Raw genomic sequence first — 270,226 nt, 5'->3', positions numbered from 1 at the left:
TTCCTTGCCAGTTGATTGAGTTGGAAAGACCTACATGATGAGCCATATCCATATACAGTATTCTCTCTCTCTTTCTCTCCCTCTCTTTCTCTCTCCCTAACACACACACATGCTCACTCTGAATGGGAGACATGGTTCTAACTAATATTCAAGGTGAGGTCTAGCCAATGGAAAGTAATACTTCCAGTCTACTCTGCGCTAGTCAGACCTCACCTCGAATACTTTAAGGAAGATTCAGATAAATTGGAACAAGTTCAGCAAAGGGCAACAAAGATGTTCAAGGGCTGAGAAACTTGGTACTATGAGGAAAGTTAAAGGAACTGGTTATATTTAGCCTTGAGAAGAGAAGACTGAGGGGAGACATGATAATGCTTTTTAGGTATTTAAAGGGTGGTTATATAGAAAAGGACTACAACTTGTTCTCTCTCATTCAAGACTGTAGGACATGAAATAACAGGCTTAAGTTACAGGAAGGCAGATTTCATTTGAACACCAGGAAAAACTTCCTAATAGAGCAGTCAGACAATAGAACCAACTACCTAGGAAGTGGTGGGCTCTCCGTTGTTGGGGGTATTCAAGCAGGAACTGGACAGCCATCTGTCAGGGATGCTTTAAACTAGATTCCTGCACTGAACAAAGGGTTGGATTTGATGTCCTAAAAGGCCCCTTCCAATTCTATGATTCTATGAATACTTTGGAGCATTCAGTTCAGATTTTATACAGAATGTGTCTTGGAATGTGAGGATGCCAGGTTCACTGCATCTCAAAACTGACATTGTTTAAAATGGTAATTTAGACTCAGCCACACATCTTTTCCTCTTTGTTTTGCTTCCCTTTCTGTAAGCTGCAACAAGCTTGGGCTATGTAAAATGACAGTCAATAGCAGGACATTTGCCTCAGTAAGACTAATTTTTGTAAACCACCCAGAAATCTTCAGCTATTAGGCGGTATCAGTCCTGTACACACTCACTTGGCAGCAAGTTCCATGGAACATAGTGAGGCATACTTAGATGTAGATAGGATTGGGCTGCAATGCGTGAATCCTGTGCATATTTACCTGAAAGAATACCCCACTGAACAAAGTGGGGCTTCTGAGTAAACATGTAATAGCTTAGGCTACATATTGGAGTAAATTGCAGGTGGAATCCCTCCCCCCACCCCATTATCTCAGTAGTTGCTATTCTTGGTGTGGTTTTCTTACACTGTGAGAGGCATTTACTTTATACCCTGCACATATCTTCAAACACAGAGGGGGCGTCCCCTCTAGTGTTTCATTAGAGATTCCTATGGATCATTGCTTGGAAAGCTTCCATGCCAATTCGAGTAAATTCATCCTATGCATGGAGCATTTTGCTAGGCACAAAGTTTTAATTACAAATGCAATCTGAAATTTAAAGGTTTCAAATCCTGTTGGCTGCTTTGCCTTAGGCCTTTGAGGACTCTGGCTTGGCAGACCGTAACGCATAATTACCGTGAGCCTTGAAAACAAACCCTCCATCTTAGCAGGAAAAGGAAATCTTGAGAGAGTTAATAGAAAGCATCTCCTTTAAGGCCACTTCTTCTTTTCTGAAGACTGCCTATCTCAGTGTGGCTCTCTACTACAAGAAGCATTCTACTTACAGTCTCTGGGGATTTCTTTGTTATTACCGTAGAGATCTCTCCTAGCATATATCTGATAGGAAATCCCTAGGGGCCTTTAGTTATTGAGCTACACATTTTTGGTAATGTTCCGACTTGCATTGTGGAAGACCTCTTGTCTTGCTTCTGCCATGCTCTGCTATTCTACTCACCGAGCACCACCTTAAGTTGTAGCCCTCCAGAAGTTTTAGCTTACAACTCCCATCAGCCCTAGCCAGCATAGCCAATGGTGAAGCATGATGGGAGCCGTAGGCCAAAGAAACTGGAGGGCTGCAAGTTGCCTACCCCTGACCTAAAAGAAAGGCCCTCATTTGGCAAAGTGGCATAAGGCTTTGGTTAGGGTATTGGTACAGTACTGCTGTGACTTAAGGTATTTGCTAGATCCAGGATGTTTGATGAAACAGGATTGTATCCCCCACTCCCTGTGAAAATAATCAAAGGTGACATCATTATCATCATAATGAACCACCCAGAGAGCTTCGGCTATTGGGAGGTATATTATTATTATTATTATTATTATTATTATTATTATTATTATTATTTATTTATTTATTTATATAGCACCATCAGTGTACATGGTGCTGTACAGAGTAAAACAGTAAATAGCAAGATCCTGCCGCATAGGCTTACAATCTAAAAATGTAATAAATAAATAAAATAATAATAAAAAAGTTATTTGTTACCCGCCCCTCCCTCCAGACTGAGGCGGGGTACAACACAAATGCCAATGCCATAAAATACATATAATTGATTAAAACATTTAAAACTAATACATTATTAAAAGTAGCACATTATTAAAAGGCATCTTAAAAGATTTTTAGGACAGAGAAGAAGTGAAAAGAGACTTGAGGGGAGTGAAATGAATGAGATTTCTCCTGTGATGTTCAGGAAGCCTTGAAGCTCACTTTGGTTGGGGGTCATCCTCACGTCAGGTTTTCCTGAACAAGAGCCAATTCCTGAGAAAGGGAGTGCACATTCTCGTATTTTAGGGATGCCACATTTGTGTCAGCTCCTCGTCTAGAAGTAGGGTTGCCATTTGAAAATATAATGGGAAGAAACTGATGGTCACACAGTTTTGTTATCATTTGGGAGTACGTGCTTCTCTAACTGCAAGTACACTTAGGTTTGCAGAGAAATGTAATGTGAGGAGGAGTCTTGTAAGCTATTGCTAGGCAACCACTCGCTCAACCTTATGTCCTCTGCTCATCCCTAATGGACATTTTTCAGAAATCTTACTGTAGAGGTAGAATATTGCCTTTACGTGACAAAAGATATTCCTAACAAAATTCAATCTTTTGTAAAACCCGCAAGGATCCCTGTCCTACTGATTATATGCAATCTTTTTGGACAAGAAGCGAACTGTGCCAGCAGTCGTTTGCCCCCTCTCCTGTAGCTGAAGACCAGCTAAAATGGAAGAGACTTCAGAATTTCTGAAATAAGTTCAACTTCTCTTGAGAAAGGTGGGAAAGGCAGAATTATAAGGACACCTCACCAATCAAAAAGTAAAATTAGATACTAGCTGTTGATTTCAATCTTTTCCTGACTTCTGTGTAGTTAGAGCAACCTCATAGGAAATTACAACACATTTGTTTATTTAAAACATTTATATGCTGCCTTTTGATCTAAAATGGCCCACACAACATAGCTTATATAAAATGGTAAAACAATGACCCTTGTAATTAACTCCTATAGTCTGGTGGGGTTAATTTTATATCTGGACATTTGGCTGCAATGTTTTAAAAGGGAATTTCTCACATAAACCTTCCCTCTGTGTAAGACTGCATGGTTGCTTAGTTACCCTTTGTGATATTTCACATGGTGTTCTTAAGTTCTGTATATTTTGGGCCTTGGGCAAGTAAATCCAAGCATCTTTCCTTTTTTTTTTTTTTTTTTAAGCTGAAGAAAGAGTTTCTTGGCAGAAAGGCTTAAATAAACTCCCCAAGCAGCTGGACAAACTAGGTAGGGTATGTCAGAAGGATTAGCACGCCTAGCGGCAGCCTGGGACTTTCCTCTTTTCCTTTTTGGAACCTTTATAAAGAGGGAGAATTGCTAGTCCTGGAGATAAGGCTATCAGTGGCTACTAGTCCTGATAGTTATGTGCTAGTTCCAGAATCAGAGGCAGTAAGCCTGTATACACCAGTTTCTGGGGAATACAGTTGGGAGGGTGCTGTTGCACCATGTCCTGCTTGTGGGTCCCTGGATGACAGCTGGTTGGGCACTGTGCTGGACTAGATGACCCCATGGTCTGATCCAGCGTGGCTCTTCTTATGTTCTTAGTAGGCAAAATCTGTAACTGTATAAAACTATCAAATAAAATATATTTGATGGAATGCAAATACATTCCTTGTGAACTCACAACAATGTACGGCGCTGTTACTATAAGATGTAATAATTTAGCCACAAATCCCTTTGTTCTATTTCTAACTGTCTGAAACTACAGCACTCTAGAATTTTTTTTGTTCTGTTTTTAAAGCCTTCAAGGATGTAAAACTAACTTCAAAGTGTGCACATTTCTTAGAGCTTTAGTTCAGCCCTCTCTCTCTCTCCTTGCCCCAAAGTTCTGTCAAAAAGCAACAAATCTTTGACTGTGGTACAATAGATCATAATTTAATTACTAATTAACCTTTTGGAGAAAGCTTGCATTAATAAAATGTCACCATGCTCACTCAGTTAATGGAGAAACCAACGAGAGCCCTTAAAAAAAGCCTCTTCACAGATCTTTTAAATAAGTCAAGTTATGCCACCAAAAAGTCACACACACACACCTTTTTTTTTAATGCTGGACAATTACTTTCCCATAAAGCTTAGGTTGTTCTGTGCCTTTTCTATATTAATTCAACTCCACATTCACTAGTTCTGCATTGCTGATGGAACTGTTTGAGTCTGACTGAGAAATTTGAAAGCGTATAATTCAGCCCCCATATTTGGGATACTGGAGAAAAAAAGGGTTTTCCCATGATATCACTGTTATATTGCTTGTGCAGTCTGCCCCCCCCAGCCCCCCCCCAATAGATTTACCACATAACCAGATGAGGCCTCTGCCCCTTTAAGATCTCAGAGAAAAGAAAGACATTGCACCAGTGCAGCTTCTTCGTTGTTGCAAGTGGCATGAAAAATTCCACCTCATAAATGTGGCCCTGAGGGCTAAACTACATGCTACGTTAAAGACATAGCCTGCAGGTGATCCTACCTATAACTGGGACACAAGCAACGTCAGAACTGACAAGTAGTGTGGGAATGCTGCTTTGGGTGTATTTTGCCCCCATCCCTTCTGCATTAGACCCTGGAAATCACCGCCAAGGGCAGGGAATCCCCTTGTTACCTCCAATCAGAGATCTGCAATAACATGGGGGTTCCTCTTCCCAGGCCACGAGGCGGGGCTTAGGGAGGGGAAGGCTCAGGGACCTTGAAGGGGACCCAATCCTCTGCAGGCTGGATTGGGCAATCCCATTGGCCAGATTAGGGCTGGAGGTTGCCATCCCCTGATTTACATCCTTTGTATATTGCCCAATTCATCTCTGGGCAGTTAAAAATGAAAGTTAAATGACATAAAAATAAAAAGAGACCTAAAAATCAAACAGCATCAAACCCAGTACATGGCTAAATAAAATCAAACCAATAACATTAAAACGGCAGAGCTAAATGGTAAAGAGCTTAAACTGATCTTGGAATTATGTCAGATGAACAGCAGTGGGAGAGTTCTTGGAGAGAAAGGCTGCATTCCGTGGGTGTGGAAGAGAGAGTTTGAGGAAGGGCAGAAGACATCTCCACAGGGCAGCACTACTGCCCTTAGGTTAGACTTAGATAAAGCAAGGAAACATCATCTGCACATCAGAGCATACAAACAAATTCATTGTGCTGGGCTGGTTAGTGGCATATGTTCTTTGCCTTTCCCCTCTTCTTTTAGGGCAGAGGTGCTGCATCTGGAGGTCAAATCCGATCCATCTAGGGTCCAATCCAGCCCTCTGGAGTTCTCCAGGTGGCCACACATCTTCCCGGGATCATCAGGTGGCTCCCCCTATTGTCTGGTGGTTCCCCAACTTTTGCATGTCTTTTCCCCAGGCTGAAAGATTGAAATGTCTCCCTAAGATTTAGTTACTTACAGGAAGAGCTTTAAGCTACAACACAGAATCATAGAATAGTAGAGTTGGAAGGGGCCTACAAGGCCATCGAGTCCAACCCCCTGCTCAATGCAGGAATCCACCTTAAAGCATACCTGACAGATGGCTGTCCAGCTGCCTCTTGAAGGCCTCTAGGGTGGGAGAGCCCACGACTTCCCTGGGTAATTGATTCCATTGCGGTACTGCTCTTAGTCAATAAGTTTTTCCTGATGTCCAGCCAGAATCTGACTTCCTGTAACTTGAGCCCATTAGTCCATATCCTGCACTCTGGGATGATCAAAAAGAGATTCTGACCCTCTAGTGTGTGACAACCTTTCAAGTATTTGAAGAGTGCTATCATGTCTTCCCTCAGTCTTCTCTTCCCAAGGCTAAACGTGCCCAGTTCTTTCAGTCTCTCCTCATGGGACTTTGTTTCCAGACCTCTGATTATCCTCGTGGCCCTCCTCTGAACCCTTTCCAGCTTGTCTGCCTCCTTCTTGAAGTGTTGAGCCCAGAATTGGATGCAATACTCAAGATGAGGCCTAACCAGTGCCAAATACAGGGGAATCAGTACCTCGCGTGATTTGGAAGCTATGCTTCTACAAATGCAGCCCAAAATAGCATTTGCTTTTTTTGCAGCCACATCACACTGTGGGTTCATACTCAGCTTGTGATCTACAACAATTCCAAAATCCTTCATCCTTGTAGTATCGCTGAGCCAAGTATCCCCCATCTTGTAACTCTACATTTGGTTTCCTTTTCCAAGGTGTAGAACTTGGCATTTATCCCTATTAAATTTCATCCTGATAGCCCAGCACTCCAGCCTATCAAGATCACTTTGAAGTTTGCTTTTGTCTTCCAGGGTATTTGCTATCCCACCCAATTTTGTGTCATCTGCAAATCTGATCAGCGTTCCCTGCACCTCCTCGTCCGAATCATTAATAAAAATGTTGAAGAGCACTGGGCCCAGGATTGAGCCCTGCGATACCCCACTCATTACCTCCCCGCAGTTTGAGAAGGTACCGTTGATAAGCACTCTTTGAGTCTGATTCTGTAGTGCATGCTGGCTTTGGGGGTGTTTTGGGCCCACCCCTTCTGCATTTGGCCCTGCCACTTTGCCTTTGGCGCCACCCACCACTTGATTGCCCCCCCCCCCGAAAGCTGCTCTGACGCTGAACCCAGCCCTCCAGCTGAAAGGGCTTCAACACCCCTGTTTTCAAGAATCAGTAACGCTGTTCTTTAAATCCCGACTTGGAAAAATGATGTGAAAGCAAGCACATGAGATAATTATATTGCTAAAGCTAGTGACGTCTGGCCCTGAAAATTGCCTGGAACTATATGGAAACAGCTGTTCAGTGGGTGAACAAGTTTAATAAATAATACTGAAGAATACTGTTGACCCTTCTACACTGAGCTAGTCTTGTGAACATGCTGACATGTTTGGAATAACTCTGGCTCGCGCGCTGGGTTGTCTTTTTCCCTCTTTCTGATGTGAGCATGATTTTAAAAGAGCCATATCAAGGAGAATTTGCAGACCATATTGAAAACATTGGAAGTGATCATTGTACATTATGTGCAAGGTATATTTTATTTTTATAAGAGGAGCCCAATCACTGCCTTTGGCATGGGTGGTATTGAAACAGAGGAAATCTAGAGAAATGACACCTGCGTCAAGAATTTCATATCTAACTTCAGACAAAGCATTTCATGAAATCCATGCTTTTTCTGTAAAAAATATTCTGAATTGATATGTCGTATTTTGAGTTTTTGTAGACTTGATCGTTCTCTCTTTCCAGTGTCCTGGTTGCAAGCGCTCTTCCTTATATAGCCAAAACAGCAGCACTCACACCCAAGAGGAAGCCTGAGGGAACCCCAAGGTTTGCAGAAGTACAAAAAATATGATGAAAACACTAATGAAGGGGTGGGGGGCTAAAACACCCCAATCAGCATATTCAGCAGCCATAGAACATTGAGTGTACATTGGAGGGGGGGGGGGAAGAAAAACAGGAGGAGGGAGAATGGAATAGAATGCGCTGAAAGAGAGCATGGCTGGCTGGCTGGCTGAAACCCCGAACAGAAGCACTGAATCCTGCCTCATATTGTTGCGTGTCCCACATGTAAGTTTATTAATGTGCATGTTTGCATGGAGGCGTTTGATTAGGTGATGGGCAAGAGGGATGGGCTGTTGTGGGGAAGTGATTGGAGGCCAGGAGGGAGGGGGCATGTGCCAAATACAGCAGCTCTGCCCTCTGTATCCTGGGGACCTTCGTGGATGCTACCTGCATCTTTCCAAAGACTGTGAATCAGGGCTTGTCTATACACCCCGTCGCCCCCGTCGTGGCTGCACAAGAGCACTGCACGGTTTATCTTGCAGCCACATTGGGCTGCCCCCCCCCCCCGGCTTCCATAACAGCACTTTTTGGTGGTGTCATTTTACTGCCACTTTTTCAGCTGCTTCAAGGTCACCACCTTGTTCCTTCGTTTGTTAGTGGTGGCTTCAGTTCGCGTTAAACAAGTCGGCATGGCCAGGGGCAGATCCAAGTGCAGGGTAAGTGTGGGAACGCAGGGCAGGGGGCGGGCAGGCAGGTCTGATGAGCCAAATGGCCGCCAGTGCTGCAGTTTTTAGCCCACGCGCCCTCCTGCTGTGCAACTTCATTGATTCCGCCTCGCAGCAGCAAAGCTGCAGAGTTTTGAGGGAATCAGCTACCGGAGCATCATCGTATAGATGCCCCCTCCATAGGTTCAAGATGCCTGTCAGGCAGTGCCTAAAACTATTTTACTCAACTTTTTTTTCTTTCCTGACTAGTGAAACACTGGTATCTCCCAACAAGGCAATTCCTAGGCTCAGTTGAAGTATAAATCACAAGTACCTCTCATCTCTACAGAATTAATACAGAAAATAGTCTTTATGAAAAATGGATCCGTGTCTCCTGAAAGAAGGAAAATGAAGTCCTCCAAATTAATTTGAAGACATTCTTTAAGATCTAAGCAATTTCCTCTGAAACATGGGATTAGTGAGACATCCCTTAAATTACAGCATCCAGACCGCAATAGGTTCTTGTTATCTTTCTTTATGCATAAAAAGAGTAGCATTATGCTCTCTGCTATATGTACAAAGGAAACTACTTGCTTCTTTAAATGATGCAACTATCACCAAGTACCAATCACTAGGTAATAATAATGGTTCCAAGAAACATCGCTTCTACAGCAATTCAGTGGCTTAGCGGACTATCTTTTGTCGAACAAAGGACAGTGGAATAAAGTGTAGCTTAGCAAAGAAAAAATAGCTTAAGGGAAGTAATTGCAAGGGGGTTCAAGGGGAAAGGAAAAGAAAGTAGTCAAAAGTAAACTTCCAAAATATTATTCCTAGCTTTCTTTTCCAGTGCTTGCGTTTCTGCCCAGGGGTCTTAGCCAGCTTGCTTCCCTTTTAAAACCAAGTTTCTAGTTCTTAAGACTGCAAAGAAAGGCTTGTGAAAGTTAGGTGGAAAGCGTCTTAGTTGAAGTGTTGAGCAAGATTTTCAAAAAGTTAGGACAAATTTCAATGCCTGTAGAGTTCTTTGCTATTCCGTAATCATAGCAGAAGCAATGTATGTAAATTATGCAATGTAATCAAATTTGCCTAAAGTGTACAAGCTGTGCCATTTTTAAAACAAAACAAAACACACAGGCTATACCCAACTCTACTTATGAAGGTAGAGCAGGTTGAAAATTGCAGCTGTAAATGGAATATCGATGGGATTTGGTCCATTTCAAGACTAACTCCTTTAATTACTGAGCCACTAGGCACTAGAAATGCTTCATAGGAGATATCTACAAACCTCATTTGGATGTAACAATCAGCCATAGTTTAGTACTACACAAATGCCTGCTTGAGCCTCAAGCTTGTGCACTCCCCCGCCCCTATGAGGAAAACAAACAAGTTTAGCTTTAACTATGGTTTATCCAAATAAACCAGGACTATAAATCACAGTTTGAAGTTGGTTTGTTAGACAAGCCATAGTTAAAACTAAGCACAGTTCCTGGTTCAGACATTATGACAAACCATAATTAATTGGAAACAGAAACAAACACTTCCCATCTCCTCACAGCTGTGCTGGAGGAGAGGGGAGGAGAGAGGCCGCGCACAAGCCTCAGGCTCATTCACGTAGCACTAAACCATAATTTGATATGGTGTCCAAATGAAGCTACTTCTAGCTTTGTGTGCTTGTCAATGCCTTGGGCACTGTGGAAATAAGAACATTAGAAGAGTCATGCAAGATCAGACCAAAGGTCCATTTAATCCAGCATCCTGTTCACACAGTGGCCAACGAGCTGCCTGTGGAAAGCCCACAAGTAGCACATGAGTGCAGTACCACCCTCCCACCCATGTTCTCCAGCAATTGGTACACAGAGGTATGCCACCTCTGATACTGGAAGTAGCACATAGCCATCCTGACTGGTAGCAATTGGTAGCCTTATCCAGAGCCGGAGGCTCCAAAGCTGTAAAAGGCGCAGCTGGACCAAACCTAGATTCCAGCAAGTGATACAATATTGAAAAGGTAGTTCTGACCAAGCTCCCACATGTCTCCTCTCTCTTTGTACATATTGCTTTTAAATAGCTATTAATATAGTCAAATTCCTTTCTTTCTTGTCCTTATTCATCTTCAAAAAAATTGTATTGCAGACATGCAATATTCAAAAGTGCTCCTTTATGCAACTGCCTTGACAATTAAATATCTGTGATGTTACCCACACCCTTCTTCTACTAAAATGTGGAAATGCAAACTGGACCTTCATATCACAGCACCTCAAACTAACCTGCATCTTGATGCCCTTTGAAGAGCCCGCCGTTAACGTGGCCCTGCCCTCTCTGCACATATCATATCATGTACCATTTATTTATCCCTTAGGCAGTGGTAGTGGTTGCTACTGTTTTCCATCTCTGCAAACACTAGAAGGACACACAATGGAGTTTCAGCAGTGGCCTAAGGTTAAAACTCTCATCATTCACCTCCCCGTAAATTGGTGTTTTCCTCAGTCTTTTTGAAAAGCTGCTGCCCGCAAAAAAAATCCACTGTAAGTCATCTTTTGTGTGCCTTTTATGTGTTAGTTCATTCCCTTTTCTATTTGAAAATTTGTTGTGGCATGATATGGTGCCTTGTGGAGGGACCTACCCTGCAGTTGCAATACACCAGAATTCTTATGAGGCCTTACAATATGATGCTTGAACATCCACAACAAATTCCATGGGCTAGGGTTGTGTCAAGGATAAAAAAATCCACTTTGGTTGTAAGGCAACTCTGTTTTATTGAGGGTAATACAGCTGTATGGAGAGAGTCCTACAGGCAAAGAACTTCTCTGCTGGCAGTGTGAAAACCAGGCATATTTATACACAGTCGCATCTTAACCAATTAGCAGTTGTCAAAATTCAAAGCAAAACAAAGACAGATCAAAGAAGACTTCGTCATTATACCTTATCAACAGATGGCCCATAACTCTTCTAGCAATGTCAGATTGACCTGGATGGTCAGTCCTCCTTCTCAAGCTAGCGTATTTGTCTTCTAGCATATCAAGAAGTTTTGACAGTTAGAGATTCCAGTTAAGCATTTCCTTCCAATTAAGCAGTTTCAGCACTACAGCACATTCAGGCACATGCATCAGTCTAATCCCATCATGCAGTTCGCTTGCAAGAACCAAACTACATACAGAGGTCTACATGCAGAGCAGGTATATCAAGGCTTGTGGCCTTGCTTTCTCCATTGGGATGAGGAACTGGCAGCCTGTGGGCCACATCAGCCCTCATCCTAATATTATACAGCCTTCCGCACTCCGCAGCATCTGATGGTGTGGGTCCACTCTTGCTCACTGGGCTGCCCCTCTGGGAATTGCTCCCTCTTCCACTTTGCGTGTAACCTGTGTGTATTCACACAAGAGCTAGAGTGGAAATGAAAGAATAGGCCAGGCTGGCCCTACTACATTAGGCTAGGGGTAGGCAATTTCCAGGGGTCAGGGGGCTACATTGCCCTCTGGAACCTACCAGGGGCTACACCTGAACCCTGCTGCAATTGCTGCTATCACCAAATTTGCCACAGTGGTGACAGAAAAACTCTTGAAAAAACCAGTCCTTTTGCAAGGAATTGACTGTGCACCTTTTTTGGCAAGCAGAATTGTAATCTCGGAAAGCTTCCCGGAACACGATTCTGCTTTCAGACCGCATACACACTTCTTGTGTACTGTGTTTCCTTGCAAAACCACTACTTTTTTGCCCCTGCCATTGCCAAGATAGCGCAAATTTGGTTTGCTGATCACAAAAGCTATTACGGGGGGCTGCATGTCGCCCACCCTTTCTAGCAGCTGATTTGGAGTGGCATGACAGGGCAGCACATTGTTGGTAGTTTAGTTTATTATGATGTTATTTTTACTGCTAGGAAAGAAAATAGGCGTTTCTGGGATTTCCTCCCTTGGTTGCCAAAATAGCATGGGGTATTATGTATCTTGACTAGGGTGGGTGCAGGGGGAGGCATTTGCTTCTCTGCCTCAAGCCGCACAGTATTTTGGGCTGGTCCTGCAGATGGGGTGGCGCACAGAATGAGCTATGCAGTCCTGAAAGCTCTTGACTCGCATGACACCCACTTTTGGAGGCAACTCCCAATTGACTTCTCCTGTGGGTTAATAGTCCTTCAGAGGACAAAGTTTCCCCACTCCTGGGGAGGGAGAAAGATCCAAGTGTTAGACAAGGACTCGCCTCTGTAGCAGATAGTGACTTCAACACAACATCCCATTTTTTGTTCAAAGTACCAACCCATAGAGGAGGCTGCTTTCTGTATTTCTCCCTGCATCAGGCCCGGCATGGGGTGGGGTGGGGGGCACCTTCCAGGATCGGCATCCTTGGGCACGTTCCAAGGCCTGTGCCTCAGCAGGAGATCCATCTACTGCCATTCTCTGGAACTTCCTGTCTGCCGCTCTTCCTCTTTGCCATGGCTTCCTCCACTTGTTGGTAATCGTGAGAGAAATGAGGAACAGGAGTAATAGCCTTCTCTTTCCATTTTGTGTTCTCTCTTTCACTCAGAGGTGGCACAGATGGGGCCCGGGGGGCGAAGCAAACAAATGGGCAGTGGCAATAGCGGTGAAGTTGGGGACACTCAGGGAAAGGGATTCACTGACAGCATCTTGCCCAAGGGCTCCCCACAAAAAAACCTGAAAGTGGCCCTGCCCTGCAACCTTCCAGTCAGCCCCTGCTGTAGGCAGATAATTCTGCTGCCTTGGGTGAGGTTGGACCAGTCCTGGACCACTTCTGCTTTTCGGAGGGACTTGTCCAGCCTCTTCCTCTTTCACACCAAAAATAAGTAAGCACCAAGTGTAGGGTGACCATATGAAAAGGAGGACAGGGCTCCTGTATCTTTAACAGTAATGTAGAAAAGGGAATTTCAGCAGGTGTCAATTGAAGAGGGTAAAATTCCCTCTTCATCACAACAGTTAAAGCTACACTAGCTATAGTAGAGTGGCCAGATACAATAGAGGGCAGGGCTTCTGCATAACTGTTTTGATGAAGAGAGAATTTCACCCTCTTCAAATGACACCTGCTGAAATTCCCTTTTCTACATTACTGTTAAAGATACAGCAGCCCTGTCCTCCTTTTCATATGGTCACCCTAACCAAGTGTGCCTCCAATTTTAATTTGGGGTTGGGGAGTGCCTCAGCTGTGAGAAGCCTGGCTTTCAGGGATGCTCTGTTCTTAGTGGTGTTGTCAAGACTGGACTTTGGGGCAGGGGTCCAGGGGTCCACTTGCCAGCATGAGCAGGTGGCCCCCCAAATGCAGCAGGGCTGGTTTTCCACCTTTTGCAACAATACACCTGACCACATTAACCTCAGGCCCCATCTGAGGATCCCAATTCTGTCCCTCCAGGGCTCCCTGCATGGCTACAGCCCCTTCCCCTGGCACTGCCTTCTTTCCCCTGACCACAGGTTGTTTGGTGGTTTCTCAACTTTTGTGCAGTTTCCCCCAATACCATCTCAAGGGTTGAAATGCCTCTCCCAAGGCCCCGTTACTGGCTGTACGCTAAAACAGGCTCTTTGTCCCTGCCCCTTTTGTCTCTGCCCTCCCCCTTGGCCTCTGCCTCCACCCACTACTGCAATGCAGTCTCCGAGAGTTTCTCCAAAATGGCATTTAGCCTTTGGGACTAAAGAGCGGAAGGGAAGTTGTGTGACCGCTACAGATGAAATTGATTAGCAAGGAATCCCTTTCTCTGGTGTTTACAACATTCAATCCATCAATCTTTATTTATAGTCAACAGACCATTATTATAGCATATAGGTACACAGACGTTAATAAAAGTACATGATGGTAAAAAGAAAGGATACAAAATCTGTAAAAATGCTAATCAGTAGTTTTAAAATAATGATCAGACATCCATGAGTGGTCTAATGAGAACAGCCAGATTCAGAAATTTGGCCACTTGCTCGGTAAAGGCTTATTGGTGCCCTGAAGTAAAATAATCATAAGAGACTTGGGAGAGTGACTGGGGAAACACTGTATAATAGGACGCATTAGGTCTTTCCTGGCCTCTTGATAGTAACTGCAGTAGAATAGTACATGCAAGATGGACTCCACCATGACATCATTGCAGGGGCAGCATCTAATATTCTTTGGGATTTTCTTGAATCTGCCTTCTAATAGCTTGGAGGGGAGAACATGGAACCTTGCTAAGGAGAATGCCTTCCTATATTTAGGGATAGTTAGCCATCCCATGTATGGCATTCCGTCTTTGCAGGGATGAGTGTTTACAGCATTATTTTGTCATTTCTGATCTAACAGGTGGTGTAGATTTTTGGGAATTACACACACAGAGGGATGAATAAACAGCACAGGCAATGATGCCTCTATTATCCTTCCATCAACACCCTGAACCAATTGCCTGTCTCCAGCCATCCACTGCAGAGTAATTTGCTAAGAGACACTAATATGAGCACAGGACAAGCAAACCACTGTGAAATGCCTTGTAATGTTGTAAGTGTGTTGGCAGTAATGCAAAACAGGTTGCTGTGATCTCAGATTTCCACCGAGTTCACCCTGCTGCCTGCTATTTAACATACTCATGGCAGGTTCTTCAGTCGAGTAGGGCGGACTCACCCACACAGTCCGTTGGGGCTGCAGACTCAAATATGCACTCATAGATCCTCTGTGAAGCGCTCCTTTATGATCATGTTGACTGAGGGTGCTTCCAGATGGAGCGCTTCTCATCCTCCCAATCAAAAGACATTGAGCAGTTAGTCCTGTCTTTGCCTCATGAACTCAGTCTCTCTCTTTTTTTTTGGGGGGGGGAGAAAAAAGATAGAAGAAGGAATGGGAAAGCATGGAAAGGTTACAAATGGAAGATGATGGCTGAGCCCTGGCCCCCAGTGAAACTCTATGCGCAAGGCAGGGCAATTGCACAATGACAGACTTGTCTGGAAGCACTCGGAATGAAGAGGCCATCCATTGAGGTTCTACGTTATGCTCTACAGTACATAAAGAGCAGGGCGGCCAAAGATAACTTATCTTTGGATTTTGTCAATCCAAAAATGATCCAAATCATTTTTGGATTGACAACAGAGCCTGTTTGATTATTAGCTAGTTACGGTCAAGCTTCCACCCAAAAGTGGCTCCGAGACTAGAGAAAGACAATAATTTTTTAAGACAACTGGACCTGGTATGACAGAGAAAGAGAGGGTGGGGTGGGGACTGTTCAGACAACACGCTAAGCCATGCTTAAGCTGCCAACCCTTTTGCAACAAATGGTTAGTGATCGTATTTAAACTGTGGGTATGTCACCACCATGGTTAGGAATGGTTCATACGACATGCTAAGCCATAATGTTTAGCTCAAATGCTTAACAACCATGGCTTAGCGTGTCAACTGAACAGGATTACAGTGAGTTCCTATGGCATCCACAAACATTGCTTTTGCCCTGCTGATGTCTGTAGCCAAGCCTTCTCCCGCCCCCAACCTGGTGACCTCAGTTGTTTTGGGTTTCAACTCTCGTCAGCCCAGCCAGCAAGGCATGTTGGGAAGAGGGTGTTGAAGTATGAACACCTGCTTAAACCTTTGGTGTAGCTTTAAGGGGTGTTTTAAAATCTGCCTTGACAACTTTATATCTTGCGTTATTTTATTACTAGCCTTTCGTCATGGCTGTTGCACCTTTAATATGGCAGCCCTAATCATATTAGGCTAATATACAATTCCATCAGATGCTGAAGAGTATAATTGCAAACATAAGGATGCCGGAAACTGATGTGGCCATTCCTTATAATTTCATCTCTTATTTGATATATTGTTGATACACGTTAGTGCGTAGTTTATTTGGAGGTGAGACAGCCAAGAAGAGACCACAAAGTAAAGCATAACGTTTTGTCCAAGAATCAGTTTTGATAACCTTGTCATCGAGGGTGGGGTGCGGTGCAGTGCAGTGGACTCAAATTGTATTTTATACTGTTGTTTTATACTTTGAATTGTTTTAATTTTTGTGAACCGCCCAGAGAGCTCCGGCTATTGGGCAGTATAGAAATGTAATAAATAAATATTTGTGAATTGGAATTTGGTCTGTGGACCCAAGTTTCAACAGCCTTGTAGTAGACTGGACTAGGTTGGGTGGGCCTGGAGTCTGGAGTCTGGAGTCAAAATAAGGCAGCTGCATGTGTAAAGATGAAATGGGAAGCTCTGATTAAATGCATTGGCCATAGTTATATTCACAAAGGGACACCCAGCATGGAAGTCTGGTGGGAAGGGACATTTATTGCTGATGATCCCTTTACTTGCATGTGAACCTGTCACTTGCTGCCTTCACCTGAGATCAGGCTTGGCTGTTACACACAATGAGTGCATGAAAACACACTCATTGCCTGCATGACAGATGGGCCTTGACTCACGAAGCAGACCCTCTTACTCCACTTCTGTGCTTATGTCTTTGGGAAATAGACAATAAATTCTGTGATCAGATCCTCTGACCTTCTGCCCACCTCCTTTCCCCGAGAGTAGGCTAGATCTGTGCTTCGTTGTATTGGCTGCGATAGAAGTGTGAAGTTTCCTCTCTCTGTTCCAGACCTCCGTTTTCATGTTTACTGTACCTCCTGCTGTACAGAGCGCACCAGTCGGGTCTAATGAAACTACAGAAGGCTGCCATGTTCCGACAGGGGTCTTCCTTTACCACTTTTCCAGATATGCTAATGAACCCAAGTCCACTCTGTGTACTGCAATGAGGCAGAAAAACAGGTGGAAAGGGCACACCAAGAACATGGTGTGCACACGGCTTGCACGCCCACTCCAGTCATCACTGTTCCCCCATCAGATCTCCAGGAGGCCATCACCAGCTGCCGTAGGGTTCCTGCAGAGAGACACTTCAGTCTCTGCCACTCCAAAGCTGCAGTCTTGTCCTTTTGTTATTTGTTTACACACAATCCTTTGCATTTTACTGGGGAAGAGATCCCCCTGCCACAGCCACCTCCTTGTCATCCCAAAGGCCAGCTAACTGCTGGATTTGATAATTTCAAAAATGGGGACCAGCTGTTATGTGTGTTTATGTGTATTTTTTGGCCCGGCAATCCTAGGGCATTACATGAGGGGTTATCCCGGGGATCGCCCTGGGATCATCCTTGTGCATCCACATGACACACAGGGGATCCCGGGGGCAGGATCCCTCCCTTTTCTCGGCATGACCAGGATGGCTTTAATCCTGACTTTTCTCATGGTCTCGAGATCATTCCAAGACCACAGGACATGTGGGCAGCTGTCCCAGTTTAGTCCCGGCTCCTTGCGAGTAAATGTGAGGAGCCAAGAACTGGGCATGGAGCTCTTCAGGAGCTCCGTGCCCATCGGGGGTGGGAGAGAGGGAGCAGGGTCTTTAAAAAAACAAAAGCTTTTTGATGGAGCGCTTGTGCGCCCATCTTCAATAAAAAAAATATGGCATGCATGAGATCCTCTTCCTCCTGGGACGTCATACGGCCATGTGTGGACTGAGGGGGAGGATCTCGTCATCATAAAATCATGAGATCCTCCCCTCTCCCTCCTGGAAGGCCAGGAGGTCTAGACATGGCCCTAGATGCAATCTGATATCTCTGTATCATCTAATCCAACAAAGCCTGCAATTAGGGATGTCCGATAAATCCTCAATGGCATCAGATGAGTTCAGATTTCTATGGATTTCACCCACAGATTCTGCAGTGGGCCAGCTTTTCCTGAGTCACATGGATTCTGCAGACCTCTGGACCAGATTTTTTTTTCTTTCCAGAATTTGACTCAAATTTAGTTGTAGAAAAATACATAATTTTTTTAAAAAAAAACTGGTGAAAAATGTACATTTTCCCCATAGGCTAACACACAAAAATATTGATTTGGGGGATTTGCAGATTTTGTGGGGTATTTGTGCATTTTCATAAGTACAAATTTGTGCAAATGTGAATGTGGAAAAAATCAGGGAATTAGGAAAAAGCTGATTCTGTCAATGAGCAGATGACAGAATGAAAGTCAGGTGACAATCTGCGAAACATAGATGTAATGGATTTTACAAAATTCATACATCCGTAGCCCCAATCCCAGATACATTTACATGGGAGCATGGCCTATTGAACTCAATGGGACTTGTTTCAGAGTAGAGTATAGCATTGCACTGTAAGTCTGCAATCTTCTTGTACACTCTGCCTCAAGACTGTAACTAAATGCAGAGCTTGGGTTAGATCCAGGATCTACCTTCCATGAGAAGAAGGGATCTTCCAAGGAAGGAAGTCATGAAGGCCCTCTGCCTAATTTTGGGGAATCTGTCCTCCCCCTCTAGCTCATCCCATTCAGCAGGCTAGTCAGTCATGAAGCTCATTGAGTGACTTAGGGCCAGTTGGTACCTCTCAGCCTAACCTACTTTGCAGGGTTGTTGTAGGATAAAAAGGGGGGTTACCATGTATGCTATCGGTGGAGGTTGGTGGCTTAACCTTCAGTGGGGCTGTGAATCCATTCTGAGTTTCAGTCAGAACTCCAAAGGAGCTATCCAGAGTACTGACCCCTATGCCCCAAAATAGGTTCAACATCTTCAATAGCTCCTTTAGCATACTGGCTGGTTCCTGCTGAAACCCAGAATGGATTCACAGCCCCACCAAAATCTGAGCCACCAGCCTCCACGGTATGCCATCCTGAATTCCTCAGAGGGGTGGCTTAGGACGTTATCCCTGGGAATATTTAGTAGAGGAAGAAAAATGTCCAATGCGATGTTACCTTATTACATGCAGCATGTCCTGCCTCCATGCCCCTTGCGGAATGGTAGTGGTGGGGACACTGAATTGGATGATATCACCCCACAGGTTTCTTTACTTTTAATGTTACTGGAGAGCTGGTTGGGGGGTATGGGTGGAGATAAGATAGTCTCCTGCAGCCACACATGTGAAAGAAGACTTGAGTAAAATGAACACTTGAACCATAACACTGTTTTATGGAAGAAAAAAGTCCCTGCTCACTGAATGCACCGTGCAGGAGAGAACGCATTCTCCTTCTTGTGTTCTGTCCACGTTCTGCCTTGTAACTAGAATTGCCCATATCATGTGCCTTTAAATTCCCTCCCATCCCCTGTGTGTTCTAACAACATTATTTTAGTACTCTGGGACTCATGGGAGATTGTGATTTTGTTTGTTTGTTTGTTTTGTTTACATTTCAAGGCAATCAGAAGTTTGATTTATATTTCATTGCCTAGCACAGTAATTGTTTCAAAATGCCTTTTGCATATGTACCGCAGTTGGAGCTATTATTTGCTTAGAGATAATTGAGATTAATAAATAAAGACATTTGTTTGAGGTTGTTTGAGGTTGCTTCCATCTGGGTTTTTCCAACAGCATGACAACAACTTCAGCACTCCACTTCAGAGAATGCTAATAGCATGAAGCCATGGTAGAAACTTGTCACCAAGGCTTCTCATCTCTGGCTGAACTGGGAAAAGAACGGTATTAAACTGATAAAGAAATGGCCTTCTTCTGAATCAGACCATGGGTTCAGCATTGTATACAATGTCTGGTCTCAGGGCTGGCCCTACCCTGAGGCGGAGTGAGGCAGTCACCACAGGCAGTTGATTTGGGGTATCATGTAAGGGCAGCAAATGGTTACTTATTTAAGGTGCAATCCTCTGCATATTTAGATAGAAAGAAGTCCTACAACTCCCAGCATTCCCCAGCCAGCAGAGTATCACGTCTCCTGCCAACGTTCCTAGTGGTACGAGCCACAGTGCCAGAAAGTGTATCTTAATTTATTTATTTCTAACATTTATAACTTGCCCTTCATCTACAAGGGATCCCAGGGCAGTGTACACAACAACGTTTTCAGGCAAAGACTACTGAGATGATGGCACGTTGCAGCTAGGATTTTTTTAATAAATGGAGCCAGGAGGTTGAGCTCCACAGCAGCATGGATGTGTCAACACTGCTGCACTGGCAACAGCCACTGTAGCCAAAAGCTGCACAGTGGTGGCAGAAATGATCAGAGAGAGCCATGACAAGGGTGGCGTGATGGAGGACCTGCGTGAACTCCTCCTAAAGGCCTTTTGGATGCTGTACAACTCCGTATGTTGGCAGGTGGACGATGCTTGTGAAATTGTGGGAAAGACTTGGAATGGAACAGCAGCATAGAGGAATAATTCTTGTTTTCTTGGAACAGAGCACTGTAAGTGATATGTCAGTGTGAGTCACCCCTTGTGCTATTCCTATGGGCATTGGTCGGATAGGGTTGTTAATCATGTGCCTTTGTCCCATGGGATTTAATCTCCTGTGTTCAATAGAAGTGTTCAGGTGAGTCAAAGTTAACAACTATCCCTCTCATTCAAAGGGATTGCATCAGTGCTTCCAGATGCATCTTTTATCTTGCAACCACGCTGCCTCATTCAGAGAATTTTACTGGGGGTCCAGACGACAACATCTTCCACTTGGTATAAATCGCTCGTTTTCTTACTGGTTCTTCCAGCTTTTTTCTTTTCACAAAAAGTCCATCAAGGAGGAAAATAGCTGCACGTTGTCTTTTGATTGATAGTGCTAGGAACTCTCCCTCACCTTCGATGCGTGAGAACATCCAAATGCACAAGGAGCATCTACACACACATAAGGGCTTTACAATTCACTGCAATTTGGGATGCAGTTCCACTTGTGTGCCTTTGTTGCATGCACAGAACTTGAAGTCTTGAAGTGAATTAGAAATGCCTGCTCTGATGGAGACATATACCATCTATACATCACCTTATAAAAACTTTCCTTTAGTCTGGTACTTAATGTGTACTTTAAACCTTTTGTCCACATATTTTTCCATAATTCAATTGGAATCTTATGCCCCACATTGTTTTCCCATCTGACCATACAGTCCTTCATTTGTTCTTTCTCCCCCTCCAGCTTTAATAACAGTTTATATACTTTACCAATAAGATGTTCATCATTAGTACATAATACTTCTTCAAACAACGACTTTGACCCCTCAAGTCCCCCCTCTTTTAAATCACTCTTAAACTTCTCCTGGATCTGTAGATACGAAACCATTGACATATATGTCCTTCTTTTACCAACTCTTCTCTCGTTTTTAATTTGGTCTCTCCTTGGGTTGTCTCCAGGACATAAGGGCTTTACAATTCACTGCAATTTGGGATGCAGTTCCACTTGTGTGCCCTTGTTGCATGAACAGAACTTGAAGTCTTGAAGTGAATTAGAAACTCGTGCTCTCAGGAATATCTTTGTGTGCACTGGAGTATCCACGGATTGTTAGATCAGGGGGTTAAGAAGCATCTACATGTTTGTAAGCTATGTGCAAATGGCCAATCTTCTATTTTAGCAATTACCAAATGCATTATATCACTGAATGAAAATCTCCATGTTCCACGCACAATAAAATATTCAGGCACCATATGCTTCGTGCATAGAGGATGACAGAACGGGCAGACCATGGGATATGGGGGCGGGGGGAGGGTGGGCAGGGAACCAGCATCCCTGGAGTGGAAAAATGTGTTACTGACCTAAAAAGCTTTACAAAGTCTGGTTGTGTTTGACTTGTCCCAGTATATAGTCAAAGTGATGAACTGAAATTCTGCAGTAGTGGGAGGAACATCTACTTCCAGAATAGATCTGTCATCAAAGGCAGATATTTCTGGCCTACCTGTCTTGCCTATCATGGAGCTGCCTATCCAGTGACCAGGCATGGTGCCCCCACTCAAGCTGCTAGGAGGCAGCTGATCAAGCTACATAACAAAAGACTCCACCACTGCAAAGACGTGATGTCTCTGGTGGGAATCCCAGAAGAAGGTGGATTGGTGGGGATCTTTGGAGAGGACAACTGGAAAGAGCTTCTCATTTGTGGTATATGTGAGCTTTATGGAGAGACAGAGCAATACCAGAAGTTAAGGAAGAATTAGCACTTGTACGTTCCACATTGCTGCTGTTATTTAAATTTACACTTCCCACCACAAAAAACAGTCTTGAATCAACTACACAAAGAAATACAGAAATCCATAATTAATTTAACAGGGGAAAGAATCCATATCAATGTAAATCATAATCAGCCCAATAATACAAACAAATCCCATAAAAGCATAATCTAAAAACAAAGCCATACGGAAAGTGTTCATCTGAAATACACAAATTCGCGTCACAAAAGCAGCCCACAACAACTAGGCCCAAACTAACGTCCAAATGCCTGGGAAAATAAGTACCTCTTTGCCTGGCGCCACAGAGATAACAGTGATTTGTACGTTGCTAGCGGCCACTTATCTTCATTTCACCCAGGCAGCTGACAAATTTTAGTGCTTGGAATAACATTACATTACTCTTGAATCGTGTTATCTATACGTGGTAGTAAAAGGTTTGTCTACATGAAATGCCGTTACGGATGTGCTTTTTATAATGTATTGTGTATTTGTGCTTTTAACCTGTTGGTTGTCTTACTATGATTTTAATTTTTGTGAACCGCCCAAAGAGCTTTGGCTATTGGGCAGTATAGAAATGTAATTAATTAAATAAATAAATAAATAAATAAATAAATAAATAAATAAATAAATGTCCCTGCCTTGCAATGGTTCTTGTGAGGACTAGCAGCTTTGTACTTACAGCTGCAATCTTCAACACACAGACTAGGAAGTAAACCTGATTTTTATTTATTTATTTATTTATTTATTACATTTTTATCCCGCCCAATAGCCGAAGCGGGGCTGACATCTGGGGAAATGTGCACTGGGTTGCACTGCAGGAGCTGTCTCTTGCTGATGCTTTTACAGAGGCAACATCCTCTTCCCTGAGATGGAGGGCGTGTCAGGCTCCTTGGCAACGCTCAGTGACTGCCCGTGATAGCTTGTGAGGAGGCATGGCTGCGAACCTCCTGTTGTTTTCTCTGATGGCTTATTTTATTTAACTGTTTTTAACTCTCTATATTTGCAATGCTCTGCAGTGGGGGTGGGCTTGTGTTTTTTAAGACTGAATTGTATATTTCCTTTTTTTGACTGTTCTGAGTGAGCAGGTTAGGAATATTAAATAGCAGACTTGACATGGTTCTCTGTGCTCTGGTAACCTTTCAGCTGGACTGTTGAAGTGCATCATACATAGGTCTGCCCCTGAAGACAGTTCAGAAGTGTAATGATTTGGCTGCCAGAATTTTTATTGGTACAGCTGGTTCTAATCACATCTTGCTATTTTTTAAAAAAAGCTTCACTGGTTGCTTGTTCCCTCCCAAGACCAAGCTCCCTGCAATGGCACCTTTTCCGGCCAATGATGGGTCCCCCTGGCCCATGGCAGAGTGGGCTTTCCTTCTGCTCTGACATTCCAGAGCTTTTGTATCTGCTATTTATTTTTGGTCTGCTTTACTGTGTTGTATTTTAACTTTGTGCTTGTTCTTTTATATAGTTATAAAGCAGCCTGGAATCCATTTTGATGACAGCTGTTATATAAGTATTTAAAAATAATCTTTATTTAATCAACTGATAGGCCACTTGACTATTTCTAAAAAGACATCTATAAGCACTTTACAGCATAAAAGTTTAAAATGCAAAATGTCTCCAGTTAAAACATTTTATATATATATAAAAAAACCTACTCTCAATTAAAGTATTTAAAATTAGAGAACTAACAACCAACAAACTGGGCAGCAAAACATGTCACCGTTGGTGCCTCCCAGATATCAACATTTTATATAAAACTTTGCACATTCTCAAAGTTGTTCTTTCCTAGGGTGGTTGTTTATTATTTATTGATTGATTCATCGAATGTGCATGTCCTCCTAAACTACATGCTGGTTTCTTGGAAGTTAATGCATGGTCAGTGAAAATGGATTTTCCCAGTCCTTACGACAGCTAAAAGACTGATATTATTGTGTGGGAAGGATAAATGTTCACCTCGCATAATGCAATGGACTGAGGACTTAACAATGCTATGAACATTTCAATGGGCTCCACTTGCAAGTTGATAAATACATGGATATTTGGTTTGCTTTTCTTGAAACCTACGCATAATTCTCTCCCTTTTTTCTTTTAGAATGGTGTATTTGATGAAAAAATAGACATTCCTAAGCATGTGATTTTTGATCTTTTTTATTTCATGATTTGTTTTCTGTTCTGTTAAATTCACAATAAGAGGGAAGGGGGAATTATTGATTGATAGGTTCATTGATAGATTCATTGAACGTGGCCAGCGAAGCATGCCGTCACATCTCGCTTCCGAACAGGTTTCCTCCAAAAAAGCAATTCCCATCTTTTTTTTCACATCTCAATAATGAGTTTGATGTCGCATCAATATTCTCCTGATTGTTCAGTCCATCCTTCTTATTAAAAGAGAATTTCAATTTTCCACAGAATTTAGCAATTTTCCCTCTGCAGTGTGAACCCAACATAATCCCAGTTCTTCTCTGTGTGCCGTTTCCTATGTTATATTAAAGTAGAAGATGAAGGGCTGTGTGCATTTGAGAGATATAGGTTTAGCATAGATTTGTTCAGCATCTAAAAGGTGTCCTGCTGTGTATTTCCCCCTCCCTCCTTGCATAAGAGTAAATGCTCCCATCACAATCTGCATAAGAACCACATTAGAACAGACCAATATTAAAATAATTCTCCCTTTGATTTTTAAATGAGGAAATTATTTCTAGAGCCTTCAAAAGGACAATACATCACAACTGCTTCATGTTGAGCATCCAGCTTGTATTCCATGTTAACCAGAAGATGTTATAATTTTAAGTGGTTGTTTTATCATGCAAATTTTAAAACAAAAATAGTTTCAAAAACTAAAGCCATGCTGACATTTTCAGACATTTGACAAATCCTGGAGGCCAAGTGTATATCAGGAGTGGGCATTTTGTGGCCCTTCAGGAGTCTTAGGCCCTTTCTACACCTAAGGATTATCCCAGGAAAATAGAGGGACCATCCCTGCTTGTTCCTGAGATCCCCTGTGTGTCATTTGGATGCACAGGGATGATTCCAGGAAAAAAGGCAGGTGTAGAAACGGCCTTAGCCTACAGCTCACCATCCCTCACCATTGGCTATGCTGTTAGGACTTATGGGAGTTGTAGGCCAACACATCTGAAGTTGCCCACCCCAGTCTACACTGTGGCATCAGCATGTCTGTGCTGGTTCTTGCAGCCTCTTTCCATAACAGAACCAACAATGGAGCCAACTGTCCAGACTGCTATGCTCACACATGAGGCCAAGTCGACACATGGGGCAACCCCTGTGCAATCACCAAGCCATGCTCATGTGGGGTTCCCATTTGTGTGGCCTGATGCCCCCACTTGGGTGCTTTGGTTTTCAAGAGCACCACAGGGGTGTTTTTGGAGTTCACAACATCCATGTATAAAGCCAGGGCTGGACTAGCATTAAGGGTTGGCATGACTGGGCACTTACCGAGGGTCCACACCCCAGCAGGGGCCTGCTGACAAGAGCTCCCTGGATTTGCTCCTCCTCTTCAGCAACACAACCTGCTTGTTCGCTCTCTACTCCCTCGGGCTCAGGCAATGGTGGTGCTGTGATGGCCCAGGCAATGGAGGAGTAATAGATGCTACTACCGATTTTCTCATTGGCTCTCTGCCTAGCAAGCAAGCAGGGCAGATGGTAAAATAATTGTTTATTGAGTCAACAAGAAGGTGGTCAAAGGCATCAAGAAAGGGGGAAACCATTGTGATCATGTGGTGAGTCTGCTTTACTCCTGGATCAATGTCTGATGGTCCTTCCTTATGCAAACGTAGAAGCTACCTTTGCGCTGCTAGAACCAGCACTGTGGTTATATTGGTTCCATCTCAACCGGCACTTAAATCAGTGTTTTAGTGGAGCCTGGGATGCAGGGTCAAAATGCTAGGATGTGGGACCTTCTTCTTTTTTACTAGCCGGGATGAGGACACCATCTGCATCCCCACCAGATGTCCTTCTTCCCTCTGGGCTTAGCTGCAGTCCTCACAGTACCTGGGTGGGTGGGTGAGAAATGGTTTTCCCCAGCAACAATATGTTAAATAGATATAAATCATTAAATGGATTTCCCCAGCAACAGTATGTGGTTGTGATCTATATGTGGTTGTAATGCAAAGCATATTTGGATATGATACGTTGAAGCAGGATATGATACATGGAAAACTGTATCTGGAGTGTGTCCTGGGCCCCAACAGTTGTCAATACCGTTATAAACCGTTTTAAAGCAGTAGTGTAGATCTTGCCCTGGTTTTGAATGGGCAATTACAACCCATGAGCTTTATAAAGGACCTGCTCCTGGTGAAGATGAAAACCGCTAGGCAAGGTTTGTTGTTATGGGCCAACACACAACACAGCTGCTTATATTTTTGGACTGCCCTTGGGGGCATGGCTATGGGGACTGTTATGATGAGCAAATGCATTTTAAAATTTACCACTACACCACTAACTTACATATGTCTCAGTAGTGGCTCTGGGGAGCTTTGTCTTTAAAAAAACACACACCAAACAAGTCATGTTTGCTTCCCACTCAGTTGTGCTTTGTGCGCACACAAGCTGGCATTTTATTCATAGAAATCTCCAAATCAGCTTGTCGTCATGCTCCTGTTCCGTGGCGGTGTAACAGACATAACAAGGGATGGCAGGAAATTGAACACACGCGACATGACTAGGGCCACGGGGAACGGGACGGCGCTCGCAGCCTGATGGAATGTCTTTTTGGTGATTCCCAGATCCTCTGAAAGACAGCATGGAGCCTTGTATCCAATTTCCTGCGATTTTACTTCTCCGTGCATGCATGTCAGCTGAAGCCACTGCCTGTCATTATCAGACAATCCATCATATTAAAACAAGGGTGGGTGAGGGGAAAGGAATGCCTTGTAGCCTTTGAAAATACACCCCATGTCATCTTGGCCTGGGAAACTGTCATTCTGTCTTGCTTGCGCCCAGGCACAACCCCTGCCCACAGTGGACTGGCTCCCCATGCTCAAAAGATGAGATGAAAGGCAAAGGACAGGACCCAGGAGCACCAGGCAGAAGTGGAGGAGCGTCGCCAAACCCAAAGCAAGGAAGTGGGCATGCCCTAATGCCCAGCTGACAGCTGGATGCTCCACGATTGGAGGTGCAGGATGAGAGGAGCTCTGCCTAAGGGCATAAGGACAAATTGCTTCACATCCGGCCTGGTGGAGAACTCCGGAGATTCTGGAAACTTGCTCAACATTTCGTGTCATTTGGGTTGCTCCTAAGAAAGCTGCCATGGCCTCTCCTGAGGAGTCTTCTTCTGAGGAGGAACCTGACTTACCTGAGGTAGTGGACTCTCCTTCCTCTGAGGATATTCCAGAGGCAGTTGCAGGAAGAGAAGGGATGTGCAGCTGAAGAGGATGCAGCCCCCTCAAGAGAGGCCCGTGAAGGCCGCCTTCTTCTCCTCCTCCTCCAGTGCAGATTTGAGCCAGAAGCAAGTCATCTACCCAGCCCTCAAGAAAGTCAGTGATTGAAGTGCAGAGAGCAAGTCCAGCCTGCAAGGAAAGTCCTCAGCTGCACGTCAAGAACTCAGCCCTGAGAAGACGACCCTTATATAGCTGGCTGAGATGGAAGGTTCATTAACGAGCCACAGCAGGAGATGGGTGGGTCCAGGCTAAGGCTTGGTATAAAAGGAAGCTTCAAAGAATCACACAGTACTGGCAACAACCGTTGTGATGCTGCTGGTTCCACGGTCTACGCCAAGTTTCCTGGCTTCCTGACCTTGGTCTTTATCGTGACTTTGACCTCAGACCTGGCTTCATACTTTGCCTCTGTGTCTCTGCTGCTTGGACTTGGTGAACTGTCCCGTGAGCTCGTTAATCTCTGCCTGTTACTCCTGGCAGCTAGGAGCATCGATGCTGGCCGGATTTGTAGACAGGGCTGATAGGACTCTGTAGTTGTCGGGGTTTTTTAATTATTATTTTTTACTTACGTTGTGCTGGAGTGCAAGTGCTCTTCTGGGTCCAATTGTTATTATTCTTTTAACGGTGGGCATGATGTCCCTCTTCACTTCTGGGATGTCGGGCAGCCGTTTGGATGCTGGGCGACGATCCCAGAAGCCGGAAATCCCATGATCATCTACCCTGTGTCCCTGTACACCCTTAGGTGTAGAAAGGGCCAAAGATTAATAATGACTCCCTGCCCTCAAGTTTACAATCTAACAGACATGGCACAAAAGGAAAAAGGGATTGGGAGGGAGATGGAAAACACACACAACCCAGGCACAAGTTCTTAGTTTCAATGTTCTGAGAGGTGTTCTTTCTGGCAGGGATGGGCAAAACAAGCTCCCTGCAACTGTTCCTCCCCTGGCCAAGGTATGGGGGCAGGTTGTCCTCCCACTTGCCATGATGTATATCCTGAGAGGCAGAGGGTGCAGCCTCCCAGTGGGCCTTGGTTCTCTGGCAATGGATGAGGCCAGATTCTGCAGTCCCAGGGAATAGTCTGAATGCTCCGAGCAGATTTGGCTCTTTAAAAACTCACAACATAAATAACTTCTCTACATTAGGGGGAAATCACGCTTCCTTACTGGGGCTGCTCCTTTGCATGATTGTGATGGGCTCCATTACACAGGTAGACTGGGGTGACCATGTGGTTTGTAATTGAAAACTTCCCCTCTTTTCAGTACTCATAGCCTTGAAGGGGACAGCATCATCTAGTGGTTGCTTTATAGTGCAACTTTGATTTGAGTCACTGGGAACACCCACGCTATTTTAAAAAGACTGGAATATCTCGGGGGGGGGGGGTTAGTTAGAGGAAGCAAGATTTCTGAAGGAATGCACGGGAAACGTCCTGGAGGTTGCTGACATCATCTAAAGGACCAGCAAACTTCCGTGAGTGGCCAAGCACAAGCGTGGCATATATCACTGTTGTAGAGATGCTCAGTTTCACATTTAAAAATAATTTTAAAAATAAGACACTTATTTTTTAAATAACTCTAACACACACACACACACACACACACACACACACACACACACACACAATGCACTACTATCTCAGCTCCCATGAGAAATGAGCTGAAACTCAAAGTTCTCATTGAATTTCCAGGACCGATACATATGAGTCCAAACATCATTTTTGTGGGGGTTCAGTGACCGCATCATCTGAGTGGTTCAATCATTCTCTGTGAACCTGGATTGGTAGCAAGCCCACCTTGAGTGTATTTATTGCTCCTAGCTATTAGCAGCTTCAGGGGCAAATAGCTTTAGGGGGAACTTCTAGCAGAGAAATTCTCAGTTGAGCTCTTTTCCCCTGAGCCATGGTCCCAATCTGAATTCCCTCACCTCAGCTGCTGTTGGTTGAAAAGAGTGAGAGAGGAGAAACCCAGCAATAAGATTCATAGATGTGTTCAATATCACATGCAGTTCTCTAGAATCCAGAAAACAACTTCAGGCATGCCCAAGGGCTTGTGAATAGTACCCAGTGGGATTTTGTTTGAGCTCTTTTACTTTGAATAGCAGATTCATTCTCTCTCTCTCTCTCTCTCTCTCTCTCTCTCTCTCTCTCTCTCTCTCTCTCTCTCTCTCTCTCTCTCTCTCTCTCTCACTCTCACTCACACACACACACCCCATATCCCAAGCTGCTTTTCAAATTCACTATTACAAAAAATAGCTTGCCATGCAGTCAGGTGGTTCCTTGAATTCTACCCTAGGTGATTTGATGGTACAGTCCAGCAACCCAGGTTAAGAAGGTTGCTTTCCAACAGTTAGCGAGAACATGAGAAGAGCCCTGCAGGATCAGACCAAAGGCCTATCTAGAAGCAGGCTGGCATGGAACATAAGAAGAATTCAGCTGGATCACACCAAAGGCCTATCTAGTCCAACATCCTGTTTCCACAGCGGCCAATCAGATTCTTCTGGGAAGCCCACAAGCAGGACATGAGGTCAATACCCCTCTCGCGCTGTTGTCCCCCAGTGACTTGTATTTAGAGGCATCCTGCCTTTGAGCTTAGCCATCATGACTAGTAGGCATAGATAGCCTTAAGTTCCACGAATTTGTCTAATACCATTTATGCAGTGTTGTGTAAATTCAGTAACCCCCAAAGGACTGGAGCCCATGGACTTCAGCTTCCTGACCCACTGAGAAAGCCGTATTATTCGTCCCTCTGCCCCCTACCCGCCACTTTTAGGCGAGTATATCAGTAGGTTGCTAAAGTGCACTCTGAAAGACCCCTTCTGGTGGTAACAGGTCTGGGGGCATGATCCTTGCAGGTGGATAGGACCATAGTCTAGTCATAGCCAATATGCTTTGTATGTATAGCTCCTCAGGTTCTTTCCTGCTAGTTCTTCTGGAAGAGTTTCAGATTACAGGGCTGGGAACAGAGACTCGGGGGTGGGGGGAAGCACTATCAGTGAAACTAGACCACATTAGGTTTAGATGGACACAGGGCCATCTGAGGTGAAGAACAGGATGGTGCCCTTTGCCTTTCACACACAATAGCCAACTGGGCTGGCAGATGAGTCTGTCTCCAACACAGATGATGGGACAGCAGCCTCCACTGTACCTGAAGGCAGCAGGCTAACATAAGGGGTGCAAAGCAGGCGGCACAGCACACAAGTCTCTCCTCCAACACCTTGCTGCCACCACCTAGCATCTGCTGCCTGAGGCAACTGCTTCACTCTGTTTAATGGTAGGGCCAGCCCTCTATTGGCAAAGGTTTTGACAGTATAAGGCAGCTCCTTAAATAGTATTATTTATTTATTTATTTATTACATTTATATCCTGCCTTTTTTCCTCCAAGGAACCCGAGGTGGCATACATAATCCTCCTCCTCCTCAGTTCCATGTTATCCTCACAACAACAACAACCCTGTGAGGTAGGTTGGGCTGAGAGTCTGTGACTGTCCCAAAAGTCACCCAGTGGGTTTCCATGGCCTAGTAGGGACTAGAACAAGGATCTCCCAACTTCCAACTCAACACCTTAGCCACTATACCACACTGGCTCTAATAGTAGGCGTAAAACTTGTTCCACCAAAACTATCAAGTTTGCAGGACCACTCTTGTTTTTTGTAAAGCAAATCCTTAAGTGTTGTGCTATGCATCAGAGTATTGGTAGTCAATCCCCCAATAATAATAATTATTATATTAATATTAATAATGTATGTCTTTTAGTTCAGTCAATGGGCTGCCCTCATCATTTATAATGATAGTACTGCTTTGTGAAGAAATCGCCCATCCCACTCCGCTTAGTACCCCACAGGGTGAGATATATAAAACTCTTTGCATGTTTCCATAATGGAGGTTAGCAGAGCGCCTTGACAAAGCGAGAAAAAATTTGCAGCTGCGATTGCATTGACGACATTGAGGTTTTAGGTCTCCACCTTTCATGGTGAAAATTGCACTTATAAAATTAAACAGCAATTTCACACATCTTGATACACTATGAAAATGATTAGCTACGGCAGCAGCTGGAGAGAAGGAAGGAGTCTGTGGTGGTCAGGTTCCCTCCAATAATTATGTGTTCTGTGTGAATTCACTCTCCATTCAATATTGCCAGGCCCTGCTGATGGAAGGTCTGTAGTAGCTAATGGATGGTGACACCGCGGACGGCAAAGTCATCATTAGTGATGGTGGCAATCATTTTGTTCCTGTAAGTGTGGACACTGGAGAGAAATAGTCATTCAGTGGGGAAATCCAATAATTTTGTAACCCAATCCCAGGTAGGAGAACTTGCTAGAGAAATTTCCCCCTCTCCCAAATGTGTTTCAGCTCTTTGTCAGGGCTGCTACTACCTGTTAGTCCAGAGCAGGGGACCCCAATTTGGGGAGGGGGGACGAGAACATTTGGAGTTTTAAAGAAGTGCCCTGTGGTGACAAATTAGCTGCTGTAGCCTAATCACAAACATGTTGGGAGTGTGTCCCCCCTCTCTCTCTCTCTCTCTCTCTGTGTGTGTGTGTGTGTGTGTGTGTGTGTGTGTGTGTGTGTGCGTGCGTGCGCGTGCTACTCTGGATCCTCTCTCTCTCTCTCTGAGCTCCATCAGATGGGGGCAGGGGATCACACTTGCCCTCCATCACTTCTCCACCCCTGCTTTTGTTGCTCAATACTTTCTCTTTCTCAGAGGCAGGATCAACACTACTGCTTTAAAGTGCTTTATAACAGTTTTGACAACTGTTGGGACCCAGGACACACGCCATATACAATTGTCAAAACTTTAAAGCAGAGGAAAGAGGAAGTAAGCAATGTGCACATGGCCCATTCAGTGGGCCATTTCTATCACACTGCTTCTCCTGCACACAGCAGGAGATAGTGGCAAGTTCCATCTCCAAAATTAATTCGGACTTACTGGCGTCTTTTTTTGTCACAGGAAAAAGGCTAGAAGGGGCAGGAGATACACAGGAGGTGAATGACGTCGTGAATAGGACCTGCAAAAATTTGTGAATGCCCAGTAACAAGTGTGCAATAAAACGTTCATCAGGGATGCTTTAGGGTGGATTCCTGCATTGAGCAGGGGACTCAAAGGCCTTGTAGGCCCCTTCCAACTCTGCTATTCTATGATTCTATGGTGATGATGCTCTCTCTCTCTCTCTCTCTCTCTCTCTCTCTCTCTCTCTCCCCCCGGCTCATCTTTTCTTACTATCTTTCTCTGGCTTTCACGCTCTCTCTCCCTCTCCCTCTCCCCCTCCCTCCCTCTCTCTCTTTCTTCCTCTATGGCTCATCTTTTCTCACTCTCTGTCTCCTTCCTTCCTTCCTTCCTTCCTTCCTTCCTTCCTTCCTTCTCTCTCTCTTCTTTACTCCCCTCATTAAGGACCCTGTTGCCCCAAGGTCCTTTTTAGGGGCTAGATCCCCCCCTCCAGCAGGGAGGTTTTTTTCCTCTCTCCCCATTTAAACCAATGGACTGAATGCTCCATCTGCTTTAATAGGAAAGGGGGAACTATGTGGGAAAATATCTGGAGGTGGGGTGACGGTCACCTCTTTGGTGCCAAGGACCCTGTTGCTCCCAGTGCCCTTGGTGGGGAGGGGTAGACTTTGCCACCACCACCCAGCCATTTTTCAGCAGGGAACCTTTTCCCCTCTGTGCAAGTAAATGGAGGAATCACAAGGCCTCAGCACCATGTTGGACACCCTTGCTCCAGAGCAATGGGATGACATCATGGCATCTGAAGAAATGTCAACCATGGCCCAAAAAAGAAGAGTTCAACATGTGGTTATTTCTGTGGGTGTCACTCTTAGAGAGGGGGGGATCAGTGGGTGGGATTACCCAGATAGTGGAAAGAAGAGTGGTCATGTGCCCTATTTTACAGAGGGCAGTCCTCTATTTGAAGACATCCTCTATTTGTCCAGTCCAAGTCCTGTTTAAAGCTAAAGAGCCATCAGAAAGGAGAGTAGTAGAGTTGCCCATCAATAGAGAGCACCTGGACAGCAAACTGAACAGGTACACAGTTCACCTGGTCACACTTGCCCCCACCATGGTGAGATGTATTGTATTTCTATTTAAATTATAACAATTATTTCTAAAGTTGCATCTATACATATGAATTAGCAAATGCACATTTAATGCAAATCTGTCCCTTCTTTGTGTGTGATGCGTTTCCTCATGGGTTTTTGGCAATGCGAAACTGCCCCCACCCCACAAAAGGCATGGACAGTGGTGCAGCTCAGGCTGGACTTTGGGGCCAAAGTCCAGGGCCCGCCCATTCCCCATTTCTGCCAAATGATCCAGAGAGCTGCAGATGATAAGAGTATCAGCGTGGTAGAAGCATCTCCTCTAGTCATAATGGTGCCAATTTAAGTGAGTTTAAAAAAAAAAACTGCATATGCTCAGAGGTGTCATTTCTTTTTAAATCAGGGTTAGCAAACTGTTGTGCAGTTTTCTAACAGATTAGGAATGCAGAAACAGTTTTAAACATAGAATGGCAATTAGAAGAGGGGAAGATAATTGTTAGTTATGTGCTTCACAATTGAATTAATACACATGAACATCTACACACACACACACACATCACCATTAAACCATAAAGTTGAGGACAGTGGAAGCTGGTGGCTCCGATGTCAGTGGGGTGTTGAATCCACTTCAGGTTTCAGCCAGAACCAGTCAGAACTCTAAAGGAGCTTCACACCTTGGATAGCTCCTTTAGAGTTCTGACAAGTTCTGATTGGAGCCATCTGCCTCCATTGCTCAAGGATCTTAAACTGTCTACCTGCAGCACTGGGCCTGGGAGAGTCCAAGAACCAACTGGAAACAGAACAGACCGGCAAGTGCAATAAATTGGAGTATTCCATGTAAATGGAACATGTATATGGTAAATGCTTTATCTTTGGGCCACCTTACAAATAAATAATATGGCCATAACCATCACTTCTTGTGTGGTTTAACTGTGGGGATGATCAGAATAACATAGTTCTACTGGTGCACCGACTGTAATGCTAGCATTAACTCCAATTTGCATCCAAATTTCACCTAAAGCAAAATTCGAGACAAAATTCTTCAGATGAATGATCAATAGGAATCCTCAGGGAAGTTAAAAGAATGATGATAAAATCAGCACAATTAAATTTCCCAGGAGGGGTATCACACATTTCTAAAGTGTCACCAAATTTTGCCTAAAGTAAAATTCAAGGCAAAACTAGAGGGCCTGGTTGAGGCAAAGCAATAGGATTAGTGACAGGAGACTCACATATTTTTGCATAGCTCTTGCTTCTTAGATTAAATATTCCTTTGAAAGTCTTTTGTCTTAGATTTTGTAATAAAAGAAATATCTTTGTGGGAGCCCAGAGCCACGGCTGTTTTGAGAAGAAAATGATTGGTCCTGGAGGGAAACAGTAAGAACATGTTGTATATATTTGTTAATTAACCATAGTTCTTCTCATTGGTCTAGAATTAAAACCTCCGGAAGCAGCTCTTTATGTATGTATTTTTTTAAAAAAATATCTTGAAGAATTCTATTAATTAAAATAAATGACCAGGGTTTGGCCAAGACAATTTTCTGCCCCCCAAGCAGTTGCATCTCATGACCTGGGAGTTCTTTCCAGCATCCATGCAACACTGCTGGGCCACCATTCTTGGATCACACACTCCGCTTCACTGGTGCTAATCCATTGCCACCCAAGCAAAGACTTGGGTTGCTGGCCCGGTCAAGCTGGAGCTTTAAAGGAGCATACATCCACACGTTTTGTTATATTCTATTAGGAATTTTCAAAGACAACTAAAAATAGAAGAACATGCTTGGTAAAAGTGCAAACAGATCAGTGGTTTCATCACATGAATTAGCCATAGCTCAGAGGGAAAGTGCTCGCTTTGCTTGAATAAGGTTTCAAATTCTCCAGGTATCTCTAGTTAAATGGATCGGATAACAAGTAATGGGAAAGACCCCTGGCTAAGATTTCAGGAAACCATCAGAAGCATCAGTACTGGGCTAGATGGATAAAGAGTCTGATCTGGTATATGGAGGCTTCTTCATTCCTGACAAGGCATTTAGGATGGGATGAATAGAAGCACATTACCAATAGACTGAGATAACCATTTGCCAAACAGGAACTCACTGTGGCATGCATGTAATTGCTTGGTAATCTAGCTGGTTGCCAAATGAGTTGTACCACAGATGAGAGGTAATAGAGTCACTGAAAGCGGATTGCGATGTGACACAGAAAAATATGTCCAGGATGGTGAACCCACCAAATGAAGTGTCGTGGATGGATACAGGAGAGGGCACCTTTTCAATGGTGGCACCTAGAGGTGTGCATAGATTCTACTCAGGCCCTAATTCAGTGCTTTGGTAAATAGCCCAATTCTTCTAGGACTGAGCTGAAGGTTGGTGGCTTAGGAAGAATGGCCATTTTAAGCCCCATCCTTGACACAATGAATAGTGAGCCCATGGTAAAACACGCCCAATGATTAGAATGTGGATCTGTCAGTCACTTAGTCCCCCTCACTCCCCCCGACAAAGAAATAAAAGCAAAAGATGCTAGTTTTGGAAGCACACTATCTGTCTTTCTATAGCTGAATTGCAAGTGAAACCTTGTGCAGAATCCAGGTTTGGTTCTGAAGCCTGCATTGCCTTGGGAAGCAACAAAATGGTCCAAAGTGCCAAATTTGGCTCAGGCTTTGAGCTTCTACCAAATCCAATGCACATCTCAAGTGTTGCCATATTTGTGGATTGCCGTCCTCACCAAGGCTCACTTGGCATCTACCTTATGATCTTTTCAGCACCAGGTGGAGACCCTTTTGTTCTCCTAGGCATTTCGAGAACTGATCTAGTGCTTTTAGATCTCTACACTGTTTTATTTTTTTGATGTTGGGTTTACTTTGGGTTGTTGGTTTTTTTCATGCACTACACTGTTCTTCCCCCCTTGCCACTGATTTTATTTTGCGTCATTTTATTATTGTTTTGTTATTATTTATATCTTATGGGTTTTTTTATTGACTTGAAGAACGTTGGTTATTGGGTGGCTTAAAATTGTTTAAAAATACAAACAAACAAACTGGGATCTGACTGTGTGGTCCATCATGTGGCCGGTGGTGGTGAGAAATCAAATTGAACCCACATCTTAAAATGGCACGTTGAATGGTGAATATGCCAGCTAGCCAGTTGATTTGATTGCATATAACCACAGGGTCTTACAATTTTGCCAATAAGAATAGGGTCAGTCACGAAAAGAAAAAGGTTAAACAAGCCACTTGAACCAATTCATCAGGTGCACAATCTACAGCAACAGCTTTTAGGACCTTTGCTCTAATCTTTTGTGAAACTGTTCAGTGTTGTGTAAAGAGGATTTAAACCTTTATTTCAGGACTGAACTGTATGTTACACAAATGTGTGTATTCCTGTTGGCTGCTTCTTGAAATGAAAAGCAGCTTTCAGAAGGAGCATTTTTCGAGAAAGAAACCACTATGGGGAAGGAGTGCGCTTGACCTTCCTGCTCTTTTATTTATTTGTTTTTGCTTCAACACACCCTCCTCCTACTCTGTTTGTTGTCTCCCTTCCAGCTGAGCTGTGGATTTGATTTTGCAAAGGAAACATATTAACTTGCCATTTAGTCCTTGAGGGTTGGAGAAACCAACAGGTTTAGCTACATTCTCTCCCCACTCTCCCTTCGCTGTATTTGTTATGAGGGGAGGTGTGATGTGACCTGCCCTCAGGGCTCTCTGGCTCTGCTTTGGATCCTCACTGACCCACAAGCATCAGCCTCTATATCCTCTAGATAAAAGAGACACCCAGTATACCCAACTGGTTCCCTTACCCACACAGGGGAAGTCCCCAGGAAATATGTTCCCTATTAGTAACGCAGAAAGATGAACAACGGGTGAGATTTTATATGTTAAAACAAACAAATTTAACACGCAAGGCGTTATATCTTATCATTAATCACTCAGTCATTCAAAGTGGCTTACAAAACAGGAAAAGCATGTTTAATGTTGAAACTCTTGGGGAGACAGCTGCTCCCATCCCACCCTACCGAAATAGTACTCTTGCCAGGATTTATTGGATGCTGGAGTGGATTTTAGATTACAGCCTAAACTTTGAAATCAATCACCCCCAGCCTGCACTAGACCTTGGCAGGAGTAATCCATGAACCTTTGCTTTAGTATGGCATGACTTCATTGAACCACAGTGGTGCAGCGATCTTCCTGTGCCTGTGTTATTTATTTATTTATTTATTTATTTATTTATTTATTTATTACATTTGTATCTCTCCCTATATCACTAGGATCTCAGGGTGGCATACAGATAAAATTATACAACATAAAACAATAAATATACATGGCTAAAAACAAAATTAAACCATTAATCAAGTTACGAAACATAGCAGAGCCTCCTCTGAATCAGTCCTGGAATCCAATGGCATACAGAAGTCCCTTATTCTGGTACAGAACTAATTCTTCCTAGCCAGAACACCAAAATCCAACTCAGATTCCTGTTCGGGTGGATTTCGCTAGAACGCCTGCATTATCTTACTTCACCCAATCATTTCATTTTCTTAACTCTTTAGAGTAAACTAAGGATGGGCAACCCATGGGCTGCAGGCCACATGGAGCTCTTTGCTGTTCTTGGTGAGGCTCGCCAGCCCTGGGATGTGGGAAGAGGCTACTGTTCTGGCACGGCTACTTCCAGCACTGGGACAGGATTGGGTAGGGTGACCATATGGAAAGGAGGACAGGGCTCCTGTATCTTTTAACAGTTGTGGTGAAGAGAGAACTTCACCAGGTGCTGCATACATACAAATGACACCTGCTGAAACTTCCTTTTTTTATGCAGCTGTTAAAGATACAGAAGCCCTGTCCTCCTTTTCATATGGCCACCCTAGGATTGGGGAACTGGGGCTGGAGAAGAGGCTTGAGCCTCCTCACACCTCAGCAATCCAACTGCAGCTGAAACCATTATTTCCCCACTGCTAATGGTGGCAGGGAAACCGCATTCCCAATCATGGTTCCTGAGGGTGGGAGAGACTTTAATCTCCTCTCCTCCCCCACAGCGATCCCAGCACTGCAAAGGTGCCTTCAGTGCAATTTTTGGTGCAAATCAAATCAATTGATCGATCAATCAATCAATCAGGTTGCTGTTTCCCTGCCACAGGAAAATAACTCTCTCACAGCTGTTCAGTAATTGAAGCAAGCTAAGGCAAGATAGGTTTCCTTCTGATAGGCTTGCCTGCTTTTTCTCTTTTTCCTGACAAAGTTCTCCTGCCTTTAACACAGGCGTGTTAAACTCCTTTCAGTCCAAGGGCCGAAATCAGTTTCGAAGAAGCTCATGGGGGCTGCATTCCAGTGGTGGCTGGCTGGCTAAGGAAAATGGAGTGGGGCCAAAAACACTAGCATCTTTCAGCTTAAAGCTCTTCCTGCCAGTAATTGAAGCCTTAGGGGAAGCATTTCTTTCTTATAGAATGGGGGGGGGGACTGCAGAAAAGCAGAGACACCACCAATTATTGGTAACTACGTGGAAGCATTGGGGCCAAAGGAAGGGGCTGCAATCATCTGAGGAAGCCTGGAGGACCAGATTGGGGACCCAAGACCTGAGGTTCTGCGTACCTGCTTTACCAGCCTCAAGTCAAACAGGAATTCATCAGGTAAAGTCTGTCATGGAACGCCAGAAAACTGCTATCGAGAACATCTTGTGCGTCTCCCATTGAATAGCACTGAGGCTGGGATATTGCACACATATGGAAATCTGCTAATGACACTAAGTGCTGCCTGTAATTCTGCTGCAGAGAACAAAATGTGAAGACAATAGATTCACACAGGCATCGCAGAGTGTCTAATGCACTGTACGAATCTGTATTAATAATAATAATCTAACCTTGAATTATTTCTGCACTGTATGGCAATATATGGCATTCATTGAAAAGGGCAGAGAAGTGCCACGCTTACACAAAACTGCTGTACTGAGCTGGAGACGGAGCTCGGAAGAAAACAGAGAAGTAAAACCTACTCATTCCTTTAGCACTTTCATTTTAAAGATATTTTTAATGGGGGGAAAATAAGCAAAGTTCCAGCAGCCACTGTATTACTTTAGACACATCCATCAATAACTGGCATGTGGAGATTACACAGAGATGAAGTAAACAGAAAAATAAGGCTCTGTACCACCAACCCACTGAAACAGTTATTACAAATATCTGTCATACAGATGTTTATGTCCCAATATCCAAAGAAAGCTATGGATCCTAGTTGCCATTTCATGGTTTAACGGCTTAGCAGAATCAAGGAGAATTCCAGAAGAAAAGAAGGATACCAGAGAAGGCTGCGGAAAAGATTAGACACAGAGGAGTATGAGACAATGGGACTGGGACTGCAGCTAGGGCTGAAACTGGGGGGGGGATCCAATTCCCCCCCCCCCGAAACCTCCACTACTAAACAACCACCCAGAGAGTGACAGGTGCAGGGAGCAAACTTCATTTTACTCATGTAGGCATGATGGTGCTGTGATTTCAGTGAATTTAAAAATGCAAAACCACACATGCTCAGATTGTGGTTATTTTTAAATTAGGGGTGGCAAAGGGGTTTCTTGTTGGAGGAGCAGTTTTAAAGCATGGAAATGCAGTTGAAAAGCAGGAGGAGAAACGTCAGTTGTGTGTAATACTGATGCCATCTAAATGCCTCCCCTCCATAAAACCATTAAACCCAGGGTCTAAAATCCTCTGAGCAGGACACCTGATTGGGGATGGGATGAGCGAAAAAGCATGTCCTTTGTATGCAGAAGGTCTTAGGTAGAATTTCTGGCACCTCCAGTTAGAAAGGTCTTGGATAGAAGGGCTGGGAAAGACATTTGCCCAAGGCCTTGGAGAGAAGCAACCAATCAGAAAAGACAAAACTGTGCTAAATGGGCCAATGGTTTGATTCAGTATGTGGCAGCTTCATATGTGTACTGGTTCAGGCCATGGACTCTGCAGATGCCCCATGGCGTAGCCTGGGTTGCAGGAATCTGCTATGGATCAAGACTGAGACTTGAGTTTGGCTGCCTTTAGGTTGGTTGTCCCCACTTCTAACTGAGGGCTAGTCTTTTAAGGGGGCCCAGCCTGTTTTAGGAATCTCAAGCTGCAACATCAGAGGAGTGGCTGAGTTATGCTTCATAGCCTGAGTCCTCAGCTTCTTGGGGCATTAGTAATGCAGGGGACCTGACCCCTGGGAGACTTTCCAGAGAACTGGGTCCTAGGGACGTGGAAGCCTTGTGATGCTTTTCCAATGGCTGAGTCCTCTTCCTGAACCATTCATTCTGGAGTTTCTTCTTCTGAAGACAAGGTGTGAGAAAGGATTCTCTGAGGATGAGGGTTCAGGATCGTGGTCCATAGCAATATGTTAAAGTTCAGACAATGGCATAAGACCTTCATGGAGGACTTAAGGAACACATCCTTCCCTACAGACAGCAACAGTCCACCCTTCCCCTAGTGCCCTCCAGTTGTGTTGGACTACAATTCCCATCACCTGGAAGGCACCAAATTGGGAAAGACTGCTCTGTGTGACCAAAGTTGACTTATGGAATCATGTGACCAACTCTGTTTGACCCACCAACTACCAGGAGATGCCACCTACTTCACACACCCTATGGGGAACTGATAACATGCTTGAGCCAGTCTTGTGAATAGTTCTAACTAGGTTCAGATACAGTTGGTTTCCCTATATACATTGGTCTACAGTCCAGACACAAGTCAAACTACTCACATGATATGTAAGGACAAAATCTGCTATAGAGTGACTGAAAATGGAGAAGGTGCAGGGAATATTTAGCTGTATGGCTGCAATCTGACAATCACTTACAAGGGAGTAAGCCCCACAGTAGAACTGATGTCTGAATAAGAGAATGTTTCTTTTATGCTTGTAACCATTGGTTGAAACCATAAAAGCTTTATTTATCTAAGGCCATAGCTAGACCTAAGGTTTATCCCTGGATTGTCCAGGGGTCAAACCTGTTCATCTAGGTGACACACAGGGGATCCAGTGCTCAGGCAGGGGCGAACCCTGGATGATCCCAGGATAAACCTTAGGTCTAGCTGTGGCCTAAGAGAAGTATAGAACTGTTAGAATCTTAGCACAAGCAGCTTCACCCCAATATCCTATTCTGGATGAGTCTGATAATAGGGAAAGAAACCATAGGCTTATTGACAATATTATGAAATTGTTGTTTTTATCTAGTACAAATTTGAAATGAAGTAATAAACCATACAGTGCTGATGGCAGCTCACAGGGTAATAACTAAAAGTTGGAAAACTACAGACCTTCTAATGCTGAAATCTTGGTACATGGAGCGGTGGCAAATAATCATGGCAGAGAAATTGACTACTAAGTGCGCAATCCTATCATCAGCCTCTTCCACCCCACCCACCCCCCATCTAGCTGAGGCACTGGCAAGGGAGACAGGCTGGGGAAGGCTAGGAATAGTGCCTATCCCCCCTTCCCCAGTCCTCTCCATGCCCTGCCCCCTTCCTCTCCTTTCTGAATTCATATTTGGAAGCTCATGGAGACAGCCATCATGGTTCTCTCTGCACCAGCGGTGAGGGGAGAGGGAGGGACAGAGAGCATGGACTCCTGGGTCTAAGGTTGGGGCACTGAAAAACACAGCCAGGATAAACTCGAGCAGCAATGCAGAAATTAATACAGCTTTAAAATACAAATTTAAAGCAGCAAAGTTAAAATTAAGTTGCTAGACTGTTAAAATGCTGAGAAAATAAAAAAAGGATAGCATTCCAGAGACCATCAGATTCTTCAGAGTCTCCCCTCCAAAACCATAGACTCTGTTACAACCCCAGAAGAGAGACTTTGGAATCTGATCCTTCCCCAATCCCCTCACAGCCAGTACAGAATCGGTTGCCCCCCTTGTAGCTTCTATGGACAGTGTTCAATACAGCCTGGTACAGCAGCGGATACACAGAAGCCTCTGAGTTGGGAGGCCTTCCCCTAACAATGGCAAAACTTCATAGGTTTGCACCCTTATCAACTGAAATTGGCTAAAAGCAAAGGCACAATCTCTGATTTTTGTTTTTAAATAAAATATGGCATCACTTCATTGCATATACAAATCAGGGACATACAAAGCAATATTTGTCAAAGCCTTTCCTCAGATTATGGAAAAGAGACTAAATATAAGTAGTTTTTATGAAGAACCATAAAGAAAGCCTTCAAGCAGCCAATGGATTCCACTGATATTTTTGTCTGTAATGCAAAGGGGGGAATGTTAAATGTACTACGCTCTGTCAACCACTAGATTTAAATTTGATGTGTTTGCTTGTTTGTTAGGGGAAAAATATAGAACATTGCGCAATCAGACAGGTGAGAGTAAAGTATGTGGAAAAAATATTAGTTCAGGATTTGTCATCCCAGTTCATTTCTAATATCCTTATTATGTCCATCAATTTAGTTATTTATAGGGATGTACATTGAATTCAGATGAAGCTTGAAGCCAAAGCTGAACTGGGCCCCTTCAGTCCATTTCTAGTACTTCCTGAGGCAAAGTGGGTGTTCCTCCAAAGCCACCAGAACATGGTTTCATTACCAATTCAATGCTTGGAGATGCAAACATTCTATCACCTCTCCAAATAGTGTCTTTTGGTTTCGTTTCTCCAAAATGACAGGGAGAGGGGGTGAGTGAGGGTGTGGTGCTGTGTGACTGATAGGTCTACCTTCTAATCAGAGAGGACATTTTACCAAGGGGTCTTCAATTACTGTGATTTGGATGAAGGTAAGGATGGAACTTTGAGATTTCCATCCTTCAAGAGACCTCAGGCTTCAGTATAAAGAAGGCTTAAAATGTTTTCCCATTTTATAACTCCCTAGCATTGCATCTATCTTTCTGAATTTTTGCAGGTTTCATGCTTTGAAGCACCTCTATGATGTGTGCCATTTTTATACAAATTGCCCCAAAATACCAGGGTAGGGTAGGAAGTGAATCACTCCCTCACAAATAATTGAGGACTCTGCTTAGTGCTTACACATAAACCACTGTACCCATCCTTCTGAAACTGTGCAGGTTCCTTACTTAGAGTGACCTCTATGATATCAGTCATTTTCAGAGCAATGGTCCACAAGGAAGATAGGGAGATAAACATCCCTTTTGGATGCCCTCAAAATATCAAGTCTGCTCTTGCACAAAAAAACTCCCTGTGGCTATTAATCTATAATTTACCAGGCTCAATCCCAACAGAAGATTTCATCCAATTTTGCCAGGAAATAAAATGCTATCAGCAGTACCCTAAAAAATAAATTAAAATAAATTATCTTCACAACAACAACCCTGTGAGGTAGGTTGGGCTAAGAGTCTGTGACTGGCCCAAAGTTACCCAATGAGCTTCCATGGCTGAATGGGGACTAGAACCAGGATCTTCTGAGTCCCCATCCAACATTCTAAACACTAAACCACACTGGCTTGGGTTCAGTTACCAAGTTGAAATGGACATCCTCCAAATCAGTCTGAGTGGAGTTCCAAAGCACCAAATTGGGGTCCAAGTTGAATCTGGAGTTTGGTGTACAATTCTAGTTATTGACATGGCATTTCAGATCCAGAAAAGCCACTCACCCAGTGATGATGGTGATTTGCTTTTCTAGTGCTAAGCTATACTTATCCTGGCAATCTGTTTTGACCGAAGTGAAATACAGTTAGGTTGCTATTCTATACACACGTACTTAGAAGTAACTCCCACTGAACTCAACGGGATTTACATCTCAGTAGATATTCATAGGATTGCATTATTAGAGTCCCAAGGACTAGCCATCTTCTAAACGTAGTGCAATTTTTATAAATAAAATAAAAATGCATCTATTTTTTTTAAAAAAGATCCATAGCACTTTATTTGCATTCCCAGCACAGTTTCCAGTAAAACACCACTCGGTATTTGTGTTAATGGTGGTTATAATAATGTGTCTTGTGTCAGAATGTATCAATTGATGTCAATTTGGATAGTTCTAAGCACCTGGAGGAGGCAATCCAATAAATAATAATATGGGATCTCATATTACTGTGAAAATTGTGCCCTTTCTGGCTGTTGCAGCACTTTATGATGCTGACCGGGAGTTACTGACACATTTTTATTTTACCTTTGCTCTGCACATGATAAACTCATAATTACCATTACCTTCATTTCTCACTCTGTCTGGATAAGGTGTGCATATACATGAGGATTAATAAAGAATGTCCTTACTTGACTATGAAAGTCAAGGATTTTTATGCATTTGCCCTACAACCAATGTACAGGCAAAAAGCCTGCCAGGGAGCTTTCCTACAGTCCCCAGGACAGCTCCACAAGTCACTGCAGGCCTTCCGCTCCACGGCAGAGAGGGAGGTCCTTATTATTATTATTATTATTATTATTATTATTATTATTATTATTAATAATAATTTATTTATTTATATAGCACCATCAATGTACATGGTGCTGTACAGAGTAAAACAGTAAATAGCAAGACCCTGCTGCATAGGCTTACAATCTAATAAAATCATAGTAAAACAATAAGGAGGGGAAGAGAATGCAAACAGGTACAGGGTAGGGTAAGCAGGCACAGGGTAGGGAAAAACTAACAGTAGAAAGTAACAGTAGAAGTCTGCACAACATCAAGTTTTAAAAGCTTTAGGAAAAAGAAAAGTTTTTAGTTGAGCTTGTGGAGGTCTTCCTTGACCAGCAATGGAGAGGTCTATTCTCATGGCTCCCCCCACCCCCAGCAGTGCTTCTCTGGTGGCAAGGGCAAAAAGGGGGCATCCTGGGGGTGTCTCAGGAGTGGATTCAAAGAGCTTATTGTGGGGTGAGGGAATATGTCAACCAACGGGAGGGGAATTTTTGAAAAGAGAAAAGGTGAGGAAAGAAAGGAATAAGGGAGGAAAGTAAATAGGGCAAAAGGTAAACTGCCACACACTCTTCTACCCTTGTTGATGCAAGTTCAGCAGGCCTCAGGAAGTTTTGGCTCCTCCACCACAAATGCTCTTCACCTCTGCAGCATTGCTCCAGCCTTTTCTGTTCCTCCTCTGTCTTTCCAATGGCTGAAGACCTCGTAACGCAGTATTCCCCAAGCCCTCCAGATGTTCTGGACTACAACTCCCAGCATGCCTGGCTGGGGATGCTGGGAGTTGTAGTCTGACACATTTCTAGGGTGCCAAGTTGGTGAAGGCAGTAGTAATGTGCCGGGCAGTGCCAAGGTACAAAATAACTTCATTTCATTTCAGTCATTTATCTTCCTAACTGATTAAAAGCAAAAACATAAAGCATGTACAGCCCTGATCTAGAATCTCACATGTGCATGTGAAGCCCCTGACTGAATGGCCTTTGATTTGGGGTGTGGGTGGTGGGTGCAATCTGTTCAAGGCTGCAATCCATCCAGCCATATGGGCTTAAATCCCATTCATTTGGAAGGAAAAGTGCCTTTTTGAATAGTATTGCAGGCACAATACTGAAATCCCACAAGACATCATTGGACAATGTCCTAGACTCTTGAGGAAGGTGCATTCTTATGCAAGTTCAGACCAAAAAAAAAAAAAAAAAGTCCTACAACTCCCAGCATTCTCCAGCCAGTACTGCTAGCTGGGGAATGCTGTGAGTTGTAGGTCTCTCTTTTCTGTCTTAAAATGCATAGGATTGCACCTTAATGCTTAAATTCGCATTTCATTTTTGTTCCCATGAAAGATCAGAGCTGGGAAATCGGTTCCCAGAGACACGAAGGTAGGTTCCAGAGCAAGTTTTGCGGCCCTCTCAGATGGGAGAAAGGAAAGAGAAATCCATGTAATTCTATTCTACACAGATGGATGCACTGGGTTACGAAGATGAGCTGAAGTAAAATGCCTGTGTACCTCAAATCGCTGTGTCTGTCTTAAATTATTATCAGCTGTAAATGCATCTGTAGTCCTTCTTCCACTGGGAAGCGGCATTCTCTTTAAGCCCCAACCTACTTTCTGCTCTTGCGGAGAGAATTAAACACACCCAATGTTGTTTACGAAGCATTAAAAAGAAGATCCATCCAATGAAAGAGCTTCTTTGTTTTCAAATCTAAACTGGCACTCTATCAAAAGCTAAAATGGCGACACACTTGCCCAGTTCATTTCAATGGGCCATGCCCAGGGGCACCTGTCTCTGCAGCACTAAGGTTCCATGACACCCTCCCTCAATGTGGCGCTCCTTGGAAGCCTTGGAGCGCAACTCCCAGCATGCCCCAGCCAGCTGGGGCATGCTGGGAGTTGTGCTCCAAGGCCTCCAGAGGGCTGCAAGTTGAGGAAGGCTGTTCTATGATATACAGCCATTAGAAGAGGGACAGCCCATGCCAAGGGGCAGACTTTTTCAGGCATCCTTCCTTATACCCAGCCCTGCTCCTGATAAATATAGAGGCCATGCTAGGCAGGGAAACATCTGTGCCTGGCCTCAGTTTCAACATTTCAAAAGCGTCCATTCTCCTCCAGGCTGAGGGGAACCCACATTTTCAAGCCCCGTCATTTGTCACTGAAGTCAAACAGCAATTTGTGAGGCAGCGGGTCATATTTTTAGCCTCCCAACGGTTCCCGCGCTGCCTCCCAAGTAGTTATTTGACTTTGGTCAAGCAAGATAACTGGATGGATTGAGACTCGCTCTCGCTCTCTTGTCCCTCCGCAGCCGCCACGACCACCACCAGCAAGGAGCAACTGAGTCCCCAGCCAAAGCCGCTTTCGCCTCAGCAATTCGTAGGGGCTAAATTTAACCTCGCTCAGATGTCCTTGGCAGAGTGAACAGAACTATCTGGGTTAGTTTTCTTTTTGGGGGGTGTGTGTGTGTGAGAGAGAGAGAGAGAGAGAGAGAGGCGTGCGCGCGTGTTTCTTTCACACGTCTAAAGAGTCAGCTCCCCTTCTGCTCCCCACCTTCCTTTCACTACCGCGCTCCCCCGACCCCCCATCCCCCAAGAGCAAGTGCAACGACAAGGGGGCAGGGGCCATCCCGGCCGGCCGGCCTGTGTCCGGGTTCTCCCATCCGTCATAGAGAGGCAGCCCGCGCGCCCGCCCATTCATGTAGTTCTCCGGCACGGGGCTTGCCTGTGGTTTCCTGCCTTGCGATCTGCTTCAAAGTCCACCCTCTGAACGCCCCCCCCCCCCGCCCTCTCCTCCTCCGCCAACCCCGGCGTGGCGAAGGATAAATATGCATGGCTTGTAATTCGGTTGCAGTTCTTGCTCCCAGCTGATAGGGTGACGTGGAGTTTGGAGAGGCTCGCAGATTGGCTTTTTGATTTGGCTCCTCTGCTGCAGTTGTGCACAAGGCTGGCGGGCTCTGCCTCTCCATCCAGAAACCCAGCCGGCTCCCAGGGCTTTTGCCTGCTCGCGCAGTGATGCTGGAAAGTCGCTCCGCTTAATGAGTGATGGTGTGAGCGAGGCAGAGAGCAGGAGCGGGGGGGGGAAGCCCATCCGAGCCTCTCGCTATCTGGGGGTGCCCTCGTCGTTTCCCTCTTCGGACCCCCGCCCCCCTTCATCCTCCTCATCCATCTTCACTCTTCCCTCACTGTCTCCCTTTCTCCCCACCATCTCCAAATTGCTCCGCACACGACCAAAAGGAGGGGGGGCGACCCAGGCTGGTAGAATTCTCAGCCTTTCCCCCTTTCTTTCTAACCCACAAACCGCCCTGCTTTACCCCACATTTCCAAATGCACTTCCCCACTCCGAGCAGCAAAAGAGAAGCTCGCTTTTCCAGCAAGCCAGGCAAGTTGGATTGACATGCCAAGGAGACCCCCCTCCCCTCTCCACGCCACCAAGCTCACCCCCTCCCTCCCTTCTGTCCTGACAACGATTTGCCACGAGATGCAATGAGATCGCTTTAAAGAACCGGAAGGATCTGTAACTGGGCAGTAAGGAGGAACATTCCCCCCCCCCCACCGGACAAGAATCGGAAAGGTAAGTGATAGCGGCTCAGACCCACTTTGACATATACAAAATCGACACGGTTTGTGGTTTACAGCTAGGAAGTGCTAGTTCCGTTATTGCGTTCGAATTCCCATACAGGGTTTTTTAGGGTTTTTTTTGGGGGGGGTGGAGGATGGAAGGGGGAAGCAATAGAATGGCTTCGCCAATCCATCCGTCACGAAACAACTACTGGAGATAGACGTTGCCAATGCAAACAGGAGGCTTGTTTTCCTGCCTGCCTGGAGCTCGCTTGCGTGCGCGTGTGTGTGCGCGTGTGCATGTGTGCGTGTGTGTGTGTTGCACATGCATATGGAGATAAGCCGGGTGCTGCAGCCTCCCATCCTAGCTCTGCGCTCAGACCATCTCAAGGAGCTGGAGGAAACTGCAGGGAAGGAGGGCATCGGCTGGGCTTGTATGCTCCATCCCAAGGTGCATTGGAACGGTTGACCCTGCTCGCTTTTGCAGCCGCTCCAGAACTCTCCTCCTCCCGCCATCCCACCCCCGAGCGGTTTTATTCTGGGATCAGGAGGTCGGGTGGGGGGCGGCGGGGTTTTAATATCATAACAACACGCTGGCGATCGCTCCGGCAGGAAGCGTGCAGGGAAGCGCCGTGGCACAGCCCCAAAGCCCCAGGATCTGTTCCTGCCGAACTTGCGGACGGCCCTTTGGAACAGATGCAGGCGGAGGAAAGGGAAGGGCAGCAGAGGGGGCTTATCATAGGCGCGGAGAGGAGGGGGAGGGACGGCGGGAGCGCTAGGCGGAAGGAATGCCTTTAATGCGGTGGCTATAAATTTCTTTCTCTCTTTCTCTCCCTCTCCAAAACGCCACTGTTTCCAGGTGTAAAAAGCAGCCCGAGCGCAGCTTGTTTTGGTCTCGAGCCGCGGGAGAGAAAACGCGTAGTTTTGCACAAAAAGTGGCTGAAAACGATTAGGGCGCAGCTGACCCAATAATTAAAAATAATAATTATGGAGGAGGAGGAGATCGCCCCCAACTATCTATGAATATGCTGACGGAGGAGGAGGGCTTGTGTTTGGGCGGAGAAGGGCCCGGCTGTGGTTCAAGCCCAGCGATGTCCGGAAGGGGCCGCCTCGGTTGGGTGCGCTCCGGATCTCCCACGGAGGTCAGGAGCCACCCGGGGCCCGTTGCAGCCCGCCGCCGGGGCTCTGCGCGGCTCTGCCTCTGCCCGGGGGCGATTAATCTTACGCAGCTGTTGTGCTCCATCCACCCTGGCGGAGGGCTTGTTTACCTCGGCTTTCAAATATAGCTCCTGCGCCACCCGCTTTTCCTAAATAGGACAAGGAGGGCAGTTTACTTTGTAGTAAGAGTAAGGGGAGGCGCGGGTGGGAGAAAGCTTGGGATCGGGGCTGCTCCTGCGGAAGGGGCTGACTTCGCTCGGCCCCTTCCTGCGGCTTCTCAGGCCTACCAATGCCCGGTCTCTCAAATCCGAAAGAGCAGGGAGAGGAGGCCCGCCAAAGAGACCCCAAGCCTAGAATGGACCGTCACGTGTTTGCCTTCACCTTTCCTAGCGGGGCTTCCATCCAGTTCAAAACAGGGGACACTTGTAGATCGGATGCTGTTCTTCCGAGGCGCAGCCCTGTCCTATGCAGAAATAGGTGAAAATATATACAGGTGACATTCTTTTTTTTCTTGTTTACATTAAAGACCAATTGGCAAGCTTAATTTAATATAGGAACTGATATTGTTTGTTGGTGATAATTGTTTGGAAACTTTATGCTTCACCTACGCCCGTCCTCTCTCTTCCCAGTATATGACCAAACAGATTCTGATATGACACATTTGACCTATGTGACGGGACCATTTTTATCTAAGTAAACAGAAACATAAGAATAGTGTCCCATATTTTGTCTGGTATACCTGTATTGTTTTTTCTAAAATACAATCCCAATATCCACCAAGGAGAGCCAGATGTAATGGGCATGAGCTCAGGAAGGATGAAAGAATTCTGGCCCACCATCCTTCCACACAAAAATGCACCCCTGATCACCCCAAGCTTGCTTCTTTTCAACATTACAATTTAGGGTTAGAAATCACGTAGGGAGTGGGAAGTCATTTTGTTGCTGCTACTGTTAAACAATTGTGCGTCAGAAATCCTTGCTGATCGATTGCAAATCACCCAGAGATCTCCCAATGGATCCATATCTACCTTCTGCCCACCCCTGCCCTAAGCAGCAGAGGGGAACCTGAACCATGAAGGGAAGGGGTTATTTGATGGGAGGATTTCTGGCGGACACAAGATTGTCCTACTCGCTACCTCTATAATTCTAACGACTTTTTTTCCATGGCCATTTTTAGACATTGTGGTTATGTGGTGAAGTTGCCACGAATTGACTTTGGCACAGTGCTTTCAGGAGATGCTTTGGCACCCCTGTGTTGAGATTGCAAATCCGCAAATCCAGATTTAACCCATATCTTGGCAGGTTTGTCAGGTAATGGTGAGCTATGTTCTCAGCACACACAACTGGATGTGTATATTGGCTCTAAGCGACATGCTGTGGTATTTGATTTGGAAAGGAGATTTTCCAAAGCGGTGGAAACAAAACCAACCCTCCTGTATACAGTATATTCCCTGCTGTGTTGGCTCCGGGTAACTGACAATGCTTTCTTATTTCATCCATCTTCATAATTAGGCTGTAATGGAAGGTCACTTGTTCTCAGTTTAGAGATGGGAAAACAGCCTGAGACAAAGAAAATTGATCAAGGCCACCTAATGTGATTTAAACCCATTTCATCTTACTTCAACCCTCTAGCCACTGAACAACACTGGGTTTCTTTTCCATCACTTGCATTGGCTGTTTGTTATTAATCCACCAAGGAATATTGGATGGATTGAGACTGGAACTTAGGAAGCTGCCTTATGCAGAGTCAGACCATTGGTGCATTTAGCCCAGAATTGTCAACACCGACTGATATTGATTCTCCATGGTTTCAGGCAGGATTCTTTCCTGGCCCTCCCTGGAGATACTGGGAATTGAACCTGGTATCTTCTGCATGCAGAGTGTGTGCTCTACCACTGAGCTATGGCCCCTTAGCTTAGAAGAACTCTATATTCTTACCAAAAAATGGGAGAAGAAGGAATATTCTTAGTCTCTCCCCACAAAAAAGTTTCATTAATGTGTGGCTGAGCTACAGATAAGCATTTCCGTTTTTGCAGAGCTGACAGTTGGAAGTCATCCCCCCCCCTCCGCCCCCTCTATGCGGAATGCTATAATTTCAGTAGAACAACTTCCACATGGTAGCCATCAGCCAAGGGCCCACAATTACAGGGCTTTCTTTTCTGTGGAAATGCTCAGCCTGCAATTGGGCACTGCTAGATGGGCGAGTATGCATTTAGTAGAAATCATATGTTTGTTGTAAAGGACACAATCTGAATTAAAGCAGAAGGGGTATCGAATCAGAGATGGGCCTTGGGAAACAGAATTTCTGGCTGCTCCTTACATATTTGTACTTTGCTGACATGATCTTGGATTTGTCACTCAAGCTTCTTTTGTATTCTTTAAATCAGGGGTGGGCAGCTTGTGACCCTCCAGCTGCTTTGGCCTATAACTCCCATCAACCCTAGCCGGAATAGCCAATGGCGAGGAATGCTGGGAGTTGTAGGCCAAAAGAAATTTGAAGGTTCACAAGTTGCCTGCCCCTACTTCAGATTAGTGGGTCTAATATTTACTTTTTGCACAGTCACAAAGGTGGAATTGAGGCCTACTTGGAATTATCAAATATGCTTTTGCCAGAAATGTAAAATACAATTTTTAGGATATTTAAGGATATGCCTTGTCCTCCAACAGTTGGGAGCAGGGTTGGCTCAAAGTGCCCCAGTACTGTGCTATCAAGAATGACTAGGCACTGGCATTTTAATTTCTCAAAATGCCACAGGACGCCCAATGCTCTGGGGCGTTTTATCATCCCTCCAGGGCATTCTGGGAAATGTGTGTGGTTTACAGAACCAGCCATCTGGCATGAATGCTGGTGGGCCCTGGCAGCTGCCCTAGGATGTCAAGTGTTGAGGCTGGGTGTGTGTAACAGGATTTTAAAGCAGTTGCTACTATCTGCGTAGCGTAGGGGATCGAGTGCTAGACTTCGACCAGAGAGGACAGGGTCAGTTGTTTCTGACACTTGTTCTTTTATTAGTATTGGGTAAATAATGTAATTTCTTTGCAAAGTGTAATCAGGGTCCTTCTGCTGCTTCCCTAAATGTTTCGAGGGCAAATCCATTAGCAGTTGTGTAGGCAATGGAAAAGTATGTATTTAGAAATGCTGCCTGGCCAGTAGAATTTCTCCAGTTTTATGGCTATTAGAAAAGTCCCTGATAGAGTGTTGGGCCATAGCTAGACCTAAGGTTTATCCCTGGATCATCCAGGGGTCAAACCTGTTCATCTAGGTGACACACAGGGGATCCAGTGCTCAGGCAGGGGCGAACCCTGGCTGATCCCAGGATAAACCTTAGGTCTAGCTGTGGCCTGAGTCACACTGCATGTGGAGGAATAGGAGGCTCTGGCATTTCTGCATTGTTGTTGACAGCCGGGTAGCAAATTACTCTCACCTGTCCACCCCAAACAGAAACACCATGTTTGCATTCTAATAATTAGCAGCAGGCTCAGGTCACTGAAATGAATAATGGTTGTATTACAAACATTTGTCTGTTTCTTTGTCAGAAATAATGTGCTTTCCCTAGACCTAGGATGTGCCTAGTAGTCTTTGTACATTCAAAATGACTGTCTTTATATTTTGAAGAGGAATGCAGTGGGAGTGTTTCTGGTGTGGCTAAGGGCATGTCTACACCAGCCATTTATCCTAGGATCATCCTGGGATCATCCCTGTGCATCCAAATGACACACGGGATCCCAGGAGCAGGCAGGGACGATCCTTCCATTTTCCTGGGATAATCCTTGGCCATTTCTATTAGATCTTCTATGATTGCCTGTCTTTTTAATAGCTAATGGTATGTTCAGTTTGCTTGTATGTAATAATATGTATGTAAATAGTCTGTTGACTGCAATAAACTGTTTGTTGTTGTTGTTGCTGGGATAATCCTTAGGTGTAGAAAGGGCCTAAGACTCTGACCTCTGCATCATGAGACTGCCCTGAACTCTCTGGTGGCTTTAGGCCAGGGGTGGGCAACATGTGGCCCTCCAGATGTTTTGGCCTAAAACTCACATTATACCTCCCCATTGTCTCTGCTGGCTAGGGCTGCAGGGAGTTGTAAGCCAAAACATCTGGAGGGCTACAAGTTTTCACCCAGCCTTAGGTAAACCACTGTCTCTCACCCCTCTAGCTGTAGAATGGGAATAAAGAGACAGATCTACCTGACAGGATCAGACCATTGTGAGGATTATGGAGGGTATGTATGTGAAGCTCTTTGACTGCTATGCAGATACGAAGTATTATAATTCCTTATGTACTCTTTGCATGGAAGGGGAAAATAGTTGGCCTGTGATCTTGAATTATAGTAGCATCCAACCATCTTCCTGTTTTTTAAAAAAAATTCTGCATGGATTGCTCATCATTGGTTTTAGGGAGGTGTACAACTAAGGCTGCAATCCTATACACACTTAAACTGGGAGAAAGTCCTATTGAAGTCAGTGGAGCTTACCTCTGAGTAGTCATGTAGAGGATTGTGTTGAAGATATTATGTCCCTTGTATATCTACCAATGCATAAGAAAATCAAATTAGATGGGCCTGCTCTGAGATGTGTGACATACTGCTTGTAGGGAGCTGATCTGCTAGAAACTCAGGGCTGGTTATTTATGAGATTAACTTGATAACTAGCCATATAGATTGGCAGTTTCTGGACCCGTTTGTGCTAATGTTCTTCTGTTTCCAAGGACAGAAAAAGGCATCAAGAGCTTCTGGTTTGAAACCAAGCTGAAGCTGGAGCCTTTATAAAATAATTTATTACTGAAGTTAATTCTGAAGTTGATAAATCATTGCAAGCAATGAGTACAGACCTTCAGCCTGGAGACTGCAATTTTCATGGCTCCTGTCACCAGAAATATATTCTAAGTAGGCATTCTAAAAAATCTGAGACATGTTAACTAGTTTTCTGGGTTTGTTAGGTTGGGGTGTATCAATTTCTTTCAAACAAAGAGAGTGGATCTGGTAGTCTTTAAGGTGACACAAACCCAGTTTTTGCTGGTTTTGCTGCCACAGACAAACATAGCTATCCTACTGGAATTCCTTACACTGACTGTGAAGATCTCAAAATATTATATTAGTCAGTTTGGACAATACCCGACTGCGTTTGGATACTGTTGGTGGTGGCCTCCACTTGTGGCACGCTTTCCCCAGTGTGGTCTGCCTGGTGCCAACATGGTCATCTTTTTTGGCGTCAGGTTGAGGCCTTAGGTTTATCCCGGGGTCGTCCCTGCCTGCTTCCGGGATATACATGAACAGGGATGACCCCGGGACGATCCCAGGATAAAGTTTAGGTCTAGCTAAGGCCTAAGACTCTCCTGGCATTTTCTGACATATGATGGGACTCCTTGTTCTAGTTATTTTAATGGGATTTGGTTGGTGTTTTTAATTGTTTTTAGTTGTTTTAAATTGTTTTAAATCTTTGTATGCTTTTAGCTCTTGCTATAAGATGGCTTGAGGGTTTTTTGTTTTTGTTTTTTTAGAGAAAAGCATCTAATACATTTAATTATTATTATCATTATTTATTGCATTTATATCCTGCCTTTTTCCTCCAAGGAATCCAAGGCAGCGTACATAATCCTCCTCCTCTCCATTTTATCCTCACAACAACAACCCTGTGAGGAAGGTTGGGCTGAGAGTCTGTGACCCAAATCACCCAGTGGGTTTCCATGGCTCAGTGGGACTAGAACCTGGATCTCCCGACTCCCAGTCCAACGCTTTAACCACTACACCACACTGGCTCTCCAGTGTGAATAAATAAATGACATGGGTTTAAACATTTCCTCTGACCTCATCAGCCAGGATTAAAAAGATATGTACCAAAAACTGGGATTTAAGCCCCATAAATGATTGTTGAGTACTCTTTTCCCCTTTCATTATATTGGTTCCTTCCTCCCTTCCTTCCCTAGAGAATTGTTGGACTACAACTGCCAGCATTGCTAAACTTTGACCATGCCTGTTCTGGAAGATGGGAGTTGCAGTCCATCAATATCTATGGTCCCAAGATTGCAAACCATTGGGCAGAGCTTAGGTTCACAGCCTGTTAAAATATTAGCAACTAATGGAAAGTAACAGTAGCAGTATATTCCTTAACTCATTTAATTAAAAAACTACCAATGTACTGTTATGATAAAAGTATTTAAAACTGTAAGGGAATATTCTCACTGGCAAGGTGCCAAGTTTTTCTGCAAGTAGATGTTGGGGGTATCTTCTGTTTGGCTTACTCTGGGACGTCTTAAGGTGGCTGATCCAAAGAGTGCACCCACAGAATACACTTAAACTGCAGTTCTATGCATGCTTACCTGGGAGTAAGTCTCATTGAACTCACTGGGGCTTACATCTGAGTTGTAAGCCCTATGAGGAGAGACTGAAAGAACTGGGCATGTTTAGTCTGGAGAAGAGAAGATTGAGGGGAGACATGATAGCACTCTTCAAATACTTGAAAGATTGTCACAAGGAGGGCCAGGATCTCTTCTCGATCCTCCCAGAGTGCAGGACACTGACTAATGGGCTCAAGTTACAGGAAGACAGATTCTAGCTGGACATCAGGAAAAACTTCCTGACAGAGCAGTACGACAATGGAACCAGTTACTACCTAGGGAGGTTGTGGGCTCTCCCACACTAGAGGCATTCAAGAGGCAGCTGGATAGCCATCTGTCAGGTATGCTTTAAGGTGGATTCCTTCATTGAGCAGGGGGTTGGACTCAATGGCCTTGTGGGGCCCTTCCAACTCTACTAGTCTATGATTCTAAGATTCTATGACATGTATAGTGCCATCATAGTCATAACTACTCAGAAGTAAGTCTTACTGAGTTCAATAGGATGTACACACAGGTAAGTATGTAGAGGATTTCAAACATCCACAATAAATTTGTAGTACATTCTAGGCCAGCTTTCCCAAACACGGTGGCTTCCTGACGTGTTGGACTGCAGTTGCCATAGTTCCACTGCAGTTGCCACAGTGCGATATGGCTGCAAGAAAGGCAAATGCTATTTTGGGCTGCATTAATAGAAGTATAGCTTCCAAATCACGTGAGGTACTGGTTCCTCTCTATTCGGCCCTGGTTAGGCCTCATCTAGAGTATTGCGTCCAGTTCTGGGCTCCACAATTCAAGAAGGATGCAGACAAGCTGGAGCGTGTTCAGAAGAGGGCAACCAGGATGATCAGGGGTCTAGAAATAAAGCCCTATGAAGAGAGACTGAATACGGAAGAGAGACACGGAATAACGGGCTCAAGTTAAAGGAAGCCAGATTCTGGCTGGACATCAGGAAAAACTTCCTGACTGTTAGAGCAGTGCGACAGTGGAATCAGTTACCTAGGGAGGTTGTGGGCTCTCCCACACTAGAGGCATTCAAGAGGCAGCTGGACAAGCATCTGTCAGGGATGCTTTAGGGTGGATTCCTGCATTGAGCAGGGGGTTGGACTTGATGGCCTTGTAGGCCCCTTCCAACTCTGCTATTCTATGATTCTGTGATAGGGGGGCAGGATGGGGATTTAAGCAACTTGCAGGCAGAAGGTTCAAGAATTCCTCAGAATGCTTGAGGTATGTACAAAAATGATATTCCCAGTGGATGTGGATGATGTTCTAAATGGTTTATAGGTTTCCACAACATAATTCAGCGAAATGGATTTAATCCATCTAAAGTCAAAATGAGTGCTGAGTAATATTAGATTAACAAAAGTGCCTTATTTAACTGTTCATACTACTGTAATATAGTACCATAAAATATTAATTTCCTTGGAATTGCAAGGGAAAATGTGGCTAACTGGTATCCTGGTTAAAATTGCAATCCTATGCCCACATGAGAGTAAATCTCATTGAATTTATTAGGATATATTTCTCAGTAGAACTTCCATAAGATTGACCTTATGCAGGCTTGAAATACTGACATTATAACACCTAACATAGATTGTTTTCAGATTTTACAAAAAATAACTGATGAATTCAATATAGAAATGTATATGCCACTCCTTATAACCAGACTCACAGTTTTTTATATATATAAAAAAATCCTTCACGTCAATGCCCAAAGAGTATTTTTTTAAAAAAGCTGGTCTTTAGCTATGTTTAATATGCTTCTGTTCATAAACTGGTTTGACTGCCTGCCAAATTTCATTTGTTTTTCAATCAAAAAATAATGTGATCTAATTCAATATTTAAAGAAAATAAACACACAGAACAGCAGAAACTCTGAAGTCAGGAAATTCATCCACAGATCTCCCAATTGAGACTCCATATTTTTCTTCTTTTTATATTGATTACTTATTTTGCAGAGGATTATAATTGACCCAACTAGAACCAATCCTCTGTTTTCATGCAGTCTAGTGACATATAGGAAATGGGTCAATACCTGATGGGCATGTAGGATCAGATGCTATTACTGGGATTCTTTAAGGCAGCTATGTGAAAAAAGCTACCGGCCTATAAAACCAATTTGCCTGTCCAGACATACATAGGTTAGTCATTTGACACACAGAGGCAGCCTGAAAGAGGAACAGAACTAGAGCATACATGGTCTTTCATGGTCACCTGGAGGAAATTATCACTCACCTTAGATGACTAGGCAAGAGGTCTCCTCCCCGCAATTTTCCTTTAAGGCACTTTTTGTACTGACACTTAAGTGAATCATAGAATCATAGAATAGTAAAGTTGGAAGGGGCCTATAAGGCCATCGAGTCCAACCCCCTGCTCAATGCAGGAATCCACCTTAAACCATCCCTGACAGATGGTTATCCAGCATCCATGAAGACTTGTCCATACACTTCAGTGAAGCTAGTGTATGCACTACTTAAGGGTCCTGTAACCGCCTTTCTTATTAGAAATGTAGTTTCCTTTTTTTCCTTTTTCAAAGGTCCAGATTCAAGCAATGTGCAAGCGCTGATGACATTTCCATTCATTCATACCTAGAACAGCTATTCCACAGTAGTCAGTAACCATGTACAGGGATTTTTTTATTATTATTACCATCAAGCCTGTGATGTTTTTCCAGTATAGCGTGCTGGGTCAGCTCAATGGTGCTAGTAGTAACAAGTGTGCCAGCACTGCAGTCCTCTGCCTGATTTTACACAGTTATTTGCTGATGTGGCATCTCATAGGATGAGGCCGTTGATGCCAGTCCAGATATCTGTACAATATTCTCCAGTGGTTTCCACTTTCTTTTGTTCAGTCTGTTTGGATTGTATAGAATCATAGAATAGTAGAGATGGAAGGGGCCTACAAGGCCTTCGAATCCAACCCCCTGCTCATTGCAGGAATCTGCCTTAAATCATCCCTGACAGATGGCTGTCCAGCTGCCTCTTGAATGCCTCTAGTGTGGGAGAGCCCACAATCTCCCTAGGTAGTAACTGGTTCCATTGTCGCACTGCTCTGTCAGGAAGTTTTTCCTGATGTCCAGCTAGAATCTGTCTTCCTGTAACTTGAGCCCATTAGTCAGTGTCCTGCACTCTGGGAGGATCGAGAAGAGATCCTGGCCCTCTTCTGTGTGACAGCCTTTTAAGTATTTGAAGAGTGCTATCATGTCTCCCCTCAATCTTCTCTTCTCCAGACTAAACATGCCCAGTTCTTTCAGTCTCTCTTCATAGGGCTTTGTTTCCAGACCCCTGATCATCCTCATTGCCCTCTGAACATGCTCTGCGTCCTTCTAGGGGCTGGGGATATCTCATGAGCCCTTGATGTAGTACCCCAAGAAAGACCCAAGGCACTAGTTTAATAAGAAGGAAGAAGAAAAGTGAAGGCAGGGAAAGGATAGGCACCCACCATCCCCGCCCAGTGCATTAATTCAACCCAAATTTTATTTTATTTATTTAAGGATTTTTATGCCGCCATTGAGCCAAAAAAGGCTCTCAACGGCAGCTTACAAAAGTATTTTTTGACAGTCCCTGCCCACAGGCTTACAATCTAAAAGACATGACACAAAAGGAAAGGGGACTGGGAGGGAGGAGGAGGAGGGGGAAAAGGAAAGCAAATTCAGGCACTACGATCTTAGTTGGAAAGTTCAGCAGTTACAGTTGACAGCAGGAGGGAGGGGGCTCTCAGCTGGAGCTGGACCCAGGCACGGTGGAGAGGTGCCTGGCTGCTGCTTCCTCCCTCACTGGTCAGGCCAATGGAGGCGGTGAAGCCATTCCAGGTTTCGGTCAGAATTATAAAGGAGCTTATCCAAGGTGCTTCAGACCTTGGATAGCTCCTTTAGAGTTTTGGCTGGTTCTGACTGAAACCTGGAGCAGATTTCATTGGGCCACCAGTCTCCACTGCTTCAGGCACAATTCATCCAGAGAAAAGCACTTGAAGTCCCACTCATTTCAACAGGGACTTAAAATGTGCTGACGCTTGTCTGAATCATACCCTGACAGCCCAAATCTATGCATGTCTATTCAGAAGTAAGTCTCATTGCGATAATGAGATTTTACTCCTAAGTAAGTGCATTTATGATTGCAGCCTGAGTTACTATTGTTATATAAACAGCCAAGGCTACAATTACCCAACTCAATTAAAAGGGAGTAAGTCCTATTGAACTAAATTGGATTTATTTTTGAATAAAAATGCTTAGGGGCATATTACACATTGGCCTTCTATGTATTTCAAAGGCAGGGTGTGACCACAAAAACGTATCTTCACAATGAAAAAAAACCCACCTTGCTGTTTTTCACCTTAATATTGAATACATTTAAGAGAGGCCATAATAAAGCATGTTTGTGTACATGTATAAGCTCAGGTGCTATTTTCCAATACAATTGTTAAAATGTTTTGCTGGATCATAAAAGTTGTATTCAGCACTTTTTAAAGCTTAGCTCTTTTCGTTTAGTTATTTACTTACAATTATATCACCCCTTTCCTCCAATTAAAGACTCAAAGGTGGCAGACATGGTTTTCTCACCCTTTTTCTCCTCAAAACAACCCCTGCAGGCAGGTTAAGTGGAGAGAGACAGAGTGCCCCAAAGTCACCTAGTGAGCTTCAGGACTGGAATGGGGATTTGCATCTAGATCGCCCCAGCGTTACTCTGAAGCTCCCATTACACCACATTAGCTAACTCGTTCACACAGTATGAGAATCCACTTTTTTTGTTTTTGTTTTAAAAAGGTTCTTTCTCTGGCTTGTTGGGGAAGAGACAAGCTAGAGCTCATGGTTCACACATAATGCTAACCAAACCACAGACAGAAGGGCTGTGGGTTGTTTAGCCTCTCTCGTTTGCAATGGAAAGGATCAGTCTCGTTCCGGCTTTTTTAAAATAGCAATTGTGAGTTGTGATTTGCAAACCAAGGCCACAGCTAGACCTGGATCCCCTGTGTGTCACGTAGATGAACAGGTTTGACCCCTGGACGATCCAGGGATAAACCTTAGGTCTAGCTATGGCCCAAGTCAGTGTTAGGTTATTTGAAGGCAACAGCTTCTTCTGATCTCTTTTCCACTGAAGCCTCCCCAGTTGAAAATAAAGGGAGAGGTACTGAAGTAATCAGCAGTACTGATACCTGACATTTCAAAATGGCAATTTGTCCAGAAAGATTTCATAGAGCTGGAGAAGGTGCATGCATCACTCCTGTCATCACTTGACCACAAAGCTACTTCGGGAGCATGACTTGGCATCCGGCACAGCTCTGAGTCCAATTCTCTCACACCTTGGATCCCTACCTTGATAACGCCAAGGCCCTTGGTCATTCCATTTGGCTGAAGGGCATATCTGGTGAAAGTGCATCAGGTGCCGGTATCTTAATTGTTACCCTGTCCAACTCACTGTATGTTTCCAGCATGGCACAGGAGGATGAATATAGGAATATCCAGATCTGAAGAGAAATTTTCCTGCCCGTGAATTCTTTATGTCCATGAATTCATGAACGTCAAAAAAAGATAAAGCCAGTCAGGTGACACATTGGGCTAGCTAACCAGAAATGTGGTCACAGCTATCTCAAAATGGAACCTCTTCATAATGGAGCTCCAAGTAAAGTCAGATCATGATTAATATCAACCAGGGGGTGTGATTTCCAAAGTAGTCTTGTGGGTGGCTTGCTAGGGTGCTAATAAGAAGTACTGAGGGCAATAAAGCATGACTTACATTGTTTGTGAAATTGGCTTTATTCATCCATTTTGTTCCTGATTCGTTGATACTTGACCATAGGGTTGGAGGAGTCTGTCAGTTTCAGTTTCTCTCAGTTTCTCATTTTTCTGCTAGTAAGTTTGTTCCTTCTCATTTTTGCAATTTATTTATTTTAATACTGTTCTGCCCTGCCTTGATTCCATTATGGAACTAAAGGTAACATTCATGAGGTTTCTAGGTGGTCTCCCATCCAGTCAATGACTATACCTAGACTTGCTTAGCTTCAGCAAGCTTCACGTGCACTCAGGCCATGGCCTGTTTCTACTACAGTACCATGTAGACACATAAAAGATAGAAATACAACCTTGGTGAGGGAAATACCTGAGATGTGGGGAACAACTCTATTGCTGTCTGTGCCCCATAAAAATCAATAATATTTTGAAATACTCTTGAAATATTTTGAAATACTAGCTTGAAATACTCTCCAGTGTGGTAGAGTAGTTAAATTCCTTTTAAAAAAGAATTAAAAATGAAATAAACCCCCCAATAAAAGTTCACAAAATGGCAGGAGATGGAGAGTGGCTTTGCTGGGGTTTATCCCTTTAAAAAGCAAATATGTAAAGTGATTCCACGCTGGAATTGCATCCTGGGAGAGAGTCCATATTCTCCAAATAGTGTTTTTTAAATATTTAAAACTGAGAAGGTTTTCAAAATGGCATGGAGATGGGGAGAAACTGTGCCACACACTCTTATTTATATGACTAAAAAGACATTCACGATATGACTTGTAAGGTCATTTTCCACATGGCAGTCAAAATTGCAATGCATGAGCTACGTGGAGGGCGGGGGGAAGTATCCCAATTTTTCCCCCAGCTAAAAAATACTGTGATTTCAGTGCTGGGAAAATGTGATGATGCTGCATCAGAAGTGTGACTTGAGGGGAGACATGACAAATGAGCATCAAATGTACATTTATTTTGCCATAAGCTGATTGTAAGGAAAGGTTCTGAGATATGGACCTTAGCTAGACCAGCGGTTATCCCGGGCTGATACCCGGGATTGCCCCTGTGCGTCCAGATGGTGCACAGGGGATCCCGGGCTCAGGGAGGGAATCATCCCTCCCTGGCCCTGGGATAAAACCCTACACTTTGGCCCCAGTTTTTCACACAGTCTCGGGCTGAGCCCGAGACCGCAAGCGTGTGGCCCATTTCCGCAGCTTTTCCCGGCTCCGTGTGATTACTCGTGCAGAGCCGGGAGCCACGCACAGGGCGCAGTGCTCCTCAGGAGCACTGTGCCCATCGGGGCTAGGGTGGGGGGAACGGGGAAACCATTTTTTTAAAAAAACAACAACGTACCTTTTTGCTCCAGCGCTTGTGCACAACCGGCCCTGTAAGAAAATAAAAAATGGCGGGTGTAACGCCTCTCCTCTTGAGCTTGTCGCGCCTTGCATGTAAACAAGGGCGAGATCTCGTGTTATTCACAACACAAGGTCCCTCCTCCTCTCCTCCGGATTTTCAGGTAGGTCTAGCAAAGGCCATGGTGGCCAAACAAATGAGACTCATCCATGAAGAGAAATCATCCTTTCTTAACTTTCGCTCCACCCCTTTGAGATGCCTTGTCTTATCTGATTCTTCCCAGATTTGGTTCAACAAGAAGTCATTTTATACTACCCTTCAGCTTGTCACGGTCCAGAGATTATTTGTCACTCCTCACATTCGTGCCGCTCTCAGAACTTGCTCTGGAGTTATTCAATACTTAAAGTAGAAGACCCAGGTTTCACCTTGGGACTGACATCTGATAGCTGCCATCACCCCATCCATTGCTTTACACCAAGGCAAGTAGAGCCCCCAGGCTATCCAAAACAGGAGCTAGCTGACAGGAGTCTGTGCACAGTTCCATGGCTGTTTAGTCCAACTCACCACCAGATGCTTGTTTGAGGCATTTTGGTCATGCTTCATAGGTTTATTAGAGTTTTAAATACAGTTAAGCAATTAAAAAAAAACCTGCGACAATTTCAGACAGATTAAAAGTAAAATCACATTTCAACGATTTACTTCTTTAATTTAGTTTTTCATTTTTAACCCACTGTTTGGTGCTAAATTAATCCCCCAAGGTGCTTTACAAGAATTTAATATAAAATACTCTAAAATATTGTCAGTAACTACCAATCCAGCATCTTTTGGATGATAAATGGGCAATTATAACTTAAAGGTTACATAATCAGTTATTTAAATCATTGGTCTTCAACTGGTGGGGTAGGATCCATTTCTGGGTTAGAGCCTGATAGAAGCTGGGGCCTTAGCTAGACCAGCGGTTATCCCGGGCTGATACTTGCGATCGCCCCTGTGTGTCCAGATGACACACAGGGGATCCCGGGCTCAGGGAGAGATCATCGCTCCTTGGCCCCGGAATAAAGCCCTATACTTTGGGCCCGGTTTTTCCCGCGGTCTCAGGCTGAGCCCGAGACCGCGAGCGTGTGGCCCATTTCCGTGGCTTTTCCTGGCTCCGCATGATTACTCGTGCAGAGCAGGGAGCTGTGCACAGGGCGCAGTGCTCCTCAGGAGTGCTGTGCCCATCGTGGCTAGGGTGGGGGGAGCGGGGATTTTTTTTTAAAAAAAAAACACCCCTTACCTGTTCGCTCCAGCACTTGTGCACAACGGGCCCTTTAAGAAAATTTTAAAAAGTGGCGGGCGCAACGGCTCTCCTCTTGAGTTCGTTGGGTCTTGCATATAAACGAGGGCGAGATCTCGCGTTATTCACAATGCGAGGTCTCCCCTCCTCTCCCCCAGATTTTCAGGTAGGTCTAGCAAAGGCCTGGGTCATCATGGTAGTGCAACCACCATACCAATATATGGAAAAAGAAAGAGAAGACAAGTGAATCCCCAGCTGTAGACTAAAGGTGGATCTCAGTTCTGAAAGGGAATATCCACAGAGACTATCCACAGAGCTTCCTTGGTGTGAAGAATGACAATGGCAGATGAGCTGACACATTCAGCTAAGGTGGACTATTTGGGGAAGATTGTTGGCCCTAACCATTGTGTGTATCTAGAGATGCACTCCAGGTTGCTTCACAGGATGTACAAGCATCCTATGGCAGGTATTCCAATATACTGAGGGTTACCTAAGGGTAAAAAAAAATCATTTGAAAATCAGTGATCTAGATCAATGTTAGAGGGAAGAAGCAAGCTGTTCCCCATCTTGGCAGAGATTGGGCTCATCTACACCAAGCAAGATATTCCACTATGAAAGTGGTATATACTGTAAAAAGCAGAAGCCACACTACTGCTTTAAAGCAATATTGAAGTGCACTGATAACTGTTGGGGCCCATGACACATACCGTATACCACTTCCATAGTGTTATATCCTGCTTGGTGAAGATGTGTCATGAGCCCCAACAGTTGTCAGTGCACTTTACCACTGTAAAGCAGTAGTGTAGATCCTGCAGTGCACTTCAATACCGCTCTAAAGCAGTAGTGTGGCTCCTGCCTTTTATATACCACTTTCATAGTGGAATATTCTGCTTGATATAGTTGAACCCATTGTTACAAAAAGTTTATGCCTATCTGTGTGGTCTGTGAACAATCCCAAAAAATGACTCTGAATCAGACAAGTCTCTTCCACCCACTGCTTGAGGCAAAACTGTTCCCTGTAAGCAAGCAATTTTACATAGGTCTAATACAGGGACAGGGAACCTCTTTCAATCTGAATCTACTTTCAGAGGAGCTCTCAGAGGTGGCATTCCAGTGGTGGGTGAGGAGCAGGGCAAAATTAAAAAATTATCAGCATATTGTAGTTTAAAGCTCTTCCTGACAGAAACTAAGCCTTAGGAGAGACTTGGGCCATAGCTAGACCTAAGGTTTATCCCTGTATCGTCCAGGGGTCAAACCTGTTCACCTAGGTGACACACAGGGGAACCAGTGCTCAGGCAGGGGTGAACCCTGGATGATCCCAGGATAAACCTTAGGTCTAGCTGTGGCCTTAGCCTTTTAGAATGGGGAAGAAACTGCACAAAAAGCCAGGAAACTGCCAAACAATGGTTGCATTCAGACAATGGTGGGTTAATAGTCAACTCCATGGTTGATTATCAAGAGAGTACTCCCCACACAACATGATTATAATCAACTGTTGTGTGGCTTAAGGCCAGTGTTGAACTGAGTACTAGTCAACAGTGTGTTTGATTGGCACATCCCCACCCTCTTTCTCCCCTCAGTCCTCCAGCTGGTATCCCATCAGCCATTGTGAGTTCTGCCAGCTGGACTAGAGCGGCAGCCTCCGCTTTTGCCAGGGGACTCTGTAGTCACTGAAACTAACTAATGTAAACACTGTACTGCTTTCATCACCAGCTGAAGACCTTTTTATTCTCTCAATATTTTAACACTTAATTTTAACTTAAATTTAAATCTTACTGTTTTAACTCTGTATTTTAATCTTATATCAATTTAGCTGTGTGGTTTTATCCTGGTTGTGCTTTTTATACTGTATTTTGAAATTGTGCTTTTAACCTGTTGGTTGTTTTATTGTGGTTTTAATTTCTGTGAACCGCCCAGAGAGCTTTGACTATTGGGCGGTATAAAAATGTAATAAATAAATAAATAAAATGTGTACAATGAAATAGTTAACTGCGCCTGACACACAACACGATAATCAACGGTTGTTCAAATAATCAACTCTGCACAGCCTTGGTTATTTTGGCCTAATAACCAACCATGGTGTGAAAAAGTCCCAACAGATGACACAATAAGCAACTGTTGACTATTTAACCCACTGTTGGTTATTGCGTTGTCCAAACCCAGTCAATTTGTGGTTGTGGGAAAAGAGGGTGGGTCCAGGAGAATAGGTCATGGCTCCTGGGCCTGAGGTTCTAATACATGTGGGTCAGGCTTTTCCAACATTGTACCTTCCAGGTGTTTTGGACTACCACCCCCAACATTCCTGACCATTGGCTCTGCTGTGAACATCTGATGGGAGTTGAAGTCCAAAACATCTGGAAGGCATCAGGTTGAGGGCTGATGTAGTTCCTCCTAAGCAGAGGAAATTGCATATTAGAAGTTTGTTAACTCAATCCGTTTGGCATGCTTAGTATGTACCAGGTGTAGCTTTCTGTGAGATTAAAGAGAAGGCACAGGAAAGGTAAAACATGCACATTCAGGAAAAAAGGATAATGTTGTTAGGAAAGCGTAAAAAATTTGTCCTGTGTTTATAGTTGTTATAAAATACTACTACTACTAATATAATAATAATAATAATAATAATAATAATAATAATAAGAAGAAGAAGAAGAAGAAGAAGAAGCATCTTTGCAGCACCTGACTTTGACCAGCCATTTATAAACTGCACCGTCCATCTTATGGTCTTGGCCATCTCTAGTATAGCTTATTGGTGCCTGCATTCCTCTTTGTGCGACTCCAAGTGCCAGTTCTGCAAAAGCAGAATCAGGCCATTTCCAAAGCTTGGACAAATAAAGAAAAGAATGCATCACTCTGCTGCATCTTTCCTTCCCCTTTTTGCCTGCCAGGGACCAGGTCACCAGGTCAGGCTTGAAACACTGTCAGAGCCAAGGAGCCAGAGGCCAAAGATCTGCTCTGGGCAAGCCAATGTTCTGCTCAGGAAGCAGCCCTTGGTCAGAAGCCAGAGGACAAAGCTAAATGATGAACAAGGAGCTGGAGAGGAGTGAAGCCGCATCAGCTTCAGAGGCTGCATGAGTGAATGGATGGGATCAGAAAACAAGGGATTTAGGATTTCAGGGATACGGTCAGCGCTGGATTAAAGAATATGGGGATGCTGAACTAGTCTCTCGTGTAGGAATGGGGGAGAAATTCATTCAGTTCACATTTTCAGGCAGACTTATCTAATTTTGTACTTCTAACAAATACACAACCCAAAACCTGGCTTTCCTTCAAAATTTGCACTGCGCCGAATTTTGCAATGGAGTTTTCCAATGAGAAAATGTGTGCCAAAATGCATCTGTTGGGGGAAAATGCTCCCCAAAAATGTTTATTTTGGTGAAAAAAAGGTTTAGAAATGTACTGTATTAGGGAAATTGCTTGCAAAACATGTGTACGTTAGGCAAAATTTCGTGAAACTGCTTGACTTAGGAGAAATGCACACAAAAATGTGTGTAACGTTTCATCCAAGCTTTAAAAAGGTTCTCAGCGTTCAAAATGTAGTGAACATAAGATTACAAAAATGAGAAACACCATTACTTCACTGTATTCTCTAGCTTCTGGTCCTGGCTGCCCCCCTGTCTCCACAATGACATTTCAGCAACTGCTAGGGGAACATATGGATTACTCCCTGATCCTCTCCCATCTTTAAAGGAAAGTATCTTGAATGAGCCAGAAGAGGTTGGGAAGACTCTTCTCTTCCCTTTCTCTCTCTCACTCTCTGGATGATTTTTTCAATTGAATTAATTCAAGAGGACTATATCAGAAAAACATTTTGCGCAACTCTGTATTTTCCTTGCCACTAGGCTTTGTCTTGGTACACCCAATAGCCCGTTCTGTCTTCTCTGCACTCCCATATCTGTTATAGAGTAGTCATGTTTGAAGGGCTGTCTGGTCCAGGTCCAATTTAAAAATAAGGGGTCTTAAGAAGGAAATACAAGGAAGTACGTTGTCCATCAGCAGAAATCACCTGGTCAATCTTCCCCAGTACATTGAGAAGTATTGTATTTCTATTTAAATTGTAGCTATTATTTCTAAATTTGCATCAGTGCATAAAAAACATCATATCCAAAAGTTATGCAAATCAGTGCCCTCTTTCTTGGTGATGCATAAGTGGCCATCCTACTCTGTAAACTGTCCCTCTTCCTCTCTTTTCACCGCCTAGTGCACTCTCTGCACGTCATGGCATGCATTCTTTTCTCTCTCTGCACCCTCATCTATTTACCTCCTTTCTTCTGTTTTCCCACCCCACGTATTGGTTCTTGGGGCTCATCTACACCAAGCAGGATATTCCGCTATGAAAGCAGTATGAAAGCGGTATATAAAAGGCAGGAGCCACACCACTGCTTTATAGTGGTATTGAAGTGCACTGATAACTGTTGGGGCCCATGACACATCTACACCAAGCAGGATATAACACCATGAAAGCGGTATGAAAGTGGTTTATGGTGTGTGACAATGGGCCCCAACAGTTGCCAGTGCACTTCAATACTGCTAAAAAGCAGAAGTGTAGCTCCTGTCTTTTATATACCCCTTTCATACCGCTTTCATAGTGGAATATCCTGCTTGGTGTAGATGAGCCCTTGTTCTTCTTACCTGCTCCACGCACTTCTCTAGTCTTTGTCCCACCTTGATTAGTAATTTTCTCTCTCTGCACCCATCACATACTCTCCTCATAGGCCTCCCTGCATCCTTCATTCCTCCCCCCCCCCATCCCACTTGCTCCTTTGCAGCCCATCTTGATTTTCTAAAACCAATAACAACCTGGGCTAGCTCACTCCAGCAAAATGAGAAATATGCCTTCTTTAGTGCTATGGCAAATGGAGGCATTTGAAACTGGTAAAGAAATCTCTTCATCTCTGGTACATTAAGTCCTCCTGTAAGATGGATCCCAAACTATCTCCGTTGTGTCTGACTTTATTGGCCATTTCAAGATTTCCACTTGTTCTCTCTGCTCCCCTTATTCTACCTTAAACAATCCATCTTTCCAAACTTATCCTGACAGGCGGTGCCCTTATGGTGGCATCAAGTGCACATGGTCCTACTGCATGAAAAACTGGTTTTGTGGGTGAATGCAGCATGAGCAGTGACCCTAATAGCATCCCAGCTAAAAATACAATTTGTTCCTTCTGGCTGTGCTAGGGTTTGCTTTTAGATAGGTAGGAAGTTTCATCCCCTAGATGGGCTGTGCTTTTGTACCAGCTAGAGGGCATGGCGAAACCTTCAGATTTCATCATGGGGGGACAGTTCAGAGGTGTACTGGGCAGGATGCGTCTTCCATAAGTGCATATGCTGCAGGTATCCCAGTGACTTCCAAGCAAAATACCTATTTGGTCAATGCACATCTCACTGGTTTTCCCTTCTGATGTCTTTCTGCAGCTCACATCATGCTTTATAGGTCCAAGGCAGATTTCACAAGTAATGTCAATAGCAATCCTATGCGATACTTAAACTTGGGAATAACTTCCATGGAATACAGTAGGGCAACTTCTAAATATTTGTGCATAGGATTGGGTTGCATGAATGGCTTCAGGATGCAATTGTATGGATGTTTACACAGCAAACAGTCTTATAGCTCCCATGCTCGCAGGCTGCGCAATGCTGGGAGTTGATGGGCATTTTCTGTCTAAAGATGCATGGGATTGCACCCTAACGCATTTGAAAGAATAGCGTTGGAATATCGGTGATGTGGCTTATTTTGCAAAACCCAATTGTTTTTAATTAAAATAGTCATTCCTAGAAAAGTGGCTGTTGAATTTCAACTATCTGGAGGAAGCATAGCTCTCTTAGCTTTTGTGAACTGATATGGACTTTCTGGAAAACAACGAGGGTGATATTTCTACATTAAGGGTAGGAAACCCAAGGGCTGAAAGCAATTTCAGAGAAGCTCTGGGGGGGGGGGGGCGCATTCCAGTGGTGGGTGGGGCTGAAAGCAAAAGGGGTGGGGCTAAAACACCAGAAACACCAGCATGTTCTAGCTTAACCCTCTCCCTGCCAGGATCTGAGCCTTAGGAGAGGCATTCCAACCTTTTAGAATGGGGAAAGAACTGCACAGAAGCAGAGAAACCACCAAACTATTGGCATTGGGGGGAAGGGACTGGTTTGGCCCCCGCAAGGACTGGATTTGGCCCAGGGGCCTGAAATTCCCCACCTTTGTTCTAAGTGCACAAGGTGATGACGTTTGTCGTTCCATTAATATGGATCACTGCAATATTATCATGCAGATTTTGGAATCAAGCTATCTGAATGGGTGTACCAGTGCCCAAAGAGTACTTAGGAGTTCCTCTTTTGCTTTATTGTTTTGTCGATGTGACTGGCAGCATATATTTCTTCCCCTCAAAAAGTAAGCCACAGACATTAATAATTTGGTTGTGCTATGTGTACTTCTTTTCTCCTCAGGTCTGATGAGGCGTAAATATAATCCTAAAATAACTTTGGTTGTTAGGAATATCTCACTGCAAGGCTCTTAAGTAGCAAAAGTTTGTCTCTTGGATATCTAGAACATGACCCCAAATCAGGTTGGTATGTAGTTCTGACCTTTTACTGTAAAAATCATTGCAGTAAATGTAGTGGAATCTGCAATGTTGCTAGACTCCAGATTTTGTAGATATGTGTGATTGTCAGCAATGCTTAGAAGATGCCATAGAAAAGAAAGTAAACACCTATCATCAAAATGTCCATATTTTAAACACTGGTGGTCTGGAGTCCCAGATCAGCAGAAAGCCCAGAATGGCCCAGAATGGCTCAGTAGGTGTCAGAGCCAAGACAAAAGATCAGTTGGATTCCAAGCAGAGATTAATGTTGGAGTCTGAATGCTGACTTGACCCCAGGAACTGGATTTACAACTCTCTGGCCAATCAAAAACCAAATAAAGCCAGTCCCAATATGACAGCAGCTAGCCATGAGGTTAAAGCAGCCATCTCCAACTTGGTGTCCTTCAGATGTTTTGGACTACAACTCCCAGCATTCCTGACCATTGGCCATGCAGCCTGGTGCTGATGGGAATTGAAATCCAACATCTCTGGTGGGGAACCCAGTCGGAAAAGGCTGGGCTAAGGCCTAAAACTAAATCCAAAGGATTTGGTTGGGTTTAAATGATGGGTAATAAAACAGAGAGACTGGTTTTGCACAACATGCAAACCCACACTCAGTGGTTGAGTGTGGCCGTGGACCATTTGTTGAACTGTGAGTTAGTGTGTTGTCTGAACCCAGGACGTTTTCTGCAGGCTGGCTTGTGAACCATGCAGTATGGCTTATTTTTCTTGAACATGTCACCTTGAGAACCCATGGTTTGTTCTTGGGTTGTTCAGGGTGGTTAATAAGCAACACTGCATGGTTCACAAGCCACCCTGCAGAAAATGTCCTGGAGTCTGAGTTAGCATGTTGTGTGAACGGCCCCTATATGTGCCCACCGTAACCTTATTAAATATGCAGTGACACCTGGCTAGTATTAATCATCTGCCCATTTTTCGTTAAAAGCCCATTTATTCCTGCACTCACCACTGGTGAGTGCAACAATTGTAAACGGGATTGTATTTAAATGAATGAATTTATGCATAGAGTAACATTCAGTGGGGTTGAGAGAGCAAGAGGGGATTGCCTAGGAGGGGTGGCCACCCTAATTTCACGTGACGGCTGAACTTTCTCCCATGAATGCCTGTGTGGTCTCTGTCTGCTGCTAGTCCCGTATGGTTAATTTAACTTGGGTTAAATAATGGGAGCCAATATTAAGAAAGAAATCTATATGTATCTAATATATAACAGCCATGAGCATACGCTGCTTGGGCTCATAAGAAATTAATCATGCTAGATGAACTGCTCAATCACTGGGGCAGCAGTGGGGGGGGGGGAAGCCCGCCTAAATTGCAAAATTAACGCATTGGTGAAGTTCTCTGACCGTGATGAAGTGGTGTTTAGAGAGAGGATCTGCTACTGTGTGCCATGAAAGCTTACCTGAGATATTAATTCTAATTGGCTGATGCATATTAAGAGGGCCTTGGCATTAGACATCACCACTGCCTTGGAAAGGGAGGTGCACAAGGGCAGGAGCTACCGACAGCTTGTTTTGCCGTCTTCATTAATGAGAAAAAAGAGGGAAAGGGTCTGTTAATTAATCCTGAAGATAACAATGTGGGAGGACTTGCAAGCTTCAGTGAAGCCGCAGAAGCAAATAAGAGGAATGAGGAACATCACCAGTTAGGACAAGGGAACAACGTTAAAAATAGGGGGCTGCCTTCATGGGGCCGAGTTGGCACTGCTCTGCCACCAAACCCCGTGTTTTCGCTGGTGTGGGGTAGTGGCAGCAAGTTATCCAGACGGAGGGAGGCAGCGCGGGCTTTCTGGCAGCCATTAGGCTGCTGGGCCCGTCCCCTCCCCAATTTCATGCATTGAGCCAAGACACAGTCAAACAGAAGGAAGAGCAAAAAAGAAAAGAAAAGAGTTGACTGCAGTCCTAATGTCTCTCCAGCCTGGTTGTTTGGGTAGGTAGGGAAAAATATCAGATGCCCTGCTTGCAAACTTTCAGGGGAGATTTTAAGGCAGAGATGGGGGGGCAGTCCCTCCCATGGCTTCCGGCAACCATTAGCAGGTCACCTTCCACCCGGGGATGCCCCCAGGAGCAGCGCCTGAGCGAGGACAGATGGGGAAGAGCTGTGGTGACCTCGCTCAGGCAGGAAAAATCCCCAACTTTTCTGCTCCTCATCTTTGGCACTTTGCCCCGGGTATCTCTGAATACCCGGCAGCTGCATCATGTAACCAATGTAGTGCAGATTCGGGGCCACCCAGAGGCAAAGGCAACATGGGCTCATCTACACCAAGCAGGATACTGCACTATGAAAGTGGTATGAAAGCAGTATAAAAAAGGCAGGAGCCACAGTACTGCTTTATAGCGGTACTGAAGTGCACTGACAACTGTTGGGGCCCAATGACACATACCATGTACTGCTTTCATACCACTTTCATAGTGCTATATCCTGCTTGGTGTAGATGTGCCCTGGGCCCCAACAGTTGTCAGTGCACTTCAGTGCCACTGTAAAGCAGTAGTGTAGATCCTGCAGTGCACCAATACTGCTATAAAGCAGTAGTGTGGCTCTTGCCTTTTATGTACCGCTTTAATACTGCTTTCATAGTGGAATATCCTGCTTGGTGAAGATGAGCCCATAGACAGCTCCCAGGACAGTGGCCTGACCCAGCTGGCACCCTCTTGGTTTTAGGGTATAAAGAAAGTCACCCAAGCGCTAAGCATGCAGCCATATGGAAGAGAGAAAGGTTTATCGGATGTCTGCTGTTAATTATGACAAAATAGAACGAGGCGAAGATGTTTGTGAACTAAAAACCAGTCAGAAAATCTCAGGGTTTTTCCCTCCTTTTAAAGTTAGCATCTCTTTAAGCTTATAAAAGATGTACCGTTCCTGGTCCCACCCACACATTTCTTTTATGTTTCTGTATAATCTTCAGCCAGAGGAAGGGCTGACCAGTTTCGCAACACTTTCCAGGCAAGGCTTGGCTGTTCCATTGGCTGCAGTCTCAAATGCCGCTTGCAAGGAACTTCCGTGATTGCGATAATGTGTTCCCTGTCCATTAGCCTTTCTTAGACACAGATTCTGTCACAATAACATAGAGAATGTCACTGGCAAGGGTGTTGACTGCCTTCGCAAGGCACTTCTGCAGCGTGGGGAACTGGGGTTGTTTCTTTAACTCTTTGATCATAAATTAAAGGTGCAGAAAAGGGTAACCCAGTTGATCAAGGGGTTGGAGCAATTCCCCTATGATGAAAGATCTCAAGGTTGTGGGGAGGGGGGTTTAGCTTACAAAAAAGGCAAGTAAGGGAGGGGGACATGATAGAGGTATAGAAAACAACGCATGGTGTGGAGAAAGTGGATAGGTGGGTGTTTTTCTCCCTCTTCTGTAAAACTGGAGCCAGGAGTCATCCAATGAAGCTGAATGGTGGGAGATTCAGGACAGACAACATAATGTCTTGGAGTCTAAATGTTGCAGAGCCTCTCTAGCCATCTCATCCTGCACCAATCAAGCTACTGCGCTGCTCCTAGACACTCAGGGTGCTTCCAGATGAGGCTTTTATTGTGCAATCGCCCTGCTTTATTTGTGGGATTTTAGGCAGGACCAGCCCAGGATATGTGGCTCCCAAGGCAAACTACAAGAGGTTGCCCATCCCAACCCATCAGAAGACTGGCAGATGAACCTGTCATCAACACTGATGATGAGATGCCATTCTTCATTGTCCCTGAGCAGGCTAACTTAGGGGGCACAGAGCAGGATACATGGCACACAGGTTTCTCCTCTAACACCTTGCTGCCATCTCCCAGCATCTGCTGCCTCAGGTGACTCCTTCACTCTGCCTAATGTTGGGTCCGGCCCTGATTTTAAGGGTGTTCCAGACATTGTCGCCTTAGGGGTGTACTCGGGGGGCGCTCGCCCTGCACCGCTGCTGTCCATGAGCGCTTGCCGGGTATCGTGAACCTCTTCTGAGGCTTGGCTTGCCCCAGTGAGCACTTGGGAGCTGCCCGTGCATGTGCCAAAATTGCATACTTCTCCCTTCCTGCATCAGCGGTGGCCGCCATTGATGCAACAGGAAGAAGTGAGCATTTTTGGGAGCCTCCATAAATTGGGCATGACTTGCCCTGCACGAATAGTAGTCTTAAAGGGGGAAATATGCAATTTTGGGGTGTGCACGGGTGCCTGCTGAGCGCTTGCTGGAGCCTTTTCAGTACTTAGGGGGCATCTGGGCTCGCAAGAAGAGCACCCAACTGGGTGTGGATGTAGGGGGGTCCGCTGGACTCCCAGACCCATTTGGGCACTTGTGACCACGCTACCTCCGTTTGTAAGCCTCCCATGTTTTCCAACACTTCTTCCTTCTTCTTGTGAACCGTCCAGAGAGCTTCGGCTATTGAGCGGTATAAAAATGTAATAAATAAATAAATAAATAAATATTTTGTGACCACATAAAGTCTGCTAAGGAGGGAAAGGGGGGAATTAGCTGCATGATATCTTTTGATTGATAGCGCCGCTGGAGTTGTAGTCCAACACATCTGAAGGGCACCAGGTTGGGGAAGGCTGAGCTAGAAAGGCTCTGCATTCCTGAATGGCAAAACAGTGGGGGAACACGAGAAAAGCCAGGATGAGGAGCAATGGTTACATTGTTAGCTGCTTGATGGAAATAGACTGTGTAATTTGGCCAAAGGATGACCCATTTCAGTTCACAGCAATTATAATCCTGAAGTATCTGTAGTGTTCTATGCCAAGCAATGAGGAAATGGTGAGAAAGTACCAAGCAGCAAGATATAAGCAGGTGGAGTGAAATTGCAGTGGCCTAATTTCATTTTGAAAGCTGAAGGGAAAGCCTGAACCTCCGAGATAAATTAGATTGTGAGATTAATCTTCTGGGGAAGCAGCGGCATTGTCCTCTCCTGAGCAATTTAAAAGTAAAAAAGGGCAACGCATTAGAAAAATAAGACGCTTAAGGGACAAAACTGTCCTGGCTGCCATGGAGGGGAAAGTGCAGCAGGGAAGTGGGGGATGGAGCAGGCGACTTAATAGTTCTCTTCTGTCTCTAATTTCAGTAATTCTGCAAAATCCCCACTAATAGGGCTAAGCCAGAGCATTGGCTAACTATGCATATCGCTCTGTTCGCCTCACAAAGAATTTTAAAGCATTTTAATTTACAGCTCAGAATGAAAGGCTCTTTCTTCCTTTCTTCTGAAAATGCCCACCCTCCTCTTTCCTGGTGCTTTCCTCACTTCCATCTGCTCCAGGGGCGCACAGCTTCCGGCTCACGGGCCGCATGTTGTGCAGCCCCCATGTGTCTGTCTGGGCCGCAGGGAGGGGGAGGAGGCCAACTGTTTATGCATTTACATGTGTATGTACACGTGCATGTGGGTGCACAAGCTCACATGTGTGCTCCCCCTTCCAGAAGGCCCACCAACACGGAACATGGCCAGTGGGGCCAAAAGGGTTGTGCACGCCAGATCTACTCACCTTATTACCACCTCCGCTCAAAACTATACATATTTACTCTGAAGTAAGTTCAATGAAACTTGCTCTTGAGTAACACATGGGGCTTACTTCTGAGTAAACATGCATCAAGATTACACTGTCAGTCTCCTAAAAACGACGCCAGTTTATTTATTTTAAAAACACACACCCTCAATATAGTTTTGATTCACTAATGTAGGAAGTGCAGAAGCGTGGCTGCCTTTTTCATCAATCTGCTTTCAGATATATTTGCCAAAGCCTGAAAAATGGCCTTTTGACAATTGTGCACATGTGTTTGCTTGGCACAGCATAAGCTTCAGCGTAAATAATTACTTTTCTAAAGAACATGGCTGAGCCAAAGAAGTTCCTGCATCCTTACTCTTTAAATATTTATAAAATGAATGCATTTCCCCTTTTCCAAATGTGTAGCTCCTGTTAGGAGATTTGCCATGGTGATTAATGGGCTTGTGTGTATTTGTGCATCATTTCCTTCAGGGGCCACTTTCTCTTTGAAGAGGGGGTAGAGGCTTTCTTGTCGTCCCCCCAAATAAAACCCTTATTCAAATTTCTATAGCTTCTTGAAATAGCCTCCTTCTTCAAAAGTGACAGAAAATGTTTTCTTACTCCCCGGTTGTCTTCCTGCTCTTATCTTGCACATCAGAAAGGCTTCTCATAGTCCACCATTCTCCCACTTTACTTGAAGATCAAGAACTCTTCCTCCACTGCTACTAAAATAAAGAGATTTCTGGATCATGAATTGTAAATTGTAAATTTTCTCGACCATCCACTTCTCTTTGCTCTGTTACTGTACATTGTGCATGGGGCCAGACAGGTAATGAATTACTCTGCTATAAACTCTTCTTGAGACCACAAAACCAACCATAAGGCTCTCCCATTGGCTGCAAACAGTTAGCATCTGGAAAACTAAACAAAAGAAGATTGTGTCAGGATCTTCAGCAATGCTGGATGGGCTGTCAGGGTGTCCACAGTAGGGGTTGTAAACAATGTTAGTCTAACTTAAGCCCTATTCATTCAGTGGGCCTATTCTGAGTTGGACTAACATTACATACAATGCTAGGTCTTAAGGTTAGTACATAGCACAGGGAGAAGTATTTCTAACATCTTGTCTTAAGATCTGGGGTCAATAAGTTTTGTTGTTTCTTCTTCTTCTTCTTCTTCTTCTTCTTCTTCTTCTTCTTCTTCTTCTTCTTCTTCTTCTTCTTCTTCTCCTCCTCCTCCTCCTCCTCCTCCTCCTCCCCCTCCCCCTCCCCCCCCTTTCTGGTGCAAAAGGACCGCTCAGGGAAGCTTACAACATTTCAAATGACAGTCAACCAAGGAGACAGGACCAGCAGTTTAAACCAAACATTAAGACATTACCACATCCAACAAAAGCTTGCTGGACTAAAATAGTCTTCTGTAACCAACAAAAAACAGTGAGGGGAAGCCAACTGTATTTCATGAGACAAAGCCTTTTGTGAGCCACCGAGAAAGGCCCCCACCCTCTCTCGTCCCACTCAAACATGTTTCCATGCTAGGTGGCACAGAGAAGGGCCTCTTCTTCTGACCTTAGGGGGCAGGCAGGTGGTCTCTAAGGTATCTTAGATCTAAGCAAGTTTGGGCTTTAAAGGTAAACACTGTCACTTTGAAATGTGCCCAGAAATAGATTAGTAACCAGTGCTGCTTTGGCTGTAACAAGTTCCCATGGGCCTGTACCCACCAACGTTTTTGCAGCTGCATTTTGGACCAACTGAAGTTTCCAGACACTTTTCAAAGATCACCCCATTTACAGCGAGTTAATTTATTTAAGCCAGGGCCAGGCAATGTGGTACTTCGGGCAGTAGTGTACCCCTGGACATCTTTTTTTGGTGCCCACCAAGGTACCCTACCCCTCCCAGTTAAAAACAAAACAAAACACCTTTTCTACTGGCAGCTGGGATCTCCATCTGCTGCAGTCTTCATTTCCCATGAATGAGGCTCAGAATCATTCCTAGGAAATGAAGATGGCAGTCAGCTGCAGACCATGTTTTTCTCTGCAGCCCATCCAGCACCAAGAAAAGAAGGGAGAAGGGGAAAGTTTGCTGGAAACTGTGGATTCAATGGAATAGTTTAATGTGTTGTCGCTCAGACCTCACTTCTGCCTTGTATAAAGTTGATTGGGCAGGTTACTTTTCCTTTGTAACTAAACATGACTTCCATGGCAGATATTTGGTGGTGGTCTCTAAGCAGTTTATATGAAAACTTATACAATACAATACAAAAACCAATATAAAAACAATATAAAATAAATGCCTTAAAAAAGTCATAAGAGCAGTAAAACAGATTGTGGTCAATTACAAGCCAAGGAAACCCTGAGTGAACAAATGTGTTTTCAAGAGGCCTTTCAAGAGTTTGCCACTGTTTCTGCCTCTCGATCCACATATTGGAGAGCATTCCAGAGGGTAGGTGTCACTACCAAGAAGGCCTGCCTACCTGTTGCTACCTTACAGCACACCATTAGGCCCTTTCTACACCTAAGGGTTATCCCAGGAAAATGTAGGGATCGCCCCTGCCTGCTCCTGGGATCACCTGTGTAGCATTTGGATGCACAGGAATGATCCTGGGATGATCCCAGGATATAGGACTGGTGTAGACATGCCCTTAGTCATGGGATGCTCAATTAGGCCTCCTTGGAAGATTTCAGGGGTTGATTTGGTGTTTATAGGGGGAGGAGGTCAGCTAGGTATCCTGGCCCCGAGTTGGTTAGGGTTTTGAATATCATTAACCACAACCTTGAATATGGCTCAGTATCAAATGGTGTCCCATGCAATTCTTTTAATGCAGATGTAATGTAAGTGTCTCTAGGTGTTCTACTGAGCATCCTAGCTGCTGCAGTTTACATTAGCTTCCAAATCAGGAAATGGCAGCCCCACATAGAGCACATTTCAGTAATTTAATTGTGAGGTTACCAGTGCATGAATCACCATGGCAAAGCTATGCCTACTTCAGAATAGCCATAGTTGATGCACCAACGAAAGTTGATAATGGGTACTCTGGGCCACTGATGTCACCCAGGTCTCCAGTGTCTAGCATGGATCCAAGAGCACCCCACAGCTATATACTTTCTCCTTCAGAACAGGAAAGTAAACAATCACCTCAGTTCCCATCCACCTAGTCAGCATTCCAGATCACGTGGAAAGCCTTCACAGACCGAGGAGGCTCCCCGCTTTAGACAGTTACCCTCCATGCATACGAGCAATGAGAGTGAAGATGGAGGGGACAGGAGGGGGCAATTGTACTCATGTAATACTTGCAGGTTTCACACAGGCAGCTGATCAGCCACTGTGTGAACACAATGTTGGAATAGATGGACCCTTAGTCTGTTCCAGCATGGCTGTTCTTACGTTTTCATATCAACCTGGCTTTTTGCTGACATAGGGCAGGATCCAATGCTGCCCGTCCTTGAGCATGGGCCCACTGCTGGTTCCGTTCCACAAGCAACCATCTCTGCCTATTCTGTTTCATAATGTGCAATGGTCACCACCCATGAGTGGCAAGGCCCACCTAGTCCAATGTGCAAGCAGAATAATGGAGATTTAGTGTTTCCAGGGTCAAGCCCTGGAATGACCAGAAACACTTGTTTCTGGAATGGGACAGAGTTCCCTTATGTAAGCTCCTGCCCATTCCAGAAAAGAGCATTTTGGCTCATTTCAGGTTGCCCTCAGATGCACTAAATCTCTGTTGTGCTGCTTGCGCATTGGACTAGGCGGGCCTTGCCATTCATGAGTGGGGACCAGTGGATTCTGCCCATAATTCATCATTTGAAGCCCTGCTCTGGGTGCTCCTGCCTTCAAAGCCACCTTGGGATAATGCCTTCTCTGGTTGCATTCTGATTGTGGAATACCCTGTCTAGAAGTAGTCATTCAGTACCCACCCTTCTGCCTTCTAGGGCCATTTCTACACCGAGCTTTTTCCCTGGGATCGTCCCAAGATCATCCCTGTAGATCCAAATGACACACAGGGGATCCCAGGAGCAGGCAGGGATGATCCCTCCATTTTCCTGGGATAACCCTTAGGTGTAGAAAGGGCCTAGGTTGTCAAGATAAACCTGTTTTTGTTTCCTGAACATTTAGTGAATGTCATTACAACAATTTCTCATTTGTTGTGACTGCTGCAGCTTTTAATTGGATTGTTTTATGTGGATTATATTGTAAAATGGTTTTTATTGATTTGGTGAGCCACCTTGAAGGCTTGGTATCAGAAAGGCAGGATATTAAACGTTTTAAAGAAATAAAAAGAAAGCCTTTTCTATCTGTGTCTCTCTGTTTTAGGAATAATAAAATAGTTCCATGAAGCAAACAAAAGCCATCAAGGTTCTCAGTTGGAGTTCATAGCGAGCACTGTAGTGTCACTCCGGAGGGGATCTTTCTCTTCTTCATTAAGGTGTCATGGAATGAGCGAGAGACAATCTCTTCATCTTTGGCTGAACACTTGCTGCCTGCCTGTGGCTCCTAGGATGTGGCGAGAAGCCAGCATCCACCTCTTATCAAGCAGACAAACATAAATAAAATTAAAAACTGATCTTTGTCTGTCTGTGTGCCAAATAAAATCCCCCTTTGATCTGCTCAGCATTTGGGGATGTTTGACATGAAAGCAAATGTGAGGCAAGGCATCTGGCAAAGTAAGGAGGTGGAGGAAATTGCTGTGAGAGAGGGCTTTTTTTTAAAAAAAATGCAGTGAGTACATTCTTAGGAGGTGGATCTGTTGATAATTATAGTCCTATATCCAGCTTCTCTTACTCAGCTGCTTTATAAATACCTGCTCATGCAGTGCACATATTACAGGGGTGGGCAGCAGGCAGCTTGTGGGCTGCCTGTGGCCCTTCCACCCCCAGTGAGCACCCCCATTACCCCCACAAATTAGCTACAAAAAGGACTTTTGGGCATTCCGTTATGTTCAGGACACCATTTTTCCAGTATTTTGTTTTTAAAATTATGTGTTTTTGTGGAGGGGTGTTTCCTGACAGACTGCAAGGAGGGGCGGGGGGGGTGAGAATAGCCCCTAGACCTACCAGCATTTCCTGCTTCTTATATATAAGATCACACTTTTATATTGTGTGTTATTTAGGGTCAAATTACATGTTACTTTGACTTCCCCCCCCCATTTAAGTCCATCTACTGGGGGCTGCCATTGTTTTTGTAGCAGTGGAGGAGCAGGGGGCATTTGTTTTCCCAGTCAAAAACCTCATCACATGCTATGCTGGGCAAAAAATATACAGAACTCCCTGTAGTTGTTGCTCTACTTGGCATTTGAAAGGGAAGAAGTCCAGCAGAGATCCCCAGTACCTAGCTTGTCACAGGCCATGGCTAGACCAGGCCTATATCCTGGAATCATCCCTGTGCATCCAAATGACACACAGGGGATCCTGGGAGCAGGCAGGGATGACCCTTCCATTTGCCTGGGATAATCCTTAGGTCTAGCTAAGGCCTCAGTTGTATGTGTTTGGAAGATGTAGTACACAACAGTTTTCAAACATATCAAAATGCATAGTTTACTAATGATGCGGGACATTTACTAAGCCTATGCAGGATATTTTAAAGCAACTTTTATTTTTATTTTTATTTTAAGAAATAAAGTTGCAACAGTGCAGTGTTTCTCTGTATTTGCAGGAACATTTTTCTGTCAAGCAGCCCTGAAACAGGATCCCCGTCTTCCTTCTCAGCCTTCCCCAACCTGGTGGCCTCTAGATGTTTCAGATTTCAAGACTCATCAACCCCAACCTGCATTGCCAGTGATCAGGAATGCTGGGAACTGTAATCCAGAACAACCAGAGGGCACCAGGTTGGGGAACACTGCTTTAGTGTTCTGCCCCATCTAGTCCTCTGCTTGCTGCAGGCATAATGGAAGCTTTATTTGCTACATTACAGCAACCAGACATTTGGCTGGTGGCAAAGAGAGCAGCAGATCTCCTGAACTTCTTTTGCCTTGGACTTCTTTAGGAATCCATCTGGGTGAGCATCTGGCAGTGCTACTTTTAAATTCACGTCCTGCTTCAGGCTTGAAAATGACACAGTCTCTTTTTTGAGCACTGTCCACAATCTGAGCTGTGTCCACATATATGTAAAGAAATGAGCAGGAAGATATTTGTAAGTGATATAATTGTGGCAGCAAACAAGATATTCTCTTTTCTCCACCTCCTCCCTATCCCAGGTTGCTGCAAGGAAACAGTTCTGGAGATTTAGGCTGCAAATCCGTACCTACCTACCTGGGTGCAAGGCCCATTCAACTCAATGGGACTTACTTCTGACTGGATTGAGATATATAGAATTGTTCTGAAAGGCTGAAATCCTATATACACTTACAACTTCCACTGAAGAGAGTGGCACTTCCAAATAAACATACATTTAACTGTACTATGAATTGCTAGATCTACTTTACTTCTTCGTAATGTAGAGTTGTGGCATTTTTCTTTGGATGCCCTTTATTAAACTTGTTTTCAAGTTATATTTTTAAACTTTCTCAAGAAGACCATTACACTGAAGGGAAATGTTGCTGCATCGCAGTAAGGAATGCTAACAACATAAAGTGCTAAAAGCGGAACCATAGTGTGTGTGAGAGAGTCCTCCAGTTTGTTCTGACCTTGTGTAGCTTTTAAGTGGTGAAGACGCCTCTCTATTATTGGAGGATCCTAGGTTTTACAAAGCCAGTACTCCACTGCAAGGATTTTTTCAGCTTATCCAGAAATGGGTAATCGCTTGTAAAAACATTCACAAGGAGCGTCAAACGTTCCAGTATTCACACAATTTGAGCTGAGCTGGAAAACCCAATTTGAGCTGAGTTTAAAAACATCCTTGTTTATAATACCTCTCAGTAACTTTTCAATTGCATCCCAGTCCAGCCTTCCCCAAGCTGGCACCCTCCAGATGGATTGGACTACAACTCCCATTATCCCCAGTGGGAAGATGGGGATTGTAGTCCAATCCATCTGGCAGGTGCCAGCTTGGGGAAAACAGTAGCCTATGAAGTGGAGTAGGGGGGAGCAGTACCACATGTGTACATAAATACCTCTCTCCCTATAACCCTGCCGAAAGTTGCCATAAATCATACTTACTTTTACAGGGGTCACGTATCATCTGGTTATTATTTTCAGTAAAGTTTATTTAGTGTTAAAGCCCATTGGACACCAGATGCTTTTGCATTCCTTGGGCCAGGCAGCTGTCCACCTGAGCATCTGTGTTCTAAATAGCCGTATAACCTAGTAGCTCCCAGGTGCTTGTTTATTGCTTTCTAGAACAACCTTTATTAATCTGGTCCCTTCCAGGTTCAAGTTCCAACATTCCCAGCACACATGGCCTCACCCTACGACAGCACCAGGTTGGGGAAGGCTGTTCTAGAATATCCAAGCCCTCCTTTTTGTCACTTTCACCTAGATCTTTATTCTCTTTACTTATTCACTTCTCCAGGGTGGAGATTATTGGGGAGAATTTGAACTTCAAATGGTTGTGTCATTTTTAGAACTTCCCTTTTCTTCTCTCTATCTATTTGTCAATTCATTTCCACAAAAGAACAGATAGTTTCATTGAAATCTCAAGCCCAGGTTTTAAAAGGTGGTGAGGGATTTTTTAATTTTTAATTTTTTTTGCAGGTTCAATCTGTATGCACCTAATCATGCAGTGTGCTGTGTAATCAAAGTAATTGCACATGCAAATTATGCATGAGAGCAGCTCTCCTAATGTGGGCTTTAATATCCCCATACTGTTAACAAGAGAACTGAACGGTGTGAAAGCAGCTTTTCTTATTTAATTTACATATTTATTTTCAGCTGTTGGCAATACATTCGCAAGGTGCTTTTTATTGAAAAAAATGGCTCTCTGGTGAGTCTCCCTGCATAGGGGACACAAAACGCAGCTGAACTTTTTATCTTGCTCTCTCATCCTGAACAATGACTAAGAAACAGGAGGGTTACTGCTTCTGCCTTTCACTGAAGAAACAGGAAGCTGGCTGTAGCTCAATGGTTGAACACTTGCATTGCATGCGTAAGGTCTTGGGTTCAATATTGGAAAAACCTCCAGTATCAGAGGCAGTAAGCCTATATACACCAGTTACTGGGGAATATGGGCAGGGAGGTGCTGTTGCACCCGGGTCCTGATTGTGGGTTCCTGGTTGACAGCTGGTTGACCACTGTGTAAACAGATTGCTGGACTAGATGGACCCTTGGTCTGATCCAGCATGATTCTTCTCATGTTCTTAGGCTATGCTGGCTGATGAGACTTGGAGGCCAAAATGTCTGGAGGGCCACCCATGATTTACAGACTCCGGGCTCAATTACCACCAAGACCAAATGAGCTAGGGAAGAGGCGGCTGTGCTTTCCTCCATTGGTTCTGCAAGCTGAGCCTTGGGGTTTACTATTAGAACGCTCAGTGCTTTCTTCTCAACAAGACAGTGAGGTAGGATTTAACAGGGACTGTAGCTCAGTGGTTGAGCACCTGCATTGCATGCAGAAGATCCCAGGCTCGGTCCCCGGTATCTCCAGCTAGGGGGCTGGGAAAGAATCCTGCCTGAAACCCTGGAGAGCTGCTGCCAGTCAGTGTTGACAATACTGTGCCAGATGGACCAAGGGTCTGACTCAGTATAATGAAGCTTCCTGCGTTTCTATGAATTGTTAAAGCTCCGTCACACCAACATTATAGTCTGCTGTCGAGGTGATTTGCATGCAAAGGACTCATATGACGCCGACTATGTCCTGCTGTGATTGTAGTAACACCCCCTTAGCGACGTATTTTGGCTCACGGAAAGTCTGGTTCTCCGATAATGCAAAAGCACACCGCTCAAACTTCAGTGTGGCATCCATGAAAGCAACTACGCCCTCACTCAACTTTTCCTCTTTCATTTCTTTACCTTGGTCTGTGGGAATTAAATGATTCTGGCCAGTTAAAAGCACTGAAAGCTCTGAGGGCTGTTTGACATATGCATGCACACAATTTGACTCTTCAGTACCTAAAGATTTATAGTGAAGTGGCTCCATTTATAGTATTTATCCCTGGGGTGATAGAAAAGTTTGGTCTGTGGAGTTTGAACTGTGCAGGGTCATTCCAGCCTTGATGAGACCGGAATGTTTAACTTTCAATACCTTAGATCTGTATTTAAGACCCAGCTCACACATGTAGATTGCTTTCTTTAAAACACACACATACACACCTGATTATTGCAAATCAAATATGTTTATTAGGCAACCTGTGTAGGTTTTAGCTGCAATTACAGTAACCTGATTAGCTAGCTGAATGTATGAACTAACTTCACTGGAAAGCCTTCCATTTGAGGTGATTTTGATATGTAAGCTCTATCTTTGATTCTGCTATCAGTGATTCACAAGTGCAAAACACCACATGAAGTGTGGCAGCTAATGTATTTGCATTTGTCCCCAAGTCTCACCTCATCCATTTCATCCACTGGGTAGCCCTGAGAAAGTACATATCTCCCAGCTCAACTTACCTTATGGGATTGTTGTTTTGGGGGTAGGGTTAACGGGGGGGATTGATACCTCATCTGCTCTTTCCCCCATGTGGCACTTTCTAGATGTGTTGGACTGCAACTCCCATAATTCCCAGCCAGCACCATTCTGGCTGGGAATTATGGGAGTTGCAGTCCAAAATTTATTTATTTATTATTAAATTTATATGCCTCCCCACAGCCAAAGCTCTCTGGGCGGTTTACAAAAGTTAAAAACAGTGAACATTAAAAAGTATTCAAAATTTAAAACCATCAAAAATATAAAAACAACGGTATAAAACAACAGTATCAATTTAAACAACAACAGTTCTGGGGTCCATTAAAAACAAACAAACTTAGCATATGTTGTTAAATGCTGCTAAATGCCTGGGAGAAGAGAAAAGATAGGTACCAGATAGGGCAAGGCTGCCTTAGGCCATGGCTAGACCAGGCCTATATCCAGGGATCACCCCTGTGCATCCAAATGACACACAGGGGATCCCGGGAGCAGGCAGGGACGACCCCTCCATTTGCCTGGGATAATCCTAAGGCCCTATTCTCTTATCTCCAGAAAGCTAAGTCTAAATTAGAAAAGGAAATACATAACTAGGCTTTCTGAGAGCATGGCAGAAAGAATATGTCATGTCTGAATTAATCTGTGTAATGCCAAGGTGATGTGTTATCTCCTTCTGTCCTCATCTATCCCAAGGATGTCTGATATGGATTTGTGATTTTGATACAACAAAATCAATTCTCTCCCCTTTTCTCCACTTTGTCAGGCCTGGTTTTGTTCATTTGCAGTCACTGCTCATTTCTTTTCTTCCTGTTTTCCTTGTCATTATATATCCTTATCTGAAAGCTTTTTTTTTAATGTATTTTATTGGTTGTTGTTGATATTAGCGAGATTGTGCCCTGCTTTGAGGAAGAAGTGAGTGACACAACATAGTGATAAAACTGCTATTTGAGATGCACCTGTCAACACTGGTAACATTAAGATGCTTCCTGGGACATACTCAGAGCAGCAAATTCTTTAGCTATTTGAGACATCTCCAGTGTATGATTATACATGTATACCATTTAACTCTGACCATGTACATTGCATTCCTGGAAACTCTTCTAACTGTGCTACTGAATGTTTTCAAAGGCAGGAACGCCTGATAGAAATGCCTAACCACTAGAGCCTGCAAATGAGTTATTTAAATTCAGACTCCAGAAAATTATAGTTATGCCATTGCAGTTGAAGTAACAGGAACTGGGCTTTGAATCTGCTTCTCAAAATGTGATGCTAGACTCTTGAAAGAAGCTTGGGGAGCACAAATACCTTTTTATTTTTCCTCATTCCACCCCATTTTGTGCACCTTGATGGTGGAAGTGTGTGTGTGTGTGTGTGTGTGTGTGTGTGTGTGTGTGTGTGTGTGCACAATGTACATTGATGGTGCTATATAAATAATAATAATAATATGTGTGTGTGTGTGAGAGAGAGAGAGAGAGAGAGAGAGTTATTTGATTTTCTTCCTCAGGCACAAAGTGTCTTGGGCCAGCTTTGATTAACAACTTGTGCTCAAGGTACACTCACTTATTTTTTCCTCACCAGAATCCTTTTTTTTGTTCCCTTCTATAACTTCCCTGAATTATAGAGCATGGCAACCATATGGTGGTTGTTCTTTTCCATTTTTCAGCTCTGGGATGAAAATGTGTACTGATAAACACCAAAAGCCAGATAACACACACATACAGCATTTGGGGGGATTCTTTCAAAGTAGTTAAAAAAAAAAACCCCTTGCCTGTTCAGGTTGATTTAATGTGTGTGAGTCAATATTGTGTATATGCTTGCCACAAGTCTATGTGACACAATCATTCATGGATGTTCTTCTGAATCCTGGGCCAGTCAGTTGTTTCACACTGATGCAAAGTATGTCAACAAATAAAATAAAAAGACAAGCACAATTTGAATTAAACCTCCCAAAGCATTGTGGGAATCAGGCTTCTCATCTGCTAATCTTAGGGTTAACTAGACTAATGTAAACCTACTGCATCAAAATTTGAGAATCCTTCCTCTCCTCTGCATAGTATACCAATTTTACAGTTTTGCATCTGACGAAGCGAACAGTGTCCACAAAAGCTTATGCTAAAATAAATAAATTTCTTAGGGCCTTCCTAGACCTGCCGACTTACGCCGGCAGGGAGGCGGGGCTGAGGCGCGCTAACGTTAGCGCGCCTCCCCCACGCTTCCAGACGGCGGAGCTGCAGGGAGGACACAAGCCCTGCGGCGTCCGCCATTTTTTGTTTTTGTTTAAAGGGGCCGCGGGTGGCCCGAAGACTCCGTGAAGGTAAGGGTTTTGTTTTTGTTTTTTTAAACGGGGGGGGGGGGTGAAGGATGGGAGGGTGGGTGGCACGGGGGGAGGGCGGGTGCGTTCGCGCCACCGCCGCCCGAGCAAGCAGCCGAGCAGCGCTTGCCCGGGCAATGCCTGGGATGGCTCGCCTGCTTGCTCGGGCGGCGGCGGCGCGATCGCACCCGCCCTCCCCTCGTGCCACCCACCCTCCCATCCTTCGCCCTCCCCTCTCTTCCCCCCCCCCCCCCGCGGATGGGCACAGCGCTCCTATGAGCGCTGTGCCAGGTCCGCAGCTTTTCGCGGCTCCTCGCGAGTAAGCGAGGAGCCGCGAAAAGCCGCGAAAGTCGCTAGACGTTCCCCAGCTCCGGCCTGAGGCTGGAGCTGGGGGAAAAGCGCGCCATAAGCGCTTATGGCGCGTTGAAGGAGGCCTCAGCGCGACCTGCCTCCGGATTTCCCTGTGCGTCATCTGGACGAACAGCAGGGAAACCAGGTCAGAAGGCGCGATAAGGCCTCGTCTAGTAAGGCCCTTAGTCTTTAAGGTGCCACAACTAGACTCTTTATTGTTTTTGCTGCAACAGGCTAACACAGCTACCCTTCTGGAAATAATTTTACATGGAACTTCTCTCATTTTAGATTAGGACAGAGGCATACATCACCTTTGACTATGAATTTATGTGGGGAAATATAAAGTAAATATAAATAGGGCCCATAATCTGGATTTTTGTTATATTAAGTAAAGATGCTGCTTCTAATGGTATTTTTACCCAAGTTTTAAACTGCAGCATTAGTGAATAGTTCATTGTGTTTCATTTCCCCCCCACAAATGTACTGCTTGCCAAAACCTTTCTAGTGATGCCTACATAAAAAGAGTGAAAAGATGGCAATGACATCTGTGCCAGCTGATGCCACCATTCCCAATAGGCACTTAGAGCCTTAAATCGGGCCCCAGCTCTCAAGGAAAGAGATGCAAGTCTTCCTTAAATGACTGATCTTGGGAACCTAGGGAAGTTCCTTAACAAACTTACCAGCCAAACACCTGGATATGTATAAGAAGTCAATGCTTGAATTTATTTCCTTCAGTCTCATACTTCTCACTTCTCTCTGTTTGTTTCAGATTCTTAACCTGGAAAGAAGACGGTTGCCTCTGTACAGTGGACGTTAAGTCTTGTGTATGGCGTGGTTAAGGTTGCAACCTGTCACCTCAGCCTTCCTCCGGTTTGGGCTCATTACCTTCGTGCTATTCTCACATGGTTTACAGGTGGATGCTGGCACGGGGACAGACTCATCCAGCATAGGTCAGAACGCCACATGCTCAGGTTCTTCTGAGTGCAAGGAGGGTGTCATCTTGCCAATATGGTACCCAGAAAACCCATCGCTGGGAGACAAAATTGCCAGGGTTATTGTTTATTTTGTGGCACTGATCTACATGTTCCTTGGAGTCTCTATCATTGCTGACCGTTTCATGGCGTCCATAGAGGTCATTACCTCACAAGAGAAAGAGATTACAATAAGGAAACCCAATGGAGAAACTACAACCACCACCATCCGAATATGGAATGAAACTGTTTCCAATCTGACCCTCATGGCTCTCGGTTCTTCTGCTCCTGAGATCCTTCTGTCATTGATAGAGGTATGTGGTCATGGATTCGTTGCTGGTGATCTGGGGCCTTCGACCATAGTTGGCAGTGCAGCTTTCAATATGTTTATCATCATAGCCATCTGTGTCTATGTCATTCCTGATGGTGAGACTAGAAAGATAAAACATTTGAGGGTTTTCTTTGTCACAGCTGCATGGAGCATCTTTGCATATATCTGGTTGTACATGATCCTTGCAGTCTTCTCTCCAGGTGTGGTCCAGGTATGGGAAGGCCTGCTCACTCTGTTCTTCTTCCCTGTTTGTGTCATTCTGGCTTGGATAGCAGACAGAAGGCTGTTTCTCTATAAGTATATGCACAAAAAGTACCGTACTGACAAGCACAGGGGCATTATCATTGAGACTGAGGGGGATCACCCCAAGGGGATTGAAATGGATGGTAAGATGATGAACTCCCACTTTTTGGATGGAAACCTAGTGCCTATGGAGGGGAAGGAGGTAGACGAGTCTCGCAAAGAGATGATCCGGATCCTCAAGGATCTGAAGCAAAAGCACCCAGAAAAAGACTTAGACCAGCTGGTGGAGATGGCCAACTACTACGCTTTATCTCATCAGCAAAAGAGCAGAGCGTTCTATCGGATTCAGGCTACTAGGATGATGACTGGAGCAGGAAATATCCTTAAAAAGCATGCAGCTGAGCAAGCCAAGAGGAGCACGAGCTTGCATGAGGTGCAGCTGGAGGAGCCAGAGGAATTCATGTCAAAAATTTATTTTGATCCTTGCTCCTACCAGTGTCTCGAGAACTGTGGTGCTGTCCTCCTCACTGTCGTTCGGAAAGGAGGAGACGTGTCCAAGACCATTTATGTGGACTATAAAACAGAGGATGGCTCTGCTAATGCTGGAGCTGACTATGAGTTTACAGAAGGAACTGTTGTTTTGAAGTCGGGGGAGACCCAGAAGGAGTTCTCCATAGGGATCATCGATGATGACATCTTTGAGGAAGACGAGCATTTCTTTGTGCGCCTCAGCAACCTACGGGTGGTCGAGGCAGATGAACCTCCTGAGCTCAACAACTTGCCATATCCCAAGGCCATACTGGACTCTCCCTGCGTGGCTACTGTGACTATCTTAGATGATGACCATGCGGGTATCTTCACCTTTGAGTGTGATGTGATACATGTAAGTGAGAGCATTGGGGTAATGGAGGTGAAAGTCCTTAGGACATCTGGTGCCCGAGGTACAGTGATAGTCCCCTTTAGAACAGTTGAAGGAACAGCGAAAGGCGGTGGAGAGGATTTTGAAGATGTTTATGGGGAGTTGGAGTTCAAGAACGATGAAACTGTGTAAGTACCTCACTTTAATTGTTTCAGCATCAACTGTTTTTAACTCCAGAATTTTCTTTCATCACAGGAAACCTTGGGCAACATGTAACAGTCTGTCGTCTCTCCCTTTCCTCTAGCCTCCATACTTACCTCTTCCAGGCAAGAACCCTACAGCAGGATCTAGACTCTTCTGCTCTCCTCCTAGAAGTGAATAAATGTGGTTACACATGTTTTTGAAATGGCCTAAACATCACATAGGACTTATAAAAATTATGAGGGGCTGAATTCCAAAGCATGCTAGGGCCTTGATGTAGAAGAATCTTGCTCATGTTAATTGCCAGATGTACATGCCATTAATAGATTGAAAGAGATATGGCTGCAGGAGCAGGTCTTTGGTCAACAAACTCTGGATCTATCTTACTGGTCCATCTAATCCATTTCCATGTCTACCCCCAACAAATGAAATACCCTTATTTACCTGGGAATTTCTTCCATCTCCGGATCCATACAGCAATTTTTCCTGTAAACAAAATCCTCTGTTAGCCAAGTCCACTTGAACAGCACCTTCTTTTGTCAGAGTTTGGTAGCATGCCCACTTTCTGTTGCCCCTTCCTTTGATCTAAACCTTTGATCAACAAGATACTACAGTTCTAGTTGGAAAGTGGAGATGCTCAGAATCAGCGAGATGCTTTCAGTGCAATCATCTCTTTCAGCAAAGCTCAAGTGATATAAACTCATTTGATATAAACTCCTCCTGAATTTGTTATACTTTTCTCTTTATAAGATGCTTGATAAGTCAGCCTGCTGAGAGGTTCTCTGCTTGTCCTGCCTCTTTTGCTTCTACTGTGGCTGTCGCTGCATTAGCAAATGCAAGTTAAAAAGCCTACTGGCCCTACACTTGTTCAGGAAGGGGCAGGCAGCCATAGCTTGGGGGCAGAGCATAGGCTTTGTGTGCAAAAGTTCCTAAGTTCATTCCCCAGCAACCTCATTCATGAGTAGATGTGCAAAAAAATGTACAGGTCAGGGAACTGAATTGGTTCTATTGAAGAGATCACACATAACAGTGAAATCCTTGAAGACCTGGTATCTAGGGATGATTGCACAGAATGTTTTTCCTTAATTGGTAAGGAGCAAAAGATTGGGTTTCGCTCAAATTATATACCATCCTGAGTCTTAAAAAATGTTCATCCTGGAAGGAACAAGGGGCTAAAATGGTCTCTGAACTGAACTTCAGCTCTGTGAGAAGCAGATAGATCCTGCCACCGGGTCTTGCTTGTTGCGTCTGTAATTCCAGTATGGTCAAAGTTTCCTCACCCTTACTTTGGGAGGTGGGCTGGGAGAAATGATTTCTCTGTTTGTGGATAGGTGCCTCAGCATAATCCTAGTCTCCTGTTACTGGTTGAGTGTGAATTTGATGGGTGTCTAATGTCGATGTACTACTCCTCTATCCTGTAAGCGCACTCAGACACCGTAGTCCTGTTGGAAATGCACAACGATGCTTGTTGGTTGGTTGTGCCAGTGGGAGGTGGTGATTAAAGTGGCCTTTGTTTTCTTCTTGTTTTCTTCTTCTTCTGGTAAAGAAGGGGTTAACTTGATTATCCTTCCTTTATTGCCTTTATTGGATTTTGGTTCTGCCCTTTTCTTTCACTCCTATATCTTGACCACTTCCCTTCTAATCTGGCTTCTCCCTTTCTTACTTCTTTCCTCCTCACTCTGCAATGAGGTTTGTTTCTTTTTATCTCCAGAAGCTGAGATGACTGCGTATGGTTTTTTTTTAAAAAAAACTTGGAATAAAGCTTTTTACCATTTTCTTTTTCACCTTAACCATAAGTCTTGGCAGACTGTTTATTGCAACTCCCATCTGCGAACTTATCAAACTATTTTCATATTAACCACAACTCCAGCTATTTCTGACCAGCTGTTTTGAACTGCTGCAAGGATCATTCAGCTGATGTCCACTGGTTTGCTCATATCACCTCTGTAGGTGCTGTATCATCTCCCTGTCATGAAGCACGCAACGGAGGCTTGAATCAGACCTGGCCACAGACGACAAGCCAATCCCATCAGCCGTTTATCAATCTGGGGCTTAGCAAAGGCCTACTAACCTAGGCCAACAACCTTAATGCTGCTGCCCCCTGCCCCACCCCACAGGCTCTCATCTGATTGGCTTGTAGTCACAAGGTCCTGGGCAGCAGTAATGGCGCCCTCCACAGATCTTTAATACTTTGAAGCCTTTTTTCACACAGGCGGGCCTACCTTCTACTGATGTCTTTAGGGATATTCTCTCTTAAAGATAATTCATTTACTAGTTTAAGAGCCAAGTCTGCTACACTGATGCAGTTCCAACACTGCCTTGAGTATGCCCACAAAGGGCCAAAGGCACAACGACATCTCTTCAGCAGGACTTGCGCTGTCACCACGATGCCTTAGAACCTGCGAAATGAAGTCGTATTTTCTTTCATAATTGATTTTTAAATCTATGTTGCTTCTTCGGAGGGCACATATATCAAATCTTTCTTAAATGGCAGCTTTCCAAACATAGGAACTCCTACTGCGGAAGGGTCAGAAGTGAATTGCATGAATCTATTTTTTTTCCCCTCCTTTGTCCCACATTGGTCACAGAACACGGGGGGAAAAAAGCTTTGTCGGTACAAATCAAGTTAGTAGTCTAAGTGCCTCTTCTCTTTCACCTCTGCCACCCATAATGCAGTGTGTGTGTGTGTGTGTGTGTGTGTGTGTGTGTGTGTGTGTTTAGAGAGAGGGAGAGGGAGAGAAAGGTTGGTGTAAAGTGGCACCACAGCAAGACAACAAGGAGGCTTTGGATCTGCTGTGGATGCAGTCTTAAGGTAAACTGTATAAGAAAGATACAAAGACGAACAACAGAGTATTAAAATATATTTTAAGCTAAATGTTTTGGCTTCTGCCCTCATCATTAGCTCCAGTTTTTTGGTAAGAATCACAGATTTGTGGTTATGGAATCCTGTTCTTAGGTCCATTGTATTTTCCTTACATATGGCTTATGGCATCTATTGAACTCACTTTGTGGTAATGTTGAATGACTTGGAATATCAAGTTATGACAATGGTTTTCAGGTTCCACGTCATGGAGCCCCAGGGTTCCTTGGTTTTATATTAGGGTTTCCTTGAGGAGAAGACCAGTAAAGACAAGTAAGCTTCCTAAAAGGCAGCTTACTGGCCACTATCGATCTTCTGCAATGGACAGATTCAGGACAGCAGTAGAGCCCAAATAGTCCTGTAAAAGGGCTGTGCCCCTATAGATGTAAGAAGAGCCTTGATGGGTCAGGCCAAAGGTCCATTAAAACCAGCCAGATACTTATGGGAAGACCACAAGTAGGGCATGAAGTCAGCAGCTTACCACCCACGCCCAGTTGACCTCCATTGTTTCCACTGGCAAGTATTTCTGAATACAGGAGTTTGATTTACCTGTCATGGCTAGATAGCTGTTGATAGATGCATCTTCCATGAATTTTTCTAATCTCCTTTTAAAGCCAGCTAAGGGTCAAACTACACAATGACAACCCAGCGTATGGGTTGAGTATGGGTTGTCATTGAACATGGTTTGTTGTTGGATCATAGGTTGTTATTGATGCATGGGTTGTCACTACATTTGAACTGTGCATTTGAACATTTTAACTTTGGGTTGTTAACCACAAACAACTCAGAAAGGTTTGTTGTTGGGTTGTGAACTCTGACTTGTTTGTCATTAACAACCCATAGTTGAACTATAATGCAGGGTTCACATTCAACGTGAACCCACTACTCAGTGACAACCCATGATTCAGTGAAACCCATACTCAACCTGTACTCTGGGTTGTTGTTACATGCGAAGCAGGTCATTATGTTAATTACGTAGAGGGCAGCTCCCCCTCTTGTTTTGTTTACTATCGAGTAATTGAAGCCTAATCCAGCTCAGGACCACCACATGCAAGGAGGGGATGATGATGATTTCAATTTATGAATCACTCTGTAGTTGAGGTTCTCAGGGTGACCTGCATAATAAAAACAAATACAAGAAAACCAGTGATAAATCACATACTTTAAAATAATAATAATAATAATAATAATAATAATAATAATAATAATAATAATTCCGTCTCTAGCTGCTCTTCTTCAAAACTTCTCCCCAGACATGGCAATAAAAAAATGGGGGGAAACCTCCATTTCCCCCTGGAAATCAAGTATCTGAAAACTATTGAGCTATGTATGAGAAGCCATTTTGTATTCTATACAGAAGTGTTGTGTTTTTCTCATTTCCTTCAACTCTTTTGATTTCAGTGCAGAAGTAGACTGATATACTTGCCCTTTTCAGGTCAATGAGAATTTTGCAATTGGTTTCATATGTCTTTAGCCCTATGCAGGTGTTCTTCTCCTCACACTGTTTCAATCACATGGGGAGTGGGGGAACAAGGATGTGCTAGCTACCTCAGATGCTTAAATGCTGTTCCCAGTTGCCAGCCCTTGACCTTTTCATGCACTGGGGATGAAGGTCTGCTCTCAGGAGCCTGCTGTATTTGCGTAGGGCTCCCTGCATGGTTTAGATCCCTGTTTGTGCAGGGTTCCAAAGCGCATGAGGAGACTACACAAATATAAAAGGTGCAGATGTTCACCTTCCAAGGTGTGGAGAGGGGGGTGATGTTGGTAATGAGGATGTGACTGAGGGGGCCCAGCTAGCTGTTGTATCCATGCTCTTCCCTCATGTGAGGAGGAGAAGGGTGCCTGCATAGAACTTGGTTTGTTACTTTTTCTTGTACTTTGGTGCATATGTGAGTGATATTGCAGTGCCATATAGCTTTAAAACTTTAGCTCTTGAAGTGACCAGGCAACAGTTCCCTAACTTTGAAAATAATGGTCATGGTTCAGCAAAAGCTTTTAAAATGTTTAACTGGGAACAAACTGGGCCATTAGCTTGCTAGCTGAAATGACCGATGCTGATGTTTTGCAGAAAATCTGTGTGCTCTTTCTACGTGCGTTGTGTTTGATTCATGTTCTATATTCAAATAGTCTAATAATTTATATGGAGAAAACAAATTTTCAGTGAAGATTTCGGAGGAGAATATTTATTATTATTTATTTATTTGAGAAATGCTTATTCTCCTGAGAAGGAGCTGCTGAAAGTGGCTTGCAGATGATTAAAACAATGACTAATAATTAAAACATCAAATTAAGAGCTGCAGTCTACACATAACTCCCCCCCCAAACCTCCACAATCAATAAATACAATCATTAAATATAGTAATCCACAGTTTTATTCAGTATATATGTTTTTTTACTGTGGGACATGATGTCACTGTGATTTATTAAGGGAAGATGGTGGCAGATAACGTGGGCCATGCTGTCTATGAATTATGGGAGTGGCAGTCCAACACATCTATTTTCCTCTTTTGATTTTCATTGCATACTTCCATCATGAAACACTTCACCATGCATACTGGTTATGTATTGTCTGGGGTGACTTGAGAGTATCAGTTGTGCTGATTCTATTTTAATAATTTAGTATACTTATATCCCACCATTTTTCCATGGAACTCAGAGTGGTGTACATGGTTCTCCGCCCCCTACATCCCCGCCCCTGAATTTTATCCTCACAACAACCCTGTGAGGTAGGTCATGTGAAGTACGTCCATGTTGGCTGGGAATGATGGGAGTTGCATTTCAACACATTTGGAGAGGCTGGGCTTAGAGGTAGTGGCTGGTCCATGGTCACCCAGTGAGCTTCAGGGCTGATTGAGGATTTGAACCTGGGCCTGCTCAATTCTAGTCTGACCACACTGGACCTCACATAGACTGACTGAGGACGGTGCTTGTGACTTTCGAGAGATTAGAATTAGGCGCCGTTTCAGGAATGCATGGAGTCAGCCTGCTGAAATGAGACACCCTGACAATTGCTTGATCAAGAGACGCCATGGGCTAATCTTTACCCTCTTATAGCCTGTGCTGACAGGTGCTGATTGGGAATACATGCCACCTGTCCATGTGAAGGACAAATGGCTTCCCATCATGGGTGGGGTGGAGGGAGGAGACTGGCATGTGAAAGGAGTTGTGTGACAACTACAAAGGGAGGAAAGTCCCCGAGTCCCCAGTTATCCATGGCTTGAGTGAAATATGTCAACACTATAAGCAATGAGGGTTTTTAGCATTATCAAGCCCTTGATGAAAAGGCAAAAAGACTAAAACCTCAGGTCGTACTTTTAGAGATGGCCCAGAGTATATGAAAATGGCCCTTTCTGGTTTAGGCCAAACAACCACTGTATGATTGGCTCCAGTTCTGCTACCCTTACTCACTGGAGTGAGGAAGCACTTTGTTATGCATCTCAGTGACATGTAACAGTGGTGAGGTCTGTCCGCAGATGTTTAGAAATACAGGCAAAATGCTCCTCACCTATTTCTGCTATGCTGGTTCATACATAGGCTTTGCCTTGATTCCATTATGCACGACTCTTCAGGATTGAACTTCAATGCAGAGAAGAGGGAAGTTGCTTAGTGATGTCATGTTTGGGAAGTGATGTTGACCTTTATTTAGAGGATCTTTGCTACAACCCACAAACCAAAATCCTGTGTGTGTGTGTGTGTGTGTGTGTGCACGTGTGCACGCACATGTGTACATATATGCACATGCTTCACATATCTCATTTAAACACTGTCACATGGATATGAGAAAATATAAATTATTTGAGATGCATAAACTACATAAAAGACTGGATAATTTAAAAAGTTATCAAAAAGTGACCTTAAACTTCACAATAAGGTGTTTAAGAGAAATTATATATAATAAGAATTACAATTGCCCTACTTCTCAGGATTGTTTTAGAAAAGACAACTTACACACACACACACACACACACACACACACACACACAGAGCTTATTTAACTGTGATTTGCTCAGAATTATATTTATTTTAAGTGAGCTTTAGATACGTCTACATTCTTTAAGTCACTTTAAAACTATTAACATCTGGTATGATCCGACTTCCAAACTAGCCAAAACTAGCGTATATCTCAGTCTAATATAGGCCTGTTGTTGCATCAAGGCAAGCAAATGATAAAATCAAGGCTATATATCCCAACACTGTTCAGCTTATGCCCATACGCTAACCCAAGTGCTTCTCCAGGTGCCGCAACAGCTGTTTGTGCTGCACCCACCCGCTGAAAATGATCCGAGATGTTGTGGGAAGGCACTGAGGGTGAAGAACCTCAGATAGAGTAGGTGGGTTAAAATTGCCAAATAGACTGTGGCTGTCCCTCATTTTTCACTTATAAGATACTTTGGAACCAGAATGAACCTATATTTACAACATGGGTCAGGATATCCAACACCTTTTCATTTTTGATATTAAATAAGCCTCTAGAAATATTAATGACATTGATCCAATTTTTCATCCAATATATCTGGGAAGGATGCCTGATAGCTGCCTTACATGTAAATCTCTCCTCTTCGAAAGCTCCAGCAATTTTTTTAAAAAAAGGTTAGTACTCACGTTGATACAGCCAGAAAACTTGCCAGAACATCATATGCAATGATAGTGCAAACATCACCACTCTCATTAAATTACCCACCAACTGAAAATTGCAACCCAGAGTGGGAAATTAGCCAGCACTGCCTATTAGATTGACACAGGACTTCAGGCTGCAAATATAAGCCCAATTTACAAGGGCCTGGATGATCCTAACGTGTCCTTGCATATGCGGGAGAGTGGTATCTCATTAGCCCCTCCTGCTGATAGAACGGCTTCTGTAAGAGGAATGGAGAGGGGGACATTCCCCCTCTCCCTTCAGCCTCCCCCTCAATATCTTCTATAGAGGATTGGGGGACCCTTCAAAGAAGATTGGGGAGGGCACAGGGAGCTGCAGGGGGAGGGGAGAGATGAGGGACGTTCTGTTATGGAAGTCTTCTCACACAGAGTTGGTTTTTGCCCAGTGTCCTCTGTTCACGGAAGGGCTGGTTTATACCTCATGCTAGAGCGTTGGGCAAGAAAACTTAAACTAAGTCGAAAACCCACAAAACATCTTGTGGCACCTTAAAGACTAACAAATTTATCCAGCGTACGCTGAATGCATCTGATGAAGTGGACCACCGTGTCCATGAAAGCTTGTGCCAGAATAAATTTGTTAGTCTCTAAGGTGCAGTATGCTGAAGACATGCAGCTCTACTTTTTTTCATCTTCATCAGGTGAGGCTGTGGATGTGCTGGTTGTGACAATGGACTGGATGAGGGCTAATAAACTGAAACTCAATCCAGACAAGCCTGAGATGCTGCTGGTTGGTGGTTCGTCTGACCGGATGGTGGGTATTCAACCTGTTCTGGATGGGGTTGCACTCCCTGTGAAGGAGCAGGTTTGTAGCTTGGGGGTTATCCTAGAACCATCTCTGTCACTTGAGGCCCAGGTGGCCTCAGTGGCACGGAGTGCCTTCTACCAACTCGGTTTGGTGGCCCAGCTAGGCCCCTATCTGGACAGGGATAAAATAGCTTCAGTTGTCCATGCTCTGGTAACCTCCAAATTAGATTACTGCAATGCCTTCTACATGGGGCAGCCTTTGAAGATGGTTCAGAGGCTGCAGCTTGTGCAAAATGCAGCAGCCAGATTGATAACTGGAACCAGAAGGTTCGAACATATAACACCAATTCTGGCCCGCTTGCATTGGCTGCCTATACGTTTCCGAGCCCAATTCAAGGTGCTAGTTATAACCTATAAAGCCTTACATGGCTTGGAACCACAATACCTGATGGCCTTTCCCAACATGAACCTACGCATACACTGTGCTCAACATCTAAGGCCCTCCTCCGAGTGCCTACTCCAAGGGTAGCTCGGAGGATGGCAACAAAGGAGAGGGCCTTTTCAGTGGTGGCCCTCCAATTATGGAATGATCTCCCCAATGAGGCTCACCTGGTGCCAACTTTTCAGCGCCAGATCAAGACTTTTCTCTTCTCCCGGGCATTTAATAGCATATAACAACATATGCTAAGTTTGTTTGTTTTTTAATGGACCCCAGAACTGTTGTTGTTTAAAATGGATACTGCTGTTTTATACTGTTGTTTTTATATTTTGATGGTTTTAAATTTTGTATACTTTTTTAATGTTCACTGTTTTTAACTTTTGTAAACCGCCCAGAGAGCTTCAGCTATGGGGTGGTATATAAATTTAATAAATAAATAAAATAAATAGTGGTTGTGAGTATGACACTAGCAAATCCTTTTATCATCTGATTATACTGTGTCAGTTACAAAAGAACTACAGAAGAAGTTGAAGAAGATGAACACTTCATGGAAAGAGGCAAGGTGGAGTAGTAATCATTGGCTGAAAGTAGGGTTGGGCCACTTGTGGCCCTCCAGATGTTTTGGCCTACAACTGATGCTAAGGAATCATGGGAGTTGTAAGACAACATTTCTGGATGGCCGCAAATTGTCCTCCCACCCAACCTTATATGATATCACATTCAAGCTCCAATGTCTCCTAGGTTTCATTGTGTTACTAATGCTTGAGCATTACCTATGTTTTGTTCTCAGGTGTGTTGTTACAACGAAAGTCTTCATTACCTGCATTGGATTTATTCAAGATTTAAATGCCTTACTTCTGGGCAGTTCACATGCAAAAGAGCATTTGTGCCCTTGAATGGATTTAGATTATAGTTGTCATCTAGGAGCAGTGATTCTGATCTAGGGGAGTTAGTAAGGGAAATGGCATCTTATTGGTCTTGTTAGATCTTTTTTGTTCTTCTTCACATCACTGAGTAGTTACTGGTGATGTGCCTGCAGGATGTGTTGAGTATTTAGGACAGAATAGTTCTTCTTATTTGTGACAGCAAAATATCCAAAGGGCAATGATGAGTAATTGCTTATAATCTTCCCTCAACTTTTGCATGAAGCCACTGGGTGGAACCAGGTGGAAACACACAATCAAGTGCCATCAGCGTGCTAATGTCATTCACCTTGATCTCCTCCTCCTCCAGTTCAGATCCTGTCATGGTGGTGCTTATTCTGTGTCTGATCATGGTTAGTCAAACAGGAAGCATGCTGACCTCCCATTCATGATACAATATGCTGTTGTGGAAGAGGGCTTGTACATGTTCATGCACATATGCACTGAGGAAAGAGAGGTGGATTCTACAAGAGTCTGTGGGGATGCCTGGATGCACATGGCTACATTTATACCAGGAGTGATCATGTCCTATGTGTGCAAGTAGTGTTTCTTTAATTCCTCTGCCCCATTAAAAATAACACAAATATCAGTTGCATCTTTATTTTTAAAAACCGTATGCTTGATGTGACTGGATGTTACATCTTATGGTTATAAAAGTAAAATTCAATAAAAAAAATATTTTTAAAAAACACCTTATGCTGAATATCCAAATACTGAATGGAAAATTCTGCTTCATTAATCTCTGCTTCGCTTGCCCTATGGGCAGAATTTGAGGATTAGGCTCAACAAGCAAGCGTATGTGTCCTCCTTCATCTGAAGGATCATATTGGTTTGACACCTCATTGTCTTACTTTCTCAAAAAAGAAAGGGGAAAAATGCACTTAGATGGAGATGTGTGCATTGCATACTAAGGATGCAGTATATACTGATGCCTTAGTTTGCAGCCTACAGTTTTCTAAGGGCTTCTTTGAAAACAAACTTTTTTCATTGTGGCAGGAACATTGATGCTTATACCAGAAAGATAAACCCAGGATTGATGAAATATTTATTCAATATCCACAGGACAGTTTCCTGTGCTCTTAAGTCTGGCACAGCCCTGCAGAGTCTAGAGTGAAGAAGGTATAACTGGAAAAGCAGGGGACTTTTCTTGGGAATATCCTGCTGCTATTACTATTTACGAGAGCTTCGGCTATTGGGCGGTATAAAAATGTAATAAATAAATAAATAAATAAATATTCTAGGCAAGCCCTGTGACCTGAAACACTTTCCCTGTGAGTGTTCTGGAGATCGTGAGAGGCAATACTCTCAAGTCTAATGTGTGAACAAGAAATAAAACATGAATCCTTTAGGCCATGATCTATCCTTGTATCCCAATTAAGATGAACAGGGTTGCTCCAGAGTAGCTCGCCTGTAATCTTCAAAGCAAAAGATTTCAAAGCACAATTTGAAAAACAAACAAACTTTATTACATTGGAAAAGCAAAGATAGCTTTGTTGACCATACTTTAAGTGGCAGTACATTTTCTGGGCCAGTTCAAAGGGGAGAATTAGACATGGGGAGAATTAGACATGGGGATGGCACATTCAGCAGCATCCTCTTTGCCCTGTAACATTTAGATGTGCCCTGAGAAGGTGGGTGGGGAGGAAGGGGCTGGACTGCATCCTAGCCCCCAACACTCTCATGGCTACCCCTTACCAGCTTGGTGGAGAAAGCACCAAGTAGCCCAAACCACTCAGTGGTTATGCAAGGTTTTCTGGACTGGGTGATCTATTATGAAATACTGGTGGACAAAGATGGTGATGCATTTTCTCTCCACCAACTCAGCTAACTGAATTTAACACATAGAACAAGGAGCTGCGGTTTCGTTCCTACGTGCCAGGTCATGTTGGATAGCTGTGCTAAGAAGGCCTCCATGCTGTAATCAAGATTTCGGCAGAAATGCATTTAGCACCATGGACAGCAATGACAATGTTGTTTTGCTCCAAAGGTGACTTTGTTGTTACAACTGTAAGGATTGATGTGTCTCATACAATCACTATATTCGTAGAATAAAATTATTTTTTGTTGTACTGTTCTTCAGTGAGCTGATCGATGGGACAACGCCAGAAGGTGAAATGTCTTTGAGACTGGCAGAAATTGTTCTGGCTTATTAAAGTGCAATATGTCTCGCAAGTGGTGCTGTTCTCCTTATGAGCAAGCGCGTGATGAATGGGAGTGTGGCCGCTTTTTTTAGGCGGTAGAAACAGGGGAAATGCAATAGCAATTCAAATGGCAGCAGGAACACTCACCGGGTTGAAGAAGCACACAAAGATGTGTGAGGGATTCTGTGCCTCTTCTTCGTCCAGTTCTTGGAGCACTGCAGATATTCCCACTGTGAGTTACAGGTCATTGCTAGACCAGGCTATATCCCGGGCTGATACCTGGGAATGCCCCTGTGCATCCAGATGATGCACAGGGGATCCCGGGCTCAGGGAGGGATCAACCCTCCCTGGCCCTGGGATATAGCCTACCCCTTTCAGACCGATTTTTCCCACAGTCTCGGGCTGAGCCCGAGACCGCAAGCGTGTAGCCCATTCTGCGGCTTTTCGCGGCTCCATGCAATTACTCGCGTGTACCCAGGAGAAGCTGTGTATGGGGTGCAGCGCTCCCCAGGAGCACTGCGCCCATCGGGGGCAGGGTGAGTGAGCGAGGATTTTTTTTTAAAAAAAACCTACCTTTCGTCATTCGTGCGCTCCTGCGTAGCCAGCCTTTTAAATCTTTTTTTAAAATGGCGGACACGATGGGTCTTTCCTTTAGCTTGTCACACCTGACGTCTAGACTAGGGCGACAGCCCGCGATAGTTGCATCGCGGGCTCTCCCCTCCTCTCGCCCGGATTTTAAGGTAGTTCTAGCAAAGGCCACAGTCTTGTTCATTCCTTGTAAGCTGCTCAGGATCAGAACTTTATGTATTTGAACAGAAGCTTCTTTTGATCATATCCTATTACGTGTATGTGTGTTTTATAATATCTAGTCCTTGTGCTTATCCGGTAAAATGTAAAAGGGGAGTAGGGGAGAAGTATATAGTCTACTAAAGAGCCTGGCTCATATCTATATCTTGGGGGTAAGGAAGGAAATCTAAGAATCTCCTTAAAATCGCAAACTGAAAAAAACTGTTCACAATGACCTACTTCATGAGGTAATGTCACTCTCCCTGGAACGTACTACTCATTTAATTATGGGGTGCCTCTATCTTGTTCTGGGCAAGAGAACAGCTCAGCTTCTTTTAACCACTGCCCAGAATTCTTGTGAGACACCCTATAATTCAATTAGAAGTACCCTCCAGGGAGGATATAATTATATCTTATCTGTGAAACCTAGTGACAACCTCCTCAAATCACATGGTGAGTAACTCTATCCTGCTGCCCAGAACCTTTCACCGGGAAAGAACTAATCTGCTTAGCACAGATTGAACTCGGTGGTATACAGCACTTACCCAAATGCTTCTGAAAGGAACCCCTGCCAGCGGAATAAACCTGTTAAAGGCACGTGCCCCCCCTCCCCCAATTGGGGCCTGCACCATCTGATTCTCCGGCAGCAGTGCCCTCAAGACACCCTCATCTCCTTGAGCCTCCTTTGAATTGCCAAAAGTAGTGTTTGGAATGTTTTTAATAGGGATGTGCATCAACTATAAGATTCAGACCCTGATTTGGGGCGTTGGAAATGAGCCCCATTTGGTTTGGACTGATTCAGAGGCTGTGACTTGGGTCTGAAAATGAAGCTCCCAGTCCAACACGCTAACCACTATACCACACTAGCTCTTACAATTGGAAATTGTAAAGCAACTGGAAAGCAGCCAAGTTTTGATTTTGGTGACTGACCAGATGAAGACACTTATGGAGCTACCACTGAAAAGACTTCACCGTGCCTAACTTTGGTGTGCAGGCAGTATAGACACAGGGGGGTTCTCAGCTGATCTTAAAGACTAGGGCAGAAAAGGTCCTCTCTAAGGTATGCATGGCCGAGCCATTATGGATTTCGAGCTGGTCAAAACCTGAATGTCTAGTCCTTCAGTTAGATCCATCTATAGGGAGACTGAGGCCACAGCTAGACCTAAGGTTTATCCTGGGATCATCCAGGGTTCACCCCTGCCTGAGCACTGGATCCCCTGTGTGTCACCTAGATGAACAGGTTTGACCCCTGGATGATCCAGGGATAAACCTTAGGTCTAGCTATGGCCTGAGTCTACTAATAAATTCAAACGTAAACAAGGATAATAGTTATTTTGGAATAAAACAAATGAGTTTGAAAATTGCTTTAAAGATCATTTACAGCCATCATTGCATAAGACACACCAAAATTTCTAGACATGGTCAAGGTTAATGTAGGTTAAAACTGTCCTGGGTAAGCCAGAAAACAGTGGTAAAAATGAAAACCTTCCTGAGATATCATTTTTGTTATTGACTTTACAGGTATTTGTCCAATAAAAGACATTAACAGTGCAATCCTAGACATCTGTACTGAGAAGTAAGCCCCATTGACTTCAAGTGGGCCTTATTCTGAGACCTTAGCTAGACCTAAGGTTTATCCCGGCATCATCCCAGTTCATGTAAATGACACACAGGATCCCGGGAGCAGGCAGGGACGACCCTGGGACGATCCTGGGATAAACCTTAGGTCTAGCTAAGGCCTCAGATTCATGTGTATAGGGTTGCAGCTTAAGGTATTGTTGGTCTATATAGAACAGAGGTGGGGATTCCTTGAGTGTGTGTGTCCAGGGACCACTTCTGAACCTCCAGACCCGGCTGCAGTCCTACCACTGCTATGCTGCCAAATTTGTTTTGGCCTTCAATAGTGGTTTGCTGCTGAAATTTGGTAGCAAACTACCATCCCCCTCCCCTGCCACAACTTCAGATTTTGACTTCAGCAGCAGGGGGTGCACGGGGGTTGCTGGGGAGGGGAGGGGAGCACCTGGAGCCTGCATGTTCCCCACCCCTGCTATAGAATAACAGGCCTTCAAGGGTGAAGCAGCGGATATTACAGCAAAGCTTATCACAGAGTGGAATAGCAGTGCCAAACATAGCTGAGCATTATCACACGGCCATCTTAATGCAATGTGTTATTGGTTGGAGTCACATAAATATAGCTTGTGCTGTAACTTGGAGCAGGAAGCTTTAAGCATTCCACTGGAGGGCTGGATATGGTAAGAGCAAATGGTAATAAGATCACTGTTACTAGAGTTTGGGATAAGTATAGAGATGTGTTAGCCCCTTCTTTATAGCCAATGTCCTTTAGTAGTACATCACAAGGATTTTAGCATGGCCAGTAGGACAAATGATTTCAGTTCATAATAGAAATATGTCTTTATGCTTAAAAGAAAAGTTTTTCATTCATGCCATTCCTGAGTAAGATACTAGAAAAGATGGTGGCTTCCCAATTCCATGGAGAAAAATTGAGAATTGTCTGGCAAATTCTCTTGATGAGCACATTAACTTATTTTCAAAAGATAAGGGAAAGATGAATCTGCCCAGTTAATCTGTTCATGGGGAAATGGCCATGTTTTGTGATGAAATAGGATGACCCAAGAAAAATATTAGACAATGAAGTGTTAACAGTGTTGTAAATTAGTTTTTGTAGAAGGTAGTTCTGTTTTATGATAGGATTCGTTGTTGTTGGAAATGGGAGAAATTTACTAAGCTTGCAAATTACAAATAGATGATTGAAAGTAATGTGGGAATGTGTTGTGTTGCTGTGTATGGTTCTATCATTAAATACTTATATTTTATATTTGACTTAATTTCCATGTTTTAATTAAAAAAAGAACAGCATTGTAAGAACACACACACACACACACACACACACACACACATTGATCTGTGCCAGACAAAAGCAAAGGAATCAGCGCAAATGCTGGAACTCTTGTAAAATGTGCTCCCCTGCTCTGCTTTCTGCACCAGAGGAGACCCCTTCAAGATATCATCAAGGGCAGCCCCACATAAAATACATTACTGTCATCTGCTAATAAGGTTACGAAAGCAGGAATTCGATATGCTAATCTGCACCATCATCCACACAGTGTATCCAAAGCAGCTCAGAACACAACATTAATACAAAACCAAAAATGCTGACTAATGCATCAATTGCATTAGGATATTGTCACAATAAAAAACTGCCCAAACAATTTGATTCACTAAGGCCTTGCCTAGACCTGCCGATATCCCGGGGATCGCCCCAGGATCATCACTGTGTGTCCACATGACGCACAGGGGTTCCTGGGAGCAGGGAGGGATGATCCCTCCCTTGCCCCAGGATATCGGCGTAGCCTCTAATCCCGCTTTTCCCACGGTCTCAGCATGATCCTGAGACCGCAGGATGTGTGGCTGGGCATTGCGGTTTCGTCCCAGCTCCTTGCAAGTAACCGTGAGGAGCCGGGAAACACGCACGGGGCGCAGAACTCCTCAGGAGCTCTGTGCCCATCGGGTGTGGGGTAGGTGGAACGGGAGGGTTTGGGTTTTTTTACAAAAAAACCTTTTGCACTCAAGCACTCCTTCCCCTTTAAGAAAAAAACCAAAATGGCGGATGTGATGTCCTCCTCCTCCCAGGACGTTGCATGCCACATGTAGACAGAGGGGGAGATCTCACAATCATAAAATTGTGAGATCCTTCTCCCTCCGTCGCGCTAGGTCTAGACATGGCCTAATAACGACATTATGACATTTTAAATTCATTACAATGTAAGCAATATCGATATTACAATACAATATCAAGACCTGTGACTTATCAGTAATGTGTAAGCCAGAGCCAAATGCACTGAGGCATAAGCAAACACAACCTCTGCAAACAGCTGCCCAGAAAGTACCAAGTGCAGGAAATAGCAACTGGATTTCTTACAACCTGAAGTTGTATATTCATATTTTAAATATGAACCCAAATCGTACATTCGAAAAGTGTAATGTTTTTAAAGTACTCATTGGCCCCATTCAGAAGACACCTTAAACTGTGGCTTTAACCACGGCAGTTAAAGCCATAGTTTAAGGTGTCTTCTGAATGGGGCCATTCGGTCTACTACAGCAAGTTCCTAAATGACTACAGCTCTTTACAATGTGTACCCATGTAGGAAACCTCATGGATTCCTCCCTCTTCAAACAAATTTTGAAAAGGCCCAAAGAAAGCCCTAATGATGTAATATCTTCAGAAGGCATTAGTCTGAGTTTTAAGATGTCCACTTTCCTCGCATGTCTAAAATTCTTATCATTCTTGGATCCTTTGCCCTGATCTTAATGAAGCAGTGTTTGCTCCTATATCCTTTGCAACTCCTGCCCTGCTAAAAAAGCATCACTGGAATGAACGTAGCTGCCAACAGTTTGTAATGAATATGGTACCATTACTGGCCTTTAGTCTCAAAATATAACATATGCCTTAAATTATTTTCCTCTGAGGCAGGAATGTCATTTAAAAACAAAAACAAAAAAAACGAGTTATTTTGAGAAAATCTTTACGAAAAGGCAGAATGGTAGTGAGAATCCTATTTTCTTTTGGAAGGGGGAATCTTGACTGAAATGACCTTGAAGGTGTCAAATCTGTATCAGTGTAAAAGCTTAATTGGAATCTCAGTGGAGATGGAGCCACCTGAAAAGAAGGAGAAGCAGCTCTACAGGAAAAATAACTCCTGTGGAGAAGTACCTGTGAAATCACCTCCAGCAGGGCTTTTATCAAAACACCTAGACATTGTTTCTAAACACAGTGATGAAAGAGAAGAAAAGCTAGGAAATCTGGGTTGATAAGCAACAATGACCCAATTTTTGAGTTCTGGAAACAGGACTGGATCACAGGTAGGCATGGTTGGACATTTGCCAAGGGCCCGCAACCCAGCTGGAGCCCACTGACAAGAACCTGCAGAACTTGCAACTTCCCTTCATCATTACAACCTGCTTGTTCAACTGCCTCTTTCTCTGGCCCGAACAACAGAGGTGGTGAGAAAGAGAAAAGCCGTAGATGCCACTGCCTACATGTTCACAGGTTCTCTGCCAGTCAAGCAACCAAGTGGTAGCAATGATGAGAAGATGAGGACCAATAGCAGCTGGCCATGAGAAGGTAGGCCTACTGAGAGAGGGGGCCTATTGAGGGTGTCTTGCCCTCAAAAACCTGGAGCCGGCACTGGTTGGAGGAACCCACAATGCTCACTTTGGACCTGAGAAAGTGTGATGTCCCTGATATGATCTTAGAGAGGACCCCAGCAAAGTCAGAACTAGTGTCAGCGGCAGGCAAATATGTATCAGTTAAATGTTTAGGATGAGGGATGTGCAAAGGCCTTCATGAAACTCATTTTTGCTTCCCCCAGGCCCTTTCTACACCTCAGGATTATCCCAGAAAAATGGAGGGATCGTCCCTGCCTGCTCCCAGGATCCCCTGAGTGTCATTTCCATGCACGGGGATGATCTTGGGATGATCCCTGGAGAGAAAAAAGGCAGGTGTAGAAACGGCCTCAGAATCATGTAGGGGCATTTCCAACTTCACTTTAAAATGTCACTTTAGCTGCAATTCTGCTGCAACCCATACCTGTTACCAAGGGCGTTGCTAGACGTACCGGGTGTTCCGTCGTTGAGGAGCGGTGAAAGCGGCTTTTCCCGTTCAGCCGTGACGCCTCATCATCCACACCTGCCTTCGATTTGTGGCGGAAGTTTGCGCCGGTTGTGCTGCTGCCGCCGCGAGAACGGTTGCGCAGCCACACCGGCCTGATTGCCGCGGCTTTTTTTTTCGCTCGCTGCACGGTTTGCGCACGTCCGAAAGACCGCAAACTTGCGCAGCCGTCAGCGATGCCGCCGCCGGCCCTGGCGGCGGCAGCGGCGGCAGTGCCAGTGCCAGCCGAAGTGCTGCTGGTGCTGTTGAGGGTCAACATTGATGCGCTCACTTCCTGATGGGGGTCGTGGCGGGTGTCATATGACCCGAGGTCAATCGTCTGCATGGCCACTCTGTGCCTACATCTCCCATCATGCCTCTGAGGTGTCGGCGGCGATGACCGCCTCTGTGCCCTGTGCCCCATCCCAAGGAGCCAACCCACATCTGGCCGTAGCCATGGCAGCAGCCCACAAACAGCTCTGCCCTCTGCCAGCCTGGTACCCACACTAACAGGCAGCGTACAGCACCGCCATTATGCGGCCACGGTAGCTGCCCACCGCAAGGAGTCACCAGCCACTTTTCCGGTCCTCCGTTCCTGCGCAAACTGTCACTGGGGAAATAAAAAAAAAAAGCCGCTCCGCCGCGCTGCCCCAGCTGCCGGACTGCGCGCAAATGGCGGAGGCGGCTTGACCGAAGCCGCTGACCACTCCCCCTTAGCACGCCTTTTCCTGCCCAGTCCGGACCGCAGTGACCTCACATCCTCCCACACGTACTCCGAATTACCGCGGGACAGCAGGAAAAGGCGTCCTAAAACTCACTTTTTTAAAGTCGGGAGAAAGAGGCTTCACCGCGGGATAACGGCGGATCCTCGTGAACGTCATCTGGAAGCCTCGACGTGACTGCGGAAGGTAACGCGCGCTAGAGCCTCGTCTAGTAACGCCCCAACTTTGCCTACTGTGTGGAGACTTCCATTGCTGGCAATGGACTCCCAGCAGGACACCAGCACTGGTGAGAGGCAGATGACAGTCTGCAAATGTTCCATGTAAATTCCTAGTAGGGTTGTGCCAAAGGCCCCCTGAGAAATTTGACTAGGGCTCTTGAAATTCATTTTGCTTCCTATGAAATACCCTGCATATTGCATCCTATAAGGAACCTCCACATTCACCTTGACATTTCTCTTTAGGAAAAAATAGTAGTTGCCCAGTACAGGAAATCTCCAGGAATGCCCCCTCCCACAATGCCAGGACCACTCAGAACCAGTCATTTGGGCCTGGCCAGCTCTCTGAAGAGCTGCACCCACCTCTGGATGACCTGAGAGGATCCTCAGGGTGAGCGAGAGGGTGGGTGGGTTGCTCTCCTCAACATTTGCCACATTGGAAGAACAGGGCTCTTCGGAGTACCCGTTGTTGAGTTGCTGGGCTGGGCACCAGCTCCGGAGAGCCCCGCTGGCTCCACCCTCCTGTTACAAATGCTACAGTGGGTGAATGGGTGGCATAGCTCTCCAGAGCACTTGCCAGCCCGGGCATTCACCCGCCCAGTGGCACCTGTCTGGCAGGACCCATAGCAGAGTCCTGCTAGTAGATACAGATTTAAAGTAATATCTGTTCTGGCCTGAAGAGGAAATGTGAGTTCCCTCTGCTTCCAGAGCCACTGTGTGTTCCCAGTCTTGGAGCTAAATAGTGAGTGAGATCGCTGGGTTAAGACTCAGATTCCAAGTTTGAACCAACTCCTCTTTTGTCTCCTCAAAATGAGACTGAGGGCTCCTTCAGATGGTGGTGTGTGGGGTATTGCATTCCCTTACTGTGACTCTGCTTCCTGCATCTCTTCTGTTTCTGCAACGAGCTGTAAATACACAAGGAAGAGAGCAGGAAGAGAGCAGCAACCATGTGGCTTGCACAGCCTCAATGCAGTTGAATGTGCATTTTAGCACCTTGTAGTGGGCATTTTATAGCGCAACTTTGCCTGCACATGGCACAAAAACCCAACCAATATTGATTTATCCTAGAAGAGGGGTTTTCTGAGCTTTTATTTTTAGTGGTAGAACAGGGAAATGGACCAGGAGATGGACAGGAGACCGATGGCAGAGTGTTGGCCCATGAACATCCCTGAGTGGCCAGTAACAAGCCTGCTATAAAACGCTCGTATAAAGACGCTCTGAACCTGGCATTTTAATTTATTGAATTGAATATTAAATGGTCATTTCTGGTTCTCTGACATTTTAAATATCTGTTACTGACTGTGCAATAAAAAACAGGGTTTGGTTTTGTTTTTTCTGATGTAACAAGGAGACAGGTCCATTTTGCACTGAGATTGATGCTAGGACCAAGAATTCAAATCTGACTGTCTCTTCTAACTCTATTGCCTGCAATTTACAAACTCTTATATGTACCCCTGAGTGGCATCTAATTTTACAGAAATGCAAGGATTGTTTTATATTTGTCAGTGATTTGTATCACCTGTACCAGTGGGGTTTTCTTAAAGCCCAGCACTGTCACAGAATCTCTCCAGGGCCAGCTCCCCCGCCCCCGCCCTGCCCCGGCCCGGTTTGGCACAGGGCAGACTTTGCTGCTCTGTTTTCATTGATTGTTTGTGCTACTTGTTTTCGCTCCAGAGAGCAGTTTTCACCTTCCCCTCACAGGCTTCCCACAGGCTTTTGCTCCCTAAGTGCTTGCTATTAATTAGGCCCCTGGTCCATCAAGTGCTAATCAGCAAAGGTTTAAGTAGGAAGGAAAAGGAAGAAAACACAGCAATGAAAAGTGCTGCTGTACAAACCAGAAAAAACTAGCCCCCACCAAACAGGGTATGCTCACATAGACTTAATTTTATGGCTGGGGAGTTAAGATGGGAGTGTAAATGTAAAAAATTAATAAATGTAATAAATAAATAAAAATAAATTGAGGAAGAAGGCGTCCTCCTAGATCAGAAGTCTTCTGGTTCTCTTACCTGCAATATGTATAGAAAGCAATTTTCAATATGTGTAGAAACTTCCAGTCTCTCACAAATAATGGCTATTACTCATTCTCATGTCCCTATCCTGCCTTTCCTTTTTGAAACAACAATAATAATAACAACAACATAAGAAGAGAGCTTCCTCTCCTTCTACATGTGACAGATTCCATGCTGGTAAAATGTCTTGAGCACAGATGCTCACACCAGATAATCTGACTTTTGCCCCAGGGAAGGTAGGTCAATATGATAATGTCTATTAAGATGATAACAGCAGATAAGCATTTTTCCCCCTCCCGGGAAGAACTTTGTCTTATTTTGAAACAAAGTTTAAAAAATAAGGCAACAACAACAGAAAGGACATTCATAATACTAGAATACTAATAGTGTCATCAGATGAGCATCTTATCACATGCTCAATACTGGCCACTCACAGTTTTTCGTGGGTCCTTTTGATGACACCATCCATCTCCCGTCTCGTCTGATCGTTTTCCAATCGCAAAAAAGACCTAGAAAATCTGACTTTTTTTGCCTGTAGCGAAACTTGCTGCAATTCCCTGCTGTGTGCAGGAGAAGCAGAGGGATAAAAACAGCCACTGAATGGGTCACATGATCATTGTTTACTTCCTCTTTGTTTCCCATGTAAAGAAAGAGGAAGTACTGTGGGACAGAAGCAGGGTGTAAGCGACTTTAGGGAGACGCTATTCTCCCCCGCCCCCCCCCCCCCCGGCCATCTGATGACACTCTAACAGAACTAAGGGCATGTCTACAACTCCTAGTGGAGCGTGGGGGGATCTTGCGATATACTGATCGTGAGATCCTCCGTCTGTGTTCACACATGGCGTGCGACGTCCCGGGAGGAAGGAGGACATCACGCCCACCATTTTTTAAAAAAGAAAAGGAGCTGGAGCACACCTGTGCCCCAGCTAAAAAGTAAGTTACCAAAAAACAAAACAAAAAGACCCAGCCCCGCTCCTCTCCCCACCCCCAATGGGCATGGAGCGCTTGAAGAGCTCCATGCCCTGTGCCTGATTCCCGGCTCCTTGCATTTACCCACGAGGAGCAGGGACGAAACCGGGACAGCCACCCACACCTTTTAACTAGGGTAAAAGCCATCCCGGTTATCCCAGGGAAATGGAGGGATCATTCCTCCCTGCCCCCAGGATCCCTTGTGTGTCATGTGGACACACAGGGATGATCCTGGGGTGATCCCTGGGATAAGGCATGGTGTAGACATGCCCTAAGTTTCAGTGAGTTAAATGGCGCTTACTCTCAGTGTGTATGGGATTGCAGCCTAAAGAAATAAAGAAAGTCCCCAGCTGTAATTCTTATATCATGGATATACTTGTGGAACAGTCAGAGTAAAACAACCAAAGGAGAAACTCACTATCTAACAAAGGATTGCACATATAAATTAAATAGCATGTAACCATATCTATCTGCATGTCTACATGTGTGTGCTTATATGTCAAGAAAAGAAGAAGGATCTTTACTTGGTTGGAATTTGATCAGAAAAAAAGATGTTATGGTACCATGGTTTCCATTTATTTCCTATGTGGAAGCCCTTCAAACATCTAATCAAATATAAGCACATCTATCCATCTATTTAAATACCAGCTCCCAAGGTAAAGGAACTCTAGCAACTATTTTTAGCATGACCAAGGGCCAAACTATGCAGAGAGATCTGTGACTGAGCTACCAACTATTAAAAACAACCTCAACAACTAAATGTAGATATTGAGTGGGTGTACGTGTTAATGTCTTGATCCAAATAGCTCTTCTTACGCTGGTGCTGGTTCTGTGGAAGGAAGCAATATCATGCCTGTGTCCTTTAAACTGTGTGCAATCTGGGTGGGGTGGGGGGCATAGTTAGGAGAAGGCAAAAGCTCTCCCCTTCCATAGATGCTGGTGTTAACAGAGGCAGAAGTCACTTCCTTCCGCACACATTATGTCATAATTTTTTAATCCAGTCTTTATTATAAATTTCAGCAAAACAAAACAAACAAGCAAAAAAAGGCAAGTGTAACTACATACTTTAAAGGCCTCCGTTTCAAATACTACAACATTCTAAAAAATGGAAAAGGAGTAAATTACAGATAAGTAAAGGCAGACTAAATATCCAAATATAAGTCCATTCATGAATGGCGCCTATATAGCACTCTTTCAGATGTTGTTAATGTTGTTAGGTCTTCAATCCATTGCATTATGTGATGTGCTTTTATCTTTCCAATATTGTAGCATCAGGATTTTTTAGGAGTTAAGGGGACGCAAAAAATCCATTTACACTGATTGTGTGTTACGTTCTAAGAAACAGGTACATAATTTAAGAGAACATCTACATGAGTAAATATTAAGGACCTTTAAAATACAAAGTTTATCCTTTTATTGACTTCCTCCCAAAAGAAGGCAACTATTGGGCATTTCCAAAACATATGAATAAAAGAAGCATTAACTGTATGATACCTCCAGTAATTAGCCGAGTTAGACAAACATTTATTAAAGAGACGTTATCGCATCCAATAGACCTGAAACGAAAGTTTTGGCTGAATAATATGTAACTGGAAGTCCATAGACATATCAAAACCCAACACCAAAACAGTGGTCTGTTGATTAGACAAAATTGGATATTCCAATTCCCTTTTCCATTCCTGCTGAAAAAGCCATTACTCACTGATAGTAAGTATGAATCGTGGGTCGATATACCTGGTCAGCTTCAATAAGTGTTTCCAATAGCAAGGAGACTCCGAGGCAGTAAACGTTGTGGGGTCAAATCTAGGGTGACCATATGAAAAGGAGGACAGGGCTCCCGTATCTTTAACAGTTGCATAGAAAAGGGAATTTTAGTAGAACCTGGTGAAATACCCTCTTCATCACAACAGTTAAACCTGCAGGAGCTGGGCCCTCTTGACCAGATACAGAAGAGGACAGGGCCCCTGCAGTTTTAACTGTTATGATGAAGAGGGAGTTTCACCAGGTGCTGCATATATACAAATGACACCTGCTGAAATTCCCTTTTTTATGTAACTGTTAAAGGTACCTGAGCCCTGTCCTCCTTTTAATATGGTCACTCTAGTCAAATCTAGATTCTAAGAAATGTTGCAATTGCAAATACTGCCATTCAGCTGTAGCAGGCAAATCAAATTTATCTCGCAAAGCTGAAAATAGCTGACATAATTATGAGCATTTATCTATTTCAAGTGTCAGCAACTTACAGCCCTTGGGTTAATTTCATGCCACCTTCAGCCTGGTTTCAAATAGCCCTCTGCATGCAATCAGTTCAGGGAAAGAGAGAAAGAGGGGTGGCTGAAAGAGAGCGGAGATGATCCACCCACTTCTGGCTTTGGCCCTGCCCACCTCCACCACCAATATGCACATCCCCGTCCCCTCAACAGATTACTGATGAGGAAATGCAGCCCTTGAATGGGAGGGGGGAGCATCCCCTGATTTATTTAGATGAGCAGCAAGCTCCTTGGCACTTGTTTGGAGTCCCGGGTGGCTAACTTACTAAAACAGTCGTAGTCCATTGTTGATGATAAAATATGAATGAGCTTTGAAAATTGGTTTTGTGGCGAGGAACGTGAGATGCTTGGTGTAAAAATGAGAGTTCAGTGCTCTAGCTTGTGTTGACAACTATGACTGAGCCGTCTTGAAAGGTTCAGCTTGTTTCACCCCCTCTGTACAACTACGTATTGTAAAGCAGTATGGCAGTCCATCTCAGGGCCAGTCCCAATTAATCTACACCCTTCCCGAAAGCAGAGATTTCTGAACAGTGTAAAGCAGCTACCTCATACCACCTTTGAGTACCCACAGTGCATTGGGGCGCATTCTCTCTGAGGAAATGATGTAGATCTAAATGTCAGCAATGGCTTCAAGGCTGCTGCAGGGATGTGGTTTCTTAGCAGAGTTCTGCTGTTTAAAGCATCAACCTCATGTTAACCTCTCTGCAGCTCTGGAACTATTTATCCATCTCTCTTCCACCCCCTTCACTCTTCCATGAAAATACAGTGCTCTGTCTGTATTCCTCTCTTGCAGACAAACATGCATCCACAATAAAAGGATAATACATTCCCTCTATTTCTCCTCTAAATAGGATTTTGCATCTGACAGTGCATCATCTCCTATCTTATAAGTTCAATTCCACAAGGCATGCATGACTGTTCTTGAGTGTGTGTGTGTTGTTAAGCCTACTGGATTGATAATACTGAAAAATCGGGTCTTCTAGCTTGTGTACAGCAAAAGATGTGAGGGAAAATGTTTTTATTGCCACATTGACCTGTCAAAATGTTTCAAGATTGTTTTTAAAGGGTCGCCTGAGGGTGTGTTCACACCACCCCTTTTATACTTGCTCTTTCTGCTCATCTCTGCATTTTTGTTCCCATGTCCATTCATGCTATTTTTTCCCTATTCAGGATTATCCAGCAATTAGTAGATCCTTTTGTTGAGACATAACCAAGGATACTGACTCCATGACCCAGTATCCCCCCACCATTGACCATTCATACTAAGTTTGGAACAGACCCTGATCTGAAAAACAGCCTGATTCAGCTGAGACCAGTTCAGAGGCAGCCTGCATCAACTCAGGTCTGAATCCAAATTTCAATTCAGAAATCCAGATCTCCGTGTCTCCCATTGACTACTACTGGAAATGAACAAACAGCTTTACCTTTTTCATTTGTTTGTCAGAATCAAATGACATTTGCAGGAATAATAGTTTAGTTGGAGGGGATTATGCCTGCCAGATTTCAAGCAAGTAGTTGCAGGGGTGGTTTTTTTTCTGCTACGTGCCTTTAATTTATTTTTTTAAGGTAGCTGTTTATGTCTTGGCAGAATTGAATAAAATTTGCAAAGATAGTTGCCCCTTCAGAAGAAACCAGGCCTTTGGTGACAGGGCTGGTACAAAATCCAAATAGAGACTGGGATCAAATCTGGAGAGACTGCCCAACTGAGAGCCCAACAACCCAATAGTGGGGTCATTGAGCAAAACCAAGGTCAATATGGTGGAAAAAGTCCATGAACAAGGTAAAGCTGGTAGCTAGGAGTCAGAGACATGGGTAGGATCACCAGGCAGCTGGGCTGCCCAGGACCTGTGTCGTTCCAACAGTGGTCAGACCAGAACTGAAGGTTGATGTAGCTTGGTCTTCCAGAACCCTGCCCAAACCCAGCCCAGTCTTCAAGGTTTCCTGCTCCTTAGGAGTCCACTCTGGAGGAGACCCCCTACTTCTATAGAGCCCTCTTACTCCTGAGAAATCTGGTTTGTCTGGCTCCAGCTCTTTCTCTCTCTAGGGCTGGGTGGTCGCTCAGCCTTCTCCTCTGACTCCTTGGGCCAGGTAGGTTCATCTAGCGTCATAGCCAAGTCCCTCTAGAGGCATTCAAGAGGCAGCTGGACAACCATCTGTCAGGGATGCTTTAGGGTGGATTCCTGCATTGAGCAGGGGGTTGGACTCGATGGCCCCTTCGAACTCTGCTATTCTATGATTCTATGAAGATTCACAGTTGCTGAAGAACCTTGGGTAGCCTCTCTAGGGAAATGAGGGATGCTTACGGAAGTGATGAGATCAGTTGGGGATGTCTCATGGGTTCTTTGGCTTCGGAAATTTTATCTCAGGAGAAGACCCCTTGGCCTGGGCCTAAGTCACAGACAGCAACTACGGTATACATGGTTGGCCCACATGATGGATTATTCATTCCCTCTGCCTTCATCCCTTGCAAAGTTTTACGCCCTTTCCAAAAGGGGTGCAAAATAACTGAAAGTGGTGTGGCAAGGGAGGGGGATGTTGGTAAAATGCACTCTTTTTTTTGGTCTCAGCACTTTGGTATAGATTGCTGTGTCAATGTTACGTTACACTCAACCATTGGTTTATTATCACCTTGTCCTTTTTGTATCTCTGACATTTGGTGCTAGTAGAATTTTGCACCTTGATGGCACAATCCTTTGCTTGTCTACTCAGAAGTAAGTCACATTCAGTTTACTCCCAGGCAAGTGTGTGTAGGATTGCAGCCTAAATCATATGTAAAAGCTGAAATTCTTATTTTCTTTCAGTGCAAATATTCTTATTTCATATGTTATAAAGATTTTGGCAGCTATGAAGTTTACAGGTTGAATGAATTATGCTGGGAATTTGTTAAATGCCTTATAGAAGTGCAGATACAATAGAGGACTATTTGGATGATTGTCCTTCGTGTTTCCTTTTTTATAGAACATGCTAGTTACACAGATATGGGATGTTATGTTACTGTTTGTGGAATGCTGAAACAGACCCTTAGACAGAAAATCTATAGGACATGTTGGAGTTGATTTTTCTGTCCTTGGCACCTTCTGTTATTTTGTTAGCTGTTTACAAACTGAAAAGAGAGACGCGAGGCTTTGCTCTGAGCTGGGGGCAACCTACTGGGGAACATAAATAAAGCAGAAGCAGGATGCAAGTCAAAAGTGAGTGTTCACAGTTGGAGATGTGACATGGCAGCATAGGTCGGAGGTCCCACTTTGCTACTTCACTGATAACGGTATCTTATCAGGCAGCAGCGACTTTGATTTTGATTACTGTCACTCAGGACTGCAGAAACCAAAAGGCAGAGAGGGGATGTGACTATTGACCGGCAATCAATAGGGAACAAGGCTCTCTCATCACACATGTGGCAGTGCAGTGTATTCACCTGTCAGTAGAAATCTCCAGTTCCGTGTAGTGCTAGCATGGGTAATGTCCTGGCTGCGTGTTGAGTCCTCCAGCTGATGCGAGAGGTGCTGAGGCATAAAACTAGTCCCATCAGCGTCTACCTCTTTACAGAAGAGTCTTCATTTAAGAGAGTCATTCTCACCTTTAAAAATTTCTGCCTTGAAATATGGTTTAGTACCAGGCCAGTGGTAACAAGCAGAAGTGCTGTAGAACGTGGTGTCGTCGTGACCATGTACCCCTTGGTGCAGCAACCACCCAGGCCTTGCTTGATGCTTTGAGGTCTTGTCATCAGGGCTGACTACTATTAGAGGGACTGCTGGAGAAAAATACGAATTAATTAATATCCCACCTTTCTGCCAAAAATAGTGCTCAGGATGGCTAGCTAATTAAAACATATAAACAGATTCATTAAAACACAATTTAGAAAACAACAATACAAGAAATAGGCAGCATCCATCCAATTTTTTTTAAAAAAAACTTTTGTGATGAGACCCCTGCCCATACAGGTGGGTGAGTGGGTGCCCCCTTCCCAGCCATCTGCTGTCTTCTTCCACCTTGGGCTTACCTGGCAGTAGTAGTGGCTAAGCCTGGAAGCTGCCTGACATTTTACATTCCCACAGTGCCCTGGAACCACTTGAAGTCAGCCACTCTGGGGCATTGAGGGAACTTCAAAATGGCAAGCAGCTTCCAGCCACTGGCTCCGGATAAGCCTGAGTGGAGGATTGGGTATTTAGGTGGGCCAAGTGTCAGCACCAGGAGCCTAGCCAGGGTGCTTAGGGAGCTGCTCCAGAATGTTGTGTGTTTCTGTTGGCCTTGGTTGCAATGTACTATGGGGCTAGTCAGCCCTCCCAGTCAAGCAGTCATGGGCATTTGCTGAGGGCAGCAATTCTATGGGCACTTGGACCATGGATTTTCTTTTGTTAGCCTCACTTTGGCCGTAGCTAGACCTAAGGTTTATCCCAGGATGTCCTGGGGTCAAACCTGTTCATCTAAGTGCCACACAGGGTAAGGCGACCATATGAAAAGGAGGACAGGGCTTCTGTATCTTTAACAGTTGAATTGAAAAGGGAATTTCTGCAGGTGACATTTGTATCTAAGGAGAACCTGGTGAAAGTTCCTCTTCATCACACCATTAAAGCTGCAGGTGCCCTGCCCTCTTTTAAATCTGGCCACTCTAGTATAGCTCCTGCAGCTTTAACTTTTGTGATGAAGAGGAAATTTCACCAGGTTCTCCATATATACAAATGACACCTGCTGAAATTCCCTTTTCTATGCAACTGTTGAAGATACAGGAGCCCTGTCCTCCTTTTCATATGGTCACCCTAACACAGGGCATCCAGCGCTCAGGCAGGGACGAACCCGGGATGATCCTGGGATAAACCTTAGGTCTAGCTATGGCCTTTGAAACTCATGTGTCTGCTGAACAGCAGTATTAAGAGCCAAGGAAGACCTGTTCCCATAGATGTAAGATAAAAGATAAAGCAAGAGAAATATCAATATCCAGAAGACTGAGGAGGCAGGATTGGGCCCCTGGAGCTAGAACTCATTAAAATACATAGAGAAGGGCCTCAAGAGCTGCCCTTGGTTTGGAAGCTGCAGGTCATGCAGAATGCAGTAGCTAGGATGCTCAGTGTAGCACCTAGCTATGTTACACCTGTATTGAAGGAAACTGCACTGGAAGTCTTTCTCTCAGTCCCACCACCATCACAGGCATGCCTGGTGGGAACGTGGGATAGGGCCTTCTCGGTGGCTGCTCCAGTGCTCTGGAACTCCCTTCCCAGGGAAGCTAGACTGGCTCCCTCCTTGATGTGCTTTAGGAGGCAGGCAAATATATATATATATATATAGTTCTGGCAGGCCTTTGGCAAATAATCAGGACCTCAGTCTGTGCCAGGGACTTTTAAAACTGTCATTTGAAATGTTTAAATGTTTTAATATTGGAATATATTTAATATATTTTTAATGTTGTATATTTCTATTTATAGGTTTTAATGTACATGTTTTAAATTTTGTAATGCCACCTTGAGGCCCAGCATTGGACCAAAGGCGGGATGATATTAGCAACCAAGCCATGTTCAAGGTTTTGGTGTTGACACATCAAGCCCTAAACAATTCAGGACCTGTATACTTAGTTAACTGTCTTTCGTTATATATACCCAGTCAATCCCTGAGATATTCTGAGGAAGCCTAATTTGTCATTCCATGGTCAACAGAATGTCACCTGGTAATAGTAGAAAAGTAGTCCTTCTTAGTAGTGGCACCTGCCCTTTGGAACACTCTCCTATATGGTGACAAGTTTTAAACACCTCTTGTGTAAGGAACTCCCCCCTTCCACCTATAGAAGCCGACTGGACTGGCAGTTGAATCTTAATTCAACATTGGTGGTGAAACAACATCTTTCACCTGAGGGCAGTAGGCTAGCTTAGAGGGTGCAGGGCAGTTCTGCTCTCCAACAGAGGGGAATGACCACCAAGTATCTGCTGCCTGAGACAGACGGCTGCCTCACTCTGCCTAATGGTAGGGTAATATGGGGATAGATAGACAAAATAGCTTGACGTGGTAAAAGGGAGTTTCCTATGTTCCTAAATATAAAAAAGAATAGTGAAATTAATTGTATGTTTATTTTCCCCCTTAAGATCCAAGCACTGCCTATAACAGAGGAAAATAGTTTTCCAGTAGGAATATTTGGATGTTGTGTTCTTTCAATGACATGTTTAAATGTCAGGTTCTGGTTGCTGCTAAATGTCACAGGTTTTTCCTCCAGTTATGGCCACGTTCGGGCTGAAAAATGCCTTTACTTTCCCTTTTGTCTCAGTGATTCTGGATTTCATCTTTGGTCAATGTGAAATGCGTGCTGCTCTTGTGGAGTGATACCCATCCATCTGCCTACCGTAAAGCATTCCTCTCCCGTCATACCCCTCCCCTCTCCTAAATTTGGGATAATTAGAAAGATTTGTGGAACACAGCAAGATTGCCCTGGAAGAGGATGGCCTATGACTATGTGATAGGCACTATGTGCTGGCAGGGGGAGCATTGGAGGAGGAGGAGGAGGAGGAGGATTTTGCCTTTCAGTCAAATCTTTTTCCAGTGGAGGCTGGTGGCTCTGACCAACCCTGCACCTGGGATAGCTCCTTTTATTCAGAGTTCTGACTGGTTCTGACTGAAACCTGGAGCGGATTCACCTCCCCACTGTCATTGGAATCACCAGCCTCCACTGTCTTGGGCGTGTCAAAGGCCCAGATGCTCATTTCTTTAGGAAGCTGTTTCTAACCCACACCTGTCAAACCTGTGCAAACCGCATACACCCATTCATGTGAGTTAACATGTATTGCAGCCTAGCAAGTACTTGATAAACTGCTCCCCCCCTCATTTTCATAGCCCCAGGCAAGCCTCAGAATATGCATTGTACCCAGGAGGCACACATTTAACAGGCCCACTCTAAATTTTCCAGACTGCTGTAAAAAAAAAAAAAAGAGAGAGAGAGAGAGAGAGAGAGAGAGGTTATGGAGCTGGAGACAAATGTATGAAGTTTAATCCTGTGCCCTGGGGTCCGTAAAAAATAAATATAACACAAAAAGTATCCATAGAATAATGCAGAGAAGATTGTATTTATTAATTGTAATCTTATTTATAGGGCTGCACCAAGTTTTATTTGCATACTTTTTCAGGGCAAAGGGAGGGCTTTTGGAGAAAGAGAGAGTATTGACGTTTTGTTGTTGTGGCTATTTGCTGTGATGTTCAGCTCTTGTTTCATTCTGCCTTGTTCTTCCCCTGGTTTTTCCCTTCCTGATTGATCTAGCCAATCAGGGATCATGTAGGGAAAGGGATGACATCATGATACCTCATAGGCAATAAGAATGGGCTATGTGAAGACATCTTGAGGGCAAACAAAAGCAATATTAGCCCATTGTCTTCATGTTTGTGAAAAGCACACACACAGACACACACACACACACACACACACACACACACACACACACACACACACACACACCATCCGCACTACTTCAGCTTAGCTCTACATACTTATAATATAACTAGTGTAGGGTATTATTTATATCTGTTTGGCATAAGCTTTACTGGTGAAGGGTCATTTTGGATCAAAAAATGCTGGGGTTTGTTTAACCATGATGAAATTTCAGCTTGCACTTTTCTCTGGGATGCCCTGGGGGATTTTAATTCTTGCAGGACTACACTGAAATAAATGATAATGTACCATTTCCCAGTTGTTCACACAGATCCCCACCCCCACTCCAATGTTCAACTTAATGTATGCTGTTGCAATTTAAGCCCTTTATTAGTTGGTAACAAAACCTCCAGCAATCTCCGACAAGCGATTTTGTTTGCTGGGCAAGAAGCATAGAATTGCTGTTGTGGTTCTTTTCCACATCACTAACAATTTTTTTAAAAAATAGCCTGAGATGTTTAATTTTTAAACTGTGGTGCCTGTGTCTGAACAAAGCCTCCGACGGCAGCCCAACACTTTGGCTCCTTCCACTTAATCTGGTTTATTGATTTTGAATAATGGCAATATTTAAAGATCCAAAGTGGTTCTGAAAGAAAAATGAAGTGGTTTGGCACCAACCTAGGATGCTTTCTTCTTAGAATCATAGAATCAGAATCATAGAATAGTAGAGCTGGAAGGGTCCTATAAGGCCATCTAGTCCAACCCCCTGCTCAATGCATGAATTCACCTTAAAGCATATATAGATGTTGAAAAGAATGGGGGCCAAACACAGCCTCGAGGCTAGCCTACAGCAAGGCCACTTCAGGACAGACCCATCATCCCCGAACACCACCTTCAGAATTCTAGGCAGGAGCGGAACCATCGCTATACGCGACCCCACATCCCAACTCAAGACAGCCCTCCCAGAAGGGCAGCTCAAGAGGTCCATGAGAGTCCACAGGGCTGCATCACTGTCCAGGGCTATTGAGAAATAAAGTGGAAAACCACAGGTATGCAGCAGGATCTTCCGTTACAGATTGTAACTGTTCATATTGCCTTTATAAGGCAGTATTCAGCAATCACCGCTCCTGTGCAGCTCCCCTTCATTGAACTTCGGCTGTTGGGCGGTATAAAAATGTAATAAATAAATAAATAAACTTGAGCTTGACTGCTGTGCCTTCCCACACAAACCCAGACTGATAACAGTGCCCTCAAGTGTGTCATCGGTGCACTCCAGACTGGTCTATAAAAATATCTCAGCTACTGCTGGTAATGGTTGTGGCCAACGAAGTGGCTGCAAAGAAGATGCTACATGGGAGAGAGTAGCAAAGGCATGGATCACTTCTCCTTTTATCTTGCCTTTGATTTCACCTGTGTTGAGGGGTCGGTTTGAAATGCAGTGCTTTTAGACCCCGGGAGCTTAGACATCCTGTGCCATGGTGACGTTTTATCAGTGTTGTGCCTACTTAAAGGCTCCTGGAATAGTTTGGACTGCTCCCTGATAGCCACTTACTTCTTGAAATGTTTGTACTTTGGGAATTTGATTTAATATTTATGAATGTTTTATTAGGTTGATTAATTTTATTAGGCATCGAATTTAATCGTTATTGATTGTTGTTTTTTAATTATATTAATGCTAATGATATTAATATTTATTATTATTATTATTTTCATATTGTATGGTTAGTGTTTGATATTATTGTGTTTGTTTTGGTATGTTGTTAGCCACTTTGGGCTCCCTTTTGGAGGAAAAGTGGGGTACAAACATGAAATGGACATCCCTTGTGAAGTAGAGTCCGTCCCCAGGTTTGATCTTTTGGATCCCTGATTATTATACCCATCAGTTAACTCTATTGCTTCTGTTTCATCCAATCGCTATGATTGTTTTCAGTGTGATTCCTGTACATTTGCTCCAAAGTTTTCTCTCCATGCCCTTAATTCTGGGGGTGGGCAGCTTCTACTCCCCTGTAATACATAACAGTAGGGGCAACAGGATATTGTGGAATTGGTACGCTGTTGCAATGCCCTGATTTCAGAAGGGAAGTAGGTTCCTACAGTTCACTTACCCCAGGTTCCTAACAGGGAGCATACAACATCCATCCATGATGTTTGGCTTGTGTACCCCTGCCTTAGGACTTAATCAGATCCTACCTGCCCTGAGCATTTGACTGAAAGGTCAGGTGAAATTTCCCATAATAGCTCAAATAAATGATAAGTGTGGAGCCACTCTGCACATATCAAAAAGGGGGGAGTCACCTTTTGAATGTCACTCTCCCAGGATTGTTTGTTAGTGACGGTCTTTGAAACACGAGCTCAAGCACACTTTTTGCCAGCCCTCACACTTTGCACCACAGTCTCCCAGGGGCTGACAATACATGACCAAAGCCCCGGGGTGTGCGCAGTGGCATGGCGTTGATGATACAATGCAGCAGCCACCGTACAGCCATCCCAGGGCTTCCCCCCGAAGCTCCAAAGCAAAAAAGGCAGGGACTTACCTCAACGTTTTTGTCCGGAGCACAGCGAGGACGGCACATCCGCTGTCTCTCGCCACTTCAGGGCTGTGGCAGAGGCATGGCCAAGCAGATGGCGACCCCTGATTGGTCACTGTCTGCCCACGCAAAGAGAAGGGGCAGGCCCACCCATCCAAAAATGTGCATTTTTGCTACTGCATGAGGATTAGCCAGTGCTCCCTAGCAGCAGCAAAAATGGGGGGTTTCAATTATTGCAGTGGCAACTCTACGCCATAAAGGCAGCCCCCCAGTAAGGTTCAAAATTTGGGGGCAGTATGCAACAGGGCCACTCTGCCTCCACCAGTTCTGTTGCACTTGCGGGTCCCACAGCTTGTGCAACTGGGCTTTTGTGCTTCCAAAAGTAACCCCAGAAAAGTGAGGAAATGCTTGTTTCCAGATTGGGACAAGTCATCAGAACTCCCTTTCCCTGTTCTGGAAATGGGCATTTGCACTTGTTTGGGATTATTTTTAGAAACACAAAAACCCCATTGCACAAGTGGAGGATCCCATGAGCACATGGGCAATACACTTGTTGTTTATTGATTCATTTTTAAATCAATAAATTTAAAATGAAATAAATAACTAAATGCCAAAGAGAGTACTCTATTGTTCCCATGTGTTTGTGGGACACACCACTTGTGCAGTGGGGCCTTTGTGGTTCTATAAATAACAGAAAATGAGTGGAAACACTCATACTATGTTTCAAGGCAACTATATAAGCAGCAGCATTATCATACCATGTCAATCTAGGCCAAAATAAAAATGTTAGTAACAGTTAAACACTATAAACTGTAGATCAGTATCAATTAAAACAGACTGAGACATCCAGAGCAGATGCTCGGCATACTTTCCACAGGAGAGCATTCTAAAGAAAATTGTTAGCCACCACGACCAGTGTTTTGGCCCGTATATATGCCTCCATTTAAAACAAAAACAATAAATCCTCAAATTATCTGGTTAATGACTTGGTTTGCAGTGAGTGCTTTTAGGCATAAGTAGGTGTGGCGTGAAACTAAAAAGCCATGTGGTCAAGGGTTTGAAACTTGACTTACCCACCTGTTTCATGGCCTCTGGTATCCCTTCCTCAGTTTGCTTATGCCTAAAGAATGAGACTGACCAGAGAACTGAACTTCTGTCCAGCCTTTTGTCCTAACACGAGTCAAAGCACATTCATGCCCCCCTCCCCCAAGCGAAAGGAACCAAGAAAGACCTGACAAATTCTCCAAGAAGTTGCAACAGGAAAGCTTCTGAAAAGTCAGTCAGGAAAAGGCAATGGCTGAATGAGGTCATGTCTACAGTGAGGAAACTTCTGCCCAGTAACAGGATTAACATTTCAAATGAGTTTCGGGAGGGGGGGGTTGGAGCAGGGGGAGGGCAGTTAGGCACTAATACTCACAGTCAGCAACAACAACACTTTTAGATAGGGCCTGAGTAAGGGGAAATGTGTAATGCTCCTCCCCCTCCTGTGCTGGCTGTGCAGGCAGACACATATAAGGATATTAACCACGTATCAGCAGGGGCTGATTGATAATGGGGAAGAGTGGCTTTAGAACAACGGAGCTGCTCAGGTGAAGAGGACAAAAAATCATCATAGTCAGTTAAGTTTGGGATATGGGAAGCAAAAAGGTCTCCCAGCAGTGCCAGCCCAAGGTATTTTGCTGCCTGAAACAGAGGTAAAATCTTCTCCAGTGATCCCTCTCCCAGTAGGATTAGTACTTGAATCAGGGGTGCAGAACCGTGAATGGATAGGTGGGCGGAAATTGCCCCCACCATCAGAACATAAGAAGAGCCATGCTGGATCAGACCAAGGGTCCATCTAGTTCAGCACTCTGTTCACACAATGGACAACCTGCTGTTGTCCAGGGACCCACAAGCAGGACCTTCCCAGCTTAAGAATATAAGAAGAGCCATGCTGGATCACACCAAGGGTCCATCTAGTCCAGCACTCTGTTCACACAGTCACCAAACAGCTGTCGACCAGAGACCAACAAAGCAGGACATGGTGCAACAGCACCCTCCAACCTATGTTCCCCAGCAACTGGTGCACACAGGCTTACTGCCTCTGATACTGGAGGTAGCACTTAGCCATCAGAACTAGTAGCCATTGATAGCCTTCTCCTACAGAAATTCATCCAACCCCCTTTTAAACTCATCCAAATTGTGGTAGTGAATTCCATGGTTTAACTATGTGTTATGATGTGTGTGGGGAGGGGGTGGGGGTTGTTGGCCAAACAAATTCTGAAGGGTCACAAATTGCCCACCTAGCTGTAAGTAGAAGAGCTGGCTAGAATTATAGATTGGGGTTTGGATTACATTATCTTTCAGGGATCCCTCCCAACTCAATGAGTCAGACTGTAAAAGATCCAGGATTAGCAAGAGTATAGGAAACCAGTTTTGGCAAAATCTTCCCTGTGTTGACGGATGGTTATCAGCTGCCATGGATCAGAAAGGCCGGAAGACAACTCAGCAAGCGTCCCCCTATATCTGTACATAAATATAAATATTACAAAATGCCAATAAGCCTCCAGTGACCTTGTTCTGAAGGAAGCCACACCCTGGCTAAGTGTTGAATCCCTGAAGTCTCTCCCTGCTCAGAAAAGTGGGGTGCAATTAACAGGACGGATTGTGGGAAACTTGATGAAAATGGAGGAGCTGGTCAAATTGCCTGGACAGGAGGAGGCAAAGGGAAAACACTGCTGGATTTTATGTTGGAATTACTGAAAGAGAGTGGTTGGTAACATTTTGTAAAAAAGAAATAGCTTGAGGTTCAACCAGATGTATGCCTTGCCAGGGACCAACAAGCAGGACATGGTGCAACAGCATCCTCCCACCCATGTACCCGAGCAACTGGTGCAGACAGGCTTACTGCCTCGAATATTGGAGATCGCACACAACCATCAGGGCTAGTAGCCATTGATAGCCTTCGCCTCCAGGAATTTATGCAACCCCCTTTTAAAGCCATCCAAATTGGTGGCCATCACTACAAGTTGTGGTAGTGAGTTCCAGGCTCTCTGTAGGCTGGATGATGTCAGCAGGCCTGGCTACACTTGCTGATGTCATTGCTCCAAACCCTTTTCCTTCTTCCCATGCTGGGAGAAGAGGACTGGCTGAGTCTGTGGCTTTGTGCAGCATGCATCATCCCCATAGTGGTGCTGTGCACATCAGGAAGCCATTAGGTGGTGCTGGGAAGAACGGCCGCTCTCCCCCAGCACTGGCTGAGTCCACCACTACCTGCCCACCTGCAGCCCTGCTGTTATTTCCAGTCTTAGTTTGGAGATAACAGTGGGAATTACTCTTGCAGTGGAAAATCCTCAAGGGGGTGTGGCCAAGCCCTCCCCCCCAGAGGGATCCAAGGAGGCTCCACAGGCCAGATTAGGTGTGAAGGCCAGAGATTCTGCACCCCCCATCTTTAAGTCTTACTCTAGCCCTGAGACACCAAATCCTGCCTTCATTTATTCCACCTTCTGCCCCCACCCCCTACATCCCATGATGGTGCTTGAACCAGATCATTTTACCCTGTTGCATGGCAGGGCTGGCTCTGACTTCCAGTGCAGTCATCTCAGCTTGTCATCCTCCTCCTCCAGATGAGCAATAAGTGCTGTGTGGTGCAGGTGCATTGTGGTATGTGCCCTCCCCTCCACATGCACCTAGTTCAATACGCGAGGTCAGATAGTAGCTGTCTGTTGGAGCCTGCATAAGGGAATACCAAAGACATTGTCTTTGACGAGGATGCACAGGCCAATGCTTCCGATGTTGAAAGACAGAGAATTCCTTTCAACATGGACCAAACTAGTTGTCACATGGAGCAGGGCCGGATTAAGGCCAGCTGATGCCCTAAGTACAGCCCAATAATGGTGCCCCCTTGGCCGGCAAGATATTAAGACTCAATAAGTTCTGAAGGTGAAATAAGACATTAAAAACTCAGTTTTCTTCAAGGCCAACCCCCACGCCGGAACGCACAACTATATTAAATGTAAACTGTTTTTATTATATTTAATTAACACTAAATAGCAGCAAGCAATATAAGCCAATTACTTACTTATAACTAGCGCAACAGAAAATAAAATACAAAATTTTCATCACTGTTCTATGCATTTTTTAATAAAACTGTTATAAGAGGAAAAATGCAAATGCAAAAATTGATTGAAAACCAGTTTTAATCTGGAATTCCTTAAAGTTAGATGGCTACAGCTATGGTACCGATACTCTGTGGTGCTCCCCTTCCCTTGGTGCCCTAAGCACGTGCTTATATTGCTTAAAGGTTCATCCAGGGCTGACATGGAAGGTTCAGGAAAGGATCTCTTGACATTTTTTTCCTTTGCTTAAAAGCAGCTGTTAGGATGGTGGGAGGGTGTGGGTAGAGGGGGGAGGTGAGAGAGAACGATACTTACCTTTTCCTCGCTGTGTGACTAATAGCAGCTTTGCAGGGTATTTAAATTGGGGAAGCTGTGCAAAGGGTCATCCACACTCTCCTAATGCCACCGCACCAGTCTAAATCCCACCCCTTGGAGCTGCTTTTAAGCAAAGAAAAGGACTTTGGGAGATTGGATCACAAATGTCCCGTGTCTCGTCTAGTTTGGCCCCAAGTCTTATAATACGTCTATGTCCCTTTAATACTGCTTCTCCTGGGATGCTCAGAATAATTGGGAACTTTCTGTAGTGAAATTATTATCTTGAAATGAATACCAAATTACTGCTGGGGAAATACAAAGTGGCACTTCCCATGGTAGCATCAACAGTTAAAAAAAAATGCGAGAATGAATGTACTCTAGAGCATGAAGCTGCAGCTCAGGGCACCGCAACAATCTTTTGCCTATTTTGCAAATCAGTTGAGAAGTAGATGAGAAGACATGGGGATTCGAAATGGCAGTTTCAAAAGGATTGAAAATAAAACAGCAATGATCATGTATAAATCTCTCCTAAGTCCACATTTAGAGCCCTATATGTATGGTTCTGGTCTGCCCATCTCGAGAATGAATTGCAGGTGCTAGAGAAGTACAGAAACTAAATGTTATTAAAATTTCCAGTGTGATGGAGCATCTAAGTTATAAATAAAGTCTTAAGTGTAAGATGGCAGGGGGGGGAGATGTTTTGAGATGCAGTCCTATTGGATGCACTCTGGGTACTCATAAGCCTCTTAAACTCAGAGGCTTTCAAGTATCCAGTGCAGGAGGTGCATCATGTCTCTAACTCTGCATTTTAGCTAGATGGGTGATTTCACCCGTTTAATGGAGGCTTGAGGGAGGGAGGCTGGGGATCACTGGGGATACCTCATATTCCCACATCCTGGGGGCTGCCTAGACAGTGCTGGGTTGCCACCACATTTAAAGAAACCCCAAGCTTTCTCTGCTGCAGGGTGGCGGCAGCTAATTCCAATGCAGAGAAAGTGCGGGGTTTCTGGTGGCCAATCAGTGTTCACCATCCGCCCAGGAATGCCTCTGCCACAACACCAGAGCAAGGTTACACAGCGGATATTTATTTATTTATTGTTTAAAACCTTTGTATCTCGCCCTATATCATAAAGATCTCAGGGTGGCGTACAGATAAAAGCATACAGTATAAAACAATAGATATGCACAGTTAAAAACAAACCATGAACCAAGTTAAAACAATATATAATTTAAAAGCAGTAAAAGCAGTTAAAACAGTTACGAATATGTCATATTCACCGGCAAAACTGTTGGGGTACGCCCCTGAGCTTTTATGCTCGTAGATTTGTAGGAAAGCCCCTCAGTGGCTGCAAGGTGGCTGCTGTGTCATATAACTGATTCCTCCATACAAGCTGCCTTGAGTGCCATTTTCTTGGTAGAATGGCAAATAAAATAAATCAAAACTAGAGACAAGCAACAGGAGATGGCTGTTGGTGACACATCCAGTGTGAGTTTGTAGTGGCATCATCTACAAGAGATGAGGAAACTGATTTACTCATTTGGCAGGAGAGCTACCACCTGCTCAGAATCAAGTCAGCCCCTGAATCATGGTGGCTGCAATGCATGAATCGCCCGTAAGTGATGCTAATTAAAATAAAGGCCCATATTTTGTCTGCCACTGTTCCTTCTCGGAGGATGAGAGAATAATTTGTGCTATGTAGACAGCTAATGCATAACCCCCTTCCTGCCTCATCCATATATCTGTCCACCCAGTCCCAGCATAATGATTTGCAACTGCAAGTCATCCCTATATAATGCTTGCTAGACCCACAGAAGGAGCACAGTTATAGGGCATTGCCCTGAAAACTCTTCTAATTGGTGGATTAGGTTCATAGCCCAGGGGTGCTCCTAGATTCATCTCTGTTGTTGGTGGTCTAAGTATCGATGGAGGCTCGGAGTACCTTTTACCAGCTTTGACTGCTTCACCAGCTACATCCTCTCCCGGACAGGGATAGCTAGTAACTTCAAGACTGGATTACTGCAATGCGCTCTATGTGGAGCTGCCCTTAAGGCTGCTCTGAAAGCTGGAGCTAGTGCAGAATGCAGCAGCTCTGCTGTTCTTGGGAGCTGCCTCTTTTCAGCATGCAACTCCTTTGCTGAGGGAACTGCTATTCACTACCAGGCCGGGTTTAAGGCTTTGGTACAACTTGGGGCAGGGATACCCAAGAGAGCACCTTCTTCCTTATCAACCTGCCTTCTCACTGAGGTCATCAGGTGGTGTGCTCCTGATGGTTCTGCATGGACCTATGGCCCAATTGGAGTCTGCCCAGAGAAAAGCCTTCAGTATGGTGGCCCTTTTTCTATGGAACTCTCTGCTTCTGGAGATCAGGCAGTCACCAACATTGTGTTGTTTTCAGCACCTCCTGTAAGCATCTTTATTTCAAGAAACCTTCCTTGACTGACCAGCCATGTTTTTTTTTAATTGGTATTCTCTTTTAAAAAACAACAACAAAAACTTTTTAATATGACGTTTTATTCCTTGTATCTTTTATTGTTCACTGCTCTGGAATCTGTCTAGATGTGGTGTAGTATGTAAATGTTGAAAATGAAAAGTAAATAGAGTGACCATATGGAAAGGAGGCCAGGGCTCCTGTATCTTTAGAAAAGGGAATTTCAGCAGGTGTCATTTGTATGCATGCAGCACCTGGTGAAATTCCCTCTTCATCACAACAGCTAAAGCTGCAGGAGCCCTGCCCTCTTGACCAGATACAAAAGAGGGTGGGGCTCTTACACCTTTAACTGTTGTGATGAAGAGGGAATTTCACCAGGTGCTACATGCATACAATTGACACCTGCTGAAATTCTCTTTTCTATACAACTGTTAAAGATACAGGAGCCCTGGCATCCTTTCCATATGGTCACCCTAAAAGTAAAGAAATTTCAGAGTGCTGCATCTTTATTACTGGCTAAGCAGCAGAGAAGAAGCAGACAGAGTCTGTCTCTAAGAACAGATTCTAAAAGGTATTTTTCAGAAGCCTTCCCCAATGCTGGCTGGCAATTCTGGGAAGTTCATTCCAACATAACTGGAGAGCAGCAGGTTGGGAAAGGCTGGTTTGCAGTGTTGGCCTTTTCAAAAAGATTCCTTTGGCTTATAAACAGAGCATGTTTCATATGGGAGCCATTGAGGGAAAGACAAATGACAGAGTCTCTCTTCTGTATGGAGCCAGCCACACTTTAAAGAGACAAATACATCTCGCTTTCTCTCCCCACCTCTCAAAGCATCTAATTTGCAAACCTAAGATGCCTTTGAAAAGACCACAACTTGCCTTGAAACAAGACATAGTCTTGCTTACAGGCATAAATTGCAAGGTCACTCTTTTCTGACTACTCTTTATCCCCACCACCCAAAAAAATGACAGACTGGCAAAGCTTCCACCATCTATTTCCCCTTGCCAAGAAGTGACAGGAAAGGTGCATTGAAAGGATTGATGGCAAAAGAGCTGGGTTTGAATTATTGCCTGTTGCACACAGAACGGAGGTTTGCTTTGTGGGATGCTGAGTCCTCTTAAATCACCCACCCCTTTCCACCACCAGCACCCACCCAAAAGGCAAACAGAAGAGCGTTCAGCAAAGAAAAGATGCACATCAGCCATTTGTTTAAGAGCTCCTGTCGGGATGAAACAATAAGTAGGAATGAAACATTAAAAGACATCTACTTTATGCAAGTGGAATGAGATAATTAATTCCAAGGCAGGATACATTAGAACAGGGAAGGAAGCAGAACAGACCTTCTGTGAACTTCAATTTTGCTCATTTTTATGAAGAGGAAAAAAACCATTAAAAGGCTTCCTAAAATCAAGCATTATATTGACACAGTATCAGTTAATTTCATTATTAATCTTCAATATTAACAACAACAGTTGACCTGCAAGAACAGCTTACCTGCAGAAACATACAATGAGTTGGCAAGTATGTATCTAGGATTGCTTGTTCATTCATTCATTTATTTGTGATATTTCGGTACTGCTAAACACTGTAAAATCATAAGAACATAAGAGCGAAGCTGGATCAGACTGAGGGTCCATCTAGTCCAGCACTCTGTTCACACAGTGGCCAATCAGCTGTCAACCAGGAACCCACAAGCAGGACAGGTGCAAGAGCACCCTTCCACCCATGTTCCCCAGCAACTGATGTATATTGGCTTAGTGCCTCTGATACTGGAGGTATCCCTTAGTGGGTCACATATAAATAACCTAAACAGCCAGTGTTGTACAAAGTACATTGACCAGCTATATTGAAAACTAGAACAGAAGTAAGCTGCGTAACTATGGGCTTATTCTACACCAAGCAGGATATTCCACTATGAAAGTGGTATGAAAGCAGTATATAAACGGCAGGAGCCACACTATTGCCTTATAGTGGTATTGAAGTGCACTGACAACTGTTGGGGCCCATGACACATTCCATATACCGCTTTCATACTACTTTCATGGTGTTATATCCTGCTTGGTGTAGATGTGTCATGGGCCCCCAACAGTTGTCAGTGCACTTCAGTACCACTGTAAAGCAGTAGTGTAGATCCTGCCTTTTATGTACCGCTTTCACACTGCTTTCATAGTGGAATATCTTGCTTGGTGTAGATGAGCCCCAAGTCCCTAATCATTTCCTTTCTGCATTTAATTGTGTCAGAGACTAAACTATTCACTTTCTGGATAACACTGCATGGGAACTGAGCATGTGTATGCAAGTAGCATGCATGAGTGTTGTTGTTTTTGCTGAGATTCTCACTTGGGTCATCCATTGCCCCTTGATGACAACCTCCTCCCCATGAGAACCCGTCCTGGCTTTATTAAAGCATTGCTCCGCAAGGAGCACCCCCCCACACACACTGCCTATTCCATTGTTCTTTTTTTATTGCTATAATAAATCTCACAAGGTCTCTGAAAGCAGGAGGGAAGAGAAGCAGATTTCCTGGCTAATATATTTCAGGGGTTTCTTTATTGACTGTCAAAGGGGCAGTACATTTGAAGCAAAAGGTGTGACCAGTAGTGGTGAGCAAAACACCATGTGTCGTTGCCTGTGGCAGGCAAAGAGACATTTGAATTATTCACATGTGCTGTGATCGACGGTTTTAGTGATGCCCAAGGCAGTGTGACGCAGGAGTTCATTACTCAGACTCAGTCCTGGCTCAGAAACTTCTCCAGCCAGTCGATCCTTTTAGGCGGCCCATTTGGATATTCTCCCACACACACGCTTGAGGTAGGGGGACTGTGAGGAAGACCATGGCACATAGGTGAACTGAGGAATTAGCTAGCGTAAGATGGCGTGATGGCCGCCAGTTTCAATGACCTTAATTGGGGATTAGAGAAATTCATCATGGAAGATAAGGCTATCAATGATGCTAGTCCTGATGACTATATCTTGCCTCCGGGATCAGAGGCAGGGTGCCTATGTATCCCAGTTGCTGGGGAACACAACTGGAGGGGTGCTATTGCATTCATGTCCTAATTGTGGGTTTCCCCACAGGCAGCTGTGAACAGGTTGTGAACCACATGGACCCCAAGAAGGCTCTTCTTACGTTCTTATGTTCTGAAAGAACCATCAACGGCCTGAGAGGACTCACTGGGACAGCTCCTCCTCCACCTTCCCTGGAGCTACTTAAGTCCTCTGTGTCCTGAGGGAAGGGAGAAGTGAGGAAGGCCAGGCCGGGGACCTTCTGACATTGGTTCCTGAAGAGACCTTCTGTTGGCCAGAGAGAACTCTATTCTGGTATTTGGGGTGGGGGTTGGTAACATTTGTTTGTTTGTTTCAGTTTTTAAGAAATTGTAAACTGCCCAGTCAGAAAGGCAGTATAGAAATAATTAAACAAATATTAAATTGTGAGCAATAGGTCCTCATAGGTATGGGCTTCTGCACGTAGTGTCCATCTCACATGTTTCATTAGTTGCATGGTGGAGAGAAGACGACTGGACCTACTGTTCCACCAAAGAAGAGAAGCAGTCAGCCAGCTTTTTAATTCTAGTGTTGCCCCATTCTTCCATTTGATTTCCAGATGTAGGGTTCCAAATGAACATCTTATGAGTTCCTCTTTCTACAAGTAATCCATGATCCAATATTACATGTCAACACTCCCTACCCCTTACCACACCCTCAACTAAAGGATATAAAGGCCTTCTCAGTGGCTGCTCCCAGGTTTTTGAACTCCCTGCCAAGGGAGACTCCATTGGCTCTCTCTCTGTTGTCCTTCTGTCAGCAGACAAAGGGGTTCATCAGAGGGGAGGGAAGAATCATGTTCATGATGCTGCTGCGTGGCGTATTTATTCACATAAGCCTTTGGCATGTAGCCTGGGGGGTGTCTTCACGGTGGTGGGTTGGTGCTGCGTCCCTTGGAAACTCCGCAGTTCCCCTTCCCCAGGGTGGCATTGGGCAATCCCGATGCCGAAGAGGGAGCACAGGGGTTCTGGGCAGCCATCTGTGGACCAGAGCTTCCCTCTCCCCCTTCCTGGTGGAAGATGACCAACCACAGTTTGCCTTCCACCAGGCACTGCCCGGCCATACCTCTGCTTCAACTCTGGAGCGAGGCGAAGGGCTGTCTTGATGCTGTTTTGCTTGCCCTCGCCTTGCTCTGGAGAAAAAAGTCAGGGTAGGTCCCTGACTTTTTTCCTCTGCAGCTTTGGAGGAAAGCCCCGGGGTGGGTGCGCGATTGCAGCTGAGTCGTATAATTGACGCCGTGCTACCGCGCACCCACCCTGGGGCTTTCCAAGCATTTAGACAGCCCCCCGGTCTATTGGGTTGGTGCTATTATTATTCTTTTATAGTTGTGTGTTTTAAATTGTGTTTTTAGTGTATTGTATTATTGTTTTAACTCTATTTTTATTTTAAATGGAGTGAGGGCATTTTGAGTGTTAAGCAAGGGGTCCATTTAGAATAGGTAGGATTTTATTTCATACCCCATGGCTCTTGGGTAAACTACTCTGTGGGTATGGATGGAAAGTGGGTGGAAGTTTTTGGAGAACTACGAAGATGGATAGCTGGTAATGCAGGCCAGCCAGCCACTGACAGATGGAAAGCCAACTGGGGATGGAAGGCAGGCTGTGCTTGAAGTTCCTGTTTTAGTAATTGTTTCTTGTCTCCTGCACAAAGTCCTTTGATTCCTTTCTTGCTCTGAGCATTTGTATGAATTAGACATTAGGATCAGACGTTTCTGCGAGTAAGAATAGCATCTGCGGTAGCATTAGCCAGCAGTCATAATTACTGTGTCTTTGAATTGTCAGGCTTTAGGGCATGAATTTCTTAACCAGCAGAGGTCAGGAAGAAATCCAGACAAGGAAAGAGTAAAGCTGGCAGATTTTATTTTAGAAGGCAAAATGCCACCATCCTGCACATTGGCATCGGCCGTGCAGGACACTGATCTGCAAAAGTGGTCAGAGGACTTTCAGACAGTGAGTCCAGATGATCACTGTGCCACATCCCAGCCATGTTATTACCCCAGTCAGCTGGACCGCCCATTGTGCTCCACAGTCAAATGCAGAGAGGGCAATAGAACACAGAGCTGGACCGGTGTTCCACTTTCCATGTGCCGTTTAAATTATTTGAGCAACAGCTTGTGCAATTAAACCATCAGGTGTTTTTTTTGTTGTTGTTTGCTTGCATGGCAGATCTGACAAAAATATTTTCAAATTTACTGTCTGTCTTGAAGCAGTGAATATGTTGTTTTCAATTTAGGAGCAGAACGTCATGGATATTCACGGCATCCCTAATCAACCCCCCCACCCCCACCCCCCACCATGCCTGGATGCAGTAGCACCTTGGGGAGCATTTGGATTAAGCTTCTGTAAGAGACAGATTCCTGTACATGATGGAACACTGAAACTGCTGTAGCTCACCACGCTATGTTTGAATGCACTTATGGATCCAGCCTATAGTATTTATCTGGGGTTTAAGTGTTCTGAGCAGCTTGTTCTTGCGGGAGAGGACTGTGACTCATATCAAAGGCAGCTGGCGGTTTAGTGGCAGACCAAGCCAAACAAGAAATCTCACCTATGGTTTGCAGCAGATGATCAAAGGGGCATAAGAATATGGAAACTGATCTGTTGGATCAGAGGATGATCAATCTACCCCAGCATTTTGTCTCCAGCAGTGGTCAGTCAAGTACCTCTTAGAGGGTTATAAGCAGGGCACAAGGGCAGCAGCTATTCCGTGCTCTTTGTTTCTGAATAGTAAGGTTTCATTTATAATCCTTAATACGCACAGCCTCTTTGAGTTTGTCTAACCCAGCCCTCCCCAACCTGGTGCCCTCCAAATGTTTTGGACTGCAGCTGCTGTTATCCCTAACCACTGGCTATGCTGGCTGGGGCTGATGGGAGTTGTAGTCCAAAACATCTAGATGACCCCAAGTTGCGGAGAGGCTGGTCTGAGCCATTTTAAAAGCTACTGTAGGCAATGGCTGGCGATTCATCGTGAAGATTTACACTAGCCTCCCCCAACCTGGTGCCCTCCAAATGTGTTGTACTGCAATTCCCATCATTCCCAGCCAGCATGGCCAATGGGATTTGCTGCCTAATGCATATGGAGGACACTAGTTTAGGGAAGGGTGGTTTATGCAAGAATTACCTCCTTTTGTCTAACCTGAACCTATTGACTGGGTGGTTGAGTGTGGGTTGTTGTTGAACCATAGATTGTTTCTTGAGCTGTGAGTTAGCATGTTGTCTGAACCCAGGACATTTTCTGCAGGGTGGCTTGTTAACCATGCAGCATGGCTTTTTTTTCTCAAACCAATTACCTTGAGAACCAATGATTTGTTGTTGAGTTGTTCAGGGTGGTTAACAAGCTACCCTGTGGAAAATACCCTGAGTTCAGACAATATGCTAACCCACGGTTCAACAAACCACCCATGATTCAACAACAACCCACACTCAACCACTGAAGTTCTAGTATGAGTGTGTGTGAGAGAAAACATCATTTCCTCTCTTCGTATATAATTTAATGTATATCATTCTCCCCTCTCCCCTCCCCATATTAAAGGTCTACATGTCACTCAAAAACAAGACCTACTGAATTCAGTGGGGCTTACTCCCAAGTATGTGAGTGCAGGATTGCAAGCCCCAAACTCTGTACGTGTTCCTCGCATGAATGGTTGTTTCCTGTCAATCCCATAATGGTACATATTTTTCAGTGCTATTACAGCAAGATTGGTCTGTGTCTGATGCTTAACAGAAAAGTGGGACAAATTCCCCCCAAAGGTCTAATCTTACTTCCTAACAGAAACAACATGGAGTAAGAATCTCCAATCATACATTTTAACACATACTGTACATGGACATAGATAGATAGATATTTGATTTTCTTTTAAACATTTTTGTCACCAAGTACAGTGAAGTGTTGATAATTACAATGAAGCTCCTTGTTTGGCTCTGTCACATTCATATCTTCTCTGACATCTGCATTCTGGGTCCTTTATCTCTCTTCTATAGTCTGATCATTTCACTGTCCTTCTCCAACCTTCTGTGCTCAAAGGTCTCTTGACTCTTCACTTTTATTAATACATTTTAAACTGAGCGGAGTGCTGAAGTGACAGTTCTGCCAACTTGAGGCCTTTAGCTAGCTCCAGGACAAGGAGCACACAGGCAGCAACAAACGCCTGCCACTTCCCCCTCACACAACAATGAGCCTTGCTCCCCAGCCAAGGGCAAGAATACACTTTTATGGGCAACTGAATGTATGGTCTGGCCTGCTTTCTTTCGTGCGGAGAGCTCAACCAGCCAATATTGGATTGTTTCAATCAGGAAAGATGGATTCTGTCAAGTGACCAGTACCAGACTTGGAAAAGCCAATAAATTCTAGCCCCTGACAGGCTCCACCCATACTCTGGGAGGCCCCATCTCTGACACCCCACCTCTCAGATTTTGCCTACTTCCATCCCTGGCCACCAGATGATGACCCCCGTCCTCACTCAAGAGACCCTTATCTTTAGGTATGTTTGTATGTATTTAATATTAGGCTGCCTTTCAGGGTAGAATTCTCTCAACTTTTATAATTGAGATAGTTCCGAAAGATATTTTAAAATAAACAGTCGACAACAAGGCCTTCACAGAATTATGAGCACAGGGAATGCATAAAGTTAACTCTGTGGCTGCGGTTTTGGTGCTGGACTGCTGTTTGTTAGCAACCAACTTGGCTATGAGCCATCGGTGGGCCTGTTCAGGCAACATACTAAGCCATGGTTAGGCCACTAACCCTTTTGCAGCAAGTGGTTAGTGTGCGTGTTTAAACTGTAGTTATTTAGCCACCCTGGTTAGGAATGGTTGACACGACAGACTTTGCCTGAGAAGTCATTTCCACTGAAATCAATGGAACTGGATTCCAAATAATTGCTTTTCAGATTGGCTTGTTCGAACTTGGTGGTTTGACACGACACACTTAGTCAAGGTTCACATGACATGCTAAACCATAATGGCCGTGTACAGAAGACACTTTAAACCCTAGCTTTAACCACGATGAATAAGGCTTTTTGCTTTAGTCACTGTGGTTAAAGCTGTGGTTTAAGGTGTCTTCTGAACATTATTTATTTATTTATTTATTTATTTATTTATTTATTTAGCACCATCAGTGTACATGGTGCTGTACAGAGTAAAACAATAAAATAGCAAAACCCTGCCGCATAGGCTTACATTCTAATAGAATCATAATAAAACAATAAGAAGGGGAAGAGGCCAATGGGAACATAGCCAATGGTTAGCTCAAAATGCTTAAGCATAATGGTTTACAGTGTTGTCTGAACAGGGCCAGTTTCTGCTACCGCTCTGTGAAGATGTCAACCAAGATACTTAGACATTGCATCTACTCTTTCATTGATTGAGCCTGTCCACACTTTTCTGTCTGTCCTTCTGTCAGGACTCAATATATTACCAAAGGGAGAACGTTTTGAACTCTGGTGATCTAACAGCCACTAGACAACAAACAATGTAATATGATGAAGTTAACTGGACTTACTTATAAAACGACATGCTTAGGATTTCAGTGTTCAAAGGAGATGGAATGTGTGTGTGAATAGGGAAGTGTCTTGTCCCATTTTCCCTGTTCCTCTAATAAGCCAGGCATAATCCTGCTTCAGGCTGTGACGGTGTGCTTGCAAAAATTAAAATACAATGTAATGTACTTGAAGAATGTGCTTAACTTAATCTCCACATCAGATCTGTGTATGTGTGTGTGTGTGTATGCACGTATCCATACACACAGGTATGGAAAGAGAACCGCTCCTTCCTTCTTAAGATAGGGAATTTAACATAGGAGTCAATTTAAGGGAGCAGATGAGAAACCTTCATTGCTTAGAACAGCCTCCCCAACCTGGGTCCATTTTGACGTTTCCAACCACAATTCCCATCAGCCTCAGCAAGCATGACTTATTGTCAGAGATGATGGGAGTTGTAGTCCAAAACATTTGGAGGGGTCTGAATGGCGAAAAGCTGGCTTAGAATGTACATTAGGGCTGCAATCCTTTACACACTTAATCGGAAGTTAACCCCATGAAGTACAGTGGGATGTAGCTGTGCGTAGATGTGCATAGGATTGCACTGTTAGTTTCTCTTCTTCATTAGTAGTATCCACACACAGTACACAGAGAGATGCCAAAATGAGCGTGTTATATCACATGTGAAAATGGTCTTTGATCTTGATTGAGTACCCTGTTCAGCCGTTTCCCTTTGGGCTTGTTCTCCTCACAACTGCATGTACTTCCCTTAAGTTAAGCCTTATGTCTTAAGCACTATTTGGTGGAAAGATGAGATACAAATTTAACAAACCAACGAATCACTCCAGCACAACTGATAGAATCACCATTTATTGACGAGGATTATTATTATTATTATTATTATTTATTTATTTATATAGCACCATCGATGTACATGGTGCTGTACAGATTATACACAGTACATAGCAAGACCCTGCCGCATAGGCTTACAATCTAATAAAGTTGTAGTAAACAGTAAGGAGGGAAAGAGAATGCAAACAGGCACAGGGAAGTGTAAACAGGCACCGGGTAGGGTGAGGCTAACAGTGAGGATGTTGCCTTTAGGTCTTTGCTTTGCTTACCTGGAGAGAATGAGTTGAAAATCAAGATAGAAGGGCAAAGCGTGAGTCGTGGGGGGAAATCATGAGGGAAATGTTTGGGAAAAGATACCTCCACCCCTAGTTGGAAGCACATGCAGCCATACAGGAGGATTATTTTCGTCTTCAAGGTAGCTTGAAAATAGCCCTTCATAACTATCCGAAACATCTCAGCTGACTTCACGCTCTCCCTTTCTCTCTCCCTCCCCTTCACTTTCCGCAAGCACGTTGCTTTTCACATACAGTGTTTTTCCCCTTGAGATTTCCACTGCTGTGACGCCCTCAGCAGACACTGATGTGACATGCAAAGCTCCGAAATCGGAGCTCCAGGGTGCTTTATCTTTTCCTTCCTGAAATGAGCTGTGACATTCTATGTTCTCCTGCTCCACAGGCCCCCATTCGCAGTGCTTTCATTAACAGCCCCCCCTATGCACTGAGGGACTTGGGGAAGAAGGAACCACAGGGGACCACCATCCTGAGGAGGGAGAGGACATTATAGAAGGTGCTATTGCTCCTGCTTGAGCTCAGAGGTATCCTGGGCCTTTCCACACGGACAGTCAAAGATCGCCCAGACGGAATGTTAGCCTTCGCATTCTACTCTCTGACATCCCTTCTCAGGGACAACAGTGCAAGTGTTTCTGTGCATTTGTTCTTTTCCTGACAGAGGATCTGTGCTTTAAAAGCAACATGACAGGCAGAAATTCAATAGGAGTAATTACCCTGTCACTGCTTCTTCAAACTGGGGAAAGCTATACCTGTTGAGTTGCTGCTCTAAAACAGCAGGGGTGCAGCAGATCTGGCCTTCCTGGGATCCCCAGATGGCCGCACCTCTGCCCCAGTCTTTGCCTCAGCCACCAGTCATTCGGTGCTTTCTTGGCTTTGGGGCAGTGCCCCGCCCCACCCCATTCTAAAATCTTGAAATGCCTCTCCTAAGTAGTAGTGATCGACAGTAAGTTCAAATATGCTGGCATTTTTGCCCCCCCACCACCTTTGCCTTTGGCTCCTCTCACACCTAGAGGTTTTTGACATGAGGCTGTTTATCGCTGGATCTACTTTTGGGGCTTGTCTATACGGCTTGTTTACCCTGACTTAAATGTGCATATTTGCATTTGAGGACACAGGACACAACCGTCCGTTTGCCGTAGCACTGGTTTTTTAAAGTGATAATGCGCATATTCGCATTCGTGATTTACCGCAACTTTTAGATCACGTCCGAGTTTGCACCGCGTTATGGTTATGTGTCTTTGGGGGAGTTGAATTGCATTTTGACATGTGGGCAGAGTTTTGAGGGTAGGACAACGTGATTGGCCAATTTCCCACCTATCGGCTGCCTTGTTTCTTTGCGCCGTTTTTAGTTTGAATTCTTTGTTTCTGTGGAGCTCCACAGAGAAAGCTTATTAAAACAAAGAGGGGGAATGGGCATCCTTCTCTGCTGCCTTGTTCCTTTCTCCCCCCCCCCACTCCCAGTTTCTCAGTTATATGAATCTGCGGAGCTCCACATATAAACTTTATAGTTTTCATCGTCTCTACTCTGTAGCATTGTATATGTGTATATGTGTGTGTGCGCATTTATAACTGCACTATAAAATAAATTCAGGGAATAAATCACTGTTGCTGCTGCAGTGTGACGTTCTTTACCTAGATTCGAATCAATGAAAATTCGGGTTTATATTTAATGAGGAGCAATCCCGTTGTCATATAGATGGGGGCTTGGATTTGTCGCAGAATTGAGATCTGAGCTCTACACAAAGAGCTTTTCCTGCACCTTTAACTGGTGTGTAGAAGAGGGGATTTTAGCAGGTGTCGTTTGCATGACATAACAATTAAAAGTGCAAGGGCCCTGTCCTCTTTTTCACCTGGCCTTCCTCTTGGTTACTGTTCTTCCTCTACCTTTAATTTGCTGTCTGTCTGGCTAGAGGTGACTCTGAGACAGGAAAGAAAGAACATACAGCCTCAAAGGAATTGCTTTTAAAACATAGTTGGACATTGCTGCATTGGGAAGAGAGGTCTCCATGTTTTCACCATATATGTGTTTTCACCATGCTTTTTGTGAACCACCCAGAGAGCTTCGGCTATTGGTCGGTATAGAAATGCAATAAATAAACAAACATATAAACCACACACATACATACTATACACGCACATACTCACACATTTAAATGCAGGTTTCAGTGTTAAGAGTTGTGTAGCTTAGGAGAATACAGTCTCTTATGAATTAAAATTAAAATATTGCTGGCACAGGTGAGGGGAGAGTTTAGGGTGACCACACGGAAATGAGGACAGGGCTCCTGTATCTTTAACAGTTGCATAGAAAAGAGAACTTCAGCAGTTGTCATTTGTATGCAAGCAGCACGTGGTGAAATTCCCTCTTCATCACAACTGTTAAAGCTGCAGGAGCCCTGCCCTCTTTTGTATCTGGTCAAGAGTGCTGGGCTCCTGCAGCTTTCACTGTTGCAATAAATTTCTATTCAACTTTTAAAAATACAGGAGCTCTGTCCTCCTTTTCGTATGGTTACCCTAGGAGAGTTGTGTTGGTCATGTTGCAGAGTAAGTTTTGTCTGACCACACTTCAGACAGACAACGACTGCAGGCTTTAAACAGAACCTTTGCTTAACATTAACAGGCATCTTCTTATTAACAGCAAAAGCAAGCAAAGTAAAAGTTGGCAAAAGTGAAACCAAAACCAGGTCCCCAACTCCTGAACATGCATCAACCATTTCATGGCTTTAAAACCAGTTATTTTCCTCTCCATACAGAGGCTGTTTCTTATTATGACAGATCATCCCTGAGTACACCACCAAACAACAGCAGAGGTAATGGCTACCAGTGGGTAGACACTCACTATGACTTATTCATAATCAAATGTGGAAAACTGGATTCCCTATCCGTATGGCCACTGAGCATCTAAAGGCTGAACCCTGGCTGGCTGGGAGGGTAAGGGCATGATCCTATGCATGTTTAGAGAGAGAGAAAGTCGTACAGCTCCCAGCATGGCAGTTGTAGGAGTTTTTTCTATCTAAACATGCGTAGGATTGTAGTTTAATTGGTAGAGAGAAGACTATGAGAGTTCCATGGATCTTAAATTTCCTTAGATCCTAGACTGATTCCATCAGCAGCCCCAATCCCTACTCTCCACCCCAATGGCTGCTTTTAGGACAAGAAAAAGACTTTAGGAAATTCAGCATGGTTCTCTTGTGCGAAGTGTAGCTTGGCCCTAAATTGGGGGAGAGGGGGAGCATGGTAGAGGTTAATAAAATGATGGATGTTGTGGAGAAAGTAAATAGAAGCTTTTCTCCCTCTCTCATAAGAGAACTTGTGGGCTTCCAAAGTCAGGTGAGACATCCGGGCTCTCTTCTTATGGAATTTGCTCCCACAAATGGACACTGCATGGCTTTAAACTGAGATTAGACACGTTCATGGAGGTCTTTCGTTGTGTATTAGTCATGCTGTTCATCTAGAAGCTCCAGGTTCAGGAGCAATATGCTTTTGAGTAATAGGGGAGGGGCTGTAGCTCAGTGGCAGAGCACCTGCTTTGCATGCAGAAGGTCCCAGGTTCAGTTCCTGGCTTCTCCAGGTAGGGCTGGAAAAATGCCTGCCTGAAACTCTGGGAAGCAGCTGCCAGTCAGTGTCAACACAATACTAGACTAGATGGACCCATGGTCTGACTCAGCATAAGGCAAGCTCCCTGAGTTCCTATATATCAGTTGCAAGATATTGCCGTCACATCATGCTTGTGGGTTTCCCAGGGGCATCTAGTTGGCCACTGTACAAAACAGCATGCTGGACTAGATAGGCCTTTGTTCTGTTCCAGCAGGGCTCTTCTTATATTAGCAACATTTGTATGTCCAAACAGGCCACAAAATAGAAGATGTGTAGCCGTTGCTTCTACATAGACCGTGTTGCCTTCGTGCAGGTGAATCCACCTTATAACCCCGCTGCATTTGTTCATTAAAGCTGCCCACTGATTCGCTTCGCTCCTCCTTTGAAGCAGCTTTGACCTTTGCCATCTTACATTGGCAGCTAAGAGAAGCTTATACCAGTTGAATCACTATTTCTGAGCTATTTGTTGTGTAGCTGTCTTCATAGCTATTAGATAAAACATGTTTCACTTTGAGGCTGCTGCGTCCAGATATTGGTTTGTTTGCAAGACATGTTTTCCAGAGCACAGACCCTGACCTCCTAGGAGCAATGAAGAGGTGGCAGGGGGATATTTCGGGGGTTGTAGCAGATGCAACAATAACAGCAGCTGCTGAAGCAACAAGCCATCCAAAAGTATGAACATTGGTAGAATGGTGACCATATGGAAAAGAGGACAAGGGCTCCTGTATCTTTAACAGTTGAATAGAAAAGGGAGTTTTAGCAGGTGTCATTTTTGTGCATGCAGCACCTGGTGAAAATCCCTCCTCATCACAACAGTGAAAGCTGCAGGAGCCCTGCCCTCTTGACCTGATACAAAAGAGGGCTGGGCTCCTGCAACTTTCACTGTTGTGATGAAGAGGGAATTTCACCAGGTGCTGCATGCACAAAAATGACACCTGCTGAAATTCTCTTTTCTATTCAACTGTTAATGGTCACCCTACCTCACTGTCCTCCATTGACACCTGCTGCGCCTATTTTCTTCTTCTGGGGGAAAAAGTTATGGTCTGCTGCCAAGATTTCCTGTCAAGAAAACAAGCTAAAGCTGCCTGTTCTAAGCCTCTCCTGCAGTTGTGCCTCTGAATTTTTGGGTGGCTCAGTACTGAGTGGACAATTACTTACTTTTATTTATTTATTATTGCATTTATATCCTGCCTTTTGTCCTCCAAGAAACCCAAGGCGGTGATTAAATGACAATTAAGATCTATTAACTTTATAAAAGACCTCCTGGGAGAGATGAAAACTGCTGGAGCTGGGTTGTTGATAAGAATCAATGCAGCAGCCTGAATTTTTGGACTCTTCTTGGAAGTGTGGCCACGGGGGAGTGTCACGTCGAGCTCCTGTCCTTCGAAATTTACCACTTCACCACAGCCCCAGGGGTAAGATTACATTGGCCCAGAGAGGTTCCCCCTGCCCCCCTCTTATCATCATTGGTCTGCATCCATTATTCTGTTGTAGAGAGCAACCTAATGAACTATCAGCTTAAAATGCCAATGGGTGTGTTTACCGAATGACACCAGCAGATTCCCAACCCAAGCCGCAGAGAATGTGCTGAGGGGCTTTGGCTCTTCTTTATCTCCGACAAAGGCCAATCAGACAGAGTTGATGGGCAGAGGGATTGCCCCAGCATCAGAATTCCTACTTAGGAGTCGCAACACAAGAGTTTAGATTTGGTGAGAGTAGCGCTGTAGCTTTAAGAAAGTAAGATGGCCTTTGCCTGAGAAGTCATTTCCACTGAAATCAATGGAACTGGATTCCAAGTAATTGCCTTTCAGATTGGCTTGTTCGAACTTGGTGGTTTATCGTGGAAAGTGCCTATTAATATGCAGACTGTCAATTATGTATGTCATGAGCTCTTAATGAGCGTTAGTTTATCCCTTTCACAGCTCAGCACTGTTTGCAGTTCTGCAGGGCTAGTTCACACCAGCCCATTCCGTAGCCGTGGCCAGTGCCCAACAACAAAACGTTTATTGCTCAATCCACAGATCATTGCAACACATGCAAACTTGAAATTTTACTATACTATTATACAATACTTCATATGGTTAAAACAACAGAGCTATCAAATACATAACATCCATTACTGAAATGTTGGTAAAATGGGTGAACAGCAGACATACAGAATCCTTTAATTACTTCTCAATCACAGACCTCCCACTAGCCGTGGCCAATGCATGAGAGCGTTGAGTGACATGACACCCAAATGGGAACACTCCTCGGATAGTGCCTTATGCCAGGTCAGACAACATGTCCATATAGCCCAGCAATGTCAACTCTGACAGGCAGCTGCTGTCTGGCAACTCAGGCAGTGGAGTTTGGTGGCTCCAGTTTTGGTGGGGCTGTGAAACTATCCTGGGTTTCAGTCAATCCACCCAGAACTCTAACAGAGCTATACAAGGTGATGAACCCTATCACCTAAAATGGGTTCAGCACCTTCAATAGCTGCTGCTTCTCAATTCAGACTGGTTCTAATTGAAACTCAAAATGGATTCATAGCTGCACTGAAATTGGAGCCACCCCACCCCCTGTGCAGAGGCCTTTCCCACTACTTGTTGCCCCATCCTTTCAATTGGAGATTCCAGGATTGAACCTGAATAGGGATGGATGAATTTCTCAAGTTTGGTTTCGCTCAGTTTCTCATTTTTCCAATCTTAGGTTTGTTTCATTCCATTTCCTGCATCAGTTTGTGATACAGACAGATAGATAGATAGATAGATAGATAGTCCACATGGAATTCATATGCATTTTCATTCCCATTTCTCCTACCGTGCACATTTTTTGTATGTGTGTTTCCTAATGTACCCATTTTTGTAAGCAATTTCCCCTAATATAATGCTTTTATAAAGTTATTTTCACAAATATGTGCATTTTTGTACACACTTTCCCCTAATATAGGCACTTTTTAAAAAAAATCCTGGAGAACTGCATCGCAAAATTTGGAAAACTGCAAATATCCAAGTATAACTGTATTTTGGTTTGCATATTGGTTCAGGAAGTGTCAATCATGAGTGTTCCCATTAAAATGTGAACTGAATGAATGTCTCCCTCATCCTTCAACCTGGGACTTTCAGTTTCCAGTGCGTGTGCTCTAACACTGAGCTACGATGAACTAGGGACCCCATACACATGATAGTTCACCCTTTTGTGTATGGGTGGAGGCAGAGAGGAATTCTATCAGTGGGCCTATTCAGCTGCAGAAACAAGTGCCAGGTTCCAGGTCAAATATTATGTTGTACAAGTAGCAGAAGCAGTGATGAGTGGACCAGGGGAGGCTGGTGGCTCCAATATCAGTGAAGTGGTGAATCTGCCCTAGGTTTCCCTCAGAACCAGTCAGAGCTCTCTCTAAAGCTCTGACTGGTTCTCACTGAAGCCCAGAGTGGATTCACCACTTCACTTATACCGGAGCCACCAGCCTTTACTGGAGTGAAACATTATGCATATGAATGAGCCCTTACTGTGGACTAGGAAGTTAGAGCACAGAAAGAGCAGAATTTCGCTCTTTCAAAACTATCTAATCCGGCATAGTTTGGAGCATGTTTTGCTTAGCAAGGTTCTGTGGTAGTTCAGCGCTGAGGTAAATTGGCAGGAGAGCAGAGAGGAACAGCAGGTGCCGATGGAGGTCACGACTGAATTGCTTAGGCAGAACTGAGTCCAGGAAGGTTGCCAATATCCAGTGAAATACATTGTGCGCCCAAAGTGTGATCATTACGAGTAAAATTATTAAATTATCAAATTTCCTTCAGCTATGTTGCATTGAACTTTGGAAAGATGCTGAAATATCCCTTTAAAGTTTACAGAATACTGCTGAATTATTCTGTGGATAAATCTGATTTATAATGTACTTAGCGAGAATTATATATAGAATGCTTTAACAAACCCCTTGGCCTTTTGGGCATGGGGGAGAAATCTCAGCCTGTAGAGTGTCCTCCTCCACTTGATAATGTTATTGTACTGTCAGTTGCTTTGAGTGTTTTGGAAGGGAGGGGTACACATTTATAAATAAATAGGAGAAATTGGGAAAACTATCCCTCCACTAAAGATATGATGTACAATGTATATGTCAGCAACGTTGTCAAGGCATACATCTGGTTGAACCTCAAGCTATTTCTTTTTTACAAAATGATACCAACCACTCTCTTTCAGTAATTCCAACATAAAATCCAGCAGTGTTTTCCCTTTGCCTCCTCCTGTCCAGGCAATTTGACCAGCTCCTCCATTTTCATCAAGTTTCCCACAATCCGTTCTGTTAATTGCACCCCACTTTTCTGAGCAGGGAGAGACTTCAGGGATTCAACACTTAGCCAGGGTGTGGCTTCCTTCAGAACAAGGTCACTGGAGGCTTATTGGCATTTTGTAATATTTATATTTATGTACAGATATAGGGGGACGCTTGCTGAGTTGTCTTCCGGCCTTTCTGATCCATGGCAGCTGATAACCATCAGTCAATACAGGGAAGATTTTGCCAAAACTGGTTTCCTATACTCTTGCTAATCCTGGATCTTTTACAGTCTGACTCATTGAGTTGGGAGGGATCCCTGAAAGATAATGTAATCCAAACCCCAATCTATCATTCTAGCCAGCTCTTCTACTTACAGCTAGGTGGGCAATTTGTGACCCTTCAGAATTTGTTTGGCCAACAACCCCCACCCCCTCCACACACACATCACAACACATAGTTAAACTATGGAATTCACTACCACAATTTGGATGAGTTTAAAAGGGGGTTGGATGAATTTCTGTAGGAGAAGGCTATCAATGGCTACTAGTTCTGATGGCTAAGTGCTACCTCCAGTATCAGAGGCAGTAAGCCTGTGTGCACCAGTTGCTGGGGAACATAGGTTGGAGGGTGCTGTTGCACCATGTCCTGCTTTGTTGGTCTCTGGTCGACAGCTGTTTGGTCACTGTGTGAACAGAGTGCTGGACTAGATGGACCCTTGGTGTGATCCAGCATGGCTCTTCTTATGTTCTGATGCTCACCAGTGGGTATGCTGGCTGATGAGACTTGGAGGCCAAAATGTCTGGAGGGCCACCCATGATTTACAGACTCTGGGCTCAATTACCACCAAGACCAAATGAGCTAGGGGAGAGGAGGCTGTGCCTCCTCCATTGGTTCTGCAAGCTGAGCCTTGGGGTTTACTATTAGAACGCTCAGTGCTTTCTTCTCAACAAGACAGTGAGATGGGATTTAACAGGTAGCTCAGTGGTTGAGCACCTGCTTTGCATGCAGAAGATCCCAGGCTCGGTCCCCGGTATCTCCAGCTAGGGGGCTGGGAAAGAATCCTGCCTGAAACCCTGGAGAGCTGCTGCCAGTCAGTGTTGACAATATTGAGCTAGATGGTCCAGTGGCTTGACTCCGTATAAGGCAGCAACCTATGTACCTATATTCCTATGATTTCACAAAATAGCATTCTATTCTTTTTCTGCCTTCATGCTGCATATCAAATAATATTTCTCAGAGCACTTTTCCCAGTGCCTCTATATTCCAAATGCCATGTCATTATAGCCAGCATGGTTGATAACCTCATTTTATTCTGGTGTGACAGAGAGAGAGACTTTTTCTGGCACATCATTTCTTGTCTGAGTCGGTCAGTCAGTCAGTGATTTCTTGTCTCCTAAATCTTTTTTGTCACTACAAAAATAGCAGAAATCTTCCAAAACTGGTACCAGGCCTAAGCCCCCTACCCTGGTCTGACCTGTTTAAAGATTGTTCTGTCTCCTGAAATAGCAGAAGCCTTGGATTTCTAAGCTGAATGGTGTGTTCATTTCTGCCCCTTTCAATAGAATAACATTGCTACAGTATTCTATGGTTGTGGAATGACCAGGGGGATAGAGTTCCACCGGCACGTCTTTGCTGAAGTATGTGGGGAATGTTTCCTGGTCATGGGGAGAGAGACGGGGGTGAACAAGTCACAGATCCATTTTGTTTTATTAGCACTACCCAATGGCTTGGTAGAAGGAAAGAAAGGAGCTCTTGTGAGTTTTGCATGGGGTTCTCTTTGCCTCCACTGTTGTTCAGAAGAAGCCTCTTTGCAAAGCTACCATTAAAGGGAAACGGTGTTCCTATGGTTTCGTGGGTGTGAGGGCAGAATTTTGCCTGGTCCTGTTCATAGTCAAAGTTATGATTCATAGGGAAAGAGCTGTCCTTGGAAATTAGATACTTTGGGTTGCTCCAGCCAAGGGCTCTAAGAAGTCAAGGGAAAGCACAGGACAGCTGCAGGGATCTTTCCCTCCCCTCCCCCTTTTCTTCATAATATTCCATTTCTGGCTTTGTGTTTGAAATCCTTATAGACGTTTCAAAAAATAACCCTTCTCCCACCGCCCATCCAGTTCTCAACCTCTTCTTCTTTTTTCCAGGAGGTGGCTGATGGTGATCGCTTTTTGCTTAGGCATGGATGAATCATCCATATGCATATGTCACGCTGGGGCAAAAATAGCTGGAGAAAAAGAAAAGGCAAAGATGAAAACGGACTCAGCTAGCCTCAGTCTTTGGCATAGCGCTTGCTCACCATGCCTATATGCAAAACCAAATTGTAACCGAGGTTCTCACTGTTGGGATCAGTCCTTGATCAGTCCTAACTACATTGGGGATGAGGACAACTTTTAATTGAGGAGAAGGGAAGAAAGAAAAGTAAATGTGTTTCCTGACCCCGGTCCAACTCCTTGAGTGTGCATATTCACACATGCAGGCACCAGGCAGGACTGCATGTGCTCAACCCTTAAAAAACCACGGGCTAGACTTCCCTAATCCGCTACCCTCCAAATGGGTTGGACTCCAACTCCCATCAACTTCCTTCAGATATGCTGGCTGGGGATGGTGGGAGTTGTAGTAAAAGGCATCTGAAAGGTAAGTGGTTGGGGAAGGCTGCCATCAACAACTGTTTGGCAGCAGGAGGGTGGTATGAAACCCAACCACCCTCTTAACAGCTGATCAGTCCTATTGCCATCTTTCAAATCGGGCTATATGTGCAGCAGTGAGATCAGATGTGAGTAGCACTTCTTTGCACACTCATGTCCTCATCCAGCTAGGGATAGAGGTGTAAAATCTGGAAATTTTGAAGCCATGGGAAAAAACATTTTTTCTGTTTTTCTCCAGGAAAAATAGAAATTTTTGGGAAAATAGAAATAATGCAATATTAGCACTTTCTACAGATTGAAAGTCACTTTGTTACTTTAGGAACATAAGATGTAATTATGTCCAAGTTGGTTTGGCATAAAATTATTACATTTGGTATATTAAAAGTACAGTGTATTCAAACAATTATTACAAACTGAAATTACTATTTTTTAATTTATTTTTTACCTTTTTGGTAACAAATGGAGCAATGAACTCCTGAACTGTAAGGAACCTCTTTGGTTTTGCCAGTTTATGAGGAGCAGGCAAAAATAATTTAAAAGAACAACAACAGAGGATATCATCAACATTAGTAACAAAGAAAATTATTTATGTCTCTGCTAGTCCTCCACAGTGTCAAGTTCAATTCAATTCAATTCCTTTTATTACAGTCAACAGACCAATAAAACATATTAAACATATAAAACATATAAAAACACATAATAAATAATTAAAATACATGAAATTAAAACAGAGTATGATTACATGAGCCTCCTTAAAGTTCTGTGCTAGAAGCAAAGAAAAATCCTGCCACCATAACTGATCTGGTAAGGATTGCGTGATTAAGAAATTTAGCAACTTGTTCAGAGGTATGCTTATCTTGACCCTGTAAAAGGACTGACATAAGGGTCACGGACGATCGTCCAGGTAATCGTTGCGTGAAAGGATGGATAAGGGCTTTTCTTGCCTCCTGATAGAAGCTGCAGTTGAATAATACATGGGAGATACATTCCACCTCCTCGTTGTTACAGGGGCAGCATCTATCTGATAGTGGGACACAGTGTCAAGTGAACATAAAGCCCCCATTCCCATAAAAAGAATTGAGAAAAAGGGGAGGGGGACCAAGATTCATTTAATATGCATAAAATTTAATCAGACTCATTTCCTGAGCTATAGCTATCACTCCCAGTTTGAGTCTCTGCTTCAGTGGCAGTGCCCCGTAGAGGCAGAAATGCATCTTGCTCTTGCAGTTGAGAGTTGTAATCTCAGTTTGCAACCTAGGACTTGCACCTTGGTGCACAGAAATTGTAATAATCTAACACTGTACATAGTTTTTAGAAATCATTTGGAGAAGTGAATATCAGAACACTTTGTCTTAAACATTTTATTCATCATGCTAAAATAAAATATCCCATAATCCATTCCCCCCCCCAAATATTTCGGGGGGGAAACAAAAAAGGCTTTGGGGAAAAACGGGGGGACATTTTTTCCCCAAATTTTTCTGAGGTTTTTTCAGGCCTTCACATCTCTAGCTAGGGCTACACATGAGGACACATGCTTCCATGCAGGTATGTCTAGATCGGCCAATTGGAAAGGAGGATAGGGCTCCTGTATCTAACAGTTGCATAGAAAAGGAAACTTCAGCAGGTGTCATTTGTATGCATGCATCATCTGGTGAAATTCCCTCTTCATCACAACAGTTAAAGCTGCAGGAGCCTTACCCTCTCAGGGCTCCTGCAGCTTTAACTGTTGTGATGAGAGGGAATTTCACCAGGTGCTGTATTTATTTATTTATTATTTATTACATTTCTATACCGCCCAATAGCCAGAGTTCTCTGGGCGGTTCACAAAAATTAAAAACATTCAAAGTATAAAACAACAGTATAGAACCATAATATAAAATACAATATAAAAGCTCAACCAGATAAAAACAGCAGCAATGCAAAATTACAAATTTAAAACACCAAGTTAAAATTTATTTATAGACTGTTAAACTGCTGGGAGAATAAAAAGGTCTTCACCTGGTGTCTACAAGCATATAATGTAGGTGCCAAACGAACCTCCTTAGGGAGCTCATTCCACAGCCGGGGTGCCACAGCAGAGAAGGCCCTCCTCCATTGCATACAAATGACCCCTGCAGAAATTCCCTCTGAATATGAACCTTCCCTAATGATCCAGAATCATTGGCAGAGATGTATTTCAGAGGCATACTTTGATATCAGACTAAAATGTGACCTTCCTTACAAACAACATAAAGTGGTGCTAACCAGCATACAAACTGCAATACTGAATGATAACCAGGGCCGGATCTACACTACTGCTTTAAAGCGCTTTATAACAGTTATAAAGCGCTTTAACTGCTTTAAAGCGCTTTATAACAGTTTTATAGCGCTTTAAAGCAGTTAAGGCGCTTTATAACTGTTATAAAGCGCTTTAAAGCAGTAGTATTTTTTGTTTAACTGTGAACAACTTGATGTTTCATGGTGTTAACAACCTTCTGTTATATTGTAAATATATTGTGCTACTATTATGACATTATATAAAATGTTTCTTTAAATCATTTACCCCATTTCTGGGCCGGATCTACACTACTGCTTTAAAGCGCCTTATAACTAGGGGTGTGCACGGACCCCCCGATCCGCCCCACGGGCCGCTCCGCGCCGCGCCGCCCATACTCCACTCCTCTTCGCCGCGGAGCTCCGGCTCCGAATCGGAGATCCGCAGTGGAGGGGAGTGGTGCCAGGTAAGGCTGGGAGAGGTGGGGGGGTTTACCGGGCCCTGCCGCCATCGCCGCCCTTGCGGCAACGTCGGCAGAGCCCGGTAAGGGACCAAGGGGGAGTGGGGGCCTTACCTGCCTCCGTCCGCGGTCCGTCGGCTTCTTCACTTGAGCCCGTGGTTCAACCAGGAAGTCTGGGCCGCAAGACTCAAAGAGTACTTATTAATGGAACCTTCTCAAACTGGGGAGAGGCAACGAGTGGGGTGCCGCAGGGCTCAGTCCTGGGCCCAGTGCTCTTCAACATTTTCATTAATGATTTGGACGAGGAGGTGCAGGGAACGCTGATCAAATTTGCAGATGACACCAAATTGGGTGGGATAGCTAATACCCTGGAAGACAGAAACAAACTTCAAAGTGATCTTGATAGGCTGGAGTGCTGGGCTGAAAACAACAGAATGAAATTTAATAGGGATAAATGCCAAGTTCTACATTTAGGGAATAAAAACCAAATGCACAGTTACAAGATGGGGGACACTTGGCTCAGCAATACTACAAATGAGAAAGATCTTGGAATTGTTGTAGATCACAAGCTGAATATGAGCCAACAGTGCGATATGGCTGCAAGAAAGGCAAATGCTATTTTGGGCTGCATTAATAGAAGTATAGCTTCCAAATCACGTGAGGTACTGGTTCCTCTCTATTCGGCCCTGGTTAGGCCTCATCTAGAGTATTGCGTCCAGTTCTGGGCTCCACAATTCAAGAAGGACGCAGACAAGCTGGAGTGTGTTCAGAAGAGGGCAACCAGGATGATCAGAGGTCTAGAAACAAAGCCCTATGAAGAGAGACTGAAAGAACTGGGCATGTTTAGCCTGGAGAAGAGAAGATTGAGGGGAGACATGATAGCACTCTTCAAATACTTAAAAGGTTGTCACACGGAGGAGGGCCAGGATCTCTTCTCGATCCTCCCAGAGTGCAGGACACGGAATAACGGGCTCAAGTTAAAGGAAGCCAGATTCCGGCTGGACATCAGGAAAAACTTCCTGACTGTTAGAGCAGTGCGACGGTGGAATCAGCTACCTAGGGAGGTTGTGGGCTCTCCCACACTAGAGGCATTCAAGAGGCAGCTGGACAACCATCTGTCAGGGATGCTTTAGGGTGGATTCCTGCATTGAGCAGGGGGTTGGACTCGATGGCCTTGTAGGCCCCTTCCAACTCTGCTATTCTATGATTCTAAGGGAGAGGAGGGGGGGGTTACCGGGCCCTGCCGCTGTCGCCGCATGGGCGACAGCGACAGTGGCAGGGCCCGGTAAACCCTACTTACCTTTCCGGCGGAGCTCCGGATCGAGGCGAAGGATCCGCCTTCACCTCGATCCTTTTTGCCACGCTCCACCAGCCCCCCAATCCTGTTCGCCTCCACCTTAAGGGGAGGCGAAGCACCCCGCTCCGCTTCTAATTCGCCGGTCCGATTAGAAGCGGAGCACATCCCTACTTATAACAGTTTTATAGCGCTTTAAAGCAGTAGTGTAGATCCAGCCCAGAAATGGGGTAAATGATTTAAAGAAACATTTTATATAATGTCATAATAGTAGCACAATATATTTACAATATAACAGAAGGTTGTTAACACCATGAAACATCAAGTTGTTCACAGTTAAACAAAAAATGTTTATAATTGCGAGACGCTTGATAGGAAACTCATTTTACTTGATTAAACAAAAGTTGTTTATAGCTGCGACTATAAACAACTTTTGTTTAATCAAGTAAAACAAGTTTCCTATCAAGCGTCTTGAAACTATAAACAAAAAAAAGTTTCTTACTAAGCATTTCACAACTATAAACCAATTTTGTTTAATCAAGTAAAACAAGTTTCCTATCAAGCGTCTCGCAATTATAAACAATTTTTGTTTAACTGTGAACAACTTGATGTTTCATGGTGTTAACAACCTTCTGTTATATTGTAAATATGTTGTGCTACTATTATGACATTATATAAAACGTTTCTTTAAATCATTCACCCCATTTCTGATTATCATTCAGTATTGCAGTTTGTATGCTGGTTAGCACCACTTCATGTTGTTTATTTCAACTGCTGCCTTCTATATTGTATAACTACCGTCTTACAAAAGCGTGTACCAGCACGGCATGCTTCCGCAATGAAGATGCTAAAATGCGCCACGCTACCTAAAACACCACTGAGTTATTTTAATTTTGTTAAAAGTAGAGAACAAACTGAGGCACTGGTTCTCTTTCTTCTTTACACAGAGAATATTTCTGTTGAAATTCTGCCCTTCAAGCTGTGAAAGGGATGACCTTCCTAAATCATGAAGCATTCATATTTTCTGTCCTCTGACAGTGTTACACTTATTAGAGACCATGCCTCCTCGAAGATATTTTTGGAATCTTGAATCCGGCATCAAGCCTCACTTGTAGGGTGTACGGATATCGCCCGCCCCACCTATAACTAAGAATGAACACTGGGAGAGTGGGGTTGGGGTTGCGGAGAGGATATTTTTAACCTGGAGACATGTGGCTTGCTTGAGAAAGCTCTGTTTTTGCCTCAATGAGGGAACGTGTGAGGATTCATTGAAGGGGAAAGGCCCACGTGTGGAGAAGTGTTTGCGATCTTTGCTGATGAGACCCAGGATGTAGAACAAGCTGACTGCACGTGTCCAAACCCTGAGGGGAATCGGCTGTGTAATGAAACTCCAGTGATCCTCACATGTTTAGGGCGAGCTTTGAACTGTGGAAAGGGGGAGGGTAACGTGTTGGAAGAACACAACCAAACTGTCAGTTGAGAGGTAAACGGTAAATGGCCTCTCCCGCACGTGGAGACGAGCAAAAGCTGTGCGCTGCTTCTGGGTTATGCCACAAACAACTTCATTGTTCGTTCTTCATTGCTTCTTTACCATATATGCTTGTGAGCTTTAATGAGGGAGCTGAGAGCCTGTGAGGGAGATTTGAAGGAGAGAAGCGTAGCACACTGAGAGAAATGGTAAGATGGTATGCCCTGATCCTGGTGAGCCCTGATCCTGCGGGGTTTAGCCTTCTTACCCACAATCCCACGGCACTGGTGCTGGTGACTGCAATGATAAACTTTTGTAGGGGGGAGAACAAACTCCCTTAAAAAACACACAAGTGAAATAAAAGAAGGAAATGTTCTTCAAATACATAGGAATTTCTGCATAGGAGGGATCTTTCACTTAATGAGTTACATGAGTGTTCACGTGGTAAAACAAGCATATGCTTACCATTTACCAAAGCCTGTATTCTATTCTATGTCTCTATCTACATACACACACACACACATCTCAATCAATCAATCTGTGTCTCAGGGCGTTCACAAGGTTGTGTTTTGGGAGGCTATGAGTGGTTCTCTCCCCCAACTCTTGCCTCTGCAATCTGCATTCTCTACTCCCCAACTAGAATTCCTCAACTTCCCACACACAACACACACTCAGCACCCCTGTCCCACTCCCTATCCTCCCCACACACACCTTCACCTTCTTGGCAAGCATAGGGCAGACCAGCTCTACCTGCTGTTCTCCTGAACTGGTCATGCCCTTCAGACCCTGAGATGTAGAGAAGGAATGCTTTCTCCCCTCTTCTGCCCCAGTGCCCCATAGCTCAGTGGTAGAGAATGCATGTTTTGCCAGCCAAAGGTTCCAGGCATCTCCAGGTAGGGTTGGGAAAGACCAAAACCCTAGAGAGCCATGAACATCAGACATTATCACAAGGATAGTTCCTACGATCCCAACGTTTTGCCCTCTCTCAGATGAGTCCCAGACTGAAGCCCATTTACGGTAATCCAACAAAACTCAGTAGGGCTGCTGTGAACTGTCCTGGCCCCTGTCTAGCTAGCCTCCACTCCTTCATCTACGTGGCTCTGCTCTGGGTCTCATTCCTTAGCCATACTAGAGACTAATATCAGGCATTAGACACATCTCAGGAAAGAGTCGTCGTTGTTTGCTTCCTCAACGTGACACCATGCTATGGGTGGGTTTCAGTGCTCGCCAACGTGGCCAAAGGACCGTGCTGTTTCTGGATGGAAGCTTTGCCTTAGTTTGCACAGTGGGTCTCAGATGTCAAAGATGAGCGAGGGGTTCATTGCTGTAAGCCATTACTGGACAAACCAGGAAGAGCAGCAGGATACGTCCACTTCTTCTGTTCTACTGAGAACTCCCAAGGAAGTTCACAGACTTCCTAACGTTTTGCTCTGGCTAAGTTTCCTTCATCTCTTTGGGACAGAGAAAAGGACACCTAACAGCTTGCCTGCCTTATTTTTTCCTCCCTCCTCTCTTTCACTCTCCTAATCCTCATGGCAGAGCTTTAGATTCTTCACAAATCTCTCACTCCCTGAGACATCTACACTTTCAAACAGTTCATGTAAAATCTGATTTCCTGCAGGCAGGCATAATACACATTTGTACCTAATCTCATTCTCTCTTCTTGAGGGAGTAGAGAGGATATAAATATGGTCGCAGCTCTTCCAGCGGGATGCTGTTTTCACTGTGAATCTCATTACGCTGTTTTGTCTCCTTTTATATGATATGCCTACCTTTTATATAACGTACCTACATGTGCCTACCTATCTCTCCTCTCAGAATGTAGCCTGTGTTAGTAATTTTATGTTCCATTGTCATCAGGTGAAGTTTACTGTTTAGCTTCTTACGGAACAGAGCAAGATTTCTCTGGGTTTTGTGTCTGTATGCTCTGCCACAAATTGATGTTGTCGGTAGTCACTCTTCAAAGGCTGACTATTTTTGCTGTTTGAAAAATAGAGAGATATCTAGCCTACAATCGCTTTGGAAGTCATGTCTCCTTACCTTAATGTAGGTGTGTGAGTCTAGCTTGGGTCCACAGGGCTGGCCCTATTGTTAGGCAGAGTGAGATGGTTGCCTCAAGCAGCAGATGCTAGGAGGTGGCAGCAAGGTGTTGGAGCAGAGAGCTATGAACCACACAGCCTGCCCTACACCCCATAAGCTAGACTGCTGACTTCAGGTGCACTGATGGACACTGTTTGATTGTCAGGGTTGAAGAAATATTCAGTTGCCAGTCCATTTGGCTTTTGTACGTGGAATGGGAGGGGGCACCATATTATCCAATCCATCTTTCATGTGATGCATCCCAATAATCCAGTGGAACATGTTAGTGAAAAGAATGTAACATACAACCCCAGCCCACCACAAATGCAGTTAATTGCTGTAATTTCTTTCCAATAGCCCCCACCCTCAGCAATATTGTCCAGGTGGCTTCAACTTCATTCATAGAGAGCTCAGATCACATGTTACATTCTCCCAATGAATGCATCTGTTGCTCCACCCAAAAAAACTATTGTGCACAACAATAACCTTCCTCTTAAAGGACACACCATCTCTACGGGTAACATTATTATTATTAATAATAATAATATTTATTTATATAGTGCCATCAATGTTCATGGTGCTGTACAGCTAATTCAAATTATGGGCATGATTGCTCTATGTTCTTTTTGCAGAAATGTGCGGTTTTCTGCTCCCAGCTCTATATAATCAATTGTAGCACTTTTCAGTGAACAAAGTTCTTTAAACCCGTGCCTTCCTCATCCAAACATACCTCTCTGTTTAATGCACCACTAGGGCCATGGCAGAATGTGCAATTAGCCCAATGCAGAAAATGTAGTTTCCTGATTAGTGTGATTACTTAAGAAAAACAGGGTACTAATCAGTATTTTGGATATCACCAAGGGTTAATTGGTGCCTCTTCCCCTTCACACTCGCAAGATATATCCCACAACCTCACCAGCTGAAGAAAGAAAGTAGCATAATAATAATAATAATAATAATAATAATAATAATAATAATAATAATAATAATAATATAGCAAGCTGTCAGACAACCGTGGCAAAATAAGGTCACAGCATGAATAAAAAAATTAAATGAAACTTGTTCAAGAACTAATTCGTATGCACAATTCGTACTGCCAGCAGTATTTCCCCCATCAAATTAAAAAAAAATAGGTGTAACAAAATCGTTGATCCCCAGTAATGATCTTCACCATTCTTTCACTTTCTCATCAAACTCTTCAAGCAAACCTCATTGCCAGTGACCTTTAAAAATTCTCTTTAGCTGCCTAGCATGAACTTAATGTTATGTCACAATTGAATGGAATCTACAGTACATAGCAGGACACGTGTGTAACAAATTAACATAGAAGTAGTTATCATGAGTCACAAGATCAGATTAAGCTCTGTGCTGTTGATGGCTACTGTTTCATGAATAGTCCACAGCTGATGTGTTTTCAGGGGCTGGCTATAATCTTGCTACGGAGCACTAGAGAGGTTTCTTTTCTGTATTCGGGGTCACTGTCCACTAAACATTCCAAGGGATAATGGACAGCAGTAGTTCTTGGTGGATTGTACCATTTGGTAAGTTTGTAGTGTACCCAGTGTAGCTCTATCTGTGTCCTCAGAGAGAGAAAACCTCAACATCTGATAGACCCTCAGACACTATCTAGGGGCCAGAAGATATTTCATTTATTCCATTCCATGTGTGTTTTTGTGGATTGTCACACGTCTTTTGTTTCATTGTCCACTCATTGACAGATCAGATTCCCCCCCCCCCTCTTCAGAAAAGTATACAGTACTTTCACTGGTACACAGTATATTGCTGAACTGAGATTGGAGATGTATAAAATGTTGGGGGGGGGGTTACAAAAAAGAAAAAAAGGTGTACATTAGCATATTTTCCTAGTAACTGGAAATTAGCTGAACTAGCATTCATCGAGCTCTGGATCAGCCCAGAGGCACAGGAGGCCCTATAGAGCTCAAGACACTGCACCCATGGTTTTATAAGCAGACGACACTGAAAGGCTTTGCGCGTAGCCCTACACTGTGCAAGGGAAAACTGCATATGCTGAGGAAGACGTTTAAGGAAATAGCATCCCATAAGTGCTCAGGAGTCGAGCCACCCACTATGCTATTTTACGAAAGTGTCATGCTTCACGGAACAAATTTACCATGGGAAAGACCACTCTGTCACACATTCACCATCACAAACCTTAAGCAGCATTCACACAGCGCATAATTAAACTATGGAATTCAGTATCACAAGGTGTAGTGATGACCATTAATTTGGATGGCTTTAAAAAGAGGTTCGATAAGTTCCTGGAGGAGAAGGCTATCAAAGGCTACTAGTCATGATGGCTATGCAGTATCAGAGGCAGTATCAGAGGCAGTCAGCCTATGTGCACCAGTTGCTGGGAAACATAGGTGGGAGTCTGCTGTTGCACCGTGTCCTGCTTGTGGGTCCCTAGTTGACAACTGGTTGGCCGTTGTGTGAACAGAGTGCTGGACTAGATGGACCCTTGGTCTGATTCAGCATGCTGGATACTGCACCCCCAGAAAAAAATACTTCATGTGGAGCCTGTCACAGAACAGCCTCTGCCCTCTGCCAACTTTGGTTGAATATGCTTGTACAAAGAGCCAGAGAGTGTGTCATCTGAGGAATCCTTTCCTATTGACTTACAAGCTACCACTTCTGCTCTGGGACCAGCAGCCTCCCTTACTCCTCCAATACAAGCAACAGAAGTGGGTTTCAAATGGTGCAGACAAACCCAGCTGCTACTAGTCATAGGGCAGCAACAGCTCCCTCCCAAGCCCAGGATGTGGATCTCACCGTTCGTGAAGCATTCTGAACCTTCTTTCCAAGAACAATGCTATCGGAGATTGACCTCTTTGGAGATGCTGTTCTGGGTGTTTGTGTGTCCAACATGCCATGCCTCGAGGGGCCCTGTGCGGCAACTGTCCCAGGAAGAGGAAGAGCTGCGCCTACACAGTAGTGGATCTTGACGAGCTGGTGATGCACTCTGTCACCCATATGGGCACACCTTTGCACGAGGATGGGCTCACACTGGAAAGTGCAGTTCTCCCAGAGTTGGCTGAAGGGTGGTGGCGGCAGAATGCCTCCATTGGAATGGGACATGATTGGCCTGTTTGCCAAACAAAGCAACCCCACCTTTACTGGATTCCCCCAAGAACTGGCAACAGCTGAAAGGGGAACTGTGGAAGAGAAGAAGCAGCTACAAGCAGAAGAGCAGAGAATTGCTCTGCAAGAGGCCGCCGAACCACTGGAAGTTTAGAGAGCGCCACTCTTAAGGAACAAAAGCAAAGCTGATTGTGTGCAGCTTGCAAGAGATTTGGTTCATGCCATGGAATCGTGCATACTGACTTTTCAGGGAACTGGCCAGGGAGGAGAGGCGTTGAATGAATGGTCATTTCCTGTCTGTGTGGGCCACACACCACTTAGCTCGGAGCTCATGCACTTCTGGACAGTCAGTAGCTAATGCTCTGGGTGACCGCATGCACGCCTCGGATTGTACTTTCAATGCAAACTGCCACGTTGGAAAGGCAGACCAGCGTTCTACACATGTTAGCAGCAGCCTTGACAGCAGCTATTCCAGGGCAGCGGACGCAAGCCCTTTACTACCTGCATGGAGGAGCTTCTTTCTCCTGCTCATGGTCAGTTTCAGGAGCCTGAAGTCAATGTACCACCCCTCAACCCACAGCCTCTTGATCCGCCCAGCATTGGGAATGCAGCACCAGTGTTGCCAGGATATTGGAGTGGGCCAACAAACAGGTCAAGGTGTACAGCAGGACCACATTTGGATGAAAGAAGACATTCCCCAAGGGGCAGCTGATGGCTCTGAGTAATCCCCCTCCGCTCTTGTAATGATAGCCTGAAAATCTATCCTTTCTTACCATTGTACTGCTGTCTTTCCCCCTGTCCTCCTACGTAGCAGCTCTGGAGTGCAGAAAATTGGGTGGAAGAATCCAGCGCAGTCTCAAGGTCACTGCCAGCCAGTAGTATGCAACAAAGTTACCCTTCAGCCCAGCTAGTATTGGAGAAGAGAAAGGGGAAGATTGGTTAGTGGCTGAATGAGCCATGGAGCTAGAAAATGCACATTTGAGGAGGGTGGTTACCTCGCTCCATAGAAAAGTTGGATGTATGAGGCGCAAACATGCATCCCAAGATCTTAATCAGGCACGGTAGTGGTGGGTGGGGAGGTTGTGTCAGTATAGAAATAACAGTGTACTTTCTTTCTGTCCCCCTCTGCCTTCTCCACCCCACCCCAACCCTTTGTCATCCACACTCCTTAGTGGGTGGGTGACAAATGTGCCTCTTTGAGAGACGGTACATGCTATTTCAAAACAAATGTAGAGCCTGTGGGATGCACCAGGATTTGCTTGCTACAGTGAGCAGAGTACTTAGACTAGTGAGCATGGTATTCAGGGCCCAACAGTGCAGACTTGAAGACATGAGCATGACATAGAAGCGAGAGCTTAGGTAGAAACCCAGCGGCTTTTAGCGGGTGACAATGCTGTTGGGTTCTTGGTAGAGGAAATGTATCTAGCTAAAAACTTTTCTTTTTCCTAAAGCTTTTAAAACTTGATGTTGCTCGGACTTTATACTGTTAGTTTTACCCTACCCTGTGCCTGTTTACCCTACCCAGTGCCTGTTTGCATTCCCTTCCCCTCCTTATTGCTTTACTATGATTTTAGTAGAATGTAAGCCTATGCGGCAGGGTCTTGCTATTTACTGTTTTACGCTGTACAGGACCATGTACATTGATGGTGCTATATAAATAAATAATAATAATAATAATAATAATAATAATAATAATAATAATAGCCTCACACACACACACACACCATTTCTTTAGCATCCTTCCCCCACTCTCCTGGTTCCCACATACCTTTCCCTGTCCACAGCTTGCTTGCAGCCCCTTCCACTGAAAGCAGCAAGAGCGCCTGGCCGCCCTGGTGCTGACCGCAGCTTGCATCTCACATTCCCAAGTCCAAGAGGCAATCATGGATTCCAGTGCTGAAGCCGTTGGTGCCGCCACCACCACCCCTTCAAGTCTACAGTGCATCGCTGAGGATCGCAACTCTGCTGAGGAGCTTTTCAAGCGGTGCTGGAGAATCTGTACAGGGGCTGTTGTTGTCTTGGAACAGCACTGCGCCCATGTTGGAGGAGTGGAAAGGGCAGTTCTGGGCTTTGAAAGAGACCCACTCCATGACTACATGCAGAGCCTAAATCAGAGGTGCCGGAGAATGTCCACTGCAGTCCACCAGGCATGGGTGGCCACCACAGCCGCTACTATATGGCTGAGCACCTTGAACGTGGACTTGTGTTCGACACACTGGGGGGAACCTTTCACACAGAGAAGCTGTGTGCGCCTTGGTGTTTGAGCTGGGCGGAAGTTTCTGGAAAATGTTTAACACCATTGCTGATGAAATTGGCAGAGGGCAATCCATAGGGAAAATACAGTGATGCACTGGGCTGTGCCAGTGAAGTAGTGGTTAGTCCTGACCCTCTACAAACTGGCATTCAACCTGAGCGATTGTCTGCTCAGTACCACTTGATTGGAAAATCAAGAGTGTGCAAGTCCCGAATGAGATCTGTATGACAGATGTCATAAAGGTGGGGGATGGGAAAAAATAACATTCAAGGCTTCTGTGAGCTTGGGATTTCCTCAGGCAAGGTGGGGGCTGGATTCATCCCATATAAGAATCCCCACTCCAGAGGGTAGGGTGTCAGAGTTCTATAACAGAAAGTGCTTCTACAGATGGTTTTGAAGGCAGTTGTAGACACCAAGAGAAGGTTCATGGATATGCTGGTGTTTCCAGAAGAAGTCATGACAGAGCTATCTTTTGGAATTCACTTGTAGCAGATAAGCTAGTCATGGGCACATTCTTCACCTTGTTGCCCTCACTCAGAGGGAGAGAGAGCTGGTACAAAGCACCATACTAACCAGAGACTCTGGCCCTGTTCAGAAGACACCTTAAACAACGGCTTTAACCACAGTGGTTAAGCCAGAAAGCCAGGTCGTGTTCAGAAGACACCTTAAACCAGAGCTTTAACCACGGTGAATAAGGCTTTTTGCCTTAGCTACCGTGGTTAAAGCCGTGGTTTAAGGTGTCTTCTGAACGAGGCCTCTGGGAGCCTGTGCAGCTGGTAGGACGGATTTACAGGTCTAAAATATTTGTGAGTAAAAGTGTAGTTCACAAAGATCGTACAGATATTTCCGAGAATTCCCTTGTGAACACTTTTGTGAAAGAATATGAGATACACCACTTAACCTTATTAAATGAGATTTACAAACAAACAAAAACAAGAAAACCTAATTTTCAGTGAGATGTGGGTAGCCTTATGGGTTGTTGGTTTTTTGCACATTGCAAGCTGGTATTTATCAAAAACGGCAGGTGTTCTACTAGGAGACAAGAATACCTAGCTATTTTGCCTATCAAATGTGAACTTGCAAGACAAATTGACTTTGGGGAGATCATGCATTGTAAAAGGGCAGAAAAAGAAAGTTTTAAATTGAATTGGTCAGTTTATAAATTGTTTTCAGCTGTGTTGGTCCACTCTAATATACATCAAAACATTGACAGGATAATACTTTCATGAGGACCAACCCAAAAGCTAAAAAATAGTTGGCAAGGTTTGCAGGACTCTTCTTCAGGCTGGATGCTAGGTTAAACAAAAATAGAAAAAAAGGGAGGTGTTTTGCCGGCATTGTGGAAAAGCTCCAGTGTGGGCCGCAGTGTAATTTCAAAAAATAGATAGTTTCAAAATTAAAATAGAAATATTTATTTTCATGACTCACAAGATTGTATAGATGGGATGGGATAGGGGGGCTGCATTACAAATTTGCTCTGCTCCCCCCTCCCTGCAAAAAAATTATACTTGGATGTTACCTGGAATTTGCAATACAAATTGACTTTGGGGAGATCATTCATGAGTTTACAGTGTAAACGGGCAGAAAAAGAAAGTTTTAAATAGAATTGGTCTGTTTATAAATTGTTTGCAGTTGTCCCCCAATCCACCCATGGACTCTTCCTTGAGTTTCATGATAGAAGAAAAGTGGGATATAAATGTGCTAAAAATAAATAAATGTCCTCTCTCTCTCTCTCTGCCTCTGCAGCTAGGGGGCAAGCTTGTTGGTTAGGGTTCAGCTTTTATGAAGGTGGGTCATCATCCTTGGTCTCTCTGCACCTTCTCCAAACTGGCTTAATTGTAAAGCCACAAATGAAGATGCTCCAAGTGAGTGTGGCAGCATTTCCATGCTTCGGAGGATGTCAGTCCTGCTGATTCACTGTACGCGCTGGGGGCGATATGCTGTGATCCTCGGTGTAGGGGGAAAAGGAGGGAATGAACATCGCAAAGATTGGTTGATAGATAAGGTCACCCAGTGCCTCGAGTAACCAAATGAAACTATCTGGGATGTTTCACTCTTGTCATTGCTCCACATAGTGAAACAACAAACAGCAGCAACAACCCCTCACATGGGGCGCAATTGAAACAGCTTTGTCTTCATTCATGTCGCGTGTGATTTAGTATTCTTAAATTCATCCTAAAGCTTGTTTCAAAATAGTTGTGGATATTTCTGATTTGATTTTCTCTCATATTAACTTGGATTTTTAAGATGGGTTTGATTAATACACTGCATATGTTTAAAACAGAGAGAGAAAATAATCCTGAAACAACCCCACATTTCCACAGCCCCCCAAGTCAAATAGAAACTAATGCGGTCATGGCAGAGGCACGTGGGTTTATATTTGTACTTTTCTTCTCTCTGCCTTGCCACATCTCTCTCTCCCTCTCTCTCTGTATGTGCTGTGTCTGCACTTCCTGCTGGGGCAGAAACTGCCGAAATATCTCCTGACAAAAAACATTCATGTCAAATGTTAATAACGAAGAACAAACAAGAAAATCTTTTTAAAAAAACAATGTTCAGTCCAATTTATCCAACCCATCTGGGATGCCTAAGAGCCCAATCCTGTAATTATGTGTTAGTTGTGCTGTGCAAACCATGCTCTTGTGCATTCAGCAACTGGGGCATCTATCTTGTTCTACTTGCTGCCATAGCACAAGGAAAGCCATGTGCAAGAATGTGTGTATATAAAGGACAAAGGGCCACCAGGATACCACATAGCTAGGACATTCTGGATGCCACTTGCTCCCCATCTTTGCAGGTGTCAAACATGTATACTACTTTTGCACCTGTCCTCTGCATTTGGCACTAAAGTTTCTAGTCAGTGCAGTAACTGGTCAATTTCAGCAACTAGTGCAAAGTCACCAGGCAAGACACTATGGCTGCAAACCTTAGATGCACACTTACAGGGAACAAATCCCATTTAACAAAGTGGGTCTTACTTCCAAGTAAACAGGTATATGATTGTGTTATAGGACCTGGGAATAAGTCCTAATGAAATCAATGGAACTTACATCTGAGGAGACCTGCATAGATTTGTGGTCTGAGTCGGTTGGCATCAACTTATGCTTAAGCTGAAATGTGTTAACAGTAGTATGCTATTCGCTTGATTTCCACTATGTAATGTCCATCTCCCATTGAAACTGCTAGAGATGTAAAATTTCCAGAAATTTTGAGGTGTGTGTGTGTGTGGGGAGGGGGGAATCCCCAATTTTTTTAAGGAAAAAAGGATTTTTGGGGAGAATAATAGAAAAATAAGCAGTACTTATTTTTTAGCACTGTTTACAGATCTAAAGACACTTTGTTGCTTTAAGACAGCCTTTCCCAAGCTGGTGCCCTCCCAGTATTTTGGACTTCAGCTCCCATGAGCCTCGTAGGGGAAGAAAAAAAAGCCAAAAGCAAGGGTAGAACCAAGCAATCTTCAAAAACAAATATTTGCAAAAGTTTATTTACAGTGTTTATTTACAGTTTTTTATCTAATTAAAAAAACTTTAAAAGCCTTATGTATAACCAGACATACAAATTGCAATCAAAAAGGTGTAATGCATGATCATTCAGCGAATTAGAGTATATATACAAAATATACCAACCAGGAGTAAATTATCTATTAGAGTATATTTTGTATATATACTCTAATTCGCTGAATGATCATGCATTACACCTTTTTGATTGCAATTTGTATGTCTGGTTATACATAAGGTTTTTAAAGGTTTTTTTAATTAGATATTAGATATATCTTTTAGGTACAGAAACTTGTAAAATGCCTCTAATTGTAAGTATTATGATACAAAGGACTTCTTTGTTTTTTAGATAATAGCCCTGAGGAAGAGCGCAGTTGCGTTCAAAACGCTTGGGCACCTTGGCACTGTAAATAAACTTTTGCAAATATTTGTTTTTGAAGATTGCTTGGTTCTACCCTTGCTTTTGGCTTTTTTTACTCTCCCATCAGCCTCAGGCAGCATGGCCGATGGTCAGGAGTGCTGGGCACTGTAGTCTATAACATCCGGAGGGCACCAGGTTGGGGAGGGTTGCTTTAGGAACATAAAGTAGCCTTTCTGTTCCTAAAGGTATTTTATGTTTCTTAGTTTGCTCAAAAAATTATCATTACATTTTAAAACTTTTAAAATTAAACTCAGTCAGTAAATGCACAATTATTGTCTGAATAGAGTAGAACTGCATTAAATGATTGCTACAGCATCAGAAACACAGGATTCTGTAGAACAAAACCCAAACTGTCAAGAATGCACAATGAGATTTTGGAAATCTGAATAAGATCCCTGGGTTAGGGGTGCACTTTAATGTTAATAAATGATTAGGTCAAAGTAGAATTAAGTGAAAGAAGAATATGTTTATTAATTTGTTTAAGTATGTATTATTATGTATTATGTATTATGGGGTTATTATATATTGTTTTGTTTGTATTGTTTAGAAGTATGGTTATTATGTAGTTATAGAAAATTTAAAAAATATTTTAAAAATACAAATTAAAAAAACCTCTAATCACATGTCGGGGACCTGAGCATAAATGCCTATCAGTAAAATATACTTAGGTCAATAATTTTTAATACGGAATGAAAGAAATAATTATGCTGGGAATCTTACAGAGAGGATTAAAAAAAAAATTCCCCCATGGCTTCATTATCTCCAGACATTTTACATTTCTAGACTTACTATAAAAGTGTTCTTCTTCCATAGTTTTTAGACATTATTTTGTGGGGAGTAAGGTCTGGGTAACCATATATAAATGGTGTGGTGTAGTGTAGTGGCTAAATTGTTGACTGGGAGTCGGGAGATCCGGGTTCTAGTCCCCACTCAGCCATGGAAACCCACTGGGTGACTTTGGGCCAGTCACAGACTCTCAGCCCAACCTACCTCACAGGGTTGTTGTGAGAATGTACACCACCTTGGAGGAAAAAAGGCGGGAAATAAATGCAATAAATAAATAAATAAATAAATGCATTGTCTTAAATTCTAAAAGAAAATATTTCAATTTTTCCAATTTTTGGGAAAGAAAGAAAAATAGTCTTCGAAGGGGGGAAATGTGGGGAAATGGTGGTTTTTTCTCTCTCGAATTGTTCCAGGTTTTTTTCCAAGCTATCACACGTCTACTTACTGGTAGTTTTCACTCTACCTCACACTATAAGGATCATCAGACAGGGCGGAAATCACGGTTCCCTACCATTGCTTCTCCATCCCCGTTTCTGTTGCACAATACTTCCTCTTTCACACAGAGAAGAAAGAGGAAGTATATAATGACCATGTGGTTCATTCAGTGGGCATTTTTATCACGACACTTTTCCTGCGCACAGCAGGATTTTTAGAAGTTTTGTTTCTAAAAATGAATTGGACTTACCAGGGACTTATATTGTGATGGAAAGAAGGCCAGCAGGAGTGGGAGATGCATGGGAGGTGGATGTCATTGTCGAAACCGCGAGTGAGCAGTAACAACCATGCGATAAAATGCTAGTCTGATGACACTCTATATAAAAGCTTAACAAATGAGAGGGGGAGGAGTTCATTAAGAGGGGGAAGGCTCAAGTCAGCTAATAAGGTAGGCAGGTATCTCTGATTTGAATAACTTGTATGCCGCATCTGCCCTTCATGTGTTGAGTCCTTCTATCCATACCATACCTTCTTGCTGCTTTCAAGGGTTAGCTCTCCTAGAGCATCACGTATTTCCCCCTTAAAACCAAGGTACATTATTAGCAGAATCATGTGGTGAGCCCCTTGCTGAAGTGTACCGCTTCTGACTGCAGGTACGGAATTCATTGGAATCCACTCCCCACAATAAATACATATATTTCCTCCACAAAATGAATAGCATGTCAGTCTAGAAACCTGCAATCATTTCCTCAGACATGCTGTTTTTCTGTGTACAGGGAGATGTTTTCTTTAATGTTTTTTTGGGGGGGGCATAATTCAAACATGTGGCCCCCTCTTGCAGGTGGAAGATTCACAATCTAACATTAGTTACATGGTTCTGCTGATCATGTAGCTCTAATTTGGGGTTTTAACCCTGTCTGTCTGGGTCTTTCTAGCAAGTGTGACTATCATTGGATTTATATTGAAGAATAGTGCAGCAACCGTGAATAACATAATGATGGACTTATTTTTTATTAGCACAGTTATTCATACGAAGTCCCTGAAAATATTCCCAGTGTTGGTCCTGGCTAGAATAAGCAGAAGGTGTTTCCGTGTGAATCCTGACAGCTGCTTCAGCACTGTGACACGAGCAGCTTCGTGGACCATGTGGAAATATTCCAAGGGTCATCCGTGCTCTGCAAACCCCTGTTTAAGACCTACTGCCTGCAAAATGGGATTTTTAATCACATATTCGTCGTGTCCTTTACACCGCTCAATTATTTAGTGGCCTTTTACCACTCAGCATTGTCCATTCTAGCTCATGATCTGTGGAGAGGACTTGCGTTGATTCTATAAATATTTTCTGACTTGGCATCATAGAGTGGGAGAGACATCAACTTTATACAGTGGACAGATTCCCTTGACTGAAGCCATCCCAGGCAAAACACTTGTCTGGCCTCTTCTGAGGCTTTGAGCAGCCTAAGCAAGCAGAGTGAGAAGAAACACAGATGAGTCAGACTTCCCTGTTTATTTGGAATATCTAAAGTTGAGCCTGTATCTCTCCCCACCGTGGAGAAATGCAAGCATTGTCTATGCATCCAGTAGTCACACATACTTATTTTATTTCTTTATTTACATGTATATACCACCCCATAGCCTAAGCTCTTTGGGCGGTTTACAAAAGTTAAAAACAATGAAACATACTTCTCCATGGGTGTATCCGGGGAGATACATGGGCTCAAACATAGATGTACTTCGTCACACAGTGCATTGCTAAACCATGAAATTCACTTCATCAAGGTCTAGTGATGGCCACCAACTTGGATGGCTTTAAAAGTGGATTAGACAAATTAGTCGAGAAACCTCAAAAAAAACCAAGATTATGGCAACCAGCTTGACTGATAACTGGCAAATAGAGGGAGAAAACGTGGAGGCAGTGACAAACTTTGTATTTCTGGGCGCAAAGATTACTGCAGATGCTGACTGCAGCCAGGAAATCAGAAGACGTTTACTTCTTGGGAGGAGAGCAATGACAAATCTCGATAAAATAGTTAAGAGCAGAGACACCACACTGACAACAAAGGTCCGCATAGTTAAAGCAATGGTATTCCCCGTAGTAACCTATGGCTGCGAGAGCTGGACCATAAGGAAGGCTGAGCGAAGGAAGATAGATGCTTTTGAACTGTGGTGTTGGAGGAAAATTCTGAGAGTGCCTTGGACTGCAAGAAGATCAAACCAGTCCATACTCCAGGAAATAAAGCCAGACGGCTCACTTGATGGAATGGTGTTAAAGGCAAAACTGAAGTACTTTGGCCACATAATGAGAAGACAGGATACCCTGGAGAAGAGGCTGATGCTAGGGAAAGTGGAAGGCAAAAGGAAGAGGGGCCGACCAAGGGCAAGATGGATGGATGATATTCTATATCCAGATTCATTGGAAGTATGTCTCTGCATACATCTGAGATGAGAAACTGCTTCTCGCTCCATTTGACTAGCTTGTTTCCCAGACGTGAACAGGTGTATTTCAGATTCACCAGATCAAGATAGAATACAATGGCTTTAAAGGACAAACCCCACTCAGTGATAGATTTATAAATCTTTACCAGGTGTTTTGGGCTTCAAGAATTAAAGTATGTGGATAGTCTCTGAAGCTTCTCTGAAGCCAGGAAATACAATTAGGGTATTAAAGAATACGTTTTCTTGCTCAGTCTAAGAGAATAATGAGCTTTAGCTAAAATGTGGCAGATCACAAACATTCTTAAATAGTCACAAGTTTTAATCACTAAAAGTACAAGATAGTAGCAAGCATCTTGTTAACACAGTAAAACCTAAGTTCCTCTCAACCTAACAGTGAATATCAAAGGTTCATATTTACCTAAATGGAAGGCATGGCAGGTGGAGTCACCCTAAGCACATTTGGCGGGCTCCTTGTTTCCCCCAGGATCTCTCTCTCTCAAACTGATGGAACCCTGGCCTTTTATAACCCTCATGATGCCCATGACTTCATCCTTAGTTTTGGACCTGATCAAGCCACCATTTTTCTCCATGTAACCAGGTCTGCCACTGATATCAGTAGCACCCAGATAGAAGTATACCTGCTAAGTTAGGCTTCGTGCTGCTTCCAGCACTTGTCTGACCCATTCATGGCAGCCTCCCTCCATTTCCAAGAATACATTCCATTACTCAGAGTTATCTCACAACACATACCTACAGAACTAGTCGCACCAAAAGATACGATCAATTCTTATCAATTCTGCACACCACAGTGCAGATTCTGCTACAATACCAGTTGCTGGGGAGGCTGCTGTTGCACCTATGTCCTATCTATGGGCTTCCCAGAGGCAGCTGGTTGGCTACTGGGTGAACAGAAAGCTGGACTAGATGGACCTTTGCTCTGATCCAGCAGGGCTCTTCTTAGGATCTTACATTCTAAATAAGGAGGAGAGACACAATTCACTGGTGTTTTCTCTCCCTATCCAATAGCTACACGCACACACACACACACACCCCTACCCTCCATACAATGCCTCTATTTTCTATAAGGTTAACTTGTTTAGTTATTTCAGCCTCCTTTCCATTTGTCATTTTTAAACATTTGTTCTGGTAGAGGTGGTCACCTTCATACCACAGCCCCATTGTTTTAAGAGCCACCAAAACAGATCTGTGGTCTGATACTTGGTATGGCAGGAGAGACTCGGATTCCATTCAACATTGTATCCATAGACTCACTGTGTGGCCTTGAGCCCTGAACAGCCATGACCTTGAGCAAGTTATTCTCTGCCTCAGTGTCTCTGTGCATAAAATGGGAACAGCATTGGCTTGCCTCATGGGATTGTTTTGAGGTCAGCATTTAATAACTAAATTGTGCATTAGAAATTTCCAAGAGCCTTGTGGCTTGTGCCAAAATAAATGTGTTAAATCTTTAAGGCGCCACAAAACTCTGTTTTTGCTGCAGCAGGCTAGCATGGCTGCCCTTCTATTTATTTATTTATTATTTATTTATTACATTTATATCCTGCCATTTTTCCTCTAAGGAACCCCAGGCAGTGTACATAATCCTCATCTCCATATTATCCTCACAATAACAATAACAACCCTGTGAGGTAGGTTAGGTTGAGAATCTCTGACTGGCCCAAAGTCACCCAGTCAGCTTCCATGGTTGAGTGGGGACTAGAAGCTGGATCTTCTGACTCCCAGTCCAACCCTCTAGCCACTACACCACACTGGCTGTGTTATCGACAATCAAGTTACGATGCCTAAAGCTTCCTCACTTCAAGCAAATCAGTTCAGTCCCATAAAAGATACTGTTGTAATGTATTTGGGATTAGACCAACAGAGAAACAACACTGTGAGATAAATAAAATCCAAATTGTTTGTTGCAGCACTTAGAGGATAGCTGATTGTCATTCCCCTTTATTATTCATGTACTACTGAAGCAAATCAGTGGAGAAGAAACTAGTTCATTGGCTGCTATGTAATCAAGAGAAGAGCTTGTTGTAAAGGAGCACGCACCAGCAAAAGCCAGCCCTTGGACTGGATTTAGCACAGATCCCCAGAACAAACTCTCACAGCTCACAATTTTGAGGTTTAAGACCATTTATTTCAGGAAAGGGATAGGTTACATGGGATTAGCAACTAAAACTATTTAAACATGCATATATAAGAACCTAGAAAAAGCAAGCCTAAAAACTACAGTTCATACATCACCCAGCCATGGATTCAGCCAGCCGCGCTGAACTCCCCCCAGAAAGTATATTTTATAGTTTCTTTTCTTCCACTCCTTCCCCCCTCCCTTTGGCTTTTCATACATAGATCTTTCACACCTCCGCCTGAGGTGTTAATGTCTCTCAAGGCCAAGCGGACATGCCTCAGGCGGTTCCTGGTTGCACCATTCTCCCCCATGCAGCTGGGCCGCTTATCTCCCTTTTCCTATGAACCAAAATAATAAAATTAACACATTAAAAGACAGACCAGCCCCAGTACCATTCATCCATCCCTACACTTGTATCTCCACCTTTATATGAAATGAATCAGTGAGCTACTGGGGTACAAATCAAGGTCCATCCACTGTAAGGCAGGCAGGGTAAACTAAAGTGGATCAGCAGCCAGAAGGAAAATGCAGGAGCTGGTGAGGAAGATAAGAATACGTATTAATGACAGAGCTCACTGGGCTCCTGTAGCCTTGGGTAAGGATGTTTAAGATGTAAGAAGAATCCTGCTGGATCAGACCAAAGGCCCATCAAGTCCAGCATCCCTGCAGTGGCCAACCAGATGCTTATGGGAAGCCCACAAGCAAGATATAAAGGAAACAACCCTCTCCCACAATTGTTCCCTGTCCCTGGAGGCAGCACATAGTGTTCATCACAAGTAGCCACTGACAGCCTTATCCTCCATGAATTTGTCTAATCCCCATTTAAAGTCATCTAAATGGGTGGCCGTCCGCACATCCCATAGTAGCGAATTCCACAGTATTAAGCGAATCTGGCGTATTTGTCAGGCCACTGGTGTGCTCTAATAGTTCATTTAAGAGGAGTATCTGTTTTCATAGAGTGCTCCTTTATTTATGTGTTTGAGAAACTTGTGCGCCGCCCCTCAGCTGAAACACCTGTCTGTTGCTGAAGGGTTTTTTAAAATTGATTGGTGTTGTTTATTTCATTGTTGTTCGTTGTTTAAATTGATTGATTTAAATTAATTTGTTTTTATGCTTGGTTTTAATTAAGATTTTGTTTTTCAGTCCAGATTTTATTGATAGGCTCTTTGAGCACCGTTGTAGTTGTTTTTTTCTTTGGCAAAAAGGGGGGATATAAATAAATGAAATAAATTCCCAGGCAAATTCTTCAAGTCATCCTTGCTAATAGGCGCCCTTTCTTCTCCATAGCTCTTGTTGCAGAAGGTCCCCTGGAGAGCACTGGGAAGGAATGAAGCTTTCTCTAGTTGGTTGAATGAATGAATAAATAAGCTGTGGAACAACAGGGGTGGCTATTTGTGGCTAGATTCCACCTCCCAGTGCTCCATGGAGCACTTCCACCATAGGGCAGTATCCAGCTATGTCACACCGTTAGTGCAAATGATATTGCGCTAGTGGAAATTAGGTTCTCGACTTTGTGCAAGAGAAGAATTCAACTAAAGTTATGTTTGTGCAAGTGCGGTTGCACAAGCGGTTGTGCATTATGCTTGCGCAACCCGTTGGGCAACCCATTGTGCATAACTCCTATGCACCCTGTTGCGCAACTGATTAGGCAAGCGCAATGGGCAACCGCTTGAGCAACAGAAAGATCCAGCAGACAGCTGTTTGAATTTGAGGAATGACCCCATTGGATGCTACCCCTTGCCCATTCAGCCTGCCAGAGCAGAGGGCCCACCAGAAATCCCTTTGCCCAGGGGCCCCTCAAGCCTGGAGCTGCCCCTGCCTGAAGACACTGGGCTCTAGCCCTTATGGAACCTGAGAGGCTGATAGTGATTCCTCCTGAGACATAGCTTCTGCGTCCCCAGCCGTGTCTGCTGGAAAACCATCAGTCTGACACTGTTGGCATTGTCCTCTCTAGCATGTCCTCTCAGGCTCAGATGACAGCATAGCTGTCGCAAGCCAGGGCTGAATGGCATTGCTGAAGGGCCGCTGCTGGGCCCCGCGTGATGGATGGACTGAGGTACATTCAGAGAGTTGCATGCTAGGATCAAGGCAGGAAGAGCAGGGTGCGAGGTAGGTCAGAACTGTGTTGATAAAACTATGTTGGAAACTTTATATCTGCCGGCTCTGTGTTCCCCTTGAGTGAGGAGGCAGCTGTGTCATTTAGGACTATATTTCAGTCTTCACACCCTTTTAAAACAATGCAGCCAAATGTCCAAATACAAAAAAGGAGCTTATTTAGGGGGGAAAGGCAAGTATCACACACACCCAGAATTCCATATAAAATCAAAAAGTCCATTTAACTTATCTAGTTACATGTTACCTATGTAAGTAGAGTCTTGGGTTCCAGAGCATATGTAGAGTTCATTGCAGAAACAATGGTTTGAGAGAGAGCATCTTGGTCTATGGAAGGCTCCTGAGTGTGTAAACTAACCTTATGGGAATCTGAGATCAGTAAAAGCTGGTCTCTAATCACCTTTTTGTCCAATAAATTGATAGCCACCTTGAGTGCCCTTTTTTCTTAGTAGAAATGTGGGTACAAATCAAATTAATAAATAAATGATTTTTTTCTATATGAGTGGACTAGCCAGCAAATAAAATTACTTGGCCACCAATCTGGATGGCTTTAAAAGGGGGTTGCATGAATTCCTGGAGGCTAAGGCTATCAATGGCTACTAGCCCTGATGGTTGCAAGCTATCTCCAGTATTTGAGGCAATAAGCCTGTGTGCACCAATTGCTGGGGAACATGGGTGTTGCACCATGTCCTGCTTGTTCATCCCTGGCCGATGGCTGGTTGGCCACTGTGTGAACAGAATGCTGGACTAGATGGACCCTTGGCACTTCTTATATTTTTATGTTCTACTTAGTGGCTGGACCCATCTCCCTAACAACATTAAACTTACATATCAAAATACTCATTTTTCAGAAGGTAAACTGGTGCAACTAAAAGAAAAAACAACTTGCCTAAGAACCAAAGTACAAAGCAAAGGTGGGAATCAAGCTCCGAAACACAAAACCACTCCTTTGAACTGAAATGAAGATGGAGCTGGATGACAGCAATTTCCTTTGCAGCATGACAGCCTCCCAGTTTTGTTTTGTTTTTAATTTAAAAACATCTTAAGAAATTAAATCAAAATAAGGAGATGCAGAGAGATTGGCAGGCACCCATGGGCACCATGTTTAAGGTTTGGGGGGTGTATTGGAAGAAGAGGAGATGAGATGAGCCTATACAGGTAACCTAGCGTGGTGCTAACTTCCCAGTTGCTCTAGGGAGCGCTGTTGAGCCTATAGGGGATTAGCGCAGAGGTACAAAGTGATCACGGAGCTGCTCCTCTCACAACCTACTGTAGAGGGACCGAGGGCAAGGAGACTGCCTAGGCTTTGTAACCACTCCCGGCATCCCCAGGGAAGAGGCACACAGCAGGGAAGAGATAGCAATAGCGTGCAAGAGACACAGCGTGTGGAAAAATCAAGGTACATGAAGTGTTCTGAAATGCTTAGTGAGAGGAAGCTGTCAGAACTATTTCTTCTTTAAAGAAAAGAGAGCATTTCTTGTCCAGTCGACACCCTCTGGAAAAGCCTTAGAGAGCTGTGTTCAGGCTGAACAGATGCCCCAGTCTAGATAGATGCATATAAAATAACCTGTTTTTCTCAAGAAGAAGAGTTACAGCAAGCCAATGCTCGGATGCTTTGAGTCTATTTAACTTGCAAGCCGTTTTTTTCTTGTGCACCTCTGTGCTGTACCTAAGCTTCCAGCCTACGGCATGTGGTCCTAACCACGCCATGTTCCCAGGACACGATTGCTTAAAGTTCTTACTGAATATTTAGACGTTGTTGCTCCCAAGTGTTGTATTTTCTATGGTTTCTTGGGAAAGAATTGGCTCTCATCAATGTATATTGAGCAAAAACTGATACCTGTTAGGCACAGATAGCAATGACTAAGGGCTTCTCCTCTATTACATGCTGAAGACCCAGGTGCTACTCTTGGGAGTTCACCTACATTATTATTATTATTTTTATTTATATCGCACCATCAATGTCTTACAACGTATAAAAATGCTGGAACTTTAAGTCCCTGCTCACAAATGCATGCTCATCACTCACGGCCCTCTGATAGAGATTTTATATCGCTCCAATACCATTCAGTAGAGGGCAGGATTCAAGTACAAGTCATCAGATACTGAAGTGGAGGCACTGCAAGTCCAGATGCGTCTGGATGAAACTGCACCCATTTCAGTCAGGCTGTTGGCTGGGATATGGGACTGGGACTGCTTTGGTCGTCTTGGAGGCTGACTTATGTTGGGGACTGGATGGAAGAAGCATGGCTCTTTTATTTATTTATTACATTTCTGTCCTGCCCAATAGCTGAAGCTCTCTGGGCAGTTCACAACAATAAAAACCATAAAATGCAACATAAGATTCACTATAAAAGTTTAAACCCAGAGTATAAAATAGAAGTAAAAGACAAACATAAACCTAGCAGCAATACAAAGGTTTAAAATACAGTAACAGATTTAAAACAGAAACTGAAAGACTAAAATGCCTGGGGAAATAATAAGCTTATAACAATGTAAGCCCCAAGCAAACCTCTCTGGGAAGCTCAGTCCACAACTGGGGTGCCGCAGCAGAAAAGATCCTCTTCTTAGTAACCATTCATTTCACTTCCTTTGGCAGGCGCTCCAGGAGAAGGACCTCTAAAAGTGATCGCAGGGTCCAGGCAGATGTATATGGGAAGAGATAATCTTTCAAGTAACCTGGGCCCAAGCTGTTTAGAGCTTTGAATGTTAATACCAGCACTTTGAATTGGGCCTGGACATGGACTGGCAGCCAGTGCTGCTCAGAAGTTACTGGCATGATATGATCACGTTGGCTGGTCCCCGTTAACAATCTCACGTGCGAAAGTGCTTCCTCCTATGTTGCCCCCAAACTATGGGGTGCTCTCCCTCAAGAACTATGATTGGTCCCCATTCTCTTGGCCTTTACCAATTGTGTGAAGATATCTTTTCTATTTACCCTTTGAAATGTGCAGTTCTAATGTTTTTATTGCTTTTGATGTTCTTGTTTTTATCGTGTTAAGGTTTTATTGTTTTAAATTGTACACTCTCTTGATGGCTTTTAGGTAGATAAGGTGGTATATAAATGTTAATAATAAATAATAAATGAGGAAGGATCAAGTGACATAGATTAATGTGTGAATCAACCAAGCACATCTATCTTTGAGATTATGCACATGTAAAGCAAAGATCTTGAAATGATTCAGAAGTCCATGTATCATCTTTCCAATATAGATGTGGCACGTATTACAGTTCCAACATTACACTTCCATGTAACTTGAGTCATGGGTGAGATTCCCAAGAGTCATTTTTAGAAGTACTAAGAATCAGCCCTGAGATAACTTGTTATTCTTCAACTCTTAGAATAGAAAAAGAGAATCATACCTTTGGATCTGGTACAAAAAAAGTATAAAGGATTCTTTTCCATAAAGAATGGCTGACATTTTATGCCACCAGAAGTTGTATATGTGGCCAACAGACTAAGCCAAAATGTTATTGCCATTTCTTTTGTTGTTCAAAATGTCTCTGGATATGGGTGAAGGTGAAGGTGAAGGTGTGTGTGTGTGTGTGTGTGTGTGTATTATATATACACATACCTGGAACTGGGCAGATGTCAAGAAAACTCTTACTTATTTAAGTGTTGCCATAGTCCTGAAATCTGATGTGTATGTACCCATCTTTAGAACAGTGGGGCTGTCAGGGCCGGACTTTGGGGCAGAGGTCTGATGCTTGGGCTTTGGAAATTTCAGACTGTGTGCATGGACACTCAGCTTCCAGTTGCAGTGCAGTTTGAGGCAGTGCCAGAGCACAGGGTGCCAAGTGTACAGCCGCACCTGACTTGAGTGAGGCCACAGCATCTGTGTTTGCAGTAGCAGCTTCATTTACAGCCGCCGCCACCATACAAGGAGGGAAGTGAGGTGAGGTGGCCACAGCGCAGCTGTAGAAGGGGGCATGGCGGTAGCACCACTGTTGTTAGCAACTGTGCATCCAGCCGAGTCAGTGATGTGGGGTGGAGGTTTTTTCAGTGCTTTATTTCCCGTTTCATACGTTCATTAGCAACAATGTACAGATGCTAATTGCAAATACAATATTAGGCAAGCGCAGCAGTTTCAATGCTGTAATTAATGTTTTTCAGATGGTTATTCGTAGCAAGTAGGTGAGAGAATACATATATGGAACTGAAATACATATATGTCACAATGTGAGATAGAACTGGCAGGCAGTGACAGGGAAATGAAGATGCCACAGTGGTGACCGGCTAGCCCAGCCTTCTGCAACCTGTTGCCCTGCAGATGTGTTGGACTACAGCTTCTATCATCCCCAGCCATCATGGAGCTGTAGTTCTACACATCTGGAGGGCACCAGGTTGGGGAAGACTGGGCTAAACTGTATGTGCATTCAGAAAGTCTTTGGATAGGTTGGGTTTGGACATTCTGTTGCTATGCAGAAAGAAGAAACACACATTTCTCTTCACTTAGACCTTTTCTACATGAGGCTGTTAATTGCTGTATCTACTTTCAGTTTGAGTTCCAAGCTCTACACAAAGAGCTTTTCCTCTCCTGCTTTTCCATTACATAACCTCTAGGTGGAGCTGTGCTATAAAGGAATAATGCAGACGCACAAGTAGTTCTTTCTCTTTCAAAAATAATACCCCATTTTCCTCGCTCTTAAAGGTGCTCTTAAAAACAGAAGCTATGTTGTCTAAAGAACCCGTAAACAACCATAAGTAAGGAATCACAAGTGCACAATAAATGCCTCATGTAGAAAAGCACTTTGTGTTACTGTGCAACAACTGCCTGTTGAAAATCTGACTTTTGCATCACCCCAGATTGGGAAATACACAAACCGTTTTCTCATCAAAAACCTGTGCATCTCCCATACAGTGTAATTGCAAAGGCTATATTTCCAACTGTGATATCGTTGCAAAGGAATAGGGAGCTTCTGCTTGCTCTTTCTACACAGCCACCTCACATCGGAATTGAATCCGAAGGGGGCTTGTGCAGAGAGGCTGTTACGTTAGCTACTGTGTAAATCGAGATTTCACAGGCTGCATGAAAATTTGCAAAATTGTTATGACATGCATGAAATTGACGAATGCATAAACAGGTTATGAGAGACTGCAGAGTAGCTGTAGTAAACATCCCATTGGGAGAAGGACAAATGTAAGTTTAGTTGTAATTACAAATATTCCATGGGACTTTTTGCAAGAGGATGGAAATATACACAGACCATATATTAGTTTTTATCCTATAGCCTAATAATTTGTGTGGTCATACTGTGTGCTGTTAAATCTAGTTTAGATTTCATGCTTGAAATCAAAGAATTCTGGTGGTGAAATCATTCCAATCAACATTTATCAATTATAAACGGTTCTGCTGACAGCCCTTGAACAGCTTTTGGCTTGCACCACGTTTCAAACAAATCCTGAATTAATCCAGCATTCTCATACATGAATTGAACAGGAATGAGCACAAAATGGAATCCAATCCCTTTGAATCCTGCAAAGATGATCCCATGTGAGTGTTGAATAATCATCACTCCCCATATTCTAGGACCTCCTGGTCAGCAAACAATGAATACGTATCTTGCATCAGAGCTAAATGATTGATCTGAACCCTTTCAGTCATCTGTCCTCAATCAGGGATAGCCTCATTCAAGTTTGAAACAGTGCCTCAGAGTTAAGGTGCCCCTCTCACACACACTCCATGTGCTAATTAATCCTTCTTATCTGCAGCTCACCACAAGCCCCTCTTACCTCCCCCCTCCCCATTGAAGTAGATAGCAATAATAGGAGTAATTGCATGGGACAGCAGGCTACTGGCTACCAGGCCAAGAAATCGTATCCACTCACAGGACTTGATGAGTATGGGGAAACTAGGCTCCAATGGAATCTGGGTTATCTTCAGACAGGGTAATGGGGTCAAGGTCCTAGGATTACCTATAAAGGCTGTTTGTGGAGCTGACTAAGGAGAAGGAAGAGCTGCATTTAAAGGCTTTGGAAAGGTCAAAGACTGAAGGGAACAAGGTGAAGTAACTTCTGCTCCCTTCCGCTGGGACCTTTCTCTCTGCTTCGCTTTGGGAGTGACTGCTCAGTTTGGAGGGTGCTGAACACCCTCACACAAGTAGTGGTAATAGTAACAACTGGAGGGCACCAGGTGGGAATCTACACTTATGTGATATAATATTAAGCAAGGGTAACAATTACTCCATGGGCCACATGACGCACTGAATTTCACACTTTATCCTTGTTATTTTACCCTTCTATCTCCCGCAATATATCCCATTTCTTACTGCAGTAAAATCATTTCATCATGTAGCATGTGTGTCGTCTCAGCATTACTACTATGTCTGCCTGTATTCAAACATTCCCTATTATCCAATCGCTGCCCTGGGGGCATAAGACATCTCATTTTGCTGCCAAAATCAGCAGTTGTTTAGTCACATACTCTCTACTGTTGTCTTCCTTGGAATTTGTTTTTCTTTGCATTGCTGTCTGCGAATTACTGCTGGAGCGCTGGGATCAGAGAACTTGAAAACAAGTGAGGAGGGAGCATGAGGGGGGGACAGGAAGTGGGCGTCCCTCCGTAAGGAGAGAGTTGCTGCATGTGATGCTTAAAGAAGCACCCCACTAATGTAGTAAGAGAGTGTGTCCTGTTTAACTGATGTTTTAACGGGTATAAGGAAGGAAAGGAACGCTACAAGGGATGAGTGTGTACCGAGACGTCTAAAAACGGGATTGAGAAAAAACGTCATAAGCACTCATATACATCATTAGGAGCACATGTGTAGATTCACCCAAGGTTAGAGAAAGGTGCCCTAGTCCTAGGCACGCTGAAAGCCTATTCATATGTTTGTTAGTCATGGGTGACTTAGGCCTTAGCTAGACCTACCTTCTAACCCACGACGGAGGGGGGAAGATCTTGTGTTGTGATTAACACGAGATCCCTCCTCCGTTTACACATAAGGCGTGACAACCTCAGGAGGAGAGGCGTCGTGCCCGCCATTATTTTTTTTAAAAAGAAGACAGAGCGCACAAACGGTCGTGCGCAAAGGTAAGGGTTTTTTAAATTTTAAATTAATTTCCCCGCTCCCCCCCACCCTACCCCCGATGGGTGCAGTTCCCAGCTCCGTGCGAGTAATTGCGCGGAGCTGGGTCAAGCCGCGGCAATGGGCCATACGTTCCACGGTCTCGGGCTCAGCCCGGGACCACGGAAAAAGCGGGCCCAAAGTGGAGGGCGAGATCCCGGGGCAAAGGAGGGATCATCTCTCCCTGATCCAGGATCCCCTGTGTGTCATGTGGACGCACAGGGCGATCCCAGGGTTCACCCCAGGATTTCGCCCAGTCTAGCTAAGGCCTGTGTGTGTGTGTGTTGTTCCCCAGTGTATTGTGTTTACTCGTTGCCATGTGCAGAGTTCAGCTTTCAGCATGCACTACCAGTTGCTCTAGAAGTGGCAGTGTATGCTGGAAGCTGAACCCTGCGGCACAGAGTGGAAGATGTACATGGCCTGCTCACCACAGTGTTGGAGCTAACACGTGCTCATACGGTTTCCATGCCCCATAAGCTCTTACAGCCATTGATTCCAGGAGGCCTTAGAACCTCCAAGTGAATGCAATAGGCTTGTGACATTCAATTGGAAACTGAGCAGAGGTGGTATCACAGGGATGGGGAACGTCAGGCCTGGAGGCCACATCCATCCTTCCTGGAGTCCCATTCCAGGCCTCCGTATTTCCCCAGATGTCCACGCTCCCTTCCTCCGGCCCCACCCCCCTTTGCCCACAACCATCGACCATTTGGTGGCTTCCCAGCTTTGGTGCAGGCTTTTCCCACATTCTAAAAGGTGGAAATGCCTCTCCTAAGGCTTCGTTACTGGCAGGAAGAGTTTTAAACTCAATGTACTGGTATATTTTGTGGTTTTGGCCTCATTCCCTTTGCCTTCTGACCCCCAGCTGAATGTGGCCCCTGAGAACATCTCTGAAATTGAATCCAACCCTTTGGGTGAAAAGAGGTTTCCCCTTTCCGTGCAGTATCAGTTTTGCCCAACTTCACAAACACCCTGAGCATAAATTGAACTGAGAACATTCAATTGGTACTGAGGAATTGCTTAATTGATTAAAGCCGTCTAATGAATTAAGGGGATGGGTGGTTTTTTTTCATTCAGTCAACTTCTTTTAAGTTCTTACTTGTTTATGTCCCATAACGTATTTACATGCCTATGATTCCACTCTTCTTCTGGGGTGTTGCTCAGGGCTGTTTTGACCTCACAACAACCCTATGAGGTAGGGTCAGGCTGAGAGGTAGTGATTTGCTCTAGGCTACCAAGTGGGCTTCAAAATTGAATGGGATTACTGAGCCCCCTAATCCCATGGCCAGACTTGTCACTTTATCCTTTACCCACACGGTGGCTATTTAATGAGGAATCTTGATCACTGGATGTAAAATGCGCCCTCCCTAAGTTCAATGTTTTATATTGTGCCTCTCAAATCCAGTTTGAAGGGGTCTGAAAATTATTAGTTTGACGACAATTTACAGTGTGCATACCTAATACCTGAATGCTAGGCCAGGTTTTAGCGAAGACCCCAGGACTAGTAGGGAAGTCGTGGACTCTCCCACACTAGTTGCATTCAAGAGGCAGCTGGACAGGGATGCTTTAGGGTGGATTCCTGCATTGAGCAGGGGCTTGGATTCAATGGCCTTGTAGGCCCCTTCCATCTCTACTATTCTGATATGATTCTATGAGTATCCAAGTCTGTTCTGAAACTCCCAGTGGAGGCTTCAGTTTGGTAAGGCAACACCTACAGGCCCTGTTAGCAGTGGCCTGGGGCATTGGCACCTTACTGGTTGTTTTGCTTTTGTTTTTGGCTTAGCAGAAAGTGTCTCACTGTGAAATCACCAATCCAAAGCCTGGCCTCTCTTGGAAAATCCCCAGCTCAGTACTGGCTGGCACATAAAATCTGACCGGATGCCGTTCTTCCTCAGAAGAGATATTTATAATATTGCAACCTCGATGGAAACTCCCTCCAATTTATCATTCATGGTGTGTGCTTATATTTAATTTAAGGCCAACAAGTAAATATTTATCATCACGCTAAAAATAAAGAGACCAATATTCATTCTCTCCCCTCCCAAATCCTATACCATTGGGGCGATTTGGCTGTCCTTAGCTGGAATGCTCCAATCTTTTATAATAAGACAGACTTATATTTTATGTTTTAATTGGGCTGGTTTCCTGTGGTTCCGCTTGGACCAAGGAGCATCCGTGTCAGGCTCCCCACAAACAACCCCCTCCCCCCTCTTCCCCAGCTAAGTGAAGCTTGTTTCCATGGTAGCCTCATTAAATTTGCATCTTGTTCAGCTTGGGCTGCATCACGGCTGCAAGTTGTATTTTTAGCCCATGGCAGTTACATAATGAGAGAGAACTGGGGAGAGTGAGCAGGGAGGTTCCAGTCAGAAGTGGGGACTTGGTGGGGCCAGCTTGGCTAACTCTGTTTGTTTGGGTTCTGGTGGAACTTCTTCAGATGACAGCTATCTTCGTCATGGGTTGTCTGATAAAGAGGCAACATTTTTTTCTCCCTTTTCCACAAGCTCAGCCGGTCAGGCGGTGGATGTCTTTTAATCTAGGAAAGGCGATTGACTGCTGCCAGTCTCCGACGCATGCCAAAAGCTTGAAATAGCGTTCCGCAAGTGTGGAACATGGATATGGGAGGAGTGGCATGACTTGTCTTCTGGAGGAGATGCGACACATGTGCTGCCTGATGGAAGAGGTGCCCATTCCTCCCGACCACTTTAAAACACATTCACAGTGAAAAAGCAGGGGAAGAGAGAATTCCTGTGTAGTTATGCAACTCTGCGCCTCAAGGTTTTCAGAAGCCACAGAGTTGCACCACTCAGGGGATACAAACTTTTTTTCCTCAGAGCTTAACTTCTAAAATGCAAGCTCCCAGGCCTACTAGGCTACCCAGAGGTTATGGCTTGTAGTATGGAAGTCTTTTCCAAAATCCTGAATGTGTGTGTGGGGGGGTGCACAGTGGTAGAGATGGTTGTAGCTACACAATGATGAGAGAAAAGTACTCTGTATGTACCCCCAGGCACTCCCTTCTTTATTTTTAATTCACATTTCGCAGCTGAGCTCCAGCAGCAAAACCAGTTTTCTGGACTAACTCACTATAAGCATTACCTCAAATGAGAAAAATGTTGTTAAGAACATGACATTAAAAGCAGAATGTCCACAATTCAAATCGTAGATTTGGCAACATCTGTTTCTCAGTCTCTCAGCCCTCTCATCTTCAATAGAGAGATAATAATATCTTGGAAGCTGCTAGTGAAAGGGTGTTATTAACATATTTTAATAAATAAAAATGATTGATATGGGCCTATTTTACACTGTTGGTGTAAACCAGCCTTCTCTAACCTGATGCCCTTATAATGTGTTGGACTGCCATGCTGGCTAGGAATGATGGGAGTTGCAGTCCAACATATCCAGTGGAGGCTGGTGACTCTGATGTTAGTAGGGTAGCAAATTTGCTTGGTGTTTCAGTCAGAACCAGTGGCTTTGCACCTTGGAGAGCTCCTTTAGAGTCCTGACTGGTTCTGACTGAAATTGGAAGTAGATGCACTGCTCCACTGATTTCGGAGCCACCAGCCTCCACTGTAAGCACTCCCCACCCCACCCCGAAACTGGGACATGGGCTCTTCCAAAGTGTTCTTGGAGTTCTGAGATAGAGCTCTGAAATAACCTCAGGAAAGCCATTCAGGACAGAGCTGCATTGCAGGGGTTTCTTCACCATGAAAGGTGATGTTGAAAAGGAGCCTAGGGATCAGCATCAGGTCAGGTCTTCTGGTCAGGTCACAAACAGGGGATTGTCAGCCTTTGATGGCAGCAAACTTTCAATAAATAGGACTAGAAGGCTTGCCCAGTCTCCCCAATGGATGTCAGCCTCAAAAAAAAAACAGCTGTGCGTGTTTTTCTTGCACTGTTATAGCAGAGTGACCTAAAAATCAGGAACTTCCTGGTTTGTGTATGAGCTGACCATGTGGCCTTAGGCAAGCCATTGTTTCTCAGGCCTTTTCGGGGATGCTCTAAAGTGTGCTATAAATGCTAGATTGTATTATTATCCCTTAAAGCTTGTGAGGGCCATGTTACACAGTGGCCCCGTTCAGAAGACACCTTAAACCACGGCTTTAACTATGGTGGTTAAGCCAGAAAGCCAGGCCATGTTCAGAAGACCCCTTAAACCATGGCTTCAACCATGGTGAATAAGCCTTTTTGCCTTAAGTCACCATGGTTAAAGCCATGTTTTAAGGTGAGGCGTTTGTCTCGAAAGCGTGTGGTGCACAAGATGGGGAAGACGCTACCTTTTTGCTGGATCAACTCCTTTTCTAGCAGACAGTAAACCACTGCAAGATATTGCCTTATCTGTTTTGTATCTCCTGTTCTCTGGGACCAAAGACAGACGCTGCTGTCTGCATCAAATTGTTCTAGAAAGTGGAACACTGAAATAAGAAGGCACATCCCATGGCGAGAGCCACATGGAACTTAATCCATCAAGCTCTGCGACTGCTGTGTAACCTGCGTTCGTTTCTGTGTCACTTGTGCAGGGCTCCTGCACAATGAAAGGAGTGGAGGCTGTGCTTGATGGATTGCTCCCATAGTGTCTTTATTATGGTCTTTATTTGTTCCCTTCCCTAGGCTAATGTCAGGGGGTTGAAATTGACTGTGCTCTAAGCACATGTAGTTTGTGGAACATCATGTCTTTCCCTCCTTTCATTCCTCCCCTCATGAGATCAAGATCTACAAAAAGGTAATTAAGCAGGGCAAGTCTAAAATATGTTTACTCCAAGCATGATTATGGAGAAGCAACCCTCACAGAGTGAGTCCCCTTGATTTACTCCCATGCATAGGATCAGTAGTGTTTGCTATCATAGAAGAAAATTAAGATCCAAATCCAAATCGCACTCTTGCTCCCATAAATATTGTTAGGAGTTTGGGTCTCTCTAATATTGTGTGTGGGTTTTTCAATATGGTTTAACCTATTAGCAACTAGGGGATTAACAAAAGATGGTCCTTAATGACCTGGAATCTCTCTTCAGCCTTTGTGATGTAACACCCATCAGAGTTTGAGGGAGGGACAGAGAGGCAGCTAGAGGAAACTCAGTCCAAATTTTAAGCTCGATTTAGCCCAAAAGTTGAGATGCCACCTTGGTAGCAGTGCTCAAATTATGGGGGGAAAGTTCAAGGGAGTCTTAATGAAATCCACAAGCCCCATACCCTGATTTACCCAATTTTAGCCAAGTCATGAACACTCATTCCCCCACCAGCAACTATCTAAAAACAGTGGGTAAATCCAATGCTAGTTTGAAATGAATGAGACTCAAACTAACTTCAGACCCATTCACTCCAATAGGTCTACTCTACATAGGACTAATATTGGATACTACCCGCTAGCTAAGAGGGCTGTCTCTGAGATGTCAAAGAAAAATTAGGATTTTTGCATCATTCAGCCCATTTCATATTACAGAGACAAATTTAGGAAATAATCTGTTTCTAAAGGGTGAAGCCATTTATTTTCTAGATATCCTGTTCTTTTCTCATGCTTTTCTGAGGAGGAGCCCTTTACTACTATGGTAAAGATACAAGGTAACCACTCAAGGTATTGAGGAATTAATTTCTCCTTATGTAACCGAGACATTGCAGCTGTGCAGAATTGAAGGATGCAACCACCCAGAATGAGTGGCAGTGTGAAGCTGCCATGAGATACAGTCTTGCCAATGTTCATAAATATTCTAGGAAACTCTTCCCTATTTTTCTGAATAAAATCCTTGCATGTTTCTTTTGCACCCATGTATCTCCTCTCTTGCTGTGAAACTGTCTCTTTTACTTTTGAACACCCTTGAAATGGTTTTACTTGATTTATATGTATTATTTGAGTATTTGAATACTGTGCTATCTCAAGAGTTTAGTCCCAGTCCAGCCCTCTGGAGTTACCCAGATAGCCATGTTCCTTTCCTCTGGCCCCACACCCTTTCGCTACTGCCAATCATTTGGGGGTTTTCAGGATTTTTTTGCATTTTCTCTGCCATTCAGAAAAGTTGAAATGCATCTCCTAAGGCTTAGTTACTGGCAGCAAGAACTCTCGGCTAATATATGGTGGTATTTCAGCCCCACCCAGTTGGTCATCAGCCCCACCCACCACTAGAATGTGCGCCCCCACCCCCCAGAGCGTCTGTGAAGTTGAATTTGGCCCTCAGATGAAAGAAGTTCAACATTCCTGCTTTAGGGAGAATAATGGTAATTTTACATAGACATAGCTACAGGGACCTTCCTCCCTCCAGACACAAAAAACTAATGCAAGCGTACACAATTTGTATTTATTTATTTATTATTTATTTTTATTTATGGCATTTATATCCTGCTATTTTTCCTCCAAGGAACCCAAGATGGTGTATATAAACCCCCTCCTCTCCATTTTATCCTCACAACAACAACCCTGTGAGGTAAGATGGTCTGCGAGTCTGACTGGCCCAAAGTCACTCAGTGGGTTTCCATGGCCGAGTGGGGACTAGAAACAGGATCTCCCAACTCCCACTCCAACCTTTAGCCACTACGTCAGACTGGCTATGTTACTGATAATCAAGTTACCATGCCTAAAGCTCTTTGTACTCCACCATCCAGTTGCAGCCCACCAGCCACATATCATGGCCTACCACATGCTTAACAGACCCCCTGTTTTTGCATCCCTGGGCAGACAACAATATTGAGAGCATTATTCAACTTCTCTTGGTCCAGTGTACATGGCCAGTGCAGGCTGTGTTCATGTGCGTAGCTCACAAATTGTGCAAGTATGATGTAAAGCAGTGTAGCCAGTGTTTCCTAAGCCTTATCCCTATCCTATCCTTCCTTTCTCTGGGCAGTAGTCATCCAGACTCTCACTCCCTCTGTACAGCAAACAGCTCCAGTGAGGATGGGCACTTTCCCATGTCTGCTTATTTAGCATAACAGAAGTTCCTTGCTTTAAGTAGGCTTCTTAGTAGATAACATGCTGCGGTGTTATCAGGATGCTGTGTCAGCCCGAGATAGCATGTGCTCCTAAAGCAGCCTCGTCTCTTCCTTCCTGTATTGTTGTATATGCAGCTGATGACCGGTACAGATGCATGTATGTCATGGTGTAAGGCATGGGGTTGGGGGTCTTGAACCAGGGCTTCTGGAAAACAGTCTTTAGCACCCTATCTAATGGCAGACCCTGTTCTATGGCTCAAGAGTGCCCTCTAGGCCAGGGATGGGGAGCTGGTTTGGGGTGGGAGATGACCCCACCTACCCAGCCCTTCACAGGCAAAATGACACCAGGAGGCTGGGCCATTCTCCTGATATTATTTGTTACTTGGCTGATACACATTGGGGGGATCATCCAACCGGCACACAGACTTCCCCCATTGGGAAAGATTGTTCATTTATTTATTTGCAGTATGTTTATCCCACTCTTCGGCCAAAAAAGGATCCATGAGCAGCTTACGAAGATTAGTAAAAAGACAGTCCCTTCCCTTCATGCTTATGGTCTAAAAGACACAGCTCAGAAGGGGGGGAAAGGAATTGGGAAGGAAGGGGTGGGCGGAAAAAGCAAAACTCTGGCACCAGTTCTTAGTTGTTACTTCTGTTATTTTTGGCAGGAAAGGGTGAAACAAGCTCGCTGCAGCTGTTCCTTTTCTGGCTAATGTATGGGGCTAGGTTGGCCTCCCCCTTGCCACGATGTTCGTCCTGGGAGACAGGAGTGGGTGAAAGGGGGGGCTGCCCCAGTTGCTGAAGGGCATGCATTGTTTGTTCTGGGTAAGTGTGTGACGTTCCACGTGCCAGGCCTTGGCCTAGCCCAGGGCCAGTGTCTCCAAGTGCCAACTGTCTCACTCTCAGGAGCTGACCCGAAGGACAGACCTTTGTAAGGAATGCCTGGTGGGTGAGGATTCTCCTGTCCCTGCCCTCTCCTGTCTGCCTCCCCAAGCCCCACCTCCTGGTCTGGAGGGTACCAGGGGATGGAGGTGGAGGCAGGCAGCAGAATCCCCTTGGAATCCCCCTTGCTTTTACTCCACCCTGCCAGAAGGAACACACAGCTCCAACTGACAGTTCACTGGCTTACCCACCATGGTTAAAGCCATGGTTTAAAGTGTTTTCTGAACAGGCCCAATAATGGACTAGATGGACCAATGATCTGATTTAGTATAAGGCAGCATCCTATCCACATGCCAGCACAAGTCATACTGGTCTGCTAAGTGGATCCTACCACTTGGCTGCAAAGCAACAAGTAGCTGGTGTGTAACCAGTCCATGCAGTGTACATGGAATAATTCAGTTGTACATTAGTGTGCAGCTGATGTCAAACCTACCCACGGGTTTAGGCCACTGCGGATAGGTCTTAAGGGCTGATCAGTGCAAACCAGCAGTGGTGTGGTGGCCAAGCAACCACATGGAAGCTGCTCCACACATCAAATGCTTCATGTGCAGTTCATCAGATGGCTGCAGCCATTTCCACCAGGCCTTCTCAAGTTAAGAAAATAGTTGAGTGGTGCGGAACAGCTCACTAGAAAAACAAGGTGAGCTGTATTGACTTGCTGTATGGAGCAGCCGCTGCACAGTTGCATTTCATGTATGAATGAGACCTTGGTGTCTGGTGGTTCCAGATCAATTATGTCCACAAATGAGAACATCGTTTTTAAAAGATCTGCCAGCAACACATTCAGCTCTGTCGGATCACCCATTGTCAACACCAATAAATGTTCTGCAAGCCAAATTCTGCCCTTTGTTGTGCCTCTGTGGCACGTTTGCTTTCACTTGGGCTCTTGTGTTAGAACCACGGGCCTAGTTTATTCTGCAGAGTGTTTTTATTACTTGTGTTGCTGTGGGAGAAAAGGGGGAGGGGGAACAGCGTGACTCTAAACCAATAACTCTGGGCTCTAATAAAAGCTATCTCTTTGTTTGTAAACGGAGACAAAAATTGATCTGGAATCATTGGGATATAACAAACACACAACCCCATGATGCCATTTCAACAGCTAGACGATCAGAAAAGCACTACACTTTAAACGGCCTGAGATATCAGGGGTATTTGATTTTTCAAAACGTTGACAACATTAACTTGATAGGGAACTACAGAAACATCTATTCAAATGTTGCTAGGAAGGCATAATTTACAGTGTGGTTTTTATAAAGAGAATTCTATGGATTTTTTTTAAAAAAATCTGTACTAAATATAAGCATCAGGGCTAGCACCAGTTTTGACGGGACCTTGTGCAAGATGTCCTGCACCCCCACCCTGAGAAATGAAAATGACAGCTGCTGCTGCAGTCATTCCACCCTGCACATCTCCATGTTCTATCCCCTCCACTCCTCCCCAAAAGCTTATCAGGTTGCAGCACTTAGCCTGGCACAGAGAAGTGAAGCACTGTGGTGGAGTAATGGTAACAGCTGCCATCTTTATTGCACCAGAATGCCTCTGGACTGCAACACTACATCGGGGCCCAGAGGCATTCTGGGATAATAAAGATGGCAGTGCCTGCTGAAGCTGCTTCACCTGGCATCTCTGCTGAGAGTTGAGCTGCAAAAAAGTTGTTCTTTTTTAAAAAGAAAAGAAATGACAGTGTCATGGGGCATGTTTTGCCCCAACATGCCTCGTGCTGATGTTGGGCCTGATAAGTGTAGTCTAGAGACACAGATCCAAATGTCTCACCAAACCTTAGTTGTCTAACTATAGTCTCTGCCTAACCCTTTTAACAGAAATACATTATGGTTTCTTCAGGCACTTTTGTTTTAATAGACTTGCAGCCCAGTCCTATGAACGTTTACTCAGAATTCAGCTTGACTGAGTTTGCAAATACTCAAAATATGTCAATGTTACCCATTTCAAAATGTAAAGTTTGTATTTTGGGTAATTTTGTCACAATATTCAAGATTTGGGTGTTAAGGTTTCTCTTGATTGTTTTGAATCTGTCAAATATGAAATCACATCAACTGTCCAGTGTCAGATATTAAATATCACTACAAGCCAAGTACTAAATATCAGATATCAAATATTGAAATCAAGTCAATAATTCAGATGATCATTGGCAAATATTTGAATATTAAGAGAATATCTGGTGACTATTTCACATCAGCACTCACAGAGAACTTTGAACAGAATTTGTAAAGAAAATTCTTTTGACTCTAGAACTGCTCATGTTGAACCTCAGTGTGTGTATCTGTGTGTGCATGTATATGTGGATGTGGGTGTGTCAGCACTAGGAATAGGGAAGAATAGTTTGGTTCACATTTCAGTGCAAGACTACTCTTGCAAATAAATGAATAAATAAATATGTGTACCAAAATGCATATGGGTTTTCATGTGTATGAAAACGCACATGATTTTTTTTTGTTTGGACTTAAAAAATAATAATTGAAAACTGATGTAGAAACTGAGTAGAACAAACATGTACTTGAAAAAAATACATTTCCTCTGCTGAGTTTAAGATCTGGAGGATTCTCCACCCTAATTTAATGCACTGGTCAGACATAATTTACAGTTTCCAGCAGATATATTACTTTCTGCTTATATCTCAGTCAGAGAGTGCAGAAGGAAAGACATGGACCTTAGCTAGACCTACCTGTTAGCCTGCGACGGAGGAGGGAAGATCTTGTGTTGTGTTTAACGCGAGATCCCTCCTCTGTTTACACACGACACGCGATGACCTCAGAAGAGAGGCGTCACGGCTGCCATTTTTAAAATTATTATTAAAGGGCCGGCAGCGCACGAACACTCGTGGGCAAAAGGTAAGGAATTTTTAAAATTTAAATTATTTTCCCCGCTCCCCCTACCCCCAATGGTTGCAGCACTCCTGAGGAGCACTGCACCCCATGCACGGCTCCCGGCTCCTCATGAGAAATTGTGCAGAGCCAGGTCAACCTGCGGCGCCTGGCCACACGTTCCATGGTCTCGGGCTCAGCCCAGAAAAAATGGGGCTAAAGGGGAGGGCGAGATCCTAGAGCAAGGGAGGGATCATCCCTCCCTCATCCTGGGATCCCCTGTGCATCATGTGGACGCACAGAGACGATCCCGGGGATTGCCCCGGAATTTTGCCCCATCTAGCTATGGCGATGGATTCATTGGATAAACAGCCCTACTGACATCGGAGCCAGCCTCCACAGGATTTTTTGCCTGATGTTCTGGTATTTCAGAAGCCAAACTGTGGCTTGCCTTCTCTCTTTAGGCAAGTGCTGTGTTTATGTGGAATCATCCTAGTTCAGAAGACTTCTCTGTGGCCCAGGATTTGAGTTCTCAAAATTTAGATCATTGGTTTCCAAACTTTTTCAGGTCACCGCCCCCTTGGTTCCACAAACTCATGCCCAGTGCCCCCTACCCTACACTATAAATATCATTATTCAGGATAGTGGTTTTCAACGACCCACTAAGGAAGATAATAACAATAAAATTCCCACTGGGAACCACTGATTTAGATGATATTTTAGGCGATAATGAGGCATATTTTCTGTAACACGCTCCCTGTGCTAAATTGCATCTATATTAGACAAACTTGGGACTCAGTACGCAGAAGCATCCTTTTAGCACAGAAAAATGTAACAATATTTGGGCAAATGACACCAAGAGTGTCACCAGATGAGCCTTTTATAGAACGCTCGCTACTGGCCACTCACAGATTTTTGCTGGTCCTTTTCACGCCGCTGTCCACCTCCTGCATGTCTCTCGCTCCTTCTGCTCATTTTTACATCACACACACACACAAAGAAAGACCCAGAAAATGCAATCCTTGGGGCTTTATCAAATCTTGATGCCATTTCCTGCTGTGTGCAGGAGAAGCAACGCGCTAAAAACACCCACTGAATGGGCCATGTAGCAGTGAAGAAAAAAGCTGTGCATCCCTGTTGTGGGACAGAAGCAGGAGGCAAAGCAACGGTAGGGAAATCTTTCCCCTCGCCCATCTGATGATGCCCCAAAACTGATAAAGAGGCCAGGAAGGCCAACATATGAGAAAAGAGTAAAGGTACCAAATGTGAAGCTTGGCTGAGTGACAAGAGGAAGGCAGATATTACGGGAGGGCAGGACTTGTGAGGGGCTACCAGTAGTCAAAGGCTTCTGCCACTGAGCAGTGTCCAGGAAGGAGGATGGGATGGCGGTCAATTGGTGGCAGTGGTCTCTTCTGACTTTCAGTCCCATTTTACCAGCCACCACTGTTTTGTTACATGCACTGGTTCTGTGACACAAAGGAAGCTAAAATCTCCATGGCTGACAACTATTCTGTGCAACACAGAGCTCCTCACATGTAACCTTCTTCTCTTCTCCCACTTCCTCCAACACTTCCATCTTTGCCACCATCTCCATAGCAACAACACACTGCTGCTAAAGGAGAGCAAAGAAATGTCTATATATAGCTTCCAGATCTCCTTGCCTTCAGCTAAAAGCCTTAAACCAGGGAAGGTAGATTGAAGCTCTGGGCTCCTAATGGCGTGGGACAGAGGTGGGCATTTAGAGGACAGAAGATGGGGTGTGGTCTGGAGGCCCTGAGCAAATTTCCCACTGAGCTATCTTTTCTGCACATGTGTAAAAAAAGGCATTTATCTTACCTTTCTTGCTTAACTACTGTGGTTAAAGCCATGGTTTATGGTGTCTTCTGAACACAGCATGGCTTTCTGGCTTAACTACCATGGTTAAAGCCATGGTTTAAGGGGTCTTCTGAACAGGGACATTGTGTTATGGGGGCTTCCTTTAGATGGCCATGTGCTTTACTTGTGAAGGAAGCAAAACGGACATTCCTGTTCCTGCCAATTCAACCACAAATCCAGGCTTTAAAACAATGTCTACATTCCTGATATGTTAGAACAACAACAACAAAACTCTTTGCCAACCTTGATTCAAAAAACAAACACAATTCCAAGCTTGTGTAGTTTTTCATTTTAAAATCGCTTAAATAATTGCACCATTATGACCGAAATGGATAAAGTGGAGTTTACTTATGCACCTGCTGCTTTCTAGATGGTCTCTGAGGCAGGGGGTGTTGGGCTAAGGGGTCCTGGACTTTGGCCTAGCTTAGGGTGACCATATGGAAAGGAGGACCGGGCTCCTGTATCTTTCACAGTTGTATAGAAAAGGGAATTTCAGCAGGTGTCATTTGCATGCACACAGTACCTGGTGAAATTTCCTCTTCATCACAACAGTTTAAAGCTATAGGAGCCCTGTCCTCTTGACCAGATACAAAAGAAATTCCCTTTTCTATACAACTGTTAAAGATACAGGAGCCCTGTCCTCCTTTTCCTATGGTCACCCTAGGCTAGTTTGTACTGCCGCTCCTGCCCCTTCCTCTGCTGTCTTCCGACCATCAAAGTCTAGAATGTATGCTCCTTGGAGACAGGGACTTGGTTTTGTTTTATATGGAACTCTGCAAACCACCATGTATGTTCATTAGGGAACCACAAACGCTGGCTTGTTTCACTAGTCAACCTCGTCTCGTCTCTGTTTGCTAAGAAATGCCTCACCATCAAATCCTCTGGCATATGCGGACGGCTTTGGGGAGAGGCGGTGTTTTTGTTATTGTTTTCTCATTTGCAGTGTAGTATCGAGAAGGCAAGAAGCAACAGGAGCTTTTGCTGCTGTTTATTCCCTTCCCCACATCGCAGTGCAAGTGAGAAGAAACCCCATCTCTCCCCAAGCCTTCTGGCAAGTGCAGAGGTCTTGGAAGAGAAGTGCAATTTTCTCTCCTCTGCACAGAGCCTTGAACAGGTATATCTAAACCTCATTTGTATACATGCAGCACCTGGTGAAATTCCCTCTTTATCACAACAGTTAAAGCTGCAGGAGCCCTGCCCTCTTTTGTAGAGTGACCAGATACAAAAGAGGGCAGGGCTCCTGCAGCTTTAACTACAGTGATGAAGAGGGAATTTCACCAGCTGATGCATGCATACAAATGACACCTGCTGAAATTCCCTTTTCATAGAATCATAGAATAGCAGAGTTGGAAGGGGCCTACAAGGCCATCGAGTCCACCCCCTGCTCAATGCAGGAATCCACCCTAAAGCATTCCTATATAAAGCATAATATAAAGCATCTATACAGCTGTTAAAGATACAGGAACCTGGTCCTCCTTTCCACATGGTCACCCTAGTTACTTCTCTTGTCACTGCTTCGCTTCCCCCAACTGCAGCAAAGGGATGCTAGAGAAATTTGAGACGAACTAAAATGAGTTTGGATTTCTAAGAATCCAACCTGTGGGGCCACTGCACACCGACCTCCCCAGGCTATGTGGAGTCTGCAGACTTCCAGATATATTATTTTTACTTTTGTGAAATTTGCATAAATTCATTTACAGGAAAATACGCAGCGTTCTGCTGAGACATATGCTGGAAAATATACACCAAGGGGACGGAGAGTCAAATGGAATGGGGGATGATATGCTAAATGTTACGTAAATTATCAAAATTGTTGTGAACTTTCTTTCAGAATTATTTGTGTATTTTCCCACTCAGCAGGTGAGGGAGGGAATCGAATCGGGAACGAACGACACTGCACAATATACGAAACACACAAGGGATGGATTTCACAAAATCTGGTCTTCCCTAAGGGCAGCAAAAAGAAAGTTTTTGGGTGTTGCTGGGAGTACTGTGTGCCAATGAGTGAGGGGTACTCAACCCTTATGAGCAAGTGGGATTTGAGGGGCGGGGAGTGTCTGACATGGATCTGTAGACTCAAACACAAACCTGTTCCCAAAAGGTGAACTGGGTCTTCAGAAGAAGAAATGATGGCATTTCCTAAAGGCAGGGAGCCTACAATTCTGCTCATCACACTCCCTGTGGTGAGTCCTCTGTCACAGATGGTTCCTGGTTATGTTTCAACTGAGCCTGAGTGAAGTGAAGTGGTAACCTATTGGATCTGAATATGGGAAATTGGGGTTGACGCAAGAAGCAAACTGGGTAGCTTTAAAAGTACTCTCAGCCTAGCCTACCTCACAGGCTTCTTGTTCGAGGTAGGGTAGGCTGAGAGTCAGTGATTGGCCCAAAGTCACCCAGTGAGCTTCATGGTTGAGTGGGAACTGGAACTCAGATCTCCTGAGTCCCAGTCCAATGCTGTAACCAGTACACCTCCCTCTCTCTCTCTCTCTCTCTCTCTTTCTCTCTCTCAATAACATAGCCTCATGTGCCTAAAGTCTTTGGGAAAGGGTTGAATACAAATGAGAAATAACGCGTACCTGCAGCACACTTGCGATGTTAACTGTGAATTGGTTCAAGTTTGTTAGCACTGTATTTGGCAAGGGGGTAAAATGAATTGTTACTGTTGCCGTGTTCTAGGGGAGGACATGTTATTTCTTGTTTAACTGGATAGCAGTTCTTTGCAGATCATGCGAATTAGCAAACTTCCCCAACCTGGTGTCCTCCAGAGGTGTTGGGAATGATGGGAATTGCAGTCCAGCACATCAAAAGAACACACTAGATTGTGGAAGGCTGTGTTCCTAGGATAAGCACAGTATTTTGCAGCTGATAGACTCTTTTTGTAAAGGAAACTGAAATAAAGATTGCACTGGATTAAACTTGAAAAAATATTTTTTTTTAACTTGCATCCAAATTTAGAGGTTGAAAAAACGAAAACAACAACAAGAAGAAGAGTTGAAATGGAGACTCTGTGTCCAATCTTCCACTTGTTACTTAATTTGCTAATTGCCATCTGTTAAATTGCACATGTAGCAACATCAAGAGCCTCTGATGCTGTTTGGCCTCCTTTCTTAATTAATCACTGGCACCAGTGCAAAAGGGAATGCAAAACAATGCTCTGATGTGTTTGTTGATCAGCCCCTTCTGGAGATGTACACATGACAAATCAAGATGGCATATTCGGGCGGAGGGGCGGGGGAGATGAGAGCTGTAACTTACTGGCTTCGGTAAAAGTGAGCCGAAATCAAGTATTTACCTTAAGGCTTTAAAAATGTATTTATTCTACTTCTATGGGACCCTGTTGGCTCCCATACAAGTAAAGGATCAGGGTCACATCTGCTTGGCTTTAGCAGCACTGCAGTAGCAGGTGCTCCGAGACCATTCACTGGGTATCTGTGTTTGCTTAAGGCTCATCGACCCTTTGTATACAAGGCTGCTGCTATGCCTTATGGTCAGGAGATGACTTGATATCCCTGTGTGTGTGTTTGCATCGTAAGCTACCACCTACTACCTTTTATTAGGAATTAGACATCACATGGATAAAGGGTCGCTGATGAGTCACAATTGTAGGAACATAGAAACCTGCCAGATGATGTCCATCACCTAGAGCCAGGTGCAAAGAGTGGCTCAGCATGGGGGTGGGTATGGGGGGTGGGGTACGGTGACCATATGAAAAGGAGGACAGGGCTCTTGTATCTTTAACAGTTGCATAGAAAAGGGAATTTCAGTAGGTGTCAATTGTATATATGGGGAACCTGGTGAAATTTCCTCTTCATCACAACAGTTAAAGCTGCAGGTGCCCTGCCCTCTTTTACATGTGGTCACTCTAGTATAGCTCCTGCACCTTTAACTGTTGTGATGAAGAGGGCATTTCACCAGGTTCTCCATATATACAAACGACACCTGCTGAAATTCCCTTTTCTATGCAACTGTTAAAGATACAGGAGCCCTGTCCTCCTTTTCATATGGTCACCCTAGGGTGCGGCAGACATACCCCTTGAATGAAGGAACAGGGTGCCTCTGTGCACGTGCTCAGCTCAGGAAATTCTTTTTACTACCAGAACTAAAAGCACATTACTTTCACGTGAAGGATGTCTACTCCTGGCCTAGTTTTCTTCCAAGCTTTCTTGGTCCTCCCAGCCTAATTTATGGAGTAAAAAGCCTTTTTGTTGTCACTATTGTTAAATGGTTGGAAACTCTAGAAGATCATCATCACCATCATTATCATCATCATCATCATCATCATCATCATCATCATCATCAAAAGGACCATTACACCACTTTCTGGCAGGCAGTTCCAAGCATACAAGACAGTACCCTACTCTGGGTTGTTGCACTCTTAGCCCCTAACCCTAACAGGAAACTAGACACCATCAAAAACACCTTAACCCTTTACTTCTGTGTCTTCCAGCATCTTAAACTGGAGACAAAGGGGCTATGTAAATGTCATCTTTGCCCCACAATGGCGCTGAATCGGCACTGCGTCAGTTATATGATGCAGCTGCCAGTTCGGAACCAGTGCAGGACAAATCAACAAAGCTGCACAGGAAAGAAGTTGGGGACTTACCCCCACTTTTTTCACTGGAGTGAGATCACTGCAGCTCTTCTGCCATCTAGCCTTGCTCCGGTGTCACCGAAAACCGGGCAGGGGGCAGGCCTGGCGAAAGCCCGCACTGCCTCCTGACATCAATATTCGTCTTCACCATCCCACAGCAGTGAAAGCTCGGAGTTTAGTGGCAGTCCAGCGGCAGCCCAGTGCCGTGAAGACACCACCCAAATTTCACAATGAACAGGAAGTTCTCCCACCCCAAGTGGCCAACAAAAACAACAGAAATGACAGCAGTGGTGAATCATAGGTTAAAGTCATTACAAATCTTTCACTATTAATATTTTAACAGAAGCAAAGATCTTTATTTCAGATGTATAGTTTGGTCTTGACTATGTCCTATTAATTACTGTACACTGAGCACGAAAGCATTTCCCAATAGCCCTAATTGAAACACAGGGCAATTTACTAATTAGCTTGAGAGAGTACAAAGGGAATACACAAAAGGAAATGGATTTTTGTGTCAATACTTCCTTCGCTTCCTCCCCGGTCTAGCAGCAGTACTCATGTTTGGAAAAGCGAGGTTTGATGTTGTGGTTCTTCTTCTCTAATGTGTTCACACAAAACACTGTTGGATTAATCATTAGGTTAACTACTCTATATGACCCAAGACAAAACTGGGACCTTAGCTATGGTTCGGAGGTGTCTGCAGTGTACTGATTGGTTTTTATCCCTGAGTTCTTTAGAGGTGGTGCCCATGGACATTTTCTTCGTGTCCATCAGTTACCATTCCAATCCTGATTTTTATTTTGTTTTAAGAATATTATTTTTTAATTAAAAACATTTTTTAAAAACAAACAAAACTTGCCGGAAAGTGAAGTGCTGCCCTCCAGTGTCATCTTTATTTGGTTTTGTTACATTTTTTTTAGCCTCACCAGTTTGCCTTCTGGTCTGGCAGCCATTTTAAGAATGAATGGGTGAGTTCCCCATTTGTAAATACTAGTAAACAAAAATGATCTTCTCCCCAGCGTAACACACAAGTAATACTGATTCCCAAATGAAGGGCCAAGAAATGTGAACAGCCCACTAGGCTTCTGGTCAAAGGTATTAGGAATGAAGTTGCACAAGGGATATCAGTGGTTTGAAAGGATCCCAAATTTCCATTGGCTTGGAACTCATTAAAGAACAGAAGAATCACAAAATATAGAGCTAATCATAGCGGCCTTCTCTATTCCTGAATAGCAATTTAAGGACTCAAGACAGGGGGATTATATTTAGACAAGATCACACACTTTCCAACGTCTGAATGTGGAAAGTAGGCACATCTTCTGCATTTTAAGCAAACAAGAGATCCAGCATTTAGTGTACTCTGGTTGCAGCAAATGTTTTGGGTGTTCGTTTTTGGTGCCCTATTATTATTATTATTATTTATTTATTTATTTATTTATTTATTTATATAGCACCATCAATGTACATGGTGCTGTACAGAGTAAAACAGTAAATAGCAAGACCCTGCCGCATAGGCTTACATTCTAATAAAATCATAATAAAACAATAAGGAGGGGAAGAGAATGCAAACAGGCACAGGGTAGGGTAAACAGGCACTGGGTAGGGTAAAACTCAAATTGTTTACCAAATGACCAACAAGTCTCTTGACCAGCTTCTCCAATGTGGTGCCTTCCAGATGTGTTGAACTACAACTCCCAGTGACCATGCTGGTTGGGAATGATGGGAGTTGGTCCAACAGATCTGCAAGGCACCACCTTGGGGGAGACTGCTCTTGACAAAAACAGCACTTTTAAGAAACAGTTGTAGGAGCGCACCAGGTTGGGATAGGCTTAGCTTGGAATCCAGGGAATTTTGTCACCCCATTCAGCCTCCTGCATGCCTCCGGAGTTAAGCTGGGCCCAGCTGCTGGCCATCTCAACCCTCAAAGGCAAGTCAGAGGTTTGAACAGTCCCATTGCTGGACTTCATCATTTCAGCCCTCCAGAGCAAATGCTGTTGGTCAAATACAGGTTGACAAGAACATAAGACCTTGTCGCTGTAAATCCATGATTGTTCCACAAAGAGGAACAATTTGACAGTTTGGGAGTTTATTTATTTATTAGATTTATATGCCACCCATCTAACAAATGCTCTCAGATGCTTTACGAGAATAATCTGATCTAGGGCATAACAGAGGCACTGAGCTGAAGAAAGAGTTGGAGTAGCACCCAAACGGACCAACTCCCTCTTCCACTGAAGCTTTAGATGTGTATAACTTTTTCTCTCCATTTGTATTTTCTCCCCCTGTTGTCACGATATACTGAACTGAACTCTATAGGGTCATCATGTTCCAGTAACCGATAGGACAGTAAGTTGCATTCTTGTCTCCCATGCAAAGTCTCCTCTTTGCCCTCTTCACTCTTGCAATCCAAACCCCCCCCCCCCCTTGTCCTCTGTCTTCTCGGCCTGGCCTGCCTTATCTTGATGCCAGGTTTATTTGCTTCTGTTTACCATTTTGGTAAAAAATGAACATTTGCCCATGTCAGTGAAACTAGTCTATATTCATTGATTTTTTTTAAAAAAAACCTAATGCTGAGGACTGGAAGGCTACAAAAGTCGATACTCCTCTTCATGACATTTATTTCTGTTTGCACACGTAAGCTGTGATTGTCCCAGTTATTAGGAAGAAGGGGAAGACGAGTGATCAGTGATGGATCACTCCTGAAGCCCCATCTCAGCAAGTCAACAAGTTGGCCTGCAGTGCTTTCGATTGGCACGCTAGAGCTTTGGATAGGCTTTGGGCTGTTCTAGAAGAACTCAGCTGCACAGAGGCATCTTGCCCGGTACGGAACTGTCAAAACCGGGGACAGGAAGAGAACTACAGAAATTGTCCTGGCCGAGAGAGAGCTGGAACTCAACATCTGTGCGTGAGATCCTGGGTATCGTTGGACCTCTCAGTTTTCATTAAGGCAAATGTAAGTGTCAAGCCTGCTAGGCTGAAAAATCCCTCCTGTGCCTGAGTCCAGCTCAGTTAATTTCAAAAGACTCTCATGACGTTCTCATGAGACTCTCTCCATGACTGTGTTCTCTTTCTTTTGGTGTCTGCTTGTCACAGCTTTCATATTAACATGACACCTTCCCAGAGCGTTGTCATTCTGGCTGACTCTCCATACACTGCTAGGTGGGAACTGCCAAGCACTAGTGACAAAGGTGGAGGTAACAAAGGTGTGCTTTTGCTTGGCTATCAAATTAGAATTTCCTACCATCATTTGATTTCATTTTCTATTCAAGCATGAAATGTTGACTTCATGACCAAAGGCCAGACACCCTGAGTCACTCTGATCAAAGCTGTTGACTCCACCATGCCTTCATTATAACGTAGGGTTGCATCCAACTGTGTCATTCTACTAGTCCAGGGGTTCGCAACTTTCTACCCTCAGGACCCACTTGGGAGAGCTGAATTGACGGAGGCCTACCAGTCACAAAATGGTAGCGCAGGGGGAGAGCCAGTCACAGGATGGTGACAGATGGTTTGGCATAATCAGCTGGCAATGGCCAGACCTGTCACTTTATCCATTACCCGCATGGTGGCTATTTAATAAGCAGTCTTGATCACTGGATGTAAATGCTCCCTCCCCAAGTTCAATATTTTATATTGTGCCTCTCAAACCCAGTTTGAAGGGATCTGAAAATTATTAGTTTGAGAACAATTTACAGAGGACAATTTACCTAATACCTGAATGCTAGGCCAGGTTTTAGCGAAGACCCCAGGACTAGTAGGGAGGATGTAGGCTCTCCCACACTAGAGGCATTCAAGAGGTGGCTGGACAACCATCTGTCAGGGATGGATTCCTGCACTGAGCAGGGGGATGGACTCGATGGCCTTATAGGCCCCTTCCAACTCTACTATTCTATGGTATGATTCATCATTTTATATTGATATTTAATCCCTCTTTGAAAATTGCTAAGTTCTTTGCACAGCTATTTCCTTGTGGCAGAGAGTTCCATAATTCACCTTTCCTGAAGTGAAGTGCAGACATTGGCTCTGGAGGGGTCATTACTCAGCCTCCCCATTTCAGGAAGAATTAGCTGATGCAGAAGGCTCTGCCTCTCTGGGCATCCCTGCCTGTCCTGATTTTAATTTTATTTCTTAAGATTATTTAAAATCATTCTTTTAACTGGGAGACTGCCATGCTGCAAAGCGAAGTGCTGCCCTTTATTTGGGTTCAAAGTAGTGGTTTTGAATTAGATTGCTCAGAGCCCTCCTCCCCACCTCTGCCTTGTACTTAAGTTCTTGGGCTAGTTACTATTCTATTAGTCTCATCAGTTTGCCCGCTGAGAAATTAGTGTTGTGACTGGCCATGGCCACCATCGCCACCATTTTATAAGTGAGTAGGCCCCTTCGTGGCAGCCATTTTGTGAGAGTTCCTACGATACTCTCTTTAAATTCTAAATGTGACCACTGAACCAAAAAAAGTTAGGAAACTCTGCTCTGTTTATATTTTTAATTATTTTTCTCCCCCCATCCCCTAGTGCCTCTCAAAGCCTTCTTGTCATATCTTCTCCCCCTGAGGCTGAGGCTCTCTGGGCAGTTCACAAATATGAGATTAAAACAGCAAAGTTTAAATTTCAGTTAAATTAGGTGTTAGAAAATAAAAAGAGAAAATAAAAACTGAGAAAATAAAAAGGTCTTCAGCTGGTGACGGAAAGAAAACAATGTAGGCGCCAAGCGAACCTCTCTGGGGAGCTTGTTCCACAGCCGGGGTGCCACAGCAGAGAAAGCCCTCCTCCTAGTAGCCACCTGCCTCACTTCCTTCGGCAGGGGCTCACGGAGAAGGACCCCAGATGGTAAATCTTCAAACTTTCCATTATATTTTTCTTGATAATTGTAGCTATTTTTTGAAAATTTGAACACATGAAGCTGCCATCTTGGGTCAGATCTGCAGGTCATCATTTCCAGTCATACTAGGCCGTTATTTAACTACTAGCTTGACTTGTGCAGACCATCCGTGCGCAAGTACTTTATTGCTTAGTGTCATACTTTTCCAGCTTTTCCACGGGTGCCCAGAAAAGCCAGGTGCAAGGCCAACAGGAAGTCCATCGGACTCTCCCACTTCCAGGCACTTCTCCCCAACTCCCTCCTAGCCTCTTCTCCCCTGCCCATTGACCCGCGGGACTTACTTGAGGCCTGTGTGCACACTGGCAAGCCACCTGGGCTCCCCCCAGCCACTCCCCCTGCTCCCTCCCAGATCCCCCTGCTCCCAGCTGTGTTTATATATCCTCCTGCTTAGCCACACAAAGTTCTTCTCGTAGCTCAGAACCTCCAGCGTGTCATAACTCAGAACCTCTGTATGATGCTTTGCCATTGCCTTAGCATTTTATAGAGAGAGATAATATGGAAAGTTTAACAAAATGTTTGTTATTATTCAAAACAAGACAGTAGTTTTATCCTAATATTTGATTAAAAACCAGTATTTTAGAAACAAAATATTGCTTGCATTTATACCTTGCTATCTTTGCCTCACCTAACCCCCTCCCTCCAGTCTTGGGGGCTGCCTTGACAGTGTCACATTGGCACTGTGTTCCCCCTAAACCCCACGGTTTCCCACTTGTGGGGTTGCACTGGGTAATACCCATGCCAAGGAGGGAACACAGGGTTTCTGGTGATCATCTGGGTACTGGAGCCACCCCTGCCCTCTTCCTGGCTTCTGGCGACCCATTCCAGTCACCAGGACCACCCCCTGGATTGGCCATAGAGTGAAGTCAGATGCCAGGGCGACCTTGCTCCCAATGAAAAAGTCGGGGTAAGTCCGATTTTTTCATTGGGAACAAGGTCCCAATGAACTTCATGGAAAAGCTGTAAATCTGCAGCTGTGATATATAACTGACACAGAGCTGATTCACAGCCACTGCAGGGCTTTGAATATGTTTAGAGTCTAGATAGCCCCTAAATTTAGATTATAAATTTCTTGGGGCAATATGCTTCTGAATACCAGTTGCTGGGGAACATGAATTGGAAGATAGTTTGGCTCTCATATCCTGCTTCTGGGCTTTCCATAAACGCCTGGTTGGCCACTTCTAGAATAGAACGTTGGACTAGATAGGCCTTGGGTCTGATCCAGCAGGGCTCATCTAACATTCTTATGATCTTAACCTTTCTTTTACTTATCTGTAAAGTATTGTGTTGTGCATTGATGTTATTTTAGAAATGTAATAATAATAATAATAATAATAATAATAATAATAATAATGCACATGCCACCCATATGGTCCAAGTTAAAGTGCCCTCTTGCAGAGGAACTTGGGGCTCAATAATATTTAAGACTGCATATTTTATTTATTTATTTATTTATTTATTACATTTTTATACCGCCCAATAGCCGAAGCTCTCTGGGCGGTTCACAAAAATTAAAACCATCATAAAACAACCAACAGGTTAAAAACACAAATACAAAATACAGTATAAAAAGCACAACCAGGATAAAACCACGCAGCAAAATTGATATAAGGTTAAAATACAGAGTTAAAACAGTATAATTTAAATTTAAGTTAAAATTAAGTGTTAAAATACTGAGAGAATAAAAGGTCTTCAGCTGGCGACGAAAGGATTACAGCGTAGGCGCCAGGCGGACCTCTCTAGGGAGCTCATTCCACAACCGGGGTGCCACAGCGGAGAAAGCCCTCCTCCTAGTAATATTTTTATTACCACGTTCAAACATAATGCACATCTCGCAGAAATTTATTTTGAAAGAGAGTGAGGCTCTCAAGGGACAAATTTCAATCCTGAGATATATTCCAAGATACCATTCTTCTGTTCACTTGTTGGCAGCATGCCACAACAAACATAAAATAAGATTGGGCACCTTTTGGATCACATTGAGACTTGGAATATTCAGGTTAAGATATAGGATGATTACTCTGAGAAAATCTTAGGGCAATTTAGTTGCTTATCTAAGGTGTTGGGTTATGGCACTTTCCTGGTGCCACAAAACTTCCAAACTCTTTTGAAGTGTGACTTCCTTCTGAAGACTGTTGACAAAAGGAATCAGTATTCCTCACAATACTAAAGCTTTCCTCGGGCTTCTGCTGTAGAACGAAGGGAGGGGAGAGAGTCCTTTCTGCATCATCTTTGTAGCAAGGAGGAAATCATCAATGTTCTCACTATGTTATCCAGTTCAAAGACTTTAAAAAAGAGAGAGCTTGAGGAATGAGCATCTGCTATTGAGTGAAGATAGTCTAGAAATTCAGTGGATGTGATCTCCTGATAATGATTCTGCAGAGATTTTACTAACAAAATGCCCACCTCCATTTCTCATACAGAAGTCAACCAGCCTGACAGTTATTCTGTTAAAGCTGAAATAGTGAGCTAGGTGGACCAATGGTCAGACTTGGCATAAGGCAGTTTCCTATGTTCCTTACTGGCACTGCAGAGCTCAATGTGGCCTGGAATTTTTCAGAGATTATTATTATTTTATTATTATTTATTACATTTATATACCGCCCCATAGCTGAAGCTCTCTGGGCGATTTACAAAAGTTAAAAACAGTGAACATTAAAAACAAATATACAAAAATTTAAAACCATCAAAAGCATAAAAATAACAATATCCATATTATTATTTATTACGTAAGAATGTAATAATTATTATGCTACCCTTCTAACTCTCCTCACCACTGATATCCTCACTCATTTGTATTATTTACTGGTTTGGTGGGGGAACCCTTCATCTGAGGGCCACCTTCAACCTTCTCTAACCTGGTGTGCTCTAGATATTTTGGACTTCATCTCCCACTAGCCCTTGGTCAGGAAAGCTGGGAGTTGCCATTCAAAACATATGGAGGAAACCAGGTGGGGGCAGGCTGAGGCTGACACCAACAGCCTGCCATTGCTCCCTCAGAGCCATACATTCATACACAGATAAGCTATGTAGGAGTTCTCATTTCCCGAGAAATTCCATGTGGAATATGATCTCTGAGGAAATTTATGAAATGCCTCATTTTTAATTGTCATATGTGCACCGTGCAAACACACACAGAGACGCAAACATGGTACACTCAGTCAGAGATTGGGCCATTGACTGTTCATTTTGAGAAGTACAGAACATTGTTACCATCTAAGCAATAATTTGGTGAGCAGGCCTTCCTTTAGAGCTTGCATCTATTTGAAAAGAAAACACACAGCTATCAAATTCCATGTGGAATACTGTTTTAAAGCTGAGCTGGCAACTCAAGAATTCTATTGTTGTGGATTGATAGATACAGCCTTATAAACAGAGGCTACCTATGCCAAAGAGCAGCTCTCATTTCCGTGTTTCTCGTGTAGCTTTTTAGTAAAAATAGTTTTAAAAATTTCATCTTGACACCTTTAGATATGTAAACTGCAGCGTTGAATATCCTGCTCGTGGAATATTTTGACAATGTTTGGTCACCTGTGGAAATGTAAAGTATTGAAATGAGTGTTTTTCTGATGCACACATGGTGGAAAATAAAATGTCAGAATTTCTAAGCAAAAGCATTGAGACCTAAGTTTCTAAACTTTTCATTTAGAATAAGGCAGTAGATGATGTATATCGAGTATGTGTGTGTGTGTGTGTGTGTGTGTGTGTGTGTGTGTGTAGTAAAAAAATACCTTTCTATTTGTGTTAAGTTCTTTAATTTTTGGTAAACCGTTAAAGCTGCATCTTAAATGAAGTTGCATCTTAAATGTATGGTTCAATTTGCATGAGTTAGAACTTGTAAATGTGTTCTGATTTTAATCATGGCTGAAGGGTCAATGGAATTTGACTTGTAAATAGATGACTTGAGGTCTGAGTTGGTTTCGCAAGAAGAACACACTTTAGCGAAGTATCTCCTTTTTCTGGCGCAGATGTTGTGCCAGACCAGCTAGCTGCCCAGCAAAAGGTTAAAATCCTCACTGTGTTTTGTCTTTTGTAATGGGTGAGTAAGCTTTGACCATGTAAATCCTCTCTTCGGCTTCTTTCTCCTTCTCTTGCCCCACCTTGCCCACCCCCTTCTCCCCAGTATGACACTTACTATTTTTCCATTCACAGCAAAACTGTTCACATCAAGGTAATTGATGATGAGGAGTATGAGAAAAACAAGACTTTCTTCATTGAGCTGATGGGTCCCCGCATGGTGGATATGAGTTTACAGAAAGGTGTAGTACTGGTTCTCCCAACTAACATTAACATTCTTCTTTCCTCTTTCTCTCTTCTCCTTCCTTTCTTTTCTCACTATCTATAGTCTCTTTTTGTTTTCCAACTGCTCTATCCTTAACACAACTTGTCACATGGTACTGATGCGTGCTAGCGAGACGATGCATTATATATCTGGGAAGGGTGTTTGTGTGTGTATGCGGAGTGTGTGGCTGATGGATGGCAATGCATATTCTTGAAATAACTAGACACCCGGGGGGCGGGGGTTTCAAATCCATTTTGACACCACAAAAGTCACCAATGCATTCCAGTATGATGCAAACCTCTATTATCTCTGAGGTCTTTCAGTTAAGCTCGCACATAGCATGTTAGCCCACCAATCAATGACACCAGGTCTGCCATACCAATAATATTTGCTTTCTTTGCAGAAGAAAATGTTTAGCACATTTCCCCCACCCGCCCCCTCAAAGGAAGAGGTTTTTCTTTTCTTTTTTTAATGAGTTTTCTAGCGTTTTTCTGCTTACCAGACCTTGGCTTCAATGAATAACATTGTAGTCAATGGTGACAGCATGAACAACTGGAAATTCAGTTTACATCCCTCCTACCACAAATGTGGCAACATTCTGGAATGACAACACACCATTCTGTTCCTCCTGACCTTACATATGCCAATGCCATGGTCGTAGTCCTTGAGACCACAAACCCAATCCTTGGCTGGCATATTTATATTAACCCCATGCCGATTCCATACACCCAGAAAAGAATGGGATGTCTCAACTTTCAATAAAACGCAATGAAGTAGAGGTTGATTAGGCTGAGAGGCTGGCCCTATTCAGGCATTCCAAAGCATGTAGTCTCTAAACAGGGGAAGGAGGAGGGGAATGAGCACATTATCTCTACCCCCTCCATCATCATTCTCATCACCCTTAGCATGTGGAGATGAGTGTATCATTTTAAAACCCTGAAACATTATGACAGAGGGGAGCAGAGCTAGTATGCTCATCTTCCCCTCCCTTCCTTTCAGTTAGAGACTCCACACTCGGAATGCCTGAGCAGGGCTACCGTGATTTGACCAGAATCCCCCAATCCACAATCATTGTCACTTTCAAGTTAACTTCCATGGAAAACCAGAAGATAGGAAACCATCAGTATTCATTCTTTAATACCTTTTAGTGGATAAAAGCACTCACAATTAAGAAGATAAAAGCCATTTTTAAATTGCAGCCTTAGGGTAACATATTGAACTGTTATATGAAGGAAAAGAATCAAGGTCCTGAAGTTTGGAAACATCATTTAGAGTGCAATCCTATGCATGTTTACTCAGAAGTTGAGCTCAATAGGACTTACTCCCATGTACGTAAGTAAAGAACGTAGCCTTAAATTCCATTCTCACCAGTGTCTATGGCCCTGTTCAGGACACCTTAAACCACAGCTTTAACCACAGTGAATAAGGCAAAAAGCCGTATTCACCATGGTTAAAGCCGTGGTCTAGTGTGTCTTCTGAATGGGGCCTATATCTGGAAGCAGCCTGAATTTCATGAACACTGAGCAGTCCATTCATCAAAAATGAACAGCAAAGCCACAGTGGGAATGAACAAAAGCAATTGTGTAAGACAGTTAGACATGTGTGTATTCCCCATCCCCACCCCAGGATAGTGGAAACATCAGTTTGCCATCACAAACCAAACCAAGGGATCTATATGGGGTTGTAAGGTGTGTGTGTGCGTGTGTGCATGTGTTGTGTGCATGTCTGTGTTCATGCTACTTTATTCATGCTCCCCACCCAGACACCCAAAGTAATACTAGCAAGTGGATGAGAGAGAGATAGAAAAAATTGGCTCTTTAACTAAAACACTTTAGATCTCTGTCTATCTATCTAGGGCTTCCTTGTGCCCACGGATATTTTTGATTGGCTGTTGTTCCACCAGCTGATTACCTGTTATTACCATGTGACACTCAACTAAATGTGCTGCCGAAGTCACCTTCCACTAACCATCAGCGAGGACCAGGTCCCCCTTCCTCATCCTTTGCCCCCCCATCCCTCCCTTCCTCCTCTAATATTCTCTGACCCACCTAATGATCAGCTACGACCGACATACCATAGAAAGCAGGCGAAAGACCGCCAAAGGCAGTGGCAGGAGTGCGCTGCATGTGAGAAAAGTGGCGCGGCGGTGGCGGTGGTGGTGGCGCTGCTCCGGCTGCTCCTGCTGTTGCATCTGCTCCCAACCAGGCAACCCACTGTACACACCTGTCTTTCTTGTTGTCCCTACAGGAAGACCGTAAGGGTTAAAATAGTAGATGAGGAGGAATACGAAAGGCAGGAGAATTTCTTCATTGCCCTTGGTGAACCGAAATGGATGGAACGAGGAATATCAGGTGTGAGATCCTTTTTTGAAAAACAAACAAAATGAACCTAGATTTCCCCCCCCTCCAAAGTAAACTTTTTGCTCCCCCTTTTTCCGCCTTTTTCTCTTTCATTTTTACACAGACTGAGTTTTATTCTTTTTCCTCCTATATTCTCGCTCTCACCCTGTTTCGGTCCCATCTCTGCATTTTTGAGCCTAGCTTATTTCAGATCCTCCTTTTGTGCCTTTCAGGCCGTATGACTTAACGTGTGTTTGGATCGCCTCCGTTCTTTTCTCTCTGTCTCTTCTTCCTGACCTCTCCTCCCTTTTTGGCATCTTCCTGTTCCCCTTCCTAATGCGAAGACTGGACATCCTTTTCCAGAAGGGCATGATTGCATGGCTGCCTCTTCAGCTTGCTCCCCAGTCCTGTATCTTCCACAGTCTTCCCTGCCTTCTTCTTGCTCCCTTTCTATGGCATTGCAGTGAACTGAGTGCTGATGAATTTCATCTTTAATATCTACCAGCGGAATCACAATTAATAAGTTCTGTCGTAGCAACAAAAATGGGTGTTTGCCTTCTGTTTGCTTCTTTGGTGCAAAAATCTCCCAGCACTGCAAAATTACTTATTAATACAACTTCATAGCCTTAATATTAGGAACGCATACAACATTCCTACTTCTGATTGACAACCAAACAAAAATTAAGCTTGCAGGGTTTTAAGAGCACCCAGCAAATCAGCAGCAAAGAAGTCTAAACTCAATCACTGCTTTTAAGACTCAGCTCAAAACTTTTCTTTTCCCTATAGCCTTCAAATATTGAGTTTGTTCTGACTTTACACTGTTGGTTTTGCCCTACCCTGTGCCTGTTTACACTTCCCTGTGCCTGTTTGCATTCTCCTTCCCTCTTTATTGTTTACTACAACTTATTAGATTGTAAGCCTATGCGGCAGGGTCTTGCTATTTACTGTGTTATCTGTACAGCACCATGTACATTGATGGTGCTATATAAATAAATAATAATAATAATAATAATAGTTTGGAAATCAAAACCTGTTTTAAGGCAGCCTTTGCCAACCTGGTGACCTCCAGATTTGTTGGATGGCAATTCTCATCATTCCCAGTCCATGGTACCAGGTTGGGGAAGGTTTTTTTAAGGCATAGGGTGACCATATGAAAAAGAGGACAGGGCTCGTGCATCTTTCACAGTTGAATGGAAAAGGGAATTTCAGCAGGTGTCATTTGTATGCATGCAGCACCTGGTGAAATTCCCTCTTCATCACAACAGTTCAAGCTGCAGGAGCCCTGCCCTCTTTTGTAGAGTAACAAAAGAGAGCAGGGCTCCTGCAACTTTAGCTGTTGTGATAAAGAGGGAATTTCACCAGGTGCTGCATGCATACAAATGACACCTGCTGAAATTCCCTTTTCCATTCAACTGTGAAAGATGCACGAGCCCTGTCCTCCTTTTCATATGGTCACCGTATTAAGGCTTCACTCCGAAATGCACTGATGGACATGTGGGTCCCAGTGATCTCAAAAGCCAGGCACACTTCAATGTTTCAAGAGTTCCTGCACAACACTTCTTTGATCCAATGGGTCTTGTAAAGGAGTAGACTGTGACTCAATATGTCAATCCATAGACAAAATGGGATGTATCCTCCATCACTGAAATTAAATTCTTAAGAAGGCCACTTACCAACGAAGACAAATCAAGCTTATTTTTTAAAAAAACTGCACACATAAAAATAACATTAAATAATTTAGAAAACAAATATTTTTCCCCTAAAAGAATACACATCATACAAAAGATATAAACAAATCAGGATCTTTTAGTTGTATGGCTGAGGAAACTGATTCATCATGGATGCGTCTAAATTTTATCGCCAATAAATAATGGCTCCCAGCTAGTAGTTGTCATTGTAGTAACAGCACACCACTACTGCTATTTCCCCCCCCCCCCAACCTACCCCATCCTGACGGTTCATGACAAAAATTCCAAAACTATCCAATGCAGTTCACTAGTATTTAAAACTAAAACATTTAAGCCAAAGATCATATAAACATTCTCCAGTACTTACTCATCACTCCCACTCCCCAAATCCCAACGTCCGGCCTTCTCCCTTGCCTCCTACATTAGGCAGTTCCCACCCTCTCCAACGCATCCTACTTGCTTGTTCTCCCTGTCGTAGAAAGTTTTACTACTAGCATCTAGGCCAGGGCTGAAGCACCCAGTTCAGCCAAGGGCCAAATCCCATTTTGGGGAAGCTCTTTGGGGCGACCGCATGCCAACGGGGGTAGGCCGCATTTGCATTCAAAGAGGGAATCCCTCACCTGCTCAGCCTAAAGAGGGAGGGTCCAGGATGCTAACACTTCTTTCTGCGGTACATGGAGATCGGCTCTGAGCCCAATGGCCGCCACCTCAAGCAGTCATGAATCCGATCCGCAAAACCTGCTTTCCTGTAAAGGACGGCTTCCTTTTCTCTCTCCCCACCCCCTGTGAAATACTCCTCCGCCTCACAACAGCTGGGAGACAGAAGAAGAAGAGCCATGCACCCACTCTCAGCTAAGATACACTGCTGAAAGTTTGTTATTTTCAGCAGAAATATTACGAATCTGGTTCAAGAGCAGCACTTGGACCACGTGTAGCTCACCCTCAGGCAGCAGCCCTGCAGCTCATTTGCATGCACCTATTGAGTCACCTTTGTTATGTTCCAGCCTTCAGCAGCCTGGCATCTTCCAGGTCCCTTGGACCACAACCCCATCATCCCCACCCCATGGCCGTGCTGGTTGGTTGATGATGGGAGTTGAAATCTGACTCATCTGGAAGGCCCACGTTTGGGGAAGGCTGCAATATGATACGGTCACAAAACACGTGCTCCCTTCTCTATGTTCTTTTGTGGGGTAGGGCGGGGGGTCGGCAGTGCATTTTGAAAGCACAGGGAGATTTCTGGCTCCAGTGATGCAGGGCACAGCGTGGTTAAACAGGAACTTACTAGAGAGGATGATTGCTATTTTAATTATGTCACTGCACATGCACAGACAAACCCCACCACCACCTGGACCTAACTAGTTGGCACTCGTGCAGCTCAGTCCTCTACATATCTACTCAGAAGTCTCAGGGGCCTCCCCCTGAAGAATGTCCAGAAGCCGGACATGTTACAGCTAGGAACATGTTACAGCTGTCTTTAAAAAATGGCACTGGTTGGAGATTGCTTTCTGGGTTCAATTCAAGAGGTTGGTCTTAACCCTTAAAGTCCTGACCTGCCTATGTAAGAGATCACTTGACTTGCTATGAACCTGCCTGGGGGTTGCCTTCACGGCACCAAGTTGGTGCCGCATCGCTACTCTGGAGTGGCGATGAGCAATCTTGATGGAGGGAGGTAGTGCGGGCTTTCCAGCGACCATTAGGTTCGCTGGGCCTCCCTTCGCCTGGCTTCTGACGACCAATGTCACCTTCCACCCAGGAACACCCTCGGCACAGTGCTGGAGCAGGGATAGATAGCAGAAGAGCCATGCTGACCTCGCTTCAGCAAGAAAAGTCAGATTTTTCCTGCACATCTTTGCCTCTTTGCCCCAGGGTGGCTCCGAATCGGTGGCTGCGTCGTATAACTGACGCAGCGCCAATTCAGAGCCACCGCAGGGCAAAGGCGACATTTAGACAGCCCCCACCCCCAGTTAAGATCTGCAGGAAAGGCCCTTAGAATGACACCATTATCCACAGAGGCCCATTTGTCGGGCACAGATGAAGGGTCTTTGCGGGGGCAGGGGGGTTGCTCCCAAGCTGTGGAATGCGCTTCTTTAAGAACTATGATTGGCCCCCACTCGGCTGGCTGTTAGAGAGGGTGTGAAGACACAACATTTTAATCTAGCCTTCTAAATCATATAGCTGTCTTAGGGCACAATGCCACGCATGTTTAGACAGGGAAAAAAGCCCTATAGCTTCCAGCTGGGGAATGCAAAGCATTGTAGGACTTTTTCTGTTTAAACATGCGTAGGGTTGCACCCTTAATGTTCTTTTTTAAACGTTTGACTGTTTCTCATGTTCTTGTTCTTGAGGCATTGAGGTTTTATTGGTTTATACAGCAGTGCACCCCCTCGATGGCTTTTTAGCAAACGAGGTGGTCTATTAATGTTAATAATAAATAAATGAATAAATAAAGCTAAGCAGATATGGGTCTCCAGGCAGTGCCTCAGTAGGAGACTGCATGGAAATGAGGCCAGGTGTGTTGATAACTCTATTAACTTTTGTGTGGGCTTTAAAAATTTCATTTTACGGATCATGTCAGACAATTTATTTGGTAAAGAAATGAGCCTGACTATGTGCCTATTCATGCCCTTCTCCCCTGGATTAACTGTTCATCCTATTTAGATAAATTCATCCCATAAGATGTTCAATCTTTGTTACCCTCTAGGCTTCTAGTGTATTAGCTAAATTGAATTAAATTATATTGCGTTAGCTTCTCAGCCATTTTATTTTTGAATTCCCTTCAGAATTATTGACCATGACATTCACCCCTCATAATCCTGAATGTTATCAACTTCCCAGTGTTTCCCTTTTTGTAATCTCGTTCTATGACAATATACCCTATGTATGACCTGAAACGATTAGGCCTGGGTGAGTATCCCCTTCCTTTTCCATTTCTAGCTTGTTAAGTAGTCCAGGGATCAACACCAACCAGCAAATACACCAGTGAAGACTGGTGCCCCCAATGTCAGTGGGGCAGTGAATCCGCACGGGGTTTCAGTCAGAACCAGTCAGAACTCCGCACCTTGGATTGTTCTGACTGAAAACCCGGAATGGATTCACCATCCCACTTACATCAGAGCCACCAGCCTCCCATGAAATATATCTTTCTTTACTGTGGTTTTTACTACCTTTGGAACAACAGTTGTCTAAAAACAAAGGTGTATGAAACGTCTTGTTATTATGAAGGCTAGATATAGCTTGCCATCGTCTCCCTTCTGCTGCTAAGGCTTCCTGATCTCAATCTGCGTTCTCACGGCTGTATATCTGTCCCATATCTGCAATGACAGGGACCAAACTGTTGTTGGGGACGTCTAGCAGGGCCCAGGAGCCTTTCGGCATATTGTGCTGCCTTTCCGGGTCGCCTTACTGTCAGTACCTCTTGCGTGTTTCTCCAGTCTTTTTCATCATAAAAAGATGGCTTCTTTTTTCTTTTCTTTTTTAGCTTGGTTGCTATTTCCTTGATGGTTTTAGTGCCACATTGTCTAGCTTTTCTCTTACTTTAGAGAAATCCAGACTGTGTGTATTCTTTTGACATGCCAGCCTCGACACTCCAGTGCCAGGGTGTTCACACAATTTGAATTTCTTGAGAGGGGACGGAGGAGTGAGTTTGTGCTGTGTCTCCGGACTCAGTGGAAGCACCCGCAACTGGCCTGAGAGGGTTTAAGGGGTGGAAGAAGACGCGTGTATGCATCACCATGAAAGAGGGTGCCTAGTTGCATAAAATTTGCATATGCTGATTTAATAATAAGTACTAGAATTTAAATTTCACAGAAAGCAAGCCAATTAATTCTCCAGCCAAATCACCCCTGCCCCATCTTAAATGAATTTGCACTCCCCCTGAATCGCGTGTTATTGAGGGGTTGTATCTTTATGGGAATAGACCCATTGAAATGATTGGGACTTCAATTAGACTAACACTGGATACAACCCATTGGATATGACCCCAATGGATTTTACTAACAGATGGCCTCGCTTCTGCTTCAAAATAACTTCCTATTCATTCCTTCATTTTTCCATTCCTCAGCTGCCCAATAGTCAAAGCCCTCTGGGCGGTTCACAATTACCCATGTTCAGTTCAATAATATCGTACCCCCTTTAAATCAAATGAAATTCAGCATAAATAAGGTGCGCACGATGTGTCCCTTTGGGCAATGGAGGGGGCAAGATGATTTTTACTATGTGACAAGGTGGCTGATTGATCTGTCCTTATTAATTTATTAAAAACATAATTAATCCAGCCAAAGGCAAAGCGGCAGCTGGGCTGCTGCTGCTGAGTATAATTGAAACTTCAAGTGCCTCCAGGAAGGGAAATGACATCATTTCCATTTCCCTTCCATGGATGTTGTGCGGAAAAAGGAAATGGAGAGCCATTTCTTTTCCTGTACAATTGTCCCTGGAAAGGAAACAGAATTGATCTTGTTTCTCCACTCAGGGTCACCTGAGGCTGCAATTAGCATGGTGCAACCAGCAGCTCAGCTACTAGCTTGTCTTTGGATGGTTTTTAAGATAGATACAGATAGATAGATAGATAGATAGATAGATAGATAGATAGGCCATTTCATCTCAACCTTTATGTCTGGAACTGAACATACAAATACTGGATCCCCTCTCAGACAGTTCTTGAAATACCAGGTGGTGTCCGGGAAAGCTGCCAAGTGGCTTGACAAAGATAAGCTCACACAGTTGGTATCTTAGTAACAAGGAATTTATTGCAGTTACAGACTTCGGAAGCAAGGTCCAGAGATGCAGTCCAAAGGTCACAGGAGTAGGCACGGGTAAATGTTGTCAGAGGCAGTCCAAGGTTACCACAGGATTCCGGAAGTCGTCAGGCGTGGTCACGGGGTCCGGGAGTCAAGGCTGGGTTCAGGAACTCGGGATCTGGAGCGAGGTGCGTGCTCAAGAGCTCTGGGAGCCAGCTTCCACCGAAGAGCTCAGATAATCTCTGACAATTTGGCAGGGCTCCTGGCTGCTCCTTTTATCCTCAGTCAGAGTGCTGAGTCAGCGTTCCGCAGCTGATCTCTGATTGCTTGGCGTTTCTCTTGAAGGCGGCTAGACCGCCGTCGGGTGGACTTGTCCGCCCTTAACTGGCTGAAACTGGGCTGGTCCCTCTCCTCCCCAGATCCCTGCGGCTCTTCCAGAGTCTTTGCTGGCATCAAGCCCTCAGAGCTGGCAGAGGTTCCTGCTGGCCTTGGCTCCTCTCCCTGAGGCTCTGCCACAGCCTCTGCCAGTCCATTCTCTTCTCCTGAGCCAGGCCCCTCTGCACTGGGTCCAGCCTCTGCCACCTCCCCCTCATCTCCCGACTCCGGTTCCATGCAGGGCATGACACTACTCCCCCCTCCATTATCCCCTTCCCCCGAACCCTGAGGGCCCGGTTTCCGGGGATAACGGCGGTGGAAGTCGCGAACCAAGACGGGAGCGTGGACTTCCGAAGCTGGTTCCCATGATCGCTCCTCAGGACCATAGCCCACCCAGTCGATCAGATATTGGAGTCGACCACGGTACCTTCGGGAGTCCAACACCTGTGCCACCTCAAATTCCTCTTCCCCATTTACTAGTACTGGAGGAGGAGGAGGCCCGGCCCCCGAATCCGGCCGCACCCCAGTCGCCGGGACTAGCAAGGATCGGTGGAAGACTGGGTGTATCCGTAATGTCCGAGGCAGCTGTAATCTGAAGGCCACTGGGTTGACCTCTGCGGTTATTAGGTACGGCCCTATAAACCGAGCGTCCAGCTTCCGACACGGCCGTTGCAGAGGCAGATTTCGGGTCGACAGCCAGACTCGGTCCCCGACCTTTAAGGGAGGTCCCTCCTGTCGCTTCCGATCCGCCCCGGCCTTATATGCTTCTTTGGCCACCTCCAACTGCTCTTGAAGCAATGCCCGAGCTGCCTGCAATTCCCGCAACCACTGGTCTGCTGCAGGAACCGCCGAAGAAGGAACGGCTGCCGGAAACCATCGAGGATGAAACCCCCCTGTCGTGAAAAAAGGGGTCTGCTGGGTGGAGGCATGGACCGAGTTGTTATATGCAAACTCCGCCAAGGGGAGCAACTCCGCCCAGTCATCCTGCTGATAGTTTGTATAACAGCGTAAGTACTGCTCCAGCGTGCCGTTAGTTCGCTCCGTCTGACCGTCCGTCTGGGGATGGTATGCTGACGACATGTGGGCCTTGATATCCAACAGCTGGAGGAGACTCTTCCAGAACCTGGCCGTAAACTGCACTCCGCGGTCTGAGACTATTCCCTCTGGGAGGCCATGGTACCTGAACACCTGATTGACAAAGAGCCTCGCCGTTTCTTTTGCCGTGGGCATCCCTATGCAAGGTACAAAATGGGCCATCTTCGAAAATAAATCTACTACCACGAAGATGGTGGTATGGCCTGCAGACAGAGGAAGGTCCGTTATAAAATCCATTGAGATCACCCGCCAGGGGCCTGAAGGAGTCGCCAAGGGGTGCAATAGCCCTGCCGGCCTCCCCCGCAAATCCTTAGCTCTGTGACAGACTGGGCAGCTTTGCACATAGCGGCCAACATCCGCTCGGACCCGAGGCCACCAAAATTCCCGAGTCAGTAGATGCAGTGTTTTGCAGAACCCAAAGTGCCCGGCAGGCTTTGAATCGTGGCACAGGCGAAGCACCGAATCCCGACAAGGCCCTCCTGGTACATAAAGACGGCCACGGTGATACAGAAGGCCATCCTTCATGGCGAACGGAGTTGGCGGGTCATCCCTGGCGTGTGCTGCCACCAAAGAGTCCCGCCCCTGGAGGTCCCGAATCTGCTCGATCAAGGGGGATCCTACTGGGGCAGCCGCAAAATGTTCCGGACGCAGAATTGTTGACCTCTGTTCTTCCCCAGGCTGTGTCGCATATTCAGGCTTCCGAGATAACGCATCCGCTTGTCGATTCTGGGAGCGTGGGATGTACTTCAGCTTGAAGTTGAACCGGGCGAAGAACAAGGACCATCGCTTCTGACGCTGCGTCAGTTTCCGTGCAGTCTGCAAATACTCCAGATTACGATGGTCCGTTCTCACCTCCACCGGGTGTACCGCTCCCTCCAGCAAATGCCGCCATGCCTCAAAGGCCGCCTTAATGGCCAGCAGCTCCTTCTCCCAGATGGTGTAGTTCCGTTCTGGGGGCGTGAGCTGTCTGGAGTAAAAGGCACAAGGCGACAACCGAGATGCGTCCTTGTTTGGCTGCAGCAGCACTGCTCCGATAGCAACATCCGAGGCGTCTGTCTCCACTATGAAAGGGGTCCGAGGATCGGGATGCTGTAAAATTGGAGACGAGGTAAACCTAATTTTCAGTTTCTCAAAGGCCTGCTGGGTGCTCATAGTCCACTGAAACGGGGCCTTACCCCGGAGCAACTGTGTGAGAGGCTCAGCGAGGGTCGCAAAGTCGGGAATGAATCTCCGATAAAAATTTGCGAATCCTAAGAACCGCTGAACCTCCTTCCTGTTCCTCGGAGGCTGCCACGATAACACCGCCTCCACCTTTGCTTGGTCCATCTCCACCCCTCTTGCCGAGATCCGGTACCCCAAAAATTCCACCTCCGTCAAATCGAACTCACATTTTTCTAATTTTGCATAGAGATGGTGTTCCTGGAGTCTTCGAAGCACCGCCTTCACATGGACGTCGTGGATGGTCTGGTTCGGGGAGTAGATCAAAAAATCATCCAGGTAAATTATGACGAACCGATCCAAGTAGTCCCGGAACACATCGTTCACGAAGTGCTGAAACACGGCTGGGGCGTTGCACAGGCCGAACGGCATGACCGTGTACTCGTACTGGCCGTATCTGGTCATAAAGGCAGTCTTCCACTCATCCCCGGGTCGGATGCGCACCAAGTTATAGGCTCCCCTTAAATCCAGCTTCGTAAAAACCCGAGCATGGCGCAGACGTTCCAGCAACTCCGGGATCAAGGGTAGCGGGTACCGGTTGCGGATGGTAATTCTGTTCAAAGCTCTGTAATCATTGCAGAGCCTGAGTTCACTAGTGTTCTTCTTCGTCACAAAGAGGACCGGGGCCCCTGCAGGCGACGTGGATGGACGAATGAAGCCCTTCCTCAGGTTGGACTCTAAAAAGTCCCTTAGGGCGGCCAGTTCCGGTTCCGACAAAGAATACAGGCGCCCCGCCGGTATAGGGGCTCCTGGGACTAAGTCTATGGCACAGTCATACGTCCGGTGTGGAGGCAGTCGCTCAGCTTCCTTTTTGTTGAAGACTCCCGCCAATTCCTGGTATTTTGCGGGTAGGCCGCCAGCAGGTTCTTGGGGGGGGTTTTCTGGGGCGGCAGGGATCCGTTCGGGCCAGCAGTATTCCTGACAGTAGGGTGAAGCAAACAGCACTTCCCTCCGAGCCCAAGATATACAGGGGTCGTGCTGGGTCAGCCAGGGCATCCCCAGGACCAGCGGGAAGTGTGGGACAGCGGCCACGAAAAACTGGACCTGTTCTACATGGCCCTGAATCTCCATAGTCAGCACCTCCGTCTGTTGGTTCACAGGGCCTGACTTTAGGAGCCGTCCGTCAATGGTCTCCACCGGCCGGGGTTCTTCCAAGTGCTGCAACGGGACCTGGTGCTGGGTGGCAAACCCCAGGTCCATAAAGCTGTTGGACGCCCCAGAGTCAATCATGGCCCCTACTGACATCACCAGGCCCTCCCGTCCCCTAAGGGTAGCAGTGACCAACAGCGGATCCCTTCGGGGTTCTAACTGGGGTAGGGTAGTGGCTAAAGCAGGTTCTCCCAGTCTTTTAACCCCAACTAAGCCTGGGAGGGTCCGTTTCCCGGCAAGGGGGCCCCTCGCTGCTTGAGAGGACACACCCGGGCAAAATGGCCCCCCTGTCCACAGTAAAGGCAAAGGCCCCCTGCCCTCCTCCGCTCTTTTTCTGCTGCTGACAGACGTGGACGTGCTCCTCCCAGCTGCATCGGCTCCTCTGGTGGGCTAATCACCGGAACCTTGGGCGAGGCTACGGATGTCTCTGGAGCAACTGCAGGTCCCCTCAAAGCCCACCCTTCTGACCTGGGTGGGTTCTGTAAGCGGGCTAGCCTGCGGGCATTCAGCCTGCCATCAATCCGTGCCGCCTGTTCCATGAGCAGAGCCAAAGACTCAGGTGGAGCAACTCGGGCCAATTCATCAAGGATAGCGTCTGAGAGTCCATATCTATACTGGGCTTGGAGGGCGCTATCGTTCCAGGTAAGGTCCTGGGCGATGAGGCGGAACTCAGTGGTGTACTCCCTCACTGAGCCCTTTCCCTGGTGCAGGTGATGGAGGAGCCTTTCTGCTGTTTCCACCTTAACTGGATCTCCCCAGGTATCCAACATCTCTTTAAAAAAATTGTCCAGCTGGTTCAGGAACGGGTGGTCTTGGAGCAGATATGGAGTAGCCCATCGCTGCGCTGGTCCAGACAGGAGGCTGATGACAAACGCCACTTTCTGAGTGTCTGTAGGGAACTCCTCTGGCCTGAGCTGGAAGTGCAGCCTGCACTGGGCAAAAAACCCTTCCAGCTCCTGCGGTTTGCCAGCGAATTTTTCAGGCAGAGCTGCCAAGCACTTGATTCTTCGAGGGGGGGGCTGGGGTTGAGCAGCTTGCGTTTGTAACACAGCCACGGCCGTTTGCAATTGAGCCACCAGCGTCTCCAGCTGCTGATTCCTCTGCACTAACTCTTCCATTGCTTTTTCTTTTCTTTGTCAGCCAGGTCAGAGATTATTCTGTCCGGGAAAGCTGCCAAGTGGCTTGACAAAGATAAGCTCACACAGTTGGTATCTTAGTAACAAGGAATTTATTGCAGTTACAGACTTCGGAAGCAAGGTCCAGAGATGCAGTCCAAAGGTCACAGGAGTAGGCACGGGTAAATGTTGTCAGAGGCAGTCCAAGGTTACCACAGGATTCCGGAAGTCGTCAGGCGTGGTCACGGGGTCCGGGAGTCAAGGCTGGGTTCAGGAACTCGGGATCTGGAGCGAGGTGCGTGCTCAAGAGCTCTGGGAGCCAGCTTCCACCGAAGAGCTCAGATAATCTCTGACAATTTGGCAGGGCTCCTGGCTGCTCCTTTTATCCTCAGTCAGAGTGCTGAGTCAGCGTTCCGCAGCTGATCTCTGATTGCTTGGCGTTTCTCTTGAAGGCGGCTAGACCGCCGTCGGGTGGACTTGTCCGCCCTTAACTGGCTGAAACTGGGCTGGTCCCTCTCCTCCCCAGATCCCTGCGGCTCTTCCAGAGTCTTTGCTGGCATCAAGCCCTCAGAGCTGGCAGAGGTTCCTGCTGGCCTTGGCTCCTCTCCCTGAGGCTCTGCCACAGCCTCTGCCAGTCCATTCTCTTCTCCTGAGCCAGGCCCCTCTGCACTGGGTCCAGCCTCTGCCACCTCCCCCTCATCTCCCGACTCCGGTTCCATGCAGGGCATGACAGGTGGTCCACTAGGAAAGAGGACACCTGACCACTCTCATTTAGGGGCGATGTTGCACATAGTTGGGAACAAGGGCTACAATGCAGCATGTAATTAAGCATGGGAGAGGTCCTTTGTTTCAGAAGGTTCTAGCATCATTCTGTAATGTCCAAGAAAAAGGGTCAGTTCTCGAATGGATTCTAGCTTCAGATATTTCATCTAGGCTGCTGCAAACACAGTGCAAAATCACAGGGATCAGCACAGACAGTGCGACGCTGCATGAGGAGAGGCGGCCCCATCCCGGGCCAAGCCTGCCACTCTGCACGTCTGCATTCCAGCTGAACTCCTCTCTGGCTGAGAGGCTTGTCACCAGCCGTTTGTAATGCCTCTGCCAAGACCCAAGCTAATCAAAACATGCAGGCATCTAAGTACGCCCGGTCTTACAGTGCTACAATTGATGCCTTAGTTACCAGATGTCCCCTTTTAGCATGCCAGAGTTCTGAGCTCTCATCCCCCCCTCCCACTAATGATGCTTGGTGTTTTCCAGACAACCCCTCTACATCCAGCAGCATTGCATACAGATGTGGAAGTCATTACAACTTAAGCTGGCCTTCCCTGCTACCTTCCAGATGTGTGGCTGGGGGACACTCAGAACCCTAAAGGAGCTATCCAAGGTGCTCCACACCCTGGATGGCTCCTTTAGAGTTCTGACTGGTTCTGGCTAAAAGGAAAGGAAGGGAACCTCTCGTGCAAGCACTGAGTCATTACTGACTCTGGGAGGGACGCCAGCTTTCGCTGACGTTTTCTTGGCAGGCCTTATAGCGGGGTGGTTTGCCGTTGCCTTCCCCGGCCGTTATTACCTTTCCCCCAGCTAACTGGGTACTCATTTTACCGACCTTGGGAGGATGGAAAGCTGAGTTGACCCGAGCCGGCTGCCTGAAACCAGCTTCCTCTGGGATCGAACTCAGGCTGTGGGGAGAGTTTCAGCTGCAGAAACTGCTGCTTTACCGCTCTGCGCCACACGAGGCTCATATGGTTCTGGCTAAAACCCGGAGCTTATTCACCCTCCCACTGATGGGCTGATGCCATTCATAAAGAGGATAACGTTCTGTATTAAACCCATCCAAACCATCCCCTAATGCAGTTGCACAAAGGCAGCTTTACATCAGAGGTGGGCATTTTCTACCTGTTCCAGCTCTGTCACTTATACTGAAATTCCTTACCCATCTGCCGCTTCAGGCATTCAAGCGAGGAGGGCAGTGAGGCCATGCTCATGAGCCATGCTCCAACCTTCCCTCCGGATATAATGGACTGCAATGCCCAACATTTCTGGCCATGGACCATGCTAGCTGGAGCTGATGGGTTGAGGAAGGCTGCGCTGCCTCCAAGATCTCTGCCCCTTCCAATTCCAACCTTTGCACATTATTATTACTATTATTATTACTATTATTATTTATTACATTTATATACCACCCCATAGCCGAAGCTCTCTGGGCTGTTTACAAAAGTTAAAAACAGTGAACATTAAAAAGAAATATACAAAATCTCATTCAAAAGCACATTGAGCACACAGGTCTGAAGGAACATCCTGTGTTTGGCTGAATAAGTTTAGGATCCTCCTCGTGATTTGGAACCCTGAATGGTGGTCCCTTCAAACCACTATTCTAAATGTATGAAGGCTGAAAGTGGAGAGGATGCTGAGAGTGGGGCAGGTGTAGGCAGCCCCACTCCTCTGCACGTGCTTGTTTGAAGTATTTTTATGATGCCCTTTTCAGCTTACACATAATGACTTAAATAAGACAGCCCCTGCCCCTGGGCTTACAATCTCAACACACAACACACAAGGAAAAAGGGAGGAGGGGGGAAGAGGGAATATGAGGAGACCTGATGTTCAATTAGTGCTAGAGTTAGGTAACAATAAGGCAGTGGGGCAGCTGGTGCCTCTAAAAGGTGGAGGGGTTACAAATGCTGCCCACCCGGCCAAGCCTCCCCCACCATACCTTCCCTTGGATCCACCCTCCCAGTGCTCCTGCTCCCTCTCAGTTCCACCTGTGGAAATCTCTGTCACCCGTAAGAGCTGGACAGAACCTCCAGGCTCAGAGGCACTATGCCTTTGAAAACCAGATGCTTCAGATGAAACAGCAGGCCTAATGGTCATTTTTCTCTTTTGGTTCACAATCCCGTGCCAGAGATGCTCTCCTCTTCGGTCTTCTTTCGTGCAGGTGTCCTGATGCCAATATCTCTGTTCTCCTGGCTTTGGACCCAAGTGGGAGAACCATGGGGGGGGGGAATGGACAGTGGGCAGCTGCTATCCACTGAGCAACTCACCCACCCCACTGAGTGATAGTCAGTCTGCCTCTCCCCCTCACTCCTCTTCAACCGTGATGCTCAGTGCTAATGTCAGTGGGGACAAGCTGGAGAGATGCCTTATCTGCTCTGGCACCAGCTTTAGCTCAGAGCTTCAAGGAAATCTAAAAGGAGAACTTTAAAAAACCACATATATGCACACTGATCTGTAAGGGATTTCCAGGAGGGTGCTTTTTCCAAAACGGTGAGCGTCAGTGCGCCGTGCACACTGAATAAGGAGCTGAAACTGTTGACAGATGAAGCTTGTGAGCTGTAGAAATTCAACACCCCCCCCCTACCCCAAGCTTGCCTGGTCTATCATGCATTTGTCTCACCTCGCATCTTGAAAGATGTGACTGTGAGATATAGATGCTTGCAGTAGCCGTAACGAGTGCTGAGAAAAATGTGCCAATGTTGTAATGGGTTCCAAGATTGGACAAATTAGGTCTATTACAGGTCGGAATGGAGTTGCACTGGATAGGCTCTTTTTATCGGGAAGAAGCTCTGCCCAGCAGAACCATTTTCCTGCTTCTCTGAGCAATGTCCACTCAGAAATGTAAAGCTAAAATAATCCCCAAGCTCTGCATTGCTGAAGTTTCACTCATAACGTTCTTCAAATATTCATGCATCCCATTAGAAGTGAAAGAGAGAGAAACAGCCCTTTACTAGGCTGAAGTGAAAATGGAAGAAAAAGATCCCAGATCATCAAGATATGAATGTTTTAAGAGACTTAAAGATGCTGTTTTTGGAGCAGTGTTGGCAGCTAGGGGGCAGTAGCAGCATTTCTGTTTGGAAACAAACTTCAGCTCAGCCGAGGGCTAAACAAGAGGTCATGTGACAGACATCATGTGCATTTCTTTTTACAAGTGTGCGTCATTCACATCTGTAGTGGGCAGCACACGTGGGAAAGGAACGCCGAACTGACCCCTTCTCCTGCACCTTACTTCCCCTCTGTCCATTGCTCCAGTCCAACTTACTTCCAGTATCAAAGTTGGAAAAGGAGAAAAGTTCCTGAAATAACAGACTGTGGACACAGGATGGGGGGGGTGGCGGCTTGGTGCCCCTCTCTCCCGTGTACGCCTTATGCTGTTAAATAAGAAGCTCCCAACCTCATTTTATATGTGACTGAGGTGAACACATTAATGACAAACCTAGTTTGGCCTGGAATTTCCAAGCGCCACCTTGAGCTTAGAACTATTTGTGTAAGCAGTTACATGTTACTGCAACTAAGGGCTTGTCTACACCCGCCATTTATCCTTGGGTGGTCACAAGGTCATCCCTGCACATCCAAATGATGCACAGCTGATCCCGGGGTGAACTGGGCACGAACACTCAGTTTTCTCCCAGGGTAGCTGGGACTGCTTTTGTCCCATTTTTTCTCGCCATCTTGGGACCATCCCAAGCTCCGCAGGTGGTGTGGCTCTCCCTCCCAGTGTCCTTCCTCTTCCCCACAAGTAACAGGACTCAAGAAATGGGCCCAGAACTGTGCGGGGGAGTCCATGGGCATCAGGGGTGAGGGGGAGAGCATTTTCACCATCTTTGGGATGGCGCTCAGCATCTTCCAGCGCCAAGTTTGTTGGCTGTTGTTTTTTAACAAAATCGTTCCTTCGTGCAGGACCGTGCCTGCACAATTGCACAACTGCACAAATGTCTCTACTACTTCTTCTTCTTCTTCTTCTTCTTCTTCTGTTTTTTTTTAAAAAGCACCCTGGACCATCCCTCTTTACTTCCAGGACAACTCACTGGCGTGAGGCCCCAGATGGACGATCCCAGAAGTGGAAAGCTCTGTGATCGTCACTCCCCGAAGGGCTGCAGGTGTAGATGAGCCCTAAAATAGCCTTTTGAGGGAGACAACATGATCAAGAACCAAATAGTTCAGTTTTCCCATAGTCTTCTCTCATTCTCTGAACCTGTAGGTCTGGATTCTACTGGTGCATCAAAATCAGTGGGTATGATCCAGCCAAAGTTAAACACATTTAAGTCCCATTCATTTCAGGGAAAAGATTTAAGCACATTATTTATAGGATGCTTTCCTATGAAAATCATATGGGATAATTAGTAAACTATGTCATATAGATTCAATGTTAACAACAACAAAGAGATTCTGATCAAATATTTTTAAACACCATAAATTAGACTGTTTCCTTGCAGTGCTTGTCTCCAGAGTCATCTCACCAGCTGCTATTTTGACTGCAGGGTCAGCTTCTTACATCGCAACTGGGTTTTGCATTAAGGTTGTACAGCCTTCAAGACTGGCCTTGTGGAGCACGTTCCACACAAACATAAACAGCATATAATAAATAGCCAATGAGGATTTCACTAACATAAGAGGGTGTTCTGCAAGCTACAATGTCATTCGTGGGTGTGTATGTGAGGGACACATCTGGTCCTTGTGATAAGATTGTAAGATACAGGCTAGACCTGTAAAAATGACTTCCCTGTGAAACTGCAAGAGCAAAGCTCAGTGACATCTGTGGCACTTTTTCATGCTTATTTTTACCAGGCATTTTTTTCTTCCAAAGGCCATACTTCTCCAGGTTCTTCTCAGCTACACATGCTTATCTGAAAATCGAGATAATATTTCATCCTTTCGTGCTAAGGCAACCTTTCATATAAGCAGCTAATAAAAATGAGCACCGATTTTGTTGTGCGTGCGGGTGTCAGCTTCCCAACCTAAGGTTCATACTCTCAGTCGTAAATCAGACATTCAGCAACTTTAATTAATTTCAAAGCATGCGAGTTTTAAATCAGAACAAACGTAAAAGTCAGATAGTCACTTGTAGAAACAATGGTGTCCAGCTTAAGAAATTAATTCTTATTACAGACTAAAATTCCTATGAGTCACATTAAATCTAACATGAAATAGGAAGAAAGAGATATAATGGGATTAAACGAGGAAGCTTAAGCACTTAAAAGATTGTTAATAGTCTAAACCTAAATGAACAAACCTGTGGTTAAAATATTCCTATCAATATTATACTACCAATTAGGAAAAAGAAATTAAAATAAAAGGGTTGCATCAGAAGAGATCTCCAGCTTAATTAAGATGGCAGTCCTGCATCCACTTACAGGGGATAAGCCCCATTGAACTCAGAGGAACTTACTTCTGAGGAGACATGTATAGGATTGCACTGTAATGAACTGAGAAAGATTCTTATTCAATTTACCAAAATTATTCATTCAGTATTACAGCTCTTGTGCAGGTTCAAGACCAACTGATTAACAGCTGTTCTGATCAGTCTTGATAGACTGATTGGTTTTACAGACCAAAACCACAAACTTACGATTCAGAGTTTAGAATCCAAGACAAAATAGGCCAAATTTATTTTGGACCATTTCACAGCTACATTGGTAACCAACTACAGCTGACCCACTGAAAGTTAAAATGGCCTAGACATTAGCTTGGTGGCGTATCAATAATTCTTCCATTTATGACCATGTCGTAGACTTCACTTGTAGCTTGGAACTGATACAGATGGAATATCACGGCTTCAGTTGCTAAAAGAGTTTTCAAAGCCAGCATGCAAACTAGGTGAGATGACATTTCATTTCCCCTTGCATGGTGGCAGTAATTCTGCTAAGGACTAAAGTTACTTAAAAGTTCATTTCTGTGCATGTATCGTCACCTCTCTCTGACCTCCATCTTACTTTTTGAGCAAAGCCAAAGTTACAATTGCTAAGCACAGTGATTCGAAGGACTCTAACATGACTCAAAGATCTTGTGCGAGGTGAGGTTAGGCTAATCCCACATTCTCAGGATGTGCTGCAAATTGACACACTTCCTGTCTCCAGTGATCCCACCCCTTCAAGTCCAGTCTTCCTTGCCTTTGCTTATGAGGGGAAACCAAACCCTTTGGTACACACCTGTTCTCTCCAGCTTCACTCTCATCTCGTTGCTACCAGGCATGCTCATAAACCTGCATCTAGCATGCGGCTACAAAAAAATTCACAGCTACATCAAGCCAAGTTCATTTGCTACAAAATGCCTTTGAAACGGTCACACGTAAGATATTGACTTTGTTCCTTTTCTCCCCCTCTTTTTTTATATATATTTCTTTTTATATAGCACTCCTCCTGACTCAAGGTAAGTCTTTTTTTCTCCTCCATTGGCTTGTTTTATCGCTCTGTTCTTCTTTTGACTGTGGCCTAGATTTCCAGTTTTGTCATTTATTGGGAACTACTTGATCTTTCATGTGTTGTACTACAGTTACTGACATCAGTAGCCGTCCACTGAGAGCATAGGAATTGAAGATGTCTACAAAATGTAAGGAAAGTTATCTGTCTCGAGACATATAACTGAGCCAGTTCTTTAAGGTGCTGAGTCTTCTTTCTCTACACCAGGCTTCCCTAACCTGTTTTTGTGCTTTTAAATTTTTGTATATTTGTTTTTAATGTTCATTGTTTTTAACTTTTGTAAACCACCCAGAGAGCTTTGGCTATGGGGTGGTATATAAATGTAATAAATAAATGAATAAAATAAATAACCTGGTGCCCTCCTGATGTTTGGGACCACAATGCCCAACATCCCTAACCATTGGCCATGCTGGTGGGAGTTGAACTCCAAAATATCTGGAGGGGGCCTGGTTGGGGGAGGCTGTGCTACACCGTCAAGTTAAGTGTCTCACAACATCCTTCCGGAGCCTCCTATAATCTTTCTTTTACCCTTGTCTAATGTGATTGTAGACCATATAGCTCATCAGTAATAACGTGCTGGACTTTCCCAGTGCTGGAGGAGCTCTTAGAACTTTGCAATGGAAGTTGCCCAAAAGTCATCCGACCACAAGGCAGGACCATTAAGCAGGTCAATTTGCTCAATCTAGAATTGTGGGGTGGGTCCGTGGCACTTTGCCCGCAGAAGGTCCCAGGTGCAATCCTTTGATTCCCTGGCTAAAAGCATCAGGGAGCAGGCAATGTGAAAAATGCTTCTGTGCCAGAGACCCTGCCCAGAAATCAGACTAGAAAGGAGTGGGATCGATGGACAAAACATCTAATCTAGTATAAGGCAGCTTCCTTGAGTGCAATGTACAAAGCGCACTGTCTCCAGTAGGCGCCGGCAGGGAATTCTGGAACTCTGTCTTGTGCCAAGTTGAAAGGAGGCAAATGTTTCTAGCAACTTGCTTGGATGACTTTGTCTCTTGGCCACATTTCAGCTTGGCAGGTAGGCATCAAAATCCCCCTTAGGGATTTTCATGTATTAAGCAGTCAGTGGAAAATCATCCTCACCAAAGGTACTCTGGGCATCATCAGCCACCACGTTAAATGGTCATTTTCAGCATGGAGGCAGCAAACTGTTCACAAAATTCAAATTGGGTGACCTAACTTGAAAATTCACGCCATTTCCACAATTTTGCTGATAATTTCCAAACAATTATGGGGACGCGAGGATTTAGGTGGGATTGTCTGGACGGCAGAGCTTTCCTATTCTCTTGCTTGCTCCTCGCCAGGTAAAAAACAGGCCCTGGCCGCAGAAGAGCGGACATCCTCAGCGTATTGTTGATACAGGCCATTATACAGAAAGGCTGCCCTTTTATTCACTCATCTGCTGCTAACACTGTCCTTCTGCAAAAGAGGGCCTTCCCGTTCAGGGAACCCTGCTGAGACAAAGTTGAAGAGCCAGCTGCTCCCCTGGCCCTATCACCAGGTCAGAAATGGGGACCCCAAGTGCCTCCCCCCGCCCCCATTCAGGTTGACTGTTGCCTTGCCTTACTAGACTGCCTTGAGACCGAGCTGTGTGTTTCTGCCTCAGGGTTCCACAGCGGTTTCAGCAGAAGGGGGAATGCATGGATTCTGCCCATTAGCCAAGCTTAGGACTCCGGTGGGTGTTTACGGTGACCTGTCATCACGAAGTGAAGAAGCTTTGCATTTCCATCCTCAGCTTAATGGACAGCGTTACTGCGAGGCAGGCAAGCTGTAAACAAGCCTTTTGCAAAGCAGCGAGGGCTGCTGTGGCTTCCCATCTTCCCTCCCCCCACCCCACCCGCTGCTGCCCTTGCTTATGAGCTTCAGCGCTCTCTGCCCCTCAGCGCTCCACATTCTTGCCACCCCAATCACATGCCTTCGGGGGGGGCACGGCCTCTCCCCTTCCCTCCCTCTTGTGCTTTTGGGTTGGGGGCCTACTTGATGCCGGTTGAGCTTGTGCCACCAAACAATCGCTCCGAAACGCTAAGAATGGGAATGGAGGCGGAGGCGGATGGTGTTTCTCCAGCCACCGCCTTTCCCTTTCCCGAAACTGGAGTTGTCCTTCAGGCTGCTCCACTCAGAAACGATACCAGTGTGTGGAGATTGACGCATGCTTCTCCGCCGTGACAGAAGCAGCTCCAGGGACCAACGGGAAGTGCCCGGCAAACCTCCCTCAACTTGTCTCAGAAGGCTTGGTTGTAGAAAGGCGTTTGAAATAAAGCCGTGCTCAGCACGCCCAGGTTAGTCAGGTGTTGAGATGGTGGGCGAATGCCAAGATGTGACGCTAATAACGTTCTGTGTAAATAACGAACTAACACAGTCTTGTGTTACAGTCTTTGGAGACCCTACCAGCAATTTTCTCCAGGGCTGAGAACAATGTCTTGCTTTTTCTCCCTCCCTTCCCACATCAGTGCGTTGAAGGCAGGGCTAAGCCAAGGCCTTTTGCTGCCTGAAGCAGACCAGACGACGCTCCCTTCCCATTCCACGGACTGTAACCAACTGGACTGGCAGCCAGTGGAGGCTGGTGGCTCCGATGTCAGTAGGGCAGTGAATCCTCTCCGGGTTTTGGTCAGAACTGGTCAGAACTCTAAAGGAACGAGTCCTAAGTGCTTTGCGCCTTTTAGAGTTCTGACTGGTTCTGACTGAAACCTGGAGCAGATTCACCGCTCCACTGATGTCGGAGCCAGCAGCCTCCACTGCTAGCAGATGAGCTTACTTCAACACTGGCGATGGCACCGTTTCCTCCACCCCGCCTGAGGGCAGCAGACTAGTTTAAGGCAGGGGAGTGGAGTGGGGGGGGGCAGAACTACTAAGCCTCCTCCCAGCAGAGAGAAAACGATCCAGGCCACCCCTAAACCCTGCTATCTGCGATCTGAGATCTGGGGCGGCCTGAGGCTTGGGACTCGTCCATGCGGGGAACAGCAGCTGCTCTCGTCTCTGTGGGTGGATCATGCCACCCATTGTCCCAGCCCTGCTGCTATCTCAGCTGCGAAACAGCAGCGGGAGTGAGGATCAGTGGGAGTTGCTTGCCTAAGGAAGACTGGCTGCTCTCCCCGACACTCCTGCTACCTCAGATCAGAGAACATAGTAGGAGTTCTGCTGCTGGCGTGTGTCAGCGGGGGGTGCCCTCTGAGGGAATTCCTCCAGGGGGTGAGGTTTGGAGCCTAAGCATCGCCCCCTGGAGGAACTGTGCAGGCCAGATTGGGCTGGCGGTTCTGCAGCCCTGTGTGACACACTTAGCCCTGTTCTCTGACTCCTCAGCCCCCTTGCCTCCCCATCCCACAAGTGGTTGCCTCACTGCCAAATGGTGCGTAATACGACAGAGGCATTGTGTACTGCTAATATCTCTGACAGGCTTTTGTGGTGTTTCAAGAAACCTTCTCTCATCAGGAACAGTAGGGGGCAGTGGCTGCCACCAGTGGAAAGGTTCTCTACAATGAGCCCCCCAACTGAGGTAGGCGGGCCAAGTCCATCCTTACCAGAAGGTTTCAGGAGGCACTGATGGAGGGAGAGGGACTTCAGTCAGCCATGTGCAACTACATGGCTCATGGCAGTGCATGTGTAGGATGCTGACATAAGCAGGAGCTTCCAACCAGACAGCAGCCACACATTTGTTCAGTGCTGGCTATAATGCTTCCCAACACCAGCACCATTGCCTCCCTATGGTTACTGGTATGGATGCAGCTTCTCCCACCACCACTACCCTTAGTTGTCTCAAAACATCAGCCAGCAATTCCTGCCAGTGAATTGCCAGACCAACTACCACGGGGCCAAATCAATGAGTGTCTACATCATAAGCAACAATGCCTCAATCACACCACCCTCACATCCCTTCAAAGCTTGCTTCCAGCCTAGGTTCATGTAGGGATGTCGGGGAATCCGTTTGCGGGGTAGAACTCGAGTTTTCTTTAACTTCCCCCCTCCCGGCCTCCGTCTCACTAATTAAAATTGATTAAAACAATACAATAATTATTTCATTGTTGTTAGAATTCTATCAGCTCCTCCAATTCAGAAAGTCGGTCACAGCTATTTCCATCGTAATTTTGTTGCTCTAATTCAGTAGTGTGCTAATTTAATCAGATCTTCTGGAACCAAATAATATGTATTTAAATAATACAATTTCTAGACTTCCTCATGCTCAAACTTGATTGCTTTTGGCAGGTAGCATCTGATAATTCACTTGCTTGGATCTATAGGAAGTTGCTCTTAAGTTAATAAAGAAAGAGGCTGAATCTTCCACCATGTTGGGAAAGAAAAGGGTGTTCGGAACCCAGCACCCGGTTCCCTATCCCAGCTTCCTCACCCCCATATCTGCCCCAGTTAACATCTTGAGATAGAATCTTTAGATGAACTAGATAGCATCTTGAGATAGCATTTTTTGGTGAGCTAGATGATCTTTAGATGAGCTACATAGCATTGCCCTAGATAGCATCTTTAGATGAGCTGCCCAGTGAGCTACATTTATATAACCAAACTTCCAATCCAACATTGCCCTTGTATGGAGTTGGGCTCCATGCAAGGGCAATGTTGACATCACTTGGACACGTGGCCAGTGTGCTTCAAACCCAGTAAATCGTGTCACAGATGATTTCTAGAGCAACATAAAAAATGCATATGCCACCGCACACGTAGAGTGCCACTCAGGACAGATCATGACTAATAAGTAAAGAACGGAGGTGACATTTTCACTTAGTCCATGTCATGTTAGATTTAGAAAATGCAAACATTTCAGGAGTGTTGGAAAAAATTATATTGAAAATTACATTGAAGTTTGTCATCTCATCTCTTTGCCTCTAGCTTCTGTCTTTTCCCCATACCAAACTTCTACATTATGTAGCACTTATTAGCTCTGAGCAGACCAAGTAAACCTTTTTCTCTCTTTCCCTCCCTCCCTCCGTCTCTGTAAAGGTAGCTGTATTATTGTCCCCACATCCATGGCTTTGGTATATACATGCAATACTTTCTGTTCACGAGTGCAGCTTTCCCCAACGTGATGGCCCTCCAGATGTGTTAGACTTCAACCTCCATCATTCCTAGCCATTTGCCTAATAGATCTGAGGGGTACCAGGTTGGGGAAGGCTGGCCTAGTGACTCTGCTCTTCAAAAACTCAGCTGCTCTTAGAACCTAATTGTTGAGTTGTATTGGTACAATGTCCAAAAGGAGTGTTACATATTTGCAGTGCTGCCAACCTAAAATGATAAATAAATTTAAAAAAAAATCAGAACTATACCACTTAGGACATACAAAGGTAGGAAGAAACAGTGAAAATACATGTTTCAGTTCTATCTTTTAGCACTGACTTATACCATCAGTGAATTTCTAATTGTTTTTATTGAGTGCCAGCTAGTTAACTTCCACTACTATAATTCTCAAAGCTGAAGATTCTGGAGATGACACAGTCGCTACTAGGAAATCTTGCTATATGCTTACTACTGTTGTGTCAATCCAAGCAGACCAAACCTAGTCACTGAAATTCCAAAAAGTGTTGAGAGGCTCAGGATAAGATCTAGCCTCTTCCTCTTTGAGAATCATGGTAGTGAGGCTCAGCTATGTGACTATCAAATAAGCAACCGGGGCCACTAAGTTTAATGTCTTGATATTGTCATGGTTCGCCAGGAACAACATTCAAGCCACATGTTTTGAGTTGGTGCCTGAAGCTACCATAAATTTCTGGCATAGGGACTAATGCTCTGATATGCCAGACTCCTGTTGGAATGACAAGTCACCCCATCCTGTTTCAGTGAAGTTCACACAATCTGTGCCAGGTCCAGGTTTTTGAGGGCTCTTGTGCAATGGGCCCCCTCCCTCCGCGAGTCTCTTGCCATCAGCTGTTATTGTTCCTCATCCGTTACATCATCACTGCTTGTTTGGCAGATAAAGGTCCCATGTGTTGGGTTATTGTGCCAGAACTTTTCTCTTTCTGGAACTCTGTTTGTGCTCAGAAACAAACACACATCACGCAGGTCTTACACAGCAGAGCTGGTTTATTTCCTTCAGGCTTCTGTGCATTCCAATTCAGATCAGTACACTGAGGCATACACAGAGAGCAGTGATCAGTAAGCAGTGATCAGTAAGCAGTGATCAGTTCCATTTTACACAAGTGAGAAACTATATACAGATCTACACAATTCTTATCTACATTACATACAGCTGTGATGAGGCTAACTTAGAATCTTGGCAAGGTTCCCAGAACAGCCTCTATCTCAAGGTAATTGCCCACAGATAGACTTTCTCTGTTTAACCCTGAGATACACACACACAATTTTAATGACTAAGCAAGTATTTCTTTTCATATACTTAACAGTCCTCCTCTTGCGCATGTTGTTTAAATTGTGTTACAATCTGAGACCCAGCTTTAAAAGCATCTCTTTGTGTTTTACCATTGAACGTTCCACCTGTCCTTCCTCATTTTGTTTTACTTTGAATACCCATTTACTGTTAATGGCTTTACGACCTTCAGGTAAAGGTACTAGCTCCCACGTTTCATTTTTTTCCATTGCTCTGATTTCCTCTGACATTGCTTCATGCCAGCCCTGAGCTTCTGTAGGTTCCATCTCCTGAATTTCCTCAAATGAAGTAGGTTCATAGGCTATCAGTAAAGCTCTATGAGAAACCTGTTTGCTTTGGTATTCATCTGAATAACGAATTGGAGCTTTGCGTTCCCTTTCTGATCGTCTTGGCATAGTTACAGGCATAGTTTCCTCCTTCACAGTTTCTTCCCCCTCCGTCTCTTGCTGAGATTGTTCAGGAATTTCTTCTGTTTCTACAGCTTTCTGTTCTACAGGCAAACTTACATACTGTTTTGTTTCCTGCATTTGTTCATGAAAAACTACATCTCTGCTCACAATTACACTTTTGTGATATGGAGACCACAAACGATAGCCTTTTGTTTGTGTATCATATCCCAACAGTTTACATTCCAAACCTCTTTGAGCTAGTTTTCCTGGTCTGTTTTCTTTCTGAATATGAGCAAAACATTTACTTCCAAAAACCCTTATATGTGACACTCTAGGTTTTCTTTTGTAAAACATTTCATATGGGGTTTTTTCATGTACAGAGTGGTAAAGCCTGTTTAACAAATAATTTGAGGTGGACAAAGCTTCTGCCCAGAACAGGTTAGACAATCCTGACTCTTTCAATAGAGCTCTTAACATGTTCTGCAAGGTTCTGTTTTTCCTTTCTGCAACTCCATTTTGAAATGGTGAATATGGAGCAGTAAGGTCATGTTGTATACCCTCATCACTGAGGAATTTTTTAAATTGGTTGCTAAGAAATTCACCTCCCCGGTCCGTTCTTAGATTAGCTATAGGTTCTTTAAATCTATTTTTACTCCACTTAACAAAGGCTTTGAACTTTCCAAAAGTTTCACTCTTCTGTTTTAACACATACACAAATCCAAATCTACTGTAATCATCAACAATAGACAAGAAAAATCTGTTTCCTCCTTGACTTGTCTCAAAAGGACCTGCAAGATCTGCATGAATTAATTCAAAAATTCTTTTTGTTGTTCTCTCACTATGTTTTGGAATGTTTGACTTATGACACTTGGTTTCACTGCATACATTACATTCTACATAGTTAGAACATGGTTTGATTTTCACCCCTTCACACAATTCTGGAATCTTAGAAATTGTTTTATAGTTAGCATGACCAAACCTTTTATGAGTTAAATGGATACACTCTTGGTGTGGTTTGCAATTGGCTATTGTTTTTGTTGTGACTTTGCTGGCTACAACTTCATTTTCTGTACAAGTATTAATTATATACAAAGATTCTTTCATTATTCCCTGCACACACACCTTGTTTCCCTGTTTTATAGTACAATTTTCTTCAGTAAAACAAACCTCATACCCCATTTCTGTTAACTGAAACACACTTAGAAGGTTTGTTTCTAATTCTGGTACATATAAAACACTTTGTAGTTCAACTCCCAGACAATCAAAATATACATTACCCACACCACAAATCTGGATTTTTGTTCCATTTGCAAGGGTAACACACTTTTGCTCTGAAGTAGAAGTTTCCAAGGTTACAAATGAAAGTTTGTCTTTTGCCATACTTATTGAAGCCCCAGAGTCCAAAAACCAAGGATTCATTGTCTCTTTGACTCTTGCTAGAAGACACTTCTTTGTTGATTCAGCTTCATTCATGTTGTTTTCTTCTCTCCACTTTGCTGTTGACTGCTTTTTCTTCTTGTTGTTGCAATCCCGCCTTAAGTGTCCTGTGGAACCACAGTTAAAGCATTTCCTTGCCTTTAATGCAGCCACCACGTCAGAAGATTTATGGCTTTGTTGAAATTCAGCCACAGGATGTTTAAAGCTCTGTTGTTTTGAAGCTTGTCTTCTTTCATAGGTTTCCAGTAGTTTTCCAGCTACATACTCGAGGGTTAAATTTTTCTCCTCTTGACTTTCCATCATGGTGACAACCGCGTCGTACGATGAATCAAGACTTGACAAAATCACATAGACTTGGTGTATAGTTGTAAACTCCATCCCTCGTGCCCTGAGTTGATTGAAGATTTCTCTCATGCTTTTCAAATGGTTTGACATAGACTCCCCTGGTTTCAGCTTCATTCCATACAGCTTCCAGGTTAGAATTATTTTACTGCCCGCTGTTTCTCTTTGATATACAGCTTGTAGCGCATTCCAGCACTCTTTTGATGTATTCAAAAACTGAATGAAGGAAATTTGAGAGTCTTCCACAGCTAATGCAATAACTGCCATTGCTTTTGCATCGTCCTTAAACCATTTAGCATTCTGTGGATTTGCTCTATCTGGTGGATCCTCTGTGACTACATACCACAGTTCAGCCTGAATCAGATACATTTGCATTTTGTAAGACCATAATGCATAGTTAGAGTCATTCAGCTTTTCCAACAATTGATGCAAACCAGACATATTAGCTCCTGCCATTCCCTCTGCTTTAGGAATTTGTATCTCACCGTCCTCCTGCTCAGAGTCCTCCTCAGAGTCAGCCGACTGAGATTCTTCCTCACTTTGCAGCACTGGCTTTAGCTTGATGTCTTCCTTCATCAACAGTTTTCTGTTTTAGCAGACTCCTGGTTCTGATACTGCACCGTTCCCACCAAGTTCTGGTTCTTCTGCCTGGGTTAGGCTGGCGTAGGCTGGTCTAGGCTAGACTGGGCCCATAACCTTTGTTGGGTTATTGTGCCAGAACTTTTCTCTTTCTGGAACTCTGTTTGTGCTCAGAAACAAACACACATCACGCAGGTCTTACACAGCAGAGCTGGTTTATTTCCTTCAGGCTTCTGTGCATTCCAATTCAGATCAGTTCAGATCAGCACACTGAGGCATACACAGAGAGCAGTGATCAGTAAGCAGTGATCAGTAAGCAGTGATCAGTTCCATTTTACACAAGTGAGAAACTATATACAGATCTACACAATTCTTATCTACATTACATACAGCTGTGATGAGGCTAACTTAGAATCTTGGCAAGGTTCCCAGAACAGCCTCTATCTCAAGGTAATTGCCCACAGATAGACTTTCTCTGTTTAACCCTGAGATACACACACACAATTTTAATGACTAAGCAAGTATTTCTTTTCATATACTTAACACCATGTGCAAGCGGGCTGTGACATCTAGGGCTCCTCCTCCTCACTGCCGCCATTGTCTGGGCCAGAGCAAGAGGCAGGTGAACAGGCAGGTTGCATTGGTGAATTGGAACAGCAGATCCAGGAAGCTTTTGTCAATCGGCTCTGGTTGGCGTGTGCGCTTACTTTAAAATGTTGGAATCATTCATTGTTTGAGCCGGGGCTATCCCATCTCGACTTTTCCCTGCCTTCCCATCTTCCCCACCTTGGAAGCTGTGGCCCAACACAACTGCACAGCACCAAGTTGGGGAAGGCTGCTCTAAATGATATGGCTGGGGATGATCATTTGGCCTTAGGAATGGCAAGTGTAATATTCTCAACGTCGCTTCTTTTTTTCCCCATTGGGGTACTTGGGGAGGCATGACTTTCACCTCCTTTTCCCATTCAAATCATTTCAAGATCCTCGTTGAACAGTGAACTATTTTCATTCCATTTGGAGCTGATGTGAAACGTTGGTGAGTCACATCTCCATTACAAGAAGGGGAGCTTTCCCCACCTTTCTGGAAACGCATCGTCCATTTCTCCTGGTAAAAGAGGGGATCTTCTCTTCTGTCCACCCTATGAACACTTGCTTAAATCTGGAGTGAGAGGTGTTAGAATGGACGCCTTCCCTCCCTGGCCCTTTGCCGTATCTGGAAAGCAGAGACGGGAACCAAGAAGGAACTGGCAGGTTCATTTCCTTGCCTGGCATCTCCAGACCTTATCAGGACTAATTGGAGTTGACAGCTGGGAGTCGAGGGTGCAATCCATGCTGAAAGCCGAATGCTGAGGCCGAGGCAAACAAATCAGGGCTGGTTAATAATTAAGCGGCAGTTTGGCAGCATTCACCTTGACAGACTTGACCTGTCAAATTAAAAACTCTCTGCCTTTTTTCTCTTTTTTTGCTCCCGGATGCTACCTGCTGTTGGGACTCCTGCCACTTGACGCCCTGGGCGATGGTGCCTTTGCAGTAGCTGAGTGCAGGACTCCCTCCCTTCAGACATGTGTCTTTGTGTCTTCCTACTTAACTTGAAACAGTGCCTGCAAATCCATTTGGTTTTGGGATGCTGTTAACTGTACATAGCGGCTTTCCCTTTATTGTACCTCGGCCTCCTTCCCCGCACTCCCGTCTGTGTGCATTGAATACTTTGTGAAGTTCCTTGAGTGCCAGACTCGAGACATAGTGCTACATTTGTTCACTGTCTTTATCAACATTTAGGATGTTTTTAGGATGTTTTAATAATGTATACTATGTTTTTAATTCAGTTTTATGTATTTTATACTTATTGTTGTTCTCCGCCTCAATCCAAACGGAGAGGCGGGTAAGAAATTTTATTATTATTATTATTAATAATAATAATAATCTGTAAGTTGTAGGCAACAGGAGAAGAGAGAGTGTTGAGGATGCAGGAGTGGGCGTGGGCAGGTGTAGTCACTTCGGAAGCCTCCTCTCCAAACAGCTCCCAAAGGGGCCCTTGAATAAGGCAGCGTCTCCCTCTTTATGGATAGTGCAGATGGGGTGTAACGGCATGGGCAGCTGAAGAGGCAAGAAGGAGATTCCCAAAGAGCTCAGCAGAACCCTTGAACTCCCTTTCCCCCCCACACCCCCGGTAGACCTCAGCTGCGCACACAAACTGCCGAAAGCACTGCTGCAACGGGCCCAGTAGGGGGCGCCATACGCACTGCATGAGCACTAGCACAGGAGGGTTGAACCTCAGGCCTGTGGGCCAAATCTGGCCTGCTTGAGGTCATGATCTGCCCCACCTGGGTTCCCAGGTGGCCATGCCTCCTCATGAACCCACTCCCTTCCCCCATCATTTGTGGTTCCCCGGCATTTGCACATTTCCCCCCATTCTAAAAAGCTTAAATGCCCCTCCCAAGTCTTAGTCACTGGCAGTAAGAGCTTTAAGTGAATATATCCTGGTTTTTTGGACCTGCCCTTTCTCCCCCCGCCTCGCTGCTTTGTTTTCAGTCCCACCCACCTCTGGAATACACCCCCCCCCCTTGAGAGTTTCTTTGAAATTGATTTTGGCCCTTGGGCTAAAAGAGGTTCACTAGTGCAAGTGATCCGTGTGAGCAACAGCTGATGAAGTCCCAATGAGTTGTGCAACTGCTGTGCACTGGCTTGTGCAATGGCTCCTGCAACGGCTGGTGTAGCAGCTTACGCAAGCAGAATTGAAGTATTTGATTTGACACTTGTGCCAGGATGAAAATGGGGGGTTCCACAAGTCGTAGAAACTTTTGCAATAGCAGAATAACTTCAATGGATGCTTCCCATAGTGATAGCCACCAGTCAGCCCACTCCTTGCACACGGGCTGCACATGCTTCGGCTATTGGGCGGTATAGAAATGCAATGAATAAATAAATAAATAAATAAATGCTTGGAAACAGCTGGGGAGTTGTACAGCCAGCATGCTCATTATGCCTCCCATTCTGGATGATGGCTGCATATATGGCAGCCTGGTCAGCACTACACATGCCTAGCTAAGGGGCAGGAGTGAAGAAGAAGTGGGGAAGATACAGACAAAAGGAAAGCAAGGAATCAGAAGGTTCAAACATATAAGACCGATTCTGGCCCGCTTGCATTGGCTGCCTATACGTTTCCGAGCCCAATTCACTGTGCTGGTTTTAACCTATAAAGCCTTACACTGCTTGGGACCACAATACCTGATGGAACGCCTCTCCCGATATGAACCTACCCGTACACTATGCTCAACATCTAAGGTCCTCCTCCGAGGGAAGCTTGGAGGATGGCAACAAGGAAGAGGGCCTTTTCAGTGGTGGCCCCCCAATTATGGAATGATTCCGCTGACCTGCTTGCCTGGCACCAACATTGTTATCTTTTCAGCACCAGGTCAAGACTTTTCTCTTCTCCCGGGCATTTAACAACATATGCTGAGTTTTTAACTGACCCCAGTAAAGGTTTTAAATGGATACTGTTGTTTTTATGGTTTTGATGGTTTTAAATTTTTGTATATTTGTTTTAAATGTTCACTGTTTTTAACCTTTGTAAACTGCCCAGAGATATTTGGCTATGGGGTGGTATATAAATGTAAATAAATAAAGGCAAGGATCACAGACCAGGTTGTATTCCCCCCCCCCCACTGCCCCATGTCCAATCAGACCTTTGGAGGGCATTCCCCGCCCCCCCTGCAGTATACAGAAATTCATCCAGTTTACCAAGAGGTTTACCAACCTACATAATTTACTATAAGCCCACAGCCTCTGCCATGGAGCAATTTAATGTAGCCTCTACTTAGTAGCTATGATGTGAGAACTGGAGTTAAAGTGCCTGAAGGATTTGTTAAACCAAATAAATTATTCCTATGCAGGTGTTCCCGAATATGATAATATCTAGTTACCAGCACCATTACAAGGAATGGGTGAGAAGTTTTCTCATTTCTCATCTAAATTCATAAATTTATTCTTAGACAAGATGAAAAGAACTTGAGATTTATTTATTTATTTGAAAATGAATGTGGTAGAAACTTAAACAGACAGATTTGTCTGTCCAGGCTGAGGGCTGAGGGTCTTTAGCTATTAAAAGTCTGGTTTTGAATCTTGATGTATTCAATCCTGCTGGTGGTGCTGAGCTGGGGTGTCCACTTCTTTTCTGACTGGGGCCTCATCTTTAGCAGATACATGTCAAGCAGGAACAACTGGCCCTTGCCGGGTATAGCTGTACCTACTAGATTTGGCTGGTGCAGAAACCTTGAGGTTTCTAAGATGCTGATAACTGAAAATCGTCTTTTGGATAGTGATGACCCGACTGCTAAGGAATATACAACATCTGGTCTTGCCCACTGACTCCTTCTAACACATAGAAAAGCATGAGAGGATTAGAATCCTGCCATTCATAGATACAGCTAGTTTCTATTCTTTTGTGGAAATATTCCTCATTCATGCAGCATGGCTGGGGAGGGGGAATTCCCCAATCTGGAACACTCGCTGAAAGCATACAAAAGAGGCAGCAACACTTCACCATATGATTGACTTCAAAAGGTGGATGGATTTGTCTCTGCTGAAGTGGCAGATGAATGTGGCATCTCCCAAAACAGGGATCCTTGCATGTTTTGTAAATTGTGCTGGCTTTTGCAAAGTTAGTAATCTTTGTAGTCAGGCAGCGCTTTGGAGTTGAAGCAAACTTTTCAAGATGTATAGAGCCTGTGCAGGGCTTTTAGCCTCTGAATAATTTCTGGAGGAGAATATAAGGCCTGCGGGAGTCCATGCAGGATTTATAAGCCCCATCATGTGAAGCATATCATGCTCCCAAAATGACCTGAAGTCTTTGTAAATCCAAGAGAAATTCTTATAAAGCTACCTACATGGTCTAGCCTTCTTTGTTAGGTTTCCTTTATGTGCCAGTTCACCAGATTCAGCTGAGAAGGGTAAAAGGAGAATATTCTAAGGACGAGGGCACACACACTAATGACAATAGCTACTAACTCTACTGCTCTTGCCAAGTACCATTGTAGGTCATTCCATATGTGACACGGGCTGGCTGGTTGCACCTGGATTGCCCTCTGGAGGGAAGTCCACCTACCTCCATTACTGCTCACCCTTCAGCAGGCAGCCAAGACCTTTAAAAACAAAATTCCACCAACTTTGCTTTTTTAAAAAAGAAACATCTTGCCTCCTAATTGACAACTGGAATTTTTGACTGCTGTTGGTGTTATCATAGAATAATAGAATAGTAGAGTTGGAAGGGGCATATAAGGCCATTGAGTCCAACCCCCTGCTCAATGCAGGAATCTGCATTAAAGCATACCTGACAGATGGCCATCCAGCTGCCTCTTGAATGCCTCTAGTGTGGGAGAGCCCACGACCTCCCTACATAATTGGTTCCATTGTCACCTGCTCTAATAGTCAGGAAGTTTTTCCTGATGTCCAGCCAGAATCTGCTTCCTGCAATTTGAGCCTATTAGTCTGTGTCCTGCATTCTGGGATGATCAAGAAGAGATCCTGTCCCTCCTCTGTGTGACAACCTTTCAAGTATTTGAAGAGTGCTGTCATGTCTCCTCTTAATCTTCTCTTCTCCAGGCTAACATGCCCAGTTTTTCAGTCTCTCCTCATAGGGCTTTGTTTCCAGACCCCTGATCATCCTGGTTGCCCTCCTCTGAACATGCTCCAGCTTATCTGCATCCTTCTTGAAGAATGGTGCCCAGAACTGGACACAATACTCAAGATGAGGCCTAACCAGTGCCGAATAGAGGGGAACCAGTACCTTGCATGATTTGAAAGCTATACTACTATTAATGCAGCCCAAAATAGTATTTGCTTTTTTTGCAGCCACATCACAATATTGGCTCATATTCAGCTTGTGATCTACAACAATTCCAGGACCCTTCTTGCTTGTAGTATTGCTGAGCCAAGTATCCCCCATCTTGTAACTGTGCATTCGGTTTCTATTTCCTAGTTGTAGAACTTGGCATTTATCCCTATTATGATCCTTTCTGCTGAAGATTATTTGTTTATTCTTTAAAAGGATAATTTTAATGGCAAACTTTTATCATTCACATTTTTATGGGACCATTGTTTAGCTGTCTTGAATATTTCTAATAGAAAGGCATGGTCTAAATTCTAACAATAGTGACGATTACAACTCTTATGACCAGAAGCTGCTTCAGCATGGTGATGGTTGCACATAGCATGTTTACTTGAAAGCAAGCCTCACTGTGTTCAATGGCGCTTGCTCCCTAGTGAGTGTGTATAGTATTGCACATGCAGGGGAATTTACAAAAGTCTGACATGCTCCCTGTATCGTATCTGAAGCAACTCAGTGCTAATGAAGCAGAAGGAGTTGCCTGCAGAGTTGATTGGTCAGCTCTCTGAATGAACTGGATCTGGAAAGGAGAGTGGACCTATTGAATTCTAGGTGGACCACTTCATCTACCTGTGGCCAATACAAAGCAACAGCTGTAACTAGAGAGCTCTAGGAAATTTAAAGATGTTGGTGACTGAAGGCTTCATTCTTCAGCAGCCACCCTTGGGATGAATAGCTTTTAAAGTAGCCCCTGGCCATGGGGCTGCCCCAAGCTGAAGTCACTCAGGTTGTTTCAGCAGTGGGAACTCTGACCCCATCTTTCCGGGGGCTCTTCATGGGCTGATAGTGTGAGGTCCCTGGTCTGAGTCTCTTCTTGCCTTGCCTAGTAAGCTGGAAGGAGGGTTATTCCAGCTGGATCCATTCAGGCTACCAATGGTTCAGTCAGGAGTCCTTTTATAGGATGAATCCACCATAACTTCTCTTTTCTAGCATGGCGACTGGGCAATCTACTGCTGGCTCAACCCATATTTGCAATTCTGACACACACCAAAGCATTCATGATACTGGTCACCTTGACACAATAACTCCTTGATAATATTAACTTCTCTGGCTTTGCCACAAAATGCCCACATAAGAATTGATTGTGTGAACCAGACCTTAATTTCTGCCTTGCCGTTGCTTCAGCTAGTAGTTGTCATCAGCACCACGGACAAGGACAGTTCTCTGTAAACATCTTTTCTAACACTGAAATTCCATGAAACAGCAAAGCAAATTCTGAAAGTTTACTGTGCACAATGTAAGTTGTGCAAGATTGTGCAAACCTCACCAGATAGATTGGCATATTTCAATCAGATGTTTCATTTATTGATTTTGCTTACATTGATCCCTTGCTGCCCTTTGCTTCCTTCTGAATTCCCCATGTGTTTTCCCCCTGACTTGTCAAAAATGTAGACTGCAAACTCTGTGAGGGAAGGACTCATAACTGGTGTTCTGCAAATGTCTATGTACGTTGATGTTCTATAGAATACAGTCACAAACACTTTTGGCATTAACAGAAGTGGTAACATATTTCTCAAGAAAATGCCAGACAAGCTGGATCATGTTTTCTTGCTTTAGTGAATAGTGCTGGGGAAGGAAGAATTCATAGGATACTGTCAAGCAGTAGCTAGACATGGGCCTTGGGTGCCATTTTTGGCAGAAAGGCAGGATGTAAATGAAATCAACGAACTTGGCATTCATGAGGCGGGCCAGGGGTTCTGTGCACTTGCACCCCTTGAAGTGACAAGTTTACCTTCCAAATATCCCTCCTTCACTTTTCATTGCATTCCATAAGTGGACAGGAGGCAGTAGAGAAGGCCATGTAAATGAGTGAGGTTTTAGTCAGTACCCAGTGGGATGTAGAACTTCTGAGAGACCTGAGCTGACCTCAGCCCCTTGCTAGAACAACAGCTCTTTTCATGGGGAACTGTCCCAGCCTAGCAGCTCCTGCATAGCACTGTCCAAGCTGCTATTCATCTCTGCCTTGCTGTGCTCCTATTTATCTGGCTTAGGTTCTGACTGAACTGACCCTTCCTTCGCCAGTCATAGCTTCCTGCTACCAGAACTTCCTTGAGTTGCTTCCCCTGGGGCCCAACCCAAGCCAAGACAACAGGTCACATTCAGTAATGTAAAGCGGGTGGTCAGAGAGTATGATCAACATCAGAAAGGTGGCAAGATTCACTGCAGCCTGAAGAACGCTTTACACACCAAGTGACATCAAGTTTATTGAGGGGCCTAGAGATCTACCCATCTCTTGCATCCTTCCAGCATGGGGCATGGTGTCATTTCCAATACCTTGGATGTGAGGGTGGAAAGGATCCTATGTGCACCAGAAGGGGTACAAAGCACACAGAGGTCTCTAGGCCATTTCACTCTTTGGCATCACAGGGAAGCCTAGAAGTAGGCATGTTGAAGGAATCCACAATGGAATCAAATGAGTTCGGATTTCTATGAATCGTATCCTGGAGCTTCCACATCAGGCTGGCTTTTCCAGAGTCACATGGATTCTAAGGACGTGGGGACCTTTTTGTTTTTGTTTTACTTGCTAGAATGTTATACAAATTTAGTCCTAGAAAAATATCTAAAATAAAAAAAACAGTTGAAAATGCACATTTCCCCCATAGGTTAAAGAATAAAAATGCACATTTGAGAGAGATTTGTGCATTTGAAGGGGATCTGCGCATATTTGGGAAATTGGAAAAAAATCTGATTCCATCAATGAGTGGATGTTGGAACAAAAGGCACCTGACAATCTGTGAAATGCAGGCAGATTTTACATAATCCATACATCCCTACCTAGAAGCTTCTAGAAAGATCCCAGCAATTTCCAGTCTTTTCAGGGCATTTTGAATGTCTTTTCACCCACACAGAGAAATTGTGTCTGGGGGAAAATAGACTCCAGAAATTCTGTGAAGCTAACCTTTGCCCAGTTGCTGAGTTTGCTAGCAATTTCGTTGAAAACCCTTATTATGCTAACCACAGCAAGATCCATCCTTGAGCCACTTCTAAGCTCCAGCACATGGTGTTGATGCCTCTAAAGTGAAGGCTCAGGAAAGTCTTATCTTGAGGATGGGGATGGATAACAAATCGAGATGTGTGGATGCATTAGGGCAGCCTTTCCCAGCATAATGCCCTCCAGATGATTTGGAGTGTAATTCCATCATACCCAACCAGCATGGCCGATGGCAGGGATGATGGGAATTGTAGTCCAAAATATCTAGAGGCCCCACATTGGGGAATGCTGGTCTAATGCATTTTCATTTGTTATCCCTCCCTATCCTAAAGATAAAGAGTTTTCCCAGCGTTCACGTTGATTAAACTTTCACCTCACTATGAGAAGATTAAAATCTCTTCATTCCTGAATAGCTTATTTCTTCTTGTAGACTTAAAAGAAATGAGAAGAAAACTGCAACATGAGATAAAGAAAAGCATAGGATAAAATCCGTTCGTGTGCACTCATGAACACATATCATAATTAGGCGATCTGGTATATATGCACATAAGTGTTTTCATGAGTGTTCAATTCTGAGTTGAACTGACTGCCAAGTGGTATAACCTAATCAGTGGGGGAAATCTCTTCTTCATTGCAAACACAGAAAGCACACATGGACATTGAAGTTTTCAGGAAAGGACTTTTCTGTTGGAAAGAGAAAGAAATAATAGATGCATTCATGTCTCCCCAGCCACGATGGCAACACTTAATGCTGTAGACAGCCATAACCATTTCCTTTCCTCAGTAAATTCACTTTGTATTGAGTTCTTGTATTTGCTTACTGAAATCGTGACTTACTTTTCATAAAACAAAACATATTAGGTGGTATTTCACCGGATCACTGCTTTTGGCAAACTCATAGGATTAGCGCCATCCCAAAAGAATAAATTCTTTTGCTTACTTTACTCATTTGACATTTTGGGAAATAAGTTTCTAGTTCACAAGATGATGTTCTCCTGTGTATGGAGCTACGCATGATGTGTGATGTGGGGCTGCTGATATAAGCAGCATCTGCCTGTCAGCTTCTCTTCTTCTCCCTTGTAGCATGTAAGATCATTTGCCCCAGGTGTTGACATCATCTAGTTGGGCATTTTCTGGTCATTGGAAACCAACACCCACAACATGATGATTTCATAACCTAGGAACACCATGAAATGGACCTCATTTAGTTAATCAATGTATTAGTAACTTTTCAGCAAGAAGCAAAGCAATTAACAAACAAAATCCATATTAAAATTGTTAAATCCACAATCCAGCACAAAGTTACAGATGCTTGAGACTTTTACTTCAGTGGGTTAAATGTTTCCAACTCCATGCTGGATTGTGGCCTTAGAAAATAAGTAATACAAATATACTGTTCAAAAGGTGGAGGATTAAAACTACTAGTTCTATCTGTTCCCTTCCCAAACACCATAAAATAACAATCTAGTATCTTTAGTGGTTTTGTAACACTCCCTCTTACTTCCTTATCCCCACTTTGTATTGCTTTATATAACGGTGTATCTCCTTGTTTTATATTGGTCTGTTGACTGTAAATAAAGAAATGAATGAAACTAGTTCTATCATTTTCAGCAAGCAATGTTTTTTTAAAATAATAATAATAGTTAATAATAATAATAATAATGCAGAGTGATCTTACTCTTACAACAACATGGTTTCCTTTTGATCTCACCACACTAAAAATGGGGGAGAGGGGAGAAAAAGCCACAGGAAGAAAAAAAAAATGTTTGGCTGAAGCTACCTCCATGTTTCAGCTGAATCCACACCAATGTTTCAACTCCATGGGTTGAATCCAGACTTACGCTGGATCAACTGTGCTGATGGAAGTGGCTTCCCTACCCTTCCTTCCCACAGCAGCCCTTCCAGCGCCTTGAAAGTACTACACGGAGAGTTGAGAGACCCTCTGAATGGGGTGGGTTATGGTGATGGGGATCCCCAAAAATCAGGTGGAGGGACCTTCTCCTACATCCAACCCCATGTTTGGCTGAATCTTCCTCCATATTTTGACCAATATCTGACTGCCTCAGGTAAATAGTATCAAATCCTCACCCTCAACCCCCAATGTATTTCACAAACAGCACCTTCAATTTAAAGTAAGCCACCTTCCCATTCCCTTCATGGGATTTGTTACATGGTGCTTGTAAGGGAGGCCAGCAGTAAACGAACCCCTGCCTGCCCTTCCCAGCTCTTTTGTCCTCTGCCCTATGTTGGAAATGCGGAGGACATTCTCTGCATGTTGACACTTTTTCCACAGAAGTGGCAGAAAGGAAGCTGACAATGGAAGAAGAGGAAGCCAAACGTATTGCAGAAATGGGGAAGCCAATACTGGGCGAGCATCCCAAGCTGGAGGTCATCATTGAAGAGTCCTATGAATTCAAGGTCAGTGCTGGGTACCAAGACTCTTTGGGAGGGAGGGAACTACAGGAGGAAGAAAGGATGGGCAAGTGAGGCCAAAATGGAAGGAGAGAGAAAAGAACAGTGTGCAAAAAGGAATGCCGGTGCAGGACAGAGAGAGGAAAGAAGACAATGAGAACAGGGATGAGGCGATGGAGGAGAGGAAGGGGAGGTGAGAAGTCTGAAGAAAGATGTGAGAGGAGACCCGGTGGATGGGCACATTATTGCCACAATATTAGAGAACTGGGCAGCCCCACAACCCTCTCCTAATCTATGACTACTGAAAATGGAGCTAGCCAGTCCTGAATCCAAAATACATTGTATGACCCTGTTCAAACAACATGCTAAGCCACAGTGGTTAAACCTTTTGAGCTAAACATTATGGCTTGGCATGTGATGTGAACTGTTCCTAACCATGGTGGCTACATAACCACGGCTTACTCATGTTCACTAACAACTTGCTGCAAAAAGGTTAGCGGCCTAACCATGGCTTAGTGTGTTGTCTGAACAGGCCCGTTGAGAATCAGATGTACCCAAACATGATATGGTCATGTCCAACTAAAAAGAGTTGTCACCATCCATTCATTTGAATGGATGCAAATTTAGCCTAAGCAGAAGGCAAATATGTCACCAGAAAGAAGTATGCAGTATTGTGTTTTTCAATATGAATTCACACAAAAGAAAAGCTGGTAACACATATTGTGCTTTAGGGCCCAGATAGCTGCATCTGTGCAGTCAGTAAACACAGCCATAGACAACAACTGTAAAGGGGGCAGGGAGTAGTGTGTTAAAGTCCCAAGCAGATCCCCTCCCACAAAAAGTTGCTGCCCCAGCCACTACTAATCCCACCCCTCTCTTGCATTTTGGGTCTGGAAACTGGGGAGTGGGTCAGATTCCTTCCTAGGGTGTGCAATTGCTGATCACTACCATCAAGGGACGCTTACCTTGCTAAACCTACCCCTTCGTCTGTTCTTCGGCCTTCCTTTCTTTGGGTCCCAACATGGCAGTTCCCTGTTCTGCAGTATTACTAATATAGAATGGGCACTATTCCCACTGAAAGCCACAAACAAGTATCTGTGGTTCATCTGTGGAACAACAAACACACTTGAACCAGGGCTCAAGCCCATGCCTAGCTCAGACAAGCTGATTTCCTCTTGGAATGCCAAGGCCGGGCTCATGCATTTACGAAGTGGTTTTAGCAAGGAGCCCATCTCTACAGGGGCCAGTTCTGCCAAGGCACAGGCAAAGCTCTAGCCAGGGGCCTGAGTCTACTGGCCTCCCACAGTTATGAATGGGAACTGATGGATCCAATGGGAAGAGGGGGGAAATGCCATGCAGTGCTTCTGGTTATTCTGTCCGGTTTTCCTTAGTGGGTTTTGTCTAGTAAGGGCTACAAATGGGAAGTTGTCATTGTCTGGACCCCCTGTAAAATTCTGTGAATGAAGCAGGTCAATCGCACAATTAGACAAATTCATGGAGGAAAAGGTTGTCAATGGCTATTAGTTCTGATGGCTACATGCTACCTCCAAAGTCAGAAGCAGTCTGCCTATGTACACAGTTGCTGGGAAACATGAGCAGGAGTGTGTTCTTGCACTCATGTCCTCCTTGTGGGTTTCCTGTGAGCAGCTGGTTGGCCCCTGTGTGAACAGGGTGCTGAACTAGATGGACCCTTGGTCTGATCCAGTAGGGCTCTTCTTACGTGCTTAATGAAAGCCTCATCTGGAAGTACCCAGGGGGTTGGACTCGATGGCCTTGTAGGCCCCTTCCAACTCTGCTATTCTATGATTCTATGATTCTATGATACCCTCTGTGGAGAGAGAGAGAAATTGCTGGGAAACAGGAATGCTGTTGAGCAAGAAGGGGAGAGAGCTGTATGAATGAAAAAACACCCAAAACACCCTACTGTTGTTAATTGACACAGTAGCCTTTTAGCAAGGCAACTGCCCAAAACTGATGTGACTTTGTGCAAAGAAGTACAAGTTTGTTCTCACGAAACAAGCCTTAGTGATGTGCTTATTGATGGTTTGATTCTATGCCTTTCAGGCTGCAGTTCTATACCCACCTACCTGGGAGTAAGCCTAATGGAAATCAGTGGGACTTATTTCTGGGTAGGCATGTGTTAGGGCTGCACTGTCATTTAAGCTGATGGCTTAAGCCATCAATGGCCCTGTTCAGACAACACACTAAACCATGCTGCTTAACCACAAAATGGTTAATGGAATGCATTCCGTTAACCATTTTGTGGTTAAGCAGCATGGTTTAGCGTGTTGTCTGAACGGGGCCAATAAGGTCTGTGTTGTGAAGTTCTCCTACTGGGGGGCCTTTTCTAACCTTGCTTTTTGTGTGTTCCTGACATTGACAGAATACAGTGGACAAGCTCATCAGGAAGACAAACCTGGCCTTGGTTGTAGGGACACATTCGTGGCGAGACCAGTTCATGGAAGCCATTACCGTCAGTGCAGGTGAGACAGGGCAAGTGCCTGTGACTCAACCAAGGCAGCCATCACTCACAGAGAGAGAAGGGGTGGGGGAGAGGGAGAGAGAGAGAGATTCATTACTACTGTGGCTAGCACAAACTATCACTATGCTCGCCCCTTACTCAGAGGGCTTCAGCTTTGCAGATTGGCAAGGATTTTTTTTCCTGTTTGCTTTGTTTTCTGCGTATTTTGCAGTTCTTCATCCGCACGTTGTATATTGAATGGGTGTTTATTAGGGCTGTTAAACAATTAAAGAATTTTAGTTAATAACCTGCATTATATGCAACAAATGTATTATATTTTAATAAACATGCACATTACCAAAAACTTCATATAGGTGACTTTTTAAGATATTAAAGGAATTGTGAGGTTACTGACAATTTGACCAAGAAAAGCTACCAGTCATTATTAGAAGAAAGGGTTATTTTAAATAATGTCTTTTTTTTCCATTTCTTATTCCACTAATCTGACAGGATCAAAATAGCCTTAAATGAATTGTTCCCTTAATTCTCAGTGCCAATCATTAGCATTAGCACTCAGTGATTTAAATTGGTTCTTACTGATTAATTCACAGATTAATCAACTAGAACAGACTAGTTGATTAATCTATTAGAATAAATAAGAACACTTAGGCTGAAAACCTACGCATATTTAGCTGGGAGTAAGTCCAGCTGAATTTAATGGGGATTCCTTCCGATTGGCTGTGGAATTCTTACTGATTTCACATGGGCTCATTTCTGTGTGTACTGTGGAAACCTTCCCTTTAGTTCTCAACCATTAGCCTTGCTTTTCAATCACTTACCTTTGTGGTTAGGAGTCTGAGTGAGTGGTTTACCCAGGATTAGACACCTCTGGATTTTTAAAGTGCCCATGCATTTTGCACAGGACAGATAATATAAGAGAGATAAGAATAAAATGATCAACAGCTGCTTCCCTTTTCAAGCTGTGTACACTATTCCAAGATGCTTCACAGTGCCCCTTAGCTTCCGGAGTTCCTCGCATTCTTCCCGGAGAATTTCCAACAAGCCTGCAGGCATGAGCAGCTGTGACTTGTTTCTGCTGGAGTGATTTGTGAGCTTGCCAGAGACCAGCCAGTGAGACCTGAGAGGTGGCGAGAGGGCCCAGGGGAGTGCAGGATTGGCCCGACGAGCCCTGGGCGGAGATTTTTGCCTGTGCAGAGATTTCTCAACGATTAGCTTCAGACTTTTTAAATACTGCCAGCCATATCCACTCTAGTAGGGGGCTGCAGTGGTACCACCTTGCTCTGGGCAGTTTGCGCTTCAACACCTGATCCTTCTCCTGCACTCTTGTTTTCTTTCCCTTCCCTTCCTAGTTGAACACTGTGCTAGGGAATTCTCCTTGGCTGCAACCCAAAGCACGCATCCTTGGGGGGAAAGTTACCATTCAGGTCCGTGGGATTTGCTTCCAAATAGACCTGTGCTAGGATCAGGCTGCCAATTCATCTCTCCAGCGCTGATTCTTTTTGCTTCTCCAATTTATTTTCTCTCCCTTTGTGTTACCCTAGTACGCTTTGTGCTGAGGTCCAGATTCTTGATCAGATTCTTCTTATCGTTTGCCACTCTCTGCAAGTCTTGGATTTTGCCCACACTGAGACCTGTTTCCTAATACAGGGCTGACAGCTGGCAGTGTGTAGTACATTCCGTGCAGGTGTCATCTGCTAATACTAGTGTAAAGCCTATGTCGCCATGGGCACTAGGAGTCTGAGGGGAAAAGCATGCTGTTCCTTGCCTCCCACTCTGTCCATCTTCCAGAAGCTGTATGGAGGTTTCTTTCTTCAATACAACTGAGGACTTCTGGCTCTCTCTTCCTCATACCCCTCACCACTCAACAACATTTGCTCCTTCCCTTCAGACCTCAAGCCTTTCCTCTTCCCACATATTTTAATACCCGGCTTTCCCTTGGGCCGCTTCTTTGTCTTTGCCGCCACTGCCTTAGAGCGTCCACTGCCGCTTCAAGAGCACGCTCAACTCGCAAAACCCAAGGTCTTCCCTCCATCCCCGCCTTATTTATTTATTTATTTATTAAATTTATATACCGCCCCATAGCCGAAGCTCTCTGGGCAGTTTACAAAAGTTAAAAACAGTGAACATTAAAAAGTATACAAAATTTAGAACCATCAAAAATATAAAAACAACAGTATAAAACAACTGTATCCATTTAAACAACGCCTTTGTGTTTCTCTCCCAGCACACCTGCACGGCACAGAGCTATGTGGGAGCTGTAGTTCTCCGACTGCCTCAGGCTCCTAGCCAGAGCATGGAAACATACTGTTTGGTTAAGACTCAAGCTTTGAACTGTTTCAAACTTTCAATTTTTTCTGCATATCTACACTGCTCAAGCTTCAGTTTTAAACAAAAATGAGCAAAATCAGTCTGGTACATCTCGAGTAATAAGCCTTACCTTACCGTATTCTCATATAAGGTTATTGCTTTATTGTGAAACTTTATTCTTGGAAAGAACAGAGAGTGTGGTAGGGCTCTATGACCTTTTTCGGACATTTGAGAAAGTGTCATGGGTGTGGTCACAAAATGGCTGCTGTAGTGAATGCATCCAGTCACAAAAAACCACTTCACAGAAAGGCAAACTGGTGATGCTGAAGGATCTGAATACATGTCAGAGGTGGGGGTTGGTTCCCCAAATAGAACACCACTCCTTTGAAACACAGCTTGCTCACTCTCTCCTTCAGCATCACCTCCCCCAAGGCTCCCTATCTGTCCCTCACACCCCACACTCCCAGCACCATAACATTCACTCAACCAAGGCACTCGTTCTCTCTTTGTCCCTACTCATGGAAAACGCTAACTCTTTCCCCCTACTCTTTCAGGATATCTCCCCTTCTAACTCACTCCTTTCTGTCAGGACCCCTCTCCCACCAAACAAACAAACAATATCTCTCTCTCTCTCTCTCATGGATGCGGGGGGGGGGGACAGCCTTCCAAGATCTGCAGCAGGAGGGCGGCCTTTCCTCCTCACCCACCATAGTATTTTGCGAGCATCATGTAATACCAGCGGGGGTATTTCACTATCCCATGGGTTCAACCTCTGGCTTCTCCTAGGCGGGGAGAAGCCTGGCTCCCCGTGTCTTGTATATGAGCATCTGTCCCCAGTTACCAAGATGCAACTATCATGCATTGTGAGGAAAGAATTTCTTTTAATCTCCTTCCTTTTCTAATGTTTGCTTGCTCCCTTCTTCTGAGAAAAGGTGAATAAGAATGCTTGACCAGCCTTCAATATTTTCATGATGCTGCCTCTGTTGCTATGGTAATAAGTGTGGTCACACCAGAACAAAGTTAAGGACATTAAGAGATGCTTCCCTTGTTGCTGACCCACTTTCAAATAGACTTTCCAGGGTGTGGAGAAGGCCCAGTGCTGTCTTTAACCCCTTTGCCCTGTGAACCCTCCAGAAGCCCCAAGAACTGAGCAGAGGAGACTAAGGTGTGAAGCTCACGGAGGTATTCATTGCTTCAGCGCTAATGAGGACCACTGAGTGGAAAGTGACTTTTTCTGTGTTCAGCTTTGAGGAGGGTGTATTTTCTGGTGGTCCCTAAGTGTGCTGCCCTCTCACTGTGTCTTTCTAAAGGCCATCTGTATCTGGGTATTCTGGTTGTCAGGAATCATCACCTAGTAAGTCATGGTAAGATCAGGTCATCATGCACCTTTTGGGAGGGGCAAGATAGATTCAAAGTGCTGCATACAAAGGAGAGAGGCTAACATAAGGTGACCACATGGAAAGGAGGACAGGGCTCCTGTATTGTTAACAGTTGTATTGAAAAAGGAATATCAGCAGGTGTCATTTGTATGCATGCAGCACCTGGTGAAATTTCTTCATCAAAACAGTTAAAGCTGCAGGAACCCTGCCCTCTTTTGTGTCTAGTCAAAAGGGCAGAGCTCCTGCAGCTTTAACAGTTGTGGGAATTTCACCAGGGGTTGCGTGCATACAAATGACACCTGCAGGAATTCCCTTTTCAATACAAGTGTTAAAGATACAGGAGCCCTGTCCTCCTTTTCACATGGTCACCCTATCTGGGAGGAACTTCAGGGCTCCTGCCCACCAGAAGAGTGGGAAACTGTAGGTGGTCCAGGGAATAAAGCAGTTGCAAGAAATCCCAGCAATGTCTAGGCCAGGAAGCCGAGCCTCGGGGAGAAGATGCAGGAGGAAGCAGAGGGCTTGGTGGAAGGCAAGGCTGGGAAGAAGGACCAGATGCTTTGGGGTCAAAGTCCAAGATAGCACCAGACCAAACTTCCCCAACTCACCCAACATGGTGCCCTCCAAAGGTGTTGAACTACAACTCCCATCCTCCCCAGGCCACACTAGGCAATCTCAAGTAGTGGCTGGGATACTTCCTGGGGCGGCTTCTGTACTATCCAGCAACCAGAGGCTCAGCAAGGAACAGCAGTTCTAACAGATCCTGATGGGTTTATTCCTTAGCCTGGCTATGGCACCTCCTCTACTGGAGCCAGATAGGAGACAGGTACGAAATGCTCGCACAGCTCCAGAACTTACACGTTCTGGGGCTCCAGAAAATGGCCTCTGTCCATTGAGGTGCCTCTTTTCATTCCGGGGCTTTTGAAGCAAAGAGTCATCAATGTTGGTAGCCCAGCAGCTCAGCGGAGGGTAGGGAGACAACGTAAACCCAAAGACTGGAAAATGATAGTTGAGGTTGCTTGAAGGCCTCTTCATCAAATGTGCGTTTTCAAAAGCAAACAGGATCACTGGGAGGTGGATCCTTGGTTTCCCTTTGCCCCCTGGGTGGCCGACGAGAGGTCTTTGATTCCCAGGCCCTTCCCAGTGGTCAGCAGCTGTCACTGAGAGCCAGGCTCTGGCAGCATGTTCCTTCTCTGAAGGCTGCAGCCAGCGCCCCCACCCCTTCCCTCCCACCCTGCGCACGCTATGCCAGGAGAGCGAGGTGGATGCTGCTTAGCCCCGCATGCCAGGCTGGGGCCTTCCTTTCCCTCCCTTTCAGATCCCAGAACTAAGCCCTGGGCACAAGAGCTTCCTGGGGCACTGTGGATCACTGAGGGCAGGACTTGGGATGTCTGCCCTCCGCCAAGCGCCGTCTGGGTTGGGATTGCCGCAGAGTCCACTGATTTGGGCTACCCTGCTCTCTGTTTCCTGCAGCAGGGGACGAAGAGGAGGACGAGTCCGGCGAGGAACGCCTGCCCTCCTGCTTCGACTACGTCATGCACTTCCTCACCGTCTTCTGGAAGGTGCTCTTCGCCTGCGTCCCGCCCACGGAGTACTGCAACGGCTGGGCTTGCTTTGTGGTCTCCATCCTGATCATCGGCATGCTCACCGCCGTCATCGGGGACCTGGCGTCTCACTTCGGCTGCACGATTGGCCTCAAGGATTCCGTGACCGCTGTTATCTTTGTGGCCTTTGGTACTTCAGTTCCAGGTGAGGAGGCACGCGGGGGAAATGGCCGGCCGGCTCCACACAATGCCCCCACCTTCACAATCCAACTATTCAAGCAGTAACTGCAAATGTTGAATTATTATCACGGCTTGGCATTGAGCTTCCTATAATGGGAGTGGGCAGAAGGTAGATCTCCACATATTTCTGGACTTCAGCTCCCAGAATTCCTGAAAATTGGCCCTTCTGCAAGTTGAAGTCCAAAATATCAGGGGACCTATCTTTTGCCCACCTCAGTCCTGTCAGTACCTCTTTAAGGATTAACCCAAGAGACGAAGCAGTCTCAGGGCCTCATCATCATTTAGTTAGCTAGTTAGTTAAAGTATTTCTAGGCTGCCTTTGAGGGCAGAAGCCATCACAAGGCAGCTTACAACAATAAAATATTGTTGAGGCTCGCCTGGCACCAACGCTGCTATCTTTCATGGCGCCAGGTTAAGACTTTCCTCTTTGGCCAGGCATGTGGAGGCACATCCTAATTACCCACATGTTTAGTTTTTAATGCTTTATGTGTGTATGTTCTGTGTTTTAGAGTTTTAAATTTTGTATACTTGTTTTTACCTCAATTTTAGAATTTCTGTAAACCGCCCAGAGAGCCCTGGCTATGGGAGCGGTATATAAGTGTAATAAATAAATAAATAAATAAATAAATCCAATACAATTAAATAAAAACAACAGTAAAACCACACACACATCATCAGGGAAAGGCCAAAGTAAACAAGTGGGTTTTCAGAGCCTTCCTAAAAGCCTGTGATGTTGGGGCCTGACAGGCTTTCGATGGCAAACGATTGCCAGAGGTTTGGGGCCAGTATGTACTTGCCCATCTAAGTGCTCTCAATAGCAGGCAAGCGAAAAGGGCCTCTGCTGCAGCTGGCTTTGATGGGAGCACACCCCTGATTGCCTTTCTAGATGCAAGGAGGGATCCTGCAAGGAATTAATCCAAAAGCCTTGGAATTGAGCCTGCAATTTGTGCAAAATTAAGCATATAATGGCTGCAAGTTGCAGTTGCTATTTGCATAAATAGCAATTTATAAAAAAAAGGTGGGGGGGACTGAGAACTACTGGTTACCTTAGTAAATATATATATATTCCCAAGTTCATGTTCATCAGGTAATAATAGCGCAGTGGTGGGAGACTATGATACTAGCCTTGCATGACCTTAAAAACAGATACAGAACCATACACAGATGATTCCTCTTCGTGGCAATTCACATTATTTGTCACAGGATTACAAACATCTCACAGAACAACATGGTTGTTTGAAACTACCCCCTGTTTGAAACTACTTTGAAAGTTATAAGTTTCTGAACATGTGAACACGGTAGCCAGTCTTGAGAAACAAGCAAGGTGGTCAGCTGACAAGAATTCCTTCCACTGTTTGTATAAATTAGCCCTTAGGTTAAGGTCTTATTCTCACTCAGGTATCAACCTGTGGGTGGAGGCATCCATGGCTATGCAGGGACAGCCCTGCCATTAGAGAAAGTAAAGCAGCTCCCTCAAGCAGAAGGTGCTGGGGCGCGCGGAGTAACAGCAGGTTGTCGGAGGGTAGAGCTGTGTGTGCCGTGTTACCTGCCCTCTGTCCCCTAAGCCAGCCTGCTGCCCCCTGGTGTAGTGGAAGATACTGGCCTACCGCTAGTGTTGAGGTAGGATTCAGGTGCCACCTGGTAAGCTTCAATAGGTGGAGTGGGAGTGGCCGCCATCTTGCTTCCACACCAAAGATGCCTGCCCCTGTCATCTGAGCTTTCATCCGCCGTGCTCTAGCCCAGACTCAGGTTCACCACCTTAATGAGAATGAAGCTTGAATTTCCGGCCCTTTCCCTTCCAGCCCACAAAAGTATCTCGAGCTTACATTGGCCAGTTGTATATCTTTACCTAAAGCAGGCATGGGGAACGTGTGTGCTTCAAGATGCTAGTGGACTGCATCTCCCCTCAGCCCTCACCAGCATAGCCAATGGTAAGGGATGTTGGGAGTTGCAGCCCATTAATATCTGGAGAGCCATCATTCCCCATCCATGTCCTAAGATAAACATTACTATCTCCCTAGCTTTGGAAGCTGAGTTGCTCATACCCTGGTTCCTTCTCTCTATTTCAGATACTTTTGCTAGCAAAGCCGCCGCTGTCCAAGATGTGTATGCAGATGCTTCCATCGGCAATGTCACTGGCAGCAATGCTGTCAACGTCTTCTTGGGCATTGGACTGGCATGGTCAGTGGCCGCCATCTATTGGGCTTCCCAGGGAGCGGAGTTCCATGTGTCGGCCGGCACCCTTGCCTTCTCCGTGACACTGTTCACCATCTTTGCTTTCGTCTGCATCAGTGTCCTGCTGTACCGAAGACGGCCTCACCTGGGAGGGGAACTCGGAGGCCCCAAAGGGTGCAGACTGGCCACAACTTTGCTCTTTGTGAGCTTGTGGCTACTGTACATTTTGTTTGCCACCCTGGAGGCCTATTGCTACATCAAAGGATTTTAAGCCTGATCAAGCCAGAAGGGAGGGCTTCCCCCTTCCTTTGTTACCTCATTGGACACCAATCCTCAAAGTGTCGTCAAACCAGGAGTGACAGCTATCCATCAAGATTCCATAACTGCCCAGACTGAAGGACACCTGGGCTTTAAGAAGGGCAAAACTATCATCATAAAAGTAAAGACAACAATTAAAACAAAGCCAACCACATCAATCCCAACACGGATCCCCATCCCGTCAAATCAGAAATGTCAGCAGCTTTTGAAGTAGCCATTTGTTAAATGTTGCTGCTGATGTCATCATTGTTCCTTCCTCCGCCTTACAAAATGGAAATCTTATAAATAATTTGGGTGATTGCTTTTGTTTTTGTTTTAATTTAGGGGTGGTGACGCTTACTTGATCTGTTTTCCTTTTTTTAGCACTCAGAAAGGGGCTGAAAATGATAAACACATCCAAACCTCATGCCAGCATCAGCACTGCAGTTGAAAATCTCTCATTGTTTTTTTTTTTACATTGGGTAAACAATGTCTATGAAAAGACTCACTCTTTTCACTTTATTTTAGAGTTACAGTGCTAGATTGTTGTATTTGAAATGCAACCACACAACACACACACACACACACACACACACGTTCAGGAGAAATACCATTGAAGGCTGGAGCATGTAGTGATCTGTTCACCTGCCTGGGCTACCAAAAAAGAAAGACCTCTAAGAATATTGTATGTAACTTGTATATTTTGAATATGGCTATTCTCTTTGTGTAATTAACTTAAAAGCTTTTGGCACTGCAGAGAACAAAAACACACACACACACACAAATGACACACAGGGGATCCCGGGAGCAGGCAGGGACGATCCCTCCATTTTCCTGGGATAATCCTTAGGTGTAGAAAGGGCCAAGGAAAACCAGCACAAGTGTTTTTTTGGGTTTTTTTAATCATGACAGGATCCTTGTTCCATTGATGGAAGAGAAGGTTATTCTTTTTTTTAAGTGAAGATGAATTTATGTAAATAATTTGCTCTTCTCATTGTTTATTTCTGTTTGTTTGTTTCTTTGGTGCATATGACAAAACTTTGAAGCGTTAAGATGCCACTCGAAATCTGCCAAGCATTTTCTTCACAGGCTGACTTTGTTCCTAAAGGCGTTAGAGGAGGAGAAAAGGCATACTCGCGGGTTCCTCTTGGGTAGCTTTGTCACATTGCATTGGCAGCGACTTGAAAATCCCATTTGTAAAAGGAAGCTTTCAAAAGCTGCATTTGGACCTAACACCACACTGTGGTGCAGGGCTACTTGAACAAGTCTCAGGCATCCACACACCCCTCCAGCTTCCTCCTCCGGTGTGATCATGAGAAGGAGACTTGAAGTATCCATTTCTGTTTTGCGGCTAACCGCATTTTTTTCATTACATCTGAACTGGCACGGACTGGTTAGTTTTAACTACGGTTTATCCAAATAAGCTAACTTCAAGCTATGGTTTGTGATGCTAGCTGACAAATCACAGTTAAGACTAAACACTGTTCCCATTTCCGACAAAACCACGATCTGCAACTAGTTTAAAACAGAAGCTGATGCTTCCAACCTCCCCACAGCTGCACCAGAGGAGAGGGGGACCCGAGCACGTGCACCCACATAGTTTAGTGCTATGTCACAGTGAGGTCAATGTGGCCTAGAGCTCCAACCATTGGGAGGATTTGTGATTTGGAGGCGATTGTCCATCGTCACCATCACCCAGCAGTTAAAGTCACCTTCGAAGTATCTGAGATGCAATTTGGTAAGTCGACATTTGGCCATTTCTTGGTGTTCTGGCCAGATGATTTCCTCACCTCCTTTAAGGCAGAGCAGGACCTTATGGATCTGGCTACTGAAGTGCACTGGCATCTTGTGGACTAAGCAAAGTGAACATCAATCCCCTTGAGGGGTTGGGGGATTTCTTCACCCCAACCCCCCTAAGAAAAGCACTGAAAAAGTATGTTTCCAGCTCACCTGATGTGTCTCATTCTGATTGTTGCAAAATCCCTCTTGTTTCTTTCACACTCTCCTTTCAAAGGACCAATGCTTCCTGATCACTGTTAGACTGAGGGGTATGGACTTAACTGCCACCATTTGTCATGGGAAGAATGTTCTGGAAAAGCACCCTTTTGATTTCCAATTGTATTTTTTTTATGAAAAAAGTAAAATATTAAATATAATAAATATATATATATATTATACATAAAATGAATAATATCAGCATCTGCAAACTGAAATGTTGGGTTGGTAATAAAAGCTATACTTGTATCTATACACACATACACACACATATATACATATTTCTTAAGTGCAAGAAGTAGGGGGGGATGCTTTATTTTTTAAGAACAAGACATTTTCTTCTGTCAAAAAACTTAGGTGCTCTAAAGGAATGTCTTCTTCATAATTGCCAAGATTATTAAGGGGTCGCAGAAAACTCAGTGGCTAGTAAACAAGGAAAATGAGAGGTGTCTATATTGTGTATTGTTTTATAAGAGCGACGGTAAACATGTTTTAAACAGGAACGGTGTATGTGAGAGCGTGTCATTGAGTGTGTGTCTGTATGCATACACTCATGTGCATAAAAGAGCAAAACTAAAACTGATAGCCAAAAAGAATGCATTACTAAACATGGAAATGAAGCTACAACATGGTTTTAGAGTGTTATAACAATGAAGGGGGGGGGGGAAATGAAGTATTTATTTTCATATAAAGCCACACGGAATTTTCATACATGCCACACTCCATTTATATTTGCTTATCATATTATGAGTTGTAAGTGGGAAACAAGAATGCTTCATTCTCTTGTGCCATCTGAGCTTCTGAAGAAGGGGTAGGGGGGTGGGGGGTGTCATAACCAGTGGAGGCTGGCGGCCCAGATGTCATTGGGGGCAATGAATCTGCTCTGAGTTTCAATCAGAATTAGTTAGAACACTAAAGGAGCTATGCAAGAGTTCTGTCTGAAACCTGGAGCACCTTGGAGATCTCCTTTAGCGTTCCAATGGCTCTGACTGATACCCAGAGCAGACGCACTGCCCCACTGCCATCGGAGCCACCAACCTCGACTAGTCATACCCCTAGAAACTATTAAAGGGAGAATATTTGAAGGTTTTATTCCAGCAAGCAATTAGGTTTCAGAAGCTGCACAAGAAGTGGATCATCCCAATGGTGATGTGAACGAGGAAAAGGGCACAGTCGCCTGGAAAGGTCTTCTGTGTGTGCCTCATTGGAACTCATGGGAGCCGTATAAGAGCGCAGTGGTGGCGGACTGAGCATGGCAAATGGCGCCCAAAGTCACAAAGGTGATTCCTTTTTATGGAACTACTTCTTAAGTTGTGCAGGCTCTCCATCTCCAGTTCAGGTTTGGGGGTTTTAGCCACGGTCATGCTTTCCCCATCTGTACTATGCCCCTTCCTCCCCTTCGGGGTTTTTGTGGTGTTGTTTTTTGGCAACACATGTTACTGTCACTTGCCCTAACTTTTCAGGGGAAAGGGTGGGAGCTAGAAATCTAGTTAAATGTCTTGGGTGCCTGTCGCACAAACCTTGACTTTAGGATTCAAAGCTGATTTTGCCATTTTCAGCTCTTCTGGATTCAAAAAAGATTAGACTGGGGTTAAAAAATAGATCAAAGGGGGGGGTTGTGGGGTTGCTACCACAGGCATTTTATAATCTGTGTTATTTAACACTGTTTTTTTCATTCCCCCACAATGTACTCATACCTTGATAAGTATTACCATTTTACCAGAACTATGTTCACTTTACCGCTAGTCCTTATCTTGCTTTTCTATATGTATGCTTGGGCTTATTCATCACATTTCTATCCTGCCCTTCCCCAAAGGAGCTTAGGATGGTGCAAATGGGATCTCATGGGATCTTCACAATAACCTTGTGAGGTGGACTTAGGCTGAGAGATGTGACCTCTAAGCTTCTTATTTGTGCCAGCAGACAAGCTTCTTGAGGCTTCAGAGGTCATGTGTTCAGGACAAAGAACGGCATCATCTCACCTGCCTTGTCCTTCAAGTTTCTTGGATCCCAGGTCTCACTTCATGAGATCCATGTGGGTAATCATTTATTTATTTATTTATTTATTTGAAATAAAATTTAAAAACACCTTGACGTTCAAGGTCAATAGGTGAGTTCTTATTTGATCCAGCCTAGCTCCCCCATTCCTAGTTCAGTAACCTAAATGGGGCATGACAAATACTGTCAATCATGTTTGCTTGTGCTGTATCAAACACATTATTTCCATCAGCTCCTTTCTTAAGATCACTTGGTGGGGAGGGATCGTCTCTATGCCATTGCCTGTGACATGGTTACTTTGATGCCCTCAACATGCACTGAGAAGAACTGTTCTGGGTCAACTATATTAGTGGAGTGTCTCTTCATCTTTTTTAAATCATTAAATCCAAGAGAAGTCAACTGAGAAAAAATGTGTAGCCTTTTTTTATTGTGTAACCTTTCCCCACCACCACCACTACCTTTAAAAATGTGCATGGAACAATTTTTAGCCTTGCTTTTGCCCATATTTTATTTCATTTGTGGTATTTTAAGTGCTTACATCCTGCTTATTTCCCAGAGAGAGAACTCAAGTTAGTGATCAGACAAAAATCAGCAATATTTAATTCAGTATCTTAAGAACCCAAATTAATAAACAACAATGAGAATAATTTGTAAGGACAGCCATTAACCAGAAGGGCTAAAACACACCAACAGCTTATTAAAGCTTTTATCCAAACACTTCCTTAAAGAGTCACATTTTTTTCATACTGCCTAAAGCAGTACAGTAGCCTCCCCCAACCGAGTGCCCTCCAAATGTATTGGAATGCAACTCCCATAATCCCCAGCCAGCATATCTGGAGGGCCCCATGTTGGGGTAGGCTGCATTGAGAGTGTTGGGACCTGATGAGCATCTTATGGCAAGCCATTCCATAAGGTTGGTATAATCCCAGAGAAGGCTCTAGAGTAGCCTCACCCAACATGGGGCCTTCCAGAGATGATGGGCCATAACCCCATCGTGCCTAGTTAGCATGAGCTTCTCATCATCTCCAAACAGCACGGCCATTGTAGTTCTACCCTTGCAGATGACACCAGGCTCAGGAAGGCTGCTCTAGAACTTGTGCCGACCCACCTAGCTTCATGAGGATGGGAGAACTGAAGTAAAACCTCAGACGGTGACTGGAGCAAGTGGGGGAGAGGCGCCTGCAGGGCGGGACAAGTGAAAGAAGGTGGGCCTTGCCATTAATTACATTTGGGTGGAAGAAACTGCTTTATGATGTGGCGTGTAAGAAGAGCAACAGTTCTAAACAATACCCCTAATATTTTGCCCCTGTTTCACTCAGGCTGTTCTTTATTCTCTGTTATTAAAACAAGATGGGAAATAGGCTGTGAACCCTGACCTGGTTCAGCCCTGGGCCTGCAAGGTGTTTCCATGTGACTTGAGTCTAGCAGGAGGTATCCAGGTTCCAAAGAGCTAAAGCCAGGACAGAGTAGCACCAAGGACAGCTCCCTGGAAGAATGGGAGTCCTTTTAAGAACTGCTTGAGGCTTCCACTGAGCACCTGACTCAAGCAGCAGCCACTGGGTTCCTTCAGAAGGAGGGAGCAGGGAGATGGCATTTCCTTACCATGGCTCTGCTTCCTGCTTCTCTTCTGCATTTGTGGAAATCCCAACAAATACCGACTTATTTCAGTTGAGTCTGGTTTTCTGTGGCTTAATTTATAATGCTAAAACCGGGGAATGGAGTGGAAGGCGTGCAAGAGGCTGACGGAGTCGTCAAAATGACCCATGAACATCCATGAGTGACCAGTCAGGCATTTGCTATAAAATGCTCATTTAAAGAAGCTCCCTGTGAGATCCCAAGTACCCACCCCTGGCTACAAGGTTTGACAGGGATGGAGGGGATAGCAGCTCTCCTGAGATGTAATTTTCCATTTGATCCCTACAGAAGAGATCATCCTGTCTGCTCATGGAGTTACAGCCAGGGCCCACAGACCAAAAGGAGCAACTTAGGGTGCAGCCCCGTGCATGTCTAGATAGAAAAAAGTCCCACAACTCCCAGCATTCCCTAGCTAGTCAGTAAGCCTGTATGCATCAATTGCTGGGGAACATAGGCAGGAGGGTGCTGTTGCATCGGTGTCCTGCTTGTTCCCTTTTAAAGCCATCCAAATTGGTGGCCATCACTACATCTTGCAGTAGCGAATTCCATAGTTTAACTATGGGCCATGTGAAGAAGTACTTTGTTTTATCTGTCTCCAACCCATCAGCTCCATGGGATAACCCCCATTGGGTTCTAATATTATGGGAGAGGGAGAAAAATGTCTCCCGATCCACGTTCTCCACACCATGCATGATTTGGTACAGCTCTATCATGTCTCCCCTCAGCCTTCCTTTCCTTACAATCTGCCTCCACTGTGTTTCATTAAAACATGGTTTACAGTGGTGAAGGAAAGGCATTTTCTGCAAAAAGGCTCACCTGATTGATGCTAAACCTGTTGACTTCACCATGCTGAAAGAAGAGGGCACCATCCTCCTACCAGTTTTTTGCCTGACGTCCTGTTCCGTGCCCCCTGGACTATGTTTCTTTTTCTGTCTAGTTCCCCTTCATCCCAAAACAACATGGCTTGAGCTTAATTTGGCCTAAATTTCATCCAAATACTCTTACAAAGGCCCTTTTAGGCGAGATCTACAACAAGAACGCTATGGCACTTTGAAAACAGTTTGAAAACTGTATGTGGAGTGGGCCCCGGGCCCAACAGTTGTCGCTACTGTTATAAACCCTTTTAAAGCCATAGTGTAGATCCTGCCTTAGACTAAAGTGTTTGCATTGGAAGTAGTCCAAGACCTGCCCACGTGCTGAATAGCTACTGAACCCTGCGTCAGCCTCGCTGCTTCTCTTACATTCTTTCTCTAAGGCAAGATGAGGTGTTTAAGCAGCCAGGCCTCCCTCAAAACCATGTACCACTGAGATCCCGAGAAACGACGGTGTGACCTTAAGTGCCGCATCAACTAAGACGATGAAACAGAACCATCAACTTTAAGGCAGGCTCAGTTGGACGCCGCTCGCACCTTTTCTTATTAATTCTTTCCCTGCATGATTCTAGCCAGCAGCGCTCCTTCGCTTTTTGCTCTTCACCTGAAACAGTGATGCCCTTTCTTCCAAGGCATACTTGAATTAATTTAATTAGGAAATGGTACCGTTCAGTTCACTGTGACAGAACTAACCTTTCTGAGTGCATGAGCCAGCTTGAAAGGAAACAGCAGCATCTCCCGTTGGCCTCTCCCGGCCCTGGTCCCGCCGCAAGAGGACGGGCCTGCGGAGAGCCCCTTGTCACTACCGATAGACAGAAATTACCATGTAGGCAGGAAACCTTTTTAATTACAGCCGTCTTTTTTGCATCTAGTGCCTGAGGCAGCAAGGCCTTTACAGTGACGGCAGTTCAGGACCAACTGAAGGGTTTCGCGTCAACAATAGCTTGCTTTTGGAAAGTTGGAAAAAAGTGCTTAAAAAAAAAAAGGTAACACGTCAGCATCAAATTAGTGGATGCATTAGTGAACTTATTGCGGTCTAGAAAATGTTTCCCTAAATGTTATGGTTCATTGCCTTTTTCCTGAAGGCTCTCCTACCTTTAATGGCAATACATCAGACAGAAATTCAACAGGTGATGCATTTTCCCTCCTCTGCATCTCCTGCTAGAAAAGGCTGCATTGGTTCCATTTTTCAAAGTAAAGCATGAATTTTATTGGATTTGTAAATCCAGAATATGCATGGCTTAATGACGATCATGAACATATAATAAAAAAGAATGAGTAAACTATATAGTGCTAAACCATCAAACACTGAAATAAATGCACCTGTTATTTCCCCCCTCCCTATTCCATGAAAGGCATAAGATTTGTGCCAGAAGCAAAAGCTCAAATCAATATTGTTACAGCTTAGTGTGGTGTGAGAACAATCAGCATTAGGCCTGGAAAAGACAGCTGTGGGACTTTCAGGCAACACAAGCAATTCTGTAGTGAACTACAGAGTTCTTCTGTTACATGGGATCTGAAAGCCATTAATGCATGATTTAAAGAGAGAGGGGGGATGGGGGGGTTGCGATGAGCAAGAACCCCACAAGTCTACGGGAGAATTTCCATTACAGGCCCAGACCAGAGATGCAATGCACTTAAGCCAAAGAGTTGCAAATGTGCTGATTTTATGCTGCTTGTATTCATATCAACATTTGCTCTGTGATAACCACTGAAAGACCTACCACATTGCTTCTCTAAT

At 44.5% G+C, this 270,226-nt stretch overlaps 1 protein-coding gene across 4 annotated transcripts; it reads left to right on the top strand.

Annotated features, from left to right (window-relative positions):
- The first annotated feature begins 47,777 nt into the window (after nucleotides 1-47,777).
- On the top strand, nucleotides 47,778-262,739 carry SLC8A3 (solute carrier family 8 member A3). 4 transcript variants are annotated; one of them, XM_063117601.1, is made up of 8 exons: nucleotides 47,778-48,407; nucleotides 89,166-90,988; nucleotides 212,598-212,701; nucleotides 231,188-231,205; nucleotides 251,446-251,570; nucleotides 253,948-254,047; nucleotides 259,203-259,478; nucleotides 261,583-262,739. In XM_063117601.1, exons 2-8 carry the CDS (start codon nucleotides 89,223-89,225, stop codon nucleotides 261,957-261,959), a joined length of 2,766 nt encoding a protein of 921 aa, XP_062973671.1. In that variant the 5' UTR covers nucleotides 47,778-48,407; nucleotides 89,166-89,222; the 3' UTR covers nucleotides 261,960-262,739. The 4 variants fall into 4 exon arrangements, with proteins under 4 accessions (XP_062973671.1, XP_062973672.1, XP_062973669.1 ...); XM_063117602.1 differs by lacking the exon at nucleotides 212,598-212,701 and adding an exon at nucleotides 210,221-210,327 and having other exon boundaries at nucleotides 259,206-259,478; XM_063117599.1 differs by lacking the exon at nucleotides 212,598-212,701 and adding an exon at nucleotides 210,221-210,327.
- Nucleotides 262,740-270,226: the final 7,487 nt, after the last annotated feature.

The sequence above is a fragment of the Elgaria multicarinata genome, chromosome 2 (assembly GCF_023053635.1).
Source record: "Elgaria multicarinata webbii isolate HBS135686 ecotype San Diego chromosome 2, rElgMul1.1.pri, whole genome shotgun sequence".
Taxonomy (NCBI): domain Eukaryota; kingdom Metazoa; phylum Chordata; class Lepidosauria; order Squamata; family Anguidae; genus Elgaria; species Elgaria multicarinata.
The sequence above is the reverse complement of the archived record's forward strand: the minus strand, read 5'-3'. Positions and strand labels throughout refer to the sequence as shown.

Coding starts and splice junctions, on each gene's coding strand:
- SLC8A3 (XM_063117599.1), top strand. CDS start 89,223: ATGGCGTGGTTAAGGTTGCAACCTGTCACCTCAGCCTTCCTCCGGTTT. Junction 251,571..253,947: donor AAGAGTCCTATGAATTCAAG/GTCAGTGCTGGG, acceptor TGACATTGACAG/AATACAGTGGACAAGCTCAT. Junction 254,048..259,202: donor AGCCATTACCGTCAGTGCAG/GTGAGACAGGGC, acceptor TGTTTCCTGCAG/CAGGGGACGAAGAGGAGGAC.